At 45.6% G+C, this 274,400-nt stretch overlaps 7 protein-coding genes and 1 non-coding gene across 11 annotated transcripts; 3 read left to right on the top strand and 5 right to left on the bottom strand.

Moving 5' to 3' along the window:
- Nucleotides 1-49,649: 49,649 nt before the first annotated feature.
- On the bottom strand, nt 49,650-52,797 carry rpl35 (ribosomal protein L35). Its single transcript, XM_018731593.2, has 4 exons — nt 52,718-52,797; nt 51,692-51,828; nt 51,069-51,150; nt 49,650-49,840 (listed from the first exon to the last, which is right to left on the bottom strand). Exons 1-4 carry the CDS (start codon nt 52,718-52,720, stop codon nt 49,691-49,693), a joined length of 372 nt encoding a protein of 123 aa, XP_018587109.1. The 5' UTR covers nt 52,721-52,797; the 3' UTR covers nt 49,650-49,690.
- Nucleotides 52,798-53,909: 1,112 nt separating this feature from the next.
- Nucleotides 53,910-57,621, top strand: LOC108921886 (actin-related protein 2/3 complex subunit 5-like protein). Its single transcript, XM_018731610.2, has 4 exons — nt 53,910-54,273; nt 55,774-55,846; nt 56,093-56,269; nt 57,044-57,621. The coding sequence occupies exons 1-4, from the start codon at nt 54,134-54,136 to the stop codon at nt 57,104-57,106; spliced, it is 453 nt and encodes a 150-aa protein (XP_018587126.1). The 5' UTR covers nt 53,910-54,133; the 3' UTR covers nt 57,107-57,621.
- A 496-nt stretch (nt 57,622-58,117) lies between these two features.
- On the bottom strand, nt 58,118-77,990 carry golga1 (golgin A1). 3 transcript variants are annotated; one of them, XM_018731742.1, is made up of 24 exons: nt 77,778-77,990; nt 75,902-76,147; nt 73,056-73,146; nt 72,449-72,523; nt 70,582-70,679; nt 70,361-70,393; nt 70,165-70,281; nt 69,079-69,248; nt 68,194-68,305; nt 67,922-68,017; nt 67,171-67,296; nt 66,986-67,081; nt 66,803-66,898; nt 66,513-66,608; nt 66,155-66,286; nt 65,161-65,256; nt 64,575-64,664; nt 63,806-63,908; nt 63,236-63,396; nt 62,970-63,128; nt 62,744-62,803; nt 61,713-61,949; nt 61,456-61,542; nt 58,118-60,427 (listed from the first exon to the last, which is right to left on the bottom strand). In XM_018731742.1, the coding sequence occupies exons 2-24, from the start codon at nt 76,028-76,030 to the stop codon at nt 60,347-60,349; spliced, it is 2,541 nt and encodes an 846-aa protein (XP_018587258.1). In that variant the 5' UTR covers nt 76,031-76,147; nt 77,778-77,990; the 3' UTR covers nt 58,118-60,346. The 3 variants fall into 3 exon arrangements, with proteins under 3 accessions (XP_018587258.1, XP_018587256.1, XP_018587259.1); XM_018731740.1 differs by having other exon boundaries at nt 70,153-70,281; XM_018731743.1 differs by lacking the exon at nt 72,449-72,523 and having other exon boundaries at nt 70,153-70,281.
- Nucleotides 77,991-78,795: 805 nt separating this feature from the next.
- Nucleotides 78,796-102,798, bottom strand: LOC108921808 (protein SCAI-like). Its single transcript, XM_018731521.2, has 18 exons — nt 102,756-102,798; nt 102,337-102,401; nt 97,287-97,408; nt 93,864-93,959; nt 93,389-93,475; nt 93,184-93,282; nt 91,887-91,983; nt 91,455-91,553; nt 91,104-91,256; nt 90,186-90,287; nt 89,925-90,026; nt 88,039-88,117; nt 85,818-85,917; nt 84,814-84,895; nt 83,412-83,484; nt 82,721-82,894; nt 81,807-81,907; nt 78,796-81,714 (listed from the first exon to the last, which is right to left on the bottom strand). The coding sequence occupies exons 3-18, from the start codon at nt 97,391-97,393 to the stop codon at nt 81,568-81,570; spliced, it is 1,698 nt and encodes a 565-aa protein (XP_018587037.2). The 5' UTR covers nt 97,394-97,408; nt 102,337-102,401; nt 102,756-102,798; the 3' UTR covers nt 78,796-81,567.
- A 333-nt stretch (nt 102,799-103,131) lies between these two features.
- LOC108921870 (serine/threonine-protein phosphatase 6 catalytic subunit-like) lies at nt 103,132-107,168 on the bottom strand. Its single transcript, XM_018731586.2, has 7 exons — nt 107,062-107,168; nt 106,462-106,557; nt 105,981-106,046; nt 105,504-105,645; nt 104,904-104,983; nt 104,384-104,593; nt 103,132-104,047 (listed from the first exon to the last, which is right to left on the bottom strand). The coding sequence occupies exons 1-7, from the start codon at nt 107,134-107,136 to the stop codon at nt 103,799-103,801; spliced, it is 918 nt and encodes a 305-aa protein (XP_018587102.1). The 5' UTR covers nt 107,137-107,168; the 3' UTR covers nt 103,132-103,798.
- A 1,888-nt stretch (nt 107,169-109,056) lies between these two features.
- On the top strand, nt 109,057-214,279 carry LOC108921867 (multiple epidermal growth factor-like domains protein 9). 2 transcript variants are annotated; one of them, XM_029259662.1, is made up of 6 exons: nt 109,057-109,637; nt 141,484-141,682; nt 176,947-177,086; nt 184,563-184,712; nt 205,516-205,785; nt 211,671-214,279. In XM_029259662.1, exons 1-6 carry the CDS (start codon nt 109,223-109,225, stop codon nt 212,156-212,158), a joined length of 1,662 nt encoding a protein of 553 aa, XP_029115495.1. In that variant the 5' UTR covers nt 109,057-109,222; the 3' UTR covers nt 212,159-214,279. The 2 variants fall into 2 exon arrangements, with proteins under 2 accessions (XP_029115495.1, XP_029115496.1); XM_029259663.1 differs by lacking the exon at nt 109,057-109,637 and adding an exon at nt 135,123-135,153.
- Nucleotides 161,862-161,954, bottom strand: trnai-uau (transfer RNA isoleucine (anticodon UAU)). Its single transcript is given in 2 exon segments — nt 161,862-161,897; nt 161,917-161,954. It is a non-coding gene; the product is annotated as a tRNA-Ile (tRNA).
- A 45,536-nt stretch (nt 214,280-259,815) lies between the features above and the next one.
- LOC108921812 (lymphotoxin-alpha) lies at nt 259,816-263,658 on the top strand. Its single transcript, XM_018731529.2, has 4 exons — nt 259,816-260,931; nt 261,137-261,161; nt 261,685-261,750; nt 261,866-263,658. Exons 1-4 carry the CDS (start codon nt 260,656-260,658, stop codon nt 262,330-262,332), a joined length of 834 nt encoding a protein of 277 aa, XP_018587045.1. The 5' UTR covers nt 259,816-260,655; the 3' UTR covers nt 262,333-263,658.
- Nucleotides 263,659-274,400: the final 10,742 nt, after the last annotated feature.

Below are 274,400 nucleotides of genomic sequence, written 5' to 3' on the forward strand. Positions count from 1 at the left end.
TTCACAGTTTACGGAGTGGCGCTTCGGATGTTTCATTATGAGAAACTGCTATTTTTTTCACTAACTACATTTTGAGTTTTCTTTCTAAAATGTACTTGTAGCAGAAATAGGAGTAGAGATAAAATAAAAGGGCACAAAGTCCTTCTTGTTTGCGGTTACAAAGATTTTGAATGATTTGGTGAGCTTTGAGGACTGGCATCCCTTCCTGGGTGTGTCCCCTCCCCCCTTCGGCTTTGCGCCCTGTGTTGGCGGGTAGGCTCCTGCTCGCTGCAACCCCGCTTGGGACGAGCGGTTTTTGATGATGGATGAACGGTCAGCTTTATGGTAAACACAGTTACCAGTGTGAAAAGGAACACACTTTAAGTACATATGGCAGGCAAGCGATCAGGTCTCACCCTCATCCCCCGCACTGAAGCCCATACCTGAGAGGTGTTTTGCAAAACAAGGAGCACTCTGATGTGATTTTCTTAAGCATCTTGTGTCTTCTTCTTCACTTTTCACTTGTGTTAATACTTCATAGGTTTTGTTTTGTCTCATTTACATTTATTTATTCAGCAGACACTTTCTCCGAAGCAACTTCCAATGAACTCTATGTAGTGTTATCAGCCCACACACCTTATTCACCGCGGTGACTTACACTGCTAGATACACTACTTACAATGAGTCACTCATCCATACATCAGTGGAACACACACACACACGCTCTGTCACTCACACACTATGGGTGAACCTGAACAGCATGTCTTTGGACTGTGGGGGGAAACCAGAGCACCCACACAGACACAAGGAGAACATGCAAACTCTATAGAAACTGAGCGAGGACCGAACCCACATCCTCTCACACCACCCAGGTGCTGTGAGACAGCAGCACTACTAGGCTGTGCCACCATACCGCCCGTTTTTAATATTTAGCAATATTAAAGCTGAAAGGCTGGTTAAATTATTTTGAAAAACTAAACTTGAGACAATAATGCAGTTTGAAATGAGCTATAATCATTGATGGAGACAAGTGATAAAGGCAATTTCCAGATGGAGTAGACAATGTTTGGTGGCCAAAATTTCCAGCTTGCCTGGTTTGCAGTGACATTTGACCCATGTGTTAAATATTTCAAAATACACACTTTGTGTAAACATTGTTATTTTAGTTGCTTGGCTATCAAAAATGCCTTTATTTCTAGTATTGACCCAACTGCGGAGCTGGGTAGTTTGATTGTACTAAATCAGCAGAAGACCTTCAAGACCCTCACACCACACAGCAAGAGCAAGGTTTCCGAAACAACCGGTCCATCAGTTGACGTGATAACGGTTCGAGAACATACAAAAGTATTCTGCTACTAGAATCAGCTCTCTTCAAACCACCTTCTGCTTGAGCTGTGGAAATTTCCGGTTCACTCTTTTCTTTTTTAATAGCCACCACCAACCGTTTGAGACCTCCTCAGACCCCAAGTTAGCTTTATTGCTCGTCTGCTCTTGAATGCTCTTATTATGAAAGTTTGAGGGGGGTGGGTTTGTTTTTGCCTTTTGTCTTAAATGGAGATTTGCCGAATGACTCATTAATGTTCCATGGTAGCATGTTAATTTAAACCTGTCACGGAACCCCAGGCTTGAGGGCGTGGGTGAAATGGGATTGGTTCTTTCCTCTGCGGGCCACTAAAATCTTCTTGATTAGGAACATAAACCATGCGAAGTGGCAAGCCCATGTACGCAGGCCGTGGAGCAAGCGTGAGTCCGTTTGGGGTTGGGTTGATTGGCAGGTCTGTTTGCAATCTGTAGGCAAAGTTCTTGTCTAATGATCTTGTAGGGACTGGAAACTCACTGCAACCTGTAGGAAGGGTGAGGTTCTCTGCGCCCTCCAAGTGTCCCCGCATCTGCTGTTGTGTACGGTCAAACCACAATGCCTCATCAAACTTTCCACATAAGTTTGGGGGAAGTTGATCCAAGAAGGTCTTAGGAGGCATTACACTGTACATTTTATTTCTCATGGATTCTCTGCCAATAACCAAAAAGCATTTTACGAAAACTGGGTGTGTTTTGTTGCCACAAATCACAGTTAGCATAATAAGAACAATAACCAGCATAATAATATCTTGTTAGAATATAATTTCATGCATGAATGTGATAGCATCCATGTCAAAATGACATAATATAAGTATCTCCATTCTCAACCTTGACCTTTGCCTTGTTCAGCATGAAAAAATACAAATCTCCTGAGATATTAAGACCCTACTCTTATTGTATTATCATATTACATGATTTGATCAGCTCCTGTCTAAAAGTCATGAATTCATGTGGCAAATTCCCAAGAATAACAAACAAGCAGCTTTATGAAAAAATCACTTTGGGTTTCGAGTCTTTAATCTTTCAGCCCAAATAAACATGTCCTCTGAGAAGGCTGAGCAGGCAGAAGCTGTGAATGAGGAGCACTTCTGAAGATGGCCTGGACTACTGTGACTGAGCCTTTTCTCTGGGTGGGTGGGGGTTCAGGAAGGTGGAAACCAGTCCGTCCATCATATGTACTCCGATTCTTCTCCCCGTGATCCTTGTCCAAAGACTGTCCAGGCCCAACATGTATAAGGTCCAGAAGCATACAGAGGGGGTTCTTTATAGTAGGTGTTCATAAAAGAACCTCCACTACTTCTACACACTCTGTGAAGCTCATCCCTTCCAGACCTGTTCCGTACAAGGCCTACACAGAATGCGACTAAAGGGGGGGGTGGGGAGAATATGTTAATGCAAATCAGTTTGACTACCTCGGACAAGAAGGCCGTAAAATAAAATGGAAGCTGCCACAGCTGCAGCTGTTGAGTAGGCGGATTTAAGAGACCCTGAAGAATCTCCTTCCATACATTTGATTGTAATTAGAACCCTATGTAGCCCTTTTCCTTAATCCTCTTGGTACCATGAAGACTGTGCACAGGGCTAAATAAAATTATAAAAACCATTTTACCCATTTATAGCAAGTATTACAGTGGTTAAACACCTTGGGGTACCACTTGAAGTCCTTGGAAGTCGTTCGCTGCTTTCATCTGGAAAAAGATGCCAAATTGCTTAATTAAAGAAAAAGCACAAATGAATAATACTGAGATCTTCTAGCACTATGACAACAGACTGTTTCTACAAAACTAAAAAAAAATTGAGATGTGGTCCATTGTCCAAGTGTCACATGATATTTAAACCTCTTTACTATGCGATTGAGGTGGGGCGCGGTGGCGCAGTGGGTTGGACTGCAGTCCTGCTCTCCAGTGGGTCTGGGGTTCAAGTCCCGCTTGGGGTGCCTTGCGACGGACTGGCGTCCCGTCCTGGGTGTGTTCCCTCCCTCTCTCCAGCCTTACGCCCTGTGTTGCCGGGTAGGCTCCGGTTCCCCGTGACCCCGTATGGGACAAGCGGTTCTGAAAATGTGTGTGTACTATGCGATTTACAACATATTTATCTCTGCAAAGACTGAAGGAGGAGTACAGTCATCACAATAGGTGCATGGGCTCTTGGATTATTTGGAGTCTTGTTCAGCGCAGGGTCCACGGTGAAATCTCAACAAGCTGGCCTTCGAGTCTCACAAGTATGTCCAACACAGCCAAATATAATGGGGGGTTTCCATGTTGTGGGGGTTGAAAAATGAGAAGAGCTGAACTCATGGGGGAACGAATCTTTAAGATTAAACCTGATTAAACATGACAATGATCAAGCTCTGTCCAAAGCTTAGCCTTTCTTTTCCAGCAGTGGGCTCACGTATAAAACAATATCCCCTTATTTAATGTTTTCCCCAGCTACTCAATAGCACACTCTGTACCAAATCATGGTAAAGAGGTCGTCTTCAGTCACTTTACTGGAAACTCAGGAAAGTCCCTCCTTCCGGCCCAAGAGCTCAAGCAACCTATCATGACTATGAGAAGGGATATAAAACCACTATTCCTGATGGTTAGTGATTAATTATGGTCTTCTTGTTCTTGGTCCAGTGTGCTCTTTCCTGAAGCTATCCAGAGCTACCAGTACCAGTGTGATGCAGGTTGGTCAAAAAAAGTCCCATGAAGTTGGTCTTCAGAGCATGACTTGCACAGACTGTTCTTTCGATGGAGAGCCATCATCCATAGCCAACTAAGCTAAGCCATTCTTAAGGTCCTCACCATTGAGCCTAATTTTTCATGGTTCATTTCAAATGGAGGAACAAAAAGGGCATTTATTGAGGTCTCATGAGGGGGGTACTTTACAGATAAATAGAAGAATGCATGTCAAAAAAAATCAGCTCCATGGGGTGTAATGCTACTGTACCACCCAGAAGTGGTTTACCCAGCCATCCATTCCGGGTATAACATGAATGAGACATTGATGTCTGCAGCTGTTGGGACATTGGTGAACACAGAGCGGAGTCCTTTCACCTTTAGCAAAAATTTATACATCTCATCGTCTGCCACCAAAGCTATAGCAATACAACAACAAACTCAGAGTGTTATACAGAAGTTCTCCAGGACGATTTTTTCCTCTGGGATTTCCATCACAACACAAATCATACATGATCCAAGGCAGGCCTGTTAGAATTTGAAGAATTTTTAATTATTATTGTTACTAAATTACTGTTGCTATATTCCTGGCACAATATGGACAGTAGACACTTACTACAGATACTGTAGCTCCCTCCTTCATGGCTTCCATCAGCTAAATCCCCCTCCAAGGGTTTCGGCCTTCTAATGACTGAGTGCAGTTTAATCGCAAACGCTTTCCAACGCGGGACAACTCGGCTGCAAATCTGCTCTCGCAGCACTTCTACATACCAGCCAATATTTTCGTGCAGTACTGAATTGCTGAGATCTTCCCATCCACTGCTTGAGTAGTTTATTTCCTCACTTCAGATCAGCAGAATTTTCTATGTACCCTCCACATGTCCTCCATTCCTTATCCTCCATCTAATTTCCATGAAAGGTGCCATTTCTAGAAAATCTCTTCAGTTAATGCGCAGTAAGAGTTATCACATTAGCTTGAAATAACTGCTCGTGGTCTGAGCATAATGCCAAAAAAATGCCCTACAGGGATATTTAAAGACTAAAGAGAAGAGATTGTAAAAATAATTATAATGAGTGTGGAAAATAAGATACCGGTAGAAAAAAAACACAAAACACAATCTGGTCTGTGACTGACTGGGCCTCCAGTCAGGGTGATTACCCAGCCTTATCCAGCACTCTTCTTCTCATTGGCTGTAGATCACTGCTACTGCTGGTTGGAGAAGTGATAACTGGAAATGGATGGATGGATGGATGGATGGATGGATGGATGGATGGATGGATGGATGGATGGATGGTGTAGAACTGCCAGGTGCCACTAAGAACGTCTAGGTGTTAAATCATCCATCATAACATTGCTTAGCTTCGAGTGGTTCCAATGGTACTTGATTTGAATAAGCTGGAACTAACTGGATAACGTGATGAGAAGTTAGAGACGGTGTGAGTAGAATTTACCAAGACAGAGCCAGCTGGCACCCATACAGACCAATGTGACAGATAGACAAGGGGAGACACTAAGGAACCTGCGACTCAGGAGACCACCATACTTCAAGGGCACTTGATGTGATGTCATTGATCACCCTGCAACTGCATGCATCTTCATGTTCCATGCAACCACAGAACACGAGAGGGTGGATGATTTGGCTTGTGGAGGAGTTTTCCCTAAGCAGGCATAAGATTCTGAACTACAATAATTAATTTTCCGTTACAGAGACTTGTGTTTTTCAGTCCTGGCCTATTCAAACAATGTTCAAGCAGCATTCTGGATCACATTAAACATAACAATCATTAGAATGAATTAGGCTATTTTATGACTTGGTACTGATGGAGTGGTACATGTGTGGACACAAGTAACTATATTTCTAAAGTGCTCCTCTGAAAAAAAAAGAATTAATGTGAGACAAAAGTATTGCCGAGTTTCTGAGTGATGCCAACACAGCATCATTAAGTTGTCATGGAAACGCATTTATTTTAGCCCTAGGGGCTGCCGTGTATGTATGATGTGCTGCACTGCAAACCTTAAGCAATCAGGAGGCATTCTCTTTTTTGTCGTCCCTCATATATGATCTGATATGCTCTGCAGTACACACCCGCTTACCCTGGTACCAGCTGCTGTGAAATGCACAGAAACACTCATTCACTGTTATGCCAATTACTCTGCATACTAGTGGAAGCATAATGCCTTTTTACAACCAGCAGACTGTACAGAATAATCTCAAAATGTATGAATAAACAAACGATTATTTTTTTTTGTTTTGGCTTCCGGGGGATGCGGTGGCGCAGTGGGTTGGACCGCAGTCCTGCTCTTTGGTGGGTCTGGGGTTTGAGTCCTGCTTGGGGTGCCTTGCGATGGACTGGCGTCCCGTCCTGGGTGTGTCCCCTTCCCCCTCCGGCCTTACGCCCTGTGTTGCCGGGTAGGCTCCGGTTTCCCGTGACCCCGTGAGGGACAAGCGGTTCTGAAAATGTGTGTGTGTGTGTGTGTGTGTGTGTGTGTGTGTGTGTGTGTGTGTGTGTGTGTGTGTGTGTGTGTGTGTGTGTGTGTGTGTGTGTGTGTGTGTGTGTGTGTGTGTGTGTGTGTGTGTGTGTGTGTGTGTGTGTGTGTGTGTGTGTGTGTGTGTGTGTGTGTTTTGGCTTCCAATGTGTTTTATATCTAGACATGAGTTATAATTCTGTCAACAGTGAGATGAGTTTGCTTGCATGGGCAGATTTGGTAATACCCATGGGTAAATCATACTTGTTGATGGCTCTTTGATTCCTTCATTGCTTTGAGAATTGGCTGCTTGGTAAAGAAGACAAAGTAAAATGCAGCACGCTAAAATCTAGATTACTGAACAGAAGTGCAAACATCAGCAAAAGACAGGCAAAATGTACATGAAATAATAATTAAGATCTATCCATCCATCCATCCATCCATCTTCCTCCGCTTTATCCGGGGCCGGGTCGCGGGGGCAGCAGTCCGAGCAGAGTACTCCAGACTTCCCTCTCCCCGCACACCTCCTCCAGTTCCTCTGGGGGAACCCCAAGGCGTTCCCAGGCCAGCCGGGAGACATAGTCTCTCCAACGTGTCCTGGGTCTGCCCCGAGGCCTCCTCCCAGTGGGACAAGCCCGGAACACCTCCCCAGGGAGGCGTCCAGGAGGCATCCGGAACAGATGCCCGAGCCACCTCAACTGGCTCCTCTCGATGCGGAGGAGCAGCGGCTCTACTCCGAGCTCCTCCCGGGTGACTGAGCTCCTCACCCTATCCCTAAGGGTGCGCCCAGCCACTCTGCGGAGGAAACTCATTTCTGCCGCTTGTATCCGCGATCTCATTCTTTCGGTCATGATCCAGAGTTCATGACCATAGGTGAGGGTAGGAACGTAGATCGACCGGTAAATTGAGAGCTTCGCCTTACGACTCAGCTCCCTCTTCACCACAACAGACCGGTACAATGACCGCATTACTGCGGACGCCGCACCGATCCGCCTGTCAACCTGCCGCTCCATTTTTCCCTCACTCGTGAACAAGACCCCGAGATACTTAAACTCCTCCACTTGAGGGAGCAACTCCCCCCTAACCCGGAGGGAGCAATCCACCTTTTTCCGACTGAGAACCATGGCCTCGGATTTGGAGGTGCTGATTCTCATCCCCGCCGCTTCGCACTCGGCTGCAAACCTCCCCAGTGCACGCTGCAAGTCTTGATCTGATGAAGCCAACAGGACCACATCGTCCGCAAAAAGCAGAGACGAGATCTCGCGGCCACCAAAGCAGACACCCTCCGTTCCCTGACTGCGCCTAGAAATTCTGTCCATAAAGATAATGAACAGAATCGGTGACAAAGGGCAGCCCTGGCGGAGTCCAACATGCACCGGGAAAAGGTCTGACTTACTGCCGGCAATGCGAACCAAGCTCCTGCTCCGGTCATACAGGGAACGAACAGCCCGTAGCAACGAGCCCCGAACCCCATAATCCCGAAGTACCCCCCACAGGATGCCACGAGGGACACGGTCGAATGCCTTCTCCAGGTCCACAAAACACATATGGACTGGTTGGGCAAACTCCCACGAACCCTCCAGCACCCTAGTGAGGGTATAGAGCTGGTCCAGTGTTCCACGGCCAGGGCGAAAACCGCATTGCTCCTCCTGGATCCGAGGTTCGACTATCGGTCGGATTCTCCTTTCCAGTACCCTGGCATAGACTTTCCCAGGGAGGCTAAGGAGTGTGATCCCCCTGTAGTTGGAGCACAATCTCCGGTCCCCCTTCTTAAAAAGAGGGACCACCACCCCGGTCTGCCAGTCCAGAGGCACCGTTCCCGAACTCCACGCGATGCTGCAGAGGCGTGTCAGCCAAGACAGCCCCACAACATCCAGAGACTTGAGAAACTCGGGGCGGATCTCATCCACCCCCGGAGCCTTGCCACCGAGGAGTTTTTTGACTACCTCAGCAACTTCAGCCAGGGTAATGGACGAGTCCCCCTCCGAGTCCCCGGCCTCAGCTTCCTCTACGGAAGGCGTGTCGGAGGGATTGAGGAGATCCTCAAAGTACTCCTTCCACCGCCCGAGAACATCCTCAGCTGAGGTCAGCAGCGCACCACTTCCACTGTAAACAGTGTTCGTGGAACACCGCTTCCCCCTTCTGAGTCGCCGGACGGTTTGCCAGAATCTCTTTGAGGCCGACCGAAAGTCTTCCTCCATGGCCTCACCGAACTCCTCCCAAGCCCGAGTTTTTGCCGCGGCGACTGCCAGAGCCGCGCTCCGTTTGGCCCGTCGGTACCTGTCAGCTGCTTCAGGAGTCCCATGAGCCAGCCAGGCCCGATAGAACTCCTTCTTCAGCTTGACGGCATCCCTTACTTCCGGTGTCCACCACCGTGTTCGGGGATTGCCGCCGCGACAGGCACCGGAGACCTTATGGCCGCAGCTCCGAACCGCCGCACCGACAATGGAGGAGCGGAACATAGTCCATTCGGACTCAATGTCCCCCACCTCCCTCGGGACCTGGTTGAAGCTCTGTCGGAGGTGGGAGTTGAAGACCTCTCTGACAGGGGCCTCCGCCAAACGTTCCCAACAGACCCTCACTATGCGTTTGGGCCTGCCAGGTCTATCCAGCTTTTTCCCCCGCCATCGAATCCAACTCACCACCAGGTGGTGATCAGTTGACAGCTCAGCCCCTCTCTTCACCCGAGTGTCCAAGACATATGGCCGAAGGTCAGAAGAAACGACTACAAAGTCGATCATCGACCTCCGACCTAGGGTGTCCTGGTGCCAAGTGCACTGGTGGACACCCTTATGCATGAACATGGTGTTCGTTATGGATAAACCGCGACTAGCACAGAAATCCAATAACAACTCACCGCTCGGGTTCAGATCAGGGAGGCCGTTCCTCCCAATCACGCCCCTCCAGGTATCACTGTCGCTGCCCACGTGGGCGTTAAAGTCCCCCAGTAGAACGACAGAGTCCCCAGTGGGAGCGCTTTCCAGCACGCCCCCCAAGGACTCTAAAAAGGCCGGGTACTCTACACTGCCGCTAGGCGCATAAGCACAAACGACAGTGAGAGACCGTTCCCTGACCCGAAGGCGTAGGGAGATGACCCTCTCATTCACCGGGGTAGACTCCAACACATGGCGGCTGAACTGGGGGGCTATTAATAAGCCCACACCAGCCCGCCGCCTCTCACCTTGGGCAACGCCAGAATAGTGGAGAGTCCACCCTCGATCGAGTAGAGTGGTTCCAGAACCCAAGCTGTGAGTGGAAGTGAGCCCGACTATATCTAGACGGTATCTCTCAACTTCCCGCACCAGCTCAGGCTCCTTCCCCGCCAGTGAGGTGACATTCCAAGTCCCAAAAACCAGAGTTGGCGCCCGAGGTTTGGGTCGGCCGGGCACTCGGCCCCGACCACCGCCCAACTCACAATGCACCGGCCCCTTACGGTTTCTCCGGCAGGTGGTGAGCCCACCGAAGAGCGGCTCCACGTTATGGCTTCGGGCTGAGCCCGGCCAGGCCCCGTGGGCATAGACCTGGCCACCAGGCGCTCGCATGCGAGCCCCCCCCCCAGGCCTGGCTCCAGGGTGGGGCCCCGGTGACCCCATACCGGGCGGGGTAAACGGACGCCTTGCTTTTTTCTTCATAAGGGGTTTTTGAACCGCGCTTTGTCTCGTCTGTCATCCAGGACCTGTCTGCCATGGGAGACCCTACCAGGGGCATGTAGCCCCAGACAACATAGCTCCTGGACTCATTCAGGCACTCAAACCCCTCCACCACGATAAGGTGGCGGTTCACGGAGGAGTAATTAAGATCTATATACAATAAAATATACAGGGCACATGGCTCATGTCAACAACATCATATCAAATAAGGCTTGATCTCTCTTTGAACATCTGGCATCCTGTTAACTGTGACATGCCTGTAAAGAGCACTTTGCAACTCATAAAACATATTATGAAAGGACATGGGACATATTATGAAATACACATATTATGCAAAAGACTGAAAACACAGGATCTTGAAAACAGAAACTATCTATCTATCTATCTATCTATCTACATTTGAGATCTGGTTCTCATGAAAACAAATGTGAGTTTATTGGCATCCATAATTTAAAATACCCTTAATCTGTTTACTATTGTAAACATTACTCTCAGAGTTTTTGTCACAGAAGAGGAGGTTGTGATTTACTGAGTTAAAAAGGCAGTTCATTAAACTGAGAGAAGATGCATGCTGTTTGAGTCTTATAAACACATTCTTATGAGGGGACATGGCCTCTGACATGTTGATTTTCTCTGTCAAGCTACAAATTGACTCATTTGCCCCTGAGAATGAACAAATGAAGGTCTTCTTCAGAAGGTCCTCATTGTTCGTACTTTTTGATTCACCTGAGGATGAGCTCATTAACATCTGGGTGAAACTACATTTTTTACTTGACTTTAGAACAGGGTAAACAACAATACCAGGTCAACCAGCGGCCATCCAGTAGATTAAAGAAGAGCTTTTCAGAACTGGGAGTTCTCCCTCTGTGGACTCACAGGGGGTAAAAGTTGATCCATTTCAGATTTTTCGATTTTTGTGCTCCTTCAAAATCAGGTTCTACTCCTAACCTGCACAACTCGTGTGAAATCTGATGAACCAAGATCGCACATGTAATTTCACCAGCCAGGATTTAAAAGCCCTCCATGCCTTCGGCGCTTAGTATAACTGTGCAAAAGAGCTTCTCCATGTGTCCTTTCCTTCTTGGCGGTCAGCTGCCGTGTTTGTCCTGTGGAATTTGTGCACTGCTGCATAGTTGGATGACCAAGCATTGTCCAAGCCATCAAAAAAAAGCTTACGAATTTTTCTCCTGAGGTCTGGTGCAAACAAAAGAGGAGAGCAAACTGCGTCAGACCGAGGAGTGACTCAAGGCAAACACACTGATAGATTAGCAGGCATTAGGAGAATACTGTGTTTCCCCAGCTGCTTTGGGGATGAGGTCAGTCCAGCCTTTCCTTTAGAGCTCAACCCACTTTACAGTAATGGGACCCCATGGTGCCAAGTTCTGGTGCCTGTGTGGATAGGGGGTATCTCTGGCAACACCCACTACAGAAAACATCGTTGTCCCCAGCAAGGACACCCCAACCCCACCACCCCTGTTCTAAGAGAACTGCAGAATTTCCCCTTGTTTAATAATGCCACCACTCTTTGTTTTTCAATTTTAATGTTCTGATATGTTGGGTTTGCCTTCCAAGACCCAGAGATCAGAGGTTTCATTCAAGTATTTTATGGCCATATGGTCCTCTGGTTTCCTGAATGAGGAAATATCAAGGTATCATTAGAATGTGAATTTGATTTTGAATCAATCCAGGATTTACCTCGTTTGAATGATTTACGGCCACAATGTTAAAATGCAAAAGGCGGTGAAAAAAGGACCTGTGTTTCCAATTGTTTCTACAAGAACTTTTTATTTTGGAGCCTTGCACAAGAACTGAAAGCCAAACTACACAGAATTTAAGATGCTGAGCATTACGAAGGCTTCTAAGTGATGCCAAAAGCATAATTACCGCTATGTTATGAAGTCTCAGCCATAGATTACTGTGAGAACCCGGTATAGTGTGGATTGAAAGCCCTGTTGATGAGGTAGAAACACGGCACATGCACGTTGGGTGAAGTCATTCATGTCTAGCCGTGTATCTGTCTTCTGTAACATGCATCATTTCCCTCAGGTATGCAAGATGAAAACACTGTAAAGAAACCCAAGACACAAAAATAAACCAGTTGGAATTTTTCAGATTGCTCTTGACATACCAACACTCTCCCCAACAACCTCTTCCTTCTGTGGATCATTTAAAGGAAATGAAAGATAGAATGAACTCTAAAAATAATAACATTGCTTTAACCTTGACTTGAGAAGCATGGATGCTGGCCTTTGCTGGGCAGGAGTGCAGAGATTATCAGGAAAGACAGGATGTGAGTGTTAGGTGAGCTTTGCACGGAGCCGGGAGAATCCATAGGTGAGCGTGATGTGAGATGTTGCGTCCTGGTTGGGCCTGATCTTCTGTATGTGTTCCATGGAAGGCAGGAGGGCCTGGTCTGGTCTAGTCTCATGTGGAGAGCTCATGATCTGATAACCCTAACCCTAACCAAGGCCAGTATAAGGGTTTCTGCCCCCAAGGCAAGAATCAATGCAACACCTCTTAGACATCCATCTCTAAATGAATAAAAGTACACATACATAAATATGAAAAAATTACTTTTGTTTTAGATATAGATACATAAAAATCATGAAGTAGAGAAAGGAAGGGAATTGACAAATGAAATGCTATTTAATATGAAAATAGTAATACTTATGTGAACATTACATATGCACTAAACACAAATTTATAATTAAACAATTGACAAGTAAGGCTACAGTTATAATATACAGCACATCACATATAACACTGTCAAACAGTAGTACTGTTTTATATGCAGTACACCATATGCATATTGTGGAACACAGCACTCTGGGTTTGAATGGGGGGAAAAAGGAGACGCAGGCAGCATTCATAAGAAATGTTTGTTGCAACACCAGCACACAAGGAAATAATGCTGTCAGACCAAGGACCCCTTTTTCTCAAGGACCTGCACCTCAAACCAACCTGCTTAGCACCCCAAGACTTTCTCTCCTCTCACTGGCAAACACAGTCACCCCATTATTTTGTCTGTAAATCCCCCCAGTGGTTGCACACTTTATTCACATTTCCCATAATGCAACTATTTACAGTAAACCAGTTTCCTGCTGAAACTCCCAGTAATGCGAGTCGTTACAATATGATTACTGTATATATGGTGCGCTGCACATGAAAGGCTATTGTATCAAATCGAATTGAATCGAAAATCGATTCACAAGCAGAAATCAAACTGAATCAATTCAGGAATTTTTTCCACACGGCGCTCAGCACTGCTCAGATTCCCCCAGCTGTCATGGCACATCTGAACACAGCAGGCCAAATTGTCTGTCTCCAGCAACCCTTCATCAGATTGGTGTGAAAACAGAGATGTGAACTGCACCCCCACCCCCAGTTTCACTCCAGTGGGCTACAAGAGCGTTGCTGACTTACACTAGAAAGAGATTAAATGCCTGGCTGTGTTACTTACAATAACTTTACATCAAAAACTCGCAACATTACTTACAGAAAGCAACACGGATGCTCTGCTGAAGATCTTGTGTAGATCAGGTCACTTTTTAACTGGTGAAAGCACATCAAAACATGGTGTGTTGTAGTACAGTTTGGAATGCACGTCCCCAAAACAACTTAATTTGTGCCGAACTGGGACCACGGGGGGGTCCCAGAGGGTTCCTCCCTAGCCACTTTCCACAGCTCCCCTCCTGAATGGTCCCTCAGATGCATGGGGGAGACCAGCCCGGTTGTGGGATCCACCCAGGAACATGGAGACGCTGAGAAGATGTCTGGCAGCTTTCTGTGTGCTAATTGCAGACAGGGAACGAAATCCAAGCTGTTTTCATTGGGCTTCAGTGTAATTGCCATAAGAAGTCATCGCTTTTATATTTCTGCCGTCTCCAGAGGCACATCTTTACTCTGTCTGTCATGAAATAATTTATTATGTGAACCATCAGTTAATTTCTTTTTAGGATGCGAAATAGCCAGAATATATATATATTTTTTTTATTTTTTAATTACGTTTACTTTTCTACTTAAAATCATCATTTCATGCCAGAGCTGTAAATTTTGTTTGATGCAACAGAATTAGACGACCTTATTTTTACATTGCATCTGGCTTTAAAGCAGTCACGAGTCAAACAGTTTTGCAATAATTAATAAACTTATTCAATTCAGTTTTTTTTTTGCGGATGCATAGGGTTAAAAGTTCACGAGAGTAGACAGGGAGCATCTCAGTAAAATGCCAGAACGTGGCGAAAACTGAAGCTGAACGTGTGACCTCCAAATGAAAGTGCAATTTGACTCCAACAGTAATAATGCACATCACTCTTCTGATACTTTGCATATTCACCCTGCCCTTTTGCATTAATACAAACATAACCTATATAAAGATGAGCAATTTGACCATTTGACATGGCGCTATGACATAATAACCATATGGTTTATATACCTCCCAATCATATGTAATACAGTTATATGCTACTATTAATTACTTTTAAGCTGCTTCGCTGTAAGGCTTCTCACTCAGCTTAGAAGATTCAGTGAAATTTTTGACTGGACAACCCCCTCATGATACTTGTGGACAGGGGTAATAAGTAGAGTATTTGTTAGAAGTACCACTTTTGGATTCAAAGGTTGCTGGTTCTAATCCCATCTCCTATACTACCCTGAAGAAAGTGTTGAAAGCAGATTTTTCCCATTAAAAATACCCAGCAATGTAAATAGATAAATAATTGAATTATGACATCATATGCCACTTTTGGAAGAAAATGTCAGCTAAATGAATAAATGTAAATAGGCACCCTGTACAATGCGATTGTCAAATTCCCTCAACTACATACGGGAAGCCAGCACAAGTACTGAAATCAACTAAGGCACTTGGGTCAGAGGGCCCCAGACACAGTTTAATTCCATCTCTAGGAGGGAGAGGAGACAAAAAATGTTGCCTGACTCTTCCAGTTCACATACACTGTGACAGATTAGCCGTGAACATTCAATTCCACTCAACACGATGTAGAACATCTTTGTTTTAACACCTGGCATAGACCACTGCCAGATATTCAATATTCACATCCCTCCCCCTCAGGTTATTACATCTCACACTTGTCAGATTACAGCGGTGCGTCAGGCGATACTTCCACTCCGACAGGCTGACATATTGGTAACAGGTGAGGACCAATGCTATATCCAGGGCGGTTATAGTATCAAGTGCATGTTATACAAGGGTGGGAAGCGTGTGGCTCAGTTTTCCAGGCTGGATGACTGGCATTGCAGCATGTCACTCAGAAAGGTTGAAAATTCAAGCAAAAAATTGTTTAAGTGGGTTCTTCTCGTGGGTCTTCCCCCACAATGAAAAGACAGGTGAATCTAAACTGGGTAATTCATTGTAGATCACAATGTATCTAGTATCATAACTTCCCTTCTATAGGGCATCGGTTGAGGAGAAATTAATTATTTTCATTTAAAGAAAGGTGCAAAGCAATCCATTGTTAAAGGAATGTTTTTTTTCAAGTGCCAAAGCATTTTCCAAAATAACAGGACTCATTGGGAATGGTGAGTGGAGATGGATGTCGCCTCTTTGAAAAAAGGGCCATTGCTGAAGAAAACAAGTCATCTGCAAATCATCAGTTGGATGAGGAGATCCAGGCAAGTGTCACGTTCCTCCTGGGGTCATTCGTAATGTTCTGCTCAGCCTGCGTCTCATCACGGCCTCTGTTGTGACATTTCCTCATTGGGAAGTAAACAGAGAATGGTGGAAAGAGAAAGTAGCAGAAGCTCAGATGCAGCCAATGACCTACAGATCAAGAGCCAGCGAAAGCAACTCATTTCTCTGAATGATGATTCAATTCCATTTATTTTTGTAGTGCACTCTCCTCACACAGTGACACGGAGCATCAAAAAAAAGGATAAGAGGCATGATATAAATAAAAAGTTGGCTATACGTTAAATTACTTCAGTAACTGTGTAATTATTAAAGCTGTAAGAAAGCCAACGAGTTATAGCAGAAAGGAAGAAAAAAACTCCCAATCAAAAGGCAAGGGAGAAAAAGAAAACCTCTGGGGGTCCAAGTGCCCGGGGCTGCCCCCTTCCCTACCCTTCCTGGTCATTCTAAATTAAAAATAAAAGTAAATTTACAGCAATATATAACATTGCCACTAAGGTGATGTCCTGGTTTGAATAGGCAGGTTGTCCACCGTGACATGCAGTCAACTTCCATCAACATGAAGTGCTGGAGTCACGGTCAGTCTCCGGTCATGGGGAAATAATGCCCAATAACCAACCAACCAGTTTCAACAATCACTTGTCAACCAAGTGGGGTCGTGGCAAGCCGGTGCCTATCCCAGAAATACAGGGTGCAAGGCTGAAGGGGGAGGGAACACACCCAGGGCAGGATGCTGGTCCATCGCAAGGCAACCCCAAGGAGGACTCGAACCCCCGACCCGCCGCACACACTGTGGGCACTGGCCAAACCTGCTGCGACACAACATCCTCATGCCCAGTAACATGATTTCCATTATGAGTTCCAGGTGATACGATAGGTCATTGTCTTCTTGAAGTTATTATAAACGCCTTATTACTCATTAAATCATTCATTGTTAAAAGTCAAGTACAAGCAGTCTTTTAGCACAGCTTAATTGTAGGTACATACTGTACAGAAGAGCTACTCATCTTCTGTCCAGGAAGTGTGTTCCTAGTATCTCTCCCAGCTCCCCTTACGTTTACATTCACATTATAAAAGTAAGTGTAAGTTACATTACACAATCATAGTAGATGATGTTGGACTCATTGGGGATGGGTTTAGACTCTTATTAATTCCAGGGAGGGGTTCAGCAGCTCTGAGGGGCAGAGGGAGTTGCAGCAATAAGTACTTGAAACGGGACTTTGATAAAATGAAGATGGCAAGTTGAGAGCTGAAGCAAAAACTTAAATTTAACAGGACTGCGGGGGCTGTAGCTGAAAAGCCCTGCTGTACACTTAGAGAGTTTTAACGTGAGCAGTGAACTCCACATTTCCTCACACAAGATATTGATATGAATCCAGGTTCTTACCTATAATTTAAAAACATGTGCTTAGCAGATGCACACACACACTTTCAGAACCGCTTGTCCCAGGGAACCGGAGCCTACCCAGCAACACAAGGCATGGGGCCAGGACACACCCAGGACGGGACGTCAGTCCGCCGCAAGGCACCCCCAGCGGGACTCGAACCCCAGACCCACCAGAGAGCAGGTCCAACCCACTGCGCCACTGCGCCCCCCTGCTTAGCAGATGCATTTAATCAAAAGTGACTAACATGGATCATTACTTTTAAAGCAAGCTTTGCTAAGCAGTTTTGATTTAAATACCTTTTTTAGGGTACAACGGCAGGGCCTTAAGTGCAACCAGCATCCTTTTGGACCACAGTACAGGTCACTAACAGCGTACTATACATACTCTGTACATTTTGCTCATAAACCACACCTCTCCGCATGGTGTCAAAGGACCCTCCACCGTGACTGTATGACTGATGGCTGATGAATCACCATGAGCTTGGTCAAGTGTGAATAAAACACCCACTTAAAGGCAGGATGTGGAACGAGGCTGTACTCTCACATCTCCACACCAGGCGCTGGACAAGCGCCCAAAGCCTCAGGGGGCTGAACGGACCACGAAACCAAAGGAAGATCCGACCTGCAGAGCGTACAGGGACAAGGCTAGTTGTGTGGTCTACAGTTCTCTCGATGCGATTAGGGTACGTCGGCTGAGCGTCCTTCTAATCACACTGAGGAAAAATGTTCAACCCAGCAGTCGATACCTTTTTGTGCCGTCCAGAAGTTAGCCCGCCCTAATCCTAAACCTTATGACAATCGGTTATAAGTCATTTCAAATTACTAACAACAAATATTACTTATCATACTTACAATAAAATAATAAATACTTACGATAAAAATTACTTAAAATAAATAAATAAGTAAATGTAAATTCTAACATGAATACGTTATGAGAGAAGAACAATGGTCATTGTAATGAATTCCAGCCGTTTCGGCCTTGTCGTTGCGAAATCTGCTGAGTCACTGAGTCATGAAACGGCAGATACAAGTAGCTATTCCAACAAGGAGTGCTTAGCTACAAAGGATGAAATTTAACACAGACATCACAAAAAATTGAGACAGTTCCACATAAAGTTTGGAAAACCAAGTGCACGTCAAGATTTTGGGATGGGCACAATGAGCTTTTTTCTTTTTGAAAGTGTCAAGGATCATTCTCGTTGGGTCAACCTACTGCAAGAGCGAATGGATGCACCGCAGTTGTGAATTCCGTCAGACTTTTGGCTCTTAAATCAACACGAAAGCAAGCATCGCGAGTCAGAATAGCAGGTTCAGACCCACTAGATCCGCAGGTCGGTAGGGTGCAGTGACTTCGGAGCCACCCTGTACACAAAGCTCGAAATGAAGAGAAAAGCAAATGAGGCTAAAGCGAGAACCTGAATATTAGGACAACTGCAAGGAAATCCAAAAATGGCAATGACTCTGCAGACAAAAGCAGATTCAGCTGAGAGGACTATTATGGAACTCGTGAAACGGGACACGGCGGAACACCCTGTACCGGAGCAGTTACATCACCAAAATTTGCAAGATGTCTAATCTGCGTTTGAGGCCTGGCACCTCCAGAAGCTGCAGAACACATGTCCCAGCGGTGCTCCCTGAATGCCAAAAAGCTCATTTTCAAGCCAGATGTTGGCAGATCTGTGTTTCAGTCTTCTTGTTGAACAATAGGGGAAACAGTCATGCTTGGATAATTGCAAAGTATCGTCTAGTTTACAATATCTGTGTTGTTTTATGAAGGAAAGAGGCCACATTTCTGAACACCAGACATTCAGCAGCACAAAGTGGAATCTATTTTCATCTCTATTTGCTTATCAAGGGCAGTGTGAATTATTATGAAACTGAACATGACACCTTTGACCCACTTCAACGTGACACTTCCATTTGGTTCTGAAATCAAAGTCTTCGTAACAGAAGGTTTTTCAGGTCGGAAAAAAGCCAGAAAGTCCTTGCTTTGATGTGCTGGTTTCTCTCAGCTGTTGTGTGTTGCGAACATCACTATGCAGAACAGAGTCACGTACAAGGAGACCGGCGCCTGATAGGAGTGGGGTCATCCACACAAGCACTGTCAAGTGGGTATCGTGATGCGTTGGGTAGGAGGGGTTAGCTGGGGGCGTCCGGCCGCACGTGGGACGTCTGATACTTCTTGCTGTCAAAAGCAAGGAGAACACCTGGCTCAAGGGATGCATTCGGGGAAGACATCTGGACTGGTTTTAAGCAAGACCTGAACTCCATCTCAATGGGTAGCAAAAGTCATCCATTCCACATGACCCATCCATTCTTCCACCCAGGGTGTTTAAGTCGAAAAGTGCAAATGTTGGTCTCATTATCACAAGTCCTTCCACTGCTGTAGAGAAGCATGGTCCTGCGTTGTAGCGCCATTCAGCTGCATCAGGTTTATTTCCCCAAACTGGTTGATTCAATACTAATTTAGCAAATTGAAAGGCTGATGCTTTCAGTGGCATGGCTCTTAGGGCAGAAGTCTTCAGTGAGTCATCCAAACTTAACATCAATCAAATATGCTCTTAGGTAGACTGAACAAGGCCTCTAAATGAAGTTTTCTTCAAGTCATAAACGACACATCTTAGCGATCAATATCCTGCAGTGTTTTAACTTATTTATGGGATTAAGAAAATAACACTGAATGTTTAAACAATTCACCCCAACATCTGGATTAGAACCCACTGTCCTGGAGCTTGTACATTGTCCCATATCTAATTACGTCATAAGATGAGCACATTCACTCAACATTGAGTGAAGAGCTACTCGAGTTGACTTTAACAGCACATACCCAACCTGACAGTTTCCAACCCCTAAGATTAATTACTTATCAAAACATTTTCATTCCCGGCATTCATAAATGGAGCGTGATTTGTTACTTAGCAAATGCTGGCTGAAGATTTTAGGAGGTTTACATCGGTCGCTATGTTCGCTCAACCATTCAAAAAACCTTAAGTAAAAAGACTGATTTTTTTCTCTCGCTCTCTTTTCTTGTTAAGCCACAATCCAAATTCTTTTTCGAAAGAGTTATGGAACATAGGCTGATTACTTGTATATACTTGGCAAGGAAGTGTATTTCAGTGTTATAGACAACACCCAAAGGTCCCTCTTTAAATATGTGGATGAACAAAGCACACACACACACCATCTGAATCGCTTGTCCCATACGGGGTCGCGGGGAGCCAGAGCCTAACCCGACAACACAGGGTGTAGGGCTGGAGGAGGGGACACACCCAGGATGGGACGCCAGTCCATCACAAGGCACCCCGAGCGGGACTTGAACCCCAGACCCACCAGAGAGCAGGACCCAGTCCAGTCCAATCCACTACGCCACTGCGCCGCCACACCCCCCAGATGAACAAAGCGTATTCAGCAAATTCAGAAGTTAACATTTGATCTCTCTAACAATTCAGAGGAGTTCTGGAAGGTCTGGACAACCTCCTGGTAATGATTAATGGTATGTGATCATACCTGTGGGATATTTCGGCCTTTGGACGTTCAATTTTTGTTTGTTGTACGTAGATGTATATATAGTTCAAAGACATGCTGTTCAGGTTCATCCATAATGTGTGAGTGACAGAGAGAGTGTGTGTGTTCCACTGATGTATGGATGAGTGACCCATTGTAAGTAGTGTATCTAGCAGTGTAAGTCACTGTGGTGAGTAAGGTGTGTGGGTTGATAACACTACATAGAGTTCATTGGAGGTCACTTTGGAGAAAAGCGTCAGATAAATAAATGTATGTATTGTCTCTGTACATTGCTGCGAACCAGTACAGTTCATAAAACTAACAAAAGAAACATATTAACTAAAGGTTGGTGTAAGTGAGAACTTGATCTGAACAACCCAGTGATGGGTAACAGCCATGGTCTTGGAGGTAAGCCCGCAATGGTGTCCAGAGGTATACATGAAGGTCACGGCTGGTCATTGGGTTTAAGATCAATGTACTTCAACCAATGGCCCTTGACAGCAAGCCCAGTCATGTCTGTCTTGATTCGGCGAGGATGAATCATCAGAGAACCATCTGCACTTTCACTGCTTCTGTTGGGATCACTTGGTGCAAAGCGGTTGAGGGAGGTACAGCCAAAAATAATGATAATTTTAGGAAAACCTCCTCCTTTCATCCTCCTCCAACAGTGCACTCAAAAGAGATACAGAGTGCTAATTATTTCTGTTTGGTAAGCTTTGTTGTTGGAAGATCTACAGTGCTCTTACTTCAAAAGTCGATTCTTCCATCCAGGGGACTGACAAAGAGGATCGCGTTCACATATGAGCTCTGCCGTCCAGTCCTGCTGAACAGGAGAAGAGTTTCAGTCTTAAACTGTTTCACCTGACCTCTTGCCTCATGCTGCGGATCAACACCTGCAGGGCATAACAAAGTAAAAAGCTGGAACTGATATGTTTCACAACTGGGCTACATCTAGAATTACATCTGAGGACGACAACGCTTTCCCATGGACCCTCTGTGGAAACGATGGCCTAAGGGTTGAGTTTGACACTATCGCTACAGAGCATCTCCAAACCCGTATGATACCAAACACCATCCATCTCCTCTTTGTTTTAACTGTCAAGAGGAATGTTTCTTCACTCCATGTGCCACTTCCAAACGTACGTGGAAGAGTGTTTAGAGAGCTCTGACATTGCTGTCAGCTGTTTCTCTACTAGAAAGGTGAGACTGTACCAACAAGAAGGTCTGTTTCATGTGGATAAGTGCAGCAGACTTAAGCTTTTGCATCGAGTCCATTCAGCCCTCCTATAACAGGGTCCCGTGAGGGTGAGGAATGGGTTTATAACTCTAATAATGCACATTTTCTACATTATATTCAGTGATGATGCTGGGCTAAAGTGGCAAAGTTTGAAGACCACAGGAGGAGATGCCAGCAGAGGAAGGTAAATAGGAGAGAGACAGGGGAAGGGGCCAATGTGATTGGTTGGCCTCTGCTAGATATGTCCCACCTCCTCTGGTAGCAGATGCCATACTCTAAAGATGCTATAATGATTTAATGTACTGGTTGGACACCCTGCATCTGCTTCATACACATTTTCGGAACCGCTTGTCCCATACGGGGTCGCGGGGAACCGGAGCCAACCCAGTAACACAGGGCATAAGGCCAGAAGGGGAGGGGACACACCCAGGACGGGACGCCAGTCCGTCGCAAGGCACCCCAAGCGGGACACAAACCCCAGACCCACCGGAGAGCAGGACCCGGTCCAACCCACTCCGCCACTGCGCCACTGCGCCACCGCGCCCCCGCTGCTTCATACAGCACGAATTAAAATAGGAGAAGCAGCTGGAACTCACATGGGAATGTAACATATGGCAATAGAAATAAGGGAGAGGCCTATTCCGTTCGTATACACACTGCCTGTTTGGGTCAGCGAGGTCATCCAGACCTCGCGTTGCCTCTGAATAGCAAGACCTCCCACAGAAATGTTAAAGTTTTTTCACACAAGTTATATAAACCAGGTAACTGTGTAGAACAGAATTAACATTTACACTGCACTTTTCTCCAGACTTACACTGATTTACCCATTTATACAGCTGGGTCACAGTGGCGCGGCAGGTCTGGGGTTTGAGTCCCGCTTGGAGTGCCTTGCGACGGACTGGCGTCCCATCCTGGGTGCGTCCCTTCCCCCTTTGGCCTTGCGCCTTGTGTTGCCGGGTTAGGCTTCGGCTCGCCGCGGCTCCCCTCGAAACAAGCGGTTTCAGATAACTTGTGTGTGAGACTTTCAAATAAAGTACCTGGATCAAGGATGCTACTCCAGGAGGCAGAATTTGAACCTGAACCCCTTGGGTCCTAATGCAGCAGCTCTACCCACCACATTTGCAGAACATCAGCTTCCCCCAAAAGATATATAAAAAAGTATCAAAATGCATATAAGCTCCTATCTGAAAAAATATGTAATGTAACGTTTGATGTAAATCTAAATTGAAATTTAAACAGTTTTTCAAAGATACTCCTCTACAGTAGGATGTGATGCAGTGGTTAGAGCTCTCGTCTTGCAACCAGAAGTTCTTGGGTTTAAATCTCAGCTCCTACTCTTGTATCCTTAAGGGTGGTTCTTTGAATTCCTCCAGTTAAAATAATCACTTGGGCTGTCAGCATAGCTGTATGCCGAAATATTATACTAAGTGGAAAATGAGTCTCTTCATATCCCATTGAAATCTTTCAAAGCCTTGTGTCAGATTTGTTTATTTGTTTGTTCTTAATAACTTAGTAGCATTTTATACGTGTGGTCTAACCTCGTATTTCTCTTCACATATGGAGGATTTTAGTGGCAAATTTTATTTTTTTTCTGCATCTGTTTCCAATATTACTCCCAATTTTTTTGTCTTTGTCTCTGTACGACACTGCGGCCCACGGCTGTTGCTGGTGCAATATAAATATTTTTGAAATTTAAACAAAAATCACCAAACTTAAAAATTCTTAGTACATTATGTAATGATTAATATTAAATCATTAAATCTGATGGATTACTGGACCTCTATCTGTTACTGGCCAGTTTTCTCCAAGATCGAGATTCAGTCCCACCAGTTTGTTTATAAACAAATATGACTCATTGCAATGTTCGCCTTGCAATTTGGCTCAACGAATTAGAAACTGAAAGCAGAATGTTTTCCTGCCTTCAGCAGAGCTTACAACCATACGACGGCATGCCGATCGTAGACACACTGACATTTTTAACTGTGTGTCGCTGTGTGCACATCGTGGCCATTCTTGGCTGACCCAAGGAGTATCAGCATCCACATCAACGCTGCACATGTCTAATGATCAATGACTTCATTTACCCTTTTGTTAATTTTATTGAGGGAATCTTCATTATGGCTTAGCTTTACAGGCTTTAAAGTCTGCCTAAATTTCTCCAGATGTGTGAAAAATATTTTAGAAGGTCAATTGTGCTTCATGTTGTCCAAAGGTAGGACTGGACTTGTGCGCTGATGGTCTGGGTGGTGATGTCAGTGCTGGGAGTCGTAGCAAAAGGGACAGAAAGCCACCCGGGTGCATGAAGAAATGAGCATCACTTCAGATGGATGCTTAAAGTTACTCGTTGTCCCATGAGGAGCACCTGTGATGGATTCAGGGACATCCCACAATCTGCACTTCACTCACCTGCTCAGTTGTTCATCAGTTTTTGCAAAGGCTGCCAACAGCCAATGTGTTTTAATTGGCAAATACTTAACTTTTTAAAGAAATTTCCCATGAAAACGTAATTTGACATTTCAAAAGTGCCAATTTCACACAATTAGATGATGCTTTTCTGCAAAGAAACGTATAACGTTAAACTGCATGCAGCAATTCCTTCATTTACATAGGTGGGTGATTTTACGAGAGCAATTAAGGTTAAGTACCATGCTCAAGGGTACTATACCGGTAAGTGAAATTCCAACCGGCAACTTTCAGATCCACAAACAGCTGCCACTTTTCATAGATTGTTATGTCTATCTTAGAGCTTCACAACACACTCAATCCCTGCAGAATAAACTCTTGGGGTACGAAATCTGGAGAGAGTAGTATATGAAACATGTAACCCCTGACTCACATAACTAACCTTTTGCTTCATTCAATAGGATGTTATTACCTGTTATTTGTGTCATTTTATTAAAATTATGACATTATGTAGCAGCTTTAACGAAACATACTTTACTATTCCAGGACCTTGATGTGGTGGACATCAACTGTATGTGTTCTGAATGTTAATAAGAGCAAACTGTATAATAGTTATGAGAAATATGACAGCATATTCTGATGTCATCCTTTTATGGCTTACAATATCTTTATTTTGGCATTTCAATTACTTTTTAGGCACAATATTGTGGGTGTATGAACATATTTTTTTTTACAATATAGAAATAACACTAATTAGACTCCACCCATACAATTAGTCCGGTTAACAAGGTGAAATCTGTAAATGAAGCAGTTCAGTTAATTTTTTTCTTAAGATACAACAGCAATGTCCATCCTGGGCATTTAACCTCAGACAGAATGGCTGCAAACTTCAGCAGATCATCAGTTTAATTTATAGAAACAGGGTTTATCAAGGCTGAGAGTCTTTGCTACAAGCCTACTCCATCATGTTTTTGGCCAGAGGTGCGAGCACAAGCTTACATGACCTGACATGACCTGAACATACAGGAATCTCCTGAATCTCCTGTACAGTGTGATGAGTGACAATGAGAGCATTCTTACATCTGCATCAGCATTAAAAAAATTCAAAGATAAGGGCCCCCCGACCTGGAGGGGCTCCAGGATTCCTATTGCATGATTTAGCGCCTCCCCCCCCCCATTCCCACTGCCCTTCTACAGGGCCTCCCACACGGGTCATCGCTCCTCCAGGGTGGGGTCCAAACCCTCCTAAGTGGAACTGTAAAATCCAGCCCCACCCGTTCGATTATAATGGCTTTGCTTTTCTCACGCCACAGTAGGAGGGGGATGACTGAGACCCTCCAGATGGAGCTGGCTATTGACCTTGGAGAAATAAGTGATTTATTTGTTCAGATGGTCCTCTACAAAATGAATGTGCACTAAAGTAATGGAGAAAAAAAAAACTTTTTTTAATGTCATTCATGTCAGTTAAGTGTCATACATGTTGGACTGGCCGTGCTCCTCATCTAAGACAGATGATTGCAATATGGCTTTCATTATACAAGCAAGGCACTTCAGCATATGTAAACCTGGCACCGACAGGTTATTGTTCCAGCACAACTGGGAACACAATGGATTCTTCTGACAAAACCCTTCCTCCCTTCAAAATGTCTTTCTTAACAAGCGTATGCGGAACTCTTACGTGGGATGATCAGGATTCAGCAACGGAAATCAAAAAGAAGGGAATTCAGCTATAAAAGCGAAAGGCCACCAGTAAGGCACGTAATTCCATTAGACTTCTGTTTCTAGGAAGGAGCATGGGAATGTCTCCAAACACATGCCACGCCGCTAATCCGCAATGGGAATTGCATTAGGTTTCTTTTTTTAAAAACACTGACCTTCAGCTGGTCATGGGAAGCATAATGGACAGGGATTGAATGTGTCTAGAAAGCACACAGTGGAACTTTTGATCGCATTCCACTCGGTGTCCAGACATCATCATGTCAGGCTTGTCGGCTATCCAGTTACGTAGCAAACGCAATGTGGGCCCTTCAGGATGAACCCCTCAACTAAAGAGGGACTCAGAAGCATAACGTGCATATTTCGTGAGAAGCTACTGTAAGATTTTTGCCCTCTAATACGTGTTAAGTTGTTGAACCTCGGTAAGAACCTCACCAAGGGCAGGATAGTGGGTAGAAGTGGGGTCTCATAATTCAAGGGCTTTGGGTCTGGCCTTGGGTTTGAATCAGGCTCAGTGTGTGTGGAGTTTGCATATCCTCACTGTGCTTGCCTGGGTTCCTCCAGGTGCTCTGGTTTCCTCCTACAATCCAAAGGCTTGTGTTTCGGGGGAATTGGTAGCTCTAAATTGGCCTTAGTGTGTGTGTGTGTGTGTGGTTGCCCTATGATGGGCTGACGTCCTTTCCGAGATGTACGCTGCCACATGCACCGTTGCTCCCAGGATAGGCCCTGGACCACCATGACTCCGAATCGGACAATGGAAATGAAAATGACAAACAACCTGGTCTGGACTGAACCTCAAGCTTCTTAGACATTAGAATCCAGAAAAAAAACAGAAGTGATTAACTGAAACATTTTTATGATTAATGGTGGTTATGTTTTGACGTGAGCAAAAAGTCTTAACATCAAATTCAACAGCATATAATGTGGCGGTTAGAATCAGCACCTTGTAACCAGCAGGTCCTGGGTTTGATGCTCCTGCTGTAACACCCTCGATCAAGGTACTTACCTTGAATTGACACAATAAGAATTACCCAGCTATAAATAATTATAAGCGGCTTTTTCGTACAAACCCAACACAGTATGTCACCTAGGGCAAAGGCATCAGATGAATAAATGAATAATGGCAATGGTTGTTCTGCCACGCATTTGTTGTTCTCTACAAAGAATGTATATGAACGAGGACGTGAACTTGTGAGCCGTACCTCTAACATGTGAGTAACACATGTCCTTGCAGATGTGCTTTGGGCTGACAAGTGCCATAAAGCACGATTTGGGTCACACGTGAGCCCAGTAATCATGTTTTCAGATACTACGGTAGACCGGAGAGCCTCTTCAGCCTTTTCAGGTGTCACGGGATGACCGCTCAGCCTGATTTATCGGCGAGAGAATTCTATCCGCTGCGGACGGACGAAAGAACGTGGATGGAAAGCGTAACGACCGCCACGAGACACAGCAATATCTGCCTCGATGGGGAACACGACACCACAGACAGCATCAGAGGTCCAGAGCCTCTTCAATAAAGGGCTTTCGTGCCATGTGCGTGTCGTAAATCACCCCCGACGGCTTCAGCAACGTGCAAGTAATTCCAACCTGACGCATCGGCGCACTTTGTCACGGGCGGCCCTCTCGCGAGCGTGAAAACCAGGCCATCCGATGCATCGGGGGACGATACGGTTTCACACGTGCAACGACTGGGTTGCGTTTTTGTGATGTTAACCTCCCCCAGCAGCATCGGTAGGGGGAAAATACACAGTTTAGTTCCATTCAGTTTTTCAATTCAGTTCTGTTTATTTTCATGGCGCTCTCTTCTCACCAGGGTGACACAGAGCACTGGACATAGTTCTAAGGAGGGGTACATTACAGAAGGGAATGGTGCAATAGGTATAGCTGACTATTCACATCAGCCAGCTGGCAACAGCGGAGAGGAAAACAAAATTTTTTTGTCTTCGCAGCACAATGTTTGGGGTTTGTAGCATGAAGAACCATCAAAGAGAGTCACCGAGGTCTTCATGTGCATCTGTGGGAGCCTCGCGGTGTCGGTGCATCCGAAGTGTCTCCATCAGTCCACCTTACGTGGCTCGCATTACAGTCTTTACCTCCCGGACCTTCATGACTGACTTTTTTAATCTGGAGTAAATTTAGTCGTTTTGTAACCGGCGCAAGGAAATATTAGCCTGCCATCAAGGTCCAGTACGGATGGAAGTGGGAAAAAGTTGTTTTTTTTTTTTTTTTTTAACCAGTAAAGATAGCCCATGGTTATATATTACAAATGCAGTTTCCTCACAATAATCATTGACAAAACCACATCTTTACATTTGTTCCCATTTAGCAAAAGCTTTTTTTTTCTACATATCGCAAATAGTAAAGGTGCAGTAACGGTTTAAAGAAAGCTGCCAATGCTTTTGCTTGCAATATTAGAGCTAGTGGAGAATACAAACGCCTATTAGCCTTTATTATGAATAAAAGAGGTTAAAATGAAAAGCTATACGGTCACACGCAAACTGAGAACCGAGACGAAAAATGCTGCTTTCTTCTCAAGGAACAGGATAATTATACATGAGATGTTTTTATAATTATACATACATACATACACACATTTTCAGAACCACTTGTCCCATACGGGGTCGCGGGGAACCGGAGCCTAACCCGGCAACTCAGGGCGTAAGGCCGGAGGGGGAGGGGACACACCCAGGACGGGACGCCAGTCCGTCGCAAGGCACCCCAAGCGGGACTCGAACCCCAGACCCACTGGAGAGCAGGACTATGGTCCAACCCACTGCACCACCGCACCCCCTTTATAATTATACTAATGTCATAATGTATAAATATAATGTAATTGGCATGGAGTCTCAAGCCAACACTGTGGTTAACCAAACCATGTGATGGCCAGAACTCGCTTCACATCAGTTTACCTCAGTGTCCTAGTATTTCCGCTCAAACCTCTGTAAAATCTTTATAGGTGACGAAACCCCGCAGCACAAACTAAAGAAGAGGGAACACTGGAGATCTGCTGAAGTCAGACTTCACCTCTCCTTTGTGTTTGAAATATTGTAACATTGTAATAATATAAAAATAAGATTGCGTTATTATTTGGACAACTTTCAAAGCATGAGAACTTCTGTGATTTTACAGTGACTGGGACAGCAGGTGGCGCCGTGGTTAGAGTTGCCACCATCCAGTTGGAGGACCTGCCCCTGTTCTAGCAAGAACTGATACAGTCAAACTGACCTAGCTGTATAAATGGGTAAATCATGGTAAATACATTAGCATATAAACCTCACATTGTAAGTTGCCCTGGATGAAGATGCCAGATAAATACAGCGAATAATAATATTAATATAGTATAAGGATCAAAAAAACTTCTGTGAATTCAGCCTCTGTTTAGCTTCTATTCTGGGCTCAGAAATGAAGCAAATGAAATAACATTTTTTTAACCTGCATTACAGCACTCAGTTCAGAACTAGACGTGCTACAGAACACACACAGCGAAACCGCTTGTCCTGAGTGGGGTCGCAGCAAACCAGAGCCTAACCCGGCAACACAGGGTGCAAGGCCGGAGGGGGAGGGGACACACCCCGGGCGGGATGCCAGTCCATCGCAAGGCACCCCAAGCGGGACTCGAACCCCGGACTCACCCGAGAGCAGGACCCAGCCAAACCCACTCCACCACCACGACCCCCACGTGCGACAGAACGCACACAGAAAAAAAGCACATTCTTAACCACTCTGACGCTGATCATATAGTTCTGATACAATTCATGAAAGCAAAACAACTGTAATCTGGGTGAAGCTGCATAGATAGGGATTCTATTCTCGGCGCCTGTCGGACTACTGTTGTTTTGTTTCGGGCCGTTCCTGTTTATTGGTAGAAAGCATTTATTAGTGTGCTTTTTCTGGAAGTGTTTTATGCCTACTAACAAGGTGCCAGCCTGTGATCTCGCGGAGCTCATGTGGGGAAGCCTTCAGAGGAAGAATCTGCAATAAAACTGAAGGCACGCGGTAATGAAATGGTACGACACTGCATGAAGGGTTTAAGTCCTAATACCAAATTAATCATAGAGAGATGTTTGGAAAACTGAAAAAAGATCAGCTGTTGGTGTGACACAGTGTAATTATAGTCTCCTTGATCCTGGAGGCAAAAATGCACTGCTTGGCGATGTAAGCGAAATGAAGTGAGTTTTTCTAACTTTTGGGGTGACTTTCAATGAAACGATGACTTCCCATCTTGGGAAAGAGGAAGGGTTGTGGCCAATAGGATCATTTACTGACGTCTGTCAACGATGCGCGCGGATTAATCCTGCAAAGACTGTAATCCCCTCCCCCCACCCCCATGTCACTTTGTGCCGGAACAACCGTGTAATAAAGCACCCCTGACGCACCACTTCCCTCCAGCAGCCACATTCAGACCTCGGGTTCAGCAGCACGGGCAGAAAACCCCTTTGAAATGCAATGACGCCTTTTGTTATGGGCCGAAATCCCGCTTAGGTCCGATTGTGCTGCGCAGACCTGTGATGACCTCATCGGAACCCTTTTGTTCACAGAGTAAGATGTGGGGGAGCCTGTGCCTCTCGTATGAATGAAAGACCATGAGCCGATCGGTCTGTTTAACACCAGGTAAAGAGACAAACAAGTTCCGATCAGGCAACTGATTGCAGTGATTGCAGTGATTTTTTGTGTTTAGCAAACAGCTGCTCTACAGTTAGGCCAACGGGTGACACAGCAGTAAGGCACTGAGCAAAGGGTTGCAAGGATGAGCTCCAGTTTTACCAGAGAGAAAATGAAAATATTTAACTTACCTCAATACATTTTATTCTATACATTTTACAGGAGATCAACCTCAGGGATTCTCCTAGTCTTGCCACCTTTAAATCCAGGCTTAACACCTAAATGTCTTAAGAGTTCAACTAACACTTTTTTTTATTTCTCTTTCATAATTTGTTTCACTGCTGTTTTCTTTTTATCGTATTTTGTTGTCATTTGTTGATGTCTTACTGATTTTTAATATGCTGATTTTTTTTCTTCTTTTATTTTTTAATATGTTTATTATTGTACCAAATATATCTTCCTTCTTCTGTAAAGCACATAGAAGAGCTGATTCTAAAAGTGCAACATAAAAAATATTTTATCATTTCTTTATTGTTGTTAAATGTATATCTTTAATCAAATATATACTTTTAATGTTTTGAGCATTTTTACTTTTATCAACCTTCTTAACGGCCTTCTCTTTTATTTCTGTGTGGCAGGGCACTATAACACTAAAAAATGCCGTTTGATAATGCTCATTGCGTTAAAGCACATAGTTGCTCGTGCTAAGTTTGACCGAAAGACCGCTGTCCTTCCTCTTTCTTAAAAAGATGTGGTTAGAGTACGCTGCGGAATCAGACGGGAGAAATTGTGATTTCTTACCACTTTTCCCCAGACACATACAGTGAGGTACAGCAGGAAGAGTAATTCTTCCCAAAATAGTCTGATGTCTTTGATGACAACGGGGGTAAAGAACGCCATGGCCTCAGACCTGTCAAATTCAGTTTTGTCTTCTGCAGCAAAAGGAATTACATCATTGACAGCCATAAATGATGGATGGGCTTCTAAGAGCCAGAAATCATTCTGAAAGCCATCGATCATTCCAGAACTTTCCTTGGGGAGACTGTATCCTGAAAGGATTTCTCCCTCAGTCATGTGCTCGTCTAAATGAAACCAGAACACGCCAGGAGTGGCAGGTGAGCGAAGATTATAAGCAGTCAGAATTACGCCAGGTACCATCTTACACCTGGAATCAAGCAAACTGATACTAAGAGCAGGGGATTAAAGAACCATATCCTCACAACCACTCTAAGAACATCTACCATGACCTCTGTTGACAAGATGTTCCGGATTCTCCGCAGCCTTCCATTGGACCTCATCAGCATCTGCTAGCAAGAACTGCCCTCAAAAGGAAACCCGCAGAGTCCGATTGTGTTGTTGTGACTGACGAGTGATGAAACTGATGGAGTAGCACTCGTCCTTTTGCGTCTCCTCCGTCGCCGTACGCAAACTCTGCGCTCGGACTGAGCCGCCAGTCACGCAACTGTGTTGTGATGACATCTGTCGTAACGAACATTGCAAGGAAGCAGGAAGTTCGGTCCAGGTGCCTGGAGAACAGCAGATCTGCTGCAGAGACACACATTCTTGTCCAACAGAAGCTGCTGTCATGCCGAGTTGATGGGATTGAGCAGGTTGCGACAAATTATGTCTGATTTTTCTCAGATGAAGCAGCTCTGCTGTTGCTGCCTGGTTCTTTCCTCCCAATTATGTACATATCATGTGGGCTAAATGTTTCTGTGCTTTCCTGACGTCTCACTTTCACAAGGCACATCAGACTCACACCGGTGATTTAGAAACAAGAGACACAACTGTTCCCACAACTTCGGCAATCAGAGTAGTGTTCTTTGTTGCCGTGACAACATAAACACGGGTCATTGGATCTGTGCAATGGAATCACGCTATCTGCAACCAAGTTCCTGGTTCCCTTGGCTACCGCAACAACATTCACTCTGGAAAGCAAGTGCGCTTCTCCGGGTGGATGAAGCAGGGACCGAAATGAACCATCTGTCGAGGAACCCAGTAGAGATCTAAGTTTAATGATCACGGTCAAAATTTCTAACCCCGAAGAAGTGGGGCGTAAGCATCGGGTGAGTCGGCCATTCCATTTACACGTGTTGTGTCCGTGGTGATTTCAGTAATAAAGTACACTGCTCATAGGAGTATGGTGAGCGGAGTGTGTAACAGTATATGACCACAAGAAACACACTCTTCTCCTTTTGGCCCTGAAAGAAAGCGTTACAATAGGAGATTGCCATCTAGTTTGGACCGATGTCTAATTTACCGCGTTTTCTACATAGCATGGCATTGCTTCCCCCAGCGGGTGTTTGATCAAAGTCTTTTTTCTCCCTTGGAGAGTTGATGCTCATGACTATTTTTGGGTGGATGGAGTGGTTTCCCAAGGGACAAAGGAACAAGAGGACTTTGTACACCCACCAGCAGCCAAAGATGCGTCTCTTTCATATCTACCGCGCTCCTCTAATTTTACTCTCAAACTTTGCATTATACAAGGATTCCCTCATTTTCTCCAGACCACATTCCATACCGTGTGCCCTGCATCTGGAGCCATCCTAACAGAGACAGTTCGCACGGAACAAGTAAATCTTATCATGCGACGCCAAACATCACCCTCTCCTGTCAGCGCAGAGCACGTGTTCATCTGGCAGAGGCGTATCCAACAACCCGGTCTCTGTTTGAGGGTATTTTCGAATGCCGTGTCCTCACACAAATAGGGGATTTTGCCTCGATGAGCTTCTTGTTTTCAAATGTCAGGTAACACTAACTTTGTAGGCGGTGTCAGAACTGGTATTTATTCATTTATCTAACGCTTTTCTCTATGGCACCTTGTAATGTTGAGTTACTTGCAGTGATTTACCCATTATACAGCTGGGTAATTTTGACTCTATTAATTCAGGGTAAATATCCTGATCAGGGAGGGGTGTGGTGGTGTGGTATCGCAGCGGGTTTGACCGGGTCCTGCTCTCCAGTGGGTCTGGGGTTTGAGTCCAGCTTGGGGTGCCTTGCAACAGACTGGTGCCCTGCCCTGGGAGTGTCCCCCCCATCCAGCCTTATCCCCTGTGTTGCCGGGTTAGGCTCCGGCTCCCTGCGACCTCGTTCGGGACAAGCGGTTTCAGATGATATGATGATGTGATACCCTGATCATACAGCATAATGTGAAGCTGTATCTCACATAACACTTATTTATCAGACACTTTTTTATCCAAAGCAACTTCCAATGAACTCTGTGTAGTGTTATCAGCCCACACACCTTATTCACCACGGTGACATACACTGCTAGATACACTCCTTACACTGGGTCACTCATCCATACATCAGTGGAACACACTCTCTCCGTCACTCACACACTATGGGGGAACCTGAACAGGATGTCTTTGGACTGTGGGAGGAAACCAGAACACCCGAAGAACACACAAACTGTACACAGACTAAGCGGGGCTCAAACCCATGTCCTCTCACACCACCCAGGCGCTGCAAGAGAGAAGCGCTACTCACTGTGCCACTATGCCACCCTATGCCCTCTTCTAAGTACAAGGCACTGATTCTAACCACTGCGTTACCGTGGGACATATTGTACATCCAATGAGGTTCACCCAGTAGTTATTACTTTTCTGTCTATTCATTATCATGCCATTGTTTCTTCCTTGGGGGTGTGGTGGCGAAGTGGGTTGGACTGGGTCCTGCTTTCTGGGGGGTCTGGGGTTCGAGTCCTGCTTGGGGTGCCTTCTGATGGACTGGTGTCCCATCCTGGGTGTGTCCCCTCCCCCTCCAGTCATTTTCCCTGTGTTGCTGGGTTTGGCTCTGGCTCCCTGTCTCCCTGTATGGGACAGATGGTGTGTGTGTGTGTGTGTGTGTGTGTGTTTTTCTTGCTATGCAATTGTCATCAAGACACTGAGTCCAGCTGTTGCAGAGTGGAGAAAACTGGCATTGTGAGCATGTAATTTGCTTAACACAGCTAAGTGCCTTCATCAGGTTACATACTATGTATAATAACCTATAATATAAATTTGTAAAGAAAGGAAGCATGGTAGAGGGGCACAGTGGTCCAGTGGGTTGGACTGGGTCCTGCTCTCTGGTGGGTCTGGGGTTCGAGTCCCACTTGGGGTGCCTTCTGATGGACTGCGTAATGATGATGTAGAGAGCGAAGGGTTGTCGTCCCCTCTCGCTCACGCTGGCTGTCATACTCGTCCGTGTACACATTTGTGCCCCGCACATTTTGGAGTTTAATGTTGTTTATTTTATCGTGAAGACAGCTGTGTGAAGTATAAGTCACCCATAACTGCCTACAAGATATTAAACGAAGAGCTTCCATTCTTCCGTGTCCGTCTGGGTTTATACACCTTTTTTTTGGAATACTCGTGAGGATCTAGGCTAACTCCTCGGCCAGATCGTTACAACTGGCGTCCCGTCCTGGGTGTGTCCCCTCCCCCTCCAGCCTTGCGCCCTGTTGCCGGGTTCGGCTCCGGCTGTGGCTCCCCCGACCCTGTAAGGGACAAGCGGTTTCAGATTGTGTGTGTGTGTGTGTGTGTGTGTGTGTGTGTGTGTGTGTGTGTGTGTGTGTGTGTGTTTGACTTTCAAATGAAGTATCTGGATCAAGGGTGCTACTCCAGGAGGTGGAATTTGAACCTGGACCCCTTGGGTCCTAATGCAGCAGCTCTACCAACCATATTTCCAGAACATCAGCTTCCTCCAAAAGATACATAAACAAGTATCAAAACGCGTATAAGCTCCTATGTGAAAAAATATGTAATGTAACGTTTGAGCGGGGGTGCGGTGGTGCGGTGGTGCAGTGGGTTGGACTGCAGTCCTGCTCTCCGGTGGGTCTGGGGTTCGAGTCCCGCTTGGGGTGCCTTGTGACGGACTGGCATCCCATCCTGGGTGTGTCCCCTCCCCCTCCAGCCTTACGCCCTGTGTTACTGGGTAGGCTCCGGTTCCCCGTGACCCCGTATGGGACACGTGGCTCTGAAAGTGTGTGTGTGTGTGTGTGTGTATAACGTTTGATGAAAATCTAACGTGTGTGTGGAAGCATGGTAATTATAGACAAAGACTAACATCTTGAAGGCCACCAGGTCACTTCCCAGGAGGGCTGTTGCTGTCACACCCTTGGTAAAAATCCTCAGTGTAGAATGTTCCAATAAACCATTAAACTCTAGAAACAAGAGAAATAGCAGTTTTAATCAATTTGCCCCTAAGCAATAATAATCATACAGGTTGATGGTGAGCTGCAAAGGCAAAAAAAACACAATAAGGAAATGAAATTTCATTATTGCATTGTGTTTTTTGAAAGGCCAGCCATAAATTCACAATGCTGGTTGCACTCCTCATTAATATGCATGGAACTAATAATTAAAAATATTGAATGAAACCCAAATGTTTTTTTTTTTCATTTCAACAGAGTTCAAAGTGTGTACAGATCTCAGATGTGAGATCACTGCAGGATTGTTCCCCTTGATCTGTCTCGCCCGGCCTGGCCGCCGGCTGCGTCGCCATGCTGCCGACGGGAAACATCAGAGGACGGAGCGGGACGTCGATGACGGGCTCCGCCCCTCACGATAACGCAAACGGGCCTATCGCGGGTAAGATCGCGTGCATCCTTTGACAGCCATATGGCAGGACACGCACGACTTCCCAGCCAAGACTTTCCACATCCATAAATACTTCGCTCAAAGCAATATATGTGTTTTCCTGCAGCTTAGCTGCCATTCCAAAACAGGCAGGAATGGCCACTGATGAAGACATCTTGGTGGGGGCTTCTGTCCCTCTAAATCATAATATTCCATAATTTACAGCCAGATTTCACAGTATGTAAAAGACTGGATAGAGGGCATATCATCTATCTATCTATCTATCTATCTATCATGGTGGCAGAGCAAGTAGCCCTGCTGTCGCACAGTGCCTGGATGATGCAAGAGGACATGAGTTCGATCCATACTCAGTTTGTGTGGAGTTTGCATGGAGTTTGCATGTTCTCCCTGTGTCTGTGTGGGTTTCCTCTGGGTGCTCTGGTTTCCTCCCACACTCCAAAGACATGCTGTTCAGGTTCCCCCACAGTGCGTGTGTGTTCCGCCGATGTATGGATGAGTGACCCAGTGTAAGTAGTATATCTAGCAGTGCAAGTTACCATGGTGAAGAAGGTGTGTGTGCTGATAACACTACATAGAGTTCATTGGAAGTCGCTTTGGAGAAAAACAGCCGCTAAATAAATAAATCTAAATATGTTAGCTATCATTTAAAGGGGCAGCTGGTAGTGTAGTGGTTACAGCTGCTTCCTTTGGACCCAAAGGTTGCAAGTTTGAGTCTCACCTCCAGCTGTAGTACCCTTCAGCATGCTACTTACAATAAAATTGCTCCAGTAAAAATTACTCAACTATATAAATGGGTCAATAACTGTAAGTAGCTTGACAGTATAGGTTGCTTTGGAGAAAAGCATCAGTTAAATGAAGAAATGTAATCTAGCTATTCATTGGTGATATACGAGGTAATGAAGCCTTTGTCTCTCTCTCACAGCGCAGGGCTTTCGGTGTCATCTGCTACGGAGGCCTGGCAGCGCCGGGGGCTGCCACACATGGAAGGTGTTCCACGGGAGCCTAGGGGTGGATGGAAGGTGTGATGGAACTCTATATGAGGAGGAAACAGAAGGTTCCCCCCAAAAGCCAGCCAGACCTGCAACTGTGCCTGGACAAGGAGGTGGAAGCTGTAGAGTACTGAACAGTCTCACTCCGACCGACAGCCAAGGTACATAGAACCCTGGGCCACCAGAAGCCACACCCCTCCAGACAATATAGGTCCTTTTGTCACAGCATCTTATTGCACTGCCTTCTGCTCGCTCTGTTAATAAAACCAGCTGCTTTTGTTTTGTTTATTCAAGGGCTGAGTGAAGGACAAAATTTCGGCAACATCTGGAGCTGATGTGTCAGCGCTTCCTTCACATAGGGCGTATAGGGTGGGCGTTGGGGCAGTTTCCCGGTTCTGCCGCTTGAAAGGGCCACCCGATCAGAGGGTGTCCTCGAGAGCTCGCCGGGATTCACAGAATCTCAGTTAATCCCCCCGAGCACGAGCGAGTCGCCCAGCATTCCGCTCCATCTCCTGAATCGGGACCATGCTCTGCTGCTTTTATTATGGGACGCCACTTACGATGCTGCACTACGATAGTGCAGAGTAGCGGAGCTCCATCTGAAACTCCTTAGGAATTTCTTGGCTTGGGGTGGATTTTGACATATTTACAGGGTTTTTCCTGCACAGAAAAAAAATACTGAAGCAGCTCCCCTTCTGGTTCCACAATCTGCTTTACAGAAAATCTGAAATTTAAGCGGGTAAATGATGACAAGACACCTTTTCAGCGTTAAATCTCAGATGTAGATCTGTGCACAAATATGCCTGCCAGCCAGCAGGGCAGTGTGATAGTCAGCACATTTCAGAAGCAGTGGAACATAAAGGCAGTAACATATGACAAACAGCATATGACAAATACTTAGAGTTAACGTTGGGCTGGGTTATGGGTTATGGTTAGGGTTAGGTTAGCTTAATATCCCTCTAATATCTGTCCTCCAGAAAATTGCCTTTATATTGTTTTGTTGTAGTGAAAGGGTTTAATATGAGGGTTAGAGTTAGGGTTAGGATTACAGTTATCTTTAAAGTTAGGGTTAGGATTAGAGTTAGCTTTAGGGTTAGGGTTAGAGTTAGGGTTACGGTTAGGGTTAGAGGTAGGATTACAGTGAGCTTTAGGGTTAGGGTTAACTCAATATGTTATAACTGTCCTCCAAAACATTGCCTTTACATTGCTCTGCTGTGATGAGAGGATTTAGTATGTGGTTGAGCTCCGCCCCCAAAATCAACAGGGATGCAGATGTGACGACTCCATGCATGCATTACACAACACTGCAGGCTCCACATGGCCGCATGGAGTAGCTCAGGGGAGAGAAGCTGAATCGTAGCGAGAGACAGTGGCCACACAGAGGGCAGGAAGAACGTGTGAGTGACATTTTCCACAAATTATGTTATTATTTGTATTAGTTTGTATTCAAAGATATTTAATGGGATTCCTCTAATCACACAGCAGGGTCATTTTTACCATGTCACTTCAGGGTAAGCACCTTGATCCAGGATACTACAGCAAAAGTGGGATTTAAATTTGGGTTCTTTGAGTAGAAGGCAACTGCTCTTAACACGACGCTACCTGCACTACCTTGCTGATGGTATGACGGCAGAAGCCCGTTCGGGTTACCTAGCAACATTCTGTTGTGCCGTAAGCACCTCCAAGGTGGAATTAAATACAACGTATATCCTCAAACCCAATCTTTCCAAATACGGAATTCTAATTTTGTTTGTTCTGGTTTCAAATCTCTTACGTTTTGACCTTCGCCTCCGTTCATCGGCTGTCGTCTGCAGCCCAGCCTTTACTATGTTTTCACGTACGGACCTCGAAAAAATGCACAACCTACATCTATCCATCTATATTTGCAATCATCCTCCTTGCTCTATATTGATTCTACCCATTGACCTGTATCTGACGGGTTCCTTGTTGAGTCTCCATCTTGTCTTCTCTGTAATCATCATCTCACTTTGCAAGCACCCAACCCCTGGGGGCTGCTCAGTCTCTAAGGCTTAACCAGCATTAGCCGAGGACTGCTGCAAGGCAGAACATCTTGAACCGACATCAAAATGGACATATATGCAATTTGGCCTTTGAGCTTCCCTCTAAAATGGTTTTCCGTGTGTCTCCCCAGAGCAGTCGAAATGCTACATCTCCAAGAGTGAGCAACAGGAGAAGAGCACAATGGCCGATGTACTCGGAGGGTGCAGCAGTTGCAATGGCTTGAATTTACTGGCCTCGTCCCGGGCCATCCTCCATCTTTACCTGCCTAAGTTGCCGGTCGATGAGGAAGCACCACAGGAAGAGTGCCTGGAAGAGACAAGGTACTCCACTCTTCAGGGCATGACGGGATGGGAGCGTGAAGGCAATTCAGGGCATGGTTGCAGGGAGTGTAGGGAAGCTTGAGATATATCCTCAAGACAGCAAATATTCTCAACAAAAAGTAGATGCACGCTATAGAAACCCCTCTTAGATCACTTTGACCATTGGACACATTGTAAATATTGAGGTATGGATATGAAGACCATCTTCTGAAAACCTTCTGACCGGGGGACTCTTTCACCCGCTCTAAATCTCATAGAAGGAATGCACTTCCAGTAAACCATTGGCTGCCACCATCATAGATGACCAAGTGACTGTTAGACACCTTTTTTGGAAAGCCAAGGTTAAGACTTGGATTTGTAGATAACACTGCAACAGGAATAGCAGCCAGGACACGAGTTACTCATTTGGAAAAGGATTTAAAGCATTGCAGGCAATTAGAACAAAATATAAAACAAATGGCTTTGAGGTAATCTACCAAACGAGGAGCAGATTGAGGAAGCCATCAACTCCATTTCGTTTGTCATAAATTCATCAGGGAGATGAGCCACCGCGCTTTGGCAAGCCAAGTCAAATGAAAGTTCTGAACGCAAGGCCGACGACTTTTGCCCCTTGCTGTCATTTCAGCATCAATCCGGTCAATGACCAACACGCAGCTTCGAAGGCTTATCAACCGAAGATCAGGAAGGCGGAACCTAAAAGAATTTTAGCGCATCGGATCTGGACAACCTAGAGCACAAGCTCAGTCGGAAAGCCAAATTTTCCTATCGCTTCCTTCATCTTGTTTTGGTTGTGTGAAAAAGCATTGCACCACCTGCTTTGCTGTGGAAGGCCATTCAGCACACACTGCTTTCCAAGGCATACTTGTGGTTTTCGAAATCCTTCCAGAAAATATAAGCAGGGTCTCGGGAGAAAAGTTACTGAGAGTGGGAGAATTTTTCTGTGTTTAGCCCAGGAGATGTTCCTCTGTTTACAATGTGGAATTGCTTCTGAATTTGCCATTGCTTCAACATTTCAAAGTTCAGCATCGATAACCTCATTTGGTTTTAAACTCTGTCAATGGTAGAAGCTGGTTTGTCCTCCTTTCTTTGAGGAAATTCTCGAAACATTAAGTAGAAACTCTTATTTGGGTGATACTATTTTATTGTCTAAAGTTTGTGTCTGCAGGGAGTCAAGCGAATGGCTTTCTTCAACACCAGTCCCAACCATCCTGCCCTTTCAGATGGACTTCAAGCATCATGGGAGTTTGGGCCTCAAAGCTCTTCCTGCTGATGGAAGATGGATGGGAGCTCAGTGCCCCAAACCAGCAAGCCATGGCAGTAGGAGGCTGGTGTCCCTCAGCAGAAGTAAACCCGCAGTTGCATTCCAGGGTGTTCTGGCTCAGCAGCCTCTCCTAGAGGAGGGACACGAGCAAAGAAGAAAAGTGGAACAGCCATCATACCGAATGGTAGATCGCTTTCACCAGAGGGCCGTCCACAGCGAACCTACCGAACGGCATGTCTGGAAAACCATCAAGACCCTTGAGTGGACCAGTCACGGGCCTGAGGAAACGACGACTCTCCTCCCGCTGCAGACCCCTCGGAGCAGGTGCCGTGTCTCTGTGCCGCTGCCTGGGTCTCTCCCTCTTCCCGCCTCCCGATCCTTACCTGGGCCCCAGTTCTGAGATCACGTAACATGCTCTTTTGAATTACAAAAGCGAGGCCAACATTTTTTTTCTGGACCATCTCCCATGAGGTCTGCAGACATCTAAAAAAACACGTACTAACATCACGAGTTATTTAAGACGTACACGATAGACATGGATGAAACGCAAACATGTGTCTTTTACAGCTTTTCTTTCAGGAAAGATGAATGATTCAGACAGGTTTTTGACAAAGCGGAATGCTCACTGGACTCTGAAGTAATTTCCATTATTTAGCAGACACCTGTATCCATGGTGTCTTATAAATACCGTTAAGGCCAAAAAAAAAAGGTGCATGTAAGACAACATCCACTACCCTAACCCTTGTTTTGTGAACCTCAGCGAAAAGGCACATTTCTGGGCCTGCAAATGCCAGCAGAACCCTGGGAAACCCCTTAAAATCACAAATAGTCAATAACGATAATACAATAAGACAAGACAATGAGGTACATACCAGAACCTTCCCACATCTGAGGGCAGAACAATGGCTGGAGAGCTTTTGACCATCATGGGACTTTCCCTCATTGTTTGCTCATGTGAACTTCCTGTGAACCGCAGCTGTCCACGGCACCCCCTTTCAGCAGGGTACAGCATATTCTAATTATTTCCATATAATCAATGCTACCCGTATGTGAGTGAAGGGTATTGCAGCAGGGCTGGAGGTTTAAGCCCAGGTTTCTCGACCGTTAGACAACAGATGGGGGAAATGAACACATTTAAATGCATTGGACCCTGTAGAGTCCAGCCAGGATGGACATTGAGTCCAGAGCCGTGGAGGACATTTTTTTTTTATATATGCTGGCATATATGTTGATCCCCAAAAATTAGAGGTGTAATATAGGTTTAGGCCGGTATTCGCCAGATAAGTCGATCCTCAAAATAACGTGCAACTTTTGGGCTGTGCTGTGGAATCGGAGTTGGAAGCAATTATTGAGTTACTGGAGTCGGAGTCGAAGGTTTTGTGTTTCGACTCCACAGCCCTGATTAGAAGTGCCAGGTGGCTTCTCCAGTTAAGCACCTGGCAGAGCCGCTTGGCTGACATGTTCCGCGTGGCTCTCGCCTGGATCCGCTTCAAGCCCTTCCTCAGGCCGGCGCGCTGATGGAGGATGGTCTTTAGGTTTATCCCTCTCAGAACATCATCTCCCTCACGGTCCTGAGCAAGGAACACCCCTTCGACTGGCACCCATCCATGGTATAGCCTCATCTGTTTCACACACAGCGCAACCCTTGAGTCTGACTTAACGCCGATCCGTGAAAGAGACGTCATGGCAGTCTGAAACACGAGAGCTGGAATCAGTGCACGAGGTTGTTGTCATATGGGAAATAATGAAAACTAAGTTATTGTGGGTGTCGGTGTCTCAAACTTTTCTGAAGAGACATTTATAGAGACACTCAAAATAATGGCAATGAACTGACGTGAAGTTGGAGGACTACCGTAGAACCGTTTTTTATACGTGCATGAGCATATATTGCTTTTTTCCAATGTCCCAACAATTTCCGCTTAAAATTTAGAGTAATCATTACAAGAGTTCAAAGTAAACTCACCCAGTTGTACAAACTACCTCCGGAGGTCAACAGTCTGCTGTTTTTTTGTTTTTTTTTTTAAATTTAATTTTTCTCTACTCCTTGTTTATATAAATCTACTTATCTCTAAATAGTTTTAAATCTTTTGGGATGTGTCACTTTAACAGATAACTGTTAAAGATTTTTTCTTGAGCCCTGAGTGGAAAAAAGCAGAAATCCTCGAAGAGTCTGATGAAATGGCAGGTGCCATTATCTTCTACACTCTTTATCAATCGTGAGCTGATGAGGCGAAGTGCCGAACACCGCTGCTCGCTGCGTCGATGCCAGGGGAATTTACAGCTCTCTCCAAGCAGCAGCCCTGCAGGGGCCGGGGTTACGGGGTTACGGCTTGACCGTGGTGGTGCTGAGCAGCCGTGGGTGACGGGACAGAACAGTGGTCACATTCACAGCAAAAACGATGGCAGACAACATTCCCCATTCACTGCACCGCACCTCGTGGCTACAGTCTCCACATCCCAAACCCCCATCATTTATTCCGTCTTCTCTTTCCACCCACGTATGGTAATGTTCGAGTGCATTTCCACTGAACTGAAGAGGGCAGTGGCGGCACGGTTAGAAACACCGTCGCACTGACTAAAATGAGATTACAGATTTTTAACCTACATCTGGGTATTTGTCTAATGTTCATATAAACTGCAGTCAACTCAAGAAGTATTGGCACCCTTATGAAAACCAGCAAAACTTAACGTAAATTAAATCACACATATGATGAGTGATATTTTGGGCTCAGATATATGGGGGAGACTTATACCTATATTTTACAAACAGAGAAATTTTACCGAGGAGTACATTTTTTCTGTAAAACAAGGGTTGCAAAATTATTGGCACCCCTACAATTAATATTTGGTGGAGCCCCCTCTGGAGAGGATAACAGCACTCTTCCTGTAAAGGTTGGAGCACCCTTTGGAGGCGTCTTGGACCACTCGACAATCTTAGGGTGCACCCGTTTGTTATTACGAACCATTGTACGTAACCTAAATTTTTAATATAATAGGCTTTATGGACGGTGGTTCATAACTACAGGTTGTATGTAAGTCAGACGTTCATAACTCCGGGACTGGCTGTACTCCTCAATAAAATGCCGTATCTTTAAATATTGTCACATTAAAATAAAAGTATATGGCTTTCTCTTGTTTGAGCCCAAAATATGACTCATTTTACGTGTTCATTTTCTACATTCATTTTTGCTCAACTTCATAAAGTGTGCCAAGACTTCCTGAGATGACTGCACATGAGAGGATGTGAAGTGTTTGTATTTTGGGAGTGCCTCTCAAGTTGTGAAAATTTTTGGCATCTAAATCTGTTGCACTGGGCTAAAAGTCACCTTGCGCAGTGGGTCAGTGATTGGCGAAACAACATCTCGCATTGCAAAAGACCTCGAGGATGAAACTCGAGACACGGATTATGTGTCACGATGCTGCCTTGCAACTCCGCAAAAAAGCTAATATTGTTCTTACCTTCAGGAGGAATGGAGGAGCAACGGAGCAACCGACACTAGCAGATAGTCAAACGCTTAGGCACTTCAGCTAAGGATGTTTGACAAGCTGATTTCCATTGACTTAACTGACAAGTTTCTCCTAAGTGATGTCCAACTCAGAGAGATCAAAAGCTCCATGTTATTGTTTCGCATCCCTCTAGTAGCCCCCTATAGAAGTAACATTCAAATAGCAAATACATAGATAATTATAGCAGATGGTGTTGGACTCATTTAAGTAGCTGTCAGTAGAGAAAAGGTTCTGAAAGACATGGGTTTGAGACCCTTCTTGAATTTTGGAAGGGACTCAGCAGCTCTGAGGGACCGCGGGAGCTCGGTCAATCACAGTGTGGCCAAAACAGAGAACGGACAGGCTTTCAGTGTGGAATCCCTTACAATGTGAGGAGTGATAGAAGAGAAGGCATTAATGGATGGTTTCAAAATCACTGAGCTGTGGATGGAGATATGAAAAATGACAAGGCCGTGCACCAAAAAAGCAAAAATATGAGGTGGTGGTTCTGATGGGTCATGTTCCTGCCAGTATTGTGAAGTAAGCGAAGTGACCACTCCCAGTCTGGAGTTCAGGGTCTGTAGGAACATATTCCCCAGGTGACACCGAGAGTCAGGATCCTGAAAGGCTAAAACAGCTGGCAGGGTCCCCGGGCCCTTGTTGAGCACTTGACACTTTTGGGACCACACCCAGCCCCACACAGCCCCCAGTGCCCCCCCTACAAACCGTACCAACCAGCAACAGCTGCTCCTTTCCGAAGCCCCCCGCCACTTCGCATGGCATGTCAGTGTTGACAGCCAGTGATTCCCAGGTCACTTCTCAGACATCGAGGTCAGTGGCTGATGGGGGGTGGTCAATAACTGCCCGGTGGGGGGTGTCGCACCTCAGGTCATCATTCAACATCACCTCTGTGCAGCTGACACTATTAACATGTCAACCACTGAATATGTGAATAAGAGCAACACTCCTTTCTTCACTTTTCCCAAGAGTATGTCCAACAGGTTTCTTGGGACTTGAACCAGCAACCTTGTGGTTATGATGTCATTCCCTGAACCACGACCCCACATCCACATACTTTCTCACTCTGGTCAACTTTTGTCTCTGAAAAAAGACAATAACCTGCAGAACCAGTATAAACTGCTGGCCTTGACTCGTTTAGCTGTACCAATGTAAAGTGTTCTGTAAATTCTATAATAATACGCAATACGGCTCCAAAACTGGCACTCGCTGAATCTCTGAAGCATGACAAAGTAGTATTCTGCTGAATAAACAAACAGATGGGTCTGTAATTATTTATATGTCTCAAACAACCAGAACAGAATTTAGCTGAGAGTACGAACCAAATGCTCTTTGCAAAAAAAGATGTATACTGCCCCCCTTTGGAGGGAAATTTGTTTACTACACAGCTAAAATGAACAGTAACAGCATCATATTTATATGACACATCTCTCCAAAGCAACTTACAACTATTTATGTGAGAGGGTAACTACTGGAACAATTTAAGGTAAATACCTTACTCAATGGTACTATAGCTGGACATGGGATTCAAACCTACAACCATTGGAGCCAACAACAGAGGCTTTAAGCACCGCACTACCAGCCAAACCCCACAGATAACTTTTATATTTACTCAACCTGAGAAACATAACTAGGTGACAGGCATTTACAAACCATCTTAGATTTAAATAAATAAATAAATAAATACATAAATAATAAAGCAGCATTTAAAGATGTCATTTTAGACAGGTTGTTTTTTTTAATCTTACATCTAAATTTTCTAAGCATACAGTAAGGTAATTTTCACTCAACAGACACATACGAAGTGCACTGTGTACTGCAAAATTATACCATTTAATATATTTACCATAACATCATTGTGGGTTTACCCCACTTATCAGCCCTAACCAGTACTGTGGTGAAATCATCCCATTGATTGGGGGTCAAATTACCATCATTTCTTTATGGTAAAAAAAAAATTTATGTGCTCACAGAGCAATAAAACTGCAGCTAAAAAGCAGTGAAACACCAATAAATTGCAAGCGCTAAAATCACCACACTGGCATATTTCATCATACATGTACAACATAGAGGTCAAATAAATTAATGCCCAGTGCTTCCAGGATAGGCTCTGGATCACCATGACCCTGATCAGACAAGCGCTTATTGAAAATGGATGGATATATAATAAATGTTATATTACATAATAAATTTACAATAATTATTGCTCAGTAGCAAATTAATTAAAACAATACTACTACAAATGTTCCACGTGACAGGAAAAAAATCCTGCTGGGTTCATCCAAAGGCTGGTTATGTGAGCCATAGGGTACCAGTTCTCTTACTCCACCACGTCGAATTTTTGTTGGGAGGGACCGTTCTGTGGGCGAGTCATGTATTTTTACATCTTAAATATCTTTAACATGTACAGCTTGTAATGCAGCAGTTAGACTATAACGGGAACATCTGTGAGAATTATGGGTCCTTCAGGACACAAACTCTTTTTAAGTAGCTGGACTGATGCAGAACGTGGCAATGAGCTCACATACAGCTGGACACACCTGCTCACATCCCCAGGAGAAGGGCCTATTCAGGTGGCCCTTGGTTCTGCCCTATAGCACCCCCCCCATGGCTGTGTTGGACTGTAAGCATTTAATGTCCAAATGTCCCTTGTGTCCTTGCTCTCTTCCTCTATGTCAGGGCCAAGGCACTATAAACTGTGTTGTTGTTTGCGTCGCCATGGAAACCTTAGGTACCTTCTCCTCAGAGACAGTTAATCCATCATCCTGGTGATGGCAGTCTGAGCGGAACGTGTCATCGGGGGGTCCCGTCTTCACCAGGCCCCGTTGGAGAGTTTTGAGGCTTCGCTCCCTGGAACACACACGGTCATGAAGCTGCGCTCCAAAGATCTCGGAACGAATCCCGCCAGCGACAGAGGGAAGCGGTGACTAAATGGTGAAAAGGCCCTGCCATTATCTGTGGACCAAGTAGCCTCTCATTTACGTGTCTCATCAGCTGGCGCATCTGGAAACAAACATCAGCCATTATTTGTTCAAAGTGACTTACAGAGTCTTTTTTTTTTTTAAAAAACTTTCAAACCACAGTTCATGAGATGTGGCCCAAAAGAACATTTGTAAAATTATTAATATACACTATACTACACCTGCCTTCCAGGAAAGGCTCTCGACCACCAGTACCCTGACCAGGCCAAGCTGTTACTGAAAGTGAGTCACTCTTACCTGCCATAAATATTATAAAATCTATTGAATCACAGTTCATTATACTCAATCGATTATGAAATAGGGGTGCGGTGGTGCAGTGGGTTGGACCACGATCCTGCTGTCCGGTGGGTCTGGGGTTCGAGTCCCACTTAGGGTGCCTTGCGACGGACTGGCGTCCCGTCCTGGGTGTGTCCCCTTCCCCCTCCGGCCTTACGCCCTGTGTTGCTGGGTAGGCTCCGGTTCCCCGTGACCCCGTATGGGACAAGCGGTTCTGAAAATGTGTGTGTGTGTGTGATTATGAAATAATAGGTATAGATACAATCACCAAACACCGCACTTAAGTGACACCCCTTTGAGGAGAGTTCCACATAAGTGTAAATAAAACATGGTGAAAGTGCCAAGGAATACCTCAGTACAGGCTTGGGTGGAAAAGATAGTTTCTCCTCACACACACACACATTTTCAGAACCGCTTGTCCCATACGGGGTCACGGGGAACCGGAGCCTACCCGGTAACACAGGGCGTAAGGCCGGAGGGGGAGGGGACACACCCAGGACGGGACGCCAGTCCGTCGCAAGGCACCCCAAGCGGGACTCGAACCCCAGACCCACTGGAGAGCAGGACTGTGGTTCAACCCACTGCGCCACCGCACCCCCCTCATACAGTGTATAAAAATACCTCATTATAGAGCCATTAGGTAGTTATGATTAAGCAAATTAATAACCTTGAGAGACGTCGGAAATGTGGCTCCATTATGGAGTCTCTATTGGGATTTAGTTTCACTGGTCCCGCATTTCCGACGTCTCTCAAGGTTTTTTAATTTGGACGTCTGAAGGTCGCTGCCGTGCCTCCACAGGAAGTGCAGACGGATCCTGGGGACGGGTGCGCACAACCTCACCATTGTCGACGACCGACCTGAGGAGAGAGCTTGGCGGCCCATAATCAGATAACCCACTGCAGCGAGGAAAACCAGGAGGGGGTCCACTTCCCGTTCACTGAGATACATATTGTATATGAATGTATATGGATGCATATCTTTCAAAATATCTTTTGCTCATTTCCTAAATGACACGAATGATGGCAGGGGTGGGGGCAACGTGACCGGCGGCCAGAACTGGTCTCGACTGTAGCGAGAGGTCCGAGGCCTCAGACTTCTTCCCATTCCAACAGTATACAACCTGACAGTGGGCAGAATGGCAGTTCAGTGATCTGGTTCACTGCTATAGTGTTGTGGGTTCGACTCCCAACCTATCTGCTATTTGTATTTGAGCACATTGGAGTGGGTTCCTCCCTGCTTGCTAAAGAAGCACTGCAGTGTAACTTTAGCCACTGAATTGCCTCTTACTGTGTGTTGGACTGGCATACTTGCACCCAGCCTCACAACCCTGACACCAGACTTACACCGTGGGTTATTATTTACCCATTTGCGTATCCAGGTAATTTTTACCGGAGAAATTCGGTGCAAGTACCTTGATCGGGGTGCAGGAGGGAGGATTCCAATCTGGGAACATCAGGTGTAAGGAAGTAGCTCTGTTCGCTGTCTGTCGCACCTTGTTGACTTCATTGCTGTTCATACAGGGTTCATTTGATTAGGACCTTTCACATGGTCTACTTGGAATAAGCAGTTACCACACATATATGTGTCATACATAGACTTCCCCGACCTTATGAAACCATTTGAGTTGCATCAGAACAATTGTGTAACCAATTTTGGGGGGGAAAAAACAAGAAACCCCACAATGTTCATAAAAGGGAAGGTCCTAGATAACCAGTGTACCTTTGGACCAGTTCAGCCGGGGCCATATGGAACCCCACTTGGACAATGAACTATAAAATGGAAAGGCATCTTCACTGAGATGGTAAGACAAGAGTATTCTCTCCATATTCCCTCCAATACAATAAAATGATCTCACATGGTCACACTTCCAGTAGTTAAAAGGAACCTGAATTCAAGCGCACTTCTACAGAAACAGGTGCTGAGGTTGCAGGACACACAGACGAGCAATGTAACGAATCCCAGACCAAACAGTTCTACGGCACGTGGCTATAACGACTAACATCAGCAGGTCAGAAGGAGCCACGTTGCATGTTGCCCAAAAACAAACTCAGACAGGTTATAAAAAAAAAAAACACAAAAAAAAAAAAAAAAAAAACAAACTCAGGTTCTTTCTGTGGTGTTTATTTTTTATGCCAAAGAAACCGCTTCATGCCTTGACAGCAAACTTGCGGATGGAGTACAAACGCTCCTTCCTCTGCGTTTTCTTCGTCCTCAGGTTCTCTTCGTGCTTGTTCAAGCGCCTGCGGAGCGCACGGGTCTTCTTAGGCCTCAGGTCCAGGGGCTTGTATTTCTTTCCCTAGAACAGAGACAAGAAAAATAATAATCAGTAAAATATTCTGCACCTGCAGTTTTGAGTTGAGTTTTCATCTGCCATTTCCATAAACCCTCAGCTACACTGAACTTTGCTTTGTATAACAAGTCACATTATCAGTCGGATGTGAATATTCGTTTGCACTGTGGGGAGCCCTCCAACCATATGCTGACAAGACCATCAGCCAATAAAATAATGTTTCAAACTCCCTGGAGTCTGACTGCATCTCTCTGGTTTTAGTCACATCCAAAAAGAGCTCAAACCGTGTGCTGGCAAGTGCTTGTGGGTAGAGCATCATTTTAAAAATCAAACTTCATGATCCAATGTTGCATTGCTGTAGCAGTGCATCTTCATGGCAATCATGTTAAAGTACATTTATTCATTTATCTGACACTTTTCTCCAAAGTGACCTACAATGTTAAGGTCTCTACAGTTACCCATTTATAAGCTGGGTAATTTCATTGGAGCAATTTAGGATAAGCACCTTTGGTTAAGTGTACTAGAGCTAGGCAGGAGATTCAAACCTGCGAGTTTAAAGGCACCAGTTCCCACCACTGCACTACCATCTGTCCCTGTTCCTCATTCTAAATCTTCCACTCAGAGGTTGGATGTATTAAAATAGCCACAGTCCTTTCCATGCTCACATCTTTTAGAACAAATATATTGTATATTACAATTTGTTCATTTGGCTGATTGTTTTTTTTAAACCAGTGACACGTTAAACCATTTTCAACAATCTACCTATTGACAGAGCAGGAAGTTTTACTTATCAGTCCAGTGTAAGTACCTTGACCAAGGTTTCTACAGCAGGAGGTGGGATCTGAACCTGAGTTATTCAAGTGCAAGGCAGCAACTCTAACCAATACTCTACCATGTGCCCCTGTGACATTACTGATTTAAAGTTAAATCTGAATAATTCATTCAAATGTTTTTAACTAATAATCAAAATTATCTGCTTGAAAAAGTTAACTCAATATAAAAGAGCAAGAATACATGCAACCAAACTTTGTAAGGAGCACAAGAATTTGCAAATGAGGGAAACCACATCTTATGCAAGCAGCAGCAAGACATCAATCATCAGTGAATATAATAAAGACCAGTAAAACACTACAGACCATTAGGGAAATTTCAAAAATACAGACATGGTTATGTAACTGAACCCCAGGGTTCAACAGCAAACGGAGAATGAGATGTTAAGTGCTTTTACGATTACCTTGTAGAACTTCCTCAAGTTTTCCTTCTGGGTCTGATTGATGACAGTCAGCACTCTGGCGATGGACTTGCGGACAACACGACTGGAGAAAAGTAGCAAGACCAAAATTGCAGATGATTTGCAAACATGTTACAAGAACTGGAGTGGGATGAAACACACAGTAAGATTCTATGCTCTCGCAGAAAATCATTTAAGAAAAAAAAAAAAAAAAATGTAGGATTTCACTTAACTAAAAATGTATGTTCAGACACACACACACAAAAAAAGAAATACCTTTACTTCTACACCGGTTAATTAAAGAAAAAAAATCAAGTATTAGGATATATCTGAAACACACATACCCCCTCCCCACCCAAAAAAAAAAAAACAAAGGAAAAAGTCCAATTAAATAGCCAATTGCCACTCTCAAATGGTTCCGATGTTAAGTCAATGAAGACTTGTACTCAACATGAAATAAAATGGGTTCTTTTATATTGAGCAAACTCCACTCAACTAAACCAGTTACACTTAAAAGTACCATGTTTAAAGGAGCGATTGCCAGCTCAAATCACACAGTAATGGGTCACCCTGCACACAAGACCAGTTAGAGGTGTACTCTCCAGGCTGATCCAGCACATACTCACATCTTAGACAGCTTGGAGGCAGCTCCGCCCGTAACCTTTGCAACACGGAGCTGGGACAGTTCCACCTTCAGGTCCTCCAGCTGCTTGAGCAGCTCTTCCTTCTTCTTCCCACGCAGATCACGGGCCTTGATCTTCGCCTGCACCACAAACACAGGAAAGAGGATCAACACCAGTGAAACTGGACCAGATGTGGACCAAGTGAACACATACCAGTGAGAAAGCTATACTCATATTTTATACATTACTATAACCAAATATTTTATTTAGCTAATACCTTTAAGACAACTTAGCACAAATATTTTAAACCATCACGTGCAGGCCGCCTGCCACAAATACTACTCTACAACATTGCACATACATTTAAAAGAAACAAAATATAATTAAACAGCTCAGCTCTAACAAAACGACTTACGTACAGATTTTATTATGTACAGTCGTATAACTATAGTACCTCATCCACTTCTTTTGGGACTCGGTACCAACCGAAATTTCCAACCACATCGACATCACCTGTGAACGTGACCACTGCAAACACGTCACATTCTTGAAGTTCTCGACATAGTTTATCGCGTTATTTCCCCATTAAAACAAAGGACCTGTTCTTGTACCCTCTGCAATTTCAAGGTTTAATAAGCGGAAAACAAAACATGTCATATTTCTAAGGCCTAGTAGTGCCCAAATGAATGGTGATCTATAACTAAGTACAAAAAAACTGTCTGTAACTGCTAGATAAATGAAACAGAGAAATGCGTGCAGAAAATAAGCACTTTTCAACAATAAAACACCTCGTAATAGTAGGTTGTGTTTTACCGAATCCAGCACGGTTTAGTAAGAAGAGGCTAGGCTAACTGGACAGGAAGACTAAGTTTGAATATTTAAGCTAAAAATCGTTGACTCAGTCACATAATACTTAAAGGGATATTTAGATATAGTTTTTATCTGGTACTTTCTCTGTCTGATTTAAAATTTTAGGATTTGCAACACTGATGATTGCATTGGATTGCAGCAGCGGTGATGAATCCTTACCATTCTGTAAGGTGGCTGACACAGGAAAGGAAATGTTTGGGGTCAAGAGGAAATATCTACCGGGTTAGGGAAGAAACCATTCAGAACGGGAAGAGGAATGTTAAGGTGGAATTCAAATATCTTCCGGGTCACGGAAGAGACCATTTCATTCAAACATTAAGAGGAGACGAAATGCTAGGTTGTACTTTGAGTGAAAAAATTTTGAATATTTTCATAGACGACAGTTTTTTAAACTATAAAAATTAATAACAACAAAAATAATGATGATAATAATACATTTACCTCTTGATTTATTATTGCCCTACAAGTTTTTGTCAATTTAACGGTACAAATTTACAAAATGTTAAAATCAAAAAAATAAGCAGTTATGTAATATTTTTCTGTACATGTCATTTTTTAAATTTTTGATAGTGTTCGTGAAGTTTATAAAACAGCGCACTGGGATTATTTTATTTATTGGCCGTGATTACAGTGTTTCTCACCGATCGTTTATTACGTAACATCATTGGAAAGTGTAATAGTAATTTTAAAAAGTAATTTTTATAAGGTGTCTATGTAGATGGTCACTGAAAATATGAACACATTTGTACCAGTATTTCCAAACCACACACGGCACATTATTAAACAAGTAAGCAAACGTTTTTGGACAGCAATAATAATACACAACTACTAGCTAGTTTGGCTTTCAAACAGGAAAAAGAAAGCACTACATTACACTGCTTTTTTAATTACTGACACAAATACAATGACAAAAATTAGCATCATGTATAGAACAAAGAACGAAATACAAAATTTTACATCTGCCAGGAGTTAAAACTGTATTCATTCAATCATTCAGAGAGATGTCAACAGAAGCACAGTTCTCGTAGCTTTGGGGTTTTTATAAATTAAGTGTGTTTTTAAAATGCTTAATTTCTTTTACAAACGGAAAAAGGCTTTGAATGACCAAATTTACACTTTTGTACGTAACATTCGGATAATGCCAATAACAAAACAACGAATTCCGCTAACACTCCAGCTCGTGTTAGTCTTCCCCAAACTGACGTGTTTCCGTTTTCGATGAACCTCTGCGCCGATTCGATGTGTTGTGTCGATGACGTGTTTCCGCCTCCTGTCCCGTTATGCCATTTTTCCGTGGGTCTGCATCTCTCGGACGGAGCGTATAACCTGAGCTGGACCGTTGGTCTTAACGTGGCGGGCGGGCGAACGAAGGTTGCGGGGGCCGAGTAGCGGTCGCGGTGCTCTTTAGTCTGCGTGTTGAGGAGATTTTGTCGAGGCGGCCGCGGTACGAGTCCGGAGCGGTGCGGTGACCCGAGCCCGCCCGCCCGCTCGCTCGCTCGCTCGCAGAGACTCAGCTGCTTCGCCGGCCGCTGCCTCAGTCAGTAGCTGCTCTCCGCTCTCCCTTTCCGGCTGAAAATGGCGAAGAACACGCTGTCGTCGCGCTTTCGAAAGGTGGACATCGACGAGTTCGACGAAAACAAGTTCGTTGACGAGCAGGAAGAGGCTGCCGAGCTGCAGGGGCCGGACGGGGCCGAGGTGGAGAGTCTCCTGAGGCAATATCCTTCACGGCGGGGTCGGGCCGCCCGATCATGGCTCGCGGAAGACGTATAATATTTACAATGCATTTATTCATTTTAGCACAAATAAAGACCCAACACGGAAACAAGTGCGTAAACGGTAAAGTGGCTGTAGACTGTCCACAATCATGTGGTCCTTGACAGATGGTAGAGTGCCAGTGGTAGTAGAGCTGCTACTTCAGACCCAAAAGGTCGCAGGTTCGAATCCCACCTCCAGTTGTAGTACCCCCTGAATAAGGTACTTACCCTAGTTGCTCCACTCCAGTTAACTTACCCACCTGTAAATGGGTAAATACATGTGGGTAACTTAACGTTGTAAGTTACTTTGGTGAAAAGCATCTAAATATAAGGGCTGGGAGGTGTTATTTTGGTGGCTTTCCCCTGTTCTTTTATTGCGAGTCCCATCTGCTGAGATCCAGGATGCCCTTTCTGTTCTTCCTGTTGACCCTCTGGAGAGCAACGAAAGCAGCTCATCACAAAGGCCAATTTTAGGGATGGTAGATGTACTCAGACATGGCTGTGCAGGTGTAAGTTTAAACCCCCCACCCACAGATACCATGTAAGGTACGTTTATTTATTTATTTAGCAGATGCTTCAAAGCGACTTCCAATGAACTCTATGTAGTGTTATCAGCCCACACACCTTATTCACCAAGGTGACTTATGCTGGTAGATACACTACTTACAATGGGTCACTCACCCATACATCAGTGGAACACAGTCTGTCTCACACACACTATGGGGGAACCTGAAGAGCATGTCTTTGGATTGTGGGAGGAAACCAGAGCACCCTTAGGACACCCATGCGGACACAGGGGAGAACATGCGCTCTCCACGCAGACTGAGCAGGGATTGAATCCATATCCCTTTGCACCACCCAGGCTCTGTGAGACAGCAGCACTACTCGCTGTGCTGGTCTTTGAAGCTAGGTGCCATGTTGGGACATCATAGTACCCATTGGACCCACTGTCTATCTGCTTTTACAGACTTTGGTTCTCTCTCTTATAAATTGGACTCCCCCCACATCTGACCAAACACAGCTGAAAACAAATGCTTGAGAATACAGGTGTCATTTAAGTTGTCATTATTGCTTAAGTTTTTATTTATTTGTTACTTTAAAAGCCACCAAATTCCTATAAATGTAGCGCTTTTAGTTATTTTTCTAAAGTTAGGGTTAGTCTTGGCACCAAAAGGTTAAGGTTTCATGCCTCAGGAGGGTTTTGTTGCTTTGTGAAGAGATGGCTGTGGGAACCGGAAGTGTCAGTTGAATTATAGATACTAATCTGTGTCCTGTGTGTATTGAACTGTCAGCCCAGCCCTACAAAAGCATGAATTGGGTGATAGAATGTGAATAGAAGATGAGATTCTTGGTCTTGATCTGAGGAACAATCTTAGAGAAATGTTCCTCCTCAGGTTCTTCTAGTCACCCATTATGGCAGAGTAAAATTGCTTGTATTGGCTTTAACATGCTGAAATGTACAGGAGACATGATGACCGCTTTCCACGTTGCACTGAGGAACCCTCCAGTCAACACTAAGAATGCTGTAGTGAAGGTAACCAGCTGTCCCATCCCCATTTTTACCCTTCCACCACTTACTCACATCAGTAAATACCAGGACAACAGCAGCTAGTTATGTGTTTTTCATTCTGCAAACAATTCCATCAGTCCTGTGTAGCATGGGTGCAACTGGCCTAAGTTGTACTTTTCATTCAAAAGGGGCATGAGCCAAAACCTCGAGACTTCCCATCCTGCAAGCATCAACACTTTCCCCTCTCCCTTTCTTTTTCTGTGTGTTCAGGAAAGGGCTCAGGCCATCGTGCTGAGAGTGCTGACATCGTTCCGGAGCAGCGAGATTGAGACGGCCGTTCGTTCCCTGGACAGGAACGGCGTGGACTTGTTAATGAAATACATCTACAGGGGTTTTGAGAAGCCTACAGAAAACAGCAGTGTCATTTTGCTGCAGTGGCACGAAAAGGTGAGACTCCCATGCCAAGATGGGCACAATTGTAAGTGGATCTCTCATCTTGGTGCCGGGTAAATGGGTCCCCCCCCCCCCCCCCCTTCTGCGACGCTCCAACACTGCTACAGTTCCTCTAAATGCAGATCTTGGGTCCCAAACTCTGTTCTGTGCATGCCATCATGCATCAAGTACAACCTTTAAATGTACACTGGGTCCTTGTGTTATGAATGCACAAGTTCATTTTAGAAGACATTTCCCAGTTTTTGTTGTAACTACTGAGTTTTTTCTGTAGCAGTGCAACAACCTGTACTTGACTCCCAAGACAGAAAGTGGCATTAAAATGCCCTCAAACAGGAGTGTGGAATTACCTTGATTCATCTGGCTTCTATTATAGCTATATCTGAGACTTTTACAGAAAATTATTGAAAATTAACATGTTTTTATTAAGCTTTTCATTGTGACTTGGTGGAAAGTGATTTACCAGCAGAATTGTTAACCTGAGGCCAGTAAACATGGAGAAGGGCAAGGGAACGTGTAAATCTGGAGAGTATTTTGAAAAATTAAATGTAAATGCTTCACCTGAGCCAGGTAATTTTGATAATGTTTTTCCTCCTTGGCATAAATTTTGTCATGATTTGTTATATAACTTGTCAGTGTCTCACTTGACAAACAGTTGATCTGTTTCAAAGTCTCATCCTTTCATGAAGGCAGAACCTTCTCCCCCACCTGACACCCTAAGAAGGTGAGAAACTGTGGAAGCTACCCAACATTTGTGTGCTCTTCCTCTAGGCATTTGCTGTTGGAGGTCTGGGGTCCATTGTACGAGTTCTCACAGCTCGAAAGACTGTCTGAGAGACGGACCCCACTCTGGCATGGAGAGTCGCATCGGAACACTATTAGTTTTAAAACGGATTATTCTACGCCGATCCCGAGGAGAACACTCTCACAGCAAGTGAGACCTGCAGTGTTGTATCCCAATGCCTTTTTCAGTTAAGGTTGCAAAGGGAGTTATTCTTGTATTTAATGTACATATTTTCTTTATAAGGTCTTGCACATCCTCACATTCTTCAGTTTTTTGGGGGGAGGGTGGAATATTTGACCTTTAAAATTAAATGGAAAAAGCAATTTTCCAGCCAGTGATTATTCTTTGACAAATGATCTAGGAGATGGAAAAATTGGTTTGACAGATGCATAGGTGTGTGGGTGTGGTGCTTGGCTGGCCCAGTATGGAGTATGACTATTCATTTCTCAATCTTTTTTTGTACAAAAAGCATACATGTAATATGACATGGACTAATTAAGGCTGTGGTGGGGGGTGGGTTATTGTGAAGTGCCTGTTCCAATAAAGCTCATGGATTTTTTTTAAAGTTGTTTCTGTGGCAGAATAGATTTAATTGGTTACATTTACTAGAACCTGACATTTGCACTGAAGGGGAGGTTTGCCCTTCGCTGAAGCTAGTCTATACATACACAAACTATCAAACCATTGTTTTTCTCTGTAGGAGCCCTACTTAATGACACCCATCATCCTGGTAATTTCAATAACTAAAGTAGTCCAGCAAGGTTGTACTGATTTCAAAAAAGTTTCTCCATAGTGAAATCAAGAAATATAAAGTGCAAAGATGTGCCAGTTTTTGCTGTAGCTGAACCACTAAAAATGCACTTTTGATAAATGCTAGATAGTACCTTTATTATAATAAATGTTCCTGCTGTTAAATTGTATTTTCCAGAATGTACCAGTTCACTTCCTGAAGAACAGCATGAAATGACTAGACAAGACTCTGAAGTTTTTTTTTTTTTAAACTTCTGCCACTTTGAAGATGTTTGAAAATTAACCGTTAGATGTTCAGTTTGGTTTTATTGTATTAAGTCATTCTGAACATGATCACTTTAATGGGGGAAAAGAAAAAGCACATGAATGGTGTAAAAACTCAATGCATGCTGGAGTGTGTTTTAAGAGGCTGCTAAGAACTGTTGGGAAGCCCAACTTATGGATAAATGTAAAAGGGGAGGGGAGTCCAGTCTGACATCCCCCCAGGAAGATGTGTACTCACTGACAGGGGAAAGACATGTTGCCATGGCATCCATCTTCATTTTTGGCTGAAGGTCAATGGCAAAAGTTCAATGTGTGATTAACTGGCAAAAAGCAACTGTCCCAAAACTCAAGGCTCATTCTCACAAAGATTCTGTGTGTTTATCCCCTCTTTCAAAGTCATGTTACAGATTTTTAAATTAGCACCGTCAAGACCTCAACATCCCTGCTTTCCAAAGAGTAAGGGATAAACTAAACACCACTTACTAAAAACAGCCATTCAAAGACATGACATTAACTTTAATCAAATCCAAATGAATGTTTACACATCTATAAAGTAGTCCCCAAGCAGCATTAAGAAACAAAGAATAATTTCACAATTATTTCTCCAGATTCTCTTTACAATATACAAAACCCAAGGTAAGAATTGGTGGGTATCTGTAGTGGTACTTCAGTTTTCAAAAAGAAAATTCAAACTAGGACCGGGTAATAGATGTGACTAAAAGTGTACAAGCTGCTCCGTCTGGATCACGCTGCTGTGGAGAATTCCACTGACGGTACATCAAGATGGCACTAGCCAACCTGCCTGTTGCATGTCAGATCACGTGCCCAGAACCTAAGCTGTTAACACTTTTGGGAGGGTTCTGAGACAACACTTCGGCTCGGTGTCTCGTACCTGAGGTACGCAGAGACTGCAGCCTATGACCCTGAAGTGGACTTAGTGTAGAGTAAAGTGTAGTGTCACAGAGATGAGTCCTGAATTCATCCTATATCAGTTTTCTTGGTGAATCCATAGTTTCAACAGCTGGACTTTGCACTACAGCAGTACTGCTGAATATTGATATATATTGATAAGCCGGGAAAATGAGTCGCTGATCTCTGAAAACAAACACTGCCAGAATACAAGGCATGCATTACTGTTTTTCTTTGCCTCCTCAAATAGGTGATTATCTTCCCGATGCAGTTTGGACACACAAAAACATCTTTGCTTCCGGAACAAGGTAGGTTCCTCAGCAAAGGCTCAAGATGAATTAAACACAACCTTATTAGTAATAAGAGAAAATATTGTAAGAGCTCTGACAAAAGTAATACACATCCCATCATTTATAAACCTCTTAATGCTTATATACAGTTATTGATATATAAATAGTCTTATGGAATGTATTTTACACAGACACAAAGGCAGGTTAAGGTACATCATCTTAAATGCCGTTCGTCTTCATCTTTAGAAAACTGAAGCTGTTGGCCAATGGTGGCCAGCGCTTCAGAGAATGTGGAAACTCTGAATTTTAGACTAAATCCAAAAAGATCACCAAAACTGTGAAAAAAGCACAATATTTCATGATGTTACAAGGCCAGAGTGGCACAGTCAGCCTTTGTGAGCCCATTCCCAGTTCATGAGGAATACAGTGAATCTCTATGAAGTCCCTGTTGCCCTGGGCAACAAAAAAGCAGAAAAAACCAAACAGAAATCCCAACACAAAGACAGAGTCTGAACCCGTTGTTATCTGAGCCCGGGAGGACGGCAGGTTGGGCTGCGTGTGGTGTAGGGTTCAAGCAGACATCTTGAGCTCCACCAGCTGTGGAAACGCAAACATTTGTCAGTCACAGCTGTGTGACGAGCCATCTTCCCCAAAAGTGAGAGGTGTGACAGCTGCCTGCAGTCCCTTTTACATATATTTAAAAAAACCAACCATTTTGAAACTACACTTCACCACCTGCAAACAGATTTAAAAAATAAATGCGTCCTTTTCCGAGCTGTTCAGGAGCACAAGTCCCTGGGCATCATCCTTCATTACCTTTAAGAAAGCATGATGAGAAAAGTACAAAAAAAAAAAAAAGTACTAGTTCGCAGTCTCCAAAAGGAGACAATTTACTGTGCCCGTCTGTGGTAGGAAGTGATTAAAAGTTTACATCGGTGTCCTTATTAAAAAGTTTTTTGTCTTGTTTAAAAAGAAAAGACAAACTTTGTTGCCACAGTGATGGGGTGACATCCTGGATATGGACAGAGGGACACAGAAGGTGGGGAGGAGAGGACCCTCAACCCCCCCTCCCCGACTTCAACTCCAGTGGGTTGGGGTTCCTGAAATGGATGGTCGAATTATACCTTTGGGAGATGGCTTTGATCCAAACCACGACATCTGCAAAAGTAACAAATGTACAAATACACAAATTAATAACAAGCATTTATATCCCAATAATTTAGACTGAAGAGCCAAAACAGGACCTCAGAACTGCTTTCCACTTCTGAACATACACTTTGTTTAAAAATATGTATTTATACACAAATAGACTATCTTCATGTTACAAATAGTAGGGTTTTTAAATTTCTCATTTTTAGATATGAACATTTTCAAATCCATTTATTTTCTGATATCTATGGCATACTGACCATGGCCTATAACTTACATGGTCAGTAGGCATGGAGCAGTAAACATCTCCCAGATTAATTGTTAAAAGTTGTTAAACTAGTTGTAAAAGTGTGTGGGACCACCTTCATTCAACTCATTTCCACAGTGTTTACAGCTCCTGTCTGGTGTTGCTAGGTGTTGGTGATAACTTAATGACCATTGCATATGTTTATGTGGTAATTGGACTAACAATCTACATTTAATAGGAGTTTGTGAAAGCCATGCATTTTTATTTTCAGTCATTTTAAATTAAACTCAAAATAAATGAAAATATTAAAACATCTCAGAGCATGTTTTTACTATAGCTATAGTAAATAAAGCTCTGTCCCTCGTATCTATGTGTTCCTATCAGGGGATGGCTGTCTCCTGCAACCTTTTATTAACTGTCACGTAGTGGTAAAAGTGACTTGGAGTTACAAACAAAGCAAGTACTGAACAGACTTCTAGTCTCACTTGTGTTTGTAAGTTGAGGAGCCAGTGTACACACATACTCTAGTAAAATGTGAACACAAAGGTGGCTGAACTGTGCTTTCCATCTATAAACAAACTACCTCATTCTATACATGAACGATAGGTACCTCTTGTGGGTCATTGGCCAGATCCTTTCAAAATTTTAACTAATGACAAATTAAATTCCCAGTATCATTAAGAGAACTTTCCCATGCCAGCTGTAACGCTAAACTGACCCGCCCCAGTTGCGTTATGAGAGTTAAAGGTTCAACAGTGAAACATCAGAGGGCACTTGAAAAGGAGCAGACCTTATACTCCAGCGTCTCCTTCAGCATGTTCTCCTCCTCACGAGTGAAGTTTAGCAGCACGGAGACGGCTTTTATCAGTTGGTACGCCTGTAAAGGGAGGGGATACACACACCTTACAGGTTCATCTCATACCTATTACATGCTCCAAGATAACAATGGTACGATATCTCCCTCACACACATACAAAGCACTGGATATTATGACATGAGATCATTAGCCATTTTTCACAAGCACTGACGGGGGGGTAGGGAGATCACCTCAGCCTCCCTGGATGACATGAACTTGAGGACCACATGCTTAAGGTACTCGAAGTTGATCTCGCGAGAATCGTTGAGGTCTGCGTTGTTGGTCACGGTGGTGGTGATGGTGGTGGTGGATGGGCCAGGGGTAGGGACAGGGTTCTCAGGGCAGGGTTTCTCAGGCCTCTCTGGCTTGTCGGCCTTCACATCCTGCCGCTTCTCCTTGACCTCTGGCTCCATTTCTGGTTTCAGTTTCTGCACCAGAGATGGAGATGCAGAAACCAAGCAGTTAGCTACAGGAACACAAAACTATGTATGTGCACACACATTTCAACAAATCTGCTATAAGGATGAACTGAAGATTTCTGTCTCTGCTTACAGCTGGAGATCAAAACCTGACTTTGTTCATGGCGAAGGTGAGAATGTGGAAAATTTAATTTTGATTTGCAGTTACTAACTTAAGGGGGGCGCGGTGGCGTAGTGGGTTGGACCGGGTCCTGCTCTCCGGTGGGTCTGGGGTTTGAGTCCCGCTTGGGGTGCCTTGCAAAGGACTGGCGTCCCGTCCTGGGTGTGTCCCCTCCCCCTTCAGCCTTTTGCCCTGTGTTGTCGGGTTAGGCTCCAGCTTCCCGCAACCCCGTATGGGACAAGCGGTTTCAGATAGTGTGTGTGTGAGAGAGTTGCTAACTTATAAAACAAAGCAAACAATCCCACTAAGTGATTGAATTTTCTTCTGCTAGGGGACTTAATGATTTACCCATTTAAAACCTGTGTAATTTTTACTCTATCAATTCAGGGTAAATACCTTGATCAAGCGTACTACAGCAAGGGGTGGGATTCGAACCTGGGTCCTTTCAGTCCAAATGAGGCAGCTCTATGCTAAAGATACCGTACTATACTAATATAATATGACTGCATAAAATATCCATATATATCAAATACCCTAGAAAACTAAGTGTGCCACAAAAACTGTTTGAATATTTTTGGGTTTGAGGGGTCCAAAAGAAGCTGAGATTAATAAAACGTTACATGAAGATGATGATCAGACCCACCAGCTCCTTCTGAAGGGTCCTTTTCAGTTCTGCCAGCCTCTGCTGTAGCTGCTTGATTGTCTAAAGAACAGAGAGTAGAGATACAGTACTAAAATAGACTGCTTGTAGAAAGGAAATTAAAAACATTAAAATAAATAGATCTCATCCAATAAGAACCTGTGTGGTACAAACTGGGCAAACCCACCACGCCCCTGGGGCTGGAGCGCTTCACACCTGCAGCACACACCTTGTTCTTCTCCATGAGCTGCTGCTCCAGTTCCTTATTGGTCGTCTGCACATGGGCCAGGTCATCTGCTGTCACCGCCCCGTTCTGCTCCATCTCACCTCCTGCTGATGGCTGCTGCTGCTCCGTTAGGGCCTCCACTTCAAGCTCCAGGTCAGAGACCTGAAGTTGGACATTCCAGTTTAGTTATTTCCAAATTAATTCAAATCAATTCACATGGAGCTGCTCTATGATCACCATTCAATTCCTTTCCCGTGTGCGGTTCTGACCCGAGACTGCCACGTATCCAGCTGCTGGTTCTTGGTGTGCACCTCCTGCCTCAGGGTTACCAGCTGGGCTTCCATCTCCGCCTCCCGCTGCTCCACCTCCCTGCTCCGGAGCTCCGCCTCTGCTCGCAGCTGAGACAGGTCAGCCTTGGTGGTCCGCAGCTCTGCCGCATGTGGGAAACAGCTCGTCAAACAGACAGCCTCTGACTAGCAATAATCATCATCATCCAGAAACACAGGTGCATTTCAATTGCTCTTCATACCAGTGCTACCTGGTAATAACCAACTAACCGTTATCATCTACAGCTCCTAAGACTATTACTCTCTGACCAGCCATGACCATCACCATCTGGAAACGCCTTTCAATAATCAGTATTTCTTGACATACAAGTTCAGCGTGTACAGTAAACAAGACCATCACATGGACGGCAGCCAACCCAACCGATGAGGGAGACTGAAGGTTAAAACCTTCTTTAGAGCTCTTCCTAGAAAAAGTCCAGCTGATCTTTGTAGAGCCTCTTTAGAAGAGGCTACACTCCTTCTTGGAAGAACTCCACAGCCCTGTTGTCTTACCCTCTTGCAGGACCTGCAGCTCTTCCTCCCTGAGACCCAGCTGCTCTGTGACCTTAGCCAGCTCATCCTGTCGGGTGCTGAGCGCCGTAGCCATGTCCCCGACCTGCAGGAGACACAAACTAACTGCTTCAGCCACACTTTAATCCAAAGTGACTTTCAAACAACACTAACAGATTCTTATTATTCGTTTATCTGAAAATTTTCTCCAAAGCAACTGACATGTTTGTACTCCAAGATCCTTATAATTTTTCACCCATTTATACAGCTGGGTTTTTTTTTATTTAAAAAAAAAAAAAAAAAAAAAAAAAAAAAAAAAAAAAACTTAGGATAATACTTTATTCATTCCTGTATGAGAATTCACACACAGCAGTTCAACATGAGACATAACAAGGCACACTTACACCGGCAAAACGATAGTGGCAAACTAAATAACAAAATTACTTATTTCAAAGTAACCTTGATCAAGTGTACTACCACAGGGGCAGGGATTTGAACCCGGGTCTTTCCTTGCAAGTTGACTATTCTAACCACTCCGCCTCCTATCTTCCAGCAGGAGGTACAAAGTTCTCCAGTAAGACAAAGTGAGTTACTTACTGAGTTAACTGTCCTATTCAGCTACACAAAGGTGTCAAGAACCTGCTGAGGCAGGAGAATAGCAGCCCTTGCTTCCTATTAATGTTCAAGCTGCAAAAATGTCAGGATATCATCTGATTTGAGGCATCAGAGTTTACACTCCTGCTTGGACCCCTGCTACTCTCAAAGAGCCCACCTGCTCCTGCAGCTCCTCCTTCTGCCTCCTGGTCTCCTCCAGGGCCTTGGCGATCTCCACGCTTACGGTCTGCCTGCTGTCCAGCTCTGCCTGAAAGGCAAAGACGGAACATGCTGAGCCAAGCTATGGGAATGAAAGCTGGAGACTTGAGAGAAAGCAAACAAACATGAAGGGAAACACACAAACTTAACACAGAACTGGGGTAAAGCAGGTTGCTCATGTAATTAAATATCCATGCATGAAAAAAGACAAACACAAACCGCTTCTGTACTACTCCCTTACCGTGCACACCATGTGAGAGGTCACCAGCAATCAAGATACCCATCTGTCTTCTAGTTATAAATTCGTGTCCTTAACCAGTACATGATATGTTTATAAGGCACATTAACTGAAAAAAATACTTATGATTTATCAGTGTGTACAATCTGCTCCATTGTAAAATGGTACCCCTCATAAAACTGGAACCTGCAACCTACTGGTCCAGCTCCTTAACTGCTACAGCAATCTAACAGCAGCAAAGTGCATGCGTCTCTGTGACTGAGTGAGTTTGCATGCTGCATCTACATGCATTTGTGGTCTGACTCACCCTGGCCTGTTCCAGCTCCTCAGCTGTTCTGTTCAGCAAGCTCTCCATCTCGCTCTTGGAGCTCAGCAGGTTCTCCTTTTCCTGCTCCAGCTCGCTCTGGAGCGGGATGGAGGGACACGCAGTGACAGGTTTGGAGACAAGAGGTCAATAAAAGGTAACAAACAAACAAACAAACAAACAAACAAAACAAGAGAGAGAAAGACAAGGAGAATCCATTGTTGGAGTTTTCAATTTTTAATGGCTGCGCTTGACCACCCCACTGTGTCCTACTACCATAGTAGGATCGAGTAACACTGAAGACGTCTATCCAACTCCACAAATGAAAGGACTGGAGAGCAAAACGGCCAGTTTGTACGCACATAAACCGGCTCCTCAACTTACAAAGTAATCTGCAGAAGTCGATGTGTTACACGATTTGTTAACTACAAAGTCACTTGTACCACTAAGTCACAATTAATAAAAGCTTAGCAACACAGATGTACCTCAATTTCCTGGTTAAATTATATAAAAGTCTCAGATGGTTAAAAATGCTCAGTAAGGCTATTTTAACATTTATATTAACTTCAAACCACATTAAAGTAATAAAATAAAAATATGCTGTTAATATGTACAGTGTGCTTTATTGTTATTCATCCCCAGCACTCAGCAACAAGCTGTAAACACTATGGAAATGGGTTGTATTAAGGTGGTTCTACACTTCTATTCTGTCTGGGTGTACTGCTGCCATCTATTGGCTTGGGAGGATAAACAATTCTGGTACAGAAACTTTTCTAAAGCTTTATGAAGAAAATTCTCCTGAAAATGTGTAACTTTGTTAACATGAGGAGTCAATGCATACATTTATACATTCACTTTACCTACCACATAGGTTAAATTCATTATCCGGTTATTTAACACCCAATAATGCAATTTAACAACTGTATGCATGCTCACAATTTAAAAAACTTTAGACCATTTTATAGATGAAGTAGTGTATTTCCATGTTGACGCTCACAATCCTGTGCTGAGTAGTGGTTCGATCGATGTCCCGGGCCATCTCCAGGGTTGTAACCTGAGCCTCCAGCCGAGCAACCTTCTCCTGGCACTGCTGCTGCAGGCGCTCACTGGTCACACTCCACTCTGCCTGCTGTGAGGGTTAGAGCCAATGTGGGTCAACCTAACCTGTCCTTATCTCACAAGATCATGAAGGAAACGAAAGCAAGAGAGTGATTTAGCCATCAAGTTGGCACTCAAAGTGTATTCTGGGCTAATCTGCAGAACCATGGTCACCAGGGACCAGAGCTGGCAACAACTGCAGCAGCAATACAAAGAGCGACACTACAGTAAACCCGTACACTCTCCCATGGTCTCACCAGCTGCTGGATATGCGTTTCTTTGTCAGCCATCTGCTGCTCACTGCTCTTCAGCTTCTCCTGGCTCTCTTGCACTTGCAATTGCAGAGCAGTGACCTGCAGGGGGCGCAACAGCGGGAGGGTGGGGGGTGTCACATGGCAGATTCTGCTTTTGTGTTTTTTTAATGACATTACAAGCAGGAATTACTTTTTATAAGTACAAACAACATCACCTCCATACAAAACAGCAGCATAGCACATTTACATTTCACAAAGTTAACTGGGAACCTTACCCAGAGTGCCTCACTCACCTGCACCTCACTATTCTCTCTGAGAGACTGCAGGCTCTCGTTTCTGGTTCTCAGCAGGGTCTGCAGTTCTGCCATAGTGCTTTTCAGTCTGGATATCTGTGAGAGGAAGAGGCAGGTACTGGGCAGTGAGTCCTGTATGCCTTGGGTGGTCGTGGAAGCTCAGGAGACACGCCCAGCACTCACCTGCGCCTCCAGTGAGCTGACCGCTCCCGCGTGGCTGGTCCGTGCCTCCAACAGCTCTGCCCTCGTTTCCTCCACCTTCTGTTCCAGTGCACATTTCTGCACACGGGATGACAGACAACATTGACTGGCTCTGCTATAGGAGCCCGTTCAACTTGTGCCGGAACTCTCCATCCTCCATCCATTACCTCCTTCAGCAGCTCCTTCAAATGTTCATCTTCTGTCAAGTTCCCCTGCAGACGCCTCTCCAGGCAGGAGACTTTCTCCTGGAGTTCCAACACCAGGCGGTCCTTCTCCTCTTCAGCCATAGCCACCTGGATAGAATGGCGGGGGGAAATAAAGTGAATCTGTTCCATCAGAGACCTCCAAATTTCATACATTTTTATCAAGCCCAGTAGGTCACATAGTGGTTACAGTCACTACCTTACACATAAAAGGACAAGGCTTGAATCCCAGCTCATAATTGATCAAAACGCTAACTCTGAATCGACAAATAAATGTAAATCTTAGGAATGGGTTCATTCATTCATTTACCTGATAAATTTCTGTATAGTGACTTAGTTATTTACCCATTTATACAGCATAGCAACTTCTACTGTAGCAGTTCAGGGTAAGTATCAAGGGTACTACAGCAGTACTTCGGATTTGAACAGGAGACCTTTGAGTCCAAATTCAAAAGCTCTAACCACTATGCCCCCTGCTGTCCAGCCATTCCTTCAAATTTAAGGCACATGCTGTCCTTACAGCCATTTCCTTTAAAGTTTTAAACTGATAACCTCTATATAATGATGGAGAACTATTTAGAAAATGTTTGATACCCAACATTATTTGTCCTGAATATTTCATTATGGACAGGATACATCAGTCTGAAGAGGGCCAAACCCCAGCTCACTGGCTGCTGGGAGTAGTGTGGAATGAGCACCAGATCCTCAGACTCACCTTCTGTTTGTGCTGCTCATGCTGTAACTTCAAGACTTCGTGTTCGGCCTGCAATGAGTGGAGAGACTGCTCCAGGCTGGCCGCACTGCTCTGCGACTGAGGGACAGATGGCAAAAATCAGCAGATTGTAGAGAGGTGCACAAACACACAGGTACTCTAAAGGTAGCAAAATGCTGCCACTAGCAGTAACATACGAGCACTACAGGGTCCATTTACACCAGGCGATCACCGCCAGTGCCAGGTCCCTGCTGGAGTAACGAGGACTTGCTAACCGTCTCGAGGTCTTTCGAAAGCTGCTGGATGAGGTCCCGGAACTCCCTGGTCTGGCCTTCCATCTCTGAGATCTTCTTGTCTGCTTGCAGCCTCACCCCCAAGAGCTCCTCTCTGCATGAGAGACACCTGCAGCTTCACAGACATAACCCTGACACCCGTAACACTCCACGAACCAAACAGTCATTCCATACCCAGTCTTTCCAGCTCATTTCCTCAAATAGCTTCCTGCTGATTCCTGCCTCACCTATTCCCCTGGCTCAATACAGTCTCAATAATAATGGTACTAATAATAATAAATATTATTATTCATTGATATGACACTTCTGTAAATTCACTCAACATTTGGTTTGTACACTAAGCTACTTAGAACAATTTCTACATTTATTCAGCAAGGTGATTTTTACTGTTTCACTTCAAGGTAAGTACCTTGATTAAAGACACTACGTCAGGAGGAGGTATTCAAACTCAAGGCCTTTCACTGAAAGGTGATGGCTTTAACTATGACATCTTCTGTCTTCCAGTTGGAGGTACAACATACTGCAGTAGGTCTAAAAGGTCAAACAGTCATCCTTTGCATTTTGTCATTTATCATGATGGAAACATGATGTTCACATGAGGTTTTCTTCAGGTGCTCTGGTTTCCTCCCACAGACCAAAGACATGCATTTCAGGTGAGCTGGGCAATGTTCACTGCCCATACTGTGTGTATATGTCACACTGCTCTGCCGTATAGATGGGTGAAATATTTTAGGGAGTTTAGTGTAGTGTATTTAGCAGGAAAAGCATAAGCTAAACAAGTGACAATGTAAATCATCCAGTAACAAATTAATTTAATCCAGAATACTCCACTTAATCACACGTCAGAGAAGCACTCGTGGACCTTACCTCTCGGCCTGCAGCTTCTTCTGGAGCTGAGAACTTTCATGCCACTCTTCTTCTAGAAGGCGCAGCTTGTCCTGAGCATCAGCAAGTGCACTTTGAGTTGTCTGGAGCTCCCTGGCCTGTTGCTGAAGCTCCTTTTCCTTCTGGCCCAGGAGCTCCTCCTTCCTCAGCAGCTGGCCAGGGGAAAAAAAAAAGCAGAGTCACAGGTCATCTGATGGCTCATTTTCCAGTACCCTGCCCTTTCAAGACCTCACTCTAATTCTGAGGTTTTAAACCACAATATGCATGTATAATATGTATTAAGTACTTCATGTGCATCTAAATTTCTCTGTCCATTACAAGTTCATCATTCTTCAATTTTTTCAGCCCTTTTCAATTATTTCAGATCAGTTTTCATTGCACTCACTTTTTTAATTCCAGATTCTGTACAACTTTAGGAGTACACGTAAATGTAAATTGACAGTGGGACCAGTTTGCGGAGTACAGCACTGCCCCCTGCAACTAACACCCCCCCCCCCACAATTATTCTTCTTACTATTTAGTCCCTTAGCTGCTGCTTTTGATGACAGGAACTATTGCCAGCTGCATATTCAAAGAGTGCCCACTGCTGGAATTTTGATATGTTTTTCCACTGAGGATTCAGTTTAAGTGCAAGGAATTCCATTTGAATATTTGGGTACAAAAAGAGAGCCCCACCTGGCTCTTAAATTAAATTCAATTTATTTCTTTTAAAGCACTCTTCTCACACAGGAACACAAAGCACTGAACAAAGGATCAAAAGACACAGCAGACACAGATATAGCAGACAAAGTAATCCAACAGATAAAATACTATATTTAACAACTTTATACATTTAATGACTATAAGACTATACTAGCTAGTAAAGCTATAACGCAATCTAGCTGGTAACTGAGGAAAGGAAAACAAAGCTCCCAACCAAAAGGCAAGCAAGAAAAACAACTCACAAATTAAGGCCTTTAACCATTATCCTAGAACAAGCTCAGCAAGGACTTCGGCGGTAAAAACATGGCAGACCGAGGCAAACGAGGTGACAGAGACTGAGGCACACATACGCACCATGTGCTTCACCTTGGCCAGCTCCTGCTGCTGGAAGCCCTCCAGCTCATCCAGGTCATCCCTTTTCTGGAACAGACTGAGACTCTGCTCCATCATCTCATTCAGCCGCGATGAGAGAGCTACCTTCTCCTGCGGTGGGGGAGGGGTGCTGCTGAGCTGACCTGCCATTTTCATTTGTTTATACACTTCAAAATCAGTAGGCATTTACCTTCTCCAGAAGAGCCATCTTATCCATCCATTCCTACAAACACAGGCAGGGTTCAGCATTTAAAGATCTGACATTCAAAGCAATTTTACTCATTCATTTATTATATACGCAGTCGCTGCCACAAGCACATGCCTATTGAAACCCTGATCACGTTTGTCACCTCCCATGTGTAGGAACCTCGACCAGGCAGAAAAGAAACGGGACGAGAGCTCGGCTTTCACCTGATCCTTCTTTTCGAGAGCCAGCGCCATGCCCTCGGCCATTTTGGCTCTATTGGCCTGGTACGTCTCATTCTGCTCCTGCAGTTTCTTCATGGAGGCTGGAAAGACAAAGACAGTATTAGGACCCATTGTTTCCCACAACACTGCAAGCTGTCTTCACACCTCAGTGCACAAAGGTGTACAGATACAGGAGAGCAAAAGAACACTGGTTTGAGCCAGATCGGGGGTAAGGCATCAGCAAGGTTAAAGCTATGGGACGAAGAGTTTCAACCAACAAAATACAGCTGTTATACACTGGATCCTCAACTTACGAACACAAACGGGACCAAAAATCTGCTAATTCAATTTGCTCACAACTCCACAGTCGCTTCTACCCTAACTCAACATCAACAAAATAAGAACAGATCTACTTATGTGCTGAGTCTTAAATATACCTATAAGAAATACAAAAAAAAATACCATGAATGACATTTTAATATCATTAACTTCGAGTTACAATGTAACATGACCAGAAAATAAAATTTTGGAAAAACATTTGTCTGCACAAACCTCTATTCAATGCCAGCTTCCAACTAAATTTCTGACCTTTTTATTGATCAAAAACAGTCAGGAACACCATACACGAGCTGTAAACACTGTGGAAGTGAATTAAGGTTACTCCTATTCTGAAATCTGCTCTGTTGAAAACAGGAATTTTAGAAAACAGGCAAGTGAAGAAAACATATAAATATGTTGAAAATGTATCCTTGAAAATTCTCAGTTAAAATGTTCGTAATACAAGAGGCCAGTGTACAAGTTCCTAAAGTATGAAGGAAGTTGGGGTAAAATGGGAGAGGAAAACCTCCTTTTATTAGGCGCAGTGCGGCAAGAATGTAGCCGTGGAGTGCTGTTACTCTGGTGAACCACCCTGTGCGCCGCGCAGCTGCAGCAGGCTATGTTCAAGCAGGCCACTGCCATCATTACAACAACTCAGAAAGGGAACCAAAGAGGAGAAGAGAACAAGCTGTTATTTTTTCTTACAAGCTGTTATTTTTTCTTTTTTAGACATGCAGCAACTGTAAATAAGCTTTAGTCACATGTCCTGGAAAAATGCTTGTTATCTGAAACCTCTGACATCTTATGTTGAACTAAAGTTTATAGCATACAACACTAATGACAGTATAATTACCATCAACATCACCAACCGTATTTATCTGTCTTCTTTGTCCAAGGTGACATTACAATGTTAGGCAATCAATTTCATAATGATTTTCTTATTTATACAGCAGGGTTTCCTTACTGTTTCAATTCAGGGTGTGTACCTTCTTCAAGGGTACCACAGCAAGGTGGGGACTCAAAACAGGAACCTTAAAACTTCAGGGAAATCAGAACCACTACATTACCTGCTAACTAAGAAATTCATATTTATAGTTAAAGGCAAATTCTAAAATCATGCCAGTGTGATGGGGCATTCAACGGTTCATAAATAACCAAAATAAGTTATCCAAATTTTGGGGGTTAACTATAGCTGAGTATCAGATAAAAATAATACTTCTTGGGGCAAATTATGCAACAGTGGAAGACCAGATTTAATTTCACTGACATGTTAACAACTGTACACATAACTGTGGAAAAATCACTTTAAAAACCGGCCAGTGTTATAAAAGAAGGTCTAACAGTTAGCTTGTGAGAGTGAGATCGACACGCCTAAAGAAAAAGGTTGCTCTGGTGGGTTCGTTTACTGTGCTGAAATGGCTCCTGGGATTCAGTGAGTGATTTAACAATGATGGAAGCACGGTGGCAACCATGCAGCAGCCGAGGAAAGCACTTCCGTTACAGAAATGAAAGAAAGGGAAGAGAGATGCAAGGAAGAGTAAGGGGTACGTACAATCCTGATGCTTTTCTAATGCAATTTCAAGCTTCTCTTTCGTCTTCTGCAGAAGTCGAAGCTGCTCAGCGTAGTCTGGGAGCAGGGGTTGGAGTCAGGGGAAGGAGGGATCACAAGCATAAACACACACGTAACACAGGGCAGAGGGCAAAAATAAAAACAGGGACAACAGAAAGGATAAACATGAGTGAGTACAAAATAAAATGGAGGAGAAAGAAAATGATTTTCTAAAATGAGAAAACCATCCCAATTAAGAGGTCGCATGAAGGTGAGCCTTCCCTTAACCTCCGCTCAGGGGGGTGGGGGGGGTCACACAGACGGGTGGTCTGAGGACGGAGGGCCACACAGGACGGGGTAGAAGGTAGTGGGACACAGGCAGCATCTATTCTACTTGAAGCACTACATCTCTCCGGCTGTAGAGCTGCAACACGGACTCTCCCCGTTCCCTAGCACACCCGGCCTTTCAGTTCCCCATGTCTGGAAACATTAAACTAAAAACAAGGGCAGTTCTGGCCCAACTTTCTCTGGAGGCCCCAGAACCTGGCCTCCAGGGGCCTCTACGTCTGGGGCCAAGGCTGAAGACTTCCAAACCCAAGGCCTGACTTACCAGACAGCTTTGCCTCCAGTTTGCGGATCTGGCCATTCCTCCTGAGCAGCTGGAAAGGGAGGTCATCCCTGGAGCTGCTCCCATCAGAAGCCTGTGGGCAAGGGACAGGTACACGCACACACAGAGGAAAAAACAAACGTCATTCTACAGCAAATACGGCCCTAGACAACCTGTGGAGAAGTTTCAGGTTTCACAAGGGGCAGTAGACACTATAGATTTTTACAAATTAAAAAATACTGTCCTGAGATTTCAGAGTGTTTAAGATGCACCCCAGTGAGGACAAAGGCTAAAATGCTTGTGTTTAAACCTAATTTGGTGTCAATACAAATTTTTGAAAATACATAGCTAGCACTTGCATATTTATGAACAACCTTTAATGTCCCTGTAACAGGAAGTGAACTGACTTAACACTGCAGATAATCTTTGCTTTATTCCATATAAATAACATTCACAAACGGCGCTGAGGTAAAGAGGGTGCACATCAGTTTATAGTGTCAAAAACAGCTGCTTAACATCAAATGCCTAATGTAAAACACAAAAAAAACGCATGAAGCAATAACAGTGCGGGTGACATGAGGTGATGCAGGCGCCATGTTAGAAACATAAAGATGTAAAGGTTCAGAAGGTTGAGGAATAACGTTGACCAACAATGAGACCGTGTCAAGTTACCCTTCAGTGCTGGCTCAGAGAAAGAACCCCATGGGGGGTGAGGATACCGAGGGATTGAGTTTCCTCAGCCACAACACTGAGAAATGTTTGCCAGCACAATACAGCCATTTGTAGAAACAGAAATGAACACTTCCTGACTGCATCTACTTTACTGAGCTGGGAGGTTCAAAAATCAGCACCAGACTCAAAACCTCCGAAACAATTTTGGTCCTCAGAGTGTCAGCATGACAGCTTCCTCTGGTGATCCAACATATATCAACAAGTTGCCATTAAGGCCTGATCCTCAGCAGAGGATGTGCAAAACCAAGTGTTTACTACACCTGCAAAGAAAGTTCCAGCTGAGTCTGATGTTGAGGCATATTAATGGTGACACCCACTGGATGTGTTTGACCAGAAAGGCAGAACCGTTTAATGACAGGTTAACAGAAGTCCTTCTCTACCTTCAAGGAGAATTGAGGAATTCGAACTTCATCTGGCAGATGTGTCTTCAGTTCTCTTAACCATTTCAATATTGCATATGGAAAGTTCTCTCTGCTTGATAGAGCTTTTAGAAAATAAAAGATTTGAATACTGAATTCTGTATCCCTTACACTAATCTCTAAAAAGACGTTCATTATCATCATCTGTCATTTTGCAAAGCAGACACATATAAACCTCTGGGAAAACATATGGTGGGGGGGGGGGGGAGGTCTGAATCGACATTTTGCTGAGTGAACACTATTCAAGAGCTGAGCTACCTGACATTACAGAATTTTTTTTAAAAAAATAAATTATAAAAAGGTGAGACTGAAGATTATTCATTTATGGTGTAACAGTTAACAACAAATGTGGTCCCTTCAAATAAAGATATTCCCAACAATTCCTTTTAAGGGAACCATTTATATATTTTTTTTTTTTTAATTACTGTTACTCTAGAATGGCCCACAGTCTATGTACGTGTCACAGAATGAGCTCCATCCCATCCAGGCCATACACTAGTTCACGCCATATGCTGCCTGGATAGGACCTGAATCACTGTGACCCTGCCCTGGAATAAGCAGTTATCAATGGCAAAGGGGCTTTAGTACAGTAGTGACATCATAATTGTTACAGTACAATTACAATTCAATTTGGGGGGAATTCTTTATATTATATTAAGTCATTATCATTACTGTCATGACCCACAATTGCTCCTTTTCCTCCAGCAGCTCAGGACACAAGGCTTCATTACACAGAACTGATATGAATGATCTCAAAAGCATTATAAAGGACATAATAGTCTTGTAGCCATTCCCGAAGTAACACAGAAAATTAAATGGGGCAAGAGCCCTGAAAGCTCATTTCGTCTGCCAAGATCATTTCGCTGCAGAAATCTGGTAAAACAGGAAGCAATAGAGGAAATTCGGTCCAACAATACACAACCTTCTCAAAGTATTCTTTCCCCTCAAATACTGGCAGCATGAAAACTGCTTTTGAGAAAAATACAACAGGTAGCACTGAATGAGGAGCTAAATCAGAAACTTATCGGCTACCACTCCTAGTAAAAGCTCTGTCATTGCACCCAAGGCTACTCAATTAGAATTCCACCTATCCATTCCTGCATCAACAACTTGTCCAATGCAGGGTTGCAGTGGTCCATGGCCTATCCCTGAAACATCGGTTGCAATGTGGGATACTTCCTTGATGGCACTCCATGCAATCATATCTCATAAGCACAATTTAAAGCCACCAATCAACCTGAAACATCATGTATTAGGTTTATGGGAAGAAACCCACTCAGACACCAAGAGAACATACAAACTCCACATAGACCGAGTCAGATTTGAACCCATGTCTGAACCTACAGCCCAGATGCTGACAAGGACCAGCAGTACCGATTGAGCCATCGCACTTCCCTCAACCTGAATCACTTGACTAAAGCATCTAGCTGTACAGGGCAGCAGGTGACATCATAACTGGAGCACCTGGACTCAGTTGTTGTAAATTTAATCCCAGCCCCTGCTGTAATAACCCTAAGCAAGGTACCAACCCTCAATTGCTCCACTAAAAATTAACCAGCTATATCAACAGGTAAATCAATGTAATAGCTTATTTAGACATAATGTATAAACAGCTAAAGATGCAAAACTGGAAGCTGCCTCAACCAAGTAGATCAGAGTGTTTATTTAGAAGTGGAGTACCAGATGCAGGACACTTACAAAGTCATCTCCGGAGTCCGCACCGATGGAGGTGATGGATTCCTTGCTGATGGAGCGGGGCATTCGGCCTCCGGGTCGAGGGCCTGTGGCCGCCTCCTCTGCAATCTTCTTCTTCAACTTTGCGAACATAGTGGAGTCGTCCCTCCGCGGCAGCGTGGCGACACCTGCACCGGCCCACAGATTTCACTCAAACGGCTGCCTTCACCCGTAGACGAGGAAGCACCTCATGACCTTTCCTCTACTGCCCTGCAAGCAAGAAGAACAAGGCCGTCATGTACAAGAGGACACTGAAAAGGAGAGGAGCAAGAGAGTCCAGTAAAGAAATGCGCTCTCATGCTTCAATAAGTACTGCGCAGCAGGTGGCGCAGTGATTCGGGCTGTTACCCTGCAATGTGAAGGACTCAGGTTTGAATCCCTGCTCTCGCTATAATAACCCTGATCAAAGTAATTACTCTAAATTCACAGTAAGCCACTGCATAATGGGGAAAAAAGAGGCAGCTGGTAGCACAGTGGTTAGAGTTGGTGCCTTGGACCTAAACTAAAGGTCACAGGTTTCAATCTCCCCTCCTGCAGTAGTACCCTCCCTTGACAAGCCATGGTGATGCAGGGCACCAGGCCAGGGCAGGGGGGTTCGACCGAAAAACCACTTCCACACTCACACACAGTGAACGCTAATCCACTGTTTTCCAGTGCTTCCAGTAAATATCGGCAGAAAGAAGACACCTGTTTTCAGTAAAATTCACTTTTAAAGGCCGTGCCATGGCATCACCCAACTCCGTACGGCCGGGCGCGTCACACAGCCCAGCTGCTCAAAAAAAACTCGTCAGAGAGTAGAAATTCAAATTATGCGAAACTGACGCGAGGTTCACGACAAAAGCAGCACGGTTACATTCGCTGAAGAGAACTTCGTGACTAATATTACCAAAACGACCCTTAAAGTGTACAGAATGCGCGGTTTGTGACTTAAACCACGATATTGCAGTTAAATGTCTGAACCTTTGCACCTGTCGACAGCGAATTCGACACCCGGAAGCGCAGAGCGGCGGATGTGATTGACAGTTCAGTGTCGCACCGCGACCAATCACGGCCTTCGGGAGACGGTGAGTAACGGAAGAGGTGGGGATTAAGCGCCTTTCCACGCCAGACTAGCGTTGAGGCCATAACACTCATTAAAATGATCTCGATCCCGGTTTCGGGCATCGCTCACGTCGGACACGTTGTCACGTGTTTCTGCGATGTGAGGCGGACATCGTCTTCGGCTGGGATGAAGAAGATAAACCGATTAAATAAAACACTAGGTCTGGTACACGTCGTCTCCCATGTACAACCAACCCTTAGTCACTACTTGGGCAAGTAAGTGTACTTAGAAACCCAGTTCAGATTACCCAAATTAGACTGGACACACTTCACCGGATTAAAGGCACTGGACAGTCATCTCAGTGTTGGGCATACTAGACAACAAACATGACATGTCATCTCAATTTACACTCACTGGAAAGATCTAACTGGACTGGACACATCTCTCGATACACTGGACTGGTCTGGAAGGATCTAACTGGACATCATCATGACACGATCCTCCCCCAAACTGATACACCGACTGCTGCTCAAGTTCCAGTTTGTCACAGAAACGCTGTCACTAAACACTGACTGAGTGACTGAGCTCAATGGACTCCGATCCATCCTCTGGAGCGACGTGCCACACAGTCAGTGAGTGTTACACGAGCGCACACAGTGTTGACCACAGTCGTTCGTTACATTTCACTCTCTGGTATCGGATCTCGGACTAAAATAACCCGAAATAATCGATATCTTTGACTTTGGCTGGTCCGCAGTGAGAGTAGCAGTCAGTGATGATGATCTGCGGTGTGCTTACCAGGGAAGTCCGAAAACAAAGTGGCAAATACGCAGTCCATGCACTTTTTTTTAAATAACACCCCGAATTAAAAAGAAAGAGTTTGTTTGTGCCGCCGCTCTTTCGCGAGCAAGACACGATTATTTATTATAACTCTTGTTATTATTATTAATTTCTTCCAACTTCTGAGGACATCTTGGAAGACCTCATTAATGACATTGCTGACGTTTCCCAAATTGCGTCACCACTAAACTTTCCACTCATTGGTTGAATGGTCGGGAGGCGGAGAACAACTCGGTTGGTTCACTCTCCTGTCAATCAGCAAATAGTCCGCGTTAACTCTTTCAATACCTTTATTAAGTGTTTCCCGGAGGAGACGCAATACAGTGTTGTGTTTACTCAATAAACACACTCAGAATGATATTGTTAACTGGCACGTAGCCTCGTTTAATGTTCACGCTGGGTTTTCACAACCATGTGCTTTTTACGTATTCCTCCTAAATCCGCTTCCTTGCCACCTAGGTATCCTTCCTGTACCTACCGAACACATCTGCCCTCTATAGGTAATAACAGAAACAACAACTGATCACCACATACAGCAAAAAAAATGTTGTAGTTGCCTATACACATATTGATTCACCTTCTCCTTTTACAACAATTCAAATTACTTTAGAGCAACATAATATATATACCGTTTATAAAAATTTGAAGCTTCCAGGCATCTGATGTCACAAGTCAGACCAAGCCTTACAGCATCTAACCCAACCAAGGTTATTTCAAATTTTCGAAATAATTTCAAAAGTACCAATTATGGATGAATATTTATTAGTCCTGAAATAAGAAGAGTTTGTAATTTTGTGACTGAAAGAACATTGTTCACGGTTCATCTACCTTGTAGGTACTTAACACTAACTAAAAGTGTGTGACAAAATTTTTTATTTTTTTTTTTTCTCATGCAGAATAGGTAAACCATTTAAGAAATGAAATAATTAATACAATTAATAATTTTGCATACTAAAGCATGGACACAAGAGTTCTGTAGAAACTGAACAATCATAAGGTTTATTTATTTCTTAAAAGCACTGCATGAATTGCTAAAAGACATTTTCCAGTTATATTTATATTTTCTTCTTATATCAGTTATTAACAACATCAGGAAGCGTACGCTTGTAACAGTGAAAACAACATTATGATAAAGACAGACAGGATAAAACAGCAAGCAGTTGAAAGTACTAGTTCTAGAACCCCTTAACTTATAAAGAAAGAGTATTCTGACCATTAAAGTGTGTATTTTATACCTTCCCACAATAGTAGGAACCTCAGAAAAAATACCTCTACTAACCCAGTAACAAGATTAGCCCCACAAATTACATTTACAAAAAAAAAAAAAAAAAAAAAACCCACATCTTAATTTTCAACATGCCATCAGACATCGATAAAGAGACTGTGTCGAAAAGGTCTATGTGTGTTACACAGGAGCACTTCTACAATGAAAATGTGTGTGTTGTATTTGCAATATGAGTCTTATATTTTACAAAATCAGATGCCGGTTTCTTATATTAGGACTGAATCTGTCTCATCGCAATGATCCCTGTGCTTTTCAGCACCTCACTTACATCGTATTTATTTATTTAGCTGATGCTTTTCTCCAAAACAGCTTGCAATGTTGAACTGCTTATGTTGATTTACCCATTTTTACAGTAGGGTATTTTTTACTGGACCAATTCAGGACGAGTACCTTGATCAAGCATACTGCAGCATGAAGTTGGATTCAAAACTGGGACCTCTAACCACATCGGCGCTCTAGCCACTACGCCACCTGCTGTTACACTACATGCTATACTACCCGCTTTGATTACATCTCATCTCAAACCATAAGGAGACCAAGAAAGATACTGAAATTCTTGTCAGATAACGGTAGAAATAGATTAAAGCACCAGGACACCACAGCCTTTTATTAGGGATGTACATTAAAGCAAACATTAAACCATAGAAAGGAGCTTAAATAATATTTCAGGTCTCTTTGGTTCTCGAACAAATGACAATTATTTCTCAGTTTTAATATCGTTGTCCCGCAAGTCCCCGTAAGACAGCGAGTCTCGTCTTATGTTGTGAGTGACGACTCGAAAAGCACCAGGTTCTGCTGAGCGACAGCACAATATGTACCTATTAAATGTGTTTAAATACAGAAAAAACCTCGATTAGTTGTTGAGCTATGACTGATTATTAACCATTTCGAATATACAAATTATATGAAGAGGTGTGAATGACCCACAAAGGTCAAAGGCAAAGCAGAGCGGGTCACATCACCTGTAGTATGAGGAGAGAGGGAAGGGCTTGCATGGTGTCACAGCGCATATGAAATATATACAAATATATATTATATTTCTCTGTAACTATGTTCATGCCGCTTCCTTTACTTGTATTTCTTTTCCTAATCAACATTAAAAAACAAACTCGCAACGAAACAGGATGAATGTAACAAATCTGGCACTTATTTGATTTTCGTAATTCACATGTAGGGGATGAGAATGGCAGCACTTCGAACCTGGACTCAGAAACAATTGTGTGAAAGTGTTGTTTCTAGCACCATATCGTGTTTTTTCATTTATTTCTTTATTTTTTTTTTACCCCTGAAGGCTGCCACTAGTTTTACCCTTTTACCAGGGTGCACGATCAAGGTCTGCACACACTCTATTACTGGCTCTTACTGGGGTTCTGAGTTCACATATACAGTCCTGCTTGAAAGTATGTGAACTATATAGGGAAGGTCATTATTGTTATATAAAATATCAAAATAAACTTATCAGATCTAAATCTTGAAAAGAAATCTCTTTATAAAATTAATAAATAATGATGATTTACAGGGAGGGGTGCGGTGGCGCAGTGGGTTTGACCAGGGCCTACTCTCCGGTGGGTCTGGGGTTCGAGTCTCGCTTGGGGCGCCTTGCAACGGACCGGCGTCCCGTCCTGGGTGCGTCCCCTGCCCCTCCAGCCTTGCGCCCAGCGTTGCCGGATTAGGCTCCGGCTCGCCGCGACCCCGCTTGGGACAAGCGGTTTAAGACTGTGTGTGTGTGAGAGATTTACACCCCTGGCTCCACTTACCTACTCAGTTTACCCAGTTCAACTTGGGCTTCACTTATTTTTACACCTGCCCTACTCGTGTATTTCTACTACGCACACAATTTTCCATATGGAATTGATTTTTACACCTGTTGCGTCACCTGAGAAACACTGATCCTCATTAAATAACCATTTCGTGGTAAAACTAAGGGCCACAAGGGCTTCACATACTTTGAAGCAGCGCTGTAAACCCTAAGATCTCAACATGGGGTCAATGAGTCATCAAAGCCTTTGAGTTCATCCAGACCTGCTGAATGTTTACAGGTAGAGGATGACAAAGGCACTTCGCTAAACGGTTGTTCCTGCTCGCAGAACCAGAATCATTATAAGGCCCCCCTGAGCCTGGACGTCCAAGCCTTTTAATCACTGCTTCTTATTTAATCTTTCGAAGCAGCATCCTTCAATGTGTTTGTGTGGGCCCCTAACTGCCTGCTGCCTGCCTGTGTGTGAACCCAAATGATCAAAAACTGCAATATAAAATTGACCACGTGTAGAAAAATATATTCTAAGGATGATCGGCTATTATTATTACTATTATTATAATTATTGAAGTAGAAAAGATGTCGACTAATGAGAAAACGAAAAGAACTGGACCGTAGCAAAGTCCACAACCTTTGAAAAATCAGTGCAAGGGAAGAGAAGGGGCCTTCGAGCATCCGCTGTAGGCCGGTGCTGCTGGGGCCGGGGCTCAGCATCCGTCCAGCGTGCTGCTGAAGAAGAGGCTCTGCACGTCCAGCATGGCCGCCAGTTCCAGCACGCGCTTCTGCAGCAGGCTGTTCTCCACCGTGTCCATCTTGGGCAGCTGGGGGTAGGACTCCGGGAAGCTCCGGGAATCCTGAACGAGAGGCGCACAGGCCCTTCGATGTCAAGCGGAGAGCGCCACGACAAGAGGGAATAGCAGGCGAACATGCTAACGTGCTAACGTACGCGGAACATCTTGTGCAGCCTCAGGACCGCTGAGCAGAACACAAAGCGGATGAGGAGCAGGCGCAGGAACTCGTCCCCGTAGAACTGCAGGAAGGCCTGGTCTGCAAGGAGACAGGAGACGAGGAGACGGACGGGGGACAGGGTGGGACGGGCGGATGGGCGGATGGGCGGATGTGTAAACCTGGTATCTGAGGATGACATTCTGAGGGTCTGCGAAGTGTAGGCTTGCTAACTGAGCGATAAATATAAAATATCAATATTACCCTATTATAACAATCTGACATATTTCTATATGAGGGTAATCAATAAGATAAATTGAGGGCAATATATTCTTCAGTTTATGGACATTCTTCTAGGAGGAGTCTGTGGACTAGAAGGCCGAAGATTCTCTACTCTAATGTACAGGCAGGTGGCGCAGCGGTTAAGAGTCATCGCCTTCCAATCGCTGAACCTGGGATCAAATTCCACCTCCTGCTGTAGTACCCTGATCAAGATACCTCCCTAAATTGATACAGTAAAAATTACCCTGCTGAATAAGTGTCTCGGTGTAAAAACTGAACGCTGTCAGTCACTTTGGGGAAAAGGGTCAGCTGAAAAATTAACAATTTAAGTACTGAAATATTATATTAGTGTATATGTTTAAAAAAAGCCCCTTGGATTGAGAAGATAATGCGCGTGTTGTTTACTGCATTTCTAATATCGTGAAAATAAAGCTCTTTCCTTCGTTCTTGTTACGGTCCAGCTGCCGCGAAGCCTACGAATTAGAGGCATCCAGGTATCCAGGTCTTTAGGTGCAACCAGAGCCCTTCTTCTAAAACCCCTGTCTGTCTTCCTCCGTTTAAAGGGTAGGTCAGTGCCCGAGCTGATGATGGAAAACCCCGTTTGGCCCGCGGTACAGGCTGCGGCGGCGGTACCTATGCTGCGGGAGCGGGCGATTATCTGGCCCACTTCACGGTACACGAGGTGCAGGAGCTCCTGGGCCTTCTCCCACAAGCCCAGGCGCAGGCTGCCCAGGCCGCACACGGACAGGAAGGCCACCAACGGACTGTACAGGAAGAGGGTGAAGAGGCTGCCGCGCTGCGACCGGTCTGATGGACAACGAGGAGGGACCGTGAGGGACACTACAACCGCAACACGAGCCGGGAGGACGCGAGGTGACGCGACGCGGCACTTCCATCCGTCGACACGGACACCACGGCAGACGCCGTACCGAGGGTACAATGTGCAGTGTGCATCCTTCACCGTGGTGCATGAAATACGACCTTTGTGACCTTGAGGCATAGACCATTTGAGATGAACAATTAGCTGTAGTAATAGGTGTAAAAGAGGGTACGTAGATAGATAGATAGATAGATAGATAGATAGATAGATAGATACAAAATTGTAATATTGTATGATATTGTTGGTAAATTTTCTTTTAATATGGACTATAAATTGCACAAAAAAAATAAATAAATTTAAAGCACAGAAAATTTTAGACTGAGTTCTTCGATGAGCCTAAAAGAGGAATTCTAAAACTATTTAGGGTGACTGATGGACGGACGGACGGACAGACGGATAGATAGATAGATAGATAGATAGATAGATAGATAGATAGGAACATGCCTTGGATGCTTTTGGGGTACACTGTGGGAGAGAGCAGGCACACCAGCGGCTGTCCAAAGAGGTTCAGGAAGTTCTGCGGAAAACACGACACAGAGGCGCTCGTGATCAGGGCCAGGCGACTCTCTGCCAACGGAACAGCCCATGCAGGCAGGACACCAGCTGCACTGTGCACCTTATGAAAGAACTCATTACGATGTTACTTATTACTAAAGTTTGCTCACTTTAATAGTGTAATTCCATTGTTCTAAATGGAACACGATGTCCCTGCTTTTCAGAGAAATTTGTTTATACTAATCGAGCAGCAGGTGGCGTAGCGGTTAGAGTTGCTGCCGTACTGTCTGAAGAATCCTGGATCCAGGTTGACACCCACTCCTAGTGGAGATACCCTGAGCTAATACTTTAAAAATTCTGAGCTGCATAGAAGGGCAAACAATTTTAAGTAGCTAACTGTACTGTGCTGCATGAACGCATGTGAATCCTATAGACATGGACATTATTCTAGTATAAGATATTAAAATAATAAAATCGAAATGTTAAATCTTAAAATACACTTATAAAAGGAATGAATGGTTATGATTTACATGCCTGATTCGACTTAATCTTGATCTGCTTCATACTTAAGGTTAATAATGCAATAACTAAACCACTTTTTTGTCCTAATATTGCGGGAAATGAGCACATGTATCATGGCATTATTGTCAGTATTGGATAATCAAACCCTTATAAAGTAGAACCATAGCATCATTACTGTTGCCGTGGTTTCAATGTATTTCATTGATAAGGAAAAGCTAGATCTATGACCCTCTTAAAACTCTCTGTGGTTCATGTATTCCCACAGTGCTGGCTGGTGTAATTATTATTCCAAAAATTGCCAGAAATAGATTTTGGAAGGTTTACAATCACCCTATCTAGTAGTCCAGCCTTGGAATGCAATATTTTTAATAATAAATATTGCAGTTCTACCCATACAGTTTCGATAATCAGTTTGCAATTGCTTCAATTTGTTCGATTCTGGCAGTTTCAAAACTTTTTCAGTTTTTTTCACATAAATAGTAAAAGCAGTAAGTGGGGAACACGTGTAATTTCAACTTTGGACACCAGGTGGCGGTGTGGGCACAGAAAAATGGATTCCGTTGCAACTAATCATAGTAACCGGATTCATTCTAACCCTGAAACCAGCACCAAAACTGGTTACATGTGTGATAAGTAGTAAAACAATCATTTGGATTAATGATCACATTTTTCCTCGTTCAGCTTCAAAATAATAACCGATTCATAAATTGGATTACAAAATATGTGCTAAAAAAACTTGACATCTTAGACATTATAAGTCAACGTATACAAATTACTATGTGTAAAACATGGTCACTGCAACCTTCATGTTCTTCCAGAACTTTCTCACCTTGTAGGCCGTGCTGTTGGATGAATCCACGATGATGAAGAGAGGCTTCCTGGTGAAGGGGTACAGGTCCCCCGGGTGGAGGCTGAGACACGCATGGGACCAGAGAGAATGAGACACGGCCCACAGTGAGCCGCTCCCAGAGAACAGCAGGTGGACCAGATGGACCAGGCTTGTGACCGAAAGGTTAACTGTTCAGTTTGCATCCTGAGGCTCTGAGATTATTATTATTATTATTATTATTATTATTATTATTATTATTATTGTATGGTCTGGTGCCCCATTCGAGATGTACCCTGCCTCATATGTTATATGTTATAAGATATAGATGACCACAACAACAGAATGTCAGCTAAATAGTAATAAATAAAAGTAAAATAATTATTAATAACAGTAATAATAATAGTTGTAGTAATAATAATCATCATCATCAACATTACCATCCATCTATAAACCATCTATCCATCCATTATCAGTAACCATTTGTCCAATGGAGGGTCATGGTCATGTACAGCCTATCCCAGAAACATAGGACAGGAGGCAGAGTACACCCTGGACAGGATATGACTGCATCCAATAATAATAATAATAATAATAATAACCACAGAGCCCCCACATACAAACTGAACAATTAACCTTTCGGCCACAAGTACAGTACTCATCTTGAACAGCTGAAATGTATACAGTATATACAGTACATACATAGTTTTTATCCTCCCTTCTCTGCTGAAACGTCCATAAATAAACCACTAAAATCAAACTAATTCTCCAGGGCTACCGATCTTCTCTCTTATTTCTAAAAGCACACACATAGATATACACGAGTAAAACTGTGAATTTACCCTGCAGAACTGAGGGGCCGAAGGAACCTCCGAGAAGCTGAGGGACAGCATGTAACCCGTACAGTATCCCACCTTGCTGAGGGAAACCCGGCGTTTGGGTTCCGTGTTGCCCTGCGGTCGGAGGCGAAGGTGCGAACGAAGTCTGAGACGGCTCTGTACTCTCACCAGTGCATCTCCTTCTGCGCCTGGCTCCTCCTCTGGACCGTCTCCTCGTTGACCGAGTCACGGCTGTTGCTGGTCATGACACCCCCGAGGTCATAGGGGCCTGGGCGTAACGGCCAAGGCACGACACACATTTCAGTGGAGCAATACACACACTTCGCCCAACGAAACGTGTCATACACAGACAGCGATGATGACGATGCTGATGATGATGACGACAATGATGATGATGACACACTCGTTGCCTCTCAAACTCACGAGGAGCATCAAACAGGAAAGCTGAAATAATCAGCGTGATGCCTTACATATGTTTATTTATCTGCTCCAAAGCGACTTGTAATTTATAGATAATTACACTGATTTACACCTGGTAATTCTTGCTGTATTAATTCAGGGTCTTTGAAGCCTCAGCCCTTCAAGTCCAAGAATGGCAGGTCCAGCCACTACGCCACCCACTGTCGCTGCTGCCATCCTCTACTCCTGTTGATCCAAACGCTACCAGATGTGTTTCGAGGGTCCCTTGGACATGTGTTGGGGTCCTTTCCCTCCTCCCAGTGCATTATGGGTCATTGAGAGGCTTAAGGGTTCCTGTACCTAACTGGTGAAATGGACTTCATTCAGAGCCAGACTGCAGTGACCCTGTCTAAGGTAAGGCAAGAGGTAAGAACCCCTCATCGAGATCGGCGCGCTCCGCGGGGGGTCGAGGGAATCATGTCCTCATAATTTCACAGAAGAAAAATCAATTGAGTCAATAGGACTCAACATAACGGCTGTCCGTCTGGCCTAAGCGCAGGGGAGCGATCGATGCGGAAATTTCCATTAACATGACCCGATGGCGGCTGCTTCGAAAAAGCAGCAAGTTCACCGGATCCTCATGTTACGTACGCGACGTGCTTCCGAATCTCCATCTGGATTTTCTAACACGCAAACGTCTTCCGGTTTAATCTTAATCTGCATTTTCTACTTGCAGAGCCATAGCGACCTGCGTTTACAGGCCAAGCAGACGGGTGGCAGTAAAACACCCTCAAACAGAACTGGAGCGTGTGCGGGACCGCATTAATTCACCTCGCTTCCTCCGTGTTTACGGCTCATGTGTGGCGTTCATCGCCGCCAGCGATCAGAACCAAGACGGCAAACATCCGTCTCATGTCTGCGGGATGAATCTGTCAACGATCGGCACCGAATAGGAGTTTGTGGAGATGACGTGCTTTTACTTTCTGTCGTTTTGATTTTAACACAGTTTGAAGTTCACGAGAACGTTAACGTAAAAAGTCTTACAAGGTACATTTTTAATTTTTTACAGCTATAGCCAAGATTTTTACAAAACCGAGCCCATGAGTAAATCCAGGGATTCGTTATTGAGCGTTTGTTCACGATGGAGATCGCCGAAAATGGCCAGAAGTCGATGAATACAGCACAGGTTATTGTCATAAACTGGTGAGCAATTGTATTGATCTGGAGGTTGAGGATTTACGTGATTTTTTTATTTTCAGGAAATTCAAATTGGTTTTATTTTCAGTGTAGTTTAAAATTGATATGAAACGATAAAAGCCTCGTAGAGCATTTATTTATTCATGATAACTACTGATTTTTCCACACGGCTCAAGTAATAAATTGGGGATAATAACATCTGTATTGTTCAGCATTTCCTGACTGCGACTGAGTGGAAAATGTGACTTTTCATTTACAAACAAATTGACTTAGGAACAGTCTAAGGAAGTTGTCCTTAGATTTTAGAGTTTCCCAGATGATTTCACTGAGGGAGCAAGAGTAGGATGATAAGCGGCTGAATACATTTCCAGAATTTTTCAGCAAAAGGACAGGCTACGCTAAGCTGGCAACAAGTCTGGACTTGTCTAAACCATCTGAGAAAGGAGCCTGGCGAGCGCCTGCTCTCATGTAACTCCTCCAGAAAGGAGGGACTTCATGGCGTGAGGTTCATTAGCTAACCAGAGAGGAAGGGGAGGAGCCTGTGCTCTCATGATAACCAATCGGTTATCAGTCTGTTGTAAAAAGGAAGTTACATCCACAGAGAGCACAGGAAGGGGAGGAGCCTTTGCGCTCATGATAACCAATCAGATTCCAGCTTGGGGCATCATTACCTAGGACAGGTGCTACATCTCAGACTTTTGCAAAGAGGAAGTTACATCCGCAGAGAGCAACAGGTAGAGGTTAACGATTGCAGGTGTGGGACAGATGAGACGAGTTATGAGTTATGGCCTACCTTCATACTCAGCATGTCCAACGGGGAAAACTCCAGTGGCAGACAGGTAGAGGAGCAGGACGCTACTGGCCGGCAGCTCCTAAAACAGCACCACCCAGTCAGACAAGGACGCAGACATAAGATGTCTTCAAATCTTCCTACTTTCAAATTGTTAAGGGACGTAATAATAACCCTGCAATAACACAATACTTGCACTAATATGAACCATTGCATTATGACAGTGAATTTAATAAAGATATCAGTTTCAGAGGGAAAAATGGGGTTGGGGCAGAGCACAGTAAATACAGTCATTATCATCACCTAGTAAAAACGCAGAGCAAACCCAAAATTAAAGGAAAAGACTAATCTGAAGACTGCAAAGCCTATAAAAACAGTCTCTTGGACATGAATGAAAAAATTCCCAAACAAATCCTCAACTAGGAAATAAAACACATTTATTAGATGACACTTTCCTCCAAAGTGACTTATACTGTTAAGGTATTCACACTGATTTACCCATTCCTACAACTACACAATTTTTACTGGAGCAATTCAAGGTGAATAGCACAATCAAGAGCACTACAGATATACGTAGCTGGGATTTGAACCTGTAACCTTTGCATCTGATAACAGCAGCTGTAATCCATACACCACTATTCCCACATAATGTGACAAAAGGAAGAAAATTAAATGCCGTTTCCATTAATACATAACAAAGCAACCATGCAAAACTTTCTTTTCTTCCCACTGCTACGAACGGACCTGCCATGAACGAAATTCACATGGCACAATTTCAACACAATTTGTGCTGCAACTTGATGGAATTAAGTCCATCACATTACACTGTGTAAAACAGACCTGGAGCCCAGAAGCAACAACAGAGCAAGGAGCTGTAGCAGCCTGTTTTTATTATGGAACGACAAGACCAGGAAGATCCCAGGGGACAGGAGAGCGATGGAGACACCAGGGACATGGAGGCGCCCCTGTTCAGGCAGCCTGTTTTAATTGCATCCCTGGCAGACGAGCAAAGGTTGTCCCTTCGGTGTGTGTCACACGCCCCCAAACGTGCTACACTTCTGAGAAAAGGACTCAATATTGCTCTGCCATCTGGCGACTGTGCCCGAACGTTCGACAGCATCGCTGGCGCTACTCCAGCAGGGCGGGTGGTTGCTTGGAGCGTGTTCCATATTTAAACTGGCCAAGTTATGTCATGTAGCCTTGAGTCCGATGCCTTCGGGACGGCTCCAGACTGCCGCGACCCTAGTTTGGACAAGGGTTAGCGAAAATGAGTGAAAATGAGTCACGTTATTTCATCTGTACATTAGCGCCCCCTACAGGTCTGTCAGTTGTCTGCATGTGGCGGTCACTTCTCTGAAATAGCTCAGTGACGTGATGCAGGTGATGTGTAAGCTCAGCGTTCAGTCGAATAAAGGCTATACATAAAGGCAAAGCAAAATTCCCTGCTTAAAATCCAAACATTTTCATTAACAGGACTTTCAAAGGATTCTCGGCATACGTAGTGAATATTTTCTCGCCTTAAATGTAAAACTGCAATTGTTCTTCCGCTTGGCAGTTTGGTTGTTTGCTGTCATTTTGTTGGCTGCTAAGAGATAGAAAGATAGCAGTGCTCATCTCCCACTGGCGCAGAGTGCGCTGGGTCCTGCGAACTGTGAGGTGGAGGCGGTTCGCCGCTAGCGGTCAAGGAGATGAACCGGAGACGTCTAATACAGAGAAACAGCTCAGAGCTAACAAGGAAAACAAATTAAGTCCTCCTTAGGGGACAAAGGCTGGAAAGACAAACATGTGGACCACGGGCGATGCTGAACGGAAACGAGTTAAATGGAGCGACTGGTTGGCTTATTCACAGAGGTGGGGCAAGGAGGCGGGGCCAGGAGGAGGGGGCGGACCTTGAAGGAGGCAGACAGAAAGGTGTACAACTGGCTGAAGGTGGGCTTATAGAGGAGGTACTTGTGGGGGTTTTCCCTCTTGGCCGGCTTCTCGCTGGGCTCCTGTAGGAAAATAACAGGTTGAACCATTGTAGTGGGACTCTTCTTGATAGCTTGTGACTGTGTGTGTGCGTGTGTGTGTGCATGTGTGTGTGTTTGTGTGTGTGTGTCCGTGTGCACGCCCATTTTTGCTTGCATTCTGGCATCTCAACCCCATCTCACCAGCGTTCCTGGCTTGACGGACTGTGCAGCCAGGTTGATCGGTTCCCTTTCCAAGACCTGGAGCATGCGGAACATGTCGATGGTCAGCTCGCTGAACTTCACCTGGACCACGGACCAAGGGAAATACCTCATGACACACACACACACACACACACACACACACACACACACACACACACTACAGTTCATTTTGCAGTGTATGCATCTCTGAGGGCAACATGGTGGTGCAGCCTCACAATGCCTGGGCTGTGGGGCCCTGGGTTCAAATCCAGCTCACTCTTTGTATAGTTTGCATTTTCTTCCTGGGTCCACGTGGGTTTCCTCCCATAGTTTAAAGATATGTGTTTCAGGTTGATTGGTGACTGTAAATTGACCATAGGGTGGAATGTGCCCATCTGTGGCTACCCTCCAATGTTACTGGTGTCCTGTCCAAAGTGTACCCCTCCTTGCGTACTGCTGAATGATTCCAGTATAGGCTCTGGACCACTACGACCCTGACAAGTATAAGTAGTTAATCAGTGTATTTTTAAACTTATTAAAGAACTGAAATATCCTATTTTCCGAATTCCGACTTTTTACTGGACATGTCTCCACTCCTGTTTTGGGAAAGTGTACATTATTAATAGAGGTAACGTGTTACGTTAATTCATTTAGTGGACACTTTTCGCCAAAAGTGACTTACAGTGTTAAGCTACTTACTATGATTTACCCATTTATAAAGCAGGGCAATTTTTAATGTATCAGATCAGGGTAAGTACCATGATCAAGGGTCCTGCAACAGACGGTTGGATTCGACCCTGATCCCTTCCCTCTAACCACTACACCACCTGCTGCTCCAGCAAATTCAGCAGTCTCTCACAGTGGAAGGAGATCTACAAGACCATCGTGCACCGCAGTCCCTCGACACGGAGCTTCTACCTGGTTGTTGCAGTTGCCAACGATAAGGGCGTCTGCCAGAGCAAGCTGGCCAACCACCATGCCTGGCTCCAGCTGGGGCACAGCACCGTCCTGTTGTCGGCTGGAGATGGTCACTATGGCATTGTCGTTGTTCAGCACCATCACGGGGTCCGCCTGTCCAACACAGTCACACAGGGAAAGTATAAACCAAGAGACACACACTGGGGTCTCTCTGCATTTCACGCTCCTCTTATGTCTGCCATCTGTAGCAGTCATGACATAACACTCAGAAGCCCAGAGTTCAAAGGTACTAAGTCAACCCACAGGTGTGGAGAACAAGTGTCCATGAAGGAACGGGGTGCGATGCCATACCTCCACGAAGGCGGCCACCTCCTGCAGCACGAGGTTCCACTCCAGCTGGTCCTCCGTGTTGAAGCGCTGGGTGTAGTCCTCGATTTCGTCCGTCAGCTCCTGCACACACACACACGACTCAGCACAGAGCATCTAGTCTACCAAAAGGCCTTGGAGCTGCAGGGTCCCTTGGCGCAGGCTGCCGTACCCTTGATCAAGGCACTCAACCCTAATTAGCTGAGCAAATTCTCTACCATATAAACTTATACAATCTCTCTCTAACTCAGTTTGCATAAATATATCTGCAAAGGAAATGCAATCAGTTATGCTGGCGTGTCACGTCCCAAGTCACTGATGTGAATTTCTCATAAGATCTGGCGTAATGCCTTTGGTGACCACACGGGGCACCAGCGAGCACATGATGGAACCCATGACTGAAATAATGCTCCTCACCTTAACCAGCACCTTAACCAGGTCCATCTTGTTCAGCAAGAGGCAGACCACAATGAAGCGGGCGTAGTACCGCAGTTTCTTCACCACCAGCTCTGGCCTATCAGACGAGCACAATGAGGAGAGGGGACAAATCAGCCAAGATCTCCGAAGCCGAGGAACTACGGCTGATCCTTCAGTTACGACATATGTGACCGAGGACATCCTGGGCTTACGACGGCCTTCCCATCAGCCTTATTATACTATTTTCATGTCGTTTGGTTATACCATTGAAGGACGACCGTTCCACTCGCTGTACGGCAAAATCAACTGGTTATCCTGCCGCAAGATACCACATCTGCTATTGTTTGGGTCACAGTTAGTGTCTGGGTGTCCAGCACTGACTGCATTTTGTTTGCACATTTTTTTTGTCCGTCTCTTCAAGTTGCTTCTTTTTTATAATGACTAGCAAGTGAAAAGGTAATTATTCACTATTCATTAATACTCTAAAATATTAACTATACTATCCATGCATGCTTACCTTATTGTGTTTCATTTCATCAATACTATACTGTATTTACATTATTATTATTCTAGATTAGTATTATTTTAACATAATGTGCAAAATAAGTGAAAAAATATAACAAAGTTCTATACAAAGGCCCGTACAATTTAATATTCATGCATGTTCATTGCTTATAGATTGTTACAGTTCATATAACGCAGTATAAGGGGATTTTCAGCTAACAGCAAATCTGAGTGGTGACAGGAACAAATACACGTTGCAAGCCGAGGACCACCTGTATTCAACTTGGGGATGCGGATTAATCGTACAGTTTATGACAAACAATACACTTTTGTTCATTTACATTGTATTCATTTGGCCGAAATGTTTTTCTAAAGCAACTTACAATTATTTACCTACTTCTACAGCTCAGTATTGTTACTGGAGGAAGTTAGTGTATGTTGCTTATGGGTACTAAAGCTGGAGGTGGGATTTGAATCTGCACCCTTTGGGTCCAAAGGTAGCAGTTCTAACCATAACACTACCAGCTGCTATTGTTCTTGAAAAGCAAAACCAAATGCCAACCGCTCTCACACTATGGTAAAAGCTAGGTCATCAAATTTAGAATCTCTCACTCGGAAATGCTGTACGAGTTATGAAGAAGTGCACAAGTATGTTCGACACAAGTGACTTTGAACATGTGGGTCTTAAGCCTGGATTTAAAGGTGCCCAGAGCGGTTCTGATATTCTGAACATGGTTTCAAGTTTGATTTTCCAATTTGCTAGAAGAGAAAGCAGCATTCTGGGCCACTTTACCTTCCCTCCTTGCTGACCTCGTGGTAGTAGGACCTCTGTCTGATGGCCGAGTAGAAGGAAAAGGCTTCGCTCAGGTAGCTGGTCTCAGATGTGCGCAAGCTTCATTTCAAGGCGAGGACAAAAAAATCCATGAACTAGACAAACAACTACACGCAAATTCATATTTATATGACTAAAGTAAATTCAAAGCATTCGGGTTTCTTACTAGTAGTGGTAGTAGAGCTGCCCGATTTTGGAGGCCACCTCCCCAATTTGCCACCTCCTGAGTCCATAGCGAGTGTCCAGCACCTGCCTGTTAAAGCGAAGCATCTGTCAGGTTGCTTTTATGGGATTCGATGTGGGTCTGAATCAAACTCAGTCTGTGGATTTTGCATTTTATCCCTGTGTTCATGTGGGTTTCCTCCAGGTACTCTGGTTTCCTCCCATAGTCCAAAGACATGTGTTTCAGGTAGACTGGGGAATCTAAATCTACCATCCTTTTTTACTCACAACCTGGCAACCCACAAACACCAGAATGGTTGGGAGGGGGGCTTGAACAGTTGTCAGTTTGAACCGTCAGCTGGTCTTATGGTGAACAGTCCCTCAGCTGAATGATGCCTCTGCGGTAAACTGCGCATCGTTCCAGCCCATAGCTACCTTTGACAGCTCTTACTGCGGTAAACACTTTGGGGGCTTCACACCTGTGCTGCTGTTGGAACTTCCAGAGCTTGGTGTAGACGTCGAACGTGCGTCCAAAGTAGGACTGCCACTGCTTGTGTCCGTGCTGAGGGAGGTCTCTGAGGGAGGAGCATGAGAGAAAGATAGGGTCAAATCCCACTCCATCCACGCAGTGCCCTGCAGCTGCACACCAGACCTTTGGCTTTGTGGGGACGAGATGGAGATTTTCGCCCCTCATCAAGTAAAATAAAGGAACTTAGGACGGGTCTGGGAAAAACTGGAATTTCCCCCGTAAGAAATAATGGAATAATTTCATAGATTTTTTTAAAATCTGGTTTTCCAATATTTGGTCTGTTTACAGGAATAATTTTGGAAAAGTGTATACAGGTAGGTTGCTGTACCACTTTTTATATATGGGAATATGAATACGATTTGTAAAAATGCAGCTTATGCTATAATTTGCCAGTGTGTGTCAGTCCATGTGACTGTAACGAGCGCAGGAATGCAAAGGGGGTTTCGCCTCCGTTTTTCTCTTTCGTTCTGGTTTCCCGAATAACTTAAGGGTCCCTCATTGTCGTACGGCAGTTGCCATGGCTACACATCTGGAGGCAGCCAAGGAGAGGAACGGCGGCTGGAGCGATAACGCTCTCGAGCACACGCGCGCACACACACGCAAACATATGCACAGTACACACACACACTCATTTATTCAAACACTAATTTGATCTTGCTTTCACACACAAATACAAAAATGGATTCAGACAGGCATTCACCCAATCGCACATTCGGGCACATACACACTCACGAATTCATTCAGTCACAAATACACATGTCTGCACACATTTTAGAACATACATGCATGAGCATGCACCCTCCAACCACACACACACACACATACACACATTCGCCAGCTGGTATCTCACAAAGGGCACCCAAGTGCAGCCTTGTAAGAGTGGCACCATCTCCATCGGAAACAGCTAGAAAGAGAGTGTGGTTCAGCTCAGTGTTGGTACATCAAATCCTGCTCTTTGTGTGTGTGTGTGAGCGTGAGCGTGCATGCGTGTGTGACTCTGTCCATTTACAATCCTTTGCCTTTCTGGGAAGGTGTGTAAGTTAAATTAAATTAAGATCAATTCTATCACAGGGAGTGTGGTGGGTTGGGCCGGGTCCTGCTCTCCGGTGGGTCTGGGGTTCAAGTCCCGCTTGGGGTGCCTTGTGACGGACTGGTGTCCCATCCTGGGTGTGTCGCCTCCCCCTCCAGCCTTATGCCCTGTGTTAGGCTCTGGCTCCCTGCGACCCCATATAGGACAAGTGGTTCAGACAATGTGTGTGTGTCTATGACAGGGGGCGTGGTGGGTTTGGCCAGGTCCTGCTCTACGGTGGGTCTGGGGTTCGAGTCCTGCTTGGGGTGCCTTGCGGAAGACAGTCCAGTCTTACGCCCTGTGCTGCCTCCGGTTTGCCGCGACCCTGCTTGGGACAAGTGGTTTCAGGCAGTGTGTGTGCGTATAAATCCTATAACACTCCTAGTACTTAAATTTTTGAGTTACAAATTTTCAAAGAAACATTTACTCAATTTATTTATGTATTTCAAGTGTCTTTGCTTCGCAGATTTGAATCAGGACAAACACACACAGGGGGCACGGTGGCGCAGTGGGTTGGACCGGGTCCTGCTCTCCGGTGGGTCTGGGGTTCGATTCCCGCTTGGGGTGCCTTGTGATGGACTAGCGTCTCGTCCTGGGTGTGTCCCGTCCCCTTCTGGCCTTACGCCCTGTGTTGCCGGGTAGGCTCCGGTTCCCCGTGACCCTGTATGGGACAAGCGGTTCTGACAAACACACACACACACACACACACTTTCAGAACCGCTTGTCCCATACGGGGTCGCGGGGAACCAGAGCCAACCCAGTAACACAGGGCGTAGGGGACACACCCAAGACGGGACGTCAGTCCGTCGCAAGGCACCCCAAGCGGGACTCGAACCCCAGACCCACTGGAGAGCAGGACTGTGGTCCAACCCACAGCACCACCGCACCCCCATCAGGACAAACACTACCTGCATTTCCACACCCATCCATTAACTGGCCATAAAACTCACCCAAGCAAAGCATGAATGGTGGGCTGAATTAAATCAATTCACTTGCATGGTGTTTACAGTTATTGTCTTTAATTTTAGGGAACCAGTTTAGTGTTCTTCCAGAAGAAGTGGTGGCAAAGCAAGCCTTTAATATCAGGGATTTGCCTAACGACCTGGTTTCACAAAATCAATTAACCCTGTTGGGTGAGGGATGGGTGAATACTGGCTTTTCGCATCATGATCCTGAAGTTACTTGTTCAGAAACAGAAAATTACGTCAACACATGAGAGATTGCTGGAAATGGAAGTGGAGCTGGGGGAAGGGTCACTTCAGAGACATTTTTATCCTCTCTCGCTAAACGCCAGTGTGGAAGCTGGGAGATAAGAGGCTGTTTGAACAGGAGGTCGGATAAAAACGTGATCGCGTTTGAAACAGTCGGCGCCAGTCAAGGTCTCGGTCTCTGCGATCGTATTCAGCTAGAAGCCTTGCTCGTGGCCTCATGTCCGCGTAATTACACCCGGCTACATTAAATGATAAACAGGATTACGATTAAAGAGAAAGAAAGGTTACGGCCTTAAAAGAAAAATCGGTTTAGGGCAAAAAGCAACCGAAAACCGTCGTGGCGCATAAATTCAGTCCCCTTTCTATCAACTTAGAGATACAACCAACAACGTGTGACATTTTTCCTAGGTCTTGAAGAGGTATCTTCTGGGCAGCAGATGCCTAGATGAGTAATGAAGTATAAAGTCAAGGACATGACCTTTCATGACCTTTCACAGCTGGATATTGGACAGTATTAGCCATGCGTGGCCCCAACATCACGGCACAGCAGTGCCTTCTTTGAACCTCCAAAGGTTTCGCCGAAGCTCCACATTCCTGAGAAAAGACCTTGACGTCAAAATGTCAGCAGCATCTCCATCGACTTCGGAAGATGCTGACACTTTGCCACAAAATCACGATTGCTGGTTAGCATGGTTAGCATGGCTAGCATGGCTAGCACGGTTAGCACGCGGAGCTAAAAACTCTGGCCCTCGCAACGTCGAACTTCAAAAATGACGCGGCTGATTAACATGGGAAAATGACTCTCGCCTAAATCGCCACAAAAACAGGTGTGGGCCGTCACATTTGCGGAGAGGAAACGATCCCGGCGACAAACATCAAGGTACGCAAAGAGGAAGACCAGGCCCTATATGCTGGCGCATCTATGAAAAGCAAACACGCACCAGTATAGCGGCACTCATTCAAACACACACATTGACTGATGTTATGAATGTGAAATTGAAGATATAAGTTTCATAGAACAGCTCAGTAGTCGCTAAAGCTGAAGTGTGCACATTAACAGACACACACACACGGAGAGGATGCGTGGGCCGACCTCAGTCCGTTGAAGAGCTGCTTGGACTTGTCCAGCAGGTAGCAGAAATCAGTGATGGTCTTCCTCTCGCCCAGTGGGATGTCTTCCTCGGCCCCCATCATACTCATGTTGCCTGTTCCTCTCTGCTCTCGGAAATGGGAAAGCATGCAAATCACCTGTGGATTTTACCAAGAGCCTCTGTGCTACACTAACTGCACAGATAACATGAATCATAATATAGTTTTAAAAAATGCACTTGCTGAATATTTTGTGAATTCCCTGTCCTATCCTATCAAATCAATTTGCTGAAAAAAGCTGTGACTCTGCATTTCCCTAAAAGGTACAATAGCAGAGTGTCTCTGGACAGTGGGGCCAGTTCATTATACGTTGAGATCTTTATTGCTTTATAGCCAGGTGTCGGGGGTTGGTGTTATCCCTGCTGCCAATGAGTGGAGAAACTCAGGAAATTGTAGAAAATCACAGTTCCTCACTCTACTTTCCCTTGTTTAACATGAGAAGTGAAGTGCGGTCTTAGAGATGCTCAAAATCGGCATGGCTCCCTGCATGCGGACGAGGGAAAATGCATTAAACATTTCCGAAAAGTTAAACTCGATTAAATCAGAATTTAGCAACGCACACATAATATCTCAATCACTCACAGCCCTCGTTTAAGGTACATAGAAATCATAACTCAAGTAGTAGATTCAACACTATCACTACTATTAATTTTGCTGACTTTTCTCCAAAGCAGTTTACACCGTTGAGCCGCTTACACTAATTTACACGTACAGCTGAGTAATTTTTACAGTATTACTTCAGGGTGAGTACCTTGATCAAGGATATTACAGCAGTAGGTGGGATTTGAACCTTGGTTCTCTGAATCCTTATAGAAATGAACTATAAACATGTAACTGTTGACTCAGCTACAATTGCTGTTGTTGGTAACGCCGCAGAGCACCTCGAAAGGTGAAGTTTCTACGTTTCAAACTGGAAGATGTGGAATGACCTTGTGAACTTCATTTCATATCAGAAATACCTGTGTGAAAATTATGAAAAAGTCCAATGTGATACCCTGCACACCCTCCGCTTCCTGGATGGACACTGGACCACCGTGACCCTGTGCTGAACAAGCATTTATTGATAATGAAGAAATTAATGCAAACATAACTTTAAAAGACAAGCTAGAAATAATCACTTCTGTTACAAATATTATAAAATATGGTGGTGCCATCATGCATAAAAATGCATTTCATTTTGATTTATTCAATTCATTTTAAAAATGACATTAATAATTTTCGGTGACATTTTTCGCACGGGAACTGAGTCTTTTTTTTTTAAAGAAATAATGGGAATTTGCCTAATGGGATGATTTTATGGGACAAATGAACTTCGATACGTGAGGATGGTGTGTGCATTCCAATCCTCCATGAAGAAACTGCACCCGACGTGACATTTTGGGAGCTCATCCAGAGCTGTTGTTTTCTGGTCTTGGCATTACAGCTCTGCACAAACAGAAAAGGAGCTCATGCGGAACTGAAGGAATGTGGTCCAAAGCCCTGGCGTCGCTGGGGGTTCTGGAGTCCAGAAGCCAAGTCTGAACTCGTGTGAGATGCAGGCCGCCCCAAGACGCTCCCATGTGTTACTGGAAGGTTTCCATGCATGTTCTTGGTGGAACTGCTTTGTGGAAGCGCACTTTCACTGAGGAGCCATCAGACTCCCTGCCCGACACACCACCCTCATCATCCTCTTTCAGTAAAGTCCAGGCTGCTGTTAAACCATCCCAGCTGGAAAGGGATGGAAGGTGAGGGACGCGGGGTGGTCCGGCACACGTGCAGGAAATGGGAACCCACCAAGGACTGACATGAGCGCTGAATAACCCAGCATGTTGGAGCTCAACCCGCAGCTGTTTTATTCATCATCTAACTCTTCATAGAGAACAAACCTCCTGATTGTTTTGTTGACCCCTTTGTACGACATCCAGCCACTTACCCTGATTTACCCTTGTTTACAGCTGGTAATTTTTACTGTATTAGTTCAGGGTAAGTACCTTGTTCATGGGTACTACAGTGGGACTGGGATTTGAGAATGTGAATGTAAGTCACAATGGATAAGATGTCTTTCCATTAAAGGCACCATTGAAACAAATTCTGTGATTTACAGTCTAACTGTCCAATATCCACAGACGAAACAATAACACACCGCGGAGACGTCTTTTGCTTCCGCGGTGTGTTCCTGCTTTTCAGCAAAAAGACTCATTTTCATACGCTGACTTTTTCCACTTGGCATCTTTAACCATAGACTTCTTCCCACTTGTAAAATACACACACACACACAGAGAGTTTTGCTTGAAAGTGTGGTAGCCCTGGCGGGGTGGTCAGTATTTTTGTAGAAAATATTAAAACAAAGTTAGAACAACTGAATCTTACACTTTAAAATAAACTTATAACAAGACTAAATGATTATGATTTACACACCTGATTTTGCTTACCTATTATAGGTATATATACTATATATAAATAGGGAGACAAGCCATATATACAGCTTGGTTATGTGTGTGGTGATACATATATATATATATATATTATATATAAGCCAACCTTGAGTTATAAAAGACATAAAAACCGACTACAGTGTTATTCACGAATTGATGGACAAAAAAAGCTGCTTCCCCTCCTTTTATTATCATCATCTTACTCTGTAGAAAGGCAGCAAAAATGAGCAGCAGAGCTCAAAGGTCACATTGTTTGTGGCCTGGTCTGATGGAGCATGTTGTTGCTCTCCTGAATGAGCCTAGGTCTCGTTGCTAGGTGACGGAGTTGCTAGATGCCAGACTCTGCCACTTCAGGCCTGGCATCAGTCTCCCTCTGCGCAGACACCTGGGGGAGGAGTGGACGGCGTGCGCGAGGCGAAGGACCGTGGACTCGGCGCTTATTATCAGCGGATGCTTCATCTCCTCTCTCAAATAAGTTTAAAGTTGCAGTAGAGAAAAAATTAATTAGAAAAATAATCCAGGCTGTGTTTTACCTTTGGTGATGATAATCACCTTTCCCTTTTTTTACAGCCGTGTCCGGTAATCAGTAACAGCCTTTCAAAAGGTCTCCATTCATCCATTCAGACCACCAATAAAAATAAAATATATACTCTGAGAAAAAATATATAAACTCTATGTGTGTCTGTGAATATTCATTCATACATTCAGTCATGATCAGTAACTGGTTGTCCAATGCAGGGTCACGGTGGTACAGAGCCTGTCCTGGAAACACAGCATGTGAGGCAGGGTACACCCTGGGCAGGATGCTGGTCCATCCTAGGGCAATCAAATACCCTCATTCACTCACACACGCGTTAAGGACACTTTAGAGTCAACAGGTCACCTGAAACGCATGTCTTTGGACTGTGGGAGGAAACCAGAGCACTTGGAGGAAACCTGGAGGAAACCCATGAGAACATAGGAAGGACATGTAAACTCCACAGAGCCTGAGCCAGATTTGAACCCACTGCCCACTGGATCGCACCTTGAGAATTCGTCAGCAGCACCATGTCAGATGGGATATGAAGAAGAAGGAAAGGAGATAAACTGGGCTCAACGTTTCCTCCAGTGTCCGCTGGAGCCTGTGGAGTCAGACATGGGCTTTCTGTAGAGTTTGCATGTTCTCCTTGTCATCACATGGGTTTCCTCAAGGTGCTCTGGTTTCTTCCCACAGTCCAAAGACGTGTTTCAGAGGAAATGGTGACTAAATTGGCCATTTTGTGTGTGTGTGTGTGTGTGTGTGTGTGTGTGTGTGAGAGAGAGAGAGAGACTGAATTAGTGTGTATGATTGCCCCTGTGACAGCCTGGTGTCCCATCCAGTGTGTACTCTGCCTCACACCCTATTCCACAGCACTGACTGAATTTATTATTACTCAAATTAATTACTATTATTCTCTATCAGCTCATTCAGCTAATACATTTATTGTACAATTTAGACATTTAGTGAAATGAAAAAAAAAAAAAAAACACCTGTACTCACAAATCAGACTTCCATGCTCTTAAGATGAAAGGATCCTGACAATTGAGTACTACCTTAAATGATCATTTCTTTTCAAAAAAGAAATGTCAAACATAAATTATCATAATTTTTCTCATTAAAAAAATGACAGGAACAACTGGAAACTGGTATTAAACGGTATTAAAATGCAGTCATTTAAACTGGCATCAAGACACTAATCTCAGTTAAATATGTCTCCTTGAGTTCTTCAGCCTGACACTGATTAATTTATTCAGTTAAAGTAGCACTTGGACTAGACAGCAAACAATGGATGTTAATAATACGTGTATACATAAATAAAAACAACAGGCACCATCATCATAATGATCACTGACTTCATGCTGTACATCGCAACGGTTTATCTGGATGTTTTGACTTTTTCATTCTCATTCGAGTTAGAACCTGCACGCTGCCAAACATTTCATTTTTCATTTGCGAGATTAAAAAGAAACGTGCTGATTAACGATACACTCACACCCTTTAAGATGAGCGGATGCCATCAATAGCGAGCATGTTTGTCAGGGACCTGGACTCCTTTCAGCTCGATGGATTCGCTTTGCATGAACCAATCCAAGACTCACAAAACATGTTTTTTATGCTTATGAAACTGGGTCTTGATTTCATAAATCCTCAGCATGCCTCAAGCGCCAGCACTGCTGCCAGTTCCTCCAAAAAAACGCATATGATGGGACCCCTGGCACACACTTATTTCAAGATGAAATAAAAAAGCAAGAACAAAAATACACACACATACATTGTCTGAACAGCTTATCCCATGTGGGGTCGCGGGGAGCCAGAGCCTAACCCGGCAACGCAGGGCGTAAGGCTAGAGGGGGAGGGGACACACCCAGGACGGGACGCCAGTCCATCGCAAGATTTGAACCCCAGACCCACCAGAGAGCAGGACCCGGTCCAACCCACTGCGCCACCACGCCCCCCAAAACAAAAATATCAGGATCCTAATAATAACAATAATAATAATAATAATAATAATAATGATGATGATGATGATAATAATAATAATAATAACAACAACAACATACCGTTTCCAGGTTATTGTGTCCCTTTATGAATCAAGGGTCTGTGGAGCAGCCAGTCCTGTTAGAAACTGTGGAATAAAATGCAATGAATTAAACAGAGTTCAGGAAATAACTGATTAATTTAAAATAAAAATTAGGATTCATAGATTGTTGGCTTTTTTTTTGTAAATATGGCTGTGTACACGTTAGAATTTGCACATCACTGTCAACAGCACACTACAGAACAACACTCATCAATAATCTGTGTTTTATGACCATAATTAGTGTGTGGTCCATCGCCGTTGTCTAAATGTAACGTGTGCAACCTAAATCTGAGCAATAGCACTATACGTCATTAAACTCTATAAAAATACATGCAATAATTCAACATTTTACCGATTTTCCGCTTTTCTCGAAATGGGATCAAAGCAACAGCATCTCACCGTAACTGCAGGACCCAACCTGCTCCTGCCTCCTGTCTGAGCTGCTGCAGGTAAATAAGCCGCTCCGCCAATCATCTCTCATTGTCACCGCCCCTCTACTCTCTCATTGGCTAAGGAGTACATTCGTTCTCCAAAGCTTGTCTCCTATTGGACGAAGCGCCCGCCCGATGTTAGGAGCAGAAGGGGAGCCCGCACCACACCCCCAGCCCGCGGGGACACGCCCCCTGCACGGGCTTCTTAATGCAAGAGCACCATACCGTGGTCATTTACACCACCACAGGTATAAAAACGATACCTGTTTAAAGTAACAAATTCCAAGCACAGAGAATAAAATTGTTAAGAAAAGTTTTATTTCTAACAAGTTAGTTCCCTGCTATTTGCAGTGTGTATCCCAATATACATAATCTATAATAATAACTTGAAACACTCAAAATTAACACTTCTGTACAAAGAGTGTGTATGTGCGTGTGCTCATATACATACATGTCTGTGTGTGTGTGTGTGTATGAGGAATGTTGTGCTCCTTCCACAGCAGTAATTCATCACATAATGTCTGTGGAATGTAGATCCTACCACAAAAAGACTAATTATGGCTAAATTGCGCAAACAGTAAGAAGAGAACAAATAACTTCTTTGTAAATATATTAATTTCCTTAAAGCATTTCTCCATATGCACAGTTATAGTCTAAAGAAAACTATTCTTTCTGTAAGAGAGCAATATTGACAGTCAAGACAAACTGATCTTTCACATTCTCTGCAAGTTAATGCAAAATGTTGTTGGTTAATGATGCAATAAGGACAGTTTGTTTCAATAAAACGGTGCAATAATAGTAAAACCATTTGCTCATCCTTACGTGCTCAGAATTACAGGTGGTGGGGGTGAACACCAAGGAGATACATTTTTATTACAATGACTGGTAATGCCAAAAACTGCAGATAAGGTGTTGAAAAAGTAACATCAGAGCATACAGTTAACTTTTTTTTGTTAACCATACTGGATATCCACAAAAGGAAGCGGGGGCAGGGGGTCGAGAACCCTGCCTTCAGAGGAAGTACGGCGTAGTGGTTCTGGGGGGAATGACTCGCTCCGAGTCCGGTACGGCACGGAAGAGTTTGGGCTCCCGTGTGTTTGCGTCCTTGAACACCATGATGGAGGCGATGTTCCCGCAGCGGTAACAGTAGTTGGGCGCCGACCACACGGTCACCAGCTTCTCATCGAACATGAACTTGTAGCCTTCGTGGACAAGCTGGTGCGCCCGGCAGATCAACTTCAGGTTGTTGATGTAGACAAACTTGGGGGGGGGGCACAAGACACACCACGAGAAGGGATAGACACGTCAAAATGGTTGTGCAATGTGGTGAAATGAGTTCCCTGAATCCCTCAGAGCTGCGGAATCCCTCCCAGCATTCAAGCAGGGTCTCAAACCTTTTTTCAGAGCCATTCCTCTCCTGATCATCTGACAGCTGCATGAATGAGTAAAACACCATCTGCTATGATTATCTATGTATTTGATATTTGAATGTCACTTTTATAAGCAGCTCCTTGAGGGATTTGAACCAGCAACATAGTGGTATCAGACACACAAGTTAGGTATTGATGACTCAATCTAGATCACGTCAAACCTCACCTCATTGGTAACCTTGGCACCAAAGAGCCAGCCGGCACCCCTAGGGCTGATGGCCCACGTATCCACGTCTTCCGGGTCGGACCACACCAGGTCACAGAATGCCCCCTTGTGGGGGATCTCCTGATTGCGCTCAATGGTTCGTATCTGGTCCAGGGTTTTGATGTCAGGAGAGAGACCTCCGTGAACACACAGGATCTGCTCGTCCAACAGCTATAACAGGAGGAGAGAGGAAAAAAAAAAAAAAAAAAAAAACTGAGCTGAATTATTCATATAACAATCACAAGTAATTAAAACAATGCTGTAAAGTTCCTCTAAAACTAGAGAATGTACCATGTTCTGGCTCTGTATTTTAAATCACTGCACTGACCTCCTGATATACGTTATAAATTGAGCACCCCATGTATGTAATAAATACTTCTTAAAACTCAAACACATAGCAGAACTTTGGTACCAGCATTGGACCACCACAAAGGTTCTGCAGCAGGAAGTCTTAAAATAATATATATATATTTATACTCACAGCTGCCACTGTAAGCATGTCGAACACTTTTGTACAGTACCGCCAAGCATTTGCATTTCCATATTTGGTTTGGCATTCATCTGAAAGGCAAGAATATGGATTCTGAAAACAAAACTAAAAATATGTAAAATTCACCAAATGAACAGAGTTAGCATTAATGTTCTTAGATCAGATTTGTGGAACGTCCACATGACAAACAAGCTTAGTTCAACATTTGTGATGTCATAAAATGCAATGAACCATCATCAGATCAATTCTTAAACAGTGCAAAGACAAATATGCTACATTAATTCGAGTACATTTAAATCATGTTTGGTGTTTTACAATATTTGCTTATATTTGCAATGCAAAGTTACGCGAGTTAATGGGGTTCTTTATTAGTTGGTCCATCTGAGTGTTTCGGTTGGAACCAGAGCTCAGTGAAGGGCAGATAAATGTAGACCTGTGGAAGTCACATACTTCACGCACGTGGAGAGCAGATGTAAACATCTGTACAGCATGCAACAGAGACTAAACTTAGAGAGTAAATTTACACTTCAAAATGTGACGCAGCAGAAAGTCCTTCATCACACAGGCTCTCGACTGATCAAGAGAGCTAACCGTAAAAGCCGTACACCTGCGTGATCTGCCGGCTCTCGTGGTTCCCCCTCAGCAGAGTGATGCGGTCGGGCCACTTGGCCTTCAGGGCCAGTAGGTAAGTGAAGGTCTCCAGGCTGTAATAACCGCGGTCAACAAAGTCGCCCTGAAAAACGCAGAACCGTTACAACACTCAACACTGCTTTTTGCAATTTAAATTTTTTTTAATGTATTTATTTTATTATGCACAGCAAATTTGCGAAAGAACACCTTGCAATGTGCAAAGCTGAAATGAAATGCGATTAAATGTTTGGATCATTCCGTTAGCGTATTGCCCAAAAACAGTAGGTTATTTCATTCAAACATAGGAAAAAATTAACAGAAATTCACAAAAATGAAACTGTCTGAACAGACTGAAAGAATGCGATGTGGATCAACAATGCAGGAACATTCCGCAGACCAGTAAAACTTAAGGGTGAATGAGATCAATTGCATACAAACCATAAAGATATAATTTGTGTCCGGAACCTGTCCGCCAGTTCTGAAGAGTTCACAGAGGTCATAAAACTGAAAGAAACACAAGGAAATAAAGAGTAATCAGAGCAAACTCACTCTGGCCTTGATAAGCTGAATGGGGATTTACAATAGTAAGTTAGTACAAAGTACAGTAAAATTAGTAAAGTAAAACAAAAGTGTCTCCCTCTGCTCCTCAGAGCTGCTGAATCCCTACCAAAATCTGGTCTCAAAGCACATCTTTTAGTCCCTCCCTTCTTCTGATCTGCAAAACTGACTGCACTTTGAGAACCACACGTCTGTAACTATAACTCTTCACCCGTGTGTGAAATGCACTTTTGTTTACTATGGGCTGTTAGTTGCTTAGGCTGAAAACATCAACGGAATGCAAATGTAAATTTTAAATAAATAAATAAATAAATAAATAAACACAACAAGCGCTAACAGAGACAGCAAATGAAAGCGGCACCTGTCCGTGTATGTCCCCGCACACGGTGACCGGGGTGGACACCGGCTGCACGTTGGACTCCTCCAGGAGGAGGTCACACACATAGTCACAGAGTCTCTGCGAAGGAGGAACGCAATAGTGAGTGTGACCTGTGATCTGGACACACACCTGCTGACACTGAAAGCTTAACACACAGGGAGAAAGTGTCTGCGTGATGCATCCACTCGTGCGCACAACAAGTAGTGGCAGTGCCACTGTGGTCTCACTCACACACAGACACAGAGACAGAGACACACACAGCACTACTAGTTCTTGTTTCGTAGGCCACACCTGACTGTTACTAGTAAGTTAATCGTTAATGCACGCAAAAGCAAGACACCCATGCTGCAGTATAACCCCCCCCCCGGACACCCCAGCTGCCCTGCTGCAGAACCCCGCGCTCGCAGTGACACATGATCAGTCACATGCAGAGAGTCTAGTCAACTTGTCTCGACTAGTAGTAGCTGAAGAGCAACACACTCTGCATGTTCTCCTCTGCAGCGCAACCGCCCTCGAGCGCCTTCAGTGGCTCATATTCCGCGGATATTATTTTATTACACACGAATCTTTCCACGCGGGTACCTTCAAGTCGTTCTCCGGCAGGTACTTGCACTCCTTCGCAATCTCCACATATTTGTCCAGGTCCAGCGGCGCCATCCTGTCAACTTGGGGGCTGCGGGCGGGGTCTCGTTACGTCATAGCCAACAGCTTTTCGTCACTTCCGCTTCCGCTTCCTTTTCCGCTCCGCGGGTTGGCGGAGTGCTGTGGGAGCGGCGTGCGTTTAAAACTGACTGGAAAAGTTATGTTTGGGCAGCAGCGCCGTCACATGGTTATACAGTTTTGCGTGTCTCGCTACTTCTTGAAAAAAGTCATAACTAACATTTAGTAAACACCAACTTTACCGGTGAACACTGTTATTGTTCTGTATTTGTGTTTTAACGCGCTAAAACTAATTAGGGAGCAGGTGGCGTTGTCACCTTGCGATCAGAAGGTTTCCAGTTTGAATCCCACTCTTCTGTACTACATTTGATAGAGTAGTTTACCCTGAATAGATACTGTTAAAACACCCTAGGGCCTAGAGTAATAAGAGGGTAAATTACTACGAAGTTGATTATATAAGTTGGTCAAATGTGCCAGCTAGATACAAATAAAATAATTATTAATTGGTGCAAGAAAAAAGATGACCAGCAACCAGATGGATGGACTTGATCACAGTGACAAACGGGCACAGCTACTGAATACAAGTGGTAACTCAGTGGTTAGAGCTCTTGTGTCTGGGCCCAAAAGTTGCTGGTTCAACTCTCCTTTCTGGCTATTGTGCCCTTGAGCAAGGTACTCACCCTGAATTGCTGCAGTGAAATTACCCTACTGGGTGAATAATTGTAAGTAGCTCATTGCAAGAAGCATCGACTAATAAATGGAAGTGAATATGTAAAGTTCTTCTGAGAACTTCATGGAGGAACTCTACATATCCCGTGAACAAAGATAAACATCAACTCCTCAAGCTGATATGGAAACATACTTTGCATTTCTTAATTTAGCATTCATTTTCCTCCAAAGCAACGTACATCAGAGAACAATACAGAGTGCTATATTAGTATACTAGTTTTTCAGCCGTACGTAACAGGTAGAAAGTTATGTGTCATTTCAGATAAAGCCAGTGCTTCCCCATTGCTCTCAAACACCATGTCTACCAGCATGTTTAATGTTACTAATATGTGCTTTTGGGCAAGATGGTGAGAATAAAGGACAGAGGGACCATCAATTACACTGCACCTATTAGTCAGATTCCATTTCTAGCCAGAAGATGGCGCTCATATACAGTTCTTAAAATTTAATATTTTATTTTCCCTGATAGACAATTGAAAGATTTTCTTCTTATTATTATTATTATTTTACAATTTAGACCTTTGCCCATGGCGACACTGAAGGAGTTGCAGAGGCTCTGGGAAACAGTGACTTCTTCCTTCGCTGATGTTGAGACCAACTATACAACAGCTGTATTCAGGCCAGTGCGCCAGGGTTAGGATAGAGTTACTCTTTATATACTTCTGCTCTACATATGAAACCTTAAGACATATATGTCTGAAGACATATTTTAAAATGCTTTGGCTCTTGAGAAAAATCATGTCTCAGTTCTTGCTGAATAAAAATATTCAGTGAGCTGCAAGTAAAAATTTCCCGACATTGAAAGTGATTTTTGGAAGGGTAAAGGTTCAAGCAATTTCGTCGACAACAACTTCAGATCTGAAGAACTGCACTCTAGAAATGTACAAATGTGGGAATTGTGGATTCAAGCTGTATTTTAGGCTATTACTAAAGGCAAGTATTTAGAGGCTTTGTAGGGTTATTGAAGAGACCGGTGTTTCTACCTCGAAGTGTGTCTGCTCGCTGATTGGATAATTTTCTGTGGGGGACTTACAGTGGCCAATGAAAAACGAGTGCGTTCAGCGTTCGGTGAGAAAAAAAACGGCACTGCCGAGTCGCCCTCGCACTCCAGCCCTCCCACCGCCGCGTCCATTGGCTCCCGCGGAACGTGTCGGAAGGCGTGGGTTTTTGCGCTCGTGCGGAGCACTCGGTCCGTCACTCGTGGAAGAGTGTCTCGGAGAGTGACTGAGGCGCGCGGCGCGTCACGAGGGCGTCCGCAGTTGGAGACACACGGCGAGGAGCAGCGGGAGACCGCAGCGCCCGGAGGACCCGCTGTCGGCCGGGACCCACGCGTGGGTGGAGAGTTAGGAGTGTCATGAAGTTCTCGCCCTCAATGATGTTTGTGTCCCCGGCTCTGGATGTCCTTCTCGTCGTTGTCATTGGGCTGCACGGGGCTGCCCCGCGAGCGCAGGAGGACGGCCACGCGCCCCCCGTGGGGAAGAGGTCCCTGTCCGAACCCGGGACCACCGTGCTGCTGCCTTTCGACACCCCTGCCCTGCCCAACCACCTCCCGGAGGAGCCGCACGCGGGGCGCGTGCTGCCCGCGCGCATGTCCCCAGGGACACCTGGAGATGTGGGACGGGTCACGAGCGCCCCTGTCCACGGAGCCCCTACGGAGCCGTTCGCCGTGACAGGGACCCCCGCAACGACCCCGTCCAACGTGCTAACGGGCCCTTTAACGACCACGGGCAGCACCGGGTCGTGGAGAGGTCCCTCCGTCCCCGCGAGAGGTGAGTCCCGGTGCGCGAGGGCGCGCGAGCCCCCGGCGCGACGCTCGCGCGCTCAGTGACACAATGTTTCTTTTCTTTGTGAATCACTCCAGAGCGCTTCGGCGGCAGGTCTCTCATTTCCAGCCTCAGTTATTCCACGAAAATGTACTTTTAGTAAAGTGGAACTTTCAGAATTTTATCATCATCATCATCATCATCATTATTATTATTATTATTATTATTATTATTATTATTATTGCTACTAATACATTTTTTTCAATTATTGTAAAGAGGCTGAGTACACGAGTTTCTAGGGAACATCCACTGTACCCATTTCTCTTATGGTGGGTGTGTATGGTCAGTGTCTGAGGTCTAACACCTAAGTAACACAGGAAGGTGATGAAAGCGCATCAGCATCATCACCATCAACCCCATGAGCATCATGTCCATCATCACTACCTTGAGCCCCATCGTTTACATTCGTTTACGCTTTTCTCCAGAGCAACATACTGCTCAAAGTAGGACAGAGTGCATCTCATATGAGCTCCATCACCACCATCGGCATCATCACCCTCATCAGCATCATCACCTTTGTCAGCATCATCACCTCTGTCAGCTTCATCAGCCTCATCACCACCATCAGCATCATCACTATCATCACCACCATCAGCGCCGCTGTGTTCTCACACACACGTCAAGGGCATTCCATTTACATGTCAATTACCACGGACTCACTGCTACGGTCTTTCAATAATTATGATGTCATCATTAATACAGTGCTGGTATGTGATGTCCAAAGTGCGGTCCTTCTTTCTCTCTTCCTTGACTTCATTTCCTGCCGTGTGAACGAAGGTGATCTGGGACGTCCCCCACGGATTGGCCTCCTCTTCCTCCGCACCCCTGTGATTTCACCTCCGTTTCATCTGTGGAAGTGTATTAGAGTCATAATGTGAGGTGTGTTTTTTTACTGTACATTGTGGCTTTCCCACGCTCGGCCCCGGGCGCGAAGCTCGGTTTTGACGCTTGCTGCGCTGTAATAGCCTGGGGTTTGATCGCACCTGCAGCCTCTACCAATGACGGCTGGAGAGAGAACAATACATTATGGAAGGGGCTCCATTGTTCTGTTGCGCGGCTGCAGTCCTCGGATACGGTACCGGGACGGGGAATGTGTTCGTCTGTATCCAACGGAGAGCGCTGATCACCGCGGTGCAGCACGGTAACAGCAGAGTGCGGTGGTCACGGTACAGTAAGAGTAAGACTAAAATGGTCATGGTACAGCACAGTCACAGTAAAGCACAGGTACCATGCTACAGTGATCACAGTAGAGTAGAGTAACCATGGTAGAATGCAGTGATCGTGGTACGGTACAGAGTCAATAGAGTAGAGTGACTGTGGTACAGTGATCACGACAGAGTATAATGACCATGGTAGAATACAGTAGAATACAGTCATGGTACAGGACAGTGTCAGTGCCAGTGTCAGTATGGTACAGTGATCATGAGAGAATACACTGACTATGGTAGACCTGTAGTGTGTTACCATGGTGCAGTAATGGTAAAGTACAGTAATCATAGTACAGTGCAGTAACAGTAAATGGTACAGTGCAGTTACTGTGGCTCATGGATAGAGGTAGAGCACAGTAACAGTAAAGTACAGTGGCCATGGTGTAGTACACTGAACAGTACAGTGTAGTGATCCATAGTAAAACACAACGATTGCAGTGGAGCTCAATAACAGTAGAGTGCTGTAACCATGGTATACTGGTATATACCATAGTAAAAGTGCCCTGAAGAGTCTCTCTGTTGCTGGTATTTGTGTGGAGCTCATTTAACAGAGACGTGGTTCCCAGTCCCACTGCCCCGAAGGGATATATTTTATATGTATCCCTTTTTACATATTTTACTGCATGTGATAACATGGTAATTATGTTCCTAACTTTGCTGTAAAGTTGGACTGTTGAAGTGTGAACTCTGAGTAGCCGTGTGTGTTTCAGCAGCTGCCGGGTTGAGGGAACGGACCCTTTTACAAGTTTTCCTCCAGCGGTTAGCATGTCGTTCACCGCAGGCACGGTCGCGCTTCTATTTTTACCGCGGTACAGGCCTGAGCGTCGTGTGGCGGTCAAAGGGAACGACAACAGCCGTGCGCCGGGCGGTGTGTTCTCCGCTGGGGACGAGTCCTCTGCTCCGTGTGTATGGGGGGAGGGGCGGTTGTCCTTTCCGTAGCAGGGCGGCACACACACACACACACGGTCTTGGAAATGCAAACCCTGATTACACAACGCAGGTTCAGCTTGGGAAAACTGTGTTCGAACCCGGGTTCCCAGGCATCTGGGTGCGGAGGGAGTGTAAAGTGGCCCAGCCCCCCCCGCTGGATCCCGGTGCAAAGTGCGCTTCTTTGCTTTTGCAGCGCCGCCTGCAGCGAGTCGGGGTGGAAACTGCCGGGATGGGTCATAGTTGTAGATCTGCGTGTCGATCGCGAGGATGTGGCCGAGGGTCACGTGAACCCACCCCCCCCCCCCAACTATCCCTCTTTCTCCCTCTCTCTCTTCTTTCACTCTCCCTCTTTCTCTAGCCCTGGCCCACTCCCTCTCTCTCATTCTCTCTCCCTCTCTCTCACCCTTCTGCCATCCCTCTCTCTCCCTCTCGCACTTTCTCTTCTCTCTCTCTCTCACCCTGGCCCTCTCACTTTCTCTCCTTCCTCCCTCTCTTCTTTCACTCTCCCTCTCTCCCACTCCCTCTCTCTCCTTGTCTCTCTCTCCCTGCTCTCTCTCTCTCTCACTCCCTGTTTCTCTCTCTCTCTCACACCCCCCATCCCTCTCTCTCTGTCTCTCTCTCTCTCCCTTTCTCTCACCCCCCCCCCCCGTTCACTCATACCACTCGAGCTCCTTATCAGCAGGACAGCGTCAACTTCCCCCCCGATGTTCTGCACGCGTTTCTCATTTATCAACAGGTGCAGGGAGGCCACGCAGCGCTTCAAGAGCTGCACCGAGCCAAAGGTCACAGGTTCAAGGTGCCAAAATGGGCTGTGCTGTCGAACCCCTTTCCGATACGCTTCAAGTTTCGGGTTGACAGTATTGAGCCGCACATACGCGGATAAAGCGTCTGATAAGTAACTGCAGCGGGCCAGTGGGGGGCGTGGTGGTTAGAGCTGCCGCCTTGCGGTTACCGGACCCGGGTTTGAATCGCGTCTCCTGCTGCAGTGATCTTGATCAAGGTACTTCCCCTCAACCGATACAGTGAAAAAGTGCCCTGCTGTATAAATGGGAAAGTCGCTTGGTGTACAAAACCTAACATAAGTGGCTTTGGGGCTAAAAGTGAAAAAGAATTCAAAGTAAAATGTACCTGTTGAGTCTCGCCTGCTGAAGGAAGACCCATGACTTGATCGTCCGAGACCCTCGACTCGAGGATTTTCTCCCCGCTCCTTTGAAGTGTAGTTACGCTCTTGTAAAACCGGGGGGCTGCGATCCCTCTGCCTTGAGGGCTGAGTTCTGATGGGACCGATGGGAGGTTTGACAGGTGTTCCTCAAACCAGTCCCTTTGCTGCAAGGCTCAGGTCGGATCCCGACGAATCTCTCCTCGCTGGGCGAAGGGCCTCGACGCTTCGCTGAGTTTGTGACGCAAACCACAGAGCTATAAAAAGGAGAAAGCGAGGGGGATTCCAGCCGGTTGTTCTGCGTAAACGTGATGTCGGTGATGTTGAGCGTCCTACTCGTCTTCTGCCGCCCCCCGCAACCAGTTTCGCTACAATCCATCTGTTTCTTTTTTTTTTTAAACTTCCTTTCTCTTGAATCCTGGAATTGCACATCCGGGATGAATTATGTGTGTATGATCTGAGCCAGCAAGTGGCGCAGTGGTTAGAAGTTACCACCTTCCTCTTAAAGGCCCCACATCCAAATCCATCCTGCACTACCCCTGGTCAGGGTACTTACCATGAGCTGATAGAGTAAAATTATTTTGTATTTGGAGATAAATCACCAGAAGTAGGGTATTGTGCAGATGTCGTATTGTAAGTCGCCTTGAACAAACACATCCAATAAATCAATAATAATAATAATAATAATAATGATAATAATAATAATAATAATAATAATAATAAAGAAGAATTTGTGTTGCAAGGGGATCGGAGGTGTGTTTACCTGACCCGGCGAGGGCCTGTTTTCCTGTTTTCTCAGTGTAACACAATACGTTCATAAACAAGTAAAATTCCACAAATAGTCTTATTTTAGTTCCTCATTTCTGACCACACAGGAAGTCACTAATACACACACACACACACACACACACACACAGATATACTGTATATATGTATATATAGAGATACAAAAATGCTGACAACTCTCTCTAAGGCAGCTTATTAGGTAAGTAGCTTTACAATGATTTACCCATTTTTACAGCAGGGCATTTTTATTCTATCACTGTAAGTACTATGGTACCTCAGTGGTACCTCGCAATCACATTTTTGCTTTGTATAAAACATCTTCTTTTAGTCGCCTTGGACGAAGGCATCAACTGTATAAATATAAATATATATGAGTAGCGGACCTTAATGTGGGCTGGAAAGAATCCGAAACATTTCCCAATTTCCCACTTTTTTTTTTTTTTCCCCGATTTTTCAAATAAACTTAATAAATAAATTTTTATTTATTTTTCAAGTAAATTAAGCTGTAGGTTTTTGTACGGAAGCTTATTGAGTGCCTGTGCTGACCGGAAGGTTTCAACAGATAAATCCTAGTGTACAGTATGCGTGTTTTGGTTCATTTACCGTGTTTTGTTTGGAACCATGTTCTGTTGGTATGAAACAAACTGCAGATTTTTTTTTTTTTTTTTTTTCCCTACTTGTGTGGTTTTTCTCCCAAGGCCCCCCGATCTGGCAGCATCTGCCATTTGTCATATTTTTGGGTGAGATTCTGCTTCGCTGCTCTGCACACATATGATGCACCTCTGAGCTGAGCTCCCGGAGTTGAACACACACAAGAACAATCAAGTTGGAGATGCGTGTGTGTTTTCTTGACACTGTCATCTTTGGTTATTTTTACTGCTCAGCTGTTAATTTGACCTGATTTATCCAGCCGAGAGATGGGAAGTGCGCTCGGCCCGTTTTCGGTCTTTTTTTAGAAAGCGGCGCGGCCACGTTCCAAAAAAGCCGCGGTAAATGAGGGAATGTAAGTTTCTCACATTAAAAATGAGACGAAGGGAGAATCTGGGCAGCGTGGGGTTGGAAATGGATTTTTAAGCAGCTCTCGGTTTCCCCAGATGCAGAGCAAAACCTCTGAAAAGGAAAGCCTTCTCCAAAAAATGCAGTAAAATGAAACCGACCCGGAACCTGTGTGTCCGCAGGTGGTCGTTGGGTCATGACCCTGAGAGCAGGTCCTCCACAGGTAATTGCTTTGGGGTTACCCTTACAAACGCTGATCACCCGTTTCACTGAACTTTTCAGCCACTGGGGGAACAAAAATACGTGAGCAATACGTAACACTCTAATATAATGTTGAATAAATAACACTCTAATTTCTCTGATACTTTTCTCCCAAGCAACACAGAATGTTAAGTTTGTACACTAAGCTACGTACACTGATTTATACACCGGTGTAATTTCTACTGTATCAATTCAGGGTTCAGTTAAGTCCCTTGATGAGGGGCACTGCAGCAGGAGGGGGATTCGAACCCAAGTCCTTTGATTGCAAGGCATTTACATTTATTTGTTTAGCAGATGCTTTTCTCCAAAGCGACTTCCAATGAACTCTATGTAGTGTTATCAGCCCACACACCTTATTCACCGCGGTGACTTACACTGCTAGATACACTCCTTACACTGGGTCACTCATCCATACATCAGTGGAACATACTCTCTCTCTGTGTCACTCACACACTATGGGTGAACCTGAACAGCATGTCTTTGGAGTGTGGGAGGAAACCAGAGCACCCAAAGACTTCCGCTGCTAGATACACTACTTACAATGGGTCACTCATCCATACATCAGTGGAACACACACACACACTCTCTCTCTGTCACTCACACACTGTAGGGGAACCTGAATGGCATGTCTTTGGAGTGTGGGAGGAAACCCACGCAGACACAGGAAGAACATGCAAACTCCACACAGGCTGAACAGGGATCGAACCCACGTCCTCTTGCACCACCCGGGCGCTGTGAGATAGCAGTGCTACTCGTTGCACCCCGTTATGCGGCAGCGATTAACCACTACTCCACCTGCTGCTCCAGCCACAGAATTACAAAACTCAGATGTTGCAGGCTAATATGAAGCTTGCATGAGCAATGACAGGGACCCCAACCCCCCCCACCACCCAGCTCTGTTACTCCCAAGATGCTTCAGTCCCTCTGCGTTCAGCAGGTGCAGGAGCAACGCATTTGCATTTAACCAAATGAATGAACATGTCGCTACCTTCAGTCTCCACACGGAAGACGGTGCATTTCAGCGGCGTTATATTGTTTCATTCCCGATTAGATAAAAGGGAATTATGGGTATCTGAAGTGCATTTTAACGGCCAGCTAAACCTCACAATTGTTAATATGTCTCGCGCTCTTCGGCGCATGAAAGTAAGAATTTATACTGTCGTCAATTTCTAACTTAATTCTGAGGTTCTGCTTAGCCTGCATATTTATAGGGGCACCCTGCGGAAGATCCAGGCGTCCGCCGCCCTAAAATCCATACGGCGGCGCATCTGCTGGAAATAAATGAGGTTTCCGAGAGAGTGACAAGACGAGGCTTTTATTACTCTTTGCTTCTGCGGCAAAGAGTCTGTTGTTGGGCGCAGAGGAATTCACACCGGAGGTAATGATGGGGGAGGAAAGAGGCGCTTTAAATGGAATTGTGTCCTTTATTGGACGAAAAAAGAGGAAGGATTACCGAACGTCCCGGTGGCGTCGCTGAAGTTCGGTCGGGATTTTTTGCGCGGAGCTGCTTTCCCGGTGCATTGTGGGACGTTTCCCGCGACGTTTCCCGCGACGTTTCCGCGTTTGTTCAGCATGGAAACATGCAAATCTAGAATTTTTTTGTTGGGGCATTTCAGTCGGAGGGGCGGTGGGGCAACTGGATTGGCCTATGCCTGCTGTGTTGCAGATCTGGGGTTCGAGTCCTGCTTGGGGTGTCTTGTAGTGGACTGGCGTTCCATCCTGGGTGTGGCCCCCGTGCTGTCGGGCCAGGTCCTGGCCTGCTGCATCACTGCTCAAGATAAGTGGTTGTTGACTGTGTGTGTTTCATTTAGTTTTGATCAGGAGATGTTGTGGCTGGAGCTGGTGTCTTGCAATCTGAAGGTTGTGTGTTTGAATCCCACCTCTGCTGTAGAACCCTTCATGAAGGTACTTGCCCTAAATTAATACAGGGGAATAAATGGGTAAATCAGTGTAATGTTGATCAAATATTGTGAGTCACCTTGGATAAAGCTGTCAGATAAGTGAATGAATGATTTTTTTTTTTAGTTTTAAGGCTCTGTTTAAAGGGTAGAGCTGGCGACGTTGAGCACAGTCTGGTCCGACCCTAATTGACAGTGTGAGATGGCGAGGCCGAGCGTTGACCCGACCCATCCAAAAGTCCCGGCACCTAATGGAAGCGATAGACGTTGAGAGTCCGATGATGTATATAACCAATTACACAAGTGTCAAGGAATGGAGATGTGACTCCCCCCTCCACCCTCCACCTGGCCAGAAAGAGAACAAATCTTTGCTCATCTTTACTGGACTTTAGAACATCTTTTACTCTGCAAGACTTCTGTTCAGTCTACAGTTTGAGGAATTGGATTTATGTTGCTTATTATAAACAAGTACGATGGATATGTGTGTATACACGCGCACGCGTCTCTGTACCTGTGTGTTTCCTTAGCTTCACAGGGTAATTTCTGAGCAAAAGAAACCATAAAATAGGGCTTCTGCGGATGTCCCCTTAATCTGATTTTTAGCATTAACATTTTTTCCTTTCAAAAAGTTGCGCTTTAAGGAATCTTAAAGGGCCAGCGCTTATTTTGCTGTCTACTGCAATGTGTTCTCAAGTTTTGTGACGCTGGAGTTAGGAATCATTCATACCTGTCAATGTGAAGTCCCCAGAAATGATGCTGAGGACAAATACGGATGAAATAAAATACCCATGAAGGGCTTCAGGAGCGGAAGGGAACGTGTCAAGACCAGTCGCCATGCTCTTCCCTTCTTCTTCCCACAGTCGAGAGCTTTCCACACGGTCAATGTCACGGAAAGCCCAGCGACTGTTTTTCTGGACCTTTGAAAGTCATCATTCCAGCATCTGCGGACGTCGGGCCATCAGTCGCAACGCTAAGCAAACGTATTGTGGCAAAATGACTGTGGGAAATGGTACCGATATATCATGTATCCTAGGAGTCACCAAGGAAAGCGCAGCGCTGCCCTCTGCTAAATGACCTTTCAGAAATTCTCATTCTGATTCTTCTGTACCGCGGTATACATTTTTTATAAAGCACTTTGGACAAAAGCTGTGCGTCCGGTTCTCTCAAGTCTGGTATTGGAAGACGGATAGTTTTTTTTTCCCCAGAGCGGGTGACCTGTTCAGAATTTTTATTACTTGCCTCCTAAATCATTAGCTGCGTGATGGAAATTTTGAACGTTTCCTTCGAGGGTAAACAACGTGGTATAATAATTGCTTCTTAGAAAACTAGATGCAAAATACCTGATGATACCACATCATAAAGATGATTAAAGTGGCCAATGAGACAGCGAGTTTGTAAAACCTCTTCGTACCAGCCGTCCTGACAATTTGTCGGAAATGATACCATCGAAGTTACCCTGCTGTGTGAACGGGTAAATCAGTGTAAGCAGTTATATAACACTGTTTGTGCCATCGAGCCTCTCCACGTGATCCACAATGGTACGACATAAGTTGTTTGACCTGCCAAAGAGTTCCCATGCGACTCCTCTCCTCCTCTCTCCACTGGCTTCCCGTTTCTGCTCCTATCAAGTTCAACACTGGTTATGGCTTGCAAAAATTGTCGAAGCAACTGCACCCCGATACCTACAGGATCTGATCATTTACTACACCCCAGCAATAGCACTGGGGTCCTTCACCTCTGGCCTCTTGGTGGTCCCATTCACAAGGGCTCGATAATCAAAAGCCTGAAGGTTCTCAGTTTTGGTTCCAAAGTGTCGATATAATCTCCCTCTGTCCCTCGGAGCTGCTGAATCCCTCCCAGTATTCCAGAAGGCTATACTGATTTCATAAAAACTTTATGCATTTGCATCTGTCGAGGTCATCTTTTGAATGTCCTTTCGATTGTGTATCCATTGTGTATAATGTGCACTAGCCAGAACTGGTAGTGCTTCAGCAGTTGTTGTCTAGTGGCTAATGGAGCGTAGTAAGAACAAATGGTCGTGGTTAAGTCTCCTGTGTTTTTACACACACACTTTGCATCACTAGGCAACAGATATATTTTGAGTTCCGTTTTGCTCTCTCTCTTTTTTTTCTCTCGAGCTCCAGATCTCATCTCAGATTCTCCTGAACTCCTTCCTGCCGTAGATTCCCATGTTCCTCTTGGAAACTTCTGCTGCAGCATCAGGGCCTATTTGAATTTAACTGCCTTTAGCTTATTATTACTAAAATTTCACCCTGATTTCACTTCAGTAGACTGTCGGCACTTGGTTACATGGGGCGTCCTCATGTCTGCCAGGAGAAAGAGGCACCTTTTCTTCCGCTCAGTGACATCACCACTTACTCTTTTCAAGCCATCATTTAGCAGACATTGTGTAGCAGAGCTAAATGGGGGAAGCCAAAGATAAATAGCAGAGGATAAATACACACACATTGACTAAAACCGGAGCCTAACCCAGCAACACAGGGCGCAAGGCTGGGGGGGGACGACACCCAGGATGGGACACCAGTCCATCACAAGGCACCCCAAGCAGGACTCAAACCCCAGGCCCACCGGAGAGCAGGACCCCACCAAACCCGCTGTGCCACCCAGAGAATAAATACCCAAGGATATATAGCAGAGGATAAATACCCAAAGATAAATAGAAGAAGATAAGTACCTCCTCATTTCCTTCTTTATTGTCATAGCAGCGGCTATTACTGCACTGCTCAGGGCTTGGAGTCCCAGTGACTGAACCGTGCTCTGTGATGTACGACACAGGAGGATGGGGTGCAGGGAAGGAAGGTGTCCCAGTTGGCTGCTCATCACCCCCTGTTGAGGTTTTCATCACAAGCCCCCATCCTTCACCACTACGCCACCTGCTGCCCACGTGTACCTGTTCCTTGTGTGACATCATGGACACTGAGGGCGGGTCAGACTCAGCACCCCCAAGTGATGCTCGGCAGCGGAGGGTTCCCGCAACCAAACTGGGAGGAATTCCCACAGAGAGGAAGCTCTGAGCCTGGAATCCATAGGCAGGTGGAACAAGTGAGGAGGCGTGGCCTATACTGGCCAGACCATCCTTAAGCACCGTGTGAGGCTGTGCAGCCAAAGCCCATTAGCTTCCCGTGAGCTTCTTTGGCAGCTGAGGCCACTGCGTGTGACCTTCTACAAGGTTCCCGACGCTGGTTTATATTATCGATGCCAGAGGTACATCGTCAGTGTCCAGTGCACCCAACGCCTGTTAGACAGGGGACTGCCGCATACAGCACACAGACACCGCATTTTACACATTGGAGCTGTCAGGCGTTCCTCAAGTCCGAAATGTCCAGGTTACGTTCCCCACGTTCAGATATCAGCTGTGGGTTTGGATGTGGGTTCGAATCTGGCTCGGTCTCTGTGGAGTTTATTCATTCTCCCCATATTTGTGTGGCTTTCCTTCAGGTGCTCTGGTTTCTTCCCACAGTTCAAAGACATATGTGTCAGGTGGGCTGGTGCCTCGGAAGTGCCCTTTGTGTGTGCGATTGCCCTATGATGGGCTCTGCCATTCTGGGATTACTCTGTCTCACAACCTATTTTTCCGGGAGAGACTCTGGACCGGGGGGGTGCGGTGGCGCAGTGGGTTGGACTGGGGTCCTGCTCTCCGGTGGGTCTGGGGTTCAAGTGCTGCTTGGGGTGCCCTGTGACAGACGGGTGTCCCGTTCTGGGCGTGTCCCTTCCCCCTCCAGCCTTGCACCCTGTGTTACTGGTTTAGGCTCCGGCTCCCTGCAACCCCGTATGGGACAAGCGGTTCAGATAGTGTGTGTGTGTGTGGACCACCGTGACCCTGCATTGGACAACCAGTTATTGATAATGGAGGGACAGATGATTACTAAGGAACTTCCAGTAGGCTTAGGCTTTATTTTTGGGTGAAGCAAGAGGTGCTGAACGTCTGTCGTGGTTCCTCAGGCTCCGAAAAGGCTGTAAAAATGTAACAGGCAACAAAGGGGGGAAAGGAGGGCAGGAATCGCTCCCTGGGGAGAACACGAAATGACTCCGCCGGCTCTTCCAGCGTCGCTCCGCATTTATCCTCGAGCTCCCGCTGTCCCAGGTGGCCGTGTCTGTCTAACACGCTTTTCGCTCGAACGCTCTCCTGGAGATCGGCCGACACAGCGCCGCAGAAACGTCATTCATATTCAGGTGGGGAAGCTCTTAGCTGAACATTCACCTGGGAAAAAAGAGACATATGTGCTCTTTCACGAGTCGGATTGAGATCGAAAGCAAAATGCTTTTTGTTTCGATGGCATCTCCCGAACACCCCACAAGGAGCGCACCCGAATCTCCCAGAATTCCCAGAAGGAGCTCACCTGGTACATCTACATTCATTTGTTTAGCAGGCACTTTTCTCCAAAGTGACTTCCAATGAAGTCTCCAATATTATGAGCCCACACACCTTATTCACCGCGGTGACTTACACTGCTTGATACACTACTTACACTGGGTCACTCATCCATACATCAGTGGAACACACACACTCTCTCTGGCACTCACACACTATGGGTGAACCTGAATAGCATGTCTATGGACTGTGGGAGGAAACCAGAGCACCTGGATGAAACCCCCACACGCATAAGGAGAACATGCAAACTCCACACACGCTGAGTGGGGATCAAACCCACATTCTCTCGCACCACCCGGGCTCTGCGAGAGAGCAGCACCACTCGCTGTGCCACCATGCCGCCCCAGGAGTGATAAACACAGGATCATGGTCGCCTGGTGAAATGGGAACTCTTTTAAAGCACCAAAGCAGCCGTGGATTTGAAAGGAAAAGACAGAGGAAAAATGTGTGTGACGTGAGGATAAGAAACAGTGTCCGCTGGGAAGATCCAGAGGAATCTCTTCCATTTACACAGCAGGGGATTCAAACCAACAACCTTTAGGTTGCAATTGCCCTAACAACTACGCCACCTTCTGTCCCGATGTGGAGTGGTTTGATGCAGTTTAAAGAGTATTTAGTTGAAGATTGAAGGCAGTCCATGGCAAGAAAAAATGGACGGTTTAATGACCATTAATTACTATATTCATAAATCTGTGTTTCCTTTATGAGGAGTCGTATGTTTTCTTTGTCTTACTTGGTTGTTTTTTGTTATTTCTTACACAGCTTTGGTATTATTAATCCAAGAGAGAGCCTGAAGAGCTGCTGATAACACACAGAGGGGTGGAGATGGAGACAGAATAATAATTCCTTCGTTAGGCAGCAGGAGCATTTCTCCCAAATATTATTATTAGATATAATATGCTGCAATTTTGCTCAGTGTTTCGCGAGCTGGGTGTTCATTGACGGGTGGGGGCACGTCTGTTACGGGCACGTTTTTCCATCCCAGGCATTGAAATCAGCAGCATTTGGCTCAGGGTTCGAGCCACACGGCTGGTGCCGCCAACTCTTTTGTTTGATTTTATAAATCCTCCCCTGGTTCCGGGAACAAACGTGTGTTTCGTACCATGCCGCCCGTTCTCTTCCTCCCAATTACCCTGTTTACACGAGAGAAGCTCTTCGCTCCTCTCAAGGGCATTTTTTTCCTGTTTGAAGTACAGACCCCGACAGCCAGCAGTTACCACTAATACATCCCTACTACGCTTTACCACGACTGCAAAAGTAGCCAAAAGGAAAGCTGTGGATTAGCATGTAATTAAGGTCGTCGCGGTGCTTTTGAAAGTCATGTTGACTCATTCTTTGCGTGGAAACTTTAGTACATCCATCCAGGGACGGCACTTTGGGGTTTTGGCACCACTAGGAACGAATCAGGAATCACCCCTTCGACTTATATCACTACATTGATAAAAATTTGCATGTATTTATTTAGCAGACACTTTTCTCCAAAGCGACTTCCAACAAACTCTATGCAGTGTTACCAGCCCACACACCTTATTCACCGCGGTGACTTACACTGCTAGATACACTACTGACACTGGGTCACTCATCCACATCAGTGGAACACACTCTCTCTGTCACTCACACACTATGGGTGAACCTGAACAGTATGTCTTTGGAGTGTGGGAGGAAACCAGAGCACCCAGAGGAAACCCGCACAGACAAGGGGAGAACATGCAAACTCCACACAGACTGAGTGGGGAATCGAACCCGTGTCCTCTCACACCACCCAGGTGCTGTGAGACAGCAGCGCTACTCGCTATGGGACTGTGCAGCCCAACTTCACAGCATGAGGGTTTGTGCACAATTAGCTATTTTTTTTTTACTGTAAATATGAAAACACGTTTGTGAAAATTATATATATATATAGAACCCAACTTTAAGGACTGGAGAAGTTCAATAGAAAGTGTTACCTGCAAAGGTGCAACGTTTCAAAGACACAGGGCAGCGATGCACCGTACCATGTTTACATAATAGATGGTGGCAGATCTTCAGATTTCCAGTAGAACTGTTTTTATTAATTAATTCTTCCAAAATTGCAATTTGTTTTTGATTTTTGTAGCAGGGTTTGGCACCCACACATTTTGACGCCTCTGGGAATTGCTTGGGTTTGCAAAGTTATAAATCTCTGCATCCCTCAGGGCACAGCAGGTTTGGTCGGGTTCCGCTCTCTGGTGGGTCTGGGGTTCGAGTTCTGCTGGGGTGCCTTGCGACAGACTGGCGTCCTGTCCTGGGTGTGTCCTCTCCCCTTCCAGCCTTGCACCCTGTGTTGCTGGGTTAGGATCCAGTTTGCTGCAAGCAGTTTCAGCAGTGTGTGTGTGTGAATTCCTCGGATTGTATGCAGTGATGTATCTTTAGATGTTACTCTTCAACGGCCATGTTGACTTGTGCTGAGTTCGGATTTTGGTGACATCTGCACCTCTGGCCACAGGTGTGTTCTTACGTGTCTGGCACACTGGCACAGCGAGTAGTGCTGCTGTCTCACAGCACCTGTGTGGTGTGAGAGGACATGGGTTCAATCCCTGCTCAGCCTATGTGGAGTTTGCATGTTTCCTGGGTGCTCTGGTTTCCTCCCACACTCCAATGACATCCTGCTCAGGTTCCCCTATAGTGTGTGAGTGACAGAGAGCATGTGTTCTACTGAGGAATAGGTGAGTGACCCAGTGTAAGTAGTGTATCTAGCAGTGTAAGTTACCTTGGTGAATAAGGTGTGTGGGCTGATAAGACTGCATAGAGTTTGTTGGAAGTTGCTTTGGAGAAAAGCATCTGCTAAATAAATAAATGTAAATCCACTACTATACAATAGATATTCCACCTAAAGACAAGTCATGGTTTCCAGAGAAGCAGCCTGTGGTTCCTTGACAGATGTTATCCAAAGCAACTTGTTCTCTTTGCTGTTCTTATATCTTCCACGTTCACACAGCTCGATATTGTCCTGAAAACAGTCAGCAGTGGGAAACAGTTTTCAGGATGCCGTGGGCAGTCAGGAAAACGAACAGATGGAAGTTGGACCAAATGAAGCAAGACCTTTCGTTGGAAGCACGAGTGATGACGCTCGTACTTTAAACACGTCACGAGAAGAAAGACCGGGTAGAAATGACAGAGAAGATGGGAAAAGTTTGAGGAAAAGGGAGAAGTTGTGCAGAAACCAGATGGACGGACTGAACCACAGTGACAGTGGACATATACCTGACGCTTTCTCTAAAGCAACTTGAGCAATTTATCCATTTATACAGCTGCGTCATTTTAAGGTAAGGACCTTCCGTACGGTTACTACCAGTACACTATCAGCCGCCCACAAAGTACACAACTGCAGGACGGAAGATTCTGGAAGGACTCGATATGAGCGGCAAACAGGAGTCGCGACGACTCCGCAGAGCTCGAAAGCAACCAGGACAGGTCAGGGTGAGGTTAAGCGAGGTGCGGTCAGGGTTACACACTTTGTGCAGCTGAAACTGCCTGGATGGTGTGAAATCACTGGGTTTCCAGGAGGTTCGAAGGAGCGGTGAACGGGATGGGTGGACGGCGGTCAAACCCCTCCGGAGCATCCTGGAGGCTGGAGGCTGACCGGAGGCCTGCGTGTGTGTGTGAGATGACGGGTGGAAAAAACTGAACCCCGGAGGAGTTATTGTTGCCCGTTGCAGGGGATTCATGCTTTCGTTCTGTCTCCGTTTTGTGTTGACAAAGCAGCAGCCACCCTCGAGACAGGTGTGTCCTTGGACCGCGGTATCATGGGGCAACTTGGCTCGGGTGCAGTGCTGCGTCACATGGCACTGAACTGCATGCGTGTGCGTGTTGTGTGTGTGTGTGTGTGTGTGTGTGTGTGTGTGTGTGTGCGTGTGTGTGTGTGCGCGCTCGTGTGCCAAGAATAGCCCGCCCCGGTCTCCGTCCTCCGCGACCTTGCCGAGGGGTGACAGCGGCGGTGGGGGCGTCCGGGGGTGCTGGTGGCGAGGTCGTCAGCCAGGCAGAAAACAAACAGGTATTTTTTTTTTGCGACGGGAAACGGGCTCCGTCAGCTCCTTATCCCGGACGACAGCAGTGTTGAGACACTCGGTGCTGTGAACAATTTGCGGGTCCCCTTTTGTGACCGGGTGCCAAAGCAGGTGGACGTGGGGGTTACAAGGACTGCACAACCCGAGGAACAGGAAACGGATTTGGTCATCATGTGCCTCAGTGTGCAGCCCCCCCACCGGCCACCTCTCTGTGGGAGACTCATTCTGCGTATGAAATATATACCAGATGGGAGTTTTTCAGCAGCGCCTGGCAGATGCATTTTCTAAACACACCATTATTTTGTTCCCGGGTTTTATTATAGCTGGTGATGATGTTTTGGTCACAGTTGGTGGAGACCGGTCCTTTTGGTTTCTGGTTTGGTCAGTGTAGACAGTTGTGACTGTCACTATTATTATTATTATTACCTTTTCAGGTTAGAAAAGTATAATAATAATTGTTACTATTCTTGAGGTATTATTAGTGTAAGTATAATTATTGGGTTAATAATAATAATAATAATAATAATAACAATAATAAATATTATGATACTTTTATAACCTGAAAATGAAAGTTACCTGCCGGAATCACAAAAAGATCTTTGAGCCTTTCAGTTTTGTCCATGACATTATGTCATTACCTTATTACAGTACAGTTATTCATTGTCTCACACAATGTTAAGTTTATACACTGAAGTACTTACACTGATTTACCCATTTATAGATTTTGGGGTAAGTTCCTTAAAAGAGAGGTGTTACGACAGGAGTTGGGATTCTAAAGCCAGGACTCAGGACCTGCCAGATTGTTAGGGGAGAGCTCTAGCCACTACGCCACCTGCTGCCTGCATTACAGATGCATACAGGTTGGGCTGCATGTTTCCTGTATTGCACTTTGGTTCCCTGGTTCTGCACTTAATTAAAAGTAATTTGATCCAAAGTAACTTTCCTACAACCAACGAACCACCATGTTTCCACTTACTTGCTGTATTATAACTTGTGTTTTGGTTTCAAATTGCCGAGGCTATAAAACACACAAAAGCAGAGTGAGCTGCCTTCTTCTTTCTTACCCGGTATTGGAATTGACCTCTTTGGCTATTAGGAACCATTAACTCGCAGAACCATTTAGGAGGACAGGGTCATGAATCTGTCATCTGCTAACGGCTCAGTGCTGCTCCGGTGCCCACTTTTTACGCTTTGATTTAAGACACTTCTTTCAGCCTTTAATGGATGCCATACGATCAATCTGCACTCTGCAAATTTGACCTGCGTTTAATTGGCCCCGTGTGCTGCGTTTACCCCGAGAGCAGCCCCTCTTAGAGGACGGGACAAAGGCAACTTCCCAGGGATACGGAGAGCAGGTGAGATGGTCCCATTGTTGTCAGGCGGGGGAAGATCCTCCCGATGAGCCCCGTCTTTCACACATAGGTTGATAACCGGCTGCTCCAGAATTAACTGTGATCCGTAAAGGAGCAACCTCCTCGACATGAAGCACTACGTCCATGTGGGTGTGACATGGAAGTTTTTGATGTCATTTCAACTTTTACACGATTTGCTTTCATTAAAAAAAATTCACTCCAAGATTGAACCGGAGGGCACAAACACAAGAATATTTCTTCCAGTTTCCTTGACATTTGTATGCAATATCAGTCAGTGCAAGGTAATGAATGGAACAGTGATCTTTTTGCACGAAGGTGTGGCTGAATCACGGGAATACTAAGGATCTTGACAAAATTTGCATGTTCAGAAAAAAGCTCAAGATGAGAAAAAATGGAATAAAATAGCCTAATACAAAGTACATCCACCCCCTCTTATACAGACACTCTTTCCACAGACATTCAGGCTTCAGAAATTTTTAGCACTCACTCCTGTATAAGATCTCATATGTTCATATTTCATGGCTCTTGAGAGAATTCTTGGCACAACATTTGAAACTAACTGTAGGTTGGATATCATTTGATTCTAAAAACCCACAATTAGGACATTAAAGTACTGACTCCTACAGGAGTAAAAGCATGTATCTGCTTTTCCATATTTTGCATATCTGATGGATATGTAGTGCTGAGTATTGGCATCAAAGGAATGTAAGTTGATGTTTGTTTTTTCCAAATAATATCCCCAAGTAGCAGTATATAAAATGAAAACAAAAACGGACCAAATATTGAGCCTTGGGGCACACCGTATCTTGGGAACTGCCAAAAAGTCAAATCTAGAGCTGATGGTGTTAATATAGAAGCAGCTGATAACTTCTGCCTCTTGGGATCAGTGATCAACAGCAACGTATCTAACAGTCAAGACCAGAACTTGGCTGAGATGCAATGAAAGTTCTCAAAATGATCCTCAAATGTGCTGTCATGTTTACAAGAATATGGATTCAAAAGAGCACAATAGAGTGTTTTCAATGAAATTGTACGGATGCAAAAGCTGGACACTGAAGAAGCCGGACACAAAAAACATGGTCTCCTTTGACCAAACAAAACAAATGAGCTGTTCAGATATGAATCTAGTTACTGTCCTCCCAGAAATACATCCTTATTGTCAGTGTTGAAGCCTATTGACAGAATGAAAATTGTGATTATAAGCCATAATCTACCACATAAAGTGCTCTATAAACATTTCCTACGTATTTTCTAACACATTTCATCACATATTCCTCGTTCCAATCATTGGCACGTTGCCTAAACTCTAAGCTTCACCGCTGTGCCAGTTGTGCTGTCGCCCTTTTCCACTTTAGCATATCCTTGAAAATCTCCAAATGAGCTGTTAAAAATGAATCTTTTACTGCTTTTTATGTGTAACTGGGAAAACTGTCATAAAACTCCCACTCCATTGTGGAAATATTAATAGCACACTACTTGAGCCACATCAAAATGAACTGTTTACAGTGCTTTATGAAAATTGATTATGGGGAGAGCAGGTCTAATAAAGAGGCCCTTCTTTGTAAAGAATACAGCAGTATTATTTGTAGTTCTATGTATTCAAGGTACAGTCATGCGCTACTTAACGACATTTCGCTCAACGACGTTTTGCTTAACGACTGACCACATATACGATGGTGGTCTCATAACATTATAATGGAAGTGAAAAATTCTTATTGACGTCATAGCACAACGTGTTTCTCACGTGTTTGTGTTGTGCTGGTGTGAAAAACCTACTGCGCTGCCAGTCATATAAAAGTACAGCACATACAATTATGTATAGTACGTAATACTTGATAATGATAATAAACACCTATGTTACTGGTTTATGTATTTACTATACTGTATTTTTTATCCTTATTTTAGTATACTCTTTCTACTTATAAAAAAAGTTTACTATAAAACAGTATACTGTGTTACGTTGGCAGCAGCGTCATAAATCTCGTGTTTACCATGTCTCTTGACTGCATCGAGGCTATACCATGTAGGTTTTTATAAGTACACTGTATGATCGAGGCTATACCATCTAGGTGTGTATAAGGACACGCTATGATCGAGGCTATACCATCTAGGTGCGTATAAGTACACTGTATGATCGAGGCTATACCATCTAGGTGTGTATAAGTACACTCTATGATGTTCACACAACGATGAAATTGCCCGACAACGCATTTCTCAGAACGTTTCCCTGACGTTAAGCGACGCAAGTCTGTAATTTTAGTAAGCTTGTGCTGGTCTGAGGACACTTTTTTTTTTTTTCCTAAGCAAAGAATTGTAGTAGCTTCTTTGGTATCTCGATCCCCATCTTACAGGTGGATTTTTGGGAGGTAGATTTGAGCAGCAGGGAAGATCCAGTCCTTGTTAGGGCAGCGCTAAGAAACATTCTTATAGAGAACATCATTAGAGCTTAATGTCACCGAAATCAGGCGAGCCTTGTCTCTGATGGAGAAGCGACTGGTGTCCAGGGCAGTTACTGAAACCCTGAAGGCTTCTGAGAGGGTTCAGGTGATCATGAGCAATTTCACTGCAGTGCTTTGTGCCTCGTTGCTAGGTGCCTTGCATCTCCCTTAGTCAGGCCTCCCTTAATGCAGCTCTTTATTTATGTAACTGTTACATTTTTATTGAAAAGGTCTTACAGGTAGAACGTGTTATTTGACGCAGGGTGCGAGGCTGCAAAAGGCCCTTGAAGAGTAATGATGAGAGCTCTCGTGAATCCTGACAGGGAATTGGGAGTAATTACAGGCGAGTGGTCTGATGGGAGGGAGGAGGGACACCCAGGCTGCTCGCCGTGCCATCTCTGTCATAAACGATTTGTGAGAGTGTGAAGGGCAAGAGGGGCACGCGGTAGAAAAAAAGTATTTTCCCGTTCTCGTGTGTATATTTTGCTGTATTGTTGTTACTCCAGCGCAGTTATATGCTCACTCTCAGGGTGGTATATGCTCAACTGTCAGAGTCACGGTGGTCCTGAGCCTATTCTGGAAGCCCAGGGCACAAGGCCAAGGAGGGCACACCCTGGACAGGACCCCAGTCCATCACAGATGTGCAGGCAGCATAGTGTCTAGAGCTGTTTGTGGGTTTGAATCCCACTCTGGCTGTAGTAGCCTCGACCAGGGTAGATACCTTGAATTACCTCAGTAAGAATCACACACACACACACACACATCTTCAGAACCGCTTGTCCCTTACAGGGTCACGGGGAACCGGAGCCTACCCGGCAACACAGGGCGTAAGGCCGGAGGGGGAAGGGGACACACCCAGGACGGGACGCCAGTCCACCACAAGGCACCCCAAGCGGGACTTGAACCCCAGACCCACGGGAGAGCAGGACTGCGGTCCAACCCACTGCGCCACCGCATCCCCTTTCAGTAAGAATCATGCTCTGTAAAAATGGATAAGTTGTCAAAAAGTTGGTTATCTAACATTGCGCATCATCTCAGACAGAGTAATCATTGAACTAATTATTATTATTATAATTATTATTATTAAGGGGGGGAAATGGCGCAGTGGGTTGGACTGGGTCCTGCTCTCCAGGGGGTCTCGGGTTCGAGCCCTGCTTAGGGTGCCTTGCGACGGACTGGCGTCCTGTCCTGGGCGTGTCCCCTCCCCCTCCAGCCTTGCACCCTGTGTTGCCGGGTTAGGCTCTGGCTCGCCGCGATCCCACTTGGGACAAACGGTTTTAGACTGTGTGTGTGTGTGTGTGTGTGTGTGTGTGTGTGTGTGTGTGTGTGTGTGATAATAATAATAATAATAATAATAATAATAATAAGGAACTCCTGGCTGCCTCATGAACAGTGCAGAATGGGGTCTTTGCTCTGTAACTGAGGGTCTGTGGGAGGGAAGTCGGGGGATTTAATTAAAGTGCTTTAAGGTTCGGTGTCCTGCCCACGCCGGGGGCACATCAGCCGGCGTTCTCATGTGGGAGGGCTGCGGCCCGTGTTCATTGGAGGAGTTCGGCAGTTAAAGGGATTGCTAAACAATAAAAAAGTCTCCCGCTGGGCTCTGCTGCGTGCTCCCTGAGCGGGACTGAAACACACAACAGAGGGCATAGAAATACTGGTTTGCAACACAGACAATGGAACATGTGCAGTACAGCAGGTCCACGAGTAGCAGGGCGGTTAAGGTCGCAGGTGACAGATGAAAAGGCAAGTTTCAGCTTCAGAAATGCTTGTTGGAGCATAAAGATGTGTGTTTAGTTGTGGTGAAGCGTGCTGAATGTAACCTGAATGGTGCAGGTTCGAATCCCGTGAGCGGTTCCTTTATGCACAGTCCTGCACTGGAACTCCTTCAGAAAAATGTGCTCCCGTATGAGGTGTAAAATTCGCTGGATGGTGGAAGTGTTGCGTAAACAATGGTAAAATAATAATAATAGTAAGTGTAAGTCTAAAAGGATGTTCGCTATTCAGATTCCGGCACTTTCTTGCAGCCCTGTGCAAAAAATACCGGCTAAACGAAGTTGAAAGAGGCAAGCGATTGTATCAGTAAATGGATGGAATAATAATCCTGGGCTCAACGAGCTTAAAGGGTGATTTTTATCAAGCAGGAGAAAGAGACCGAAGACCTGGTGGACGAGTCTCGTGTTTTTACCTAATGAGGGACCCTTGATGTATGAATGCTGACATTCTAAGGGGGTTCCATCAGCCCCAAGTTTGCATCCCCGCCAGGTACGGCAGACGTCGCCCGGGCAGAGGCACGATTGATCGACCTGCTCACATTGAACTGATGGACTTTTCTGGGCCAGATTCCTTGATTTACAGTCCCCGGGCAGCGCGGTCCATCGGTCTCGCTGCCAAGGTACGGCAGCACATCGTGCGAGATGGCGCCGGGTACAAGCGGGCTCCTCGTGATGCAGGTCCTGGAACCCTTCCCGCGGCCCTCGGTCATACGCCGCCTCTCTTTCCTCCACCGCTTCATCATTCCTCCCTTCCCGCTCCGCCTCGTCCTCCTGGGCCTCCTCAGCACTTTGTGCGCGTTCAATTACGGCTGAATTACGTCCAGCCATTATATTGACCCACGGAGCCGTCGTCGTCCTCGTCGTCTCTTCATTAGGGGGAAGAGGCTCGGAGACGAAAGTGTTGATGCAAGCGCGTCTCGCCGCGTCTTCGCTCACCCGGCACGTCCTGTTTGCGCCGTCATATCCAGCAGGCGGCCCGAACATATAACCCCCCGTTTGCCCAAGTTTACACCTGAGGGTGTGAAACCGCAAAAGGGATCTGGCGCCGTGTCTCCAGGACGTTTTTTTTCTGGCTCATTTCAGGAACTGAGACTCATGAGAGGCCCTGACTAAAGGGGGGGGGGGTTGGTGCTAGAATCCCAGAACAGCTTGTTTATTTTTCTAACTGTATATATGTTTATTTACCACATATACATTACATTTGAATGTATGTACAACTCTTGTATATGTGTACATACAGTATGTACTACATTGTTTGTTGCTGCAACCAAAGCGAATGTCCCTCTGCGATTAAAAAGGGTTCATTCATTCGTTCATTTGTTCATCCAGTCATTCATTCATTCATTCATTCATTCATACTCTGGGATTAATAAATTTTGATTGATTGATTGATCCATCCATTCATCCATCCATCCATCCATCCATCCATCTATCCATCCATCTTTCACTATGCTTATTGACTTAGAATTAAAATACCATCATCCAGTTTTCCATCCATCCATCCATCCATCCATCCATCCATCCATCCATCCATCCATCCATTCATGCAGCCTTCTGCACAGTTCCCAGGTACCAGGTGCACACTGCTGCCAGTCATAGCTCTTTGAGTTTGTCCCATACTGGGTCCAGAGGAGTGTCTTCCAAGGTGACAGGCTGTGGTTGGAACCTGCTGACGGGCGCCAGGCTTTCCCATTGTATAAAGAAAGCCAGTGAAAAAAGAGACCGGGACTGGTCTGGGAGTGCCAGAACACATCTTTCCAGAGTTCTGGTAGTTTCCTCGGCGCCACGGGCCCAAGGGGAGCGCAGATATAATGCAAGGCATCAGCACTGCGCATCCATGGCCCAGCTGTGTTTAGCGATCTATGGCCTGAGCCGCTGAGGCCCGATTGGATGATTGATTTATGGTTTTCGTCTTGCCGCGCAGCATCAGCGGCCTCGCCGGAGCGCCGCGTTATCGCGCCGCCCGGGAAATGTTCTCGTCGTGTTCCGTATCGAGCGCTAAGGCCGATCCCTGCTGCGCGCAAATGCGGCATCTTTGCCTCGGTGCATTGTGGGTAGACACGGCAAATGAGCGACACGCCGGCGGAAAGTCAGCGCGCTCCAGATGTGTCTCGACGCTGAGAGCTGGGAGGGGGGATCAGGGTGCGGATCCTTACGCCGTCTCGATCTGGAGTGTCTGTCTCCTGGTGGGTCGACACCCTCCGCTCCATTTGGGGGGTCCTTTAGATGCACAAAAATTGGGTCTGGAGCACAGAGGACAGTCATGGCTGCCGTGCAGCAGAAATCAACCTTGTCGCTAGAGAGGGGCTGTGACCTCGCAATGGAACGAGCTCCATGTGGGAGGATCGCGGGGTCGCTGGACTGATGCCAAGCGACAGCACCGGACCCCCACAGCCTGACTCGTCGAGCGTGCGTGCGAAATCACCAGCTTGTGTAACCACCTCTTAGCGGTGTTACGTAACCGGGAATACACAGAGGCCAGTCTGCCAAAGCCATCAGTGCTTATTTGAGGTCAGCCTCCCCGTGGGCCTACGGTTAAGGGACGGGAAACCCATTCAATGGCAGCGGCGAGCGGCGCTCCCTCCCTCTCTGCTGGGACTGGATCCTGGCAGTCAAGTTGGCTACGCAGCAGGTAGCAGCGTGGTAAGAGACGCTGCTTTTGGGCTCAGAGGCTCCAGGTTTAAATCATACCTCTGGCTGTAGTACCTTTAATCAGGAAAGTACTGAGCGGCACGGTGGCACAGTGAGTAGTGCTGCTGTCTCACAACCCCTCGGTGGTGCGAGAGGATGTGGGTTTGATCCCTGCTCAGTCTGCGTGGAGTTTGCATGTTCTCCCTGTGTCTGCATGGGTCTCCTCTGGGTGCTCTGGTTTCCTCCCACACTCAAAAGACATGCTGTTCAGGTTCCCCCACAGTGTGTGTGTGTGTTCCACTGATGTATAGATGAGTGACCCAGTGTATCTAGCAGTGTAAGTCACCGCGGTGAATAAGGTGTGTGGGCTGATGATACTACATAGAGTTCATTGGAAGTCGCTTTGGAGAAAAGTGTCTGCTAAGTGAATAAATGCAAATTTAAGTTGCTCCAGTGAAAATTAGGAGTGAATATCAGAAAAAAAGTTATTACATGAAAATGATCATTATTGCACTTGCTGTGATTTTGATTATTCTGTATATATGTATTTAGACCTACAGGACTGTAGATATATGTGTTTGGAGGTCAGTATATATTTAGTGTGTCTAAACTATTCCAGTCAGGCTTCAGCATTACATTTCTTTTCAACTTGACTATTGAAGGTTTTGTTGACTGTCATTTGTACCCCGGTAATCTTTACATTTCTCACACCTTCTCCGTGATACCATTGTCATTCGTCATTCCGTTCTTTTTTTAACATTTTCGCTCTCGGTCCAAGAATCGCGATGCGTTAACCTGTCGCATGATCTCCTGTACTCCTTCCGCGATATACGTGCACGCTGACGTAGGCATCGAGTCGAAACGCACCTGTGCCGTGCAAATTAAAAACCGATTTCGACGAGCTCGTGTGCGCTCGCCCATCTTTTTTGTGATTTCCAAGGAGAAGAGCATCTGCTACCTGTAGATGTAGGTGTTTTGGGAAAGTCGCCCGCCAGTAAGGACATCGGGGCACCCAACACCTCTCCGCGGAAGTACGGGGGCGCCCGGGGACCGACCTGATCCGAAGGTGACGGCGAATACAGGGGCGACAGCCGAGGGGGGAGGTGTGACGTTTTCCACACGGAGTGGCCCTGCAAAATGAGCCTCTGCGCCTGAAAGGTGGGACCGCGGACACTAGCGCCTCTCGAGATCCCGTTTTCCCACGCCCTTGTTCGGATGCGGCGGTCATTCGTAGAGGGGCCCGGTTTGAACCCGGAGGCTCGGAGGGGGCAGCTCCCCTGTGTACTCGCTTTGTGTTCGCCCCACAACAGGCCACCTATTTAAGTCCGCTTCAATAGGGCCGCCTGTCCACTGTTACGTAAGTACGTCTTTCTCCAGACCCCCTTTTTGTTGATGTCTCCTCCAGTTCCTCCCGGTATGAGACGGCGGCGTTTGCTAGCGCTCTGCGGGACTTGGCAGCGGCCGGGTCCGCGGCTCACAATATCCCCAGTCTTTAGCGGGCAATAAATAAAACTTTACGGATCTCCTTGGGAACCGGGAGGCTGGGACGGAAGGATTCGTCGGCGCCCTTGGAAAACCCACTCGGATGCGGGGTAAGCTCTCCGCTTTTCGTAGCGTCGAGTCTGGGCATCGTTACCGGCCGCCGCTCACTTCCAGTTTTACTTGGGAAATTTTGAGAACGCGGCCATCCGACCCTCGAGAAGCGTATCCGGGATGTGGGCGACGATGAGTGGCCTTCCGCAGCTGGGCGTTAGAATGGGGTTCTGGACAGTGTCTGCGCTCTCGGATCCGGACGCCTTCTAGACAGAATCCAGCTCGTCCCTCCCTCTCTTTGAAATAGCCACAGATCCGAGTTCCCCGCTGACTCCGTATCTAAGCGTGACCGTGTTATTGCCTCATTTTCTAGGCTATAAGGACAAGCGGGCGTAATACAGATGAGCTGGGAAGCTGCCTCTCGTTCCCAAGCCCTTCCCACCAGCAGCTCAAGCCTCCCGCCGCAGATGGAAAATCGTCCAGCGGCGAGTGTTTCCATGCATGCCGTGTCCCGGGTGACGATTTCTACATTAAACGGTCGGCCGTGGCCTGGAAAATGCTCCGTGTTCTGTTCGGTTCTCTCTGCTAGGGGCCTTATGGTGGTTCAGATCGTGGTTCGGGTTGGTCCTTTGCAGGGATGCTTTGTGCGCACGGGGCGGGAGGAAGGAGGAAGGAGGAAGGATGGGGTGGTAAGACTTTTATGGGACCAGACGTGCGATCAGTTTCATCAAGACCCATTTCACGTCGCAGTTTTGCGTCCCAGTCCACAGCCGTCGCGGTTCATAGCCTTCCGTGTGTTGAGGCCCCACGGTTGAGATTAATGGTTGGTTGAGATGGACAGCAGCAGTTCTCAAGCATGGTCATTCTTAGGACATAGTCTTCAGCGTTGCGTCGGGAACGTCGGCAAGAAAAATATTGTTGTTGGTCCACTGAGTCGGCCGGTTTCCCAAGGTGCACCTGCTGCCGCTGGTCAAGGGGTTACCGGTTAGCTCGGGCATGGTGGAACAGGCTTGTCGCACGGAGGATAAGCCTCGGGGTCCAGCCCTCGTGGTCCCGTCCTAATGGCGCAGTCCCTATTGTCCAGTCCTCACGGTCCACACCTCGTAGTCGAGCCCTCGCGGTACGGCCCGCATGGTTGACCTCTTATGGTCCAGGCGTCACGGTTCAGACTTTGGCCAGCGTGGCGATGGGCGATGACCTCTGGGTCCCATCAGGTGCACCTCCAGCTTGAGGGCCGCATGAAACGCCTCGATTATTGCTGTCCTCTCCTGACCGGGAGGTTACTTCATGAATACCGCATACCTGTATTAACGTAAAAACCATCAGAGGTTTCGGTCCTTAACAGTTCGCCGAGATCGGTGGATGGGGGCCGTGGAACCCAAGCGGGCGCTGACCCAGAAACCGAGGCAGGATGCGAAAAACGCAGCGAATACACAGCTTCTCCTTGCGCGCCTTTCGTTGGCGATTCGAACCGCTTCAGTACCGATATTGACAGCAAATCTCGTCCGCGAGGATTTCGTTCCTGTCAGGTCGTACCGACGTGTTATTTTCTTGTTCGTTTTTGTTCTTTCGCACCGCGAGGTTCGTTGTCGGAACGGAGGGGCGTCTTGTTTCTGAAACTCTTTCTTTGGCTCTGCTGGGGGGGGGGGGGGGGGGGGGGGGGGGGGTTTCCTCTTCGTTTGTCAGGAACACAAGTTGGAAGCGACAAGAAATAACCCTCCCATGATCATTCGGCGGGCCCCCGGCTGATTTATCAAAAAGAGCGCGCCCTCTGCCCGCTGCCGTGCGACCGGAAAGTTATGTAACGTGTGTGTGTGTGTGTTGGAATCTGGGGGCGCTTTTGCAGTCACACTGCTAAAGAGGTGACCTCCCTGTTTTACCTCCATTCAGCCAGTCAACGCGGGTGAAAAACATTCTGCCAGCTGCTAAATATATCCGCCGTGTCCCATTTTCATGGCGGAACTATGGATCTGCTCATAATTGTGCCGGACGGTTCCGAAAATGCGGAGCGAGGCATCTCGGGAAACGCGCGGCCGGGCCGTCGCTCGGTGCGAAACTCTTTTGTAATGAAACCCGGCGAAGGGAAAATTGCGTTTCTTATACAACGGTTCCTTGGACGAGTGCGGCGAAGCCCGCGGGGTACGGGAGCACCTTGGCCGTTGCAGTGGTGTGTGTTTATTAGCCTACTTCGGGCAGCGCGAACGTTATTTATGGACTCGCGTGGATACGTCCAGAGATTGAGCGAGCGTGAAGGCGGAAGCGTACGGAAAACGGCTCCACATAGAAACTGGACAGCGCAACCTCGGTCCGTGTGAATTCGTGCATCTGCCAGATCGTTTACTCCAAACCAATGTACAACTCGAGAAAAAATTCATACTTCACATATATGTAATATAGATATATTTCATATAAGGGGGATGCAGCGGCTCAGCGGGGGTTTGGCCGGGTCCTGCTGTTGGATGGATCTGAGGTTCGAGTCCCGCTTGGGGTGCCTTGCGATGGACTGGCGTCCCATCCCGGGTGTGTCCCCTCCCCTCCAGCCCGGTGCCCTGCGTTGCCGGGTTAGGCTCCGGTTCACCGCGACCCCGCTTGGGACAAACGGCTTCACGCTTTGTGTATATTATATATATTAATTAATATATATATTTTAATTACATATTAAATAATATATATTGAATATGTATATGTATTATATTATGTATAATATATGTTTAATTACATAGTAAATGTTAATAACATGTGATGTATTATATATTAAATTATAAATGTGCTTTATATATACATGCACATGCACAATTTTTGAAGAATAGTCTGTTTCATGGCACACGCATAGCTACTTATTGAAGTGATGAATTAATAGTAACTGGTGGTGAATTTAACTTGGTGGTCTCGCACACGAAAGGTAAAGCACGGAGGTTCTTGGTTCAGGCTCCTTCGTGGTGGAACGATCTCCCCCTCTCCCTCAGAACTGCTGAATCTCTGTCCGCATTTTAAAAGGGTTTGAAAACTCACCTCTTCCAGACTCACTTCACCCATCATCTCTTAAGTTCACGTAAGGTGTAAATGTTCATGCGCCATAACTTTAAATTTATCCCCAGATAAACCTTTACGCACCTACTGCCGTAATGTAACGTAAATGTTTTTATGCATCTCAAAAAAAAATTACTAGGAAGGTGATCAGGAATCATCGATATGCCGATAAAGTTTTATGCAGCTACTCGTGTGATGAACATTGGTTCATATGGTGGAAAGAAACAAACTAACTGCACTTAAGAATCACATGTCTGCATCTATGTCTCTTTCTGCTCATGTAATGTACACATTGTATTTTCTATGAGATGTACGTTGTAAAATATTTTACGAATACAGTCGAGATGTGGCCAAAACGCTGCACAAGATGTTGCCGGGAATACAAGTGACACGGTGCTTCAGGGATCCGCCCCACTCTTTGGGGGGGGAGGGGCTATCATGAATTCCAAACACTCACGAGAGACTATGAAACACCAAAGCATCCAAGAAGAAGAAGATACGGTAAAAAGTGAAAGAAAAACAGATAGAGGAGTGATTTAGGGCTGGCGGGGAGTTGACCGGAAGTGCATCTCAGCACCGCTGCCCACAAAGATAAACAAGATGCAAGACTAATTAGACAGAGTCAGTAAGGAGTCTTCAAAAATGAAATGTTTTGCTAAGCTGACCAGGGTTTCACCTTAGAAGCACTTTCCAGAGTCTTCCGCAAAGGGATTCAGCATGTCTGAGGAACAGAGGGAGCTCAATATACCACAATGAGGGCAAAACTGAGAACATAAAGGCTTTAAACTTTAGACCCCTTGTGAGAGGGACCACCAAGCAGCCAGAGGCGGAGGAGCTCAGCCCTTTTACTGGGCTGTAGGGAGCGATCGGGTTCTGTAGGTATCAGGTCACAGATCTTTCGATGGCCTTGTAGACCGTGACAAGCGTGTCGAACTTGACGCGGGCGGCTAGAGGAAGCCGATGAAGAGGGACGAGGTGTCGATAGCGTATTCGAGGTGAAGATCGGTCTTCCCTCGGTATCGACAGTCTGCCGGGTTCTAGAGTTCTCTCTCGAGTCGAGCAAGACGGTATGTTGAAGGCATCTTTCTGCAGACCGGCGTACCTGGGTTTACCATCCCGTTCGGCAAAAGACAAGGACTCGAGGCTCTTCTTACCCTTCCGTCCAAAGGTCCGAGGACACGTTCCCTTCTCGGTGCCCGTCATCTACTCCGAATATCTCAATCGCGCCGAGGTTCTACCTTGGGGACGTGCGGGATGTCGGCGTCCGACTCGCCGAAGCGACGCGGCTGTCTGCGTTCTCCTTGTCGCGGGACCCCAGGAGGCCGTTTTGAGCCGCCACGCGTCTCCTTTGATGCAGAGCGCTGCCAGCGATGTCTGTTGACATCATTTTTGACGTCCCCCGCAGCAGAGCTCATGGGTCCCTGAAAAGTTTAGCGTTTCGGCGCGCGTGTGTGTATGTGTGTGTGTGTGTGTGTGTGTGTGTGTGTGTGTGTGTGTGTGTGTAGGCATGTTGTCCGCATTTATTTCACCAGCACGACTGCGAGCTGAAGGAACACACCCACCCAAAGGTCCTCACACTCCTACAATGCAGATGTACTTTGCGCCAGAAGATAATGGCTTTTTTATGCTCACGTTCGCGATTAATCCTGGAACGGGAGGCGATGCAGAGCTGCAGGCTCCGGAGTTGGAGAAACGTGCGTTTCTTTTCCCTTCCCTGCTGGAAAAGTAATAACCCTCCTTATTATTTTGTGGAGCCGACAGGCCGTCCGGGCCGTTTCTCTTCGGGAGGAAAACAACAATAAAGCCAAAGAAATAAAACCGTAAAACAGCAGCGGGTTCCCCAAAGTCGCGCTTCTGGATGCTTTATGTTGGCGGAAGGTGATGAGCTTGCAAAACGTTTCCGACTTTTGAAGAAGGTGTGAAATACGGGAGACCGGGGCGGCGCAGGCGCGTCTCTCTGTCCGAGTCCGTCTTCGAAGGAGGACGTATTTTTATTTATTACATTTCCATTTATTCCATTAGCAGACGCTTTTCTCCAAAGCGACGTACATCTCTGGGAACGGTTTAAAAAGTGCATTGCATCAACAGAAGGAGAGATTTGGATGCAGACTTACGATTCTCCAGTACAGTCAATTGGTCACTTACCGTAGTATAAATCAGTGTACATCACACATGTAGCTGCATGTAGGGCTTTTAAGAAATCGTTCAGTAGAAAACATAGTACATGTTTACTGAGCACATAGGAGATCAGGGGAGATGTGAGTCTGAAAGAGATGAGTTTTGAGACCCTTCTCAGATGTAGAGAGAGATTCAGCAGTTCTGAGTGACAGAGGGAGGTCGGTCCACCACACTGGAGCCAGAACCGAAGACCTTTGTGCTTTTGGACCCCCATGTACGTGGGACCACCAATTGGGCAGAGGTGGAGGAGCTTAGCAGTCTGCTTGGGGCGAAACGAGTGATCGGGTACTTTAGGTGCCGAGCAGATCTGCTGATGATCTCGTAGGCCGGAACCAACGTGTCGAACTCGAAAGGAAATGCGATACGCAGCTGAGTAACGAATAAGGAATCCAGGATCATTTAGCTCATGCTGATGTGAACTTACTTACACTGATTTACTCATTTATACACCTGGGTTTTTTTTTTTTTTTTCACTGGAGCCTTTATTTAGGGAAGATTTTGAGTGACTTGATCAAGGGAACTACAGCAGATGGTGGGATCCCAACCCGTTCAAGTCTAACTGCTACGCCAGTGCCTGGAAGATCCAGAATCGCCCAGATGTCCAAGGCGCTACGCCAGGCGGGAGGGCGTATGGATCCCAGGGGTGTTTTTGCACTCTATCCAGTCTTGAGAAAGTGCATCAATTATGAATGCCGGCACAACAGCATTAATTCATATTTATTTCATAGCTTATCCAACACTGGGGTCCCCTGCAACTTCATTGTTATATTTTTACCCAGTTTGTACCACCGAATGATTTTACTGCAGTGATTCTAAAGGGCCCAACAGCAGGGTCTGTCTCAGGCAAATGTCAAATGGAAAGTGTGTTCTGAACCAGCAGGAGGCGTAGCGGTTAGAGCTGCCACCTTGCGCTCAAAGGACCTGGGTTCGAAACCCTGCTCCGCTACCTTTGATAAAGGAACTTACCCTGAATTGAGATGTTAAAAATTGCCCAGCTCTAGAAATGGGTGGTTGATTTGAAGTCATTTAGCATCATAAGTCACTCTGGAGGGATGTGTCCATTCATCGAATGATTAATAATGAAATGGTTTTAATACCCGTTTTGGGGTAACCCCAGGTTCAGCACGCGTTCAAGGTCCCCCATGGTGATGACGCTGCTGTCTGCGTCCCTGTCCCGCCAGAGCTTCTGTGCAACTGCAGCGGGGAGGGGATCCTGGATCCCGAGGACTGTGACCAAGCCACGGGCCACTGCTTCTGCCTGCCGGGATACACGGGCCCCCAGTGCGAAGCCTGCGAAGACGGACACTTCAACAACGGCTCCAGCGGCTGCCTGCCCTGCGCTTGCGACTCCTTCGGAGCGGTCAGCCCCCTCTGCGACAGGTGAGGCCGACCACCCCCGGCTCCGAGGGCTCGATGGAGGGGCGCGGGCGAACTTAAAGCGGCGCTCTCGCACGGCGCCTTGAGCCCAGACCAAAATAGCGTCAGTCGTATGTTAACGGGGAGTATTAATATTCCCCGGTTCTTTTCGTGACGTCAGTATGTCCTGCGCCGATGTCCTCTCTTCCCGTCGCTCTTTAATTAAGGGCCGCGACGCCTCCCCTGGAAATCTGTCACGGCGTAGTGCTACGCGTGTAAAAATAACGTTTCAAACCGCTGGGTCTCGGCGCCTGCCGTGCTGATGACTTCCGACGCTGCGGAAAGGGAAGGAACGTGCAGCTTTCTCGATATTTCGTTTTCCTCTCGCCATCGCTGGGCGGACGAGTTGCGGTTTAGGCCGAGCTGCGGGCAGCGGCTTCGAACGCTACGCTTGTATGTACGCTGATTTACCCGTTTGCTCAGCAGGGTTAGTTTTACGGTATGAGCTGAGGGTTAGTCCCTTGATCAAGGACACTGCAGCAGAAGTGGGATGTTAACCAGGATCCCTCAGAGCGCAAGGACAATAGCGGTAACCACTAGGTGACCCCCACACTGATAGCTGTGGGTGGCACCGTGGCACAGTGAGTGGCGCTGTTGTCTGTTTGCGGCTGGGTGGTGCAAGAAGACGTGGCTTCGATCCCTACTCGGTCTGTGTGCAGTTTGCATGTTCTCTCTGTGTCTGTACGGGTTTCCGGGTGCTCTGGTTTCCTCCCACAGTCCAAAGACATGCTGTTCAGGTTCCCTCAGAGTGTGTGTGTTCCACTGATCTATGGATGAGTGACCCATCTAGCAGTGTAAGTCACCGCGGTGATTAAGGTGCGCGAGCTCGTAACACTACATAGAGTTCATTGGAAATCGCTTTGGAGGAAAGTGTCTGTGAAAGAAATAAATGTAAACCAGATTTGGGAATGACCACTTTTGCCTCCGTTTTACCACTATTCATTTATTCATTTACCGTTAGTTTACTCCTCATGCATGTAGAGCGTATCGATGGGCGCCGAGCACTCTTCCTGGGTCTTCGCGGTTCTGCTCGCATCCTCCGGGCACAGCCTACCTCGTGTGGCTGACTCACAGGTGGTGTAAATCGATGTTCTTCCCTCCTCTCACCGTGGTACAGGTGGTGTAAATTGAGGTCCGGTGTAATGATGCTCTTTCCACTGACCCGTTAAGGAGCTTTTCTTCCTCCCCTGGCCAGCCAGCTCCAACGAGGCCCAGTCCTCCGCATGGTATTGATCGCTCGTTGCAGGTGGAGATGAGATGGTGCAGACGGGGTGGGTCGATTAAGTGACAGTCGCTCCACTGATCCGTCTCGGGCGGTTCTCAGAATGTAACCGCTGACACTGGACACATTTTACCAAAATCAAACATCACTGACATGTTCATCGTGTTGCCGTGCCTCGGGAAGAGATTTCTCCGCACCCATGATGATAAAGGGGCGGAGGGTGTTTTCGGTACTGATACGAAATGAAGCCTTGGTGGGAACCGAGAGCTGCGTTCCACCTCTCGTTGGGGTCTCTTGTCCACAGTCATGTTTAAACACCGAAACACACCTAAAGGTGAGAATCATTGCTCCCCCTGGTCTTCTGCAGCTCCTCATTACCAAACAGCAAAGGCCAAGTGAGATTTGAAGAAGACCGAGAGCTCGGATGGTTGGGTTTGGCATTGCGGCCGCACGCGTCTTCATACGTGTGGAGGTAACGTCCTTAAGTGAAAAGGATGGGAGGAGGGTTTATACGGACTCTAGAGTGATCCTTTAATGATGGACCGCCTGCCGTGCTCATTTGATCCGTTTGCAATTTTCCTTCACTTTTTGTTGTTGACCAGAAAGTTTTCACCCTAAATCTCAAGTCTGGATAACCTGAACATGGAGTGTGAAGCTGCAAGGGACAGAAATGGGTACCTGAACAAGTAGGGGACAGCTGGTAGCATAGTGGTTGGTGCCGCAGCCTTTGGATCTGAAGGTTGCAGGGTTGAGACCCACCTCTGGCCATAGTACCCTTGAGCAAGATACTTATTCTAAGTTGCTCTACTACAAAAAAAAAAATTACCCAGCTGTGTAAGTAATTGTAGCCTTAATACTCTAAGTAGTTTTGGAGAAAAATGTCAGCTGATTGAATAAATGTATATGAGTTGTCACACCAGGGGGGTGCAGTGGCACAGTGGGTTGGACTGGGTCCTGCTCTCCGGTGGGTCTGGGGTTCTAGTCCTGTTTGGGGTGCCTTGCAATGGACTGGCGTCCCATCCTGGGTGTATCCTCTCCCCCTCCAACCTTATACCCTGTGTTGCCGGGTTAGGCTCTGGCTCCCCGCGACCCTGTATGGGACGAGCGGTCGCACCTATGATGTTGGTTTCTGGGGAACAATAATGTGTGTGATTCACATTCTTGTCTTGAGTGATGTAGTAACTCGTCCCCATGGGGTGGAGGTGCGAGTACAGCCAGTCTCAAGAACAAGCAGGAGTGTTTTTAACACAACTAAGCAACATGGGGACATGGTCCTTTTAAACCATGACAAAAAGCAGACTACAAACTCACAAAACATGGCAACATCTCTAGGAAAATAGCCAATACACCCCAGGCCTGTTCCTAGGGGCCCGTCATGCCCGCTGTCAAAAGTCCCCCCAAATCCTGCAACCAGCTGCCCTAATAAGTTCCCTCTGATGAGGTTTCAGCTGACAGCAGCTGGTCGTCACGAACCCGTTAAGGGCGGGATGGGTGCTGGGAGCTGTCCATCACCATCCTCCCTAGGAAGCCCCGCCCACCAGCTCACACCCAGTTCTAGAGCGCTGGATAAATGTTCAGGGCATGAAACTGTCACACCAGTTTTCTTCAAAAGCTTTAACCAGCAACAGGCCTTGGAAGCACTTTTTTTTTTTTTTTTTTTTTTTTTTTTAACCGTAGTACATTGGCATCACTTACCGAGCGACCTGAAAATGGAAGGTATGGGCCCACTGAGGGATGCGGTATCACCGGCCACCAGACTTTGTCCTGTTCCATAGTATCGCCTGAGTTCTCGAGCGAGGCAGTGTGGCATTTGGAGCACGTTTGTATAAATAGCTGATGTATTTTTGCACCCGACCGTGGTAAGGAATGCCGCCGGGAGCTGACGGTGCATTTTTGCGGTGTTTTTGCCCTACGCGTTCCTTCCTTGCAGTTTCGAGTCCACGTTTCCGCCCCGTTGAAATGACACGGGATGCTGGAGTGGGGCATTCTGGGTATTTGAACCTGTTGAGGGACCTGTAGGGAAACCGCGCGGTGGCCCCCAGCGGAGACACGAGGGCCGCCAGAGAAGATTGTCGGTGCTTCTCAACTTTCTTTCCGACGGTTACCGCTTTCGGAAGCGCGTTCTGAGGGGCTGGGAACCCAGGGAGCCAACAGCCCTGGTCGGTTTTCGATCTTTTTCCTTCTGTGTCATTGAGAGAACGAGGGCAACTCCGGTCACGTGTCATCGAGGAGGGAGGGGGAATTCTTTACAATTATTTTGCCTGCATAAATACACACCTCGGGGTGTGAGAGAACGTGGGTTCGATCCCTGTTCAGCCTGTTCCCCCGTGTCTGTGTGGGTTTCCTCTGGGTGCTCTGGTTTCCTCCCACACTCCAAAGACATGCTGTTCAGGTTCCCCCATAGTGTGTGAGTGACAGAGAGTGTGTGTGTGTGTGTGTGTGTGTGTGTGTGTGTTCCACTGATGTATGGATGAGTGACCCAGTGTAAGTAGTGTATCTAGCAGTGTAAGTCACCGCGGTGAATAAGGTATGTGGGCTGATAACACTACATGGAGTTCATTGGAAGTCGCTGTGGAGAAAAGTGTCTGATAAGTAAATACGTGTATTGTACATGTTTCACTTGATTGTGCAGAGTAAATCTCAGGGTAGAAAGTAATGTACCGCTTAGAGGTAACACCTCTGGACACCTTGGTCACAGGTTCAAATCCTACTTCCAACTTTAGTACCTTCAATCAAGGTACTAACCCTAGAATTGTCCCAGCAAAAAGTCATCCAGCTGTATGAATGGGGAAATGCCGTGTCGCTTCAAAGTATGTGAACCCCCCGTGTACCTCGCTTTTACCGCAAAACGGTTATTTGATGAGAATCAGTGTTTCTCATGTGACATAACAGGTGTGTAGTGAACAGTTCCATTTGTTGTTGCCTTTAGACGAAATCACGTGTCTAGTAGAAACACACAAGCAGTGCAGGTGTAAAAATAAGCGAAAACCCGAGTGTCTTTGGCTAAACCAAGTAGGTAAGTAGAATCAGGAGTGTAAATCATAGTCGTTTATTTTAAGGTTTAACATTTAGATTTTGTTTTATTTTAATGCTTTAAACAAGAATAATGACCATCCTTATAGGGTTCACATACTTTCAAGCGGCAGTGTAAGCGTTGGTACCGTAACACTGTTCCTAACGCCGTCGGTCGCGTTGGAGAAAAGTGTCAGGTTGATGAATTTAAATGCTCTTAAAACCTCCACTTTCACTCTGGATTTTATGATGAGAATGTAAGTCCCTGATAGAATAATTTTTTTTTCCCAGGATCTTTGAATAACTGACCAGTTTCCGTTGTCTTAACCCCATCGGTATCTTGTGTGAAAATGAAAGCATAATTACAGACCCCGAAAGAAGCCTTTGCTCTACGGTGAGACGGGACCACACAGCATACTGGGGAATTTGCAATTTTTTTAAATTTAAAAAACAGAAAAAAAACAAAGAACTAAATAAAAGACATCCGACATAAATTTAAGGTAAATAATACTTCAAAATCACATTAAAAAACAAAAATTCCAAACTTCCAGGCGTTTCCTTAGAGACAGGCGGTCCCCGGATCACGAACGACTTCCGTTCCTAAGTCTGTTTGTAAGTCTGATTTGTATGTAAATCGGAACAGTTCGGTACGGTTCGTGTCTAACGTCAGTTAGTCAGATGTCATAATATATAGTGTACCTTTCTATGCAAAAGAAATTACAGAAATACTTCCGGACACGTTAAAACATCTTTAATATAACAATACAGTTATTATAACGATAAATGTTACTACAGTATTTATAACAGAGAGAGAGAGAGAGAGAGAGAGAGAGAGAGAGACATTTTTTCTTCGGCTTCTCCACCAGTCACGTTTGAGTTGATCCAACGTCCAACGTCTGTTTGTTTTCCCGGCCGTCCACGGTTGTAGACTCACACACACACCAAAGACTTCAGTCAATTGCCCCCCCCCTCCCCCCAACTCTACTCACCTCCGCTTTCTTCACTCATGCTGTTCTTCCTTCGTGGGGGGTCTCGCTGCACCTGAACCGGGTCCGAGTCCAGCAGCAGGGGTCTTTGGCATCGTAAAAACCCCCGGCGAGAACCAGGCCAAGGTCGCTGGAGCTCAGCATGGACTCGGACCGGACGCTCTATTGGCGGAACAGCACAGCGCGGGTTCGGAGCCCACAGCTCGGTCGGTTCTCAGGGCTGCAATTGGCAGTTTGGGTGTCGGGTCCAATCTGCGGGTTTATTTGCGCTTCAGTAAATCACCCGTTTGCAAACAGCAGGAAAATACGCCTATCCTGCATGCCCACACACACACACACACACACACACACACGCTTGGTGTTCTCTCATTAGTGTAATGTCCTGGGCCCCACTGCGTATAGATTACAAGCTCATCTCCCAATCCAATTTCGATTTTCAATTTAGTGTGTTTTATAGGCATGACAAATTGTACACGCGTGTATTAGCAAAGTGAGCAACTTGCGGAACAATGTTTTTAATGAGAAATAATAATAAATAATTAAATAAATAATAAATTATTTAAAAGAAAAAAAAAAAATTCTCTCTCTCCGCTCGCCTTTTCTCTATCTCTCGACCGAGGCCACAGGTGACTGTGTGCGTGGAGTGACTCCGCAGCGTCCCCTGCAGGCGGGCTGTGACCTGTGACGACGGCGATCGCGGTACCCGTCTGGCGGGACGTTGCAGCCGTTATCGTCTGTTGACAAAAAAGGCAGCGTGTGTTTATTGAAGGCGGGGTGGGGGGTGTCGCCAGCGACATGGTCACCGCAGTAAACACATGGTACATTCACAGTCACCGAGCTGGCTTCGCGCTGCTGGTTGGACCACGTGCCTTGTGGTTTCCCCTCATCTAGCAGCCGCAAGCGACGTGAACGGAGGAGTCTTAGACGCGAGGCTGGGGTGGGCTGGGGGGGGGGGGGTCATGTCCGGGTCGGGTCGGGGCGGAGCTCCGATCTACAGCGAAGAAGAAGCACTATTTCCTGTCCTGTAAAACATGACGAAGGAGACTTTACGGACCTGTTCGCAGCGGCCGGAGGGGGATGAAGAGGCTCGTTTTCTTCTCCACGTGAGGGGGCCAGCAGGTGGCGTAGCGGTTAGACCTGCTGCTTTCGGACCGAAAGGGCTCGGCTTCAAATCCCACCTTCTGCTGTAGTGCCCCCGTCAAGGGACTTACCCTGAATCGATACAGTAAATATTACCCAGCTGTATACATGGGTAAATCAGGGTAAGTAGCATAAGACTGCATTGCCTTGAAGACAAGGGTGAAATAAATAATAAATAAATGTTGAGCGGACGCTGTGCCCTCACCCTGGGGTCCCACTGTGCCACTGGCCTTCAAGGGGTTCAGCAGCGTCCGCGTGAACCGGAGCGCCCCCTTTTTAAAGAACCGCTTGTGAACGACGCGGAGCCTGATGATTAATGTGCCTCTCGCTCGGGCGCGATCCGCTCCTGCCGCCGCCCGTCTCTGCCGGAGCGCTCGCGTCTCTTTGATCCGCTCCCTGATGCGATTATCTGGAGGCCGGGGCGACGAGCGAGGACGGCGCCGCTAATTGCAGCCGACCCAAAAAAGCCCCCCCCCCCCCCCCCCCACGTTCTGGTGGCTGGGCCTTGGTGCAGGAAGTCGAGAGCCACCTTTTCCCCATCTTCCCACTATCCACCCCCTCTGTGTAACAATTATATGTTTCATAATTAAATTTTAATAATATTTATATAATAGACATTTATTATTATTAGTAGTAGTAATGAATAATAAAAATATAATAATAGGGAGAGCTGGTAGCAGAGACGTTAGAGCTGCTTCCTTCGGACCCGAAGGTCGCAGGTTTGAATCTTGCATCCGACTGCAGTACCCTTGAGCAAGGTACTTACCCAAAAAAATTGCTTCAGTAAAATTACCCAGCTGTATAAATGGATAAATAGTTGTATGTAGATTAAAATTGTAAGTCGCTATGGAGAAAAGCATCAGCCAAATGAATAAATGTAATATATTTTTTGTAATTATATTTTTCATCACGCCGATGCAGGCACCTCTCCGAAACATATCTGTCCAGTTACGAAAATTACGATTATTTCGGTAAGCTTGCGTGTGCTCTCCCACTCTTCTTTGTCTTCTTTGTATATTCATGGGGGTTCTGAGGACTCAAAACCTTAATTAGATTTTAACCCTAAGTTGAGCACAGCGTCTCTTCTGTCAGTAGGTAATTCTTACTATACCAGTTGAAGGTAAGGGGGGGGGTGTGTGGTGGCACAGCGGTGCAGCGGTCTTGGCTGAGTCCTGCTTTCTGGCGGGTCTGGGGTTCAAATCCTGCTCGGGCTGCCTTGCGATGGACTGGCATCCCATCCTGGGTGTGTGTGTGTGGTTCAAGGTAACTTCCTTGATTGAAGGTTCTGGAGCAGGGATGCAAACCAGGCACTTTCAGATTCTAATGTCTGAACCACTGCGCCACCTGCTGCCCCACAATATTAGTAGATGTATCAGTCTGAGTGATTAAGGAATAAAAAAATAATGTTCCTTTTTTGGGCAAATTCCAAATGCGGAACCACAAAGTGCCTCTGTGGTGGAGCTCTGGGAGTCAGACGGACGCACGCTCGGTTCGTCTGCACGGAACAGCCCAAAACCCAAAAGAACCTTGTACCTCTGGCTCGGGTCACGTCTGGCTAAATTATGACCGGCTTGGGTCGAGTCCGGACTCGGATTTCCTGCTCGAACCTCACATGTGGAGATGTCTGACGCGGGACTGTTTCTAGGACGTCGTAACAAAAACATCTGTTCCAAAATATCATGTTTCTCCTTTGGTTCCTGCCAACGTGTGTGCGTGTGTGTTTTGCCTCTGGATTTGTGAGTTGTCTGGCTGGTCGATCTGACTTTTCTCATCAACCTGTTCCTTTTACGATAGCCGTTCATCAGCCTGAGCCGGAGCCCCGGGGAGAAATGTTGAACGCGTACAGAAGGTCCAAAGTACATCGGTGGCCTCACTGTTTTGTGTCCTTCTGCTATTTTCTAGTCTCTGACACGGAAAATGCAACTGTCAGATTTTTCCACCTTCCTCAGCATCGCCAAAGCGTAATTTCACTCACAAAGTCCGCCGCGGCTCGATGGGACATTTCAGCGCTTCGTCGCCCGTGGCCTCATCTGTTCATCCAGGAGGAGTCCGGGTAACGTCGTCCAGCAGCCCTGTTGGATCGAACTGAAGGTCCAACGTGGCGTTCGTTTCGGCAGGTAGCGTCGTGGTTAGAATCCACCTTTGGACTCAAAGGACTTGGGTTTGAATCACATCTCCTGCCGTAGAACCCTTGGTCAAGGTATTTACCCTGGATTGATACAGTGAAAATTACTGTGCTATTTATAAATATAAAACATGAACAAATGAAAATATATCTATATATAATATAAAATATAAATAAGTAGATATACAGTATATGTACAAAATGTATGTGTGTATATATAAAATAAATCACTGTCAGTCACTCTTGAGAAAAGTGTCAGCCCAGTAGTGTAAATAATTTCTGGATTCCGTGAATGTGAAGATTATCGGTTTAACGTTGTTCCTTCGGCTCAGCGAACGTGACTTTGAAAGCGGCAGCAGCCGAGCTGCGTTCTGCCGTCTGCATTTTCCTTTTTCTCCTTTCCGCCGCCTGACGACGGAGAGCCGAGTCCAATGAATGACGTTACCGGTGCAGATGAGTGAAGTTCTCAAGTGCTCAGCTGGAGTGAAAGACTCAAGTGTTGGACTGAACTCATTTTTTTCTCTGCAATTATAAACACACACACACACACACACACACACACACACACACACACACACATCACACGCTGGCTGGAACCGCTTGTCCCAAGTGGGGTCGCGGCAAGCCGGAGCCTAACCCGGCAATTATAATTACTCTTATTACATTATCACTTACTTATTATTATATTCTCATTTATTATGCTTCAGCTTTATATTAACTTTTCTCTGCTATTATTGTTATTTTTATTGTTCACCATATGGTGTTCATCTCTGTGTGCTTTTCATTCGTGTCCTGTGTTACGGCCTTCTCTAGAAGTTTCTGGAACAGAGTGTTTCGGCTACTGGTGGAATTCCGATTAATTGGGACTGGGTGTTGAAGACGACCTTGGAAGTTCTTTGTTTCTGGTATAAGGAGATAAGACAGGTTGAGCAACGTAGGAGGACACAGTTGAGACGTGTGTGTGTGTGTGTGTGTGTGTGTGTGTGTGTGTGCGTGCGCATCTGAGACGGAGAACATCTGGTGAGAACTGTAACAAACCAACTTTTTCAGCTTTATTGTACCTTGTTATTGTAACCTTCACCGTAGCTGGAACGGTAAAAAACATCCGTTCCAATAGAAGGTACTGGAAGCTCTTGGTCCCCAGACAACCAATTTGGACATTTCTGCTCCACCGAAACCCTCTGTTTTGTGCTGAAGGTCCAGGCACGCCCCCACACGGGGTGTCTTGAAGGAGGAGGAGGTCTGAAGAAGAGGAGGTGTTACCTGCCGCTCCTGGACACGACCCCCCCCCCACCCCCACCCCCACTGTCACCAGGACCGTGGTGTCAGAGCATCTTTCCAGGAACATAAATCTTTCTCCGAACGGCTGTTAGTGAGAAGGCCGCGCAAAATCCGTCACGCTGACGTGTGCCGATAATTCGCGCGAAGCGGGTGGCCTTCCGCAGCGTTCGTAGACAGGGACGTCGAGGACGGTTCCTTGCGGGGGGGACAGCGACACGGGGAAGTTTGGCAGGACGTTTGTTTGTCCTTCCACGGTGTTTCCCGTCAAAACGTTTGTGAAGAAAGACCAGGACCTCGCCTTCCTCTGGCAGGTGGCCGTGTCGACGTGGTGTCTGCGGCATCAGGTCGCAAAAATCACACCGTGAAGTCGCATTGCTTTGTCCACAAGCGCTTGTCTCAAGCGGGGTCGCGGTGAGCCGGAGCCTAACCCGGCAACACGGGGTGCAGGGCCGAGGGGGGGAGGGGACGCACCCGGGATGGGACGCCAGTCCGTCGCAAGGCACCCCAAGCAGGGCACCCCGAAGTTGAACCTGATCGATAAGAAGAGGGGAAAAATTAAATTGGGCCGAAGACGTGGATTTGGACGTGGGAAACGGTTTCTGAGGGACCGTAGCAGAGCATCCGGCGAAGATGAGGCTGTAAGAGTGAGTAGCTGGTGAAGAACGGGGGCCTGTGATGACTGAACGGAATGGGAGGGATCGGTGTTCCACCATCTGGAAACCCAGTCTCTTGGAGATGTGGCATAGTGTAAATCACGGTAGCCAGAAGTTTGTGGTTAAATATGAACAGAACAGCTTATCCATTATTAGTAGTGGTTGTCCAGTGCAGGGTGATGGTGATCCAGAGTGTATCCTGGAAGCGGGAGGGTGACCCTGGATGGGACGCCGATCCTGCACAGGGCAACCGCATACACACACACACACACACACACAACGGGCAATTTACAGTCACCAGTCCTCCTGAAACACGTTGGATTGTAGGAGGAAACCAGAGCACCCAGAGGAAACCCATACGAACATAACGAGAACATGCAAACTTCATACACGCTGAGCTGGATTTGAACCCACAACCCAGCAGCTGGGAGACACCAGCGCTACCCGCTGTTCCGCGATGCTGCGCCATCCCACAAATATAGCTAATTTATTACGTGTGTCCTGATGTGTCCTGACCTTTTTTCTGGCATCGAAGAGCCACCTGGGAGCACCGCTGCTGGGGGGGGGGCACAGATCCGCGCTCTTCGGCCCCACAAAGCGCCCAGCCGAATGTCAGCGCGATTTCTGTTGCTTTCGTGTGCAGCGTGGCGTGCCGTCGCGTCCCGCACGCTCCACCGGTCAGTCTGCGGGTCATTTCCCGGTCTGGCGCTTGATGGACATGCACACAGCCCTGACGGCGTTTGTCATTTTTGCCCCCTTTGTTGGAGCTGAATGGGAGGGGGTGGAGGGAGGGGCGGTGGGAGTGGGGGAGACCGAGCCAAGGGCCCCGAACCCATAATTCACCGGCTCCGCCTGTCCCCTCTGGCCTTGTGCCACTTGTCCCGATGTCATAGTGGAGGTGACACATTTAAAGCCCTAGAGCACCAGTGATGCGACGTGCCGGCGTATGGTCTCTCACACACACACACACACACACACACACACACACTGCCCCATTGTGTCTGTCCATGACAGCCTGGATGCGTCTTGTCACCGTGTGGCATTGATGCGTCGACTAGACGGGGGCCGGTGGCCGACCGGGTCGTGCAGCCGCTGTCGGGGGGGGAACGGAGACAGCTGCACGCCCTTGTGATATATATTAGACGCTGCGTCATAAATAACGGCACAGATTGGCACAGCTTCTTTCACGGCACGCCGTCACATCCTGTCCTTTGTGCTGGAGCGCTCCTGGATGAGCGGCGCTCTCTCGCTTCGCCTATTGAAGGAGAATCAAAGGCAGGGAAGCAGATCCGCCTGCGATGAGTCGGCGTTTCACATCCGTTCGCCGCCAACTCCCTTTAATGGCAATCATCATGTTTTTGTGTGAATTCATCCTGAAATGCTTATGAACTTACTTATTGGGAGTCCAAAGGTACTTATTTAGCATCTTTTCAACCAGGGCCATTATATTTATTTCTTTATCACACACTTTTCTCCAAAGCAACTTCCAGTGAACTTTGTGTAGTGTTATCAGCCCACACACCTTATTCACCGTGGTGACTTACACTGCTAGATACACTACTTACACTGGGTCACTCATCCACATGTCAGTGGAACACACTCTCTGTCACTCACACACTATGGGGGAACCTGAACAGCATGTCTTTGGAGTGTGGGAGGAAACCAGAGCACCCAAAGACTTCCACTGCTAGATACACTACTTACAATGGGTCACTCATCCATACATCAGTGGAACACACACTCTCTCTCTGTCACTCACACACTATGGGTGAACCTGAATGGCATGTCTTTGGAGTGTGGGAGGAAACCAGAGCACCCAGAGGAAACCCACGCAGACAAGGGAAGAGCATGCAAACTCCACACAGGCTGAGTGGGGAATCGAACCCATGTCCTCTCACACCACCCAGGCTCTGTGAGACAGCAGCGCTACTCGCTATGGGACTGCGCAGCCCAACATTGCAGCGTGAGGGTTCGTACACCGAGCTAGATAAATTGATTTACCCATCAGCTATTTCATTTTTACTGTATCAGTTTAGAGGAAGTACTTTGATCAAGGGTACTACAACAGGAGGTGGGGTTCAAACCCATCTCCTTAGAGCACAACGCGAGTGCTCTGACCACTGTGCCACGTGCTCTTTGTCCGGATTGGCTCGATTGGTTTAGCGGTCTGTGACGGGACTAGTGAGGTATCTGCTGCCCTGGGCCTTCGTGGTTAACCTAGTAACCGACCGGTGGGGGGTCTTTGAAAAAGCAGCTCCCCGTCTGCTCGGAGAAGATAACTTCATGAGCGGAGCTCTATCGGGGAGGGGGCGATTAGAAGTGTTTATGCGAGGCGTATTTTTGAAACGGTGAATTGCGACGGCCTTCATTGTTGTGCTTGGATCTCGGCACGGCGAGTGACATCTCAGTTATTACAGTATTTTTTTTTATTCCCGTCATTTTCCCCCGAAGCACTTTGATCGCCGCAGGGAGTACAGTGTGCTGAGGATGCCCCTGGCGACGGTTCACTGGGGGGCCGGGATTGTCGGTCGGGGGGCGGAGGGGCACTTGCAGGAATACTAAAGTCAATACTCTGGGCTGCCCAGAGGGAAATGGGTTCCAGGTGCTCAGCTGGAGCAGAAAGTGTGGAGGGGGTTACTGTGTGCGTTCCTCCCTCTTATATTACATTTGCTCATTTGGCCGACTCCTCTCTCCAAAGCAGCTTCCGCTGTTCAGCTGCTTACTGTGATTTACCCATTGATAGAGTGCGGTAATTTTTGCTTCATCGGTTCAAGGTTAACACCTTGCTTTTCGGGGACTGCAGCAGGAAGTGGGATTGAAACCCCGTCCTTCAAGTGCAAGGAAACATCTGTAATTGCTGGAGCAGTATTACAAGGGGAAGAACTTATCATTTTTCATATAGATAGATAGATAGATAGATAGATGGATGTGCGCCCAGGCTTGGCATCTCCATATGTGGCAATGGAGAGAAAAGAGCAGGAAGTGGTTCGTTCAGCAGCGTGTTCACAATTTCTGGTCCATGGTGACAGTTCAGAGTTGACCACAGGGCACATGCTGTCCAAAAGACTCTTCCCTTTAATCTTTCGCCAAAGTGATTTAAATAACTTACACCGATTTACCCGTTTTACTGAGCGTTGGTCAGGAGTACTGCAGCAGAAGAGTGATTGAAACCCAGGTGACTGCACCAGCTGTTCCCCCCTTCATTGACAGTGGGCTCTTCGCTGGGGCTCCACAGTGAGGACATTGGCTTTGAACCTGAGGTTTGCTGGTCGATTCCCAGCGGAGACCCTGCCGTGGAACCCTCGAATGAAGAATCCAGCTCTAAAACGAAGCAAAAAGAGAAGTGCTGTGACTAGAAGCCTTGGTTTAGCAACTCGATAATAATAGTATAAATACCCGTCCGTCGCAGCTCTGATGTAAAATTTATGAATAAATAAAAAATGAAGCTGCTCATCAAAAGTTTCTTTATTTGTTTAGTCAATTCTTTACCGCGTTTCCAATATCTGTTCCCAGTCTGCAGCTGCATACGATCAAATCCGTTGTTCTCACGGCTCGCGTACGCCGACACGTTCGTCTCCGAGGCTCACGTCGGCCTGTTAGCGCTCCGTTCTCGGCGTTTTGCAAGTCTTTCCCGGGAAGCAGAACGACATTCCGCGCTCTGTTTAAGGGCGGCAAACCCGGTCCCGTTAAATATTTACACTCCGGCCAAACAAAGAGAAGACGAGTATATCCAGACGGCCTGTCTGTTCCGACGCCATTAAGGTGGACTTGGAGCACCGGAATAGACCATTACTATCAAAATCCCTGACTGTTCCTTTAATTGCAGCGCTAACATGAAATATAGCTTAATAATGTGGGAAATGGAGGTGCGGTCATGTAGGAGAAGGTTTACGAGGGATATCTGGGTCTGAAAACAGCTCTTTATACATGTAGAAGTAAGTGAGTGCTGGTGCATTGTGGGAAAGTGAACTTGGAGGGAAAAGGGCAAAGCGAATCCTCGTCTGTGAATGTCCACTCCGAGGGGCTTCATCACCTCGGGGTCTCTGAGTATAAGGAAATTATGGGTGTGTCTGGCTGAAATAAAGAGGAGAAAAGGAATCTTGGAGCACTAACCGTAATTCAGTCCAACGTTTCATTGAATCATTTTATATGGAAGAGGGCTGACGCGAAAGGGAGGTAAATTCGGGTTCGGTGCCGCAATTTGACGTGACGTCAGCTACGGAATGCCGAGATTTCACTGCAGGCTTTCAGATCTCCTTGTGGACGGAGAGCCCTGGGACCCGCTGCGGACGGGAGATTATTCAAATGGTGTAATTAACAAGTAGGACGCAGCGCTGATGCAACGACGGCCCACAGCTTCGTGCAGAAGGGCCCTCGGTTCTGCAGAAACGGCCTTCGTCGGGTAGGATGGAGGAAGTCGCAGGGTGGATGAACCTTCCTCATTTGCTGATTTGCATACTGACCTCGGTGCAGAGCCGACAGCCGTTTGCCTCTCATTCCGAACCGCGACCTCTCGCTCGCCCCGCTGTGCACCGTGAGTCTCTTTCTCTTTTTGGGCTTCTCGTTCACTAGTCTCTGTTTGACATCTTTATCCAAAGTGACTTTAAATAAAATAATGTGACTAAATAGTCAACTTTGCCCGATTTACCCATTTACTTGTTTAGCAGGGACTTCTCTTCAAAGCTGTTTGCAGTGTTAAGCTTCCTACAGTTATTTACCCGTATTTGCATTTATTTAGCTGATACCTTTCTCCAAAGCACCTTACAGTGTTAAAGTTACATGCTTACAACGATTTAGCCATTCATACAGGTGGGTAACTTTTTTTTTTTTTTCCTTTCACTGGAGCAATGTAGGCTAAGTACTTTGCTCAAGGGTGCTACAGCCAGAGGTGGAGCTCAAACCTGTGATCTTTGGAGCCACAGCCAGTAGTTCCAACCACTATGCTACTGGCTGTCCATATAACCCCTGGCTAGTTTTACTGGTGAAATTTAAGGTTGGTACTTTGTTCAAGGACACTGTAGCAGTAGGTGGCATTTCAGTCTGCAGCCTTTGGATCCAAAAGCAGCAGCTATGAAAGCCACACTACCATCTGCCCATGTAATTTACATTGATTTACCTGTTTATTTGCTTAGCAGACACTTTTCTTCAGAAGAAACTTGCATGACATCATGATCAATGGTGATTTACAGTCTTGGATATACTATGGTAAACTCCCTACACTTATTCATCCATCTACACAGCGGAGCAGTGTAACACACACACACACTACAGGCAAGTTAATCACCAGTTCACCTGAAACATGTCATTGGACTGTGAGAGGAAACCAGAGCACCTGGAGGAAACCGGACATGGACACAGAGGACATGCATTGTCCACATAGACTGAGCTACACTCAAACCCCCTGTCCAGAATATTTGTGGCACCAGTGCTACCTGCTGTTCCGTGATGCTGCCCTTACGCATGAGGGCAGCGGGAGATGTGGCAATTAAATCTGATGTGTTATCTAAAGGTCATCAGTTTGAGTCCCACCTCCTTCTGCGGCACCCTTGATCACGGCTCTTTCTCCGAGCTTAAACTGCGAAAATGATTATCAGCTGCACGAAAAGGAAAAAACACGGTAAACTGATTGATTGTCCAACACTCCAAATCACCTTGGACAAAAGTGCCGGATAAAATACCGGTTAATATAACGATGATAAATTAAAATGATTGCTTGCTTAATGCTGCTTTTGAAATAGCGTCTGGGATTTGTAGCCTACATGAACGCACTTTAATTGTCCTAAATGTGTTCATCTGAACGGAGGCGATGCTTAAATTATGCAAATGTGATCGGCTCTGTTTCCGACAAGCTCCTCTCACGTGACCTCTGCTAATTGGGCCGTATTTCTGGCGCGCGCAGAACCACGAAGGCGCCGCTGCTGTTACAAACGACTCCCGGGGTACAAAGCAAGGCTTCGTCGCTTCTGCGCGGTCGACGTCCGGCGAAACGCTCCCAGGCCTGCGTGGTGACCGGGTTCGACGAGACCGGTTCCGGTCTTATGTTCCCTGTGAGGTGTCCTCTCTGACAGCCTGTCCTTGTGCGCCGGTCCTTATTTTCCCTGTCCAACCTGTCCCGTACAGCAGGGTGTGTGACAACAGGAGCCACTGCCTTACTCTCGAAGGAGCCAGGTTTGAATCCCACCTCCCATTTAGTCCGGTCCAAGCTCCTGTAAACGGAACCTTGTTTTTTAAAAATGAGGTGTTTTGAGAAAATTACCTGTAGTTTTTACAGGGGTCCGAATGAATGGTTCCTCACCTTACAGACACAGCCGGAAACTGAGTCCCGACTCGTTTTGTTAATAATTCATAAGTCGTTTCAACCACAAAGTCGTACCGCTGGTAGAGCGGTAGTTACATTTGGACCCGGAAGGTTGCAGGTTCAAATCCCACTTCCAGCTATAGTATCCTTGAGCAACGTACTTACCCTAAATTGCCCCAGTAAATTTACTCTGCTGTCCAAATTGGTAAATAATAACTTTTCTCCTGTTTGGAGAAGAGCGTCAGATAAATTAAATGTAATGAATAAAAGCTCAATAACACAGACATCCCTCAATTTTAATAAAACTTTTGTTCTGTAAAGAACCTTTAACATCATTTTAATAAATAAAAATTCATTGTAAGGTTTGAATTATAATTTTTATTAGAGTTAATAATAATATATTTTTTATTTAAACTGAGTTACAGTAACGCTAAATTAAAATGACTCAAAATAGAATTACGTCGTCTTTTCTGTCCTGACTTCCATCCTGACAGATTCGTCCCATAAACGTGTGCAACGTTTATTATACCGTTTTGTGCGGCAAACGTTCAGGAACGTCAAGACGAGGAGCTGTAAACACTGTGGGAGGGAGTTGAAGTAAAAGGCGGTCCTACACTCCTGTTTTACTGCCAGCTCACTGTGGAGGTCAAAAAACACGGTTTGGTGCCTTAGTGGTTCCAGCTGCTGCCCTGCAATCAAAAGACCCGGGTTTTAATCCCACCCCCTGCTGTAGTACCCTTGAGCAAGGCACTCGCCGTGACCCGATACTGTAAAAACTACCTTGCTGTATAAATAGGTAAATCATTGTAAGAAGCTTGGTATATACACCTGACGTTGTTAAGTTACTTACACTGATTTACCTGTTTTACTGAGCATTGGTCAGGACTCCTGCAGCAGAACAGTGATTCAGATTCAAAAGGGATGAGCCAAATGAGTAAAAGTGTAAAATATCCATATATTAAAGAAGAAATTCGTAACTCATCACTGTATACGGACACCACTTTCCTCACAAGGTCGACGAGTTTGTGGCACCGGTGCTACCTGCTGTGCCGCGACGACGCTCGATTATGACGGTGGAGGGGGAGTCTCGGCCGTATTAGACGCCGTACACCCTTCCGCAGCGCACAACGCTCCTGTGGCGCCTGTGATTATTTTTTGGCGTCCCGGGTGCGAATCGCGGTAATTGGGTGGACTCGGTGCTCTCGGGCGGGCTGACCACCCCAGGCTTTATCTCTCGTCGCAGCCAGCATCCTGCTCGGGGATCAGACTCTCCGGCAGCGGCCTAATGTGTTCTCCGCGCACGGGTGCGACCCCAGCGCTAAGCACGCAGCCGTTGCCATGGCAGTATCTAAGGGTTAAACCCCCCTGTAACACTGACCCAGTTTTTTTTTTGTTGTTTTTTAACCCCCCTTGCACAGCCTTGCTCGTCCCGCGTTCGGCCTGAGCTCCCCGACTGTCACCGCCTGCAGCACAATGAAACATTCATGAACCGTCGCTCGCCAGTATTGACTCTGTCTGCGAGGAAACGCGGTAAAGTCGTTTTGCTTGTTTTAAAAAAAAAAAAAAAAAAAAAAAAAACGCTGAGTAAAGACGGGCCCTGATAATTTGTTCAAATTTGCATATATTACACACACGAGTTAATTTATTACGCATTTGATTGTGATAAATTAGTCACGCTCCAGTGTCCGATGGCAGGGAATGTAGGGGTGAGCAGTGCCTGTTTTGGAGGGGACACACACACACACACACACACACACACCCCCCCCCCCACCCCCCCCGACCAGCAGTAGGTCTACTGCATATGACAGGTGACAATGTGAGCTATGGACTGGTCTCTGTTTCAGTCATCATGTGGAATTCATTTACACATAAACACACAGAAACACACACACACTGTCCTGTGTCATTAGTAAACTCGTCTTTATTTACTTTTTTATTCATCTGATGCGTTGTAGAAAGCCAACTTCAGTTACTATTAATCACCAATTTCATAAGGTAATTTTTACTGTATCGGTTCAGGGTAAGTTCCTTCGTTAAGGGTACTAGAGTGGGAGGTGGGCTTCGAACCTGGGCTCTAAAAACCACGCTTTTCGGTTGCTTCTGTTGTTGTAGGGGAGGAGGGACATTATTTACCCTGTAAGTGGCTCCCAAGTGAGTGCTAGTGCCACCCCCCCAACCCCCAACCCCCCACTGCTTCCTTAACTAAAACCAAGAACGCTTCAGGGCTTCAGACCCAAGAGGAATCAGGACCCGGGTTCCAGCCTCCATCCGTTCTGCCATTCAAAACCTTTTTTTGCCGAGGAGTGCAGGAAGAGTAGAGTATCTGGGTTCGGCCCCCCCCCCCCAGAGCCCTATCCATACAGCGGCTGATCTCCGCCTGGTAATTCTCTTAATAAAAGCCCGGTGGGGCATTTGTGGCCAAGTGTGTCGAGCGTTGCCACACGGACACCCAGGTGTGTCGGACCAGGGAGGGACACGTTTGCTGCCCTCGCAATCACATTTACATGGTTTTACTGCACCACTGAGGGGTTTAAGGAATGCAGAACCGAACTGTCCATTGAAATATTTTTGCGGCGCAGGGGATGCATTCCATAGAGTCGTCGAGCTGCCGGACCTCAGTCCTCTAACCCTCTGGTCAGGTTCAAGTCCCTCCCTTCCTCCGGCACAAAGAAGTTATTCACAGGGCCGTTCCAGAAGTTCTGGACGTTTCCCATCCGAACCAGGCACCTCCCCCTCCCCGTTGGACGGGGGCGATCGGCTCTGAAGAGAGTCAACGTGACCGTTACCGTCGCCCTCAAACCCGGAGCATCTCCGGAGGCGGAGGGAAGTCGAACCTCCAACAGTATCCCCTCCCACCCTGATCCATCAGTGTGGGCATCTTGCGGAGGCCATTGTTCCGTCCCGAAGAAAAGGCTTTTCATCAGCCGGGTCAGAAGATACCTCTTCGTAACGTGGTCTTTTTCCCGCTTCTCCTGCCAGCTCATTGGATGGAATCCAACATTTACATGCATAAGAATTTCTCTATTTTCTCAGAAAGTGGAAGCATTAAGAAACTTATTCTTAAACATTCATCTGACACTCTCTTCTACCAGGACTTACAGGGTTAAGTTACTTAGAGTTATTTACCTGTTTATACAGCTGGGTAATTTTACTGGCGCAATCTAGGGTGAGTACCTTGCTCAAGGGTACTACAGCTAGAAGGGGGAATTGAACCTGTGACTTTTGGGGCCAAAGACAGTGACACTAATCACTACACTATCAGCTACCTGTAGAAAGTAGAACAAACACAACTCTCTTCGAAGTGCATCATGGGGGCTTGACTCATTTATTTAGTCAGTGCTCTATTCCCAAGGAACTTACGCTGATTTACTCAGGTGGGCCATTTTTACTGCAATAACTGAAGGTAGCCGTCCTCTTAAAATTTCATGCTCCAGGTGAGGTTCGAACTCACAACCTCGGCATCCCTCGCTGAGTACTGCTGTATAAGTACCGCGCGCTAACCTATTGCGCCACTGGAGCTGGTGGGAACAGGTGAAGATGTAGAAGCTCCCATTCCTCTTAATTCCCAAGTGTAGCGTTTCCAGTCGACATTGTATCACACTTCTGACACCACTACAGCGACCGAGCTGAGGACGGCCCGTGGCGCAAATGGAGTCTGATTCTCCTGCAAGCCAACATCCCAGACCACATCACTACATCATTTTTTACATCACAGGGACAACTCTCACAATTTTGTCATTCAGCGTAAACACCTTGAACAAGGGTAGTACAACAGGAGGTGGGATTTGAACCTCGGTAGAAGGTAGTAGCGCCAGCCACTACAGTACCTCTCGTTGGACCCTCACTGTTTTCTTGGCTATGTAGAAGAGGTCGAGTGCAGGCAATCCAAGGTGCATCAAGCCCAGACAACTGCATCCCTCACATCGGGGTAAAGGGTGACCGGAAGGTTGTCGGATCAGTTCCCATCTGAATTTCTCCAGTAAACCGTGCAGCTGGAAATGTAAACATATGAGTCACTTTGAAAGCTTCTCTTGCATAATAAATGTATTATTTATTTGTAAATCATAATAACAAAGATGACAGGCAAGTTGCCAGGGCTGCGCTGATTTCCAGCCACCCGCACACACCCACACGCGCGCATGCGCCGAGCTGGGGGACTGGGCGAGGGTTCACGTCCCAGCAACGACTCCTCTCCGCCAGCAGAAAGGCTCCGTCTGTTTGGGGTAGAAGGGGATTACCCCTCTGCCAGCCTCCGAGATTAGCATTAACGCAACAACCTTCCCGGCAGGCCCCCTGGGTTTGCGCATGCCGCCACCGCCCTTTTCAACTTTGTGTGCGTCTCCCTCTCCTCACGCAGCAGAGGAGGGTGGGCAGACGTTGGAGTGCTGGGGGGGGGGGATCCGGCTATACCAGCGGACGGAAGACCAAAGCAGACTCAGACAATGGGTTTGCATTTTAACTGGGCGGCACGGAGTCACTGCGCCTGGGTGGTGCGAGAGGACATGGGTTCGATCCCCATTCAGTCTCTGTGGAGTTCGCATGTTCTCTCTGTGGGTTTCCTCTGGGTGCTCTGGTTTCCTCCCACACTCCAAAGGCATGCTGTTCAGGTTCCCCCATAGTGTATGAGTGAGGGAGAGAGAGTGTGTGTGTGTTCCACTGATGTATGGATGAATGACCCAGTGTAAGTAGTGTATCTAGCAGTGTAAGTCACTGCGGTGAATAAGGTGTGTGGGCTGATAACACTGCATAGAGTTCACTGGAAATCTCTTTGGAGAAAAGCGTCTGCTAAATAAATAAACGTAAATGTAAACTTGACGCATTCCGTCATCACCTGCACCCGACCCCTCCTCTCAGGAAACTAAGAAAGACTTCCTGCTTGAGGTGGACTATTGTTCTCCGTCACAGTGTCCGCCACGCTCAGCCCAAGGGCGTCCGTCCACTTGTGGCCATTTATAATGTCACGCTTGACCATCCTTGGTCCGTTTTGCTCCGTCAACAAGGCCGCGAAACCCATCCCGTGATGGAAGGGCGAGGGGCCGACGGCATGAGTGCGGGTCGGCTCGCTTGCGCATGAATATTTCATAGATGGCCTGCGTGAAATGGGATTTGGCTATTTTATTATTCAAATGGTATTCGTGCCGCGTAAAAAGCACGCCGGGGAGGCGTCGGCCGTTTTGCACAGAAAACCCCGAATCGGAGAGGAGGGTTACGGGGAGAAGAAGGACGGGGTGTCTGGACCTGACGGGAAATTTGTTCTTCACCTGCTGCAATTAGCAGCCATCGTCTGTTGTGAGAGTGTGCTCTAAAGGAGATGAACGCGCAGCAGCCCCAGCCGTAATGGATTGTCTCCCTGCTGTGGACACGATGATTGTCCTTAGTTACCATCATATACAGGCTGGACGTCTCCCAGTCACAACCACAACATGTGTTCTGGGTCACCGTGCTAATAAACTGCTGTAAAAATACCTCGTTTTTTTAATATATTTACTGAATTCCTCAATGTTGTCATTGTGTTTCCATGGCGACAGTTTTTCAATTTTTTTTTTTTTTTTATTGCAAACCTGGTAACGCCGTTTGTGACGCTGATGCTAACTTTAAGTGTGAGACAAAAGTCCTACGGCTGGAAGAGTCTGAATTTCTCTTACTAAACGACAAAGCGGGTTAACAGGGAAGTGTCGCTTTGCAAAACGCCCCCCACCCCCAATCTTGCTTCCCCAGCCGCTCCCTTCCCGGCAAGATGATCCAAGGGCTTGGTTCCAAGCTGGGGGGGGGGGGACAGGGAATCCGGCTTGTGAGATGCTTGTTGTTACACCCCTTTCAGATGTGCGAAATGGATCAAAGCGAAGTGGGGGCTGCTGGGGGGGGGGGTCATGTGATGGGAAGACAAGTTCAAGGAGTAAAGCAAATGAGACGTAGGCTGCGGAACCTGTCAACTGCCATACCTGGAGGTGGTGGGGGTGGCTCTCACTTCTCCTCTGCTTTGATCTGGATAGGGAACCCCTCATCGGCTGGCGTGACCTCACTGCCCCGAACAACCCGCTCGCCTGCCCCGCAACAGACCTTCCCAATCACATCCCTTACTCAGGTGCTCATTACCTGCCAGAGAGCTGTCATTTCCTGGACCCTGGTGTTTGGGAAGTCCGAAAGGAGTGCGGCTCGGCCTGCGGGGGATTAGCGGTTCGGAACTGGACAGGTGACCAGAAGGTAGCAGGATCATGACCCGGTGGGCATTTTGCTGTCTTATTCACTGAAGTAATGATTCTACTACCGGTATTGGTGGTATTTAAATATTTTTATGCATCCGCACTTGTATATCGACGGGTCGTTGATATTAACCTCCTTTTATCTCATAGCTTTGTTCAAAGCAAGTGAAACTGGTAGATAATCAGCTTTACATGTGTCTATTTATTTAGTTACCTGGGTATTTTTACTGTATCAGTTCACAATAAGTACCTTCATCAAAGTACCACAGCAAGCATTCAAACGCAGCTCCTCCAAATGTAAGACTGGGAGTCACTAAAGAGTGACTTTAAATACTACGCCACATCCTGTTTACTGTAATGAACATTCATATTCTTTCTTTCGTTCTTACTGGCTCTTCTTCAAATCTTCTTCCGTAGTAGCAATAGTAGTAGTACTACGAATTTTTTTTTTTTTTTTTTTTTTTTTTTTTTGATCTATCCGGAGTGACTTACATTCATGCAAATTACATGTCAGCATTCCTCTGGAGAATCTGCCGGGGCTCAAATGTGTCGACTTTGGTTTATTTTTATCAAGGCTTCCTTTTCCTCCGACTGCAATAATCCCGGTTAAATAGATTGCTTCCCTAATTCTGGATTATGCAGCAGACTTCAGATTTGGAAAAGCTTTGAGGGTGGGAGTTACTGCTTCAGAGGACCCCCGCAGTAAATCCTTCATGTCTGCTCAGACACACAAAGACGGTGCCATCACTGATGCACGTCCTCTCTTTACTGTCTCTCCATTCTTTTGTCATGAAAGGGAGAGATTCCAATCTCATCCTTTGAGAAGCATCTGGAATATACACTTACATTACGTTTGCATTTATTCATTTAGCAGACGCTTTTGTCCAAAGCGACGTACATCTCAGCAAAAGTACAATTTATGCATTGCGTTGAGAGAAGGAGACACAGCTGCAGACATGAAAGTCTCAAGCAAACCTAGTTTGTTCCCCACCGCTTGCTGCACCGAGGTTCATCGTTCAAGTAGGTGCGTAAGACGCAGACAAATCCCGATACCCACACCGATTTTTTTTTTTATTAAATATTAAAAAATATTATACCTCTAAAAAATATATACCTCTGTTCATTTACTGTTCCGTGCCATCAAGCCCCTGCCCCACAGGCAGGTGAGCTGTTTTATTTGCAATGCAAATTGGGGTAGGTATTACAGGCTGGCTAGATCGCGGGACACTCCGCTTCTGGGTAGGGATCTGAGGCTTAATTCGATATAATTGTGGAAAACACGTTGCAGCAGTACCACACCGTGTCTTTCGGTGGCCTAATAACACGTTCCAGCGGTCAAAGCAAAGCATACAAAGTTCCATCATTTCTCCGTATGATCCAAGTCCAAGTCTAGTGATCCAGCACACGCGCGCAGAGTTAGAGGAAGTCGTACGCCTGTGCTCATTGCTGCTTTGTTTTTCCCGCCTTGTGTGTTTCTTTCTCAGGCTGTTCATTACAATGTGGAAACGGCAAGGTTGAGTGAATCGAGAGTCATCTCTTCTGAAAGCTATTTCTCTTTTGACTGTATACATTTAGTGTGAGTCATAATTCAATCTCCGCTATGAGTGTTATTTAAAATTTAGACACTTCATACAGATTTTACTATTTTCGTTACCTCTTGTACCAAGGAATGCTGTTATCGCAAATTTGTTCATAGCACACATGCACACAGTAAGCAAGGTTATTTGTGCACTCATAGAGCATTCTTTTACACATTTATTTTTTCCTTGTTTTCTGCGTTTTTAATAAAAGATAGTGGACGAAAAGTTATTGCAATCTTACTGGTCACTTGTGAGAGCTACAGAAACATCTCTCACTATGACCTCCGTTACCTGATCACTTCATGCTCCATGGCCGTCTGCTGCCGATCACCTACAGGGGGTGCTATTCAAGACGCTGCCCCTACAGAGACATGGGGAATATGTATCTGCACTCTCACGCATGAGTATTGGCCTTATGATTTACTGACTCTATTTACCCTTTAACCGCTGCGAACAGTGTAAGTGATTGTATTCCCAGCATGCTTTGGGATTGTAAGAACTGTATCTCCAATCATCTTCTTTCACAGGTCTAGCATAGCAATAATACTCCCGGGGGTGGGGGCTCAGAGAAGCCCAGCAGTAAATCAACTTGGTGAATCAGAAGGATTATTCCTTCCTTTTTTACCTCTGCAGTTACCCTCCTTGGAACAAGAATTTGCTTATGAATACTCTTGGACTGGTGGATTATTGGCTCTTTTAAGGTGCCCTTGGAAGCATGAAGGCTCCCGATACAGTATAGTAGTCACTGGGACAGTTTCTCGATCAATGATCCTATGTGGGTTTTAGTAAGCGGCGGGGTGTATTTCACAGATGAAAAAAGAAACTAATTCGAAGCGGTTTTTGGAGTCCCCTTCATTTAGCTTTGAACGTCAACATTGATGTCAAGTTTCCAGCCCATCAGCCTCTGTACTCTGCCTCCAGATGAAGCCTTTGAAAGCTGTCAGCCTACAAATTCTGCTGTTTTCTGTGTTTCATTGCGGAAGCAGCTGGGACAGCATGAGTTCTTAGTCCTTCCATTTGGGTTCCATGCAGCGCCGGCACGTATACCCAACCTGCCGTGTTTGCAGTAGCCAGTTCCTAATCGCATCTCATTGCATCCAGCCAATGAACTTCCAGATTTTACATGGCGGTGCTGGTTGAGTCACCTGCCTGCGTCATGCTCACATCAGGGCTTGCTTTCACACTCGCAGTTGAAATAATAGGATTCGCTTTTAATTTGGTTGTAGACTTCCTATGAACTGTTTCTGGACACGGTATAGCGGTTCTGGCCCGTATCCCACATCCTCATTTTGTTTTCCTTTTTCTTTTGAAGTGGTGAGCTGGGCCTCAGGCTGTGCCCGTGTGGGTGTTTTCTCATTCCTTCTCATTTCCTCTTTTTCCTGATTGGAGCGCTTTGCTAAGTCTCCTCCCAGCTCCCACTCAGTTGTGCACATACGTATCTATGAGACAGACGATCTTCTTTCGTCCCTTACAAGCAGTGCTGAATTAGTCTTCAATACTCTATGTTCGAGATGATGGTTGGAGGTATATTTTTGGTGGGTATGCATGACAAATGGTTCAGCCTCATGATTATTGCAGATTTTTGGTGACACAGTGGCAATCTGGTGGGCTGGCTTCACCTGTATTTTTACTTAATGTAAATGCTGATAATTATCTGGAAATGGATACCCGCAAGCTTGGGAGTCATTAGACCTAAAAGGCTGGATTAGTCACTTTGCTTACTTTGTTGAGAGCTTCACACTGATTTTCAGAATCCCTGCAAATGTCTCTGAGCAATTGCTTCTCAGAGTGGACCAGAGTAATGCGAGCATTTGATCTGAAAGTCCTGAAGGATGACTCTTTCTTGTTGTTCTTTAAACAACACTTCAACAGTTGAGCTATTTTGGATGGAATGAGTGAGTGCAGTGAATGCTGTAATTTGCCTGGTTGAAGAGGGCTGAGGTGGACATCATTTTGTGGTGTTTCCCAGGCATGGGTTGATGGTTAGAATGATGCTATGAGATGCATCTCTCCTTGGGCCTCTTCAGTGTATCTGTGCAAAAACACAGATGTCTACATGCCCTCAGCCACCCGGGGGCAACAGGACTAGCCAAGACACTACCTAGGGTAACAAAGAGAAATTCCCAATAAAATCACAGCAAGCCAATAAATAATTCACTCTAATGCTCCTGCAGCCTCCCAGATACCATGGAGAAAGTGACACAGATTCACTTAATTAGTGTATTTTTTCCATTTTTGTTTGCACCCTAATATCCACTCTTTTCAGTAGGACTCAGCACTACTTTAAAATCAATGCAGGACTTTTTGGATGTCATGATTTCAGAATAACGCACCTTACATTTAACAAAAATAGAGGTTTTAATAGGGGGGTATGGTGGTGGTGGTGCAGCAGGGTTGGCCGGGTCCCGCTCTCTGGTGGGTCTAGAGCTCGAGTCCTGCTTAGGGTGCCTTGCGGCAGACTGGGGTCCCATCCCGGGTGTGTGTCCCCCAGCCCTGCGCTCTGTGTTTCCAGGTTAGGTTTCGCCTTGCCTTGGAACAAGCAGTTTCAGACCGTGTGTGTATGTTTCAATATACATGAGTTTCTTAAAATCACATGAACTCAAATGTTTACAGTGCTTGACTCCCCACCTCCAAATCTCAAGTTTTGCTTTGCTTTCAGGCTTATTTGTGATTGCATTGCTCTTGTTTTTGAATGAATTAGTTTGTCAACATGTCATTCAAGCAAAGGTGTGCTGGACATTTGCTGAACGTCAGTTTCCTTTCCCTTATTAACTTTGATGTTGTTATTTGGTATCATTTTATGTGTTTATATTACCATTCTTATTACTGTATTGTACAGACGTGTCACTTAACGACGGGCATACGTTCTGAGAAATGCGTCATTAGGTGATTTTGTCGTTGTTGGAGCATCATAGAGTGTACTTATACACACCTAGATGGTATAGCCTTGATCATAGAGTGTACTTATACACACCTAGATGGTATAGCCTCGATCATAGAGTGTACTTATACAAACCTAGATGGTATAGCCTTGATGCAGTCAAGGGACGCAGTAGACACAAGAATTATGATGCTGCTGCCGGCGTAACACAGCATACCGTTTTACAGTAAACTGTACCGTACATTATGAGTAACACGTTCTGCTACGACATTACAACAGCTCTAGTCGATAAGAATTTTTCAGGTACATTATAATCTTATGGGAACACCATCGTATATGCAATCCGTCAGTAAGCAAAACATCGTTAAGCGGCACATGACAGTATTTATTCTTGGTGTTTTTTTCTGTGTTCTATTAAGGTTCAACAATATATACATGACATAAATCAGGCACACATGGGGCTGCTTACATGTTCACAGAACACATCTTTGGCATTAGCCATTACTTGTGATGGAAACTTGAGAGCTAACTGCATGTATTTATAGGATATAACTGCATTGTGCTGCAGCTGTGGCAGATGTTGAACACAATCAGAACTCGCGGTTCAGAACCACTGTGACCTATGACCCTGTGATAGTGTCAACCTAGGCCTTTGAAAAGCTTTTTGGAAGAGGTGTCCAACCAGATTATTCCCACCTCCCTTTAGAGAAGATTGTGGTCTGTCAACACCTCATGTGTTTTAAATGGGGTGTTATGTGCATAAATTGTTGTACGTAACAGAGGTGTTGGACTCATTCATATAGCTGTCATTAGATCAAGAAAGAAATGGGATGAAAGATATGGGTTTCGATCATGTAGGCCTCATGTGTCATAGTGCTTCTCAAGAGAGCTCGGATCCTACAACTTTCTTGCCCAAAAAGGAAATCCAAAGTCATTGCTTCGGAAGTATTTTCCATTACACAAACCATTCATGGGGTATAAAAATATGTATGGTACAAGTATGCAGGTATGGATTCCACTGTCCACTTTTGTTTCAGCACTCATCCATTCTGATAACGATATATGTGTGTGTGTTGAATGTATGACGCTGTACAGTGAATTGTTCACCAGTTAGTGTTTGGCATTCACATCTTGTTTGTGTGCCTGACCCATCTTTCTCTTAATAATACTCAGCAATACTACCGTTGTAGGTATAACCCCCCCTCACTTTCTTTGTGGCACCCTCCGCTGGCACTGGGTCAGATCCTGTCCTGAGTCAAGTGTGTGGTTTCTTAGTTTATCGTAATGGAAAAGGATCAAAGACCAAACTAATATTTGCATGCGCTGAAGCGGTGATTCCACGGTGCGCTCTGATGAACCGAGCAGCTGTGTTTGGGCAATGAAAAATTTCACATTTACAGTGCGATCTACGCTCAGGTGTCTCACCCCGGCTTTTCAATGGGATGCCTTGCGGATGAGCGATAAGGCCGCTGTTGCGACATTTCGACCTGGTGGCACGCCTCTGATGATCAGAATAAGGATGGAAGCCGGAACTGTAGCATCTAGGAACTCTCTGGATTTTCTCAGAAGAATTGGCCCTTCTTTGCTGGTATACTCTTTTAACACTAGAGCATCATCTGCACAGAGTACCCCGTGACCCCCCATGTCTGCTCTGCCGTTGTTTGTATATTAGCCATCCCATCTGGCATGAGATAATGAACCAAAACCCCTGACTGACAGGAGGTGTGAAAATGGTTATCCACCATACGTTTCTGCTGTAAAGCTACGAGTCATGGCAGTATTAAACACAGGTCAGTTACGAGGGGCAGCAGGTCTCGGTGTTTGGAGCTTCCACCTTGTACTCAAAGGACCCAGGTTTGAATACCCCTTTCTGCTGTAGTACCCTCGAGCAAGGTGCTCCACTGAAAATTTACCAGAGGTATAAATGGGCAGATCACGGGACAGCCGGTAGCATAGTGGTTAGCGCTGCTACCTTTGGCTCCAGAAGTTGCAGGTTTGATCTCTGGCTCTAGTACCCTTGAGCAAGATACTTTCCCTATAGTGCTCCAGTAAAATTGCCCAGCTGTATAAATGAGTAAATAATTGTAACCCTAACACTGTAAGTCACTTTGGATAAAAGGTGTGAGCTAAATCAGTAATTGTAATTGGAGTGCACTGGACAACACGCTGTCCCATATAAAGTCGGTCTTTGGTGGACTCTTGTTAAGAACCATCGAGTCGACGTCAACTTGCCGAATACAGGCGTAGTCCTTCCAGAAAGTTCTGTCCTCTTGCGCTTGAACGGGGTGCATCCGCTGTCGACTTTTGATGAATAATACATTGCTTTTTTTAAAAAAAATCCGAGTTCATAGAATTCGAAGGCTCACTGGTATTGTCACATGCGAGCTGAAAACAGCTGGATCTCAGAGTCTTCTCCTTCGGTCTTTCTCCCGAACGTCTGAGTAGCAGAGCATGCCAATGAAAAACAGAGCAATCCCTCCAGTCTTTCCGTTTGATCTGAGCACAGACGACGGCACATAACAGAGCCCCGCGCTGTTGACGTAACACAGCCAAATCGACACGCAGCGCTGTCATGTTATTGCTTTACTTATGCAGCTCGCGCGTCCGCCGCTCTTGATTTAACAGCCGGCATCTTCGTCTCATCCCGTCTTGCGCAAACCGCTGTTGGGATGTTGCAGAGCAGGTCGACATCGTGTCGTTTTTTTTTTAAATTTCATCAGCTCTCGGTTGTCGTGCAGCAGATTCCAATTCTGACCTGGTATCAACTTTTTTTTAGGATTCTCAAAAATTTTCGCTCACACTTCGAATTGTCGAAATCGGACATATGCGAGTGTCTAGATGGCAAGGTGGTGACTCTTGCACGCTAGGAGATTTCGACTAAGACGACTCGAGAGTTAAAGGAGAAATGATATTAAACTGCGAATTCATTACCAAAGTTATCCAATTATTTCTGCCAACTGCCTACTGAAATTTACTGAAAACAAGTGAGCTAAAAGAATACAGTTCCTCCCGCGCTTGCTTTTTCAATGTACTGTAATCCACGCATTTATTTAATCCAGTCTTCATCCGTAACGCAAGTAGCAGTAAAGCTAACAGGGTATTTGGATCTTGACAGACAGCTTCAAAGGAGAATCTCAAGGGAGTTTGTAATACTACTGCGTTGTGTCATCCGTTTTGATTCTGTGCCAGAAACCAGAAATCTGTGTAGTGATTTATATACTGGATCTGCGACATGAGGCCGGGCCGCTGTGGTTCTCGATTTTTCAATCCAGCAGGTTTTGGAGATGTTATACAACTGAAACTGATACAATACACTATTCTAAGTGGCCATCTGCTGTAAGTTTGATCCTTTACTGCATATTGGATCTTTGGCAGACTCTTGTAGATAAGTGCTTGAGTCGACGTCAACTCTTGTTGACCACATACACAGAGTACTTCCGGAATGTTCTGTGTTCTACTTGAGTCCATAGGGTTTAAAGCTCCACCTTATTGCTGGTGCTCTTTTTCTTTTTCCCCCAACTTTTTCAAGCAATACTATATTTTCAAGAGAATCCAATCTTCTTACAGTGTGTAAAGTATGATGACCCCAGTCTCATTGTTTACGTTTTCGATGAGAGTTCTGGTTTGGTTTGACTGAAAACTGAAAGCGTAGAAAGAAAGATATTAAATTGCCTCTATCAGGTCAGTAAGTTTAGTGTAGTGGTTCATTGCCTAGCTGGAAAAAATCATCCAGGAGTTGATCTTCCAGGGTTCTAGTTGAATAGCTGTAAGGCAGTTGGTGATACTTACTATGTAACCAGATATATATATAAAAAAAAAAAAATAAATTGATCTAAAATTGATACAAGTTGTTTCAAAATCTATTTTCATGCTGAGTAATAGTAAAAATAAATGACTGCAAGCAGAGGCATAAAGATTACCTACTGAGGTACACTGGGCTATGTGATGGGATGCTTTATTAAGAAAAGAAATTAATGCTGATGTCAGCAAATTCTCGATCGGCTCTGCTCCATCTTGTTCCGTTTGAACCTAACAAAGTCACTCTTTGGAGAATGTCATGATCATGCATGATCAAGCACAAAAAATTGAAAGAAAAAGTTTTGGCAGCAAGAATATAGCCAGAGATTGAAAGCGGATGTTTCTAAATGTTTGCCAGGAGACTGCTTGGGAGCCATGTAATTGCAATTTGAACAGACAGCATGCTTTATATCCACACTTGGGTTTGTCACACACTCGCCCAAAACAAACCTCTCCGTAGTTGTTGCTGCTCCACCCCAGCACTGTTTATATATACATTTGTGGGAAAAAGTTTGCGAAACCTTTGGAATTATCTGGATTTCTGCATTAACAAACACAAACATTTTGCATGTCCGTATCTTTACTGAACAAATTACTTTAACAGTCAACGTCACTGATGGGAAAAAGTATGTCAGCCTCTAGGATAATATCTTGAAAAGACGGTTATTAAAGACAGATCCAATGAGTCAAGTGTTTCCAACCGTTGAGGTGTGGGTTTGACCTGCCCTGTCATATGAAAAGCACACAATTTAGGTTACCTGCTTTTCACATCAGAATTCTGCTCAATGTGACCTGATCTAAAGAGATTCAAGAGGCCCTCAGAAGAAGAGTTGTTGAAGATTATGAGACTGAAAAGGATTACAAAGGGATTCTAATGACTTGGGCTTCTATTAGTCCACAGTCAGGCATAAAGTTTACAAATGGGAAAAAAAAATCAGCATTGTTGCTACTCTCTCTTAAGAGTAGGCATCCTAAAAAATCAGTGCAAAGGCTCTACAGGCGTCGCTTGCACAACGTGATGTCTCTGTTCATGAGTCTACCATTAGAAAAAATACTGAACAAGGGTGATGTTCGTTGCAGATTAAAATGCAAGAAAGTACAGCTCTTCAAAAAACTTTGATATTAAACAGCACTACTAGAACAATGTTCCGTGGACAGATGAGACAAAAGTTGAACTTTTTGGTATATTTATGTATTGCTGTGTTTGGAGAAAACTAAATACTGCATGTTAACATCAAAACCTCATCCCAGCTGTGAAGCATGGCGGAGGGAGCGTAATGCTGTGGGGCTACTTTGCTGCCTCAGGGCCTGTGTGGCTTGCAGTTGTTGGAATTCCAATGAATTCAAAGACATCTGTCGGTGATATGAAAGTCAAAAGGAGTTGTGTCATGCAACATTGATTTGATCCAAAACACAGGGGTAAATCCGTAATGGGGTGGCTCAGACAAGAGAAAGTCTGCATTTTATAATGGCCAAGTTAGAATGCACACCTCCGCCCTACTGAAATGTCGTGGTGTGATCCGAAGCAAGCCGTTCAAGCAAGACAAAATTTTTCTCACAACTCTAAACACTCTGACACATTGATTTCCCTGTTTACGTATCAGAGATCTCCGCGGCCACGAAGAAAGGAAATGAAGGAAATTATATGAGTCGGAGCTAGACTTCATCTGAAACTCCATTCATCGGTTGTGTTACATTTATGACATGAATGAGTTTATTAAATACCTTTATCCTGAAATTATATGAAACTGTAATACTTGTTTATTCCACGTCCAAGCGTATGCTTGAGTTTGTTGTGTTTCAGTATATTAAGGTTTAACAATCCCAGATTCGCCATTGACAGTCTGATTGTCACAAACACTTCATCCGGTTGTCGATTCGCCCCGAACTGTTCTTGTGCCTGACAATTTTGTTTATTGCATCTGACGCTTGATGACCATTCCAAGTAATGCTGCCATTCTGGAAATTTCCCCTCCTTGCTTTGTTTATTTTCCTTCCACTGGTGTCCAATGCCTCACAGTCAGTATGAAACCACTCGCATGGTGTGCAGACGGTCCTCACCCTCTTGGCATTAACCTGCCGCTGGCTGATTGTGCCCCTCCCCCCATACACACACACACACACACACACACACACACACACACACACACACACACACTGTTCCACTTTCTCGCTGCTGGGCTTAGCAGCCTCTGCCCTGCCCATCCCTTGATGTTGGAAGCAGCCGTGCCCTCACCTCCCCCTCTCGCTTCCCTTTGTCTGTTACAAAACCATGTTTTCAGGTCACACCCGAGGTCCCCTGGTTATCGTGGAAATCACAACCTAAACTGCAACACAGTCATCATGCTTCTATTAGATCTTATTACCGTTTAATTCCTACTATTGTTAGTGTGACTTGTGTTCGGCATATTTGCTCTTCCGTTGATCGTGTTTTATTTGACGTATTCCCGCGAACCTCGGCCCACGGCAATTGCTGATTGCTTGGATTTTGTCTTATTGTAAGAACTTAATTGTGTTTGTGCTCATTTACATACAAATTAAATTACCCACAGTGGATACCTGAGGATGTATTCGATACCTGTCTCTTTAAAGGGTTGCACTCTATTTTTCCTGTGTTTCTGTCTCCATCGTGGTGTTAGGCGACACATGGATTTCCCCACACTCTGTAATTAAGACGCATTCTCTTTTTGTGTCGGTGCATGTGTGTGTGTGGATGCACACGTGTGTGAGACAAGGCATTCTGTAGATCCAGCCTGATTTCAGCAGAGCTTCCCCCGGGCTCATGGAACCTTCCGGGCAAAGAAAATTGCCATATACTCTTAATTCGATTCTCACCGCTGTCGCTGGGTCAGCCTTGACAGGGCATGCAGACGAGTGTCTTAGTCTTTTTTTACATCGTGAACAAACAGAACAAATATGATACGATATGTATCCCATTACACTGTATGATTCCTGGGATAGGCTCCATGCCACCATGACTCTTAACTGGATCAGCTATTATTGATAATGGATGGATAGATGGATGAGTTTGTTGAATGTGTGACTCGCACTAATTTTAGACGTTCCAGAAATTACCAGTAAAGTCAGATGGATGTACTGGTGACTGGCGTATGCAGTCCAGTTTGCTGTCTCAGGTTTGCTGCTCCTTTGTTGCTGACCAAGGGTGGAAAAAGGAAAAAAAAAATCACTGCAGCTTTGAGAAAAGGGAGCAGTGGGAGTAGTGGGACACTCGGGCTTTGAATGCAATGCAGACTTTTCTGGAAGGCTCCTTTTTTTTTACCCTTTCAAAAAGCCCTGGGTCTCTCAGTCAGCACCGACCTTTCGCTTTCATCCCGTTTAGATGCAATTGTCTCCCCCCCGGTGCCGGGGAGGGGTCTTCTGGTACTGTGTAGGCCTGTTTCATCGCTGAATGGAACCCAGAACAAAGAATCCTTCGAAAGCTGGTGCGTCTGCAGGGAGGGATCCCGTTACTTAACGCCGCGAGGCTCCTGCAGGGGGCTGGGGTCGAGGAGGAAGAGGAGGCTTCAATTATTCGTCTGCACGGACTCCGTTCCTGGACGGACGAACGGGCACGTGCCCAGCGTAGATGTGGATCTAATTCCACGCGACAAAGCGAGCAGATGTTACGTGTTCTGTCTGCGGCACAGAATTCACAGCAACACATGTTTCAGGGGAGATATTAGATGTGTTTACGAAATTAGAAAAGAGTTTGTTTGTAAAGCTTGAATCTGCATTACACGTGCATGCTGGAGGTGGATGGGGGGGGGGTTCTGTTCAGCTCTGGGGGTTTAAAGGCTTTTCCCCATGTATAAGCATTGTAACTGGGGTCAGAGGTGCAGTTTTGAGAGAGTGTGTGAACTACAGATGGAGGTGTCCAGGAAAAATTCTAGCAATCATGATAATCATAATTATGTGTGTCGAGAAGTAACCACAGTATTTGATACGTGTGGAAACCAGATGGTTTTCCCCTCGTTGGCCTTCGAAAGTTCTTTGTTTCCTCCAGTTGGATCCAAGAGCCTTGCCCTTGACGCTGCCGCGTTGTGTTTCAGCACCGGGACGTGCATGTGCAAGACGGGCGTGTACGGACCCAAGTGCGACGACTGCCACCCGGGGTACTTCCGCTTCAGCAGCACGGGATGCCAGCCCTGCCAGTGCCACAACCACTCCAGCTACTGCCACCCACAGTCTGGTGAGTGAACAACACCCCTCTACCCCTCTACCCAAAGCATGGTGACAATAGGCACTCCCACCACTGTTTCCTACTCAGCCCATATGGATGGATGGATGGATGGATGGATGGATGGATGGAAAACTTTATTAATGCTGAAATAATACAATTCTTGGGAACTCAAATGCTGTATTCTCTTCACAAGACTGAAAGACCGGGTCCTCAGCATATCAATCTCTCTAAACTGGTGGATTCCACAAGCCTGCATCTACTCACTACCTGGCAGTGTGAACGCGCCTCATGGATCCAGGAAACATTGAAGTGAAGTGAAGTTTCCACCGGACAATATCACAGATCCAGTCTCCGTTTGTCATTCGGTCGGTCTGTCTGGCACCAGCTTAGTATTCTGCACATTTTCAACAAATGGTCCCTTTGTCTAGCAGAAGGAGCCAGAAACTCAGTACTCAGTGCTGGACACTTTTTCCCCACGGAAGATCTCATCCAAGAAGACCGCAGACATGGAAGGAACGCGCAGTGCATTTCATCCTGTGATGTATTCATAGCGCACGTGGCCTTACCAAGAACCATGCTCAGGCTGCGGGAATGAAATTAAAAACACAACGCACTGGACCACTGTGGTAAAAAAGAGAGCTGCGCCTGTGTTTTGGCTCAGATCCCCCCCACAGCCCCTACCTGCTCCTTTGCCATGGTGGCATTGACACGTGGCTTTTTAGCTTCCTATTATTTCTCACCATGTGGCTCCCAGGCCGGTGACCGGTCTGCTAAGCAGTGCACGAGACAAAGTAACAACCCCACAATTCGCAACCACTTCAGGGGCCTAATTGTCTTTTATCAGCTGAATGGGATACCCTTGTCAGGCTCCTCCTGTTGGAAGCACTGTCCCCTGATGCCCCACCCTAGTGTATCCAGACGCAAGCCGGTAGATTGTCCGCGATGCTGTGTATGTAGGACACTCGGTTGACAGTGGTCTTATAGACAGTTATTTCAGCATCATTCGGGGGTCTTTTGCACCCTGCTGATCTCTGAAACACAGAGCCTGAAACCCCCCCATAGTCTGCACCCAACCAGTGGATACAGAAGTGAATCCTCATTATTCCATTGACCTGATCAGGGATATGGCATATGTATTAGTCAAGAATAAGGAGGATGTGATGCTTGATTGGTCGGGGATGTGACAGTTTGACTCTGGATTGGCGAGGGTTGCGAAGGATGTGAAGCTGGACTGGTCAGTGTTGTTAGACACGTGACACCCGATAGGGTCTCTTTGTGGAAAAGGTATCTTTTCCACTTAACTAGGGTTTGGAAAAGATGTGACCCTGGATTGGTCAGGTCTGGGAGGGAGCACTGGATTACCCAGGGTTGTAAAGGATGCTCAGTTTGTTGGATTCCCTAAACTGATGTTCTGTCCGGTCACATGGCACGATGGATAGATGTGACTGGATGACCAGTTTGATGAACTCCGTCTTGCTGAGTTGAGGCAGGACTCGGTTTCTCTTGCGCTGCTATGGAGTCACTTAATTCCTCATTTTTTATGCTTTAAAAACTGTAATTGTTCCTTTGGAAATCATATTGGAGAGCCTTGGCATTTAGATTGCTTTTCTGGTTGAAATATTTCCTCGAATTTAATGTCTCACCCTTGTCTTTTGTAATCATAATCCATGTCACCTGTGTCTGAGCCGCAGACTCTCTGGCCTGCATGCTTCACTTCTACTGGCACTCTATAATTTGTGCACCGATGGGCCGGGCCGCGAACCTCCGATGGATTAAAGTGTGTTTCAGGCCATTTAGTCAGAAATGGGAAAACAGTCTCTTCAGTGCAAAGGTTGCCTGGTTCAGCTCACTGGCTGCAGGGTTATAGATCGTCTCGGGATCGATGCACATCTCGTTTGGCTAATTTGGGTATGGACTGCTGTGTCAGGACGTTGCCACGACGATGTGTGATCCTGCTGCGTAGGATGGAACGCGTTGCGGTTCCTTGTGGTGTCACGCTGCAGCTCCCATCATGCTTTGCGCCGGGTATGGGTATCCATGCAAACTCTGGGGTGTGTTCTGCTGTGGTTCACGTCTGTTTCACTGCCGCATCCTCCAGTGTCCCATTGAATGGAGCAATGTACCATCAGAATTTCTATATTTATTATTCTCGGTGTCCCCTAGACTTAACTAGCAACAGTACAGATGGTCCCCGACTTAGGATGGGGTTACGGTCCAATAAACCCACCGTAAGTCGAAAATGCATTTAATACACCTAACCTATCGAACATAATTGCTTCATATCCTTTAAGATGGTTGAGATCGTCGATTGCGAAAGTTCACGTGCGGTGGCCATTACGGGCTTGCCGCCTTCTTGTTGGGCAATTATGTTGAGTTTCTCCTAAAAGTAATTGTCCTCCTCTTCTTCTGCTCACCAGTAGCAGGAGACACAGACGGGCATTTCGTAGACATGTGTGACGCCGGCGCGTCGGGGAGCGGGAGAGTGGACCCAGATGCGGGATCGTTCAGGCGGCTGTTTTTGGGGCGAAGCGAAGATCGTAATCGGGACCGGGTGAAGGGTCTGAACCGAGAGGAGAACATCATTCCAAGGGTGATCCAGAGACGTGGTCGGAAGGGTGAGCGATGATAGTGGCCGTGGGAGACGGGATACAAGGACAGGGAGACGGGCGAGGAAGAACAAGGAAAGGAAACGTTGTGAGCAGGACAGGCAAGGTACCAACTCAGCGGGACGGTTGTCTCAATGAGATTCCGCAACATGGGAGCGGTGAACTGGTACCCTTTATACCCAGCTGCATTGACTGTGACCAGGTGCTCGCGGTTGTGCTGAGGATGCGGGCGTGAAAATACGATGGATGCACAAAACGCAACGAATATACAGGGGATGTATCCGAAAAAATGCTGGCAATACAGAATACTCTCCATCATCAGTTGTATACACTAGCGACCGCATGGCAGACTGGGAGATGAGGATCACTGCTGCTGCCCAGCATCACGAGAGTGTATCGTACCACAAAACACTTGCCTGGGAAAAAAATCAAAATTCGAAATTCGAAGTACGGTTTCTGCTGAATGCGTATCGCTATCGCACCTTCGTAAAGTCGAAAAATCGGAAGTCGGACCATCGTAACTCGGGGACCGTCTGTAATTAGAATTCCACTTAGCTAGTTGTGGGGTAAATTGAAAGGAGAAACAGACCTTGAAAAGTACTCATATATTGGGGGGGGGGCACCTCATGCATTTTAATGAGAGCTTCGGCATAGAATTACTTTGATTATTCATACGTGGATAAAATTACTATTTTTTAATGTAATACTGAATTCAGAAAGTTTGCCTCTCAGTGTTTGTGCCACTAATAGAATGAGCACTGAGCTGGAGTTTCAGGTTGTTATTGGGGTAAAAATAAAAATAAAAATGTACAAATGAAACTAATTCTTAAAGTGACTTGTGTTTGAAATGGAAACGATTTCATTAGACGTGAAACAATTTGGACTTTTTCAGGGCTTAGATATTTTTTTGTGTAAAATATCTGCCAATAAAGTACCTTGATGGATAGAATATAAGATGAGAGACGTTATTTCTGGTCAAGCAGCCGGAACTGGTGGCCTTGCAGTTTTGTTTGGTGTGTGTGTGTGTGTGTGTGTGTGTGTTCTTATCTGCGTTTTTCAGGGTGGTGCAACAGAATACATCCAGCAAAATTAAAAAAAAAAAAAAAAAAAAAAAATTACATAACACACACATTTGACAGCTCTGCAAATGCTTTGTGGGAAATGATAGTGTCAGCTGTTCTTTGCTGGACAGAAGAATGAAGAGACACAGCAGCCTGCAGCAGCGGTGGCTTTCATTGTGCTGACTGCAGGCGCGTGGAAACCAAGTCATCATCATTAACCGTGTGACTGCGAGAGTGTGTGCGCGTGCGTGTGAGTGTGAGTGTGTGGATGTTGCACTGATAGCCTAGAAGAGTCTTGATTGCTTTTGGGATTGATGATGATGATGATGATGATGATGATGATGACGGCGATGGGCACCGTGTGCCATCATCATCATCAGCCGCTCCCCCCCAGGGGACAGATGGTACCCTTTCCTCCCACACTTCGCAGCACACCAGTGTGTGTTCCTCTCTCTCTCGGAGTGTGCGACACACACAGATTGCGGACAGCCTTTTCGCCACCTGTTTCGCTCATTAGTTCGGTTTGTTTATTTGTCTCGAGAACAGCCAGTTAATCGCGGATGCGTCACAGGCGACGAATATTGGTGGAGCTGTTTTAAAAAGCCGTAGGTGAACCTGCGGCGTTAGGCAGGACGGTTGGACCGGGCGAGGTGGGGCGTTTAATGACGTTGGGGGTTAGGGTTATATTTTCCAGACGCGCTAAAATGCGTCTGAGTTTTAACCTTTGACCTGTCGACTGAAGAGGGATCGAAGTACCTGTTGAGCACCTGGCCAACAGAGTCACAAGGTGGGACCGGGTGACCAGGTCTCCCCCTGAACCCCACCTTCCGTCATACCTTGATACAGCATCGTACGCAGACATCCAGCATAAACAAACAAACGATATATAAGGGCTTCATAAACGAGCATATCAGGAACGTCTGCAAACCTTTCGGGAGATGTTTGTCTCCGGGCTCTTGCCTCGAAGGCACGGATGGAAGGAGAGACGCCGTCACCTGTCACTGACTTGCTTCCCTTGCCGTGCGAAGTCGGTTCTCATCCTTTGTTCCTGCAGCGGCGCTGCTGTCACATGGAGCTCTTTCTCGTTCCTGGACGATGTCCCTGCCGTCCACATCTGGACACGGGTGGTCCAGGCCACATTCGGGATGTCTGCAGGACCCTTTCAAAGCCGGCGACTCCTGAGCTCCTTCCTTTACAGTGACGTTTGTTTAGGGATGCTTGTATCCATGGCGACGGGTGGGTTTGTGACGAGGGCAGTGAGTAACATTGTACTTTACCAGCCCGTTGCAGAGGACGTCCCGTACAGTCAGTCCTGGAGGACGTGACGGCATGGAGTGTCCATCCAGGTGTCTTGACCCCAGTGTGACCTCCACATCAGAGACATGTCCCCTTCACCGTCACCTCCGGCCGATTCCAACCCCCCCAAAGGCCTGATGATAGTTGAGGACAGCATCCTTTGGAAGCTGCTGCCCTCAGCACTTACACACATTTTACCTGCGACTGCGGAACATGAGCCCAAGTGACACCGGGGTAAATTTAGGGGGCGATACGCTGAGGTGTGTCTGTGCGATGAGTGCTTTTCGAATGGCTGAACGGCCCCGTCCCCATCTGGCGCCCGAGAGAGGGATGGAGAAAGGTGGGGCAGAAGTGGGCGGGGCTTAGACTGGAGAGTCCGAGCAGATGGGTGCCCTGCTCTGCGTGCCACTCCCGGGGCGGATTCCCGTTCGCTCTCCGCAAGGCTCTGCTTTTAACTGCAGAAGGGCTGCTGTCACGCTGCACTTGTACACCCGGAGACGTACTCACACCGACACACACTCTAACACACATATATGAGGTAGAGCCGTGAAAACATATTCTGAGGGTGGGCGCAAAACATGCAGTACGATTCACAAGATTTACCCACCCACGTGGAAAAGGGGTCTTTCTGAGCGCGCGCACACACACACACACACACACACACACAATGGGAGGAGGAGATGACTTCAGAACCCCTCAAATGAGAAGCCCCTACACACCCGAGAGATGATGGAGGGAGGTGTGTGTGGGATCCCGCCGTCTCGCACCCTTGCCCGAGCTCCCCGCTCCAGAGCCTCTGATTGCTTGTAATACGGACCCCAGGGAGCCCGGAGCGCCCGAGGCGCCGCAGCCGGCCGTGCTGATTGGTCACATGATGTATAAAAACGCTCTTTTAATATTTAACCAAACAGGTGCAGCACTTTTCATCTGTCAATTTACATATGAATCACATGTTTAAAGGGCGCTGTCATATTCCCTACCAGCTCAATGGGGTGAAAACAAATTTTTTTTTTTTTTTTTTTTTTTTTTTTAAATTTACGCTCTTGTACCCCGGTGACGGCTACCAGATGACATCGAGCTTAGCGAAACAAGCTCCGCGCTGCCGGAGATTCACGGGGTGTCGTGCGCTCGAGCTCCTCTTCCTCACGGCTGCCGCTTGGACAGGAAAACACAAAAAGCCCACAGCGAGGCCCCACCGCCCTCAAAGAGAGCGCTCATTATGCTCTTTGTTGAAGCCACCGTTAGATCGAAAGGGCAGCGCCGGGCGTGGGCGTGTTACGTAACCGCACGGGTTTGATCGCGCTCGCCGGCGACGTACCGGGAGGGGTCGCGTCCCACCCACCCGCCCTTTGGCCTCGCGTGGCCTGCTACTCAGACAGAGCTCACGCTCTGCAGCCCGCTGGGAAGGGCGGGAGGCCAAGGCCGAGGAATTTTTCCATTAACCCCGGCCTCGTCTCCGTTGAACCCGGTTCCACGCCTCTCCGCGACCCTATACTGTACTGGGCGCAACATCACACGTTGACTGAAGCCTCTGAACCTTCGAGCTCCGCAACCAGTACGATGTGTGAATTGGTTAAATCCCTCTTTTCTTTCTCATGGACAGACACACACACAAGTGTATTAATCTGAACAAAGCAGTACTTTGACATTAACAGCACACTGCTTGTATACTTTCAATAATTGTAGTCATAATAGTCCCTGTCATAATAAGATTATTGTTATTACGGTTCTTATGATTGATTGGTCATTCCAATGTGTCATATACTCAATTTTTTATAATTACATTGATATGATAGTAATCTTGTTATAGTAAAGTGTTTCAGCAAAACACAGCATAATATAACAAATACTCAAGTGAAGTGATTTCTAAGACGTGTTCCTCTTTGCTGAATTCTGGGAAATTCATGATGCCGTGGCCAGTCCTGCACAGATGAACTATAGTGTTTGTGTATTTAGCTGATGCTTTTTCCCCACAGCAACTTATTAATTTACTTGCAGTGATTTACGTAACTGAGTAATTTTTACTGTATCAATTCAGAGTAAGAGCCTTGATCAAGGGTTCAATCGCAGGAGCAGGGATTTGAACCTGGGTTCTTTGACACTAAGGCAGCAACTATAGCCACTGCACCACCAGCTGCTTATTATAGTTATAATAAATATATTGATAGAAAGGCAAGTATAACTTTTTATGCAGCTGGGTAATTTTACTAGAGCAATTTAGGGTAAGTACTTTGCTCAAGGCTACTACAGCTGAAGGTGGGATTCAAACCTGCAACTTCAGGGTCCAAAGGCAGTAGATGTAACCACTACATTACCAGCTGTCTCTGGTATGAATGAACATGTGATGCTGGGTATAAATGAATGAAGAGCAATATTTCGTCTGCGTTTCGTTCCTCTTTAACCGGTCCGATGCCACCGCGAGCGGGACCAACCCGCCGACCCCAGTCCCCTCCACGTCCACCTTTAACCAGCTCAGCCCAGTCCTTCCACCTTAAGTTTTTGTTCCCTCCCTTTTCTTTCAGGCATCTGCCTCAACTGCCAAGGCAACACGAAAGGACCCGGCTGTGAGGAATGCAAGTACAATTTCTACAGGAGGCCTGGCGCCGCCCCGACGGACGTGTGCGTCCCCTGTCCCTGCTCCACGGTCACCTCCACCGGCAGCTGCCACATCGGTGAGTCCCATTGTTCGCACCCGGGGACTCGTTAACGCACGGGGAGCAGCGACGGCTCTCCTTTTGGGATGTGGTGTGTTGTGCAACATGGGCTGCGGGAAGGGGGGGGGCACGACCGCGACGTCACCCCATCCCACCCCGCCCCACCCCGCCCATGGTGCAAGGTCAGCAGGAGCTGATGCTGTGCGCTTTACCCCTGTCCCGCATATAGACCAACTCCACCCTCCCCGTTATGGATGAAATTTGTTTGCTGCTTGAAAGCATGTGGACCCCCATGTACCTCACTTTTACCACGAAACGGTGATTGAATGAGAAATTGGTGTGTAATGGCCAGTTCCATATGTTTCTTTACAGGAAATCGTGTGTGTGGTAGAAACACATGATTGTACTCCACACATGATTTGTTATTATGCAATAAATAAATCATAACCATTATTTATAATTTATCTGACATTAAAATAAACGTGTAAAATGAATAAATGATTATGATTTACACAGCTGATTCTACTTACCTACTTGTTTTAACCAATGACACTTCATTCACCAGTGACTTATTCATTTTACACTTTATTTTAATATTTTGTACAAAAATAATGACCATCCCTATAGGGTTTATACACTTTCAAGCAGTGATTTATAATGTATACATGACACGCCTCCACCCCCACATGCTCCAGTACCCCAGTTCAGTATTTGTTTATAACTAATACTACCGTTAGTATTGATAATAGTACTATTGTTAATATTTTTTGTCCCTCCCAAATACCGGACAAGTTGCTTTGCTGCTGATATGATTTGCGTCGGTTTGTACACCTGTTCCGTCGTGCGTGTGTCTGACGGTCTGTTTGCTGTTGTGGATCGGTGTGTCTAAGCAGGATCTTACTTTAAGCAGCAGTCCCCACGGAAATCATGTCTTCTCATTATTGTTTGCTGAGCGGACACTTAATAATTTTAATCATGGTTACATAACCGGACTAATTTAGCTTTTCCAATTCATTCAAGGCCCCAGTAGCAGGACCCCTTAAAGGGCTTGAACCAGAAACCTACAGGCTACAATATCTGTGTTTAACAATCACAAAGCCACTTTCCAGCCCTTGTTTTACCCTGTTTTCAACCCCCGCCGCAATGTCTAACATCTCTGTACCGCTGTACTGGTCCAGCACTGTTACCCCGTGTACCGTGTCAGCGCTGATGGTACGCTAATGGTTTGTTGTTGCTGGACTACTGTGGTTTATCTGAGTTGGCAGCTTTTGTGTAAAGTGTCATCCAGCTGCTGCTGGACTCTGGTGCTCTGAGGGAAGGCAGTCAAGCAGAGAATTGAACTGTTTTATTCATTCATCTAACGCTCTTTTTCAGCAGCGGATGAGAGCATCAGCCCCATCATCACTTGATCTGCATATTATTATTATTATTATTATTATTATTCTTATCATTTCTTATTTTTTATTACTATCATTAATAATAATGATAATAATAATAACAACAATAATAAAAAATAAGAAGAATAAATAATTGCTTTTAATTATTTTATAATAATAATAAGAAGAAGAAGAAGAAGAAAAATAATATAACATTATTCTCCCATGTGACCTGCAATATTAGGTTTGCACATTAGGCTGCTTTCAATGATTTATCCATTTTAGTACAGCTAAGCTTTGCTGTACCCGCTGGCCCCCAAATAATACCATGTTCTTCATTGTCCAACTTTGCCTTAAAAGCTGACATGGTCGTACAGGGCTGTTGGGATGGGCTGCCTGTCAGTTGCTCACAGGAGCACTGTATTTCCAGCACTGGGGGCGGGGCTTAATGTATGAGTTTTTTGGAATGGGTGGGGCTTGACTGAGGATGGCGTTTATCTTTATTCGTTACATATGCTCATGAGCATCCGTGCAGGAAACTGTACTGTTCGTATTTTATTTCTGTATTGCATTTTCTTTCAATTTTTTCATTATTTTTACCCAGTGATTTTGATGTTATCTTGAGGGAGAGGCTTGGTGGAGGAGATGCTTAGTGGGGTGGGGTTTGGGGAGGAAAAATTTACTGGGGCAGGTCTTGGGGAGCAATTGCTTAGTGGGGCGGGGTTTGGGGAGGAATTGGTTTGGTTAGGGTTAGGGTTAGGGTGAGATGTCTACAAAAACTGTCCACATTTCCTGTTGAATATGCCGGCCGACACGTGTCCACGACTCGACGGAAGGGCCTGTAAACATGTCGTCCCGTGTCGTGGTCCTTATTTTACAGCACAGTTTTCTTTGGTACTTTCTGAAGACCCAGTAAGCATTGCAGAATAAATCAAACCACCTCCTGTAGTCTGCGGGCTGTTTACTTACTAGTATTTGGGGAAAATTTCATGTAAAAGCTCTCATGATGGGTGTGTCAGGATGAGAGGCTCCTTCTCTCGTTCTCTTTCGCAGTTGCCCCCAGTGGCTGCAGACACTTTATACGGCTCTGATGCCGCCATGCTGGGGCATTTCCGCTCCTTTCCATCCGCCCCGTATCGTGGCGCCGGCTCTGTTCTGATGTCAGGCCCGGAGCATGAGAGGAGAGGAGGAGAGCAGCGGAATCCCGTGGAGCCAGAGCAATAGCAGGCGGAGAAACAAACGGGCCGTGCTGCAGCCGACTCCCATCAAGAGCCCATTATGCCAAACATCCAAGATGATTTTTTAATGCACTGTTATTTTAACCTGGAAATAAATCTGTTTGGTGTGGGCTGGTAGGGGGGGAGCTGGGGATGGGTGGGGGCAGTGTGTGCGGCAGGGGTGATTAGAGCAAAAATACTGAGAGCAGCAGAGAGGGGGGAACAACAGGGACAGGTTTCCCTGGCAACGCCGGAAGGGAAGAACCCCACAGTGTAGAATTGCTTAGCGACGGTCGCAAGGTACCATCAGTCCTTGTTAGTGACTGTGTGGGATGGGGGGAGTTCTAATAAACAAACAAATCAAGTGAAGATTTGTGAACCCAGAGCCCAGGGGAGCCAGTGGGTGAGCTGGGGTAGTGATCTGAACAAAATCAAACTGAGTGTGTAAGGAACCACCTTGACTGAGCAGGGTATCACATGCCAAAGGTACAAAACCACACTGGACCAGTACGGTACGATACACTTTCCACCAGCAGAGTACCGCATTGGATCAGTAGGGTATCACACCCCAAGGGTTCAGAACCCTATTCGACCAAGTAGGGTATCCCTTTTCAAGGGTACAGAACCACACTATACCAGTTCAGTATCACACAGTAAGAGTGTAGAAGGACACTGGACCAGTAGGGTATCAGATGCCAAAGGTTCAGAACACCATTTGAACAAGCAGAGTATCACTTATCAAGGGTACAGAATCGCTCTATCACAAACTAAGGGTATAGAAGCACTCTAGACCAGTAGGGTATCAGGTGCAAAGGGTTCAGAACTACAATGGACTAAGCAGGGTATCACACACCAAGGGTACAGAACAACACTTGGCTTTTCTGTAAGTGCCCAGCTTAGTCGCAGCCTCTCCTCCCCCCGTAGATGGGAGTAATGATGGGTTTAATTGCCTCACACCGCAGTGGATACACACATTAAAACAAACACCGAAATTAATGAACACACACATGCATCTACTTCTTCTGCATAACGGAGGATCTAATGCGGAATCCGATGGCTGGGGGCGGGGGAGGGGTGTGGAATATTCTGGATGCCCAGTCAGGCACACAGATTGCGTGAGCCCATGCTGGCCCGCCGCTCTCCGACATCTGGTCTCTGTCACCGACTGGGAGGAGAAGGACACTTTTCGGTCGGTTCAAGCAAGTGGAAATCTGTGTCTGAACCTCCCACCCCTTTGCTCACATGAGTAGGGGAGCAGAGCTGGGCCACCTTGGAAATCTTGGTTTCAGGTGGGGTCCTTCTTTCTCGCCACGTCGCCTGGTGGGTGTTGTGCGTTTTTACGCCGGGCTGCCGCCGACCACACTTCCCACTCCTGTGGCTCCATCTGTTCATTTACTTCCCATATTCAGAGTCACGCAGCAGCGCCGCTGGACCTGGTGACCTTAGCACAAGCAATCTGGACAGCAGCATAAAATTATTTCATTACGGTAACTAATGTACGGGCTCCTTTCATGTTTGCGCAGGAAAGGATTAAAATATGACCCAGACTCAGAGGATACGTGTGGTAAATTGTCGCTGGGTCTGTAAAGACTGCCAAGTCAAATTGCCATTCATCAAGTGTGGCACCAGATAATTAAGCCATAATAGATTAAATAGATGGTGGAGTATATAGATTAATAGAGACTGTTGTTCCTGAACACAGGTCCTGGAAATGGACGTCTAATGGAAAGTGACAGGAAAATATTAAAAAAAAAAAAAAAAAAAAAAAAGGTGGCAGTTCAGATTATTGCATTTTTTTAGCCTTTATCCATTTGTTACTTAAGTAAATTAGGCTAAATATAGGGTGCTCAGTGGTACAACAGCAAGTTCTGTACTGGTACTTGAGCTGGTTACAGTTCAGTGTTTTACCACAGTGCCAGAATGAAAAACAACAGATGTTGGATCTAATCAAGGCAGAACTCTTACTGGAAGCACAAATTATGAGACAGGTTACCATTCTTTGGACACTTCAGGAGAAGACTGGATTCCCTTGGATGGATGGTGGTGACTGGGAGAGGAAGAATATGAAGAGAACAACCAATAACCAGATGGATGGACTCAGCCACAGTGACAGTGGCCACTTTTGTTGGGTACACCTGGCCATTTACACTCACAGCTCACCCACTGCATGGTTGTGACTCATACATATAGCAAATCATACGGACAAGGTCAAGGGGTCTCATTATTGCTCAAATTAACGTTGAAATGGATAAGATCTCGATGTGACGTGATCATTGGTGCCAGTTACACTGGCTTCGGCATCTTGGAAACCTCCTCAGCCTCGTCAGGTTTTTGCACATTACAGTTCCACAAACATCACATTGTCTTAAATGTGCGTCAGTGGCATTCAACCTTCCTCACCTCTCATACCAACGTTGCATCTTTGGGATAAGTTGGAATCCAATATTAGCAGAATGAATGTGCCTCGAAAAAATCTGCAGAAGCTGTATGAAGCTGTCGGGCCACCATACATCAAGTACCCCGTGGAATGTGTCCAGCATCTTGTTGTGGAATTCCATCTTTTCTGGAAGGGAATAACAGTCCTTCCAGCTAGGTGTACGTAATAACGAGGCCGTGAGTGTATGTGGTCATCAAGAGTCAACACTGACTCAACTGCACTCAGCAATAACCACCATAGGACCTGCTGCCCTACAAAGAAACTGCGTGTCAGAATGATGAATGGACTCGTTTCCTTTCACATTGTCACACTTCGGAAACTCAGTTTGCTTCATTGTTCTGTAGAATGTAAGTTTACGTTTGTATATCCATGGGAGACGAATTAAAACAATAACTTAAACCTTCAACTGTTGATAGTTCACATTGATGCTAAAATCAGATATGTGAACATCAAGTTGCGTCTTTGGCTCATCGGTGACTGTATTTACTTTAATGGCCTGTAAAACAGGTACTGAACCTCAGGCCCTCTCCTCGGCCCTTCAGGACTCCACAGACTGCTTGGACCCCATCATCAGGCTCTCAGTCAAGGTTCATAAGCTGGGCAGATTGCATAAGGAGGGTGCACGGACTGGTTGAACCCATCCTCTTCAACTCAGATCGGATGCACTGCGAGGACAGTGGTTTCGGGCTGCAAGCCTGGTCTTCTTTGTATCGATGGTCCCCAACTGCCGTGACATGTTTACTCAGCAAACAGAAAAGTGTTGACTTGCAGAAACCTTCCACGATCCCCAGAAAGTGCTCGGTTGTCTCTTCTGTGAGCGAGGAGGCAGTTTGGTCAAATTAACAAGGGCATCAAAACTCTTCATGAATTGTGTAGTAGTAGGTAGGTGGTGTTTTGGTTGGACCTACAGTCTGGCACTCCAAGGACAAAACATGGTAATACGCATGGAAGAGGTTTGTTGAGATGACCTTGTCGTTTCCAGGGAGTGGTGCAGTGGTTAGACCAAACACCTTCCACTTGAGGGGCCCAGGTTTGAATCCTGCTTCCACTCTAGTACCCTTGATCAGGGTACTTACCTGGATTTGATACAGTAAAAATTACCCAGCTGTATATTTGTTAAATCATTGAAAATTGCTTTGGAGAAAAGAATCAGCTATGTTTGTGTATGTCTGGTCGAGCTGGGGGGCCGAGGACTACGGTTCGCTTTTTAAATTCAAATCCAGGCACAAGCAACTCGGCTCGTTTCATCCAAATGGCATTTCTCTGCACTCGGCCAGCAGTCAAGCTGGAATTCACAGAAGTGGTTCTTCATGATGTCGGTTTGGGGGGGGCTGGGAGGTGTTGGCTGCCTCCTTGATGTCACCGACCAAAGTAAATATCAGCAGTCCTTCCATTTCAGCAGGTTTACCCACCGAGGCATTCCACAATTCACACCTTTTTCTTACTCATGCTTCTGATTTGTCACACGCCCGCCGCTGCACCGTTTGGTCGGAAGAAGACCCCCGACTTGAAAACGTACTTCCGAGCAGATTTGTTCACGCAAACTCAATTTCTCTCAGCCTCCTGCTGTACTTTGAACAGGCCTAATTGGCAAGACCAAGCTAAGGGGTTTTTTGGGGATTTGATAGAGAGATGGGAGCTGCGTAAAGGACACGGTGCAGCCCTGAGCTCATTGTCATCCACCCCACCGTGGCACTTGTCACAGCGGGGGGACCTCCACACCACACAAAAATGACAGAATGCCTCTTTCTGTTTCCTCTCCACTCAAGCACAGCAGTGTGCGGGTCTGCCGACGAACGCCAGAAAGAGCGTTTGTCTCTGTGGCTTTTCTCTCCGCAAAATCCGTCTGGCTGCAATGTTAAGTGGCCATTAACTGCCTTTCATGGCTGTGTAAAGTCTCAATTTCAGGCAGTTCAAGTAAGCAGCCTCCAGCTGCTTAAGAGAGGAATCAGAATGAGTTTATCGCCCAAAATCCGACTGCGCTGGCATGTTGGACATCTATATCGTTCTCTCGAGACTCCATACAGTAACAACACAATTCAATGCAATTTATTTTTATATAGCACTACATCCCAAAGACAGACTCAGAGCGTATTCACAAGGACAATATATGAAAGTAATAAGTAAAACTGAAATAATAGACACAAAAACAATAAATACAAGATGTAATTCAGGTGCAAGCGCAGGGATAGTTGTCCGAAGTGTCGTGGTCCGAAAAGCGAGGGTCGTGATCCGAAGAGTTGGGGTTCGCAGGCGAAGATCGCGGTCCGAGGAGTCGTGGTCATGGTCAGAAGAGCTGAGTTTGTTATCCGAAGGGCAATTGACAACAGTATGATGCGAAACTGTAGAAAATAAACCTTGGGGTGGGGCATGGTCATTCAGCACACAAATCGGAGTGATCACCCACCCATTAACCTGGGCATCGCTCTATTTACAACCTTTTCAGTGTGTTCAAGATCTGCTTCTTGTTCATCTACAGAGAGGTTTCAAGTTGTCCGTGAAGACTCTAAAAGTAACCCGCATTGCATTTCAGGTTCTGGAACATTTTGGCATTCATATTAGTCAGTCCTCCAGTGCAGTACGTACCTACCAGCAACATAATAACTAATTGAGGCTTATTATAGCAGTAACTAACAAACAAGTGCCAACAACTGCACAATGTTAATGCTAAATGGAGAAATAGGTCTTAAAGCTGGATTTAAAGGACGAGACTAAAGAGCCATCCATTATACTAGTTGAATTATTCCAGAGTTTTGGTGTTCTGTAAATAAGGAATGACCTCCCACATTGCTCATTTTGGGAACTGTTAAATGTCTAACATCTAGAGAGCTCAGAGAATGCTCCGGAAAGTATGGATTAATAATCTCGAATCACTCAAACTTCTTTGCTGAGCATCCCAAAAAAGGCGAGTAAATGCAGCTCTTATGGTGTAGCCCAGCGGGCGCTTTTGACAAGGAAAGTCTTTCGGCTTCTCTTGCCACGTGGAGCGAATTATGGCGTGATGATATGTGGCATCATAAATGCCTTCTTCCGTGTTTCAAATTCTGCAGTTAGTCACTTGGCTATTCCGCGCATCACTCACTATGGATTCGCGTTCGCTTGATAAGATCCTAATCGCCCTCCCTTTGCGTTGTCTCTTCAATGACCTAAACCGTTTAGCAGTCAAGTGCAGATGCACAGTACCTGGCTGCAGTGTATGAATGAGAGATTAGGAAGTACGGAGTAGGTGGTCATGCATACTTGATCATTTTCACACAGTTTATCTTTCTCGGGGGCAACGCTGTTTATTCAGCCCATGATTCATAAACATCCTAAGTGTGTTTCATGATACCGGAGAGACGGTGTGTGTCTTTGGAACCGATAACTAGCCTGATTCCCAGCAGAATCGGGACGATTCCGAACGGTAACGCAGCAGCTCTGGAAAGTTACTTCTGAATCCACACCAACGTCCCTGTCTTAGAGGTTTCCCGAGAAGCAAGACCGTTGTCCTAAGACCGTAGCACTTTCTGGCCTGCTGATCCTTAAGACCTGCTTATTAAAGTAGTGTTGGTGGCTGCACGGCTGGACCCCCCCCCCGACACTGATGCCAACGTGCCCACGGCAGACCGCTCCACAACTTGTAAATATTCCAGTCGTCACCCCTTCCTGGCCCGAGCTCAGGCCTGTTTCCCTGCAGAGCTGCTCTGCACACCGCAGATAAGGGCTTTTCTCTTGCTGCTGATGCTTGTAAAGGAACTGCTGAGGTGCTGCGTTTTTTGATCCTCCACGTGTGAAGTCGTTTTGTGAGTACATTTGCAGCACGTGCCCGGCGAATGCCGTGAATCTGCCGAGTATCTGCAATTTCAGAAACCCGAATAAGACGTCGGATGAGTGTGCGGAAGACTCAGCGTCGCCCCCTGTTGGCGAGGCGCTGGCGAAGCGCCGTCTGGAGTGAATTTTCGCGGTTTGGCTGGCCAGGAGCCGGTGAGACTGCTGGATATTCGTACGCCGTCCAAACGTTTCTCTGGATTGTGCCGAACCGTGCCAGTCTGGCGTTCTGCCTACCGCTGTGCATTTCGGCCAGTCCGCTTGACAGGAACCTCCTCGTTGTTCAGACAGGCACGAAACACGCAGCCCGTGTGCAGCGCGGCCCGAAGGCGTTGTTTCTTTTTCGCCGGTTTAGGGAAGCGGTGTTACCTATCTGCAGGGTAGCTCCAATGCTACCGAGCACTGGAAACGGGAGCTGTTCCATCAGCATCTGATTACCTCCCTAGGGATGCAATTTAAACCCCATAGTGAGCGCAAGCATGACTCTGCAGTGCCCCCAGTTGGTCGCATCCCCAAAATACACCCGTTTCAGGGTGTCTCTTTGAGGCGTGGCAGGATGGCCAGATTCCCTCCTGTCTGTGAACTGCCTGCGTTGGCCTGGAGCTTCAAACTGAGCTGCAATGAGTCCACCACAGGCCACAGCGCCCCCATTTGGTAGTTAGTGGCGCCACATGGAGAGCGTGCTTCCAACAGTCCCACAGAGCCTCCCATTAAATAGTCATGAGGCACCCAAGCGTACCCTGCCGTTGGCGTCCTTTCCAAGTCGTCCAGCATCTCCAGCACTAGGGTGAATCCATGCTGAGTTCTCTATGGCCTTGAAGCCTTTGGTTTGATGCCCAAATTGGATTCCGGGTCTCTGTCGTCAGTCAGGGTTCGTAATTCTGAAGGAATATCAGAGTTGTCTGCCTTAAGATCGTATTGTAAATCAAGGAGGCTGCGAGAAACTAATGTAAATACAGTTGTTGCCGCTTTGTTAATGTCAGAGCGAGGCCTGCGGAGCGGAGACGGCGCTTTAGATCTCGACATCCATTCATCGCAGGGGGAGAAAGGGGTTCTGCGTTAACGCAGCTCTCTCAGATGTAAATTTAATGTCATTCCGGTTTGATGCCTCCGGCGCTGGCCTTGGGCTCGTGGCAGCGGATCCGCAGCGGATCACGTCCGAACTCAAGGCTCTTGGGGTGATGCGGTGCTGCGGGCTGGTTGGAGTGCTCCTGCGCCGCCGACCGCCAGTCGCCGTCTCAGCACACACTTTTGCAAAACACTGGCGTTAGAATGAAGATATGAAGCGTGCGTGTGTGTGCGTGCGTGCGCATGTGTGTGCGTGCGCGCACAGTAGGCTTTGATACTGCTTTCTTCAAGGCTTGTAAGACTCGGGCTCCCTGGTGGAAACTGCCCCTCCCCCCACCGCCTCACTGATTTACACAGGCAGACCGCGGTAATGAACCCACTGCCTGTTCAATTTAACGCCGGGAACCCCCGTGGGAGACGGAGGGGGAGTCGCCTTCCTCCGCTGCGCGGCGTAGCGAATGGCTCGGCGACATCCGTCTCTGCGTCGGAAGCCCTGCCGGGACCCGGGACCCGGGACCCGGGGCCGGTGCGAGGATGGCCCTACGCCTGCAGCTCACCTGATGCCCACGCATTCTCATCAACCTTCCTCTCCCACCCTCCCATCATGCACCTGTTCCCAGACCCGTTTCTTTAAACGTGTGCGAGCTTCTAAAGTCCCCGCAGATCCCTGCGTCTGCGCTGCACCGTCCGGCGAGTTTAGTGCGGACTCGCCGGCTCCGGTGCCGCGCTCTTCGTTTTCCATCCTTGGCTACCGTATGCATAATGCACCGTGAACGGGGCCGTTTGCCGGCACCATGAATAATGAATCACGAGAGAAACGAATCCTCGCGCAACCTGATACGGGATCGCCGCTTGGCCCGGCGCTCGCGCGCACGCTGCGAGAAGACCTCTGACCTCGGCGTTGTGCCGTGGCTTCCCGCTCTTTTTTTACCTACCGGATGCGTCCTATGAGTTTATTCTACTCTGAGTGTGTGTGTGTGTGAGACTGCAGAATGGATTATGTTCCCGTTGTGTGTTTCTTGGGCGTTTTTGTGTGTTGAGGTGCGTATGAGTGCGCGCTCGCCGAGGTCAGGAAGGGCCGTGTCCTCCGAGTGCTGCACGGAGCACCTGCCTCAGGTACAGTACGTGGTTTTCGAGCGGCTGCTGGGTGGAGGATGAAGGGAGGGGGGTGTTTCTTCGCCTGCGAATGAGCCGTCTGTTCGTGATGCTGTTTTAGCCATTAGCCTGCAATACGGGGAACGTGGGATCTGCTCTGTTAATTGCTAATTGTGCTGTAAGACACACGAATCGAGGGGGTGGGGTGGGGTGGGGGGGGCTGCGTTCCGTTATTCGGAAGAAAGTGCTCGGGAACGGCGCGGTATTCGGTGGGGTTCTGCCACACAGTCTGTGAAAGCGAGCCAACATTTACCATGGTAAATGTTGCTCAAACCCCGCCCACCCTCTGGAGAGGGGTTCTTCATAGGGGTCCCCTTACCTGCCCTCCACCAACAGCGGGTGATCGGTCCCCGTCGGACCACGACAGACACGCACTGGAGTCGGGGGGACGATGGAAGCGTCGTGCGAGACGGGATCATGCGGCGCTCGAACCCGAGTTTACTGTTAATGAATCACTACGCGTTCCTTGTGAACGCTCACACGGAGCTGATTGCAAACACACCAGGATGTTGAACTGGGCCATACGGGCGAGCTCACTCTGTGTGTGTGTGTGTGTGTGTGCGCCTGCTTCGCTCTGCTTTTCACCGACGTGCAGCGCCACCGCCAGGAGAAATCCCGCCCAGGGCAGAGTCCCCGACTTAATTAAAGCACCGCATGAGGCAGAGCCAGCAATTTGTCTTTCGCTCCCTAATCTTGTCACATCACACAATGAGACCAAAACGTTAAAAAAAAAAAAAAAAAAATTAATCCAGTGTTTTTTTTCTACTCTTTCATGATTTATCTATATGAAGGGGAAAGAATTTGCTTTAGGTAAGTTGGAAGGAAATGGTTTAAGTGAAACAAGTCATGGAGACAGAAATTTGGTTTCAGATGTTTTTTTTTGGGGGGGCTTCCCTAGAAGATGTTTATTAATGAAAAAAAAATGACATGTTGGACAAGAAACTGCGAGATTGTCTGTCACCTTTACGTGTTAGGTTTCATGTGCTGTGTGCTGGAGTGAACAGCATGCAGATCTTCTCATCTGAGCCTCCACATCTCATTCCAACCTCCACATCTCCTCATTCCAACCTCCACATCTCCTTAATCCAACCTCCACATGTCCTCATTCCAACCTCCACATCTCCTCATTCCAACCTCCACATCTTCTCGTTCCAACCTCCACATGCCTTTATTCCAACCTCCACATCTCCTTAATCCAACCTTCACATCTCCTCATTCCAGCCTCCACATCTCCTCATTCCAACCTCCACATCTTCTCGTTCCAACCTCCACATGCCTTTATTCCAACCTCCACATCTCCTCATTCCAACCTCCCAATTTCCTCATTCCAACCTCCACATCTCCTCATTCCAACCTCCACATGTCCTCGTTCCAACCTCCACATGCCTTTATTCCAACCTCCACATCTCCTTAATCCAACCTTCACATCTCCTCATTCCAGCCTCCACATCTCCTCATTCCAACCTCCACATCTTCTCGTTCCAACCTCCACATGCCTTTATTCCAACCTCCACATCTCCTCATTCCAACCTCCCAATTTCCTCATTCCAACCTCCACATCTCCTCATTCCAACCTCCACATGTCCTCGTTCCAACCTCCACATGCCTTTATTCCAACCTCCACATCTCCTTAATCCAACCTTCACATCTCCTCATTCCAACCTCCACATGTCCTCGTTCCAACCTCCACATCTTCTCAGTCCAACCTCCACAATTCCTCATTCAAAGCTCCACATTTCACTTAAAGCATCCACAACTCCTTGCTTCAACTGCCAGATCTCCTCACACAAACCTCTCCACAGTGCACGAGGGAAACGAGCACTTTGAGCACAGCTACAGTTTCCTCGGAGGTCCTGCCATCACGTCAGTTTATTGAGGCACGATGGCAGCGCACACAGTCGAGTTCTGAATTTGTGTCCTCCCTTCTCGCTGTCTCCCAGTAGGGGGAGTCACCCCTGGGTGTTGCACCCGTTGCCACAGTTTCTTGTTTCTTTTCTTATCCCGTGTATGTCGTATTTGTGCAAATCACACAACTGACAAAGATGTTTACAGCGTTGCATCACATTGCGTCTGTCATCCACTCGGTTGCTGTCTGCCTGAGGAGGGCGCTGTTGCAGTCGGAATCCATTGAGACCCTTTGACCAGGTTAAGTCCTTGACCAGGTTAGCCTCTCTGGTCGGTCAAGTCCTTCACGTAGTTTGTTTTGTTCTTTATCGTTTCACACTGAAGCCACTGCAGCACTATGCCCTCCTTCATCTCACGGTCCAGGTTCAGGACCTGTGATCTGCCCCCCCCCACCCACTTATCTGTTTACGTGTTCAATTTAACTGTTTTCCAATCTGTTACACGGTCCCGTACCTCCTTGTTCCTCCTCGTCTGACTTCATCTCACCCCATCTGCGCAGCTGGGCACTTTTACTGGAACACTTCCCTTTAAGTACCTTCACTGATGGCACAGACCCCCCTGGGACTTGAACCAACAGTATCTGGCCCTCAAACAGGAGCAGTTGACTGCTGTGCTGGCATCTTTCCTTCCACGGGTGCCTTTGTAGGTTTACTGAGTCTCCTTCCTCCTGCCTGCCTGCCTGCCTGCCTCTATGGATGGGGAACATGACGGCTGGTGGACTGAGGAGAAGCGATGTCACCCTGAGGAGCTACAGCACCCCGTGATGATGTCCCACAGTGATGGGCGGTGCAGGGTGTGAGTAACACAACCTCAGCAACACGGGCGTCGCTGTCCCTTCGGCACCACCCACGTTCCCTCGACAGTCTCAGGACTCCTTAGGCTTTCCCACGCTGAACTGAGCCGAACCCCGCGTCGACTCGTCTCATGTGGTTTCGCAGGCCCCGCCCCCTTGTGTTCCTCCACGGTACCAGGGAGTCTCTGGGAAGTATGCTGCAGAGGGGGAACCTCCAGCGGGACCCCCCCGGACTCCCCGCAGATGTCCTCCCGCGACACGGTGGCGATTCATTTGCACCGCCGTGACTAACATCTTGCCGAAAAGCAGCGGGGCCTCATTATCATTAAGCATGCAGAAGTGCCAGAACTGATAGGATTACAAACGAGACGTGGCTCAAAGCCGATGAGAGGAGAACCCGGCTCCTCCCAAGTTCTCCTGACTGTCCGGCCTGTAATTCCACCCAGCGGCAGGAAAAACCAGCCTATATTTCTTTCATTGTGTAAGTCAGTCCCACTTATACCCCGATTTATTTGTAGCCAATGAGGAAGCCCTGTTCATCTCCATCGTCAGTCACATTTCTGACAACTCCCCTGATTGGACAGCAGGAAAAGGGGGTGGGGCCAGTTTATTATGGGGGGTCCAAAAAGCATGATGGCATTTTTGGTGTCCTTCCAACTGAAAATTGGTTTATTTTGTTTAGTGTTCCTCATGGGTCATGCAGTGTCATACCGTAGTAATGCGGATGTCAGCGCTCACACTGTTCACAGGTCCTCGAAGTGGAGTATTAAGGTATTGATGTTATTGAAACTTCATGCTCGAGATCAGAATTAAATTTACAAGGAGTCTCGTGCTCATTTTGTCTGAGCTAAAAGAGCTGTATCAAATGAGGCCACATATGGGACGTAAAATTAATAATGCCGCTCTTTTTTTATGGCGCCCACCCCAGAGCTGCCCTCTGGCGGGCAGCGACTTTATTATCAATTCACGGGTTTCATAATCTCTGCGCTCACCTGAGAGCTATACTTTTATGAACAGCAGATTTTTGCAATTGGAAAGAAACGTTATTTGCGAAACGTAAGGGGAATACACTCTTAACCATCACACGCACCCAAGGGATCAAGAGCCAGTGTGTGTTTCCCTGCATCTCTTCGCCACACCTGGCCACTGTGGCACAGCCGCTGTTTGAACCCGGATCCCTGCTGTAAGGTACGGGGCCTTTTTCTGACACGACTGGGGAGGCGTGGTTTGCAATTTATTGTGATTTATTCATTCATCTAACGCCTTTCTCCACGGAAACCTAAAGTGTGATGTTTGTGTGCTCAGCCACTTTACCTGTTTATAGAGCTGGGTCATTTTTACTGCCTTAGTTCCGGGTAAGTACCGTGCTCAGCCGAGGGCCAGGGGTTTGGACCAGGTTCTTCAGTTGTAAGATGATGGCATCAACCACTATGCCACCTGCTGCCTTGTTTTCACTTTGAAAAAGCACAATATTAACATGAATAAGGTTTTACCTGTTTTTACCCAAGTTTCACCCATCTTTTCATTTGACATTTTTAAAAACACTGGTTGCCTTCTCAGACAAATGATGGAGCTCTCGGCCCGACGCCAGAGCCAAAGCAGATACGAGTCATGGTACAAGAGTCATGTCCTGAGTGCAGGGACATCTACGAGGACCTTAAACATCTGGGTATGAATTTAGGCCCAAATCCCAGGAACAGTAAGGAGCGTTTTTCCAGGAACTGCTCGCAGGCCTGTCGCCAGAACCTTCAGCTGTGCATCTGAAAAATACCCACATGGTTTATTTTTGTGTTTTCTGAATTTACAGCAATACTTTTCTTTTTCAGTCTTGACGCATTTGTCTTCTCTCCAAATGAAGTTAATGCATGTAAATATTTACACGGAGGTCAGAGGTCAAGACTGCCCTAAGTATTGGAACTTTATCAAATGGATGTCAGTCAATGGCACGACTTTAGAGAGGAAAAAGGTCTCCGGTCGTCATGGTAACGGGTGATGCTTCAATGACTCACAGGCATGTATGAAATGCGCGGCACGGCAGCTTGTACGTGACCTTTTGTATTAGAGAGAAAAAAAAGTCCTAAATGTCACTTTTTTTTTCCACGTAACAGTATCGCTCTGAGTGGCGAGCCGTCGATGCTTCTGCGGGCCGTGTTCGCAAACGATGCGAATCACTGCAACTTTCAGATTCCCTTTTCGGTGAAAGGGCAACTCTGAAAATGATATCTGCTGCAGATGCAGCGAGAAGAAAGTTCGGTGTGATTTCAGCCAGTGGCACATGGCTGTTTGTGTCTGGTGCTCAAAACACACATCAGTTCCACGGCGGAAACGTTTTACCTCGAGTCTTCAGATGGGCGTAACATGCTGGCGATGCACGTGGTGAAAATAGCGTAACACTGATGCTCACCATGATATGACACTAATATGGACCGAAAAAAGCGCAACAGATAGCAGAACGATGTACAGCAATACCTCGATTTGCGAAATTACCCCATCCTGAAAAACAGATCGGAAACCAAAATCTCAGATCCCGAAAGCCTATTTCCCATTATTTTCAATGGGGGAAAAATAATGTGTCCTGAGTCCATCTGAACCCTCAAACCAATCCCAAATATCACCGAAACACTTAAAACACCTATTTAACCATTAACCCATAATTTCAGTTCAATATAGAACACATTTACACTTTTTCATTTAACAGACACTATTTCAAAGCGATGCGCATCTCAGAAAACGGTTCAAAAGTGGGTGATACCAACAGGCGGAGAGATCTAGGTGCCAACACGTGAATCACTTCATGATTATCAAACACATTTTTACATTTTTTCAGCAGATGCTTTTTTCCAAAGTGACTTCCAGTGAAGTCTACGTAGTGTTATGAGCCCACACACCTTATTCACCGCGGTGACTTACACTGCTAGATACACTACTTACACTGGGTCACTCATCCATATATCAGTGGAACACACACACTCTCTCTGTCACTCACACACTATGGGGGAACCTGAACGGCATGTCTTTGAAGTGTGGGAGGAAACCAGAGCACCCTAAGCCTCCCACTGCCAGATACACTACTTACACTGGGTCACTCATCCATACATCAGTGGAACACACACACTCTCTCTGTCACTCACACACTATGGGTGAACCTGAACAGCATGTCTTTGGAGTGTGGGAGGAAACCAGAGCACCCGGAGGAAACCCACGCAGACACGGGGAGAACATGCAGACTCCACACAGGCTGAGTGGGGATCGAACCCGTGTCCTCTCCCACCACCGAGGCTGATAACACTCCATAGAGTTCATTGGAAGCTGCTTTGGAGAAAAGTGTCTTCTAAATAAGAAAATGTAATGTAAATGGTTTTTATTGGAAGCTGTTTTACTGATTTAATAATAACAGTTAGTGCATTTGTGATATTTTAGGAATGCTGCATGTATACTATGGTAACGCTTTAAGTGTAATGCAGTAGTAGCGTAAGAAGCCAAATGAAACACCACGTACATATTGTACAGTAAAAGATATGTACCACTACAGCATTTTCTTCCATCAAAAAAGACATTTTAAAGTAAAAACGTAAAAACACACTTTTTGTAAGTTCAGATTTTGAGTTTAAATGTATCCTTGTGCAGATCGGTGTGTTTGCGAGAGGGTGTATACAGGAGCGCCATGCAGCCAGGACCTTCTGATTTACCACATCACTCGTCATTTAGCATCACAGTTAACGTCACGGTCCCACATTTTCCTCCAGAGACGCCTGTTTGTTTGTGTTTCCGTTAACCTGCAGGACAGCAACGGGTGGACGATCGACCGTCTCGGCCGATTGTCCCAGAGTCGTATCTACGGGGCCCCCCCCACCTGTGTGACGGGACGTGGACCCGTTGTGTCCAGGGGTCCTGCCTCTGGGATGTGGGCTGACTCTGATTTTCATTTTTTTGCTGTTGGATTTGGAGGTTTCAGGTTCAAATCCCATCTACTGCTGTAGTACCCTTGGTCAAGGCGTTTACCCTGAATTGCTCCAGTAAAAATGACCCGGTTGTATAAACGGAAATATTTTACGGTTGCTAAGTGTCAGCTAAATAAATAGATATAAATCAATAAAGGCTTAACAATCCAAATGCCCCATCATTTATTTGAGGGTTAGACTCTTAAAACTTTGGATTAAACAAATAAGTAAATAAATAAATAGAAACATTTTGTAAGACTTTTATTTTTAATTTTTTTTAAACTTCAGGCTACATTAAAACAACATTAAAATGACAAAAAAAAAAACTTTTTTTTTTTTTGTCTCAACAATATCCACTTCTGACCGACCGATTCACAGCATAAACGTGCGACGCTATACATCTTTTTAATTATCACCAGCGCTCAGGAACAGCGGACAGAAGCCGTGAACACTGTGGAAGTGAGTTGAACTAAGGTGGCGTCAATACCGTTTTACTCTGCTTTACTGCAGTCTGTCACGTCAGAGGATAAACATGGGTCAAATTCGTTCCACAAAAAGAAAAAAAAAATGTAGAAAGTCAAGAAAGTGCTAATTAAAAAAAAAAAATTAATTTTTCACATTAAATAAATTATTCGTATCGTGTAACATGAGGGGCCAGTGTGTATTTACTTGCAAATTTACGTTTACGTCTACATTTCTTCGTTTAGCAGACGCTTTTGTCCAAAGCGACGTACATCTCAGCAAAAGTACTTACTTACTACAGTAGAAAAATTCCTCTCGATTTATTTATACATGCTATATAATTGTTGCAAACACAGTTCGAGCAACATCCGCATCTTCTCCCTTCCATTTCTTCCAGTTAAACTTCATCAGCTCCTGTCACTGGGAGGGGGATATTAGCCACGGCATCTCGCCGATCATCACCCGAACACCTCCGCACTCTTTCTTCTGCTGGTCTGACGGGAGGGTGTGAGACTCCGAAGAGCCCCTGGTGCTTTTTCTCTGCAGTTCCGCAGTACTCAGATGTCGCACGTTGATGGAAAACTAGAATTCAGCCTAGCTGCCGAATGGGGACGTGATCCACCCCCTTTCGCAGCTTCTGCAATTTTATAGTTGGACATTTTACCCTTTGCTTTTCAGGTGAAATAACAGAGTCAAGGCTATAATATCTGAGCCCCGTGGGACCAGCTGCCTTTTGGTTGAGCTTCTTGAGTCCCGCCTCCGCTGCAACTGGCTGCGCTCTGTTAAGTTCAGCTCAGCTCTCATCCCACATTTGTGCTCTGCAAGAACAATCCTAGAGAGCAACCACCCCCAAATGGTTAAACATGCAGATGAATACCTGCATTATATTTATGTTTTTGTTGCTTAGCCACCTCTTTTATCTACAGGGACTTACAGCGTTTGACCCATTTATAAAGCTGGATATTCGTAGTGGTGCAATTCAGGGGTTCTGCAGCAGGAGTAGAGGGACTCGAACCAACAACCTTTAGGTTACGTGTCCTTAACCGCTACGCTTCTTGCTTCGTTCATGTCGTCTTGTTTTCATTAGTGTTTCGCTTGGTCTGATCGCCGCTTGCTTAGACTTTAACTCATCGCCCTCTATCATGCCGCACACATCCGCAGGTATGCGGTGGAGTTGGGGGGGAAGTCAGATCTGCTGCGATTTTCTGAGTAAGAAGGACAGGAAGGCAGCAGAAACATACCTTTCGGAGGTCTTTCCGCCGCTGGTCGGAGAAGACAGGAACGTACAGCTGCTTTCAAAGACACCTTGTTCTGGAAGTGTGTCGGGGGGTCGGACGAGATGATCTTGCCTTCCTGGAGCGAGACCGGAGAGGGTCTTCGCAGAACCTGAGTCGTAGCAGGGGTTTGCGTCCAGTCAGTCCTTCAATCCCCAGCACCAGCATCAAAGAGCATCTGAGTATAATGATTTCTGAGGCTTTATGGATTTGCAAATAACTTCCTACTTAAGCATCTTCCTCAAAGGGACAACAATGATACCAATTCCAGGACTGTGTACATTTTTGCTGTTACTCAGTGAGATACTTTTACTTGAGTAATTTTTTTAACTTTTTTTTTAGTTTAGCAGATGCTTTTATCCAAAATGAAATCTAATGAACTCTATGTAGTGTTATCAGCCCACACAGCTTATTCACCATGGTGACTTATACTGCTAGATACACTACTTACACTGGGTCACTCATCCATACGTCACATCAGTGGAACACACAGTCACTCGCACACTATGGGGGAACCTGAACAGCACGTCTTTGGATGGTGGAAGGAAACCAGAGCACCCAGAGGAAACCCACACAGGGATGGGGAGAACATGCAAACTCCATACAGACTGAGCGGGGATCAAACCCACATCCTCCCACACCACCCAGATGCTGTGCTACCATGCCGCCAGTATTTTACACACACACACACACACACTGTCTGAACTGCTTGTCCCATACGGGGTCGCAGGGAGCCAGAGCCCAACCCGGCTGAAGGCTGGAGGGGGAGGGGACACACCCAGGACAGGACGCCAGTCCATCACAAGGCACCCCAAGGGGGACTCAAACCCCAGACCCACCGGAGAGCAGCACTCAATCCAACCCACTGCACCACTGCACCCCCTCTGCTGGTATTATTGTATAATTATTGTGAAAGCTGCGGTACATTTAGTCAAGAACTGAGTTTGACTGCCCTGTCCACTTCTATTAATAGTAATGGTTACTGAGGTTAAAGGTACTAAACCACAAAGCCTCGCTGGGCTGACTGACTCACAGTGGTGGTTTAGAAGTGGTTGGTAAGGACCCGGTCGTGTGTCACAGTTGGCTGCCAGACTGGTGCATGACCTAAGGTCACCATGGGAAGCTTTCATATGCCTCAAGCTCCATCACTTTGGTTCTGCAGTAATGGTTTTGTTAGCAGAACAATACAGTGCCTCCCCTCACTCTTAACAGCGCTATCCTTTCAGGCGCCAGGATCCCCCAGCTGATCACGACCCACTGAGCTTGATGCTGTGATGCAGAGCTGGCTCCCAGCATCCTCTAGTGGTGTAAGTGTGCAATAGGACCACAGCGCCTCCACACCTCTGCACCAGGTTCTCAGGTGGCTGTGCTGCTCTCTCTTCCCAGACGCCAGCGGACGGCCAGTGTGTGACCAGTGCCGGCCGGAGTACGAGGGTCCCAATTGTGACCGCTGCAGGGATGGTTTCTACAACTCAGACAGCATCTGCCTGCCCTGCGACTGCAACGGAAACGCGGATCCCCAGGCCTCACCCCGCATCTGCGACCCGGATACAGGCCGTTGTCTGAGCTGTGTCAACCACACGGCTGGCTCCCGGTGCGAGCGCTGTGCAAAGGGCTACTCTGGCGACGCCCTCGCGCACAACTGCACCCCAATAGGTAACTTTCATTCTAGAGCTTAACTAAACCTCTGACTGGACATCTTGATATGAGGTCTCATCAAGAAGATTACAGCTGAATATTTGCTAGAGTCATTCAAGTCCAGCTCAAGGGTATAGAAATAGAGTCCTTAATAAAACATAACTCTGTTAAATTATGTTAAGGGGTAAGTTCAAGTAAGGTAACATGCAGTCCCAGTCAAAAATGTGAGTGGGTCTGCTTGAAACTAGACTTGCCTGGACCAATATAACATAGAAACTGGACTTTGGAGGATGAGAAGTCAGTTTCATAGACTGGTGAGTCAAAATTTGAAGTGTATGTGCCCAACAGCTGAGTATCTGTGAGAACTAGAGGGTTAGGGTTAAGTGTATGAGTTGGGCTGTGTGGTTTCTGCTGTTCAGCATGGAGGGGGCAGTGTCATGGTATGGGGTTGTTTTACTGAACTTAGAGCTGGTCATCTTTTTCAAGTCCATGGCCATTTCAACCAGCATGGCTATCATAGCGGCAAGCTATTCAGTCAGGGTTACGCCTAGCTGGGCAGTGTCTCATTCTTCAGCACGATATCGACCCAAAGCACACCTTAAGTGTGACAGACTGCTCAAACTAGTGTCCTGGAAATATAAAATTGTATTTTTTTCCCCAAAAGGGTTTCCAAAAAAGACTCCTAAGGAAATTTTTCAACTCGTAGTCCACAGACGTGGAGTGAATAGCTGCAAATGAAACACAACACAACATTGTTTGGTTAGATATGGTCCTCAATGGTCTGCAGTGACACGATATAATGGTTTTCACAGTCCTTGTACCCTAGCCAGAGTCAAGAGGCCTGTCCAGGGAAAACTTTGAGCGAACTGACGTGTTCAGTGTCTGATCCCTAAAGCAAAAGGTGTTGGTCGTACTAGTTGGAGGAAGGAGGGCTGCTTACTGTATTTCAGAGTGTCAAGCATTACTGTTGTCCATTGGGACACAAGGTGTATGAAGGTCTTGGAGAAACACGATTATAGGAGAAGACACTACAGACTGCTGACGTATAGGAGCCAGGGAGGAAAACAGAGTTAGCAGCCAGCTTACTTGCTACCGGTGAGACAAGAGAGACCATAACCGTAGTTTAATTTACTGTCATGACTCGGGACGACTGACACAGTCCTCACAGGTCCTCTCCCACGGGCCCTCAAAGCCAGCCGTCCTGGACAGGAGGGAAAATTGCCCCACTTCATCATTCTAGGCAGCTGGCAGGAGTGAGGCATCTCAGCGCATTGAATTTGGCCTAATTGGAGAAATCCCACAATGACGTGTGTTCTTCCCCTGCTCCGGTGTGCTGCTCCGCTTGCCCGGGAAACGTGGTTTTCGAAGGAGCGGGGCTGCTGTGGCTTTGAGCCAAGTGGGTCCACGGTGCCTTTGAGAGGTGGAAAGGCACTGCTTCTGCTGGTCTGCCACCTCTTGGGTGCTCCCAGCTGCCCGCCATCATTTTGACATCATGTGATTAACAAAAACGCAGGACTTGGAGGGGGTTTCCTCTATACAGGCAAACTGTAAGCCAATCAGAACATAGCAGCATGCTGTCAACCAATAAGAACAAAGTAGCCTGCTGTGAGCCAATCAGGATTTATAGGCATGCTGTGAACCAATTGGGACCCAGCTTCCGGCTGTGAGCCAATCAGAACACAGCAGTTTGCTGTGAGCCAATTGGGGACATCACAGCATGCTGTGAGTCAATCAGAGCACAATAGCATGCTGTGAGCCAATAAGGACAAAGTAGCCACTGGGAGCCAATCAGGATTCAGTAGCTCACTGTGAGCCAGTTGGGATAAAGTAGTCTGCTGTTCGCCAATCAGAGCACAGCAGCATGCTGCAAGCCTTTGAGGACACCGTTCTCAGCTGTGAGCCATTCAGAACAGAGTAGCCTGCTGTGAGCCAATCGGGATACAGTAGCCTGCTGTGAGCCAATCAGGATATAGTAGCCTGCTGTGAGCCAATCGGGATATAGTAGCCTGCTGTGAGCCAATCAGCTCAAGGGAGCATGTTGTGTGCTAATCAGGACGTTTGAGATCTTCTCAGGGTTTCGGCAGGATGGGCTGATTTACATTATGAATGATAAATGCTCTCTTCCTGGCACCAGATTTTCCAGCTGCACCTACAGCCACTGCCCCTCCTACCAGCACCACGTTGCAGTGAACAATGTTGTCATCTACTCTCACCTGGACAAATCAGGAATCGCTGTGAGGATTGCTTTTTGAACTCCTGACTTATATCATGGAGAGTGAACCCACTGACCCTGCCGAGAGAACTTATTTCAGCTGCTTGAGTCTGGGAGTCTCAGTCTTTGAGTCATTACCCAAAGCTTCTGACCACAGGTGAGGATGTGGACGTAGGATGAGCAGTTATGAGCACCCCCTCAATACACGTGCCAGTCTCCTGCTCCCCTTTTTGATCACTTGTGCCGAGATCCTTGAACTTATCCATTAGCGATAATTGTTCTCTACCTCGACCAGGGGGATGGAAACCCTTGTTTTTGGGAGCTGGAGGGAAGCTGGTAGCATGGTGTCAGAAGTGTCTCCTTTGGATCCTAAGGTCAACATTTTGAATATCACCTACTGCTGTTGTACCGTTGATGAAGGTACTTGCCCTGAATTGCTCCAGTAAAATTACCCACCTGTATAACTAGGTAAATAGTTGTAGGTAGCTTAATATTGCGAGTCACGTTGGAGAAAAGCATGCTGATTGGGTACATAGCATGATATGCATGATTGGGTATATAGTTCTAAGTTGAAGAGATCAGTCTGTTAAAATGTGACCATGACCTTAGACTTAGAGGCACCGATTGTCATCCCAGCTGCATCATACTCTGCAGCACAGTTCTTGAGTACGTATCGAAGGTCACAGTTAGACGAGGCCAGAAGGACGACATCCTTATTCGCTCCAACTGGACACCGTGCCACCGTGGCCATGAAAATCATAAATTGGAACGTAGACAAAACATTCACGTTCAACGGGCTGAGCTTCCAAGATGACTTCTCGGTGCCTTTTCAGCTTGAGCCCTTTGGGTTGTCAAACCTCAAGGTCATCGGCCCGTGACATCACCTCCAGGCCTGGCTGCAAGGCTCGGTCACGGTGACCCTGATCCAAGCAGGGTTCACCACGTTCTTTACGTGTCCTTATGAGGGTCTTCGTGGACCATTCTTTGTGTAGACTCTCTCTCCAGACCTTTTTATCGAGGAAACCACTGCGAAGAGCGCAAGACTCCACAATATCCAGACAACCACATCAAGGTCATGGTCCATCAGTGGAGAAAACCACATTTTTAATGAAAAAAGTTAAATTATATAATGGTTTGAATTAGATGTGCTTCAACAGCAGTGACCATTTCTGTATTTGTTACCTGAATGTCATTTCTACACGCAGCTGATGCAGGATGTAGAATTAAGCTGATATGAAGGAACAAAGAGGTATGGAGACAGTTGCCACGGACCAGCTGTGGTGGGGGCAGGGGGATGGTGGGAGGGCAGTCCTTGAGAGTCACCAGCTGCTCCATCGGAAAGCGGAAGTGTGCAAGGAAAAGGAAAAAAAAAAAACAAGATTTCTTTTAAAAATAGCCCCCCCCCCCCCCCCTTCTTCTCAAAACTTTAATCTGGAAAGCTGAGTCAGTGTGGAATTCACCGTGACATTCGGAACCCTTCATTTGTTACTCGTAATTATCGGTAGGTGAATAAATATGCGACAGAAATGTCGATCTGGTGGAAACGCTGATTTCACATGTTCATCCTTGCGTTCTTGGGTCAATGAACAAGGACTGTGGCAGAGTGACATTGGCAGAGAGGCTCTTCTGATTTTTCTGATTCATGTGGGGTCATTTTGTTTTTTTTTTTTCTTTTTTTTTTTATGAGAAGGGCCGATGAAACAATCCAAAATCCAAAGCGGTGCAAACGTAATCCTTAAGTGGCTTCTGTTTTCCAGAAACGTTTTTTTTAGCGGTCTCCTAGGTCTCTCTTATATCGGGGCGGGGCGGTCACATTGTCTTATTTCTTATGCAGAAAAATGTGTTCACTGACCCACAAAGCTGTACGTGAAAATCATGAAAACAACATGAAAACATTGCAGGCAATGCAATTGTCACACCTGCAAACTCTATATTTCAGTTCATAATTGTTGCATAATACCCATTGATTAGCAGTGATTTTCATTTTGGTCACGATCTTTTTTGAGCGATCTTTTGGCTGGCACAGTGATATAGCTGTCTCACAGCGTCTGGGTGGTGGGAGAGGACGTGGGTTCAATCCCCGCTCAGTCTGTGTGGAGTTTGCATGTTCTCTGGGTGCTCTGGTTTCCTCCCACACTCCAAAGACATGCTGTTCAGGTTCCCCCGTAGTGTGTGAGTGACAGAGAGAGAGAGTGTGTGTTCCACTGATGTATGGATGAGTGACCCAATGTAAGTAGTGTATCTAGCAGTGTAAGTCACCGTGGTGAATAAGGTGTGTGGGCTGATAACACTACACAGAGTTCATTGGAAGTCGCTTTGGAGGAAAGTGTCTGCTAAATAAACAAATGTAAACGAACACACTTCTGTTCCGCTCCACTTGACCGAGTTGTCACTTCCCTCCCGGCCGACAGGGGGAGACATTTAATACTGTTATCGCTGCCTCCCTCCACTCTGTATAGAGGAGCTGCGGTCAGTTTATTGGCAATTTCATCCATATCTAAGTTACTCTTCATTTCATGAGTTTCACGGGGAAGTTAAAACAAAACAGATTAGTTTAAAAGAAACATTTGAAAGCTTGCAAGTTTTGTGTGGGCATAAGCAAAATTATTGGCACCAATACTTGAGTCAGTTTTATTTATTGGAAGTATCTGCTAGTTTGATACATCTTCCCATTCCGGTTTACATTTCATGACCCAATACTCTTGTTCAAGGCTCAGAAAACAAAAGGCCTTATTCTGTGGAAAACTGGAAGAAATTAAATGAATTTTGCGAGGTCCTGTCAATCTTATTTATGCTAACTGGAGTTCCCGTATACAATACTTTGATGTGTGGAGCCTCGGACTTGTTTAAACTCCACTGAAGCCTTGTTATGTTTCACAGCCAGAAGAGTAGTGATCCCACTCCCACTCCGACTTCATTCATATTTTTATGTACACTTGTTTTCACAATTCTGTTTATTTAACCAGTTATCTAATTATTTAGTTTTGTGGGTTTATTTTATTTTATTTTATGGTAAAGTTTCACCTGGGGTCTGTTGGTCTGGGGTGTGGGTGGGTTATGCTTCTTATTGCTCTTTTTGTAATTATGTTTACATATGAAAAATTTCCCAATCAAAAATAAAAAAATCAAGTCAGCCTGATGTTGTGGTCTGTAGACCACAAGAACATCCTTCTCGCAGTCAAACATGGTAGAGGTTCCATAATGCTGTGGGGTTGCTTTGCTGCATCTCGAAGGGCTTGAACGTGTGCACGGTGCCACAGATTCTGAAGATTATCGAGGCTCTTTGGAGCACAGCGTTCGGCCCATTGTTTTGAAACCGGGTCTCAGTGAAACATGTCGGATACCGATCCAAAACGTGAATTCAAAAGCACCAGGAATGATGCATCAAGCTAACTGATACTTAAAAGATGCACTCGGGGTGGTTATATTCTTTACAAGGTGTGCAACTAAGTGCTGATTCTTGGGCACTAGTCGTTTTACCGAAGTCTTTTTCGCTACATGGAAATGCTCAGAGTTTAAATTTTTTTCATTAATTTTTTATTTTTGTGAGTGAAAGTAAAAAATGAGTACTTTTTCCTTTCTGTTTCAAGAGATGTGGTCAAAAGCACTTCGGTGCCAGTAAATTCAGGCAACAACTGTACCGCTTTTGCTACCACAGTAAATAAAACCTTCTCATACTGTTGTTTTTCAGCTGTAAAAATCCTCCCCGCTCCGGATCGTTTGACGAGTACAACGGCAGCCACAAACAGTGCAGCCTTCAGCCCGGCTGTTCCCCCTGCTAGCCGAACCATGACCACCAGGGCCAACTCCACCAGCCTTCCGGCTTCGGTCACCACACAGGCAATGGTCACCAGCCTGAGCAGCCCCGCAGACAACTCCACACTTCCTGAGGTCTCCTGGACGCAGTTCAACGTCATTGTTTTGGCTGTCATCATCGTGGTGGTGGTGTTACTCATGGGCTTCGTGGGTGGGGTCTACACCTACCGCGAATACAGGAACCGCAAGTTGAACGCACCCTTCTGGACCATAGAGCTCAAGGAGGACAACATCAGCTTCAGCAGTTATCACGACAGCCTGCCCAATGCGGACGTCTCGGGCCTCCTAGAGGACGAAGCCAGTGAAGTGACGCCCAACGGCCAGCTGGCCCTCAGCGCCCCAATGAATATGTACAAGGCTTAACATTCCTGGTGTCTTCGCCCAGACAGCACCCTGGCCACCCCCACTCAAACTGAGTACAGGTGGAACAACCAGAGGGAATTTAAAGAGTTTGATGTAAGTGGAGTTGGCCAGACTATGGGACTTGTCTCTCTGGTGGAGTGCAACTGCCTTCAGAGAACTACGACATGGAAGTGCAGTACTTACAGAGACAATCCTTGAGCACATAGTTCCTTTGACCTGGAGTGTCATGGCACATAAAACATTGCACAAGAACACAAAAGAGGAACCTCGTTAATATCACAGTACTGAGATACAATCAGCTATAATTGCTGGAAAGTGGCACAGTGAGCTGGATTTTGAGCTGGTTGGCTTGGGTTCAGTCAACTTGGGTTGGGTTAAATTGTTTGGGTTAGATGTGGTTGGGTTGGGTTGGGGTGGACTGGATTATATCAAGCTAGGTTGCAGGAAGACAACATGGGTAGGCACAGTTAAACTTTGCCCATCAGAGCACATGGAACACATCTCACTGCAGCAAGAAACCTGCAGAAGACACCTCCTCCCCAGTGTCCACATCTGTTGAGAACTTTACAGAAACAAAGCAAAGCTGGAGGAGATAGGCTGGAATGTTCACATACACCTTTTCATTATGCTTTTCTCCAAAGCAACTTAGAACTATATACCCAATCATACAGCTGGGTTATCTTACTAGAGCCTTTTAGGGCAAATACAGAGCTTAAGGGTCCTATAGCTGGAGGGGAGGCTTGAACCTGCCACGTTTGGGTCCAAAGGCAGCAGCAGCTCTAGCCGCTACACTATCAGCTCCCCGTGATGCAGATATGCACACATACATGCTGTACACACTGACACAGGCGCAGACAAAAATACTAACCATCGGGTCACAAGTCTTGCCCACTCATTTCTGACACTTGGGGGGTTATGTGGCACGACCCACCCTAGAGAAAAGGAACTCTACAAGAATACTTTAACCGATGCTAGTAAATCGATGCATAGATGCTTCAGTTGAAGTGCTGCTGAGAAATGTTAAGAAGCTTTTAGTTCCATTTCCTTCCTTGCCATAAAAGGCACAACTAATAGCACCGATGTTAAAGTAGCACGGAGGTCCTGCTCTTCCTGGAGAGACACGTGGGTTCAGTTGTGAAGGACCGAAACGCAGTTTGACCTCGAGACCGAACGAGGATGGACTGGTGTGAAGCATCTGTAACGTTGTTCTTTTTTTGTGTGTGTTGTTCATTTTTTTGTCTCATATTTATTCTTTTCTTTTGCACATTTTCTTTTCCATCTCAGTGGAACATTTGTTTGCGCTCAGTGTGAAAAGCACAGCCTGTTTCCTCGTCCTGTGCAATCTGAGCATCTTCCGGGAGGAAAAAGGATGGGTTCGCCATCCTCAGCATCTTCTAGAGTGCCGTGCAACTGGAGGAGGAAAGTGTTCGGAGAGCGAGTTACTCTGTTTTTTTCTCCATCAGTTCCCTCCACAGCTGCCCCGTGGAGCAGCTCACGGGAAGGGGTGGGTGGTGGGGAATCACCTGGGTGGCGAGTGGTAGGAATCCTCTGCGCGAGGAACCGGAACCCGTGGCCTCGTCCCTTGTTCTGGACAACTGGGCACCTCCTCTCGAGCCGTCATGTGAACAGAGGGGCCTAGGATGAGGGGAATCTGAGGCTGCCAGACTGACTCCATGCCCCCGTTGCTGCTGTGAGGGATAAGAGATATCTGATAATTAATAATAATAATAATAATAATGAAGGAGAACAGAACCACACAATCGGCCAGTCCACGTGTGCTGCTCCTCTCCCCGACGCATCTGTAGCTGTAAATAAGAGAATGATGTACATTTGGGTGTAAATAAGAGTTCGATGATGTACAGTGGGATGTAAATAAGACTAAGGGGTGCTGCGCAGGCACATGGGGCGACTTGCTCTCCTGGGCCGGGAACTGAGCGGGGACATGGTTTGTCATGAAGATAAGCTGCTCACCCATCTGCGCCCCCCCTCCCGCCCGCCCGCCCCGACCGACACAGGGGAGACGCTCGTTAACTCTCATTTCAGCTAATAGCAAGGTGTATATATGGTGAACTAATATTGAATATGCTGTATTTAATAAAAAGAGAACGGTGTTTGGTTGGTTTTCCCGTCACTGTCTGTCCTGTGTTGTGTGTCCTTTGTGGTTTGTGGTGCACTCTGTTGCCATGGGGGTGGGGGCTCCAAGGCTGCAGCGAGACAGCCCTGATTGTATCTCCGGGGCCGTTCCGTGTGAAAAATCATGGTGGCATTTCTCCTCCGCCCGCCGTTTCCCAGCAGCAGAAGGATACCGAAGGAAAGATTACCTGATGTGACCCGACTTGGTCGGACACCACTTGTAGCAGAGTTGATACCCTTAAAGTTTACATTCCTAACACTGGGCCGTGTCCATGGTAGACATGAGTCAATCCGCCGTACCAGATAGGGGGGCCGTGCATCAGCCATGTGATTCAGCAGCTTGCTCTGCAGTGGATGTTGTGTCAAAACATAACGAAAGCATCGGCTTGGGGGGGGTGTCGAGGGGTCCTGGGAGTCCTGCTGAGTCTGGCAGGTGTCTGTTGGCTTTCCCCTTCAGAGCAGGTGCTTCCTGTCTGACCCCGAAGGGGAGCCGGGTTCGCGGCGTATTGTGGCATCGATGCGCTCCTTTCCTGGGTTGTGTGTAAGTGCGACCGGCCGCATACAGGATGGAGCCGCGATCAGGGCATTTCCCCGCGTGAATCATATGCCACACGGTGCCGGCGTTCCACGGGGCCCGCAGGAACCAGGTGGTTCACCTCCCTGGAACCCACGCTTCTCTGAAAGCTGACTCGACCTTGGGAAATGGAAGGGAGACCGAAAGAAACCCACATTCCGCTTCCTCCGCGTCTCTCCGTCCATGTGTCACGGTCCAGAGCGGGGAGGGAAAGCGTCCTCCGGCAAGGTGGCTGAACAGGCGCTCGGGTCCAACAGCCCGCTGGTGCCGCGGGGCGGATTTTTACACTTGACTCACTTACACAGCAGCGCGTTTCTTTCTGAGCGCCTCTCTCAAGGCGACAGCTACAGGGCTTTGTCTGGAACTCGAACCGGTAACCTGGTTTCAAGTCCAAGACTGTAACCACAGTGGGAAACCACTGCTTTGCATCTTGCGTCTCTGATCCTACGAAAACCGCATATTGTTACTGTGATTATTCTGCTCCTTGGTCAAATGCTTTTATACAAAGTAGGCTAGGAAATTTCATTCATTTTCCTCTCTTGGAAGCTGAAGCCAGAATGTTTGTTTTGGAAGTCTTTCGTTACCATGGCTCTCGGTCGGAGCGTTGCCCTCGGGGCTCATCGCCCCCTCGCACCGTTCTCACAGACAACCTACCGCGCCTTTTGGATCGCTTCGCCTTGATCTCCACCCAACTCCAGAGTGATGGCGCCCCGATGATGGAGTCCTCAATCAGCACCTTGTTTTTCGCAGGGAGGAAACCGAACAAAACCCTGTTGACCTCCTGTGTGAGATAGAGGAGGTAATGAAAAGGGTAGGATGAAGGATCTATTGTTGCTCACGGGGTCCCCGTCAGCAGCAGCTCTCCGAGCTCCTGCCACATGGTGATTCAGCGGATCCAACAGTAGGCTTTAAACAAGAGCCAATGCCAACAGCTTCCCTCCCACACACACATCTGTCCGACAAAACCTCCCCGGCAGCTTGCAGCCGCTGTCCTTTACTCACCGTCTGGCACGCACCCAAGGGAAGGACACGAACCCACAGCTTGAAGGTTTCTGGTTCAGGTCTCAGGTGGAGCCTTCTTGAGATACATCTGGGCAAGGAACTTAACTTGAATAGTTCCACTCAACTAGACATATACACACACCGTCTGAAGACTGCTTGTTCCAAGCGGGGGCACGGCAAGCCAGAGTCTAACCCGGACACAGAGGGTGTAAGGCTGGAGGGGGAGGAGACGCACCCCGGATGGGATACCAGGCCATCGCAAGGCACCCCAAGCAGGACTCGAACCCCAAACCCACAGGAGAGCAGGACCTGGTCAAACCCACTGCGCCACTGCACCCCTCAACTAGACATCTAAATGAATTTTCTAAAAATGTAAGAATTAGAGGTTGAGAGTATTGGCTAATAGTAACTGGAGTTGCATTTTGGGATTTCGGAGGGAAAGGGCTTCACAACAGAACTGTAGTGTTAATGGGAAGAAACAGTCATCATCATCATCATCATCATCATCATCTTCAAGAAATGGCAATCATCTTCAGTTCTTCACTAAGATGATCGGGATCTGGTGATGCTCTGACTAAGTGCTTATCAAGATCAAAACTCCTTCTGTAGGAAAGTAGATCTTTTCCACTGTAAATTGTATGTTGTTATGACCCAGTTTCAACTCCGGTTCATTTTCAGGGAAAAAAATAGTTCAGAAATGCCCTGGAATACAAACGTTCAGAAAAAAAATGGTGAACAATGTTTTACGGAGGCAACATCACTACAAGTGAAACTTGTCACAGTCAGTTTTAACCTCCTTAATTGGAAAGAGGTTGTAGAAATGCAGGGAAAATTTTTTTAGACTTTTTTTGGTATCAAAATCAATAAACCAACCAATGCACTTCGACTTATTGCAGCATAATTTTGCAAGTAATTGTTACAAAGAAGAGATTTTTTCAAAGAAACCCCAAACAGAAAACGCATTTTGAAAACATGGGAAAATCTATTATCTGCTCTACATAAATGATCATTTACATGCGGTAGTTAAATTAATATTTCTGTGGTAAGTGCATATAAATAACTTTTTTAATACTGGTTCCATTTCCATCAGCATTTCTGCCAAAATGGAAGAAATACTGAAACCAAAAAAAGTTTTAAAAAAATGCAAGCAATAGTACATACATACATACACAGATATGTATTAGAGATGACATTTCAGAAGCAAATGACTCCGGGGTCTTAGCAGAGTGGGAGATCAAACACTCTTGGATTGTGCGTCACACATCCTGTTTTTTACTTTAAAAATATCACTGTGTCTCACTGAAAATACAGTTTATTATAAAGTCTGCTAAACAACAACAAAAAAAAACTCCCAATTACTATGACTTTGTAGTGAAAAGCACTCAACCTCACACAATAGTTGGATATTAAAAATGACTGGAACTGCATGCAATGAGATGAACTTTAAAAAAAATCATAATGTAAATAATACTGTATGTGATGGGGAGGGGTTATATCAAGCAGAATACCAATTACCTTGTTTCTCTTTTCAGCTACCTGTCCAGTGCAGGGTTGCGGTGGTCCGGGGCTTATCCGATCCTCTCCTAACTGCACGGTTATACAAGTTTACACACACACACACACACACACATTTTCAGAACCGCTTGTCCCATACGGGGTCACGGGGAACCGGAGCCTAACCCGGTAACACAGGGCGTAAGGCCGGAGGGGGAGGGGACACACCCAGGACGGGACACCAGTCCGTCGCAAGGCACCCCAAGCGGGACTTGAACCCCAGACCCACCGGAGAGCAGGACCATGGTCCAACCCACTGCGCCACCGCACCCCCTCACAAGTTTACACTCATTTTTTATAAATGATCAGTGAGCACATTTTGGAAACAGATCATCTCCAGGATATAATACCGGTTGTTTTGTTTTCGTTACATACAGTCCCATGAGTTGCGTAACAGCTTTCCAGTATTGCATTATTTTCAGATGGGTGCTCCTACTCTATACCAGAAAACTAATATTGATTTATCGTTCCTGTCATAGGGGGCTTGGTGGTGCAGTGGTGCAGTGGGTCGGACCGGGTCCTGCTTTCCGGTGGGTCTGGGGTTCGAGTCCTGCTTGGGGTGCCTTGCGACGGACTGGCGTCCCGTCCTGGGTGTGTCCCCTCCCCCTCCGGCCTTACACCCTGTGTTGCCGGGTAGGCTCCGGCTCCCCGCGACCCCGTATGGGACAAGCGGTTCAGAAAATGTGTGTGTGTGTGTGTGTGTGTGTGTGTGTGTGTGTGTGTGCGCGCCCCTGTCATAGGGGGTGTGGTGGTGTAGTGGGTTGGACCAGGTCCTGCTTTCTAGTGGGTCTGGGGTTCGAGTCCCACTTGGGGTGCCTTGTGACGGACTGGCGTCCCGTCCTGGGTGTGTCCCCTCCCCCTTTGGCCTTATGCCCTGAGTTTCTGGGTTAGACTCTGGTTCCCTGCAACCCTGTATGGGACAGGCGGTTCAGAAAGTGTGTGTATGTGTGTTTCTGTCATAGGGGGTGTGGTGGCGCAGTGGGTTGGACCAGGTCCTGCTTTCCAATGGGTCTGGGGTTTGAGTCCCGCTTAGGGTGCCTTGCGATGGACTGCCGTCCCTTCCGGCCTTGTGCCCTGCGTTGCCGGGTAGGCTCCGGTTCCTTGCAACCCCGTATGGGACAAGCGGTTCAGAGAATGTGTGTGTTCCTGTCATCATAACCAACAAATGTTATTATACTTGGTGAGAAAAAATCGACATCACATTAGCATCTGTTTCTTGCTTTGCATGTCGCTACAGAACAAAATTAAGTCATCGATTTTATTTAGGCCGCTAAATATTTTTCTCACCACATGGAAAGTATGGAGAATTTCAGTTATTCGACTGAAATTAGCTTCCGCCTAACTCCCAACAGCTGACGCAAAATAAGTTCATTTACACAGCTGAGTTAAGAAACCAGCGGTTGGATGCATCAGAATTTTTCCATTCATTTAACGACTACGCATCATCATGCATCATCTTAGTGTTTGGAACTTCATCCGCAGTGATACCTATTTAGGTGATTTCTCTTAACGACGAAAAAGAAGCAAATTTCAGTTTCAGCTCGTGACTCCGTGTAACTTCGAAGCTACTGAAGTAACCCAGCAAAAAAAAAAAAAAAAAAGAAAAAAAAAAGCACATACTTTCAGTGCTTCTGCCAATCCCAGTTTGGAAATGATCCAATTTAAAAGGGCGACACTTTATTCCCCGGGGTCGCCAAGTGGCGGACGGGCCTTCCCAGGGGCCTCGGAGCACGGCGCACCCTCTGATAAGGCGGAGTTTTCCTGTTCTTTTCCGGCAAGGCGCGACCTGCTTTTTTCACATGGGTACAGGGACTCGAGCTTTCAGTCCCACCCCTCGCACCGCACACAAGTCCCTGAAGTTTCCTGGTTTCAGTTTCAAAGACTCTGAGTTCTGTTATGACACAATGGTGCATCGCAGACGTGAAACTGTGCATTCTGGTTTGCGCGTGGGTGCGCCGCTCATTGGACAGCCAGAACTGTGTTATTGCCATGTGGTCGTGGAAGTTCGATGGCTGCGGTTGGTGAAAAAGCAGGACAAAGTTCAGAATCGAACATGTTTCATCATGTCCACTTCTGCTGTATTCTACCAGCACTGTTCTCACAGATTACAAGTATTATTTTAAATAATGCGTCTCTGGCCTTATATACATGTCCAAAATCCAAAGACATGCTGTTCAAGTTCCCCCACGGTGTGCGAGTGTCACGGAGTGAGTGTGTTTCACTGATGCGTGGATGAGTAACCCCTTGTAAGTAGTGTATCTAGCAGTGTAAGTCACCATGGTGAATAAGGTGTGTGGGCTGGAAACACTACATAGTATCCGTTGTAAGTCGCTTTGGACAAAAGCGTCTGCTAAGTGAATAAATGTAAATGTACCTAATGACTAGCTTCATCTCCACGTGTGTGGCCTTCCGTTCTTTTCATTCAAATATAATTAGTCTTGGGTTTTCTTATGATTACAGTAATCCACCCCTTATCTGTGGGGGATTTGTTCCAAAACCCCCAGCGGATGCCTGGAACCACAGATAGTACCGAACCCTATATATACGAGGTGTGTCCCTATTCCGAAGAAAAAGAAAGAAACCTAAGGACTAGTGCCCAGGTCCTCATAAGTACTGATTTTTAAATAAAGCTTTTTTTTTTATTAAAAAAAAAAACGGTTACTTGAGCACAAGCACTGCGATACCGTGACAGTGGATCTGATAACCGACATGCTATTAAGTGACTAAGGGGGGGTAGCATATACAGCATGGATACGCCGGACAAAGGGATGATTCACATCCCGGGCGGGACAGCATGAGATTTCGTCACGCTACTCAGAAAAGCGCGCAATTTAAAACTTGTGGATTGTTTATTTCTGGAATTTTTCGTTTAATATTTTCGGACCGCGGGTAACCGAAATCGCGGAAAACAAACCCGCGGATAAGGGAGGATCACTGTATGCTCAAGATATAAGGTATATTATCATTTAAATAGGAAGCCCATTATTTAAGTCTTTGAAGTCAGGTTACCAAGAGCAACGCATTTTCATGCAGTAAGGCCCAAATTCCAACCAAAATGGAAAGGCTGCTCATCTCTTGCTGAGAAATTGGGTATTTTTTTGATACGTACATCCGTTCTTTTCTCATGCACTTTTCTCCAGTGTGATGTCCAAGCCGAGTAAACAAAAGTGCATCGACAAAAAAATTTTTAGATGCGGACAAAGGATTATCTGTGCAGTTTGTTTGTCTGACACCACTGTGTTGCTGGTTCACATCCCACAAATAGATGCCTATAGAAGTAACATTCACATATGAAATACATAGATAATCACAGCATATAGTGTTGAACTCATTTATGTGGCTATCGGGAGAGAAGTGGTGCTGAAAGAGATGGGTTTGAGACCTTTCTTGAATGTTGGAAGAGATTCAGCAGCTCTGAGGGACAGTAGGAGCTCATTCCACCATGTTATGACCAATTTTGAGAACGAGCTGGCTTATTGTTTTGGTTTTCTCAGATGTGACCTCCAATCTGTCTGAGGTGAAACATATTAATATCACTACATTTTACAGAGGTTGACTGCATTGCTAGTGAGTAATTGAATTGTTTTCACTGTAACTTTCAGGGTTTAGAAACACTTACTATTGTTTTACAATAATGTTACAGTAATGTGAAAAAGAACATACGCTCTACATCCGCTTCCGGTTCTGTAGTTTTATATATTAGCACATAACTAACCTTGATCTATGTGCTGCACGTGTGTGAAGTCACATAAGGTGTAATGGGATATGGAGAAAACTCAGTAACACTTGGTCATTAAGAGGTCACCCCCCTGGCAGCATAAGGACTCATTTGCCAAGCCTAATGACTGCAGGTAGACGTGACTTCCAATAGCTTCTTGGAACACTGCAACTGGACCACCCCGTTGCTGAGAGCGTACCTGTGTTTCACCATGTTGGCCTGCAGATGATGGGGATCGTTGTCCATAGTGGACCAAAGTTTATTTAGTATCTGTGCCCATGAGACACCCACAAGGGAGTCCAGCTTTCACTCCAAGGATGGAGAAAGCCTTCGTGATGAACTTGTCGATCCTGCTCCCATCAGCTGCGGTAATGCTACTGCCTCCATTCTACTGCAAAAACATCACACCACCAGCAACCAACTGGTAGAACATCTCCAAAAGTCCTGCACATTTCAGAGGACCTGAGCCTGCTAGAAAGTAAATGTTAGTCTATCCTTTGCTGCAAAAGTTCCCAAGAAAAAATGGTATACATGTAAGACTAAAGAGAGAAAAAAATGTTGTGTGTGTTCCGTAATTTAACATTTTGCATACGTCAACTAAGCCTGACAATATTTTGAACCCAGTTAAAGATATAATGCCCACTGCCCATCAGAGACTGTACAGCAGTCATGGTTAATGCTGCTGATCCAACTTTATGATTGTATACCTATGTGTTTGAATAAAAAGTTGTCCCTGTAAAAATCTTTATGTGAAACATAATGGTTCCACAGTGTGTAAACTGGCATAGCCCCAGAAAACCATTTACTACCAGTTTTGACTTACATTACACTGGACTTCAGTAAAAAGGACATTGAAAAATAAATTTTCAGCTGCATAAATTAATTGTGCACTGTAAAATTCCTGTAGCTCTTCAATGAGGCCATGATAAAATATCTTTTAAAAATCCATTAAATTAGGCAAGCCAGTCTGATATTTAAGTACTATTACATAACTAATAAATTACTTTATTTAATCCTTTTTCAAGTGAATTTACTGTGAATGTTTGACAGTGCTTTCAGACCCCTTCACTTTTTCATATTTTTCATGTTGCAGCCTTATGCTAAAATCGTTCAAATTAATTTTTTCCCTCATAAATCTACACTCAAAACCCCATAATGGCAAAGCAAAAACTGGATTTTAGAAATTTTTGCAAATTTGTTAAAAATAAAAAACTGAAATATCGCATCGACATAAGTATTCAGACCCTTTGCTATGACTCTTGAAATTTAGTTCAGCTGCATCCCATTTCTTTTACTCGCCTTTGAGATATTTCTACAGCTTGTTTGCAGTGCACCTGTGGCAAATTCAACTGATTGGACATGATTTGGAAAGGCACACACCTGTTTACATAAGGTTCCACAGTTGACAATGTATATGACAGCAAAAGCCAGGCCAAGAGGTCAAAGGAATTGCCTGCAGAGCTTAGAGATGAAGCTGTGATGAGGCACAGATCTGGAGAAAGCTAAAAAATATTCTGCAGTATCGAAGGTTCTCAAGGCCACAGGGACCTCCATAATTCTTAAATAGAAGAAGTTTGGAAAACAGGTACTGCTCATTAGCTGCTCAGCACCATCCTAACACTGGAGCATGGTGGTGGCAGTATAATGGAGTGGGGTTGTTTTTCAGCAGCAGTGACTGGGAGCCTAGTCAAAGTCGAAGGAAAGCTGAATGAAGCAAGGTACAAAGATATCCTTAATGAAAACCTGCTCCAGAGTGCTCTGTACCTCAGACTGGGTCGAAGGTTTACCTGCCAACAGGAGAACCACCTTAAGCAAAAAGCAAAAACAGCACAAGAGTGACTTAAGGACAATTCTGTGAATGTCTTTGAGTGGCCTAGCCAGAGCCGGGACTTGAGCCCCATCGAACATCTCTGGAGGGACCCGAAAATAGCTGTCCACCAACAGTTCCTGTGCAACCTGACCGAGCTTGAGAAAATGTGCAAAAAACGGCAGAAAATCCCCAAATCCAGAGGGGCAAAGCTTGTTGCATCTTACCCAAGAAGACTTAAAGCTGTAATGGCTGCCAAAGGTGCTTCAGCTATAGGGTCTCAATATTTATGCCAATATACATTTCAGTATTTTTTTTTTTTTACAGATTTGTAAAAATTTCTAAAATCTTGTTTTCGTTTTGTCATTATGGGGTATTGAGTGTAGACTGAAGGGGGAAAATCAGATGATTTTAGCACAAGGCTGCAACATGAAAAAGTGAAGGAGCCTATACTTTCTGAATGCACTGCACACATTTTGCGAAATAGCTTTATTGTAGGTGCTGGGCACATGTTGAAAAGAATGCATTATATATACTACCTCCATGGAGATTTGAAAAACTGAACATTTTCAGGAAATCTTTGAGTACTACCGAATGTCGTTTTGCTTGGGTTTACCTTGTGTTTTGACAAGAGCGTTTTCTCTCGTGTATCTTTGTAGCATGGCATTGGTGGCAGAGTGGGATCTAGGAGAGTGGGAAATTTCCATGAGGTGCTACAATGACTTGAAAGTAATGAAGAGATGAAGATGAGGAAGGGGGTAGAATCCTAGAACACAGCCCTGCATTGAGGACCTTTTAGAAGAACCAGGACTCACCGCAATCATTTCATCTCACTTCAAACAGACCTCCCAAAAAACATGAATGGAACATAAGACAAATTTCTAAGAACAAACCAAGATGGAAAGCTCCCTTTCTAATTCCTGTACCACACTTCTGAGTGATACAGTCATTTTTGTTACAGCTGGAACAGTCGCTGAGGCATTTCTTAAAATGAAAACCTTTCGTAAAAACAATGTCCCAGATTTTCCTGCACAGCGACATTGCTGCTGCTGCCATCAAAAAGATCATAGGTTACCTTGTGTTGTGTTATGCTCTTTCATGGTGTTGCCATGCATTCGTTTTCTGTGACGTCTGTGAGTAATTTTCCACTGTTTCTGGGAAGAAAATAGTTTGGGCATCCTAAACACCCTTACAAATAACACATTACACATTTACACCTTTTGTCAATATTGTGGTTTTTATCAGTTCCTTAAAAAAGGAAATGACCTTTATAAGGTACAGTGATTTGTCATTTGGAAATTTATAAAGAAATACTACAAAATGCAGTTTGATTACAGATCTTTCTTCTTCAATGACAGACTTGTTCTAAGATGCTCTTGATTACTGGAAAGTGCAAACAGTAGGAGTTGTTTTGAAAAACAAACAGGAAAGAAAAGGTTTTGCGTTTTTACCAGCTCACGGCAAACTTTGCACTTCATTTGAAATTCCCGAGCAGATAATGCTGAGCTCTCAAGCGGAGTGGCAACTCTGTGGGAAAAAACTTTACCACCTACTAAAGAAATTCTGACATCATCATGTGACTGACAAAGTCACAAATGAAGCAGAAGTTAAACGGTTAATCTTAGAATAGCGAGTGACACTAACAATAGTGTAGAAAAGGTGGATGATCTGACTCTTCTCTCTGAGATTTATGAATCAGACTTTATGAATCATTTTGCTCAAGAAGAATAGGAACAAGTGGGATAATAAACTTCTCTTCTTTCTAGAGGTAAAACACCATTTGAAAGACCAAAGGCCACAGAGCACTTTTTATACATCACTTTACTTATGAGAACATGAAACTTTTGGGTTGAGTAGTCCGAAATCTCACTACTGTCAATATTGTGGGTCGTTACTGTTTTTTATCTTTACAGCTGGTTCAATATGAACTCAGCATCGCCGGTAACGGGCTGTTCCAGCGGAAATGGACTTGGTTATTGTTGTGTTTTTAAACTTACTTAAAATTAATTCTGCACAACAATTTTTTGCATTATTGCAGTTCAACAGATTCTTCCTTTTAAACGGTTCCAACAGTACAGGGGGCGCAGCGGTGCAGCGGACTTGGCCGGGTCCTGCTCTCTGGTGGATCTGGGGTTCAAGCCCTGCTTGGGGTGCTTTGCGATGGACTAGCGTCCCATTCTTGATGCGTCCCCTCCCCTTCCAGCCTTATGCCCTGTGTTGTCAGGTTAGGCTTCAGTTTGCCGCGACCCTGCTTAGGATAAGCGGTTTCAGCCAGTGTGTGTGTGTTTGGGTTCCAACAGTCCAAACACATATTTATATGTGATGTCTCACTTACGCCGTATAACCACACTATGGTATCCAGTAACACAAAACAATCTCTTTTCTTACCATTGTTTAATCAGTGGTTCCTAGGATACATAAATCACCGTTTATTTACAGGCTGAATTACAAGAGGACCGTATTGCAATTTTGCCCACTGACTTCGAAACATGAAATATGGCACCAAGTCCAGCTCATTCTGAAGTTTTTATGAGGGGATCACGTCACCTTCGGGTCTGCCAGCAGCAAGATTGCCCCCAGCCAGCTGACTGCGATTACCCAGTCGACCTTACTGTTTGCATACAAGAATGTGTACGACAGCAAAACAAGGAACTGACTAATGCTTAAAAACACTGCAAGAGTTTCCTGTGGTCAAAAATTACTCTTCTTTGTTTATATGGCAGTGCATAGTGGAAAATAGTTGAGGTGAACACCTGGGACTTCGGGTTTCATCGGACTGTACGAATGTAGTCCAGCCTATCAGAACGATCAGGATTTTTCTCTTTTCCTCCTCTTTTTTCTTTTCTTCTTCTTATGGCTCATACTTTTTATAGCCGTGTACAGTCTAATTTATTTACATTTACATCTATTTATTTATCAGACACTTTTTTTCTCCAAAGCGACTTCCAATGAACTCTATGTAGTGTTACCAGCCCGCACACCTTATTCACCGCGGTGACTTACACTACTAGATACACTACGTACAATGGGTCACTCATCCATACATCAGTGGAACACACACTGTGTCACTCACACACTATGGAGAACCTGAACAGCATGTCTTTGAAGTGTGGGAGGAAACCAGAGCACCCTAAGACTTCTGCTGTTAGATACACTACTTACCTTGGGTCACTCATCCATACATCAGTGGAACACGCACACTCTCTCTATGTCACTCACACATTATGGGGGAACCTCAACAGCATGTCTTTGGACTTTTATTCAAGGAAAGCTATCACTTATCAGCAAGTCTCGGAAGGATTTCAGAACTGATCCCACTGCATATCATAGTTGTGAATATTAAATGTAGATTTTTAACAAATGAAGTCAGTGATTCCCTGTTCTTTGTTAGTTTTTTGGGTAATTTCTTAAGACCTTAAAATAAACACTTTCCACAGGTGTACAGCTTCCATGTGGGAAAGTAAACAAAAAAGAAAAAAAAAAGAATGTTTTTTTCCATTCCAGCCTCACGCGTTGCTGCAAACAGCACTGATGAGGAAGCAGCAGCCAGCAGTAGCAGTGAGCATCACTGCCACAGAGACTCTCCCTCTAACACATTCAACAGTGTGAAAGTTTCCAAACGGACTAAACTCTTCTTTAAAAAAACAAGGGGGAAGACCTACACAACCTCTCGAGAGACAGTGCAACCTCTCGAGAGACAGTGAAAAGGAAAGTAAGAAGTACAGTTATAGGGTGACAGGCTGCATGCAGGTAGCACAGTGTTGAGGAGAACTTGACAGAGAGACTACGTGAAGCTGAGACCTACTGTACCTCACTGAACCTGAGACATCTACTTGACTGGAGAGACCCGTTGTCCTCGAGAGACCTGTTGCACCTGAGAGACCTACTGGAGCCGAAAGGCCTGTCGGAGCTGAGATATCTGCTTGACCCGATAGACCTCTTGGACCTGAAGGACTTACTGGACCTGAGAGATCTTTTGGACCTGAAGGAGCTGCTGTATCTGAGAGACTTACTGCACCCAAGAGACCTGTTGTGCCTGGGCTGCGTGAAGGATGGGAGACTCTTTCCAGCGGATCTGCTCCTTTGTGGCTGGAATGCTCTTGGTGGCTGTAGTGACATTAGTGGTGAACTTCTCAAAAAAGGTAAGAACAGCATCATCTAGGCATCATCTATATTTTTTGCCAGTTTTAACACGTTTTTACCACTGTCGTTCTGTAATGAAAATGACCGTCTGCCGTCGTGTGAGTAATAGGGAGGCAATGTGATGGGAACAATTTGGTGTTGGCAGTGTTGTCTTTGGCAATGTTTTACGCTGAGGATGGTGTTCAGGGTGGGTACCAGGTGCGAGGCAGCAGGGATAGAGGTTATCTCATCGAACAATTTCTCGACAAAGGTACTTACCCTGAAACGTCACAGTAAACTTACCCTGCTGTGTACGTGAGTAAATGATTGTTAAGTTGATTATGTAACAAATCCAGATCACCTTGGTTAGATAAAGGGTTAATATAACAGAGCAGTGGGGTCTGAGACTACATTCACACTCCACAAGCCATGGTGTTAACCCTCCTATCCTCTAGTTATATTTTCACCTAGTTGTATGTGCAATAGGACTCATTCTGTACTTTACACTCTTCTGTATCTTCTTGTTTCAGTGTTAAACCACGTTCTGGGAGCTGGAGAAAATTAATTTCGTTATACGTGTATCATGACAGTACCGGTGAATTGACTCCGTTAATGAGACATAACCAGTAAAATGTCGAAAACTCCACTTTACTCACGATAAAGGAAAGATAATCTGAGAATCATGTGAAAACGTGATCCACTGCTGTGGAAATGCAGTAGTAGTAGTAATAATAATAATAATAACAACAACAATAATAATAATAATAATAATAATAATAATGTAAAGGCTTAGAGGGATATCTGTTATTATCCCGTTTAAATTATTAATATACGGTGCTTTTCATTTATTCAAAACGAATCTCAATGAAAATATGCACGAACCATCCTACAGGTTTGATGTGCCTTTCTGGCTTGGTAAATTTACTGCAATTTTTACTGTAGCCATGTGAAACAATAACATTATAATAATGCCTATTATTATTATTATTATTAAATTTATATTTTTCAATACAAAAACTGTTGTTCCAAACATCCTGGGATGGGGTAATTTGCTTGAATAAGCGCAGAAAGAAATACTTGATTAATGGTGTGTTAGTGTCCGTATTCAGAATGTACATATTTACACATTATTAGCTACATTAATGTCTCGTCCTGTTCTGCAAATGCTGCAATGATATTGGTCGTTCAAGTGGAAAAACTCAGACACCAAAATCCATCTTGAAATCACTAATAGTTTGATTGATGAACAGATTAATTATAATGTCAAAACGGAAAAATAAAAAAGTTGCGCTTTTTTTGGTAAAATTTTCTTCTTGATTTTTGTTCTGCTGCTTTTCATCAGTAATGGAATAAATTAAATACATTCGTTTGATAACTTTATGAATGAATTTATTAATGAAATAAATGTTCATTCGATCCCTGTTTTGTATCTTTGACATCCCAAACTGACCCGTGTTTGTGGACTAAAATTGTACTATTTCTCTGGATCTTCCTTTGGTTTTATATCTTACCGATGTAGAATCTTGAGTAAATTAACTCTTAAAAACTTCCACTTTAATGGTTCTTACCATTATTCTTCTATTCAACATGATCAATTAATTCCAAAAATTAAAAAGCAATATTATGTGAAGTATAGTATAATTATATTTCTTATTAATTTGTATAATTAGAAAAACTGACTAAAATTAAAGTTTAACAATACTGTGCTCCAGACAAATAAACTTTCATAAAAGAATATGTTTTCATCTCTTTGTTATTCAACAGATCACCCAAAATCTTAAGATGTTATTACATATTTATTTTACTTGTCAAGTGTCCACAATAAGTGTCCATAGTGTCCATTTAATATTTAGAGAGGGTATAAAACAGTAAAGAAACATAGTAAAGACAGTAGAGAAATTTTACAGTGTAAAATCTGCCGCTTTTGTGAATCATCCAGATCGGTTCACAGTGCACTCTGGTCGACAAATCTGAGTGCTTCGCAGCTCTCTGGTCGGAGCTGGGTTCAAATCCAGCTCAGTCTGATTGGAACTGGCACGTTTTCCCACTGCGTGGTTTTTCTTGGGTGCTCTGGTTTCCTCCCACAGTCCCAAACTGCCTCTACTGTGTGTGTGTGTGTGTGTGTGTTGCATCTTATACAGTGTGTACCATGCCTCACACCCTTTGATTCCAGGATAGACTCAGGACCCTTGCGATCCTGTAGCAGACAAGCAGAGTAGTCGGTAGTAGTGAACTTATAGAAAAATTGCCTTTTTAAAGTCCTTTTATCCTATTGCCAGGACCCAAAGAAACTGGTAAAATTGCCAAGATTCTGTCTCCTATCTCTATCTTCCATGCATGGACTGTGCAGCAACATGAATTACTTCTATACAAACCACAATATAACCATTAGGGACACGGTAATCAGTAGTAAAACTCTGTTTCAGCATCTTTCGGAGAGTTTATAAAATATGCCTGACCCTCACAATGAAAATGTGCTTTTTGGCTCAAAAAGGTCTAGTAAGTTGAGGAATCCAGTGTTTAATAACACAGCGGCTGTCCAGCATGTCTTACAACGCCGGACTCCATCAGTCATATCGGAACCACTGGTGAGTGGGTCTGCTAACGAATCGTTACTTTCCAGACGCTCTGACTGCTTTCTGCGAAAGCTTCAAGGTTCAAAAGCAGACAAGAATGCAAGCTAGATATTTAATGGAAAATGTTGACTTTGCACTTTAATTTTAGTCATCCTATCTGCCTACCTCTCCTAAATATAGTAGATTTGTTTCTCCGGTGACGAAAAAACATAGAAGTGCGGAACCGTAGGAAACATAAATGACCTCTCGACGTTAGGCTGAGCGAAGCAGCGCGCGTTGAATATGAACAGTGATGTCACTGGTATCAAATTGAAGCGGAGCTCATTGAATATTAATAGTGATGTCATTTGTATCTAAATGAAGCGGAGCCCGTCGAATGCAGTGACGTCATCAGTATCGTTCGTCCTTTTTCACGAAGGCCCCGTGACCGAGGCCCTGCTTCGCACTGCAGTAGTTTGAAATTGAGCGCTTTTGTCGGACAGAAAATAAGAGGAGGTTGAGAGGGGGCGTTTTGCAAACCCAGTCACTGGCTTTGCTGATTCGGGGGAAATGCAGGCACACAAGAGGCACAAAAAGCACCTGATGGGGAGGGAGAGAAGTGCTGTGTGTGGCCTATGCCTCGCGCTTACAGTGGAATGCAAATCAGCATGCAGATCACACATCGAGGTGTGAGTCAGCCTCCGCCGACGTCTTTCACAAGGAACCTCTGAGATGAGCGCTAGCAACACATCCAGAAAGAGTGGAAGTGGACGAGCGGCGATGATTCAAATGAAAAGGATGCTTCACCGAAATAATTGAAAGTTTCCTGATGTGAGAAAGGAAATGAACTTGTTTATGCAACTTCATGGCACTTTACTGCAACAGGTGTCAAGAGTTTTTTGATCTTTTATTCGGCTCGATTTTTTTTTTTTTTTTTTTTCTGGTGCCGAGCGCATGGCTAAATATACGTTTTATTTATTTATCTAAATGGTATTGAAACAAGACGCCTGCGAGGGCCAATGGTTGGAAGTCTAAAAAATGTCTAAAATGTAATAAAGCCCTAGACAAAGTATGAACATAGATTTAATTCTTAAAAAAAACTGAAAGTAATTATGCAAAAGTTGAAAAAGAGGGTTTTCAGTCACTGTATGTCTGTGAAATGATGAGTGAAATACTGTTACACAGATAAACGCTTGTTGTTTGAATTTGGCCCTAAAATGTTTAACTCATTTCATCACGGTATATATGTTTTATATTCTTTCTTCTCTCACAGCGGAGTAAAAGCAACACTTTTTGTAACCATAAAATTAGAATTGGGAGTGACTGGCACTGGGGTGCAAAGAGTGAAATAAATGTATGTTTTTCTCTGACTAAATTATTTTTCTTGCTTTCTGCTGCCTTACTTTAGTGTTTCGTAGAAAGAACATGACCGTGCCCTGACCTCTCTTTTTCTTTGACCCGTTTCAGCAAGATTTGACACCACCGCATCCCTTGCGTCAACCTGACATCAACGGTAGGTTGCAAGGTTCATCAGGAAGGCCTGCTTGCCCTTCTTCTGTCCTGCCCTTCCGGCAATCTAAGCGTGATTTCCATTTGCTTCGCTTCATGTCACACCAGCAGTCACTGACACACTGTCAAACCAGTAAGAGGAAAGAGGATAGCCAAGTGCGTACAGGGACTCGTAGGGTATCCGTTGTTCTCAATGGCGAATGAGAGCTTTCGCCTTGCAGTTCGTAAGTGTCTGTATTTGTCATTGCCTTTTCACAGCAGTTGAGACAAACCTCTACTGAGTCACAGAATGAAGTCTGACTTGTAGTTGTAGTTATTGTGCACAATCTTTTCTCTGCAATGAGTCAGAGAGATGAAAGGTAATGCAGTCACATTAGAAGCCACTAATTTTGTGGCCCAAGCAGTGGCTACCAGTGCAGGAGATGAGTGTAGAACAAAATCCCCCTGGGACAAAACCCGCTAGGACGAGGACTCCACAGGAGATAACCCTGCTGGGGGATCCATTGGATTAAATGGTACCTGGTGTCAAGTATCCAGCTGCAAGACCCATTCATACCATAGAGGTGTTTCAAAGCTTCTGTCTGTCACAATCTAAACCGAAACATCCAGCTAAGCTCATATTTAGAAGCTGCTTTAGCAAATCTGCATTAGTACAGGATGTGATTTTAAGAAAGAGCTAATACTACTTGGTAGATTATTCAACCATTTGGGTGCTCTGTATCTAAAGGCATACCCTCCTACTACATTTACCGGAATCTTTTAAATTTTGGGTGCTTTATGATATCCATTATCTAAGGATTGTAGACGATGTTCAGGAATGTAGGAATTAATAAAGTCACTAAGGTCAGCTGAAGCAAGACCATTAAGTCCCTTATATGATAAGAGGGCGATTTAATAATTTGCTCTAAATTTAACTGCAAACCAATGTAGAGACCTAAGAACCAGTATAATAAGGTCATATTTCCTAGTTTTAGTGACAGTAATAGCAACAGCATACTGAATTAACTGCAGGCTGGATATAGCCCGATACACGCAGCCCATTAACAGAACCTTACAGTAGTCAATTCTGCTGAAGATAAAGGCATGACCAAGCTTTTCTGCATCTTGCTTAGATAAAAAGCAACTTAGTTTGCCTTTGTTTCTCAGCTAGAGGAAGCAAGACCTAGATAATGCAGTAAAGCGAGAGACCTAACATAGATCAGTATCAAATAAAATGCCCAGGTTTCTAACAGAATAGAAGCAGTCGAAACTTAGTCCATCAGAATTTAGAACTGAAATGAGTTCATGGGTAACTACCATCCCGGTGCACCAAGAATACTGTCTGACAGTTTTTTTCTGTATTTACAGAAATGTAAAAAGTTATTGCTCATCTGATGTTGTATTCTGAAAGAAATTTGCTAAATACAAAGCATGTGATGACTCATTAGGCTTGATGGAAACATTGAGCTGAGTATTACCAAAGTAGGAATGAAAATTGATGCCATCATTTTCAATATTATAGCCTAATGGTAGCAGATACAGCAAGAACAGTAATGGACCCAACACTGAACCTTGGGGAACACCATATTTGATCTTAGAGAGAAATGAAGAGGCATTATAATTGGATTTCTGCACACATTTTGACAATTTTAAATACAGAACAGAATCACTTAAGGGCTGCTGCTAATAATTATTATCAACCAATAATCAACTGAAAATACATATTCCAATCTAAGTGAAATTTTATGGTCACTTCCACCACATCAAACTCTGCACTAAAGTCCAGAAACATAATAACTGAGGAATTTCCAGCCTCAGATTAAATTAATGTTATTTATAAGACAGGCGTATGATGTTTCTATGTTATATTCAAGGGAAAAGAGACAGACAAAATAATTTCCAAGTACATTTCAATCCCTCAATTTACAAAATTTATCCATTCCATTTTTTTTTATTCTAGTGCTGCGGATACTGAAATTTCTGATAACAAAAGTTTATTTCCCATTATTTTAAATGGAAAAAGCTTCCCAAGTATCACAAAACACTGTAAAATACATATAACTATCAACCCATGATTTCAGCACAATTTAAAACAAAGTTACACAATTACAGCTACTGCCACTTTTCTCTCAGTTCTCCACAAGATGAGCAATAAACCAAGCATGGATCCATTGGATACATCATATTTTTTTGTGAACAACTTTCTAAAACTGCACATTGCTGCTAAAATGTACATGCATACCCAAAAAAACCATTATTTAAACCTTTTCTGCTAATTTCTACTAATTTGTCTGAACGATTATTCAGTTAAAAAACACACCAATATGGCTAACAGGCACTCTTATGGAATTTAATACCTTTCCCATAATATGTAATGCATAACTTCTGCTTCACTCACGTGGTTTTCTTTTTTTTGGACATGCTTTGGAAATATTTTTTTGTTGATTGTTTTGACTGTGGGGGGGTGTGGTGGTGCAGTGGCGTAGTGGGTTGGACTGGGTCCTGCTCTCTGGTGGGTCTGGGGTTCGAGTCCCACTTCGGGTGCCTTGCGACGGACTGGTGTCCTGTCCTGGGTGTGTCCCCTCCCCCTCTAGCCTTACACCCTGAGTTACCGGGTTAGGCTCTGGTTCCCTGCAACCTTGTATGGGATAAGCGGTTCAGAAAGTGTGTGTGTGTTTTCTGTGAATCAAAAATTGGGTATAAAAAGCCAAAACCTGCTATAGTAAAATTTCAGATACAGAGTTTGTAAATCAAGGGATACCAGTATATTATGTTAATTGAGGTAATACTGAATTTCTGGAGCTACAGCTAAGCTACTAAGATTTTCCACAAAAACAACACGTTTTAAACTAGTCTATAATTTACAGGCAGATTCTGGTCTAAGCTTAATTTTTTTCAGCAGAGATCCAATGACAGTGACTTCTAAAGCATTTGTATTGCTACCATGGAGTGAAGAAATCTTAGTATTAACTTTGGCAGCTTCTGGTCTCTTTAAAATCAGTAAAGGTTTAATAATATTCAGGCATCCCTCTATACATTTACGGGTAGTTTCTGTCAAAAAATGTATAGCTATAATAAATAAGAAGAGATTGTTAGACTTCTGAATTTAAAATTTTTATTATCTTTGAGCTACATTTATATGAAATTAATTTAAAATGACTTAAAATAAAATACTGTTTATTCAATGGCAAAAGTTAACCGAGGGCCAGTGTTTGTCTTCTTGTTATTGATCCCAACCCTCAGAAACACTAGACACACACTTTAAAGACTGAAAGTGAGACTAATGAAGGTGGACCCACTCTTCTACTCTGTTTGGGGGCACTTTATGGACACTTCTCAGCTTTCCACGTAAAAACAGGTGGCGTTCACGCTGCGATAAATCCAGATTTCAGAAATGAATCGAATGAAATAAACAACGTGGCAATTCTTTGGATCTTAAAATTTTGTAATCCCAAAAAAAAACAGTTTGTGACGCCTTTAGATGTCATGGCTGTAAAGGTTGTAACCTACGAAAATCCTCAGCTGTTACTCCTTATTCTTTTAATCACACATGCACTTTTTGTGTGGTTCCTCAGGCATGCAAAATAAATAATGGCCCATTGCCTGAAATTGTAAGACGATCTAGACAACCATTAAAACCAGACTGAAAAATTCCCCTACAAGGGCATAACTCACAGAGTTCTGTTATTCTGGCAAAACAATAGACTATATTACATTGATTCAGCATTTATTCCCTGCTGAGAAGTACCCTGTGTCTCCATGGCATGAGGAGTATAGGGAAAATGTGTTCCCTCCTGCATAGCTCTCTCAGTCACTGGTCCCCACAGAGTTGAAGGGAACATCTGTTTCTGTCAAACCTCTGTGAATTAGGCAGCTGCAGTAAAACCGCTCCATGCCAAGTCAATCCTCTGAGTCAACATCATTCCCGTGTAATTTCCGTGTTATGTGCATGTGAGGGAGTGCAGACAGTGTATCATTTTCTTACTGAGATCTGCTTCTGTTTTCTGACCATCCCCTGTGCTGACAGCTGTAGCTGGGCCTCCTCATGTGTGAAGACGCGTTAAAGAAAACGATCAAAGTGGCCAAGAAAAGCTGCCGCAACCGGTGGCATAGTGGTTAGGGGGTAAATCACTGCATCTTAGTACACGAACAGAAATGAACAACTAAGTTGGTTATTCGTAACCAAATGAAATCATAATTCTACATATGTTAGAAATAAATTCAGCTGATGCTTTTCTCCAAAGTAACTTACTATGTTAAGGTTACAACTATTAACCCATTTATACAGCTGGCTAATTTTTACTGGAGCAATTTAGGGTAAGTACCTTGCTCAAGGCTACTGCAACCAGAGGTGGGAATCACACCTGCTACCCTGGGGTCCAAAGGCAGCAGCTCTAACCTCTACACTACCAATTGCTCCCCTGTAGTCTTATAGTAAATATTGTAGTTCAGCGCTGAAATTAAATATCAATTCTATGCACGCAGTTATATATTAATGTAATTGATTTTGGACAAAGGGGTCAATTAAACAAAGAATACTAGTAGTAATGGTTATAATGTATTTGTTCTATAAGGTGTCTATGTGCTGCTTGTTACCATCGTGTTTGTTTTTCCTCAAAGAGTGATTCAGAAGCATAGATTATGTTCTCTCTAAACACGTGGTTGCGTTTGACCTTCATCTGTGCGCCCTTCCGTGTACAGTAGCAGTACTGTATCTCTCCGCCGCTTGCGTCCCTGTTTAGTCCTTCGGCATTCTTGACACGGAAACCTTGAACTCAGTAGACAAAACCAAACGCAGCACCCTTGTTTTTTGCCATGAAAGTGACTAACTATATTGTCATATCCAATTCCCTTTACATTTTTCTGTGTGTCAGCATTTCCCGGTATTGAAAAGTCTGTCTGATGTTTCTTCAGTGTGACAAAGTGGCGCTGTGGGTTTGACTTTCAGTTTGAGTTTCAAGTTCCAGGAAAGACAGGGCTCTATAAATAGGTTATAGAATGTCTGCAAAATGAGCTTCATGAAATGTAAACAAAATGGATCCAGATAATTTTATTATGTCATGTAATGTTCTGGTTTTGTGATTTCATTTTTTTTTTTTTTTTTTTTTTTTTGCTGGTCGTTTAAAACTTTAAACGTAAGGACACTATTTCCCTCATTTTATGGTTTTATGCTGAGCCAGACACATACAGTTTTGTTTGAGGTGTTTTATATACATAATTAATATACATTTGTAGATCAAATATGTATATTTAATAATTTTTTCATTTTTTATACATATATATTTGTATATAGTCTATTGTTCTGTATATACATATTTGATATATTTGTATTTTTCCCCCTCTGCCCCCCCCCCCGCTTTCATGATAATCATATGACAGATATAATATGTCTCAGAGAATTAGATAAATACATGTGATGCAGTGTGAAAGAAAACCAGAAAGGGGGGGGGAGTATCAAACTGATGCCAAACTGTGCTCTAATCTACAGACACAACGCTAAGTCGCATGTTTCAAATGACATCATCCAAAGCCTGCCTCTTTCTTACAGGTAAGAGAAAACCCCTTTATTCCCAAGTGACCTTTGACGAACTCGCACGTTACCACCAATTTGCTAATATCCTTACTGTTATACCGCAAATGGGGGACTTTGTTTGCAACAGAAAACGTTTAGAAGAATTAATGTCACACTTGCAGCTCCAAGAGTTTTACGAACAATGGGCAGATTGCGATCCACGATAGCGATCATTAAAAAGCTCTCGCACATCATTGCAGACACTTTTTGGCTTGACCTTTCAAAGACCAAACGCAGCCAAGTTTTCATTTTCACTTCATCAAGTTCCATGCGGTCGTTCATTCGCTCATTTCCATAAAGATGCGTTGACATTTGTCATAACGATACAGAAAATTAAAGAAGACTAAATAAAAAATGTAGTATTATAGTAAGTCTAGTAGCATAGTGCTGAAATTACAGTAAGTATCACTTCTATCCAGTTCATGTTTGCAGGAAGTGCTCGTGTGACATTATTCTGCAGTGATCACATTTAGCGCTGGACGTCTGGGGCATAACGTTCAACCCAATGATGGGGAGGGAGTTGGGAGTGATTTACTGTGTTATTGCGAAGGGACCGTGTGTCACAGTTATTTGCAGGTGGCATTTTCCCTCGACCTTTAAGGTTGGTTTATATACTCGGGACCACACTTGGAGTCCAGATGACTCTGCTTAGTGTTGCTGCCCTTCTCCTCTCTACCGCAGCCATGCACTCAGCGCGGAAAGGGGATGGGACCCTGCGATGGAGCAACCGGAATCACATGGAGCTCAATAAGACCCTGGTCCTCAACGACACCCAAGTCACTGTTCACATGAAGGGCTTCTACTTGGTCTTTGTGCAGGCCACTTTCAAGGTGAATTGCTCCAAAGACCTGGACCCGTGTTCCGACCTCACGCTGACGGTCAAGCACCATTACCAGGAAAGGTCCAGCGACTTCTCCGCCGTCTTTAGCACGCACTGCCCGGCCAAGAACTGCGGGGAGAAGAGCAGCCGGAACGACGTCGACGTCGTCCTCAGCAAGCTCACCCTGCTGTGGATGAATCCGCAGGACAGCCTGAGTGTCTCCACCAGCCACATGGACCTGGTGGACTACGGCCTTAATCCAACCCCTACCTTCCTCACGGTCCTGAAATACTCTGATTAGCATAACCAAATGAAGGAGATCCCTTTTAACATCAAGCTCTTCAGCGCTGCCCACTACCTACACAGGACAGCGCCTATGCTCCGCTGCTCATTTCGCTACCGAAAACACGGCTTCTCCGATGTCATTTCTTCCGTATCTAACGGAAGATGGAAAACTTACAAATAAAGCCGCTCAGTTTCCACGGTTATGAAAGATCACAGATGCCATGAAAACATACACAAAAATATTGCTGATGTGCTTAGGCCAACCATGTCTCATTATGAACCATAAACCAGGTAGGAATATTTCCCCTTGAATCACCTACATTAATCTTGCTAGGAAGTGCCCCCCCTCAACTAGAAAATGCCAACTAGGGGGAGTGTGAGCCCCATGATTAACACTCCTGTCACTCAGTGGTTTTGTTTCACACCATCACCTACACAGGTGAGGTATTGCTCAATGAAGGACCACAGACTTACCACATATCGCCTACAAACAGCAATGTGTATCTACAACGGGAGCCCTTAGAAATTGTCCTCGCTGACTATTGATGGTATGCGGTAGATGAATCCAGATGACAGTTCAAGTCTCGAGAGGCTTAATCTCTTTTACACCACAGTTCACATTTACAGAGGAAGGGCCGCGTCGCTTCTGCATGTGTTTTCCGATGACTGTAGGACCATCCCCCCCGTTCGGGGCCTCAAGTTCCGCGCAACTCTCCCAAGTAGCTTGTTTTAATGCAGATAGTCCATTATTTTTCCAACGTGAAAGTGCGCCAAATGGTCACACGATCAGAATTACAGACATGCGTCGCTTAACGACAGGGATACACTCTGAGAAATGCGTCGTTAGGCGATTTCGTAGTTGTGCGAACATCGTACTGTGTACTTATACAAATCTAGATGGTATAGCCTCGATCACAGAGTGTACTTATACAGACCTACATGGTATAGCCTCGATGCAGTCAAGAGACATGGTAAACACGAGATTTATGACGCTGCTGCCAGTGTAACACAGTATACCATTTTACAGTAAACTATTTTTACAAGTAGAAAGAGTACACTAAAATAAGGATAAAGAGTACAGTACAGTAAATACATAAACCAGTAACATAGGTGTTTATTATCATTATCAAGTATTACGTACTGTACATAATTGTATGTGCTCTACTTTTATACGACTGGCAGTGCAGTAGGTTTGTTCACACCAGCACCACCACGAACACGTGAGAAACACGTTGTGCTGCGACGTCGCTAATCGATACAAATTTTTCAGCTCCATTATAACGTTATGGGACGACCGTCGTATATGTGGTCAGTCATTAATCGAAACATCGTTAAGCGGCGCATGACTGTATTTTGAACACAAACCAAGAGGAAACAGAGGACCGTGTTCCCACTAAATGCCTTCTGCCACGACCAGCGCGAATGTTTGATTTTCGTACATAAGCTTATGTTACCAACATTCCTCACTTCTGTCTTTACTCACAAATGGACCAAGTTGATAATCTCCTTGTGTCTTGATAGTGTTTTCTGAAAACTTTACAGGTGCATGTGGTACATATTGCACTGATCACACCTCTACAGCTGTCTAGTGATCTTAAGGGGAATTTCCTGCAAATGCTGTATTTATTTATTTTTTACTGGTTTAGATGAGCCAGAGGAGCTTTTAGTTCGACCTCTAAGCTGACGTTGTCGTCACAGTTCTGCAGAGATGTGTGAAGCCCGACAGAAAGCACCACTGATCCCATGTCTCCACTAAAACGGTGTGTGAGGCCACAAGCCACTCTCAAGGACAGCTGTGAGGCTTTCTTCCACATCCTAGAACTTTAATGAAGATCTATGATATCCTTGCTATTTTATTGATATTTTTTCTAAGATAATGACTTAAAATATTAACATTATTTCAATATTGCAAATAAAGATTATGGTGAATGTTAGTGTTAATGCCCTTTCGCCAATGTCAGTGGTTGTTGGACTGGGCTTGTTAAATGACTTTTGGATGACTGTTAGAAGAGTGAATAAAATCCAAAATATAAAAACAATCGTTGTGTTTATTATTACTATGTCTATCAGTTCATACTTCCAACCATTCATCATCAATAACCCAGTGGAGTTTGAGTAGGGTTGGTTGGTTGGTTGGTTGGTGGAATAGTGGTTACAGCTGCTGCTGTTTGATTTGAAGGTTGCCGGTTTGAATCTGTAATGCTGCAGTGCTCTTCTCCTTAATTTATGTGATTATGCAAAAGAATTTCCGAATAATTCAATCACATGATTTTCTCATAGTAGTTGCAGTAGTCCAAGTGGAAAATCACCATGACCTGAACCGGGAGAGCATAGAGTATCAAGTTTCTGGTGAGATAAGGGGTGATCCTGCAGATGTTATGCAGGATCTGCAGGTACTTACCCTAAACTACTCCAGTAAAATTACCCAGCTGCATAAACAGATAAATAGTTGTGACTCAACATCATAATTTGCTTTGCAGAAAGCATAATGAATAAATGAATTTATTTATTCACTTACAGCAAAGCAGGGTCACTATAACAGAATTAGAATCAGAATACAGAGAAGATGCAAATAAATATGAGATACAAGTAAAAACTGTAAACAGTTTTAATACTGATCTTAAGTGGTCCTGTATCTCACACACACACACACACACACAGAGTCTGAAACCGCGTGTCCCAATCTTTAAAATTCATCAGAATTGCCAAAAAATGAATTAAACCATTATAGAGGACAGCCTTGCAAATTGTAATATTTAAACTTGAACTGTCTCTCAATTCCGGTAAGTTACATATGTGAATCATAAGCATTTTCCATTGTGATTTCAAAACAATTAACAGGAAATGTAAATATGTGCAAACTCTGACATGTAGTAGACCCACCCACACATGCTGTTCTGGTTTTAGTCACTTTAAGCCCCCCCTCCACCTGATTTCATGTCAAAATTCTGTGTTTCCTGTACGTTCATGCACCCAGCAATATCAGAAATGGTGCAAGAAGCAACAGACATGTGACTATTTCTGTCCCCAGTCGCAGCCGAGACTCGAACCTTGGTCTGCATGAAAGGAGGTCCTTTGCAATGTGGGGCAGATGGACAATCTGCTCCTGACAAAAATCCGCCGTTTCCAAGTCTTCACTAATGGGACTTGTAATGGCTAGTTAAAGACTAATTAGCATATTCATTATTTATTCAAAAACAGGCAGCAGGTGGCATAGAGCCACTCCTTTGCAACTGAAGGACTCAGGTTTGACCCCCTGCGCCTTCTGTAGAAATGTTAGTAGTTGTAGTTCTTTAAGAAATTAATCAGCATGGCTGCACTTTTCACTGGACCCTAGGCTATAATGAGTGTGAATTAATAAGACCCTGGTTATGTCCTACAAAATGCGTCAACAGAACTGCTCCCAGGTATCTACAGGACTTGATCAACCGCTACACCCCAACATGACTGCTACGCTCCTACACATCTGCCCGCTTGGTGCTCCCACACGGAAGGTAAAGCACGGAGGTTCTTGGTTCAGGCTCCTTCGTGGTGGAACGATCTCCCCCTCTCCCTCAGAACTGCTGAATCTCTGTCCGCATTTTAAAAGGGTCTGAAAACTCACCTCTTCCAGACTCACGTCACCCATCATCTCTTAAGTTCATGTAAGGTGTAAACGTTCATGCACCATAACTTTAAAATCATCCCCAGATAAACCCTTACACACCTACTCCTGTAATGTAACGTAAATGTTTTTATGCATCTCAAAAAAAAATTACTAGGAAGGTGATCAGGACTCATCAGTATTCTGATAAACTTTTATGCAGCTACTCATGTTCATATGGTGGAAAGAAACAAACTAACTGCACTTTAGAATCATGTTTCTGCACTTATGTCTCTTTCTTCTAATGTAATGAACACATTGTTTTTTCTATGAGATGTATGTTGCATTGGAGAAAAGCGTCTGATAAATGAATAAAGGCAAATGTAAATGTGAATAAACCAATCCATGCACCACTCACAATTTGTGCAAATAAAATAAATGGCAGTGTAGTCAGTAAGGGAGCAGGAAAGACAAAAAAGAGAAAAATGAGTTACTGAAGCTAAAACTATGCTTTCTATCCAGCAGAAAGGTCTTTTTAAACTGATTATTTTGATGACTTTCTCTGAGTTTGGGTTACAGCACAAGTCACAAATTCTAGTGTAACTTGCAATAAATAGCTTAGGATTCCAGCCACCGTGGCCCCACATTTGGTCGCCTTTTGAACCAGACGTGCGACATTTCGTACAGAGATGAGACTTATTACTCAGCTTTAACTGTGGATGTTAATATAACACATACAGGACTGTGCAAAAGATTTAGGCACTTAGGGAAAAAACTATGAAGTGAGATGCTTCCAGAAATAATGCTCTTAATTAATAAGCTTCCTACAAAGCTCAGTAACCATCCATGGTCAATAAGCCCCTATCCTGAGGATGACCACCTTGTGTCTTGTTGCTATATTCACTCTTGCCATGAGTCTGAGAGTTAAACTGCCACATCTGACAAAACCTCACATGTTCAGTGTGGTTGTCCCTTGCCCGGGTTTATTGCCTCTATACAGCTCTTTCTGCTTCAGTTAATCGGTGAGTCATACAAGACTTCAAGTTCTCTATTTGGAAAGTGGTTTATTACCATTTTACTTTCTTTAACGACACACAAAACCCTTACTGTAATATGGTAACTTTTTGCAAAAAGAATGCTTGGAAATGTAAAATATGCTCTTTCCCATTGACACTAATGCAGAAGACGTTAAATAGCCGTCTAAAACAAATATTTTTGTGAAACATCTAAGTGCCTAAGACTTCTGCTCAGTACTGTAAGTGGGCAATTTGTAATGTAACACCAAGGTAAAACAAATTACCCTTACCTTAATTTACTTCAATTATCTATGAGGTTATGGCAGCTAAAGGGGCATGGTGGTGCAGTGGTGCAGTGGTGTAGTGGGTTGGACCAGGTCCTGCTCTCTGGTGGGTCTGGGGTTTGAGTCCTGCTTGGGGTGCCTTGTGATGGACTGGCATCCCATCCTGGGTGTGTCCCTTCCCCCTTCAGCCTTTCACTCTATGTTGCCGGGTTAGGCTCTGGCTCCCCGCAACCCCGTATGGGACATGTGGTTTCAGACGGTGTGTGTGTGTGTGTGTGTGTATTATGGCAGCTATATTTTCTAAGTTGAATGTTCCACCACAGCATTTTCAGTCTAACACAGCTGGATCTTTTAGCAGAGTAAAGGAAAAAAAAAGACTGAACATATGACTCACCACTGACCATAACGGCCTGATGATGAGCCACCAGCTTCCATTTACCTTCACAAATCACCACCGGTGTCCCCCATGTCTCGCGGACCTCAATTTACCATGCTTCTACCGCACGGGACAAATATCTGTACCACTCACAGGTGAGTGCGCCTGGTGTTTTCTTGCATATTTGGAAGAAGGCATCACCTTTACTGCTCTTGGATCTGTGTCTGTATGAGACAGTAAACCTGAAACGGCTTAAAAAAAAGGAGAATCCACCACACCTGGTGAGAATTTACCCTTTGAGATACAGACACCGCTCTGCTTACGTGAATTCGACTTACGTAAATCCAAATTTCCAGCATACACATGATTTATGGATAGCTCTGTTATTTTACGCAGAACATCTGATAAGCACAAGTTGGCGCAGCCAGACAAGGCAGGAAGCTGCATTTGCCCAGTTCCCGGGTGTTTTGAGTCATGAACGCATCTCCTCTCGTTAGTATAGTGCTTTTTTCCCATGTTTTCTACCTTTTCATTATTCACAATGACTGGTGGTAAACGTGCACTTGAAGGAAAAGGAGAAGCATCTCACAACATGCTGCAATCAATTTGGAGGTGAAACTGAAAATAATGAGGAAGTACGAATGTGGACGAAGATTATGGTCCGTAACACGGGAACCGGGTTTAGTCGTATCGACTATAAATACGATAGTGAAGGATGCTGCACGTATGAAGGAGCACAGGAAAGGAGCAGAGAGCATGAAAACAACGATAACGAAGAAATGTCAAGGTGAAATAACTGAGATGGAAGAATTATTAATGTTATTATTTTGAATGGTGGGGGAGGAGGGGGAATCTGACATACGTAAATTTTGACTCATGTAAGGGGTTGAAGAATGGGCTATTTGTGTAAGTAGAGTGGTGTCTATAATAACAAAATACATTTTGATGATCAGTCAACATGAGGAAAGCATGAGTGGCCCCTTCCAGTCAGTGCCTCCACTCCTCCAATACCATCTTCATAACAAATTATTCGAGGATTCCTAATCCTGCTGGTGGTAGCCTACAGGAAGGGGATGCAGAGAGGTAGATCATAGGAGGGGAGCCTGCCATTGTGACAGGACTGCCCCACCTCAGGCATCAAGGTATCCTCTTAAACAGTGAAGTGTCAGCATTCTTCGAAATGGGAGTAGTTCTTTGTAAAACATGAGAAACCTGAAGTTCTTCTGTCACTCACACACTATGGGTGAACCTGAACAGCATATCATTGGACTGTGGGAGGAAACCAGAGCACCCAGAGAAAACCCACACGGACAGGGGGAGAACATGCAAACTCAACGCACAGACTGAGCAGAGACCGAACGCACGTCCTCTCGCACCACCCAGGGGCTGTGAGACAGCAGCGCTACTCGCTGTGCCACTATGCTGCCTGAGTCATCGGCTCCAGCTCCGCCAGGTTTGGCTCCAGGGTGCATGACACAGCTTCAGCTCCCAAACAATATACTGGAAGTAAATGAATACAAAAGGAAGATCTTGGTACTGCTAAGAGTATGTAACATTGCCCATTTGTCAGACAGAACTGATTTATTCTCATTTAATTCTTTAACTATAAACACGTAGGAGAAACAGCAGCTACTAGGAAGTGCACTGTGATTAAAAAATGATGAGATTTTCTAAAGAAACTGAAAAATCATCATGACCATCATTTTTCTTCTGGGTGGATCTGTTTATGCAGGCATAACTGCCGCCCCCGAGCACCGCTAAGTCTCCAATGTAATGCCTTTCTTAATATCTGCTCAAAAATAAAATTTCCACTTAATACCTGATTTCCTTCTGCTTTCTATGACTTTGCAGTAAGTGTTTAATTTATGAACGTGTGGATGGATTTTAGGGGGGGCACGGTGGTGCAGTGGGTTGGACCGGGTCCTGCTCTCCGGTGGGTCTGGGGTTCGAGTCCCACTTGGGGTGCCTTGCGACGGACTGGCGTTCCGTCCTGGGTGTGTCCCTTCCCCCTCCAGCCTCATGCCCTGAGTTGCCGGGTTGGGCTCTGGTTCCCCGCGACCCCGTATGGGACAAGCAGTTCAGAAAGTGTGTGTGTGTGTGTGTGTGTGTGTGTGTGTGTGGGTGTGTGGGTGGATGGATTTTCCCCAGAAAACCAAAATGTTACCAGATGTTTGCTACTGCAAACAAAAAGAATGTGAAGAGCCAAATGGTATAACTTAACATTTATAATGACCTTTTTCCTGTAGCATGCAAATACCACATCACAGAGTGCCATGTAGTGGTGCAGTCAGGACTCACCCAAACGACATTAATGCACATAAGCAGAGGCAAACTTGGTCAACCAAACACCACAGGCACCTGAGAACCTGAGGTTGGACCCTTGAGGTGGTACAGCAAAATCGCAGGAATAGTCGGTACTATAGTGGTTAGCCTAAAGGTTGCACGTTCAACTCCCACCTCCAGCTATAATATCCTTGAACGAGGTACTTACCCTAAAACTGCCCCAGCAAAATAAAACAGCTGTGTAAATGGGTAAAAAAAATTGTAAGCAGCATAACTTTGCAAGTCACGTTGGAGAAAAGTGTCAATTAAATGAATAAATGTAACACCTCCCTCCTGTGGCACTTTCCATCTCAACAAGCCGTACTCTTCGAGGATCTTGGGAACTGCGTGCAGTAACATTCACATCTGCAGGTCTAGTTGGGACCTCGATGCTGGAATAAGTAGGAAGGGTTGTCAGTGGAACTCCTCTCCTCCCATGGATTTTGCAGTGGTCATGTGAAATGCATGAGAGCACAACGCTGGAATGCATTACAACTGTGCACCAGGATGAGGGTTTTTGGGTGTGTTTTGCTTTCTCACTCAGTGATTCTTTATATCTAAGGTAGACAGAAGTACATTTATTGATTTACCAGATGCATTTCTCCAAAGCAACTGCCAATAAACTCTCTGTAGTGTTATCAGCCTAAACCCCTTATTTACCACAGTGACTTACACTGCTAGATACACTACTTACAATGGGTCACTCATCCATACATCAGTGCAACACACTCTCTTTCTCTCTCTCTCTCTCTCTGTCTGTCTGTCACTCACACACCTGAACAGCCTGTCCTTGGAACATAGGAGGCAACCAGAGCACCCAGAGGAATCCCACACAGACAGGGATTGAACCCATATCCTCTCACACCACCCAGGCGCTGTGAGACAGCAGCACTACTCACTGTGCCATCATGCCACCTGTTGATGTTCTTGGTACATTTGTTTACCCAAGCACTGTATATGAATAATGTCATTCTGGCACTGGTTATGGATTTTGATTTGCCAGTTTCATTGTTCCTTTCTGTTTGGAATAAGGTTCAAATCCTGCATCACGCACTGCGGATACTTTTCCTCCTTATTTACAAGGTATATTCAGCATGTCACATTTTCCATTGAACAGTCATGCTTGGGAAAGCTGGAGGAAAACCAAGAGGTAGAGCAGCCCCTGGTTGGATGGGCTCAGTCCAACACTGACGACGGTCACCCCCTTTCAGCACAAGTGGAGAACAGAACTTTCCGGAGAAATTCCACATATCTGGTCAGCATGAGTCAAAATTGACTGTACGGCATAACAACAATTTTGCTTTTGACATACACAGAGTTTGTAGAATCTCAAACATCCTCCATAATTTCTCAAAGTCACACAGTCACATTTGCACATCTGAACAACGCATGAAGGAATTATATGTTTGCAGACTACATATACGGACCAAAAGAGAATTTAAAATTTTTGTATTCAAATATTGACATATGGTTTAAAAAACATTCGCCACACAAGGAAAGGTTGTATTATTGCACGTTCTTTAATGCTCTTATTTACTGTCATGAAAGGACCGTCATGTTCAAGTCCGCAGGAGAAGCATCTTCTTTAATGCAATCTACATCTACATTTTCGGAGTAAAACTGCAGCGCGTTTCACCAACACAGAGGTGCAGACACAATTCTTGAAGCGCGGTCATATTGTCCGATGTCTCTGCAAGAGACGAAGCCAGAGACAGTAGGTGCAGCGCTCGCCTGTTGGCGTCTTTTATTCACCCATCGACAGCGAGGAGGCAAAGGGGGGAAACGGGGGAACCGCAAATGGGTAGACAGGGGATTTGACATGGTCTCGTCGGCGTCGTGCACGGGGTCAGGCTCTGGATTGGGGTCGTGATCTGGGTTGTGCTCGTCTCTTCACTCGTGCTCTCCTCCTCCTCCTCCTCCTCCTCCTCCGTCTCTCTCCTTCACCGTTGAGTACGGGGGAAGAAATAGTGTCAGTGATCAGCCCCAGCTGTGGCTCCTTTCCCCCCATCTCCACCTCCCTCCCCAGCCCCCATGGCGTGTTACAGTCACCATTTAAACAAGCATTACATGGGCGGATGCACACAGAATTGTTGGGAGAGTACCAAAATTTTAAAACTAATAGCATTAACAATAACATTGCAAAAGCATCAACAAATAGAATAGATAGGAAATACAAAAGTAATCACAGTGAATAATGTAATGCAAATTTATATTTATCTGATGCTTTTCTCCAAAGCGACTTGCAGTTATTTACCCATTTATACAGCTGGGTAACATCACCGCAGACATTTAGGTAAGTACCTTGCTCAAGGGTACTACAGCTGGGGATTAAACCTGTGACCTTTTAGATCCAAAGGCAGCAGCTCTAACCACGATGCTACCAGCTGTCCCCGAATTTAGGGAGTAGATATGAGATCCAGAAAGAAGCGAGTCTGAAAGAGGTGTGTTTCGTGATCCCTCTTCAGTGCTGAGAGGGATTCAGCAGTTCTGAGTGAGAAGGACCCCATAACACCCTATTGGAGACGGGACCAAGAACCTTTGGACTTTTGATTTTGCATCTCTTGTGCATGGGACCACCGGGCCCCCGGAGGTGGAGGAACGAAGTAGTCTGGTTGGGGTGTAGGGAAAGCTAAGACCCTGTAGGTATCCGAGAGAAGATCCACTGATGACCCTGTAGGCCGGGACCAGAGTCTCGAACTTGAAATGGGCAGCTACGGTCGGTCAATAGAGAGAGACGAGGAGGGGAGATACTCGGGAGATGCCCTTCCCACAAGTTGGTCCTCCTGACCATTTCTACTTGTGTTACCGTAAAGTTCGCGGGATGTTTGCTTTGCCTTGAACAAATATGACGAACGACTCGGGAACGGCATCGTTCTCGTGTGACTAAGTCAGTCAACCGGACAACGCGATATTAGTGCGTGACAGGGCTGTCCTAAGATCTCGAGAGGAACGTTATGAGAGGACAGCAAAAGACCTGGGACGCACAGAAACCATGACAACAGAGGTGAGAAATCATGCCCCCTAGTGGTAAAGAGTACCAGGTGTCCCGAATGTACTCTGTGCTTTGCCAAGGAAGCGATGGAAAAAAAGTTGTTTGCGGTTGCGGCCTCCGAACAGCTCAGGAACTATGAGGCACCTGTATTACCCGGCGCACCGCCATGTCCCCCGTCACCTCCTGAGAGCCAGCCAAGAAGGTTTTACGATATATTTACGGGCAGCCCCGAGGTTATGAACGAGTTCCGTTCATAAGTCTGTCTTTAAGTCGGATTTGTACGTAAGTCGGAACAGTCCGGTACGTCAGTTAATCAAATGTTTGTCTTAGTATATAGTATATCGTGTACCTTTCTATGCATAAAAAAACATTAAAGACTTCCCGATACACTAAAACATCTTTAATATAACAGTACAGTAATAATAATAATACAAATAATAATAATAATAATAATAAGAAAAATAATAATAATAATAATGATAATAAATGTTACTACAGTATTTATAATAGAGAGAGAGAGAAGAGGAGGAGAGAGAGATAGTGTGTGTGTGTGTGTGTGTGTGTGTGTACGTATAAAACACATTCAAGAAACTTTAATGTTTGCTTTTCCAATGTTTGTTGGCGTTTCACATTCTCCCGATCACTTTATTATTCTGACTTTAGCTTCAGTCGTGATCCTTTTCCTTTTCTTTGATGCATCGCCATCCCTTGACTCACATCTATGCTTTGGTGCCATGGTTAGGGGGGTAAAAACAAAAAAAAATTAAAGCCAAATACAATAACGCATGAGACAGACGGCAACGTGATCCAACTAAAAAGAAGGAAGTCTTTGTCCTCACTCAGGCTCACGTGCCCCGACCACAAGCCAACTAACTGCTGCAGACGCGTAATATTTTTGACGCGTGTTGCAAAGTAAGTTATTATGAACCATTGTATGTAACTTGAACTTTTTTTTGGGGGGGTGGGGAGGTTCGTAACTACAGGTTGTATGTAAGTCGGACGTTCGTATCCTGGAGACTGCCTGTATTGGATTTCTAGAAAGTTATGCAAACCATACCATCAAACATGGGGTATTAATTAAAAGCACAGAATACCATCAATAAGGTGGATTAGGAAATGATGATTTCAGCATCATCTGATTAAATGTGTTTCACAAATGAGAAACCTTATGGGAAAAAAACTGTTGCAGGTTATTACTGCGTATGTCTTTATTGCCAAGCTCTCCGACAAGTGCGAAAATGTTTACCTTAGATTGGGTAATAAAAGCTAGGCGTGTTTCCGCACCCTCCCTGTCACACCCATTATACCCCACCCCACCACCCACTTCCTCCCACTTGATGTGCTCCACCGGTTGCCAGTTATTATTCTTAGTATTCAGTTTGGTTACTGATCTCACATTTCAACTGGCAGTAAAAACTTTATTTTATGTGTCATTTTATGCGTCATCATCCGCAAGCCCCGTGACCACACTGCCCGTATTTCAGAGAACGTTCAAACATGTTATTGTGCTACTATAGCAACGTCTCATATCAGTCACATGTCTGCGGCCAAAAAAAAGACTGTGGTTTCCTAGCTCTTCTTTCCGGAGGTGGCATCAGACTTTATCTGAGAAATGCGGAAATCTGGAATGATGGGAAGCATGTACAGTGCAGAAGCGGGGGGGGGGGGCTGAAAACAGAAGCGCTACCTGTAATGTAACCACCCACCCACACACACACACACACACACACACACATACACAAACACACAGAGTCTGAAACCACTTGTCCCAAGCAGGGTTGCGGCGCACCGGACCCTAACCCAGCAACACAGGGGACGCACCCTGGACAGGACACCAGTCCGCCGCCAGGTAACCCCAAGCAGGACTCAAACCCCAGACCCACCAGAGAGCAGGCACAGGCCAAACCCACTGCGCACCACGTCCCCCATAATGCAACCCCCGATCAACAAATAAATGTATTCTGCAATTAAAACAATGTTGGCAAACCACACAACAAGTGTAGTGTCATTCATGAGCAATAAAAGTGTGGGCTTCACATCACATCTTGAAGGCCAGTCCCAGAGGGTTCAGCCCATTAATTCTTCAGCATTTAATATTTAGCTGACGCTTTCTTCCTCCCAAAGCCACTTACCATATTAAGGTTACAGTTATTACATGCTTACAATTACTCACCCATTTATACAGCTGGGTAATTTTACTGGAGCAATTTAGGGTAAGTACCTTGCTCAAGGGTAGTACAGCTGGAGGCGAGAGTCAAACCTGCAAGCTTCGGATCCAACAGCAATAGTTCTAACCACTACACTAACAACCATCTGCAGAAAGAACTTTCTAGAAAGATCAAACAATTTAATCACTTTTCACCCCGCCTTCTAGCTGAGAAGCAAGAACTATAGCGCATACGTATATAAAAATGATATTTCATATGCCATGCCTCTTTCAGACTACAGATAAAAGTGGATCTCGGACAAAATTTCTGCAAGCCTACGTGCTGGAGAGCACTCTTACGATCCAGCGTACCACGTTTTTGACGTTGTGCTGGTATGATCACCTCCAGGACAACGGAAAAAGGCACTAAACCCATGAATGTTTATGAGATTCAGATTACATAATGATACTGGTTTCAGTGGCAGGACAGAAAGAGGGAAGGAGACCAGAGCTACAGAGTAATTGTCATAACGATGAACAGTCTGTGAGAGCGGTGCAAGGCACCAATTTTACGTTTAAGTGCCAAGACGGCCGCAGTGGGTTGGACCACGGTCCTGCTCTCCAGTGGGTCTGGGGTTCGAGTCCCGCTTGGGGTGCCTTGCGACGGACTGACGTCCCGTCCTGGGTGTGTCCCCTCCCCCTTCGGCCTTACGCCCTGAGTTGCTGGGTTAGGCTCCGGTTCCCCGCGACCCCGTGTGGGACAAGCGGTTCAGGCGTGTGTGTGTGTGTGTGTGTGTGTGTGTGTGTGTGTGTGTGTGTGTGTGTGTGTGTGTGTGTGTGTGTGTGTGCGCGCGTGTGCGCCAAGACAGCTTTACAGTACCTGGCCTGTGCTCCAGTCAGATTTATCACCCTCCTTTCTGAAAGCTACAGTAGAGCGCAGTGCTGTTGCTGGGTCTTGGCAGATGATTAACCGATAATTAAGCCATTGCTGCACTGGACTTTGAATGTGGTGATTTCTGCACTTCATTCCAGTCACTTATTAGAACCTACTCTTGAGGACCTACCATAACTTGTCAAGAAATCAGAAAGAGAAACCAGTTAAGGCAGCTGATGCGACCGCCTTCGAAACAAACCAGAACTTCGAAGATGACGTACCCACCACATGCCTGTCCTTAGTGACGTCAACAACGTGGCTAATTCTCCAGAACTGGGACCCTGCACACTGGTCAGCACGTCAACATTCAGGTTGTACGGGCCATCGGGGTCTGGAAATTACCTTGCGTATAATAAACTCAAAACTTATTCACACTAAGAACTGGGACGTCCACAAGAATTCTTCCATGGTGGCATCACTATGCCGGTTGTGCAATACTCCTCTGCTACAGCCATTATTCTCGAAATGCTGCAAACTGTTTTCCACGCTTACAAAAAATGCATTAAAGATTTTTATATAGTAATATCAAAGCAATCTAACATCTTTGTATCATCAAAACAGTTAACGGTAGCTTTACCCCTCCGATAACAATGATAATTCAACCCCATCCCACAACAAAATAAGATGCATGAACTACACACCCTGTCTGAAACCACTCGTCCCATATGGGGTCGCGGGGAACCGGAGCCTACCCGGCAACACAGGGCAAAGGGCTGGAGGGGAGGGGACACAGCCAGGACGGGACACCAGTCCACCACAAGGCACCCCAAGTGGGACTTGAACCCCAGACCCACTAGAGAGCAGGACCCTGTCCAACCCACTACACCCCCACAACACCTTAAGCATGAACTAAATAGTAGCAAAAATATGTTCCATTAAAGTATTGTAGCGCGTTTAATTACGAAGCCATAGTTGAGGCATGTAGGGGGGGAGCAGGTGGGTAGTGGGTGAGCTGGTACTGTGGTGGTAAATGCTGGTACCTTTGGACTGACAGCTTTGAGGTTCTAATCCCACTTTTAGCTACATTACCCTTCAGCACAAGGTACTTACCCTGCAATTCTCCCATTCAAAAAATTACGCAGCTGCGCAAAGAGGTAAGAACATCTCAAGTAGCTTTACATTGCAAGTCACTTTGGAGAAAAGTGTCAGATAAATCAATAAATCTGAATGTAGTGCAGTGGGAAGCGTCTTAAACTTAGTCATCTGTAGCTGGTGAAGCGCTGAGCATGTGCTGTTAGGGACAAAGAACACCAGATGCATGGCACAGTTCTCTAAGAGCCACCCATTGTTGCACAAAGCCAAACCACAGAAACCACTCTCTAGGATCATATGAGTGCCTTTATTATGTCACTTTTCATTCCGTTTTGTGCATTTGTAGGGTGACACAGCAAGCAGGGCCCGGATGGTACGGGAGGACGTGGTTTCGATCCCCACTCAGCCTGTGTGGGTTCCCTCCGTGTGCTCTGGTTTCCTCCCACAGTCCGAAGACGTGCTGTTGAGGTTCACCCATAGCATGTGAGTGACAGAGTGTGTGTGTTCCACTGATGTGATGTATGGATGAGTGACCCAGTGTAAGTAGTGTATCTAGCAGTGTAAGTCACCGTGGTGAATAAGGTGTGTGGGCTGATAACACTACATAAAATTCATTGGAAGTTGCCTTGGAGAAAAGCATCTGCTAAATAAATTCACATTTTGAGTAGCTGTTATCTGGCAAAGTTCTCAGGCCCACAGTCCTGTTTGAGACACACATGTACTGTAGTTTAGACGTGAAATAAGTTGTGCGAACAGCAATGGTGCCCTGTACAAAACAGACTGATCTGTGAATCATTCATAACATATTCAGCCCTTGTTTTGCATTATGACCAGTTGTATCTGCTGTTCTCTTGTAAGTTGTATGTATGTATGGATGTATGGATTTATGGATGAGTGACCCATCGTAAGTAGTGTCTCTAGCAGTGTAAGTCACCTTGGTGAATAAGGTGTGTGGGCTGACAACACTACATAGAGTTCGTTGGAAGTTGCTTTGGAGAAAAGTGTCTGATAAGTGAATAAAGGTAAATGTAAATGTATGTTCACACATTTAGTTGTGTTGAAGATGTTTGTGTTGCACAAGGATGGAGATGATGCATGTTGTTCAACTGGCCAAAAAAATATTTACAATGCAAGCTTGGACATGAAAAATTATCTGGTATTTTTGCTTGGTTCTTCATCTGTCTGTCTGTTTGTTTGTTTGTTTGGCTAATGCCTTTGTCCAAAGTGACTTACAACAATAGCTTTGTGCAATACTGAAAAGGTTATGGGATAAGAATTATAAATAATGACACGGAGATGAAATGATGTATATGATTCTGAGATATTATTCACCTTTTCATAATGAAGAAATGGCCAAAAAAAAAAAAGTTTGGAAAGTCAAATTATCGTGAAGATATCCCGGCGTCGAGAGAGCAATGAGATATTGCGGGGAAAAAGTGGAGTCACACAGAAGTGCAGATGCTACGCAGTTCCACGATGAAGAGTGAAGAGGGACAGTTGTGTAACTGGATATTTAGCCAGTTTTTATTCCCCAGGGAACAACTGTTTCTATTTTCACAATTTCTGCTAAATACCTCTAACATGGAACCAAGCTGAAAACCAAGCCCTAACCCTAAGCAACTTGGCACTTTGAGTAAAACTTTAATTTCTCATTCTAAAAGTCACATTAAAAAACCACATTTAAGACTGGAACATTAATGACTGGAAAATATCTCCAATAGTGAACAGTATTTACAATATAAACACTCCTGTGAAAATTACATCATTCGGGATATGTTAACTGTATTCTGAAGGGTGTGTATGGGAGGCAACCAGTAGGGTAGTAGTTGGAGCTAGTGCTTTCGGAACCAAATATCAGAGGTTCGATACCCACTTTTGGCTATAGTAGCCTTGAGCAAGGTACTTACCCTAAATTACTCCAGTAACATTACCCAGCTGTATAATTGGGTAAATAATTGTAAGAACCTTAACATTGTAAGCTGCTTTGGAAAAAGAAAAAAAAAGGATCAGGTAAATGTGGCTGTTAGGTTTGTGTTTTTTTGTGCGATATGTTCAAAAAGCGAAGGTTGTTGAAAATACAATATCCATAAAATCAAACTAAACTGTGATAAAATGCAGAATGACTCAGTCCTGTTGTGCGGAAATAGAGCATTTCTGAGTGATACGAAAATTCTTACTAAAGAATATGCATAAAAAAAAACCACTGAAAATCACAAAATGGTAAGTTATGCCAAAATGCACTTTAATGATGTTCAAGCTACTATCTGCTTTCACATCTTTGTAGGGAGAAAATGATGTCAGTACTTGGGGTTATGACTGTACACTGTTGACCGCAGAGAAACATTCCAAGATTTGCTTATAATACGAAGGAACCATTCATGTATAAACATGCTTGACACAGGACATAGGTCACTGGCAAGGCGTTGGAAATATCGCCTTTCTGTTTGAATCAGATCACTGAGATATTTAAGAATTCTGGAGAACAAAACCAACAGAATCAAATGTAGGTAACGAGGAGAGTCAGATGACTCCAGAAGGAGATCTGGCATCTTTATACAGTATGATACCGCAGTGCTCTTACACTGCTGTCAATCTCAGTCGATTTATTATTCATCCAAAACTAATAGTCAGGCCTCTAACATCAACATGACCACGAGGGATGACTTTGTTACACTTACATACATATGTTTATTTATAGGGGAGTGTCAGTGTGGGAGGTTTGGCCGGGTCCTGCTCTCTGGTGGGTCCAGGGTTTGAGTCCCACTTGTGGTGCCTTGCAACAGACTGGCGTCCCATCCTGGCTGTGTCCCCTTGCACCCCGTGTTACCAGGTTAGGCTCCGGTTTGCTGCGACCGTGCTTGGGACAATTGGCTTCAGCAAACGTGTGTGCGTGTGTGTGTGTGTGTGTGTGTGTGTGTGTGTGTGTGTGTGTGTGTGTTCATTTACCTGAGGCTTTTCCCCCCCAAAGCAACTTACAGTATTAAGGTACTTACATTATTTACCCAAGTGTACAGGTGAGCAATTTTACTGGAATAATTTAGGATAAGTACCTTGCTCAGAGAAGGGGGGTGTGGTGGCACGGTGGGTCTGGGGTTCAAGTCCTGCTTGGGGTGCCTTGCGACGGACTGGCGTCCCATCCTGGGTGTGTCCCCTTCCCCTCCAGCCTTACGCCCTGTGTGCTGGGTTAGGCTCCGGTGCCCTGTATGGGGCGAGCGGTTCGGATGGATGGACCTTGCTCAGGGGTACTACAGCCAGACATGAGAATCAACCCTCTGAGCTTTGGGTCCAAAGGCAGCAGTGCAAATCACTACACTACTCCATCAGCTCTCCTTGCTTTGTGAAAGACAAAAGTGGAACTGGAGCATCAGAGACCACAGAACCTAGCAACCCAGGACGGGACACCAGTTGGATGCAAGGCACCCCAAGCGGGACTTGAACCTCAGACCCACCAGAAAGCAGGACCCAGTCCAACCCACTGTGCCATCACACCCCCGAACACAGAAACACACACACACACACACACACATTTTCAGAACCGCTTGTCCCATACGGGGTCGCAGGGAGCCGGAGCCTACCCGGTAACACAGGGCGTAAGGCCGGAGGGGGAGGGGACACACCCAGGACGGGACGCCAGTCCGTCGCAAGGCACCCCAAGCGGGACTGGAACCCCAGACCCACTAGAGAGCAGGACTGTGGTCCAACCCACTGCGCCACCGCGCCACCGCAACACAGAAACAGTTTATTCAAAAATAATCTTTTCTCCAATTGTGGAGCAGGGGTTCCCACATATGCAGAACAGAGGAATCGGGTTTTCTCATGAAAATTTGCATTTTTGCTAAGTAATAACCATAAAAACAAAACAGGGGCAGGACCCTTTTTAAGGAGGTAAAAAAGAAGTGAAAGAACATTCCTTGAAAATCCCACAACAAAAGGAATCTCCAAACCAAACAGTTAGGGAGGTTTTCAGCATTGTCTTTATAGTCTGTGCCAATTCTCTCTGAATAAATACTTAACAGAAGTCCTTTCAGTTCACACACACTGATTTAAACCACTTTCCCGAGGCGAGCTGGAGCCTAACCCAGCAGCACAGGGTTTAAGGCTGGAGGGGGAGGGGACGCACCCCCGACGGGACACCAATCTGTCACAGGGCACCCCAAGCAGTACTTGAACCCCAGACCCACCAGAGAGCAGACCCAGGCCAAACCCAGGACAGAAAGGAACAAAAAACTCCCAACTGAAAGTGAAGGGAGGAAAAAAACTTTTAGGAATCCAAGTGCCTTTGGCTGCCCACCCCTCCTGGACATTCTAGATTAAACAAGACCTCTAAGTCAGTTTACCACTACTAATAACATTGTTGCTGTATGATAACTCTATTTGCCAGTTCACCAAGGTACATCTCGTCCATCATGGCAGTTGGTCTTCAACTTCAGTCGGCATGGGGTGCTTGCGTGACGACCAGCCGGCCCCCTCAGGTCTTATTGTAGGGAAACACTGCTCAACAAGAGGAAATTGTTAGTAATTTATAATGTAAATAGATCATCTATTTAAAGTGTTGTATTGTACAGGAAATAAATTCAATTTAATGTATAAGTCACTGAGCAACTGTCAGAAGGAGCAATGCTTTCATCTTAACTGGTTGCAAGCCTGGGACGATCCTTGGGCCAAAGGACAAAGTGTGCGTGGAAAACATAATAGGAACCTGTACTGATACTTGAGGAACACCCATGAAAAAGGACATGGGACCAATACCATGCCATTACATTGGACATATGCTTTGGTTCTGTATCTCTGACTGCTTAGAAAAATGTTATCTTCCCATGACATATTATTCAGAGAGTAATCCATGGAATGGACCATACAAACCACAAAGGAAAAACGCTAAAGTAGTTTGAAGCTGGATCATACATATATAGCCTACAAAACTGTCACATCTTCCCATGGGTTTTTCTTTTGAAATATATGGAATGGATGTAGTTTCCTGTTTCTGAGTTTGAGAATCTCACAGTGATGAGAATTCCTTGGAGTTTTCTGGAAATGTCACAAAATTCCAGGATACCGTATAGAGGAAAAAAGATGGAATACTGATCCCTGTGATCTTGTTCTGTAACTGCCATTGCCAATGACTGAGCTACAGTAAGCTGTACAGCTTTCACATTAAATTTCCTGCTGGCTATGTCACTGGTGCGAAACAATGTCGCTGTCAAAGATCAAGTTTGGGCAGAACGAAAACAAGATTCAAGAAATGCATGGAATGGTAACGTGCAAAATAATATACATGGTCTAGTACAGTATACAACTTCCGTTGTTTTTTCTCCTCCGGTGATGAAACACACCCACATAAGGGGATGTAAAATCTCAACGCAGTGAGGTATATTGGATGTCAAACTAGGTGGAGATCCCTTTTTCAGATAGCATGGTGTTGACTATCTTTGCGAGCTATAACCTAATTTGGCAGAAGGCGAGAAACGAACAGAGCAAGTGTTAGCACCTTGGAAGGAGAGGAAATTATTCTTGCGGCGCTTTATGATAACTTGCTTGTAAAATGTGCTGTAGTAAAACACCTGACTGATGATTAAGCTCAGCAAACACAGGAAGCAAGAGGATTCGTCACTTAATTGCATCAGCTATACAGAGAGGAACGAGCCTGGAGATGCACCGCTCTGACGTCATGTATATCGGCAGCAGTGATTTACTATCTGATCAATTTCACAAAGAGAAGCAGAAAAAAACAAGACAGTGCACAAATTACAGGAAAAAAATCAACCAAACCGCTTCCTTCTTTATTTTGGTACAGTATTGAAGGATTTATTTTCTGAATGGGCATGGTCTGCATATTCTATTTAAACATGATACAAATTTGTAGTGAAAAGCGTCATATTTATCATCTACCTTGAAATACGAAGACTGAATTCTAGCCTGTCCTGTTATTCCAGCGAAGACGATTATTAGGTTTTCAGAAAAAAAGTCATTCTCAGCAAAATAAATGGTCACCGTTCACCAAATTGATCACAGAATTTACAACCCAGACAAGTTAGTTGAAGGCTTTGTGGTAGGTTTAAAATTCCACTTCAGTTCTGTTAAATATTAATAAAAAGTCATTTATTACTGACCTGACACCTTTATCTAAAGCAGGTTATGTGTACCTGAGCAAAACAGGGTGAGTACCTTGATCAAGGGTTTCCCTCTACAAGAAAGGACGGAGTTGCCTTTACTTTCTGATGAGGCTCAGGTCCTTTGGAGTGTGCAGGACTCTGCTGGAGATGTTCTACCAGTTGGTTGTTGTTGGTCTTTTTACAGTAGAATGGGGAAGTAACATTACCACAGGTGATGGCAGCAGGGTCAACGAGCAAACCAGGAAGGCCGGCTCCATCCTGGGAGTGAAGCTGGACTGCGCAGCGGCCATCTCACTGAGATGAAGACTAAATAAACTCCATCGTGGACGATTTCCATCATCGACAGGCCGTGCTGGTGAAACACAGAAGCACGTTCGGCAGCAGGCTGCTCCAGGTGCCGTGTTCCGAGGAGCCACCAGAGGTCATTTCCACCCCCAGCTTGACCTTGAGTCCTCACGCTACCATGGGGAGTGACCTCTTGTAGCCTGTGGGACTTGAATTATCTGTCTCTCTCTATCATAAATACTATAGTTACATTTAATATTATTGTATTACATTTACCTTTATCAGACTTTTCTCCAAAGTGACCTCCAATGAATTCTATGTACTGTTATCAGTCCACACACCTTATTCACTGTGGTGACTTACGCTGCTAGATACACTACTTGCAATGGGTCACTCATCCATACATCAGTGGAACACACACTCTCTCTGGCACTCACACAGTATGGATGAACCTGAACAGGATGTCTTTGGAGTATGGGAGGAAACCAGAGCACCTGGAGGAAACCCACGCAGCATGAAAACTTCAGCAAACTGAGCAGGGATCCAACCTACGTCCTATCGCACCAACCAGGCGCTATGAGACGCTGTGAGACAGCAGCGCTACTCACTGTGCCACCATACTACCCATATTATTATGTTAAAGATGTCTGAATATATCCAAAAGTGTTTCTTTAATGTGAGGGGCGCGGTGGCGCAGTGGGTTGGACCGCAGTCCTGCTCTCCGGTGGGTCTGGGGTTCAAGTCCCGCTTGGGGTGCCTTGCGACGGACTGGCATCCCGTCCTGGGTGTGTCCCCTACCTCTCTCCAGCCTTACGCCCTGTGTTGCCGGGTAGGCTCCGGTTCCCCGTGACCCCATATGGGACAAGCGGTTCTGAAAATGTGTGTGTGTGTGTGTTTCTTTAATGTTTTCTATGCACAGAAAGGTACACTATATACTATACTATATATATACTACGACAAACATTTGACTAACTGACGTTAGACATGAACCGTAGCCAACTGTTCCGACTTGCATACAAATCAGACTTAAAAACAGATTTAGGAATCCGGAGACTGCCTATACATAATGGTGAATTTATATCATATGAGCAAAATTACTCCAAACCTGGTGTTCTACAGCTTGAGCTAATTAGTGTGAAGCAGAGATTTACACCTTAAAGGGCATTTATATCTTGAGCTGTATTGCAGAGGAACGCGTCTGCTGTGGCTAAACGTGGAGCGACTGTAAAACCCAACTGATCGCACACAGGTGACATGTGACCTTAAGACATTTGGAGACCTTTCACTTTTATCCGAAATGAAACCGTGACACTGCAGCTTTCTCAGGTGTGCGCAGCACGGTGCGTTTCTCATCACACCCGAGTTGCTGGAAGAACGCTCCCTCCCTGCGAGCACCGCGTGCCGCCTCGGAGCCGACACGCGCGTCATTTATCTTATTGCGCACCAAGAAACGCCACCTGGCTTTTCCGCGTTCCTGCGCGCCGACCTCCGTACCTTTCACACACGTGTGTGTGTGTGTGTGTGTGTGTGTGTGTGTGCGCGCGCGCGCGCTCGCTGTTATTGTTGTTGGGGCCGTGGGACGAAGCCAATGAACGCCTCGCTTCTTCCACTTCTCCTGCTGTTGAACCGTCCCACCGAAGCCTCGGCGGTCCTCGGAGTTGCGTCACCGCATAGCAGCACACGCTAGAGCCGGGAGCGTGGGACTTTCCGGGCATTGTGGGTTTATAAAAGGATGGATCAATCAAAGGTGCCGTTCGGATTGCCTGCTGAGCTTCCAAACCGACATGCAGCTCTTCCACAACGAACGAGAGGAGGTACGGTGTGAAATGCCGGAGCTCCCGGACCGGGACAGACCCCTCCTAGAGCGGGACAGACCCTCCGCCCTGCTGGACCGGGACGGAGCCCTCACCCTCCTGGATGTGGCTCACTATGAGTATATGAAGCGTCGGGAGCGGCAGCACACACTCCTCACGTGTTTCTTCCTCTTCCTAGTGGCAGCTCTGGTTGCTGCCCTTGTCATGCTTGTTCATATTAATTTACAGAATCACCACGACTGCGAGGTAAATACGCAGAAGCATTAATTCCACTTATAAAACGTTTGGGGTTTTTTTTTTTTTTTTTTTTTCCCCAACATATATCTTTAGAAATTAACACTGCGCTACTGGGATCCAAATAGTGACATTTAAAGCCAGGGGGATTCGCTGTGATTGATGAAGTTTTTCTCGACATGCGACGACTAATGTATCTTTTCTGTTCTCTTTGAAGCACTCGGCGATAACGAGGACAGACGGTACGATACTTATCATTTTTATCTTTATGTTTATGACCGGCCATGGTCCCTTCACTTCACTGCTGATTTGAGTGTTAAATAATATCCTGCTGTGTAAATTTGTGCGTTCAGTATCTTGAGAAGCAGTCTCAGATAAGCATTATTATTATTATTATAAGGGGGGCGCGGTGGTGCAGCGGGTTTCACTAGGTCCTGCTCTCCGGTGGGTCTGGGGTTCGAATCCTGCTTGGGGTTCCCTGCGATGGACTGGTGTCCCGTCCTGGGTGTGTGTGCCCCCCCCAGCCTTGCACCCTGTGTTGCCGGGTTAGGAGCCGGTGCGCCGCGACCCCGCTTGGGACAAGCGGTTTAAGACTGTGTATTATTAATATTATTTGTAAAAGTGTTCTTGTTGTTACTATTTGTTCGGGTAATGACCTCAAAGGTGCAGGGGGAGGAGTTTCTTCTGCGAAGTCATGGTTGTTTAATTGTGGCGACGCGAGTGTGTTTGATGTAATCCTTCAAGGACGTACCTTGTCTCGCTCAGGGACGCCCGCGAGGCAGTACCAGCGTGACGTGAGATGTACAGCCAGGCCGAATGCACACCTGACAGGTAGGTGCCCGATGTAAACCTCGGCTATCTGCAACCACATGCGCGCACACACACACACCCGTTAGGGGTGATCTGCATGCACGTGTTATGTTATTTTTGTTTTCCTCTCGCGCAGGCTTGCAGAAGAGCTCCTCCGTGACCGGCTACCTGGAGTGGGAGCGCGAGCGCGGCGACGCGCATCTGCACCTGTTCACGTACGAGGAGGCGCGGCGCGCGCTCGTGGTGCAGCGCAGCGGCCGCTACTCCGTGTACCTGCACGTGACGTTCCTCGTGAGCGAGGAGTCGTGCAGCGACGGCGCAGTGGAGCTCCAGCAGGCCGTGTTCGTGTGGTCGGACAGCTACCGGGAGGATATGCCGCTCCTGCGGGCCCGGGACTCCGTGGGCTGCGGCGTGGCCGCGTGGGCTAAGTCGCTGTACACGGCGGGCGTGTTCTCGCTGTCGGCCGGGGACCGGCTCATGGTGGAGGTGTCCCCGCAGAAGCTCGTGGGGCGACACGAGAAGAACCTCTTCTTCGGGGCCTTCTTCGTGGCCCCGGAGCCTGGAGAAGAGGAGGAGGAAGAGGAGAAGATCTGCCAGGATTAACGTTCTTTGCGCTACCGAATGAATGGGTCATCATTTAATGTGCGGTGGAGGGCATCATCATCTCATCTCGGGCCAGGACTGGGGTTGGGTTGGGGTTGGGTTGGGGTGGGGTGGGGTGGGGTGGGGAAATCGCGCATAACCGCTGGCTTATGCGATAACATAACCATAGGACCCAGACGATCGCGATATTACACAAATTTAATAAACAGAAAAAAACTGGTTGGTGCGATTGTCGAGGAAATAAATATTACTGCACCGGACCGGATCGCTGCTCCTGCTCCTGCTGCTGCTGCTGCTGCTGCTGCTGGATCCCGGGCAAAAATTGTGTCGAATCGAGTTAAATCAGGACAGGAGAATAACCGTATTCCGTATAATGAACACGCGTATGAAGCGCACACGACGTTGATATTAACGCGGTGACGCCAGGAATATCGAAACACGCGTCCACACTCGGTGCGCGACTGTCCGCGTGCGGCGCGCGAGACGCGACGGCGCTTCGCGACTCCCTTTTGAGCGCAGCGTCCGCGGAAGAGCTACTTTGCGTTCTCTGTTGCGTCTGCGATACATGGCAGTATTTTTGTTCGAATTTTATTTAAACGTTGTCATTTGCTCTTCCGATATCGCTTCCTTATTTTATTGCCTGTTGAGAGAAACGGCAGATGAAAACACCCCCCCCCCCCCGCGTCTCTCAGCGCCCAGGCACCATATAATCTCGAGGAGAAAATGGGAATTTGTTCTGTGTGCGATATGTGAGACGCACGTACTGAGTCGCTTGCTTGGTCACGTGATTCTCCAGCGGTAAAACCGGTTTTGTAATAATTGAAAAGTGAGAAGGACATTTGTTGGGTCAAATTGGAAGGTGAAGTCTTGATCTGGTGGGAAAACATCCAAAGGTGCTTTTAAAGATATACAAACATCGAGTGTTCAGAGTACAGAAGCAAACGAGTCTCAGAGTCCTAAAGAAAAAGGGTGATGTGAACATTTTTCCTGTCTGAGCTCTTAAGTTATTGAAGCTTGACTGAGCTTCTGATTCGAACCTGCTGCATAATTCAGATAAAATTCATTTGTGGTGCTGGTGGATCACTGTGCTGTCGTGTCCAGTTTGTCTGAAACAATGACAGAATTCCAATATTGAATATAGAACCAAGTGCCTTAGGAGAACCCCCATGTGGTTCTTCAGCCCACTGAAGTTAAAACTGTGTTAGTCTAAGAAGCAAAATTAATACTACAGATATTCCTGTAAAATACATGATTTTAGGAAGCAGCCATGCTCTTTGTTTCTTTCCTAAGGGTTCAGTGTTTGTTAAAAAATAAATGTATAAATAAAATGTACGAGTTTCTATTAAAAGTATATTTGAATCCATATTTGTTTCATTGTTGTTGGAAAGTTGTTCTTGGAGAGAAAGATGACATTTCATTTTATTCCTTTCCTCCTCAAAAACAGCACTGCACGGCTGCGTGTTTTATTTGTTTGACCCTTTCACCCTCATAGTCCCTGGTTTTCCTGACACATGAAATGACTCGAGATTTAGCCATGTACGTACGGGCAGAGCCCCGTGGCGCTGCTGTCATGGCACACCCAGCGATGACACAATCTGCTGCATAAGCGTCTTGCCTGGTTAAGCAGTCAAGTGAAGTGCTGTAAATAAACTTTTTTTGTAAACGCTCTGCGTTCGGAAAGACAAGCCTATACAAGTGGCAGAAGTTTGCAGGAAAAGATTATTTAAATGCAGAAGCACACCCTAGTATGGTTCAGCATAGCTCTCTGTGATGGGCACATAATCGCTGAACAAGGTCATAGGTGACGTCAAAAAAAAAAGCAAATGCAGCTCTGGGTTGTCAAGCTTTTGGGAACTGAATTACCTTCAGCTCTTTAATAAACCAGATTAATTATGATGCCGATTCTCTCTGTTGTCCATTACCGCAGTGGATGAACTCTGGACAAAGGCCGTCTTCTTGCAGTGCTAGTTTTACAACAGCAACATCTGTCCAGATCCAGCCTGGTCGGTGACGGCCCGAGTCCTGCGCGGTAAGAGATGTCATTAAAAAGCAGCTGGTTTACGCAATATGTCAGGAGGTGTCAGTGCAAATAATTTGCTCATAGTAGCAGTTAACAGCTAAGGTTTTGCAGAAGCCAGAACCCCCTGAGGGTCTTGAGGACAATCGCTTGTCTAGATCTGCCAGAGGAATGAGTATACAGATAAAATTTCCGCATTGCATATATCCCCACCTGTTCTCATGCCAACAAATTGTCCTTGTCATAGACAGACAGAATGTTCCTCTATAATTGCAGGTTGCCTTTATCAGAAACCTCAAGACAGTTTTTTTGCCCCCACATGTCTAGGTCATACCTGTACCACATACCTGTACCACTGGCCCTGTGCCCTGCTTCTGGCAGGTCCCGGAGAAGGCAGGCTGTTGAGAAATCTGAGCTCTTATTACACTTGAATGTGAGGATAATGAATAAATAACATAATTATAATATAAAAGTGAACACTTCTATTGAGAACAGTATCATTTTTCTGTTAAATCAAATATTTATTGTTAAGGACAGTTCTATACCGCAGAAAATCCACCTTGCTCCTTCATCTCAGGTTGCATTTGGAGTCCCACGCGTACAAGCTTCAGCATCAAATGTCCATGGGTTCTCGGTTTTAGCTGTGATATGATGGAAAGCTCACTCTGTCCCTCAGAACTGCTGAATCCCTTTTAGTGTTCAAGAAGGCTCTCGACACATGTCTTTCAGACCCTTTTCTTCCTGATCTCCTACCTGCTGCATAAATTTACACCAAACAATCCATCAGCATTCTATTTCCTATCTGTTTTTACAGGCGGCTACTTGTACAGTTTGCACCTTCAGAAGCAGTGGTGTTGGACAAAGTAAATGTGCTCTAACAATCATGTGTCTACATCAAAAACTCTTCATCCACTGTGAAATACGTTTTAAGTTTACAATGAATTGCGCTGTATATCACTTTGGGGGAAAATGGGTGCTGAAATGAAATAAATGTAAACTACATGTCTTTAACAGACAAAAGAGCAAATATGTTTCTTGGCTCTTCCTTTAAAAAGAATAATATAATGATCGCTATTCAGAAACAACGACATCATTACTTTACCTTTGAAAAAATAAGGTACTGAGACACTGGTCACTCCAAGCAAGGCTCTTTATTAATTTATCACGATCTGCAGAAAATGTATGACTCCAGATAAAGGAAACCTGTTTTACCAGCTTAAATGCACCTTTAAAAGTTACGTTACGCTAACAGTTTGAAAAAAAAATATGAGTCATTCACTAATGTGTATTCATTCATTCATTCGCATGCATGTCTTAGTACTATTGAGGACATCAGTCTGTCACAGATACACTAATGAGTTTCATTCAGACATGGTTGGAATTCTGCAATTCATTCAATACACAGACTGCATGTTAATTATGAGTTCTGTTGGAATAAACATTCACAGACGGTCCCCAAGACCACTTTGAGAGCCACTGCCCAGTATAGTGATACTAAATGTTTATGCATTTAACAACTGCCTTAGGATAGCAGTCTTTTTAAACACTTTATGAATGCAGGGATTAGGCAATAACAGTTTTGGCACAAGTCTTAGATACACCCACGTTTCCTATCCAAGAAGCAAGTTGCTGAGCAACACCACCTTTGGACTTAAACTATCAGTCTATTTGTAGCGCACAAGTTCAGTATATTTCCTGCATTCTTGACGAACCAGTGAAGAAAATAAACGTCATGAAAATAAAGGCTGACTGTTGGACCTTCATCCCACACACTCACTAGCAGTATCAGATAGTAGATCTTCACCCACAGTGCTGAGGACTGTGTACCAAGTGTAAAAGCTGTTCCAAATCTTGAAGAAATCCTGAACCAGAAGAAATCACAGGAAGGTGATATAGTGAATGAAGAAATGCATAACTTCATACAAATAAGCGTGCACATTCCAGGGGCATGGATTTTTAATCTTTCATTTGTACTTCATTCCAAAATTAAACGGCCGTGGGGAAACAAAAAGGTTGTAAACCCTTTGGAATGATCCTCAGAAATTTCTCCTCAAATGTGATATGAGTGATAATAACTAAACAGATGTTAAGCGAAAAAAAGGTACAAAGCTTTGTACTCCATGTCCATTTTGAATACAAATGTTAAAATATTCACTGTTCTTGCTACAAAAAAAGTATATGGACCTTCATGATCATAATCTCTATTGAATGAGTCAGGATTGGAAGTAATAAAGTGAGATTCGCTTATGAATTTGATGTGCTGCGTGACCATAATAAAATAGCACGGAATTTGTTTACCAAGTCCACGCTCTTCATAATTCAGATTTGTCCAAGTGAAGAATCCACTGATCGAAAGACATTGCAGAGCACCTCGGAAGAGCTGCAGAAGCTCTTCAAACCGAAAAAGGTTACAAAAGCATCTCTAAAAAAGTTTTTGGACTCCAACAGTTTCACAGTCAGAAAAAATGGAAGAACATCAGCACAACTGCTCTTCTCCTCAGGAACGGCTGTCCTTCAAAATATCTGTAAGAGCAAGCCATGAATTGCGCCATGAGGTAGTAGAGGACCATACGGTACCTGCCAAGGAGATCTGAATTTGTCCAACACTGGTTAATGTTTGTGTCTGCATGTCTCAACAAGTAAAACCATTGACCAACAAGAATGTTAGCAAGATGACACCACAGTGGAGACAAACTGTCTCCAAGAACAAAAGATGTTGGTGCTGTTCAACATGTTCATGAAGTATCGTCTCAGAACAGATGAGTTGAAAGAAGAACCTTTTATCAGAAAGCTGCAAGAACCCACAGGAGAATGGATTTTTGCGGTAGTCTAGTGTTTTAATGAACACTTGGACCCCTTGTTCTGAAGCAATGTGGAAGACATGGGAGCATGACCTTGACTTGTCTTTCAGTAATCCATCCATCCATCCATCCATCCATCCATCCATCCATCTTCCTCCGCTTTTATCCGGGGCCGGGTCGCGGGGGCAGCAGTCCGAGCAGAGTACTCCAGACTTCCCTCTCCCCGCACACCTCCTCCAGTTCCTCTGGGGGAACCCCAAGGCGTTCCCAGGCCAGCCGGGAGACATAGTCTCTCCAACGTGTCCTGGGTCTGCCCCGAGGCCTCCTCCCAGTGGGACAAGCCCGGAGCACCTCCCCAGGGAGGCGTCCAGGAGGCATCCGGAACAGATGCCCGAGCCACCTCAACTGGCTCCTCTCGATGCGGAGGAGCAGCGGCTCTACTCCGAGCTCCTCCCGGGTGACTGAGCTCCTCACCCTATCCCTAAGGGTGCGCCCAGCCACTCTGCGGAGGAAACTCATTTCTGCCGCTTGTATCCGCGATCTCATTCTTTCGGTCATGATCCAGAGTTCATGACCATAGGTGAGGGTAGGAACGTAGATCGACCGGTAAATTGAGAGCTTCGCCTTACGATTCAGCTCCCTCTTCACCACAACAGACCGGTACAATGACTGCATTACTGCGGACGCCGCACCGATCCGTCTGTCAACCTGCCGCTCCATTTTTCCCTCACTCGTGAACAAGACCCCGAGATACTTAAACTCCTCCACTTGAGGGAGCAACTCCCCCCTAACCCGGAGGGGGCAATCCACCTTTTTCCGACTGAGAATCATGGCCTCGGATTTGGAGGTGCTGATTCTCATCCCCGCCGCTTCGCACTCGGCTGCAAACCTCCCCAGTGCACGCTGCAAGTCTTGACTTGATGAAGCCAACAGGACCACATCGTCCGCAAAAAGCAGAGACGAGATCTCGCGGCCACCAAAACAGACACCCTCCGTTCCCTGGCTGCGCCTAGAAATTCTGTCCATGAAGATAATGAACAGAATCGGTGACAAAGGGCAGCCCTGGCAGAGTCCAACATGCACCGGGAACAGGTCTGACTTACTGCCGGCAATGCGAACCAAGCTCCTGCTCCGGTCATACAGGGAACAAACAGCCCGTAGCAACAAGCCCCAAACCCCATAATCCCAAAGTACCCCCCATAGGATGCCACGAGGGACACAGTCGAATGCCTTCTCCAGGTCCACAAAACACATATGGACTGGTTGGGCAAACTCCCACGAACCCTCCAGCGCCCTAGTGAGGGTATAGAGCTGGTCCAGTGTTCCACGGCCAGGGCGAAAACCGCATTGCTCCTCCTGAATCCGAGGTTCGACTATCGGTCAGATTCTCCTTTCCAGTACCCTGGCATAGACTTTCCCAGGGAGGCTAAGGAGTGTGATCCCCCTGTAGTTGGAACACAATCTCCGGTCCCCCTTCTTAAAAAGAGGGACCACCACCCCGGTCTGCCAGTCCAGAGGCACTGTTCCCGAACTCCACGCGATGCTGCAGAGGCGTGTCAGCCAAGACAGCCCCACAACATCCAGAGACTTGAGAAACTCGGGGCGGATCTCATCCACCCCCGGAGCCTTGCCACCGAGGAGTTTTTTGACTACCTCAGCAACTTCAGCCAGGGTAATGGACGAGTTCCCCTCCAAGTCCCCAGCCTCAGCTTCCTCTACGGAAGGCGTGTCAGAGGGATTGAGGAGATCCTCAAAGTACTCCTTCCACCGCCCGAGGACATCCTCAGCTGAGGTCAGCAGCGCACCACTTCCACTGTAAACAGTGTTCGTGGAACACTGCTTCCCCCCTCTGAGTCGCCGAACGGTTTGCCAGAATCTCTTTGAGGCCAACCGAAAGTCTTCCTCCATGGCCTCACCGAACTCCTCCCAAGCCCGAGTTTTTGCCGCGGCGACTGCTAGAGCCGCGCTCTGTTTGGCCCATCGGTACCCGTCAGCTACTTCAGGAGTCCCATGAGCCAGCCAGGCCCGATAGAACTCCTTCTTCAGCTTGACGGCATCCCTTACTTCCAGTGTCCACCACCGTGTTCGGGGATTGCCGCCGCGACAGGCGCCAGAGACCTTATGGCCGCAGCTCCGAACCGCCGCCCCGACAATGGAGGTGCGGAACATAGTCCATTCAGACTCGATGTCCCCCACCTCCCTCGGGACCTGGTTGAAGCTCTGTCGGAGGTGGGAGTTGAAGACCTCTCTGACAGGGGCCTCCGCCAAACGTTCCCAACAGACCCTCACTATGCGTTTGGGCCTGCCAGGTCTGTCCAGCTTTTTCCCCCGCCATCGAATCCAACTCACCACCAGGTGGTGATCAGTTGACAGCTCAGCCCCTCTCTTCACCCGAGTGTCCAAGACATATGGCCGAAGGTCAGAAGAAACGACTACAAAGTCGATCATCGACCTCCGACCTAGGGTGTCCTGGTGCCAAGTGCACTGATGGACACCCTTATGCATGAACATGGTGTTCGTTATGGATAAACCGCGACTAGCACAGAAATCCAATAACAACTCACCGCTCGGGTTCAGATCAGGGAGGCCGTTCCTCCCAATCACGCCCCTCCAGGTATCACTGTCGCTGCCCACGTGGGCGTTAAAGTCCCCCAGTAGAACGACAGAGTCCCCAGTGGGAGCGCTTTCCAGCACGCCCCCCAGGGACTCTAAAAAGGCCGGGTATTCTACACTGCCGCTAGGCGCATAAGCACAAACGACAGTGAGAGACCGTTCCCTGACCCGAAGGCGTACGGAGACGACCCTCTCATTCACCGGGGTAGACTCCAACACATGGCGGCTGAACTGGGGGGCTATTAATAAGCCCACACCAGCCCGCCGCCTCTCACCTTGGGCAACGCCAGAATAGTGGAGAGTCCACCCTCGATCGAGGAGAGTGGTTCCAGAACCCAAGCTGTGAGTGGAAGTGAGCCCGACTATATCTAGACGGTATCTCTCAACTTCCCGCACCAGCTCAGGCTCCTTCCCCGCCAGTGAGGTGACATTCCAAGTCCCAAAAACCAGAGTTGGCGCCCGAGGTTTGGGTCGGCCAGGCACTCGGCCCCGACCACCGCCCAAATCACAATGCACCGGCCCCTTACGGTTCCTCCAGCAGGTGGTGAGCCCACCGAAGGTCTTTCAGTAATGATTAATCATTTTCAATACGTGCTAAAGTTGCCCCACCTGCACTACCCTCAGCATCCAGGAACAAAACTTCAAGCTTCTTTCAGAGAACCTACCTTAGTTCATGACATCTTCCAAGGATATTTCCACTGGGTTATAAATGCAGCCTTGTTCCTGATACTTTGGGACATTTATTCTGGGAATTTCATAGTAGACAGCTTACAGGAATGGGGTCCATTCCAGTACTGAAAAGATTTTTCACCCAAAAGCTTCATTTTTTTATCCTCTACATTCCTGTTAAAGTTGACCGCAATTACACATTTACAAGGAAAATATATTTTACCACTATGATCCACACCAGAAGATGTCTCTGGTTGACTCGTGTCTAACTTTCTTCCAGTAAAAAATCATCATCATCATCATCTCCTTTGGCCCCGCCTGGGGCATAGGTCACCGACGAGAGCTCTCCAGGCATCTCGAGTTGTCTCCAGGTCTATCCCATCTCCTTCATGTCTTCCCCTATCTTGCAGCACAAGCTGTTTTTTGTTTAGCCTCGATTTCTTTTCCCTTGTGGGTTCCAGGTGAGGGCTTGCCGTGTGATGCTGACAGATATCTGGCAACCCATGAGGAACCTCTTAGCTGGTGTTATGCGAACGCCCGACTAAATACTGTGCACATTTTCATTGTGTTGTGTATTTCTAAGTATTTGTATACTTTTTCGACCTCTGTTTTGCTGTGAATTAAATACGTTTTTTATTAATTAAAAAAAAAAAATCTTTACAACCATGAAGCATGGTAGAGGGAGCAGCATGTAGTGAGGCGGCTCTGCTACCTCAGAGCTTCCTTTCATTGAGGGAACGGTGAGTCACAAATTCTAAATGGTCATGTTAGAATAGCTGTTATCTCCAGTTTAACAGAAACTGCGTCGTGCAGCATTGCAATGATGCCAAACAGAGGCTTGACATACAACAGAGTGACTTCAACAGTTTCAGAGGAAATTCTGCACAGTTCCAACCCATTCACATTACATTTATTTGACACTTCTCCCCACAGGGAAGCACAGTGTCAAGGTTATAACTGTTTATACAGCTGGGTAATTTTACTAGAGCAATTTAGCATAAGTACCTTGCTCAAGAGTACTGCAGCCAGAGGAGAGGATTAAACCTGCAACCTCTGGACTGAAAGGCAGCAGCTCTAACCACTACACAGCCAGCTACCCTACTCCCATGTAGTGTCATGAGCTGAAGCAAGCTGTTCATGGAAATCATCCCAAACACCAGGAGTGCGTCTAAAGGGGTGGCACTGCCCCCCCCCAAAATATTATTGCCCCCCCCCCAGTACCTCTCCAGCACCATTGGGCTAGAGCGCTGTCAATCTGACAATGCCCAAAGCATTGGATCAGACTGCTGTCAATCAGTGCTTGTAAATTTGACAAGGCTCAATATCATTTTATTGGTAACACACACACACACACACACACACACTTTCTGAACCACTTGTCCCATACGAGGTCGCAGGGAACCGGAGTCTAACCCGGTAACACAGGGCGTAAGGCCGGAGGGGGAGGGGACACACCCAGGACGGGACGCCAGTCCATCACAAGGCACCCTAAGCGGGACTCGAACCCCAGACCCGCCAGAGAGCAGGACTTTGGTCCAACCCACTGCGCCACCGCACCCCCGAGAAACATACGTATAAATATAAACATATAAACATAAAAACATATAAATAATAAGAAAAAAAAGTCAGCAAGCGAAGCTAACAAGCTGAGCTTCGGTAATTACATATACACATCCCAGCTCTCCTCTAGCGTGCATTTATATTTATTTATTATTTCTTTTATTGATTATATATCTATCATTATATATTTATTTATTATATATTTATCAGTGGGGGCGCGGTGGTGCAGTGGGTTGGACCGGGGCCTGCTCTCTGGTGGGTCTGGGGTTCAATTGCTGCTTGGGGTTCTTTGCAACGGACTAGCATCCCATCCTGAGTGTGTCCCCACCAGCCGTACGCCCTGTGTTGCCGGGTTAGGCTCCGGCTCCCTGCGACCCTCAATGGGACAAGCAATTCAGACACTGTGTGTGTGTGTGTGTGTGTGCATATTTCTCATATATTTATTTCTGATAGAATTTCCTGATTTTACAAATCAGCTGCCTTTATGCACAGTTTTGAGAAAATGTTTCTGATCCCTTTGGGAATGTTTATTCTAGCACTTTTTTAAGCCCATTCATTGGAGTGTGTCTGGCAGGGGCGATTCCAGGATTTTTTAAATGAGGTGGCACGGGGGGACCAGCCTCTTTTCAGCTAATGACGCTTAATTATTTTGTCACACGAAGAACAGCGACAGACCTTTTGTGTGGTTGCACATGTCTTTGCAATACATCATAAGTGATGCAACCTGAAGTCACTGAGTTTTTCAGGTCTTTGAACATCGGATGTTCTCACCCAGGTGACATGACCAGGGTTGAAGTCCTGTGAAGTGAGACCCCAGCCTGCACCCAGGTATGGGTACCTTGAACCCATGGCTCAGCTCTCTTGATCCACAGCCATCTAGATGCCCTTTTTCTGCAGCTTCAGTAACAACGTTCATAGACTGCATGGGATGCCGAACGCACTTTAAGCCCAATACAGCAAACTTCCTGGAAAGCCTCTGCAACCTATTTCGATAGGGACACCTTGTCCTCCAACCTTTTGAGCGACATTTCTGCAGCAGTTCCTCATACTTCATCATCAACATTTCATTGGTCTGCTACATTAATCCTTCCAATAGACTCTGAGCTTCAACAACAAGAGGTGTCTAGAAGCTTCAGACATTTGCACAACGTCCTGGTTTACAGACGTTTATATAACAGTTACTAGAAGCCTAAGTTGCCTTCCTAAGTAGATCATCAAGAGTCAGTCCTGCTCTGAAGTGGCCATGGATGTTGATTCCACTCTTTCAGCTATGGCCAGCCAGCAGGTCATACTGTGAGCTATTCCAACAGTGGCAGATTCTACCACAGCCTTAATCACCTGGTCATGGCACCACTAAGAGCATCCTTTGTTTAGCACTCATGTGCAGCTGTTGAGGATTTGCCCTACTGTTCCTTCTCTTTGGACCAACTCAATCAATGTATGAATCAAATTTCCTCCAGACAAACAGGTTAGAAGGATTTTACAGCACATCATAGATTCCCTGGGTCAAGAACAATGATATTTGGAGCCTCCTATAGTTCTTCCCAAGAGACCTTGCACTCTATCAACTGTTTACACCTCATCCATGTTTCTTGCTGCTGTATCCCACCATATAGAAATAATTTTTATTTTTGTTTTTGGGAAAAAGTCAACACATGGTGTCCCGATAGTAATGTTTGAATGAACTGCACATAACATGATCAGATGCTAAACTTTTCATACCAGTAAGTAAATTGGTTTTATGTTTATTACTTCTGCAACAGGACTCATGAAGTTATGGGAATATTCTATGGAGGTCAAATGAGCGGTGTTAATGCGGGTATTGTTTTTTTTAACACTGCGAACTTGAGGCCTGGAAATTAAAACAATGTTCATAGAGCGCTGAGGGGGCGCGGTGGCGCAGTGGGTTGGACCTGGTCCTGCTCTTTGGTGGGTCTGGGGTTCGAGTCCCGCTTGGGGTGCCTTGTGACGGACTGGCGTCCCGTCCTGGGTGTGTCCCCTTCCCCCTCCGGCCTTACGCCCTGTGTTGCCGGGTAGGCTCCGGTTCCCCGTGACCCCGTATGGGATGAGCGGTTCTGATAATGTGTGTGTGTGTGTGTGTGTTCATAGAGCATCTTCAAACCAGTTCACACTTTAAATAGAGGAACACTTTTTTCAAGACCAGATTCCTCTTCTCGCAGGTATGCTGTGATACTCGTCTGAAGCGATACTGCACTGTCTTCCTGCTCGCCTGATGAAACTCCCACACAAAACTGGGCTGGATTGAATGAAATGAAGCGAGAGATCCTGGTCTAGATACCAGAGGACATCAGGAATGCGGTACAACTAGGTGTGCCAAAGTCTCTGTGTCGGTGCAATACTGTTTACATAAATATTATTAAACTGTTGGACAGAAGCAAGGGGTTTGT

This window comes from Scleropages formosus, chromosome 17 (genome assembly GCF_900964775.1).
Source record: "Scleropages formosus chromosome 17, fSclFor1.1, whole genome shotgun sequence".
In the NCBI taxonomy this organism is placed as follows: domain Eukaryota; kingdom Metazoa; phylum Chordata; class Actinopteri; order Osteoglossiformes; family Osteoglossidae; genus Scleropages; species Scleropages formosus.

Coding starts and splice junctions, on each gene's coding strand:
- rpl35 (XM_018731593.2), bottom strand. Junction 51,151..51,691: donor GCCTCCAAGCTGTCTAAGAT/GTGAGTATGTGC, acceptor ACTTTTCTCCAG/TCGTGTTGTCCGCAAGTCCA. Junction 49,841..51,068: donor ACTTGAGGAAGTTCTACAAG/GTAATCGTAAAA, acceptor TCTCTGTTCTAG/GGAAAGAAATACAAGCCCCT.
- LOC108921886 (XM_018731610.2), top strand. CDS start 54,134: ATGGCGAAGAACACGCTGTCGTCGCGCTTTCGAAAGGTGGACATCGAC. Junction 54,274..55,773: donor GTGGAGAGTCTCCTGAGGCA/ATATCCTTCACG, acceptor GCTGAAATGTAC/AGGAGACATGATGACCGCTT. Junction 56,270..57,043: donor TGCTGCAGTGGCACGAAAAG/GTGAGACTCCCA, acceptor CTCTTCCTCTAG/GCATTTGCTGTTGGAGGTCT.
- golga1 (XM_018731740.1), bottom strand. CDS start 76,030: ATGTTCGCAAAGTTGAAGAAGAAGATTGCAGAGGAGGCGGCCACAGGC. Junction 72,524..73,055: donor ACTGGAGGCAAAGCTGTCTG/GTAAGTCAGGCC, acceptor CCCTGCTCCCAG/ACTACGCTGAGCAGCTTCGA. Junction 61,950..62,743: donor GGACCCTTCAGAAGGAGCTG/GTGGGTCTGATC, acceptor TCTCTGGTGCAG/AAACTGAAACCAGAAATGGA.
- LOC108921808 (XM_018731521.2), bottom strand. CDS start 97,393: ATGAGTATGATGGGGGCCGAGGAAGACATCCCACTGGGCGAGAGGAAG. Junction 83,485..84,813: donor CCAACAGCACGGCCTACAAG/GTGAGAAAGTTC, acceptor TGTTTTCCGCAG/AACTTCCTGAACCTCTTTGG. Junction 81,908..82,720: donor CGCCCGCTCCCGCAGCATAG/GTACCGCCGCCG, acceptor GTCTCCTTGCAG/ACCAGGCCTTCCTGCAGTTC.
- LOC108921870 (XM_018731586.2), bottom strand. CDS start 107,136: ATGGCGCCGCTGGACCTGGACAAATATGTGGAGATTGCGAAGGAGTGC. Junction 104,594..104,903: donor ACATGCTTACAGTGGCAGCT/GTGAGTATAAAT, acceptor CTCCTGTTATAG/CTGTTGGACGAGCAGATCCT. Junction 104,048..104,383: donor GTGCCAAGGTTACCAATGAG/GTGAGGTTTGAC, acceptor CCCCCCCCCAAG/TTTGTCTACATCAACAACCT.
- LOC108921867 (XM_029259662.1), top strand. CDS start 109,223: ATGAAGTTCTCGCCCTCAATGATGTTTGTGTCCCCGGCTCTGGATGTC. Junction 177,087..184,562: donor CTACTGCCACCCACAGTCTG/GTGAGTGAACAA, acceptor CTTTTCTTTCAG/GCATCTGCCTCAACTGCCAA. Junction 184,713..205,515: donor CACCGGCAGCTGCCACATCG/GTGAGTCCCATT, acceptor CTCTCTTCCCAG/ACGCCAGCGGACGGCCAGTG.
- LOC108921812 (XM_018731529.2), top strand. CDS start 260,656: ATGCAGCTCTTCCACAACGAACGAGAGGAGGTACGGTGTGAAATGCCG. Junction 260,932..261,136: donor AGAATCACCACGACTGCGAG/GTAAATACGCAG, acceptor TTCTCTTTGAAG/CACTCGGCGATAACGAGGAC. Junction 261,751..261,865: donor GCCGAATGCACACCTGACAG/GTAGGTGCCCGA, acceptor CCTCTCGCGCAG/GCTTGCAGAAGAGCTCCTCC.